Source organism: Balearica regulorum, chromosome 14 (genome assembly GCF_011004875.1).
Source record: "Balearica regulorum gibbericeps isolate bBalReg1 chromosome 14, bBalReg1.pri, whole genome shotgun sequence".
Lineage (NCBI taxonomy): Eukaryota > Metazoa > Chordata > Aves > Gruiformes > Gruidae > Balearica > Balearica regulorum.
This window is the reverse complement of record NC_046197.1, coordinates 1-207,583: the sequence shown is the minus strand read 5'-3', so window position 1 is coordinate 207,583 and position 207,583 is coordinate 1. Positions and strand designations below refer to the sequence as shown.

Here is a 207,583-nt window from a genome sequence, read left to right as displayed (position 1 = left end):
TAGGCAGCGCCCGGCTCCAATCGCCGCTCGGGACAGGCGGGCGAGTGACGGTCTCTCGCGCTGACGGAGACCTTCAGAGGTTCGAAGGGGGGGGGGCCAGGGTAGGGTAGGAGCCAATCGGGCGGCGCCAGACTTCGTGCGTTGTGAGCGATGTGCCTTGCGTCCAATCGAAATCCGTGACTCTCGGATTCGCTTTGACCGACAGCTCGTTCGCCCCATCGACGCCCGCAGCTCTGGCAAGGTACATGACTGATGTTCCAGACGACCAATCAGCTCCTAGGAAGTTCAGGAAGCGAGGCCGGAGGAACGGGGCGGGGCGGTGGGTTCTAACCGCCTCGGCGTGCGCTCTCAGGGCAGCATGCTGGGAGCGCGTGACGCGACGCGGAGTGGCGGGCGCGGTGCCCAATAGCGCGCCGTCGTTGGCCGAGCGCGCCCAATAGGCGCGGGAGGAGCGGAGGGTGGGCGGCGCGGCGCCCGCGGCCGGGTAGGGTGTGAGAAGTTAGTGGCGCTGCTGCGGTGCCGTGAGGGGACGGAGACGGCTGGGCTCTGCGAGCGGCGGCGGTTCCGGATCAGTGCGATGCTCACGGACGGCACCGCCGCCCCCGTCGGCGACGAGGAGATCGACTCCGTCGCTCCCCGCGCGCCGCCCGCCGCCGAGCCGCCCGCCGCGGCCGGGCCCTCCCCGCTGGGCTTGCGGGCCGTGCGCCTCTTCGGGGAGGCCGGGCCCGGCGGGCCGGGAGGCCCCGGCGCGCCCGCGGCCGGCGAGGCCGCCCTCGACTTCAAGCTGGCGGCCGCCGTGCTGCGGAGCGGGGGCGGCGGCGGCTCCGGCAGCGACGAGGACGAGGTGTCCGAGGTGAGCGATCTCGCCGGAGGGCCCGGCCCTCCCCTCCCCTCCGTCGCTTCCTGACAGGCCCGACCGGCGGCCGGGGCCGGCGCCCGCCCTCCCGCTCGCCGCGCCGGGCCCGCCGCCGCCAGCCGGGCCCTCGGCGCCGCCCCGACCGGGTGCGGGGGTCGCGGGCCGCATCTCCCCTCCCCCCCCTTCTCCCCTCCTCGGTCTGGGCCTCCCCGCCGCCATGGGCGTGAGCGGCCGCACCGGAGCCGCGGGGGCGGGGTCCCGTTGGCTCCGCACAGGCAGGGCGGCCCAAGGCCTTCTGCTGAGGTGGTGGAGGAGGGAGGGAGGGAGGGGGTCTCGGCAACCGCCGCGCCTCCCCGCGGGCCCCGGGGAAAGGGGGCCGGGCGCCCCGCCTGTTCTCTCCTGGGGCGGCCGGGCCCTCTGCTCGCTGCTGCCTCTGTCCGTGTTGAGGTGGGGGAAAGATGTCTCCCGTGCTGCTGCCTCCTGACCTCTAGGAGTGGTTTCCACTTCGAACCAGGTTTGGGGGAGGAGGTGAGATCCTCCACCCGGCGGAGAACAAAGTAAAACCTCCGACCCCCGGTATTGCTACCCTAGACTTGGGAGCAGGGATATGGGATTCCCAGACTCCACTAAATTCACGATATGTGTGTATATATACGTATGTGCAGTTTTATGCAATAGAAATATTTCTTACCCAACGAAATGGAAGAGGGTAATGGAGATGTCTTCCTTTGATCTTCCGAACCTGCAGAGAGTTTTAAGGGAAGGGTGTGGAGGAGGGTCTGGAGCCTTATCCCAACCCAACTGGAACATTGTTGGACCTTCACACTTGCATCTAATACTGCTTTATGTAGCCTAGGGAGAGGAGATAAATGAAGGCTTTTATTTGTCACTACTGCTCACTCATTGTACACCAAAAGGTGAATCTTATTTCCTTAGTTGCCTCTTAGAAAGAAGACTTAAGATCACAGCCACCATTGTAGCCCTTAGGTAGTCTTAGTGGAAAGCAGGAGAAAGTGGCTAGCACTTGCAAGCTAGTTGTGGTTCCAGTGTTCTGTACTTCTGGGTGCTTCTCCAGAAAGAAGAAGATAGTAGCCAAGGTGATACATACCATTTTTTCTTCAGGGGCCAGGAGTGGGTACTTCGGTATGTGTCCACATTTCTTCTGAAGAAATGGAAGGAAAGGGGCCTGCATTCATCCTCCCGTGTCTAAAATTTTTGTCTTCCATTGATGATCTTCTTTTGTCCAGCCTTCCTGACAGGTCTTATCTGAATAAAAGAGTGATTAAACTGATGCAGACCCACATTTGCACTTTGCTCGTGACCACCTAACCTAAGTTAAAAATTTTATTAACAGCTGGACGTGTAGCTAAACTAGAAATCTAATGATCAGGCAGATGAGCACTTGCGTGTGAATGTTCCTTGCATGATTGGTATCCTGAACATACGATGATACGGGATTACCTGTTCAAGTACATACCTGTTTTGGGGAACTGGAAGGCCTACTGTAGCTAGAATAGGACGCAAGTAGTTTATGAGTTTCTGCTCTCTAGGATGTCTTTTATGTCACATTTTAACGTATCTTTGAAGATACAAAGCAGTAGTTACAGAACCCCAAAAACGTTGGGAAATGGGCTGTATCAGAGTGTTTGTGGCTCTCTACAAGATGAGCAGAGTTCTGCTTTGAAAGCTTTTGAACCCGCCCCATTATTTAAAGGATGTGAAGATTGAACAGCTAAAGTTTTACTAGGCACTCTGTTGGTCTTTTGACTAATAGCAAGTATTAAGAAAGACAACCTGTTATAAATAATGTGTCTGGGAGGTTAGCACTGAGGTAAAAAAAAAAAGGTTTACAAACAGGTAAAATAAAAATCACTTATTCGAAAAACCTGGGAAAAGCTTTCTTATTTAAAATATATAACAAAAAAAGGTGGATTTAAAACACTTGGAGATTTCCAGAACACACGTAGAGGAGTTGGGCTAATCTCGAAGCTGAAATTGCCTGGGGAGTTCTTCTGTCTTGTGTTTCTGGTTGTGGAAAGTAACCTGGGGAAGAAGCGTGGATGGGAAGAATGTGCCTCACATCGTTGCTAGACTACGGGGTATGACTGGGAGGACCAAGAATGAATTTTTTTTCAATTTTTTTTTTTTCTTCTGTATGTATAAGAACTAAAGAAGCACCTGTTGTCAGTGCTATTTTTTGGGTGTTTTTTGGTTTTTTCTTCAACAAAGAAAAGGCAATTAAACTCCTGGGATGGAACATTGCAATTCTTGAACAGCACTGCTTTGAAAACCCAGTGACTGTTTAGACTGTGGTCTTGTGCCATGAGTCACTGATTTGGGTGTATGCCTTCAGCAGTGAGTGGAATTAGTGAGAACTAGAAGGGAGAATTAAAATAAATAAAGTAAGCGTTTGCCATGCTGCCTTGATCTGTGCTCTTTTTTTCTACTTTCGAAGTTACAAAAATGATGGTACAATATTCTGTAGGCTCTGCTGTGTGTCTGTAGTGGTATTCAGGTTTTGTATCCTTGTATTAGTCTGAGTTTAATACACTAAAATAATTGGATTAGTCAAAATGGCAAATTAGGTAGAAAAGAAAATCATCAGGGAAGTGCAGGGTGAAGAGTGTAATGAAGTATTTATCTGGAGAATGAAAAGAGCAATATATTTTAGCTTAACTTTTTTTTTTAACATGTATTGCATTTCTTACATCAGATTGTCAAGTACTTTACAGTAGGAGTACTGTCCCCATTTTATAGATGAAGACAGTGAAGAGAGTGTACCGCATTTATCCCGCTTTGCAGAACTGGGAGAAAAATCAAAGCTTTCTGATTTCCTAGCTCAGTGCCTGCTTATGGTAGTCACCAGTCTGCTGGTTGGGAAACCAGGAACTGAAGTGGATCCTGTATAAATGAGTTATATCGGGTCTGCATGGTGAAATTTAAATGCAGCTGTACAGAATATTTTCTAGAATTACCAGTTAAAATTATCACATGCAAATAGAAACAATTGCAAGCTGAAGCACGCCTTTGGGCATGGAAGGACAAGGCTGGGAGGCTTTGTGCTATTTCCGTGTAAAACAGAGGGGAAGCCATGGTTCTCCTGAGTGGTTGGAGAAACTTTCACCACTGGTTGCAGTCTGAGAGGTGAGGTGGTTTTGACATCGATGTTAAATAGCTGCTTGGTTGTCTTCTAAGCTTGATCAGGGTTTGAACATAGCCTGCAACATGTTTAGAGTGAGATTTTGGTGTAATTTTAAGTATATTACTACCGCTCCTTGTGAATTTTGCTGGCACTTAAAGTGATGCCAAAGGCATGAGTATTAAACAGCCTCCTCCATACTAGTTGTGAAGTCTGTAGGTCAAGGTGAAGGTGTGCTGGCAGGGCAGTGATTAATAGCACGTGTATGTGCGGTCCATAGGGTCCTTGCTGGTTGAGGGCTTCTGGCCACAGAGCACACAGGTTCTTAACAAAAACTGTTGTGGCAGAAAACCGGCCTGTGGAAGTAGAGAGTTGAAGCAATGTGGCGGTGTTAGTGCTCACAGGATTGTGTGGTTTGCTGATCTGTTGTAAATCAAGTAGGAGAAGCCAGCTGTGCTGACAAAAGTACCAGAGGATCTTGGAGCTCTGTTCAGTAAAGTGGCTTTTGGCTGTGAGCATATAATGTAGCAAGTCTCTTGTGTTCCATAATTCAAGGGTTTGGAGGCCTGCAATGGCAACTGGAGCTCACCCACCCCTTGGCTATGGAGTCAACACAGTTCTCAGCTTCCTGCTCCAGAGCAGGCTGCCTGCCTCCACCAGCTTGCCTTACTTAAGCCTGTACCTATTGCATAAGCCTCTGGGGATATTTACATAAAGCATAATTAAAAATCAGACATAACCTACCTCCTGCGATGAGTAGAATTCATAGTCGAATGGCATGCACTCAAGATCAGTTCAGTACTTGGTGATTTTGTCTGGGGCTTGATCTTTTTTCTTTGCCTTCCAAATCCAGTCTCTTAATTTTTAAACTGGGTGTTGAATTCAGAGTAAATACTTAGTTTGTTTTAAATTGGCAATGTAGTCTATTAAAGTCATTGCTATGTTAATGAATCATCTTAACGTGGCACTGCTTCTCAAATGGTATACACGATATATCTTTGACTTCTGAGGTTAATTTAATGCTTACAAATTTAACTTTTCTGTATTATATTTGAAATAATAGCAACATTTTTTTGACCATAAGGAATAGAAATGCAAAATATTGATGTAAATTCAGGTAGATAATACTAGATGTAAAAGCCTTGTCTCTTGAAAAATTTGTTTCAGTTTAGCACTTGATGTTTTTCTTATTTTTACTAACTCTTTCAAAGCTGAGGAAGTAAGAGGTGGAACAAAATGGAAAATTTTCTTCAAGAATTATCCAGTGATTAGAAAACATTGCGAGATAATGGGTTCAGTTTCCAAAAGTATTCAGATGACGCTTAAGGATGCAGAGAGCTGGTTAGTAGTGTGTTCATTCATTCCCAGCCTGATTAGGCTTCTAATTCTTGGAAAAATCATGGTGGGTATCTCAGTAACTTTGAAAGTCTGGCCTATAGTAGCCAGAAACAATCTGTCTAGTTATGGGTAATACTTACTATTCAATAACACTTTGAAATGAACTGATTTCTAAAGTTTCTTACAGAACTCTAGTTTCCCTTCAGTGCAGTTTGACCCAGTTGCCTGCATGACCTAAAATAAATGTCAGCAACCGTTTTCTAATGATAGGTGTAGAAAGCAAAGATGTGAAATACCACTGTATAATTATATAAATGTGCGGTGCAACCCCTTGGTAAGGAGAGATTTACCAAATTTAGCAGAACATCTATATTTAGTTACAAATTTGCACATAGATTTCACCAGTCAACTAGTTACAGTCTGGGGGGGAAGGGTTCATTTCAGCATTAATGCAAGGCAAAACTACAGCTGGTGAATCACGAGTTCTTGTGTTCTGATTTAAATTGGGGCTACCCAGCTGCTCCCCTGTGCGCTTGATATTGGGATGCTCTTATCTCTCCTTTCCTAGTCTCAGAGGATCCTGACATAAAGCTGTAAGGATGGCTGGATGGTGCTGCTGTAACATTGTCCTGTGCTTAGAGCTCGAACTGTCCCTGTGACACTTAAAAGAAGGGTAGGTGTGGAAGGAAGGGGAATATAAAGGCACTCTGTTTTCTGTGCATGCATGTGGCCTGGCCTTTAAAACTGGGAGCAGCAACATTACTGAATTGGCATGCTTGTTGAAGGAGTTTAAAACTGGGGTTTAGACCCTGCAGGTGAGGAGGCTGCATGGCTTTGATCTTAATAGTTAATTTTGAGTTCTTATATGTGAAAGTTCCTTAGAAGTCTTAAGCTGTTGTTGGGGAGTAAAAGGGACTCTTGGATTTAAAACAGAGGCAAGTCTGACTTATATGGAAAAAGGAATTTTTCTTAGATTTGTTTCCCACTTAAAACTTCATGAAGCAAGAAAAAATAACTTCTACATCTTTTTTGATGACTACTTGCAGAACTCAGTGTTTAAGTCAAGCTGTGAAGCCTCAGTCTTCAGTAGGGTGCTTTCATTTTCCTTCTGTGGATATTTTCTTTCCTAATAGCAGCCCATGTACCATGCAAATACTGTCTAAAGTTCTCATGTAAAGCTTATCTCCCTAATGGGAATGTTCATGTGAGGAATGGGATGCTGTAAGCAAAACTTCAGAAATCAGTGATTTGTTCAAGTACTTTTGTAAATTTAGGAAGTTTTTGAAAAGTACCTGGCCTCAGGGGTTATTTTAAATAGAAACTTTCTCATTGATACCTCATATGACCTTGGTCTTCTATGATAACCTGAAGGTTAGTTTAACTTTTAAATGATTTAAATACTGGGGTTTTTTATAGCAACCTTGTTACTGCAGTCTATGTAATAAAACCATGCTGCCTCTGAATAAGAGGAAAAAAAAATGGGTACAAGTGAATTAATATTTGGATTTAAGGGTTCATTTAGTTAGGATGATATGCTTGTCTGAGCTCTAACCTTTTGGTATACCTTTGGTATAATAGATAGTTTCTGTTTGTGTGGTTTTTGGTGTGGTTTTTCTTTTTTTCCCTGACAACTAGCTCTCCCTTTTTGTTGTGAAAGTGCAGCAGTTTCATTTTGCATACTTTTGGAGGAATGCTGAGGAAGTGAAATTTATGGAAATGCATCCTATCAGAAGATAATGTCTTCCTTTTACTCTTGCAACTCATCACTTAATGTTTTCTTAGGTAACATTGATTTTTTGGAAAGTTTTATAAAATACTAGACAATTTTCTCAAATTTGGGAGTATTGTGCATCTGCTGTTCAAATGCATATAGAAAACACTTACTACCATAAAATATAAATAAAAGAATTGGTTCTGTGCTGGATCCTGTTATTACTTAATTGCTTTTCTTGGGATGAGACCACTTACTAATTTTTGCCTTTTGCTTTTATGAGGGAGTCATGCAGATTTTTTTTCAAACTTCTTTTCATTATTAACTCTTCCAAAGCATCTCAGAATCTGAAGGGTAAGTGCCCTAGACTTGGAGGGGCTTACTCATAGTTGAGTTGTGTTTGTCAGAGTGCTGGTGCTAAGCGAGAAGGAACGTGTGTGGCTGGCCTATTTGACCAGGAGAGGTTTTGAAAGTTACCTAACTGTATACCCATCCTGCAGGAAAAATTATTCCCTATTTTTAAAGTGGGGAAAAAAAAAAAAAAGAAAAAGGATGTTTTACTGGTTGATGAACTGTGGGCCAACTGAAAAGCACCTCTCTGGTTGTTTTAGCATTTCATGGGCGTTAAGTTTCAGCTAGGTCTCTAAGTTATTCTCATTTGCCTTCAGTAAAACACAGAGATTATTAATTAACTAAGATTTTCTTCTAGGAAAATCCCTAACCCTGTTGAACTCTTCCCTTTCCAAAATCATGAATAAAACTAATGGTGTCACATGGTGGGCAGGTAGTAAATCAGTTGTATTTCAAACCAAGGGAAAAGAGGATATCAGCTTTGTAAACCTGAATGGTGTACTTCCAAACCATGTCCCTTGATCATGGTGGCTTCAGAGCATCGCCTGTTTGGAGCATGTGTTCACTCGCAGCATGACAAGGTAGCCAGGGGACAAGGGAGTCTATGACGTGGATGCTTAATATTTAGGATTTGTTAGGGTAAAATCAATACCTTACATAAATGTACATCTTTTCATTGTTTTTTCTAAAATAGTTACATTGTAAAGCCCTTTCACAACTACAACTTGAGTTTTTGGTGGATGATATTTTAGATAGCTATTTAAAAGAAACTCTCAGAATGAATAATAGAGGTCCCTAACTGATGGATCAGTAGTTACATTATGGTTTCTGCTGGTTTTGCAGTAGTAGAGCATGCACAAACCTGTTTATACAGCCTTGAAAAAATAGCTACCACTAGCCTCAGCTCTGAGAACAGCAGAAAGCCCAGTATGATTTTCCCTTTGGTACAAGCCTCTAGATAACTTAATTGTCACTTTAAATGTTAAGACTCCTCTCTGCCTGAAACATACAGGTTGGCCTGAGAACAGATTATTGAATTAGGAGATTGGGCTACATTTATTGGACCCACCTGTATGATTTTTTTTTTTTGAGCACTGTTGTCCCTTTGGATTGATAGGAGATCTTAAAAGGTTATTCCCCAGAAGGTGGCTTAGAAAACTTGCCATCTTGGATGGGTGTGAGCTTTTACATCAGCAAACAAATGCATCTGTTCATCTTCTGTTTTGAAGTTTCCTTCACTTTATTTTAATGCCTGGGATTTAATATCTGAGCAAGGATCCCACCCTCAAAGCCCTGGCTAAATTGATGCAACAATCTTGTTTTATATTCTAATAAACCAGAATATTGAGTTATACCTTTGAGGTGAGGAAAGGAGAGAGGCTATTTCTACAGGATTATTAGATAAAACGAGGGGGGGGGAAGAGGGAATCTTAAAGCACATGGAGAAGATAGAGTACTGAAAACATGATTTAGAGTGGACTGAAATAGAATATGTGAAAATGAGTGCTTAGTGTAAGTGGTGTTTGTTTTAGTAAGATTTACTGGTCTCCATTCAATGGTTTTCTTCAGTACGAAGACTGTAGATGTCAAGAACAGGCAGTTGATTTACTGGGATTCATGTGAATTTTGAATAAAATTCAGATGTCAGTTCCAGTTCTGTAAATGGCAGCTCCTTGCTGGAAAAGATTCTCTTGTACATCAGGAAAACTCAGTCATAATTATTTTAGTTTATCAGACGTTGAATATGTGATGGCTGCAGGCTGATTTTTAACAGTTGGTTTTTTTTTTTTTTCCAGTAGTGACTGAAGTGCGTTATGCTTTCTTTTCTGCTATACAGAGAGGCTTTTTAATATTGCCAGCCTCTTGTACCAGGAGGACTCAACCTGTGTGTTCTGTGGCTTAGTTTTTTTGAGGGTTAACTGTGAGTGCAGTTATATCTTGGGCTTATTGTTGTGGAACAGTGTTTTAATAAAAATGAATTGGAAATTTCTTGTTTGTGGAAGAACCATAAATCAGACAGGTCTCTCGAGGAATGTGATATTGTGTAGTTTCTAGTATTCAAAACTACTTAAATTGGCATAAGGATATGTAGTGTCAGTTGATGGCTTACGAGAGAAATTAGGTAAGTGGTTAAACTTATGTGAACCGTTTGACAGGCACTTGCTCGTGAATGCCTGCTTATGTGTTTAGTATTAGTGCAAGAAAATTGAGAACCTAGGGTCAACAATCTGTGGCATGAGAGAGTAGTCCCATAAAACATTAATTCTGATTTATTGTTTTATCTGCATGTTTCAAATACTAGCAAGAATTTTGGGAGTTGACTAATGACTTGGAGTGCCTGGCTTGAGATCCTTTGCTGGGGCTGGCCTGAGCAGAGGAGCTGGCATACAAATGTCAGGCCTTTCTTATTGCTGGTTGTCTTACCCATGGTTCTAGTGAGCTTAAGTTAATGCTGAGATCAGTTTGCGTGCTAACATGTCAAGAACATATGGCACAGTTTTATACACGAATGTCAGACTTGTGGACCACACTACATGGAGAGGCGCTTTTCTCCAGTGACAAAGCATAAAGTTGTATCCATCTTTCTTTACGTTGTATCTATACCAGCCTTTGCAAAATGAACCGGTTTTTTGAAATGAATTTAGCACAGCCTGGATCCTATAGCTGCTTGTTTTGTTATTTGATAATTACTTAATATATATTGGAATAAAGACTGTCCTTTAGATAATCCTGCCTCAAGTTAGTCAACTTCCTATTGCAATTGGAGCTAAATAGGTTTGCACCCCTCCTCTCCCCCGCCCTCCCAATCTAATTTACTGCCTACAGAACTGTTGTTGTAGACTGCTAAGCTAAGGCAGTGTGCCAGTACTAACAGCTCCGCTTAAATGTGGGGGGCAGTTGGGTTTGTAGCCTCGCAGGGAACTGAGCTGATCTAATGGCTTGCTGTTCCCAGAAGAATGATGTTCCAGCTTATCAGACCACTTTATAATTCCATGAAATTCAGTAAAGTGGCAGAAAATTATTCTCCCCCCCCTCCTCCCACCCCGAGTTTTCTCCCTTTTTGATCTGTTAAATGAACCCATGAAAGTGTCTCATAGCTGCCCAACTTGTCACAAGATGAGCAGTGACTGGAAATGATGCTTCAGATATTTTAGCCTTTCTCTATGGAGGCAACAAAGTACCCCGTTACTCCCCTGGGTTGTTAGGATACTTTGTAATCCCATGATCCATAGGGCCAGCACTGGAATATGATCTCTTGGCGATTCGCGGACCTTAGTGACTTCTGTCTTGGGCTGACACTTTTTTTTTGAATATTGAAGAAACTATCTTCAGAAGTTACAGTTCAAACCTAACAGAGTGGGTATGGTCTTATGTCATTAATTATGTCTGAATTGTTCTTTACATTGAATATATGTTGTTCCTAGGTACTGACTCTGAAATACTTATCTGAAATGTTTCTTTTCTTTCTCTAGTTTTGAAGTGCCAAGAAAGGGCAGTGTACTGAGGTCCCACTGAAAGGTTTTGTGAAAATACCCACGTGTGTGGTTTTTCCTCTTTCAGTTTCAAGAGATGGCGTAATAGTAATGCCAGGAAGATACCTGAAGTAGGTGCAAAAATGTTTGACTGGCATGGCTAGGTTGGGGGGTGGCAGTGTTGAAAACTACATCTTAAGGTAAACCAAAGCCAGGCCTTTTGCTGGTGTGAAGTGTCTACACCAGGGGTGTAGCGATGCACTTGTCACAGGAAGCTACTGAGTGCCATGTTGGTGACAAAGTCCCCCAGTTTACTTTCTCCTTGGAATAGTAGTAGTAGTTTGTAGTAGTTTTGAAGCTGCCATTCTTTAAATTCCACATATAAAGGGATTTGATGTCAAACGTGAAATACAAACTCCTTTTCGGTCTTAACTTAGTGCTGTGGTATTCGATGTCCTATCAGTATTCCCTAAAACTTTTAGAGCAGGGTTACAAGTAGTAATCAGATATTGGCATTCAGTATAATAAAGGATGTGACAACATAAACTGTCAGAGGTTGGGTTTATCAGACAAAACCACAATATCTTTCTAGTGTGATCCTAATACAGTGTTGCACATCTTGAGAATTATGGAATGAAAATAGTTTAAATATAGATGATCTATTTCAGCTTCATAGGCATGAACTTTCAGCCTGATTTACAGGCCTGTATTAGCCTTAAGGAAGCCAAGGTCCCTCTGCATATATTCAGATGTATTTAGACCTATGTCCAAATGGAATTATTATAGAAATAATTAGGAAGGGTTACCTAATACAAAAGAGAAAATCAGGTAGTCATTTATTTTCATAATAAATAGGAGTTTAGGAGTCCCAATCAAGGGCTCCAGTCTTCATTATTTGTATGTGCTCCACACACACAAAGAATATTGTTACACCAGAAAAGCTCAAGGTGTATCTGGAAAATGCAAGTTCAAGGAAATTATTTAATAGCAGCTTTCTCTTTCCTATTAAGGCTTTTTGTGAAGATAGTCTCCCAGAAGTACTAGTTTGGCTCAAATGGAAGGAGACGTTAGAACGTGCTGTCTCTGCTGCTGCTCTTACCTGCAGGAGGAGGAGGAGAGAATGGTGCTGGTATACAGCTACAACAGGAAGGTTTTCCATTGTCTGTAGCTTGTGTCAGTAACAGGCTATTTGTGAGCAGGTCCGGGCTATTCTGGGAGAAGTACTTTTTTTTTTTTTCTCCAGTAGTTTAATATAAGAAAGATCAGTTTAGACTTCATATTAGAAATGTGCTTCTAATCCTGTATGTCATTGCCCATCTTGCAAGAATTGCTAGTGTTTGTTATGATGGTAGTGCTTGCCACGTTGCCTTTACATACCCCGACCTGAAGTAAACTCAGTCATGGTATTAACATAAATACTGATGTAGTTGCGCCCAAATAGCTGTGAAAGTAGCTGCTGTGGAGGGAGGAACCAGTGGTGTAACTGGATCTGCAGAGCTGTGAGGCTGCTGCAGTCCTTGGCAGAACTTCAGGAAAGGTCCATCATTCCTGTCGATGAGCGTGCAACACGATGATGTAGTGAAGTATGCTGATGTTCAGCACCCTGTCCTCAGGTCCCATGCAGCTAGCAGCTTTTTTTAGTTTTTGATTGGGAATTATTAGTAGTTGCAGTTGTTTTGGGAGTTAGAATAATGTCTTGAATCCATGTGTTCCTAATGAGCCTTACCAAGTAAGATGCTTATTAACTGCCCAAAGCAGCTCATAAAATAATCCAAAAATAGCACAGTGACTGGTTACTCTATGGCTTTGCTGCAGATCTGATTAGGATAGAACAGAGTGCCTAAATTTTCCCACATGAGCAGTGTATTAAGTCTTCTGGGAATGGTAACATGAAATCTGTTTTGGTTGTTTGGTTTGTTTTTTTAATGAAGTTTATTTTTTGTTTAAAAAATAAGATTTAATTGATGTATTTGGGGTAGTTTGATTTTTAATTTATTAAAAATTATTAATAATGTGATCATCACAGGGCATTTCCATTCACAAGAGAAGTCTAGTTGATTAGGTAATTTCTTACTCAGTTATTAGTGATAGATATCCAACTGTTCATCCTCTCTTGCCTTCTGTGTGAGAAACTGCATTGATTTATAGAAATGTCAGATGTTCTGACTTGAAAAGCATTGAAACTTGTTCTGGGAGACTGGCAGTGGTACAGCTATTTTAACATTTTGCATATGGATTTTCAGTATTTTCACACTCAAGTTATATTTGTATTGTGGGTATGTTACTAAGCTCTTACTAAAAATCAAAACAAAAACTAGAAATTGATGCTCAACATGTATGGATATAATGAAAGCAGCTGCCTTTTCTTGCTGCGATATAAAACTAAGATGAAAATACTGTATGTGCAGCAAGATTTTTGTGTGAGACTTTAAATGTGAAAAGTCCCTGGAAGTACAGTTGCAAACCTACAGAAGAGCTGAAAGGCAGTAAGAGTTGAGTTGGTGAAAAGAGCAGATCGCACCAATACTACCCAGCTTGTACCCTAAGTAAAAGCTGTATCTGTAATTCACTTTAAGTAGTGTTTGCATAATCGATGTTAAAAAGACTTTTTTAGAGGTTACTGTAAGCAAAATGTAGTTCGTGTTGAGGGGAGAGAGAGAAGTTCCTTGCAAGTTGATAGAGTATTTGTAAATGGTGAATTAACACTGATTCAGGCTCAAGAGGTGTAGTATTATTGCAGGTAATGTCCTGTAAATATATACAATTGATCTTGGGGTGGCAGCAGTCGGGGAGAAAATGGTCCATGCCTTTACTGAAGTGTGAAAAAAAGAAATTTTAAAACTTTCAGTGGGACAGGGAGGTTTCTGGGAGGTTGATGCAAGGCTGATGTGCTTTGCCTGGGTGTTGTCAGGCTGTTCCTGAGGCAGAAAGTTAAGGCTTGCCAGAAGCTGCTTTGAACCTTTCTGCAGTATTTGTTGTTCATAAGTGCAGTTGCATTAGGTAGCATTTTTACCCCTTTTGGTATGTATTTGAAAGGGAGGACTGATAGATTTAGTGGTGTAATTGAAAAATGAAAAGTCCATTAGTGTGTAATAAAACTCCTTGTATGTAGTTCTCAGCTGTATATCATGAATAGTCCCTTATAGACAGTGGGATTTTCTGCTGGTCACCAGGTCATGCAAACATTGTTGCAATAGGAATAATATTTCTAGCATATTGATGAGGCAAAGTGCTTTGTGTAGTCTTGGGGGAGAAAATGAAAAACCCTGAAGCACTCCGTAGATAAGGGTGAATTTTTCCAGAAGTCAGTTTTGCATCAGAGGTTATGTCAGCAGAGAGTCCTCAAGCTGTCTAGATGGACATAAGCTGGAATTTGAGTTCTGCAGAGGGGAATCTTACTGTAGGGACAAATCTTGCTGTGAATTTTAAATAGTTGTCTTTGTTTGTAGTAAAAAGTGTATCACTGGCTTAGGGCACTAATTTTCTGCTTGTATAATGTTGAACTCTTTCTCACACTGACGGTTCTCTTTTTTTAGGACCATTGGCTGGACTAATCTAGAAATCTTGCTGCTTTGAGCCCTAAATCATAGTCTGCTGTCTTAGCTTTAATATTTGTGCCTTGGCACACAAGATATAATACCTGTAAGCTAGCCAATACCATGCATATCCACTAAGATGTGGAACTCATGTTCTGTGTTCCTAAAAGCCACTCTTTCTCCCTGATGCCGATTGTATTCATACGTTAGCACTGCATTTCGCCGGGGATCCACGGATTGGCTTGGACACCAGGGGATAATATTGCAGAAACTTCACATATCAAAAAGGGGAAGAAATTAACCCAAGTTGCTCTTGAATAGCAGTACTCTACATAGCTCTCCAGAGTCCTGTTAACATTTTTCACAGAATGGAGTACTTAATGAATTTGCAGATGGCCTGATTTGTTGGTTGTTTTTTTTTTTTTAAGTATAAACTATCCCTTTCTTAAGGTGTTGTGGGGTGTTGTGTGATAGAGCTGAATATGATGATTGTTTACTGCTGGCATGAGAAAAATGGGGGAAGTATTAGGGGAAAACAGAGGATGGAAGATGAGACTGGGGCATGAAGTGGGAAAGGGCAACAATGATTGTATAATGAGCATGTCTCATTTCTATGGTGTTATTTAAGTCACCGATAGTGTTGAACATCTAATTACGAAATAGTGTTTTTATCTTAAAATACTACTGAAAACAGAAGAAATTATGTTTGAACTTGGGACGGATTCTGAAATGTAGTTTTGCTGTCATTAGAGCATGAGTCAGATATCCTCCTTGTTTACTCTGGCAAGTTGTCATAAAACTACAGTGTGTTATGTTGAGCAATTCCATGAGCTTGTATTTGGAGATCATGTGGGCCACTGGTGGGACAGCATTATTGCTGCTCAGTTGGATTACCTGCTTGCTTAATTATTCTACGTATCTGTTCTTGTCTAGAAAATATTAATGACTGGGGTAATACTAAGTGCCAGCTTGGAAACAGATGTTTTGCATTTGAATTTTAGTCAACTATCATGTTTCTACTCAAAACAAACAAAATCCTTGTGCTACATTAGTTGAAATTACTTTTAAAATAGAACTGAAAGGCATCTTGGGAAACCATTCAATCCCTCCCTGGCTTTCGGATAGATTCAGCTATACCAGTCATTACTGACAGGTTTTTTTAATAACAAGGTAGACTTCTGGTGACAAAGATGCTGCAGCCTCTTGTGGCAGTCTGTTTTGGTGATTAACTGTCCAAACATGCATAACATTTTTTCAGTATTTAATCTGAGTTGCCCTTGCTATAGTTTAAGATTTTGTAAATTGTAACTTTTACAGCAAACTTTTTTATGTAGAGGTGTTTCTTTTGTGGTTTTAAGTACCTTTTTAGTGAGTTGACCAGATGATTTTTACAGTTGTATCCCATAGTCTGTACCGTTAAAACATGGCTATAATAGTACAATTTAATTACTTTGTGTTTTTTCTAATATGTTAGATTTAGTATAAAACTTCAAAAATGGTAAAATTCTTTTTGTAACTTGGCAAACAGGTTGAATCATTTATTTTGGACCAAGAAGATCTTGATAACCCAGTACTTAAAACCACATCGGAGTTATTCTTATCGAGTGCTGCAGAAGGTGCGGACTTGAGAACTGTGGATCCAGAAACACAAGCAAGACTAGAAGCGTTACTGGAGGCAGCAGGTACTTTCTTTGTATAGCTTTTTTCTAAACCTAACTTGCACACAGATCTGACAACCTGTACATTTTGACCCTAGTGAAATATTTACAAGTCTGGAAATTTACCATGATAATGGGGAGCAGGACATGGAAAACAAGCTTATAATTCCTACAGGTGTTGAGGATTGCTTGGTCCACTCTTTCTGTACATACAAAGTTAGAAAAGTTAATTGGAATTAAATGGTATTTCATTGACCGCATGAGATTACATGTGTTACCAGAGGGAGGATTAAAGGGGAGAGAATGGAAGGAAGTAGACCTGCTAAAATGACTTTTTTTTTTCTGTGGCTTTGGTCAATATATAATTACTAATTCATGACTCCAGAAGTTTATATGTTAAATACTTATTTCTCTGTTTTGACTTTCACAAAAATATTTTTCCATTCTGTAAGTCTGAGATATGACTGTTGGAAAATACATATTTAATGTTCATGCTTTGGAACCAGACTAGATGAACATAGTGCCACCACGTTTGTTACTTTTGTAGTGAAAGCTTGACTAATTTAATTCTTTCTAAGGTTTGTGACTTGGGTATTTGCAATGGATTTGAAAATTATTTGTCAGTTTCAAAATTCCAACGATAAAAAGATGTAAAACCCCTGCTTTAAAACAAATCCTGTTTGATCACTATGGGTGCATACTCAGTCTAGTAGTAGTGTGCTGAAATTGGAGTGTCAGATTTTAGCTTTGAACTCACTTAAGAGCTAGATAAAATAGCATTTATTTGCAGGTGTTTAGATGTAAAGCTATATACAGTCTTAAAGGAGAACTTAATTCTGAGGAAGCAAAGGGGGCAAGGCTTTGGGCCCTCTTTGCATTTTTAATTTGAAAAAATCCAACTTAGAACATAGCATAGCTTTTGTCAGCAGAAAGTTGCAGCAGCTTAATTAAAGGTGATCCTCTAAAATTATTCTAACCTGATGTAACTCTTGGGAACCAAACTTTGCAGGGAAGATAGACTGTTTCTGGGATACTCTGGACACTAAGAATTTGAATAATCTGATCCCTTTTTAAGCACTTATTAATGAAAATCAATTTCTCTCATGTACCTGATGACTGACGTACCCTAAAACCTATTGCTAGCTTTATAAATTGTCAGTGGCTAGTGTTATGAGGGCATTCAGTCTTTGAGGTATGTACTTAGATCTAGGGTTGCAGTGTTCAAAATTATTTCATGGTGTTTAACAGATTTAGAAGTACCATTGCTTCTTGTAATTCCTGTGAGAATGCTTTCTTTAGATTTCTGAGCAGTAGTTGGCCACTTGTCCCCAGGATTAGATGATGTGTTTTTAATCTGAGGTTGCCATGCTTCGATTTCCCCAAATGCTTGGAGTAAGAATGTAGAAAAGGAATCTGGAAAGAAGAGCAGATTAAAGAGTGCTTTTGTTTGGGGGCTCCATCTCCCTCTAAAAATACTGGACAAAATTAATGCCATTTGATGATGTGTGAGATCAAAAGACTGAAAACACTCTTGAGAAAGTCTTTTAGTTAAGCAGTACTTTGTCCTTCCCACTGTGAATTTGAACACTAAAAGTATCATTAGGCTAACCTAAAGGAGACACTGAGAATCTAGTAGTTTATTAATAAAAGCCATAATTTTCAAGTGCTTGAAAAGGAAGCTGGTGTTTTTGCAAGATGGTCTGGTATCTTCATTGGATTTGTCTGGCTGGTTTGGCTGAAAATACCCTTTCTAACCTTAAGTGAGCTTCTAGGTTTCCATCATGGCAACAAAGAAAGCGGCCTAGTGTTGGGACTTTGTATTGTTTTGCAGTTCAACAAAAGCAAGTGATTTCCCCTGTTATTTTAGTCCGCAACATTAAGGATGGCTTGCAAAAGTAGATGGCAGGACTATTGCTCGAACAAGTAGTTTAGCTACGGCCTTGTCCGATGTGGTTTCCAGGGTAGCTTGGCCTTCATTGTGATGATCCCCTTTCCTGTCGGAGGCTTGATCCTAGCTTACAACCTAGAGGAAAATCGGTCTTGCATTTAGTGTCTCAGATTTCTTAGGGTTTCTCACATGCAGGGTTCATGGCTGTGTCATTAGGATCTTAATGAGTATGACTTGCAAAACTAGTTTTGCTCATTCTTCATGAATCCTTTCATGCTAAGATCTCACATGGACATGCTGTTTATTAATTCTGGAAGTTCTAGTAGCTGCAGCCAGATGGGATGATGTTCTTCAAATTACTTATGCAGAAGTGGTTTTCAACCATTGCATTCTTGAAGGTTTGTGGGAGTTTTGTTTTTAAGTAGCTCTCTTGATGTAAGAGCTGGTTAGGCCTGCATATGCAAGTGTAGAGGACAGAGGTTAGTTGAGCTGCTTAAAAATGTTTCTATACATTGTATTTAAGCATCAGAAGTGTGCTGGATATTTTTTCGCAGTTCAGCTTATTTTTTGTGTTTCCAATAGGACTTAAAATATTTTGTGAGTTTGGATGCTAAGGGTGACAGCTTTACTTTCTAGCAAGAGGGTTGTGTCTCACCCCCTTAACATAGCATCAAGCATACACATACATACGTATACATGTGCACACAAACAGCAATTAGAGTCCTTATGTTTACGAGGTTCTCTGAAAACCTGGTTGATTAGCTTTAGTTTAGACAACCAAACTTCCTTCTGTAATCTGTTTAAGTAAAACACAGGCACTTTGTTAATGAACAACTATCTTTAAACAACTGTCAGTGATTGTATTATTGCACAAAACCCCCCTAGTTTTACATTCTGAAGGCCAAGACACTTCACTGTTCTATGAACATCGTAAATATGAGTTGTTTTCATCTTTAGAAATTGAAGATAACTTCCCAAAGAACAGGATTCAATTGTTTTAATTTATCCTAAACAAACCAAGTCTTTTGTATACCTTCCTGCAGTTTGACTTAGAATCCTAGAATGATGGAATCATAGAATGGTTTGGGTTGGAAGGGACCTCAAAGATCATCTAGTTCCAACCCCCTGCCATGGGCAGGGACACCCTCCACTAGACCACGTTGCCCAAAGCCCCATCCAACCTGGCCTTGAACACTGCCAGGGATGGGGCAGCCACAGGCTCTCTGGGCAACCTGTGCCAGGGCCTCACCACTCTAACAGTAAAGAATTTCTTTCTAACATCTAATCTAAATCGACCCTCCTTCAGCTTAAACCCATTCCCCCTTGTCCTGTCACTACACTCCCTGATGAACAGTCCCTCACCATCTTTCCTGCAGGCCCCTTCAGGTACTGGAAGGCCGCAATTAGGTGTCCCCGGAGCCGCCTTTTCTCCAGGCTGAACAATCCCAACTCTCTCAGCCTGTCCTCATAGGAGAGGTGCTCCAGCCCTCTGATCAGCTTTGTGGCCCTCCTCTGGACTTCTAGTAGCAAAGAAGAGACTTATAGGTAAAATAACCTATGGAAGGAGAATGATACTGTTTGGAGATGTTTCCATTTTTCAGATGTAATTAAACAGATTCTTAGTATTCTGACAGTGGATTCATGTTCTGCACTAGAAACATTCGGCTTCACTGTTGTTATAAGAAATCAACAGCACCCTAATTAACGTTCCAGCTCTGAAGAATCATGATTCTTTTGTGGATCTTCAATAAGGTTGCCTATTGAACTTCCTTTTTAGGGGCAGTATTTGACTGCTGGAGGATGAGAGCTCTTTGTTGCTGTGAATGAGTGGTTATAGCATTCAGAGCTCTTGCCCTTCTTGGCAGGTTCCTCTGTGAGTCCCTCAACACATGTTCTAAACAGGGCAAACTCACCTCCAAAGAGTTGGGGAAAGTTTGACAGGTTAAAGCTGTTTAATTTTCTGGTCCCGCCTTTTATAGGCATCAGGAAAGGAAAATGACTTGCTTGTGTAGTGCAGTCCTCTTTCTGGAGTACAGGTTGTTTCTTAAAGAGGATAGAGAAAGATGTTGGTTGAAGCATGTGGCCAAATAGAAATTCTGGATGCCTGTTTGGTGTATTCTGCACCCAAAACACAGAATTCCACAGAAAGTTGTAAATGTCAAAATGTTAATCCCTGCAGTTGAAATACCCTGTTCATATTGTTTCAGCATGGTTTTGCTGAGTTTTCTGGGAAGTGACGTAGAATGTTTCTGAACTGATTTTACCTTGAGGAAATAGTTTGGGTGCCTGTATCCTTACCAGCAGATCTTTTGAGTGTGTTCCTTCTCTATCTGAATGTTGAAGCACTTTGACAATGAAGCATCTAAATATAGATGCAGAAGAAACTGGTAAAGAAACTCTTTGTCTATTATTGGAGTGCTTGGTATTCCTCTTCAGCATGTACACAGGGAGTTTTGTTAGTAGTAAGTTCTTCAGAAGTCCTACTATTATAAATAAAGAGGCTTGTGAGGAAAATCTGGGTTTTTTGGAGAGAAACTGTGTTCAGTCCAGGGTTTGCTTGATGAAACAGATGTGAGCAGTCCATCCTTATGTCCAAACAGGGAGCAGAGTTACAGACATCCTTCTTTTGAAATACAGGATTAAAGGTGACTGGAGATCCTCACATAGATGGTTTGGTGTATTTGAGACTTTGAGGGTTAAATGCAGTGTAAATAGTGAAAGAGAAGTCTAGTTTTAATAACAAGTGTCTGTTAATGCCTGGCGAATTTCATTAGTTGATTCAGGCATGAGGGCCTGATGCTGCTCTCTGGAAAGCCAGTAGTAGGATGAAGCGTAGGGGAGGAACGGGTTGTGCATTCTGGAACTGGGGAAGGCAAAAAGTGGAAGTAATCACCTACTTAGTGATAATACAGAACACAGGTCAAAATATGAATGGGCCCAGATAAAATCTGCCTGCTTTAGGATAAACTGACAGGATAGAGTGAGATTCAGTAATTGTAAAATTGAATGCTTTCCAGTGTGTGTATGTGTCTCTCAATATTTACCCACTTGCCAAGCTGTTGACCAAATGTGCTGCTTTTTTTTGTGTGCGTGGTGTGACCAAACTCATTCATTAGTCGCTAATGACAAGGGGGTTTTTTTTGATTAAAATATATAAATTATATTTGTTTCCCCCAACATTAGATGGCTTGAATGTGACAAGATAGACCTGTGATCAAGCACTACTGGGAAGTGAGCTGTGGTCTAAAAGAACAGTTCAAAAGGTGCACAGCTTGCTTTCATACTGCATTGGAGAGACAGTGTCACAGACTGGGCTATCTTTAATCAATAAGATTCGTGTGTGGACCTGGTGTTTCTTTTCTGAGGGCTAATGAACAGAATTGTGATTTAAATGGAGGTGGGCATCTAAACCATTAGAAACTTAACCTCTGAAGGGTTATCCAAGCTCTGCTTCAAACCGTAGAAGTTGAAGGCTGCAGAAAACATACAATTCATGTTTATCAATTTAATGGCTGCACCTCTGTGCTTGTGGAATGTAACAAATACATTTCTAGATATGTTTTGGTGTTCTTGAATAAAAAAAACAATAGGGTCTTTATTGTGGGGGGAATCAGAGAGGATTGTTTGAATCTGAGCGAAGATGGAACTTCATTGTAAAAATGTAGGAGTATCAAATCTGAAGTGTGTTTAGCCACCTTCAACATGGCAAAAGTCTTACCTTAGTCCAGCTATTTTAACTGTTTGGGTTTTTTTAAACTAAGAAAGGCTTTTCACCCTAATTTGATCTAATCTGAAGTACTTGGTGTTATATGGATGAAGTACATGGCTCAAATAAGAGAAACATTAGTTTTCATTAAGAAAGTTCGAATAGGTGTTTAAAGAGATCGAAGCTGTATTACTACTAAAATCACCAATGTCTTATTAACTGGAAAACTTTTGCCTTTTGAGTTACTGGCACATTACAGTGACTTGCTCATTTTCTTTCTTCACCATCTAAAGATTCAGAGTGGGAAGGAATATATGGTATGTGAAATGTACAGATGTGTTATGCTTTTGAGTAAGTTGGATAAACTGTCTGAATTTTGTGCATGTAATTGAATTATTAATACTATATTCCTCTGAGGTTTTGCATGATTTAAATATTTTTTCTAATCTAGTAGGCTTTTAGATTAGCAAATGTCTAGTCTAATACTGCTTAGTCAAATTAACTTCCATACGTTGAAAGTGCATTAAATATACCAACTTCATATTTTTTGGCTCTTTCAGTTGGATTTTGCTGTGAAGAACAGTTTTCATTGTTGTAACACTTAAATGCTTTTAGGTTTCATACAGCTAAGTTCTGTTATCAGATCTGAACACTATACTTTTCGAATTCTTTGGCAAAGATGATTCCGAGATTTTAACTCTTCAGGAGGGATGGGGAGGGGGAAGAGACAGGGCAAAAAGTTAAGGTTTTAATTGGCCAGGGTACTCTTCAATCTTTTAAATTGTCTGCATATTTATATCTATCTATGTATATCTGCCATGTATGTCTCAGAGGTCATTGTTAATCAGCCAGTGCTTCATGACCATAGTGTAAACAACTTGTGCAATTCTCCTTTTAACGTGAATTTTTTTTTAAAAGTCCTGGATATATTATTTATTGACTCTACTTCTCCTTTCTGTTTTACTTCTGCCATCTTTTATTTTTCATGGAAGTTGGGTTGTTCTGCAAGATAAAAATCCCCTTTGCTCTCCTCTTCTAATCTGAGGATATTGCTAGTTAAATATTTTTTTCTATTCAGTATTGTTTTCAGGACTTCTTGTTATATTAGTGCTTGCAGTAGCCTCAGCCAAAGAAGGAAGGTAGGGAGTATTTTTGTCAGGAGAAAAGCAGCAGTGCTTTATTGACAGTCCTACCTAATGCCTCTACCAAGAGGAATTCCTATCTTTTTTTTTTTTTTTTTACATGTATGCTTCCTTCATCTATCAAATGAAAATAATTGCGTTCAGTCTTTGCAGTGGGGTGCAGAAGCTTACGCTGGTCTTTGTGCTACTGCTGGCCGTTGGCTTAGAGCTGGCTGAGTAGCACTGCGGTCTGTACCGGGGAGCTGGTCCCCCTTACAGGGTACCAGGTGTCTGTTGTGCGACAGCTAGTAAAGACTCTTGTTGACTGTACGTTTAAGCAAGCTTCTGTTTCGATTGTCTTGAGATTTGTGTTAGAGTTGGTAAATAAAGATCTTTTACAGCAATAGCAGGTAAGCTAGTTATGTGGGCCTATGATATTAATCAGGTACGGAAAAAAATAAAACACTAGCTCAAACTACAGATTGCTTAAAGCTAATATCTGCCAAATATTGCTGGTGACCCAAAGGTCTTGTCACAGAATGTATCTTATTTGACTGTGGTATAGTATTTTTCTGCTTTCTTCTGTTTCGTTCATGTGCATGCTTTCTCTCTCTAAACAGATGGCTACTTGTATGATTCCTTCTTTGTGATGCCTGTGTAAGAGGGAAGCATACATGTTAACCTTGTGAAATGAAGCAGTTACTATGGTTGCAAGTGTGAATTCATCAAAATGTAACTCTTCTCCCTAAGCACATCAGGAGAGTCAGGAGGTAGAAAAGCCTATGTCTCTTGCTTGTATCTCCTGTACTCTAGTAGTAGTTTATTTAAAAAACTTCAATTACACAGACTTAGGTTTTAAGTTTGCATTTTTTAGTTGTTTTCTGCGTTTGTCAGTCATGCAGTTTTCCTTAGCACATGATGATAAAACCAGAGTTTGGAAGTCTTCAGAACAGAGTTTGCGTATTAAATGAATGTTTTATAGTGTGCAGAAGATCAGATCTGAATCTCCCCACTCAGATTTCAATTTTTTTTGATGTGTAACTTAATGGTGACGTGTGGTGGCAGTAACTAGTGCCAGCCACTTAACTCCATACTAGACAGACTGGTAAGTCAGGTTGGTGGTTTGAATGTGTAGCCACCCCTTCTGGGGCTGATTGGAAGTATACTGTAAGATGTAACATGATTATATTGCAAGCAGGGCTGCTTGCTACCTGTTTATGTAAGAGTTGCTTAAACTGTCTCGTTTGTGTGCTGTGACGAGTGTCTCAGGACACATGAGCGGAATTAACTGAGCTGTTGTTGGCGGACCTACAATATGTTGTTCTTCTATCAGTTTTATAATGTTATTAAATACTTAGGGTTTTTTTTAAGTGTCAGAAGCAACAGATTATACTGAGTCAATACTTTACGGGATATGGTGTAACAGGTGAATCTACTGCTTTTTTCAATTGGTAACTCACCTTTGACAAAATATCACTATTGTATGTTTAGGAAGTAATTGCAATAAACAAGTTTCTAGGAAAACAAATTATAATGTAGTATATGCATGGCAGAAATGAGCAAATTCTGCTTATTTCTAGAAAGTCATGCTAATTTCCCCAGAGTAATGAAACATAAAATTATGTAAAATATACTGCCACTCATCTTTGATTGTACATGTGGAAGCAAGTGGCTTTTTTGCAATGGGGCATGAGCAGTTTCATTGTCTGTTATAAATTATTTTCTTGAAGATTCAACATGTACTAGGAAGCTTTAAAAAAAACAAAAACTATTGCACTGCACAAATTTATCCTCATTGTATCCATCGAGAAAATTCTTGCTGTGGGAACAAAAGGCACAGCGCAGTTCTGTAAGGACTTTTTCCCTGTGTAACAAAGCATTATCTCTAAACCAGCGATTACTAACTTGTCATTTAGCCATCACCTTTTCCTCAAATTCTGTACAGCTTCTTAAAACTTTTTGAAAAATAGGGCTGAAAGAAATCTCAGTAGATATAGTTTTATCTCCTCCTCTTCCTTCTCCCCAGGCAAATTCAGCTGTGCTTGTGCTGTTCCTGACAGGTGGCTTTAAGAACTGGTTAGACAAACTATCTCCAGTGGTGGAAGCTCCGTAGTGTGCCAAGCCAGCTGCAGTCCTTAGAACGGGAAGGTTTCTCCAAGTGTCAGTCCTCAGTGTTACATGCTGAAATACATAACTTGGGGCCGAAGAGGGCACTAAGCTGCTTTGGAAGAGCTTCATGAGGGAAGGAAGAAAGTTGTTGTAGTAAAGCAATTGATTTTTTTTTTTAGTGGAGTTGCTTTGCCTGCTTACTTTATGCATCGTACCAAAGTTCAGTGTTCCCCTTTTCAATGCAGCCATTCTTAGAACTGACTTGCAGACTGGGGTTGGGTTTTTTGTTTATTTGTGCTGAATAACATCAAATCTTTCTGTGCCCTTAACTTACGTTATTTAGACTTTCATCTACTCTTGTTCTGGAGTCTCTGTACGTGATGTCTGTTCTTCATAGCTTGTTGCCCCAAATTAGTCATATTACTCAAGTTGAGCTCTATTGATGCATGGAGAGTAGGAGTGTTATTTCATCTGTCCTGCAAGCTGTGCTTTTGTTTATACATCTCAGTTTGTTGTTTGCCTTTTGCAGGAGAAATGTTGGTTTACAAGTTGAATTTGACTTTAAATCTCCCAATACTTTTCTGAAGAACCTGAACAAATTATTCCTCTGTGTGTACAGTTGACTATTTCTGTGTACATGCATATATATATATCTATCTGCTGACACTTCTGTTTGGATATGTCCTTTAAAAAAAAAATCTTGAATCTGAATAATTATAAAAGGCTAAAATGCTATCTTTGCTTTCAAAGAATTACGTGGCTTTTGAGTAACAGATGAAGGCCACAGTGAGCAAGAATATTCTAACCAACATGGCTTGACTTCCAGTTGGCTTTACCTTGAATTGCCAAAAACAAGCAAGCGGCATGTTTTGGAAGTCTCTGCAGGGAAAGGAGCGTGTAGGAAGTTTTAATAATGAGGAGAAACTTGAAGTGTGGCTGTGTTTTTGGCTATTAGCCTTCTCTTACAATGAGCACACTCAGTGTCTGATCTTCCTAAACTGTAGAGAAGAGGTAGAGGTAGAATAACCTTATTTTAGTCTTTACGTAAGAGCAAGGACCTGGAGAGAAGTAATGGTAGAAGTTTGCTTTAGTAAAATCTTAATTAGCCAGACTTTTCCATAGTCGCTTTTTGAAGCAACTCCATCCAGAAGCTATCCATTGGACTAATGCTTGTTACAGTTTCTCTCTACATTGTGCTCCAAAGAAGCTCAGTTTTGCTCTGTGGTGCCACACATTGGATTCTGTGACTTCTGATGGATGAAAACTCCATCTGAAGAAGCAGAGCTGCTGAGACACAGACCTAGGTGAAAGTGCATCTGTTGATGCACCTGTGTCCTCTTCCCTTTTCGTTTTTAGACTGCAGGAGGATACCACAAAGAATAAAACGATGTGATGATATGAGTCCCCTGGACTGTTCTTGTGGAGGGGAGTTTTTTCTAATGCATTTACGGTAGATGAGTGTGTTCTTTCTTCAGGTTGGGTCATGGTAAAATAAAGTCCTTATTTTCTTTCTAAAGACTGTAGCATCCTGATTTTTGGTTGTTTTGTATTCTGTGGCATTCTCAGAGATCTTATTTTCAGGATGTTTTTTTATGCAGTGGTGTTGTGGTTTTACCCCAGCCGGCAGCTGAGCACCACGCGGCCACTCGTTCACTCCCCCCATCAGGATGGGGGAGAGAATTGGAAAAGTTAAAGTGAGAAAACTCATGGGTTGAGATAAAGACAGTTTAATAGGTAAAGCAAAAGCCATGCGCACAAGCAAAGCAAGGAATTCATTCACCACTTCCCATGGGCAGGCAGGTGTTCAGCCATCTCCAGGAAAGGGCTCCGTCACGCGTAATGGTTACTTGGGAAGACAAACACCATCACTCTGAATGCCCCCCCCCCCCCTTTCCCCTAAGCCCCTTGTAAACTGAGTATGATGTCATATCGTATGGAATACCCCTTTGGTCAGTTTGGGTCACCTGTCCTGTGTCTCCTCCCAACTTCTTGTGCACCCCCAGCCATCCTGCTGGCAGGGCAGTGCGAGAAGCAGAAAAGGCCTTGGCTCTGTGTAAGCACTGCTCAACCATAGGTCCCTAGAACAAAAACATCTCTATATTATCAATGCTCTTTCCAGCACAAATCTAAAACATATCCCCACACTAGCTACTATGAAGAAAATCAATCCTCTCAGCTGAAACCAGGACAAGTGTGTATGTAATGACAGCGTACTGAAAGGCTCCACAGCCTTTCAGGCAGAGGAGAGGTTTTATGAAGTTTCTCAAAAGTTTATGAATTTATACAGTAGTCTGTGCTATACACCATTAGGGTGGTGATCTTTTTTTTTAAAAGAAGTGGCACACTTGGACAGCCTCTGCAAATACTTGAGTATTTTGGCTTGCTTTGCCATACATAATTGGCATAAACTGGGGGCTGAAAGTCCATGGATTTCTGGGTTAAGTTGATGATGTTACTAGCCCTCAAAGCTTACTGTTAGTTGTTTGCTTGAAAATGTAGAAGTATTTTTAAATCTTTTCCTCCCAGATAGTCACAGAGTACTGTACTGAGCCAGAGCCATTTTCTTATTCAGGAAAGCAATTACAGCCCATTTGGACTCAGTTTCCAGTTGAATGCTAGAAATTTGGAGAAAAGAGTTCATAGTGGGGTGTTGGCCTATAAATAGCATTCAAAGGTTATTTGAGTTCTCCTCTTCCTGCATCTCTATTGTGCATGGCATTCGTATCCTGGTGTTAGTCTCTGTAGGGGTATGATACTTTTACTCCATAAGCCTTAGGTTACTCAAAAAGCAGAAAGTAATTCCACTCTTTTCTCCTTCTACCCCCAAATAGATGAGAGTGTCTGTAAAGTAACTTGTTCTCAAAGCCCTAAAGTAGATGAGACTTAAAATATTTGGCTTAGAACACTAGAAGTCAAGAATAGGAATTTTGTGCACCTTTTTCAGCATGAATAATTTTTTTTTTCTTCTCTTGATGTTTCTCAGGGATATGTGGAGGTTTTCTTTGCTCCTTACCCTCCCACAGTGAACAGTACCATTTCCACATTCCTCCATGTTTCAGTAGCAGCTCTTTAAGGTGTATCTTTCAGATTCTGGGAGGCAAGCCATTGTCAGACTTGAAATGAGGAAATACTAGATTTTCTCTTGGATAAGGCATGAAAGGAAGAACCAGGAATTAAAAAATAATTACCTACTGTTAGCCTCCATATTTTTCTGTAAAATAATGAAATAAATCTTGTAAATTTTTTCACATTTGATGGCACGAAGTAAAGAGTTTGTTTTGAAGCTTTCCTTACAGAGGTCATGATTTCTGCTTCTGGATCATTTACAAAGTTTCTACCTTTATAGTTGTATTGGGTACATATTGTAAGCTTAAATAAATTGTCAACATTCCCTAAGAGTGGCTTGGGGTTTTGATACTACTTTGTATAAGCAACCAGAAGCAATGTGATTCTTCTTTTCTCAGTCTCTAGCCTGGATGCTTCCTTGAAATACAGGAGTGTCAGAGCTGATGTCCAGAGCTCTGAATTTGGAGCCTAGCTCCTTTGATTCTTGCTGGGGCACTTGGTAGATGATACCAATTCTTGCATGTTTGTTCAGCACTGTATACCGTCATTACGATCCAGTTGAGTGTGCTGGTATGTATGTGTGCCCTCATGCTTCATTTGACAGGGTGTGAGCAGGTGACTGCCCGTCTCTAGGGGAGATGTGCTGAGTCTGCCATTTGAGTGTGTGTCCATTTAAAAGCTAAACAAAGCCAGGCAAACAATTCAGCTTGTGGCTGAAGTTTTCCCTTAGCTAATCACAGTGATACTGGCAAGCGTGATACAACTAGAACAGCATTTGTTTTAAGTGCATAAATGTACTTGAATACTTGCTGGTGCTGTGGCCCTGGAAAAGGTGTTGTAGGAGGTGGTAGCAAGGGAGGCAAGAGAAGGCTGGCAATGAAAAAGGCATCAGGCACCTAAGTAATTAGCTGTGATTTTGCTGACATGGCAAATCTTTCTGGGTGTGTATTGCTGGTTTTTACCTATGTTAAGGGTGAACACCCCCCCCCCCCACCCCCCCGACTTGGTTCAAAAATTTCAAGAATGAAGTGGTAAGATCCTATTTAACTGTAATATACAGTACCTCCCATTTAATCCTAGAGAAGCGCCAAAACAAATGTTTATAATCTAGTGCTTAATCCCATACTTGTCCTTTATTTTGGATTGAGTTAGCATTATGCTTTGAATATTCCTCTCAAATGCAAGACAGTACATTTTCATACAATCAAAAACAAGTTAGAAAGGAGGCCTTAGATGCTTTTTGTTGTGTAATAAAAAAAGCACTTTTAACCATGGCAAGTAACAAACCAGAACAAACCCAAATACTGCATTAACTAGAACTAGCACATATACTAAGGGAAGATAGGCAGGGTACGGTGATTTTTCTATAGGATGCAGAAATTTTTTTCTAAATATTCCAGTATAGATCCCTAGTTGACATTAGATCTTTACAGACTGAGAAAATGTAGAAAAAAAAGCAGTATGTGCTGCGAGGATCATCACTGGCTTGACATGTGCCCTATGACTGTTGTTACAACTGTCCCAGGGTTAGAGCAATTGCTTGATGAATAATTGTTTTGTCCGACTCTTTCCTATTGCAGTTCTTACCTAGCAGTCTCTCTGGATGTCAGTCAGGTTTTTGGCTTGGGGTTTTTTGGGTGGGGTTGGTTGTTTGGTTTTGGTTTTTTGTTTTTTTTTGTCCCTGGGCTGGTCTTCTACCATTGCTCTTAACTCATAATGAGGAAACAGAAGCTTTCTCCTCCGCCAAGGCCAAATTCAAATGTCTGTACTTGCATTTCATATGTCTTGCAAGCTAAAACACTGATAGTTTGAATGAACCTCTTTTGTAGGAATCTCTTATTGCCACACGTTGAAAAGATCTAGTTTAACTTCATCTCTTTTGCCCTGTGCTTTTTAAAAAAAAAAAAAGCCAAGTTCCTTGCAGACACTAAATTTCTTTTTTTCCAGTACAAAATCTTGGGGCTGAGGAAGATGTTCCTTTCTCCCCTCCTTTGTATCTTACACTCTCCATCTTGTTGCCTCTTGAATATGCTAGCTGAGCAGATGCTCTGGCCAGCAGGGATGCTGTGGAATCAAAAATGATATAAACTAGCAGTTGCATGTCGATTGGAGCCTGGCTGTTAGTGGCAGATAAAGAGTAAGAACTTCAGTCCAGGAGTTCACATGTGTAATAGCTTTCAGTGCATACCAAGTAGTTTTTTGCCGTGATTGGTTGTAGTATTTCGTAGGTGTGGGGAGTGTATTCACTAGGTTTTGGACCAAGGCTTAATTCTTCCAAAGGTGCTTGAAAAACAAGAACAAGAAGAACAAAAAAGGAGAGAATGAGTGAACACTCCAGACCAATCTAGACAAGTTCAGCATTAATGTCTGTTCAGTTCATAATTGTGTTAAATTTTGCTTCTCTTCTAGAGGAAATACACTTTCTTGAATATAATTCTTCAGGCTTTGTGTTGAACTACATGCCCTCTTGTATTCTCCCCTGAGTTTGTTTGCTTTGTTTAAAGCAATTCAGCCATTGGATTGCTGTTTAAATGATGACTGCGACAGAACTGGCAATTTTTTTACTGTTGTACTGCTTTTGTCCCAATTGTAGCAGCAGCTTTAAAGCATGAGGTAATCCAAGAGGCAGGTAGCTCTCCCAGATGCTTATCTGCAATGAGATGGGTAAAAAAGCTGTTTGCTGATGAAGTACAGCTGTAACTATGATGCAGGAGTAATTCATGATGCCCCCAAATTATCTACATGTTATATGGGATCAAAGTGCATTTGGTTGAGTGTTCAGCATGATTTTTATGCGCACATGTGATGAATGTGTCTGAATATCCTGGTTCCTGTAAGGAGTCGGCAGTGTTGAGGATTGTATCTGGGAACTTGTTGCCTTGTAGTAAGGAAATGTTTCTTTGCTAGAGATTTAATAGAAACAAAATCTTGAAAAATTGAAAGGTTGGGTTTCGTTATAAAGATACTTGGTTAGGAAACATAAAAATTTGGACATTCTGAGTAAGTGGCACAGAGGGAAGGTGTGTGAGCTGGCTGAGGTGATTTAGTGGTTATTTGCTGTCACCATCAGGCAGGAATCTTCTGTTTCTGGCTGCACGGTTTTCTCTTGTCTTGCCAGTTCTGGTGGTGGCTAGAAAGACCCTTTGCTGGTTAAATTCATCTTGCTGTGCTGGTAGAAAGCTCCCTCTTCTTTTCCCAAATGTGAGTGCAGTGGAGTTGTTGGGAGTGTCTGGGGAAACCCAGGGAGAGGAGGAGCACCAAGTGCTTTCTGGCAGTGGCCAAATGCTAGATAGGCACAGAAGAGCTCAGTTTTAGAAAAGGTAACCCAATTTTCATATGATGGGAGAAGATAGTTGCCTAGTGAAAGCTTATAAAAAAATCAAACTGATAGCAAATCTAGAGTTATGCCGTAGCAAAGTCTGTCATGGTCAAGAATTTAAATAAGATGAAGAGTATGAGGACATAGTTATATGGATATCTTTTCTGGTATTATTTTTTCCTTTTTGAACTCTCATATGGTAACAAAACTCTGTTGCAGGGTTTAAACCAATCTTTTATTTTAGTGTTTTAAGTTTAAAATATGTGTGGTATTCCCTATCTGTTAAATATCAGTATTCTTTATTGCATTCTGAAAACAAAGGAAATGGGTGGATTGGGTTGGTGGAGAGGAATTAGATGAAATTGCAGACTATGGAGATTGGGATTTTGCTAGAAACATCTGTAAGTCTGTTTAGAGCTGTTTTTTCATCACTGAATTTGCTTATGGGGCTTCTAAGCTTTACTAAAAGTAGAAGTTGCTGGCTAATGTTGTGAATTACCTGGCTAGGTAACCTGAAGTGACATGAGACTAAATTGAAATTTAATAGGGAAACTCTCAAAAGAAATGTAACTGTTAATGCATATTAACTAGTTAAACAAGAATTCATGTTTGTGCTGAAGTATAGAAAATTAGTTTTCAGATTTTGAGATATCTGGGCACACTGATGTTAAAAGCAGATGATCCCAAAAAGGAACCCTTGTCATCAAAATGTTACCAAAATAACAATAAGAACTAAATAGCTGGAGAAGTACTTACTATCTTTTGATTCTGAAAAAAGACAATCTCGCTGCTTCAGTTGCAGTACTGGAAAGCAGAGAGAAATGTTGTTGAGATTTCTGCCTCCCATTCTGACAACTACATTGAAATATATGTAAATGCAAATATAATATTGAGAGTTTGCAGTGTCAAGCAAGTGAAAAATTAGAAGCTGGAATTAAGGGTAACTTTCTCCAGTGGCGTGTGTATGTCGTGATGGCCTTTCAGACATACTTTTTCGCTTGTGGATATTGCTCAAGTGGATGAACTCCTATTATTTGTAGGAGTGGGGATTTGTGAAGAAAGGGATATTTTTAGATTAAGACCATGAAACACAACCCAGGAGAATACAACTGTATTTCTGCTTTTGCCAGAAAACTCTTAGCAGATGATCTGAACATGACTTTTCAGATAGCATTGAAAACATTTTTTGGGTGTAATGGTTTGCTGACAGGAATCTGAGTTGTAGAAATGGAAAACCTGGTTCCTCTGGAAGTCTGTGGGGAACTGTGATGGCGACATATGAGGTATTGTAAAATGCTAATTATTAAAAAAAACCCCACCACACCCTCAAGCTGTAGCTCTTAATTTCATGCTAAATGAGTTTTATTTAGCATGTCCAAATACTAATTGAGACAAAAATATAATTTGCAGCCAGTGAATTCTGTTTGTGCCATGTACTCAGTGAGACGGGGGAAAAATACAGTTTTATAGTGAAAGTTTGTATCAAATATATGTAAAAGGATAAATTCTTGTAACTATGCTGAACACAACAGGGATGTTAAGGATACCCTAAGTTTTTAGTGCACTGGAGCTAAGATCAGACTGTCATTTTGATATTCAGTGGTGAAGATTACAAAGGCGTGTACTTGACTTTGGAAACACTGAAAGCCTCAGTGTATTTTTTTTAGTGTTTTTGAAAACAAAGCTAAAATAAACCCTACCATATCAAATCTTTGCTATTCCCTGCCTGGGACTAATAGCGTTGGAATGACCAATTGAAAAATGGAGAATTCTTCTGGTTAATGCTTTTCTCAGAAAGAGACTATAGACTGTATCTACACTAAAATATCTTCTAAATGAGGACTTTCAAAGGACCAAACATGTTTTTCAAGGAGATCTAGCTAAGCAAAAAAAAAACCCCCCAAAACCCCCTTTATTTTCGGGGTGGGGAGGGAAGGTAAAACTTCTACGAAATTTAGTTAGTTGTGGTCTTAATAGTTCACCATTACATAATAAAAATGCTTATTCTCTGTCTGTGGTTGTGATTGAGATTTTTCTTGTCTTTCCCTGGCAGGTTTTCTCTCCTAAGAGATTTGGAATTTGCCACCTTCCTCCTCTCCTTCCACAGTTAAACCAAATTTATCTATTTTTACATGCCTTTTGCCATCTTGAGGACACGTTTCAGCTGTGCCAGGATTTTAAATAGTAGTGCTGCCATTAATTGTCTGATTGTTTCATCCTTTTGGGTCTGAAGTTAGGCACAACATCGTTTGCTTTGCACAGTAATGAGTGCTTTCTTTCTGCCACTTGTGTCAGCTCCTGGTGTCATGTTAAACCAGCAGAACCATTTGCAGGAAAATTCTTTTGTTGTGATTTAGAAGATGGCAAAGGCTTACTCAAGGAGTTAGGCTGAGCCTTTCTGCTGTCAGATGGGCACCAAGTGCCTAAGCTATGCTGAGGTTATCGTTCTCTGTTTGCTGGTACTGTCGGGGGGAAGGCTATTCTTTCTTCTCTGCATGGGAAAAGTTTGAAGCTTTTCTGTAGCTGTATGGGATTTCCAGGCATATGATAGGAGTTACTGGACTGAACAACTGTGCAGGCTGAGGAAGATCAGCTCTTCTAAAAAAAGCTAGACCTACTGCAGAGACCTCTTACAGTTATTCTGCACTATGTGGCCACAGCCCTTCTCTAAGGTATCTGATGGGCCAACTGGCCAGGCACAGTTGCTCAAATGCATCCCAGAAGTGCCCAATTTAGTTAATGCACATGGTCAGCTCTGACAAACCTGAGTCATAGACATGACTTCCCTGAAGCAGAAGTTGTGCTGTGTGAAGGTGCTTGAAGCTTTTGCCTGGGTGGAGGTATGGCAGTGCTAATTACAGGATTTGGCTGCTGTGGAACAGCCTTTTGATATGGATTAGTTCACTAAGAAATGCTGTTACTGCTCTGCAAACACATCAGTGTAAAAGACCGAAACATTAGGAAGGCTCATGGTTAGCTTTGGCTGCACACGAGATGGTTGGGTGACGCCTCTGCGTGATTTTTTGCCTGTATGCTTTGTTTGGAAATCCTTTCTGGAGTGAGATGATTTTTTTCAGTGTAACTGTGGTGGTCTGCTCACCCACCATGTCATGTCAGAAGGATGCTTCATTTACCTTATTGCATGATCTGTTTCCAGTGAAAGTGCTGAACTTTTTTTTTTTTTTAATTTCAGAAGGTGTTGGGAAAACTTTAAATCTCATTCTGTATGAAAGAATCCCTTCTAGGTGGTATGTTTTGCAGTGAGGAAATGAACATGACCTCTTGCTGAAGTCTCCTATAATTTGAGTTCCCCCCGAAATCTGGCCTTTGCAAGTGGGGAGGGAATAGCCAACAGGAAACTTGGCGCTTGTCTGAAGATTTTTATATGTTAACTAGAAGCTAACATCTTACTGATGCATGATTTTGAGTTGTCATGACTTCAGGGAGGGGAATTTATTTATTAATTGGATTTTTATCTTAGAGATTTTGGGGCGGAAGATAAGCTCTGGTTTTGATGTATCACGTTGGCTTTGTACTACCTTGCGCTTTCACACTTTCATAGGTTTACCACTAAAAAACCCAACAGAAAACAGCCAAGGAATCAAACCTCTGTGGCAGCAAAGAAACTGAGTAAACTTCAGGGTTACCATTTCAATCTGGGAATGTCATTGAGCCGAAATCTGGTAAATACAGCAGAATACATTAGAAGAGACATTCTCCTACCCCAGGTTTTATATTTGATTTTATAAGGTGATAAATCATCTGATAAGGAAGCTACCAAGCTGCAGCCTGTTCAGGCAAGCTGACTGTGCTGTACAGGAGTTACTTGCCTTGTGAAAATCACAGAGCAAACTGGGGCAGTAGGTGTGGTCTGAAGCACTGGGGTGGTTGCCTAGATCTCAAGTCCTGCTTCCCAGGGAATGGCACTGCCTTTAGAGAGGTTGGTTTTTAATTGGCATAGTAATAAAGAAGGAAGGAATTCTAGAAATGTTACTGGGTGATTCTAGTCGAGGTTCAAAACCTTTGGAAGGTGCTGTTGTAGAGCCTTTAGAAATCTGTATTTCTTGGAAAGGAATAGTCTTTCAGTTAGGATATGGCTAGTGGTAAGACAAATCACTCGGGTACCTTGTTTTGCCCTAGTAAAAAGGACTGTAAGGAGCACAAAAATTAGATCTCTAAGCTCAGTGTATACACCATTTAGTCAATTTGAATAATCCAAACCTGCCGTATTTGAGAGAGTTTTGTGAAGAAGTTTAGTAATGGTCAGCTGGGTTAAATTTAAGCATGTGGCAATGTATAGAAGGAGTTGGAGAGAGCAGGTATATAATTACATTTTTTTTTCCTGCTACTGGCTGCTGAAGGCTAGGGAACTAGTTTAGTCTGAATGAGGATTGATCAGGCCTTTGAAAACATGACCAGTATGTGTCACCATAATTTTGTCTCCTTTGATTTGCATTCACATCTGTCTTTGGGAATAACCCTTTCTGTTAAATAGGATTTAAGGTTTCTTATCTTAGAGTTTGAGTATTACACAGTGCAGAAGGATTGATTTAGGAAGAATCTGGAGCAGGAAGGGGGACCTAACCAATTTAGTTCATGATATTTTCCCATTCAAAATAATTATTGATGTTTAAAGAGATTCATATTATCTATGAAATTACATGCTTATTTAAGCACTAATGGGTAATCTCATACATAATGGCACAGTAATGTGTGATAATCTGTTATGTGGTGATTAGAGCATTGTCAAGTGTCTCAGATATCTTTTCGAGGATGTGCTAGGCCATAATCGAAGTGTTCTTGGATTGGGATGATAGGGTAAGATAAGCAAGTTTGTTGCAACTCAGAAGTACATGGCATCAGTGTACAACCACTCAGTGGGTAAGGAATTGGCTGGATGGCCGCTCTGAGTTGCGGTTGACAGCTCAATGTCCAAGTGGAGAACAGTGATGACTGGTGTTCCTCAGGGGTCAGTACTGGGACCGGGGCTGTTCAGCATCTTCGTTGGTGACATGGACACTGGGATCGAGTGCACCCTCAGCAAGTTTGCCGATGACACCAAGCTGTGTGGTGTGGTCAACACGCTGGATGCCATCCAGAGGGACCCTGACAGGCTGGAGAGGTGGGCTCGTGCGAACCGCATGAAGTTCAACAAGGCCAAGTGCACGTGGGTCGGCACAATCCCAAGCACAACTACAGGCTGGGTGGAGAATGGATTGAAAGCAGCCCTGAGGAGAAGGACTTGGGGGTATTGATTGATGAAAAGCTCAACATGAGCCGGCAGTGTGCGCTTGCAGCCCAAGAAAGCCAACCGTGTCCTGGGCTGCATCAAAAGAGGTGTGACCAGCAGGTCGGGGGAGGTGATCCTGCCCCTCTACTCCACTCTGGTGAGACCCCACCTGGAGTACTGCATCCAGCTCTGGGGGCCCTGGTACAGGAGAGACATGGAGCTGTTGGAGTGAGTCCAGAGGAGGGCCACAAAGCTGATCAGAGGGCTGGAGCACCTCTCCTATGAGGACAGGCTGAGAGAGTTGGGATTGTTCAGCCTGGAGAAAAGGCGGCTCCGGGGACACCTAATTGCGGCCTTCCAGTACCTGAAGGGGCCTGCAGGAAAGATGGTGAGGGACTGTTTATGAGGGAGTGTAGTGACAGGACGAGGGGGAATGGCTTTAAGCTAAAAGAGGATAGATTTGGATTACATGTTAGGAAGACATTCCTCCCTGTGAGGGTGGTGAGGCCCTGGCGCAGGTTGCCCAGAGAGCCTGTGGCTGCCCCGTCCCTGGCAGTGTTCAAGGCCAGGTTGGATGGGGCTTTGGGCAATGGGGTCTAGTGGAGGGTGTCCCTGCCCATGGCGGGGGATTGGAACTAGATGATCTTTGAGGTCCCTTCCAACCCAAACCATTCTATGATTCTGCGATTTTAAATGTCAGGAATGAGAATTCAAAAGCTTGGAAAGAGCATTTCTGATCAAAGTTCATCTTTCTTCTGAATGATACAAAAGATGAGGTTAAAACAAAAAATTATAGTAAAAAGGTATTTGCTACCAATGTATTAAGGGCAAGTATGTCAGGAGAGGACTTGCATGGTATGAAATTGATGTCACAATGTGGGGTTTTTTGAAAGGCAAAATAGAATCAGCTATTCCTGAACAAGGTTGTGTTATTATACAAATAATGTTAGCAATGAAATGTAGGCAGGTAAGGCAAAGTATATTGTCTCAAGTAACTAGTTGGGTTGTTTTTGTTTTGTGGGTTGTTTTTTTTTAATTGTCTTTCCATATCTCAGGGATATTCCAGATGGAAAATGTCTGCAGATTTCAGCACAAGTTGTCTTTGTGCATTCTTGGATTACAAGCTACTGAAGGTCTCCATTCACACATGGTCCTGGGTACTGCATTAGATGTGATTAGGGCCTGTAAATAATGTATGAATTCTTCAAAGGCTCACCAGAATCATACTGAAATTTAAGTATGGCATGCTTAACTTAATAAAGAGAGTTTTAAACTTTAACTGGTTTAATGAAGAAGTCTGCTTTAAAGGCCAAATGGTTTACCCAAAAATCCCGGTGGCATAGCTCAATTTATATTCTGACTTAAAACAGTTATTTTCCTTACACAGCAAGTAAACCTTCCCTTTTTAACAACACTATCTTGAAGTTTTTAAAAGCCTGTGAAGTTTAGAAAGATGACTACACTAGAATGAATTATTAGTATTTTTCTAATTCCTGTATACAAAGAGCATTATTCAACGTGTGGTTTCTTCCTTGAGAACTTTATTCTGAGCAATCAGCTTACAAGAAAAAATACATTCCAAAAACTGTAAATATATTAAATATTTTAATATGTTATGTCCCTCATTCTGATGTTGTAAATTAGATATCTTAATGCAGAAACAGTGAAACTTGAAAATGGGTATTACTTTTGATTTGCTTGGCTTTGGACTGTTTTTTACAAGAAAAAATAGAGCCAGCACAATCCACTCTCACTTTAGATGGGCTGAAATAGTTCTTCTCATACTTGCTGAAATCTCATTTGCAAGACTAAAGTCTGTCTGTCTTTCTGTTGCTATGTGGTCATGTAATCAGTGGGACCCAGCTTTGCCACCTTTTTTTTTTTTTTTTTTTTTTTTTGGTAGCTGGGGTCTGTTAGAAAACTGGTGATGCAAAACTGTGTTCAATGCTGCTGTGCCCATGTCTTTCTAACCAGCAGTGCCCATGCTGGGATCATCGGGCAGTTGTTGCAGCCTGACCTGGAGTGGCGTGGGCACGGGTCTGGCAATGAATGTGCTCTTGGCGCCTGTGCTGTGCTTGCCAATTCCAGTTGCTTCACCACCTGGCTGCTAACTTAGGTTACTTGTTCAAGGCAACTAGAATTTTGCAAACCTTGCTTAGGCATTAAACACAGGCAGCAGGTTAGAGCTGATTCGATGTTTTCCTGGGTTTGCCAGAAGATCAATGTGTGTCTTGGTGAGTGTGCTGACAATGCTATACTTGGTTTACTGGCTCTGAAAATGATGTAATATGAACCTAGTATTTGTGAAAATATTTTGACATCATCAGAGAGGTGCAAAGTGCACCCTTTTTGTTAGTTATATGGGGAATTAAAAAATCGCTTTCTGTTAACATACACAAAGGAGAAAGTTGTGACATCACAGAAAGCAGCAGCCTGCTGTTTGGTAGATGACTGATATCATCTCTGCTTGCTTCTGCCACTGATAGAATTTACAGAAAATAGTAAGTGATAATTTTCTGTGGATGCTGTGCTGCTCCTAAGTATTACCAGAAATAAACTTATAAGGTGGATTAAAAGGTCCTGAGAAATCTCTTTTCTTTAGGAATTCTCCGTTAGGTTCTACTCTTAACGTATGTGAACTGAATTCCTCTCATGTGCTCTTAGGGAGCCATACCTGTGGTGAGAATTTGAGTTAAGCCACCTGAGACCTTGCAGAACAGGGTATGTTCAGTCCTGCTTGTTGCTGCCTTGTCTTGTGGTAGCACCTGTGTGATGTGCTAGAATTAATACTTTGCTGGTAGAGTTACTGCTTGTTGGCACAAGGCTGTAGCAGTTGCTTTTGACAGTCTAGAATTTCTCAATCCTATTGAATGGAGATTCCAATAGAGGAGCTAAAACAATGTCCCATCTCTCTTTCCTGAACCCTCTTCATCTTTTTTGAGATGCTACTTGTACACAATGCTGATTAAAGCAGGTTCTTGACATACCATTAAAAGAAAGACACGTTTCTGGGTCACAATTCTCACTTCATTCTTCTTTTGGGCTTTTCAAGCTGTCCACATTTCCATCAAAACCTGCCTTTGGGGTCAAGTGATGTAAGACCGTAAGGAAACAGAGGATCCCTTTAAGCTTCTGGGATCAGCAGATGATTCCACGTGAGCTAAAGTTGAGTTAAACTTTGTGATGAACGTTAGATCATAAATTGGACATATTAGCAGGTGAATGGCCTCAAGTGTGTGTTAGAACATACTGTGTGCTGGAACTGACTGGGAAAGAATATAATCACCACTGAGTCTGCAGTTTTTGTGAGGATTATTGGACATAATCTGTTATGCTTAGATATGTTGATCTCTTTGGAACGGTCTCCTTTGAGCATATGATCGTACTCATGTATGAGGGACTTAACTGTGGGCTCCATACCAGAGTAATTTCTTTTTAAGGTATTTTAAATGGTGATAATTATGAGCTACTAGTTAGAAACTACAATTAAGTATTGTCTCTATCCCGATATTAGCTTTATGCATTTAGGGAGGGTACAGCAACTGATGCTCCTGTGAGAATGTTCCTTTTCTTTAAATAAAAGGGAAGGGAATGGTTGCTCGAGTGTGGGTATCTGACTTATTCCTTTACTGCAGTGCACTTGAAACAACTTTGGCCTAGGTTATTCCTGTTGGCTCTTCAAGATTTATTCATGACTTTCAACTTCAGTGTTCAAATTGTGAAAATACACAGACATGGCTTTCAGAGAATGTAATCTCTTATTCCTCATGGCAAAATTGCACCAGTGGTAGAAGGTCCTGCCCTTTTGGGATTTCCAAAGACACAAATCTGGTTGTATTCCAGTGTTTCTGAGGTTATATCTGCATCTTTGACTCATTAAACTGAGGAAGATCACACTGAGAGGTTACCAGCTCATTTCATGTTACCCTAAAACTCTAACTTTGGTAGTTACGTAGTAATAATATCCTGGTAAGTGTGAAAGTCAAAAAGGAAACCATCCACTTCAGGTTGGAGTGTTGGCTATAGATGCATAGGTATGTATCTGATGAGCAAGCTTTTCCCTTAAAAGATGAGCTTCTTGTTCTAATACACCTCTATAATCAACTTCAGGCTAATTTAAGTAGTTCAATAGTTCAGTAGTATGACACTAATGTGTGGAATATCTGGCATTATCTGCCACTAAGTTCAGTCATGCTGTTTGCCATAGTAGCTTTAGGAGAAAAAGCAATCTGCTCCTGACTCCAACCTAGTTATGCAGTAGTCACTTGTACTGGACACTTCATCTCTGTTAAACTGTTCAACTGTTTGCTTGTTTAACCTGGCGGAAATACCCTTTTTAGATGCAGCCTGAATCTGTATACCATAGAGTTGGTGCTTTGTGGTCCAGCTGAAGGACTAATCTGCTTGCAGATCTTGGAATTCATGCTTTTCTCTCTAAATTAGAGATCTACAGTCTGCGCGTTGATGTGTCAGATGTAGAAGAGCTAGGTCATCTACTTCCATTCAGGGGAGACTATAGAATCATAGAATGGTTTTTGGGTTGGAAGTGACCTTTAAAAAATCATCCAGTCTTACCCCCTTCCTACTAGGTCAGGTTGCTCAAAGCCCTGTCCAACCTGTCCTTGAACACTCCCAAGGATGGGGCATCCACAACTTCTCTGGGCAACCTGTTCCCAAGGATGTTTGAGCTCTCTTTTCAGTTGTTGGATAATGCTGCTGGCCTTGTCCCTGCCAGGGTTTGTGAACACACTGGCATGTGGCTTCAGCAGAAGATGCTCAGCTAAAGAACTGTCCCACAACGGTAGACTGAAGACTTGTCTAGCTCCCTGTGCCCTGCAGTGGGCTAGCTGCGGACACTTGAGGGAATAGCAGTAAAATCACAGTACAGGTGATAGTCTCTCCTCTATCCTTCCACTAGTCTCTTCTTTAGGGGTGTCCTTAAATAGTGACTTCCAGGGCCACTGTTCTTAGAAGGTGCAGGCTTTACAGTAATACTATGAGCCTATCTAATCTATTTTTAAATTCACCTTTTTGGCCTTGGCATGGTAGCTCATGTTGTATGGAAGTACTTCCTCTTGATTTGCTTATGAATGTGCTCTTAATTTTAGTGATAAGCTGTAATTTTGCATTGGGAACATCACTGTCTCCATATGGTTAATGACTGTAGACTGTTCTCAATAAAAAACAGTCCACAGTGGCTCCCATATTCTCTTTTCAGACTTACCCTGCCACAGTGATCAGTTCATGAAAAGATAATGTGGTGGCTTGTGTTCCTGAAAATGTGCCATTGCCCTGCAGGAAGCACAGAATGTCAAACATTGGGTTTCAGTTCAGGCAGTGTCAGATCAGTAATCAGTAACGTGCTAGTGAGACTGTAATAATGTGAGAATTTGATCACTTGTGTGCAAGAAGGATAAATTTTGAGCAAATGTGGAGAACGTTCTTGAGAATGCTCTCAGTATTGGTTGGATGGGAGGAGACAAGAAGAGTATTAGTCCTGCATGTAGTGAGCTGGAAGTGTGTTCTTACTAGCTGGAAGGAAGGGCCAGTGACCTGTGGTTGATAAGTCCTCCAGGAGACCACCAGCAGTAATCCATGAAAACAGATTATTTGGAGCAAGAGCTCTGCAGCGGTTGAAGTTCGTTTGTCTTTACAGGACACAGGACTTAGATCTGTGGTGTGACTTCTCTTGCCTTCAGAAATCCTGTGTACGAATGCTTCAATGAGCAAGCTTTGGAGAGAGTGGTCAAGTGTGGGTTCTGCTCGTCTAGGTAACCTGTCTGATCTAGTGCCTTAGTGAGTTGAAATGATTGAGATAGCCAGGTCACTTTTTTTTGGGAGGGTGGAGTGTTTAGGGTTGTTTTTTTGGCAGGACTTATTATTTCCCACTTCTTTTGCCAGCAGTAGAGCTGTTTACCAGCTCCTTTGTGAGACCCTTCTAAGTGGAGGGAAACTGCTGTTGTGCTGTTCCTTGTAAGCTTAAATCTACACTTTTTTATCCTTTGCTCAGGGGTCATTTTTCTAAATCCTGTGGATTTATCTCGAGTACTTTTCCACTTTGCTTACCTCTGTGTTCATGTCTGGTTGTGGCAGTCCTGGATGAGGCCTCAGTGCTCAGTTGTGAAGACGTAATTCCCTTTCCTTAGGCAGTACTTTTTTATACACAGCAAGCTGCTGTATGCCAGCAGTGCCACCAGAAATAGCTAGTGTAAACATCTGTGTAGCTACCATGAGCTGTCCTAGGCAAGCAGATCTATGTAAAAACTATCACTTTCTCTGTGAGTTTGGTAGTAAATCGATGCCGCAGCGCAGTTTCATAGTGACTGTCTCCCGCTGTCCCACCTGCTGCAACTGTGGAGCTGATGAGACTTACATCCCCTTTTAAACCAACAACAAATTCGGTTTATCTTAATATGTGAATTGTGAGCTGTGGTATTTGAGGCTTGTTGCTTACGGCCTCGCTATATTTAACAGCAGTGGCTGGAAGGGTTATGGCCTCAATAGTTTGTAGCTGGAACGGGGCATGGGGCCCGTAGTCTCTTCAGGTACGTGGAGTCAAGAGTCTGTGACCCTATGTTTCTTTGCTATGATTGCTCTGCAGTGCGCTGGACAGTCTTTGAAAACGAGATGGATGTGATGTGAACAGATCTAGTTGTAATGTCTCAATTTATCACAGAGTGAGTAATTAATTATAAATTGTTTTTCATAACCTCTTGACAATGCTGAAGCGATGCAGAGGTAGGATGTTAGAGCCAGGGAGGTAGTATGCTTGGTAGTATGAGCTGTCTTAGGCAGCTCATCTTATACACTGTACTCAGTTTCAGTCAGCCAAGTAAACTTCGGCACTCCATCACAGGTGTTTGCCTTGGTGATAGGATAGGGACTCTTCATTTCCAGCAACACTGAGTTGGAATACTGTAAGCTAACACTTAGCACTGCAGCAGAGATGTGGTGCAATGTAACAGAGTGTGCCTGGTGTATGCTGGCCTAAATTGTTTTCAGGGTGTAGAAATTTAGTAAGTATTGATTCTGACATTAATGAGAAACAAATTGGATGTTCTCAAGCTGGGAAAGCACGTTGTCTGAAGACAATGTTCGAAACTTTCAAAGTATGATTTCAGTATTTACTCTGTAGTAATTACAAGCTAGGTTGTGGGAGACATGGTGCATCAGTCTTGTAGAGGTATGCATGTACTAAATAGCAAATTTTCTGAGGTGTAAGATGTGTTATTTTCAGAGGCTTATATCTAATTTGACCCTGTTTAACAGCTAAGGAATTGAAAAGTGACTGATTCATCACTGGTGAAGGTAGCGAATCTATAAACCAGTAACGATTTGCTTTTTGTAGCATGTGAAATTGGTGGGTTGTGTTGTGGGTGTGGTTTTTTGGGGTTTCTTTTGTTTGTTTTGGGGGGGGGGCATACTATTCATCAGTGCATTTCTTTTTTACACTATTTGCACAGGCAAATAGAAGCCCTGCCTACACTGCAGAGGCAATCACGCAGTGACATTTGCATATGTAAAATACCTTGTGCTGAGCTATATTGCGTAAAGCCTGTGTGGAGTAAAACTACACAGCTGTACCATAGTTTTATATCAGCCATGTAAATGAGAGGGATAAATACCTTCTTATGATGCTGTCTGTATTGGCCTTCAGCAAAGAAACTGTTTTTAAAAAAGAAACTGTTACAGAAGTTCCTTGAGTCTAAGCGTTTCTACTGTGCAGTGTTAATGTAGAGGGGGCATTGATTTCATGTATACTTAAAATATTTGAAATTTTGTTTCATAATTTTTGTGCCGGTAGCTAGAGCTGTGCAGTTTAGAATGTAAATTATTGGGAATTGAAGCTAATAACTTTTAATTTTTTCTCCTACCCTTAAAAAAGAAAAGGTGTATTAGAGCTAAGTCCACTTCATCTTGGATGGACTTGGGTGAGAAAGGGGCAATAGCTTTACATTTTAAATTGGAAAATTCTCCACATTCAGAAAATATTAAACCAAGCTGGGCTTGACACCTGGACTTATTTCCCCAAGATTTTTATTTTATATATATTTTTTTTTTTTTTTAAAATCTTCAAATGTATGAGTTGGGAATTTGGGACTGGTGCTGCCAGTTGAAAAATAGTTTTCTTACTCCCGTGTTATAGTTAATTAAATGTTCAGGTCTTAGGCAAATGTTAACAGTTACTTTTAAGTAGCTGATTTTCTGGCATGTTTGCGTATGATTTTTAACTAATAGTGCATGTGGCTGAAATCTAAAATAGTGTCTTTGCATTTCTTTTGTGTGACTTTCATACTAACCTGAATGATGAACGAACATACACTGAAGGAATTGGTAAATTGTCCACTGCCGATGGTAAAGCCTTCGCAGATCCTGAGGTTCTCCGAAGACTGACGTCCTCTGTCAGCTGCGCACTGGATGAAGCTGCTGCTGCATTGACACGGATGAGAGCAGAGAACAATCACAATGCAGGACAAGTGGACAAGTATGTATTGATTGCTCCCCACCTCCAGTTTCCCAACTATAGAATGTAAATTTGTATTTTTAATTTCAAAATCAGTTAACTTTATAGTTAGTACTTGGTAATGTGTCTGCTCTACTACTAGCAGAAGCAAAGTTATTGAATCTGAAGGTGTAACTACTATCCCATCAGGTTATTGGCTTCAAAGTATAAGAGAAAAGTACAAAAAAAATGTTACTTTCTAACCTTCTGCTCTTCCTGTGTACTAGAGAGTTAATATCTTTTTCAAAAATGGGTTAAATTCTTAGCTGTGGTGATAGTTCTCTAAATTCTTAGGTTGGTGATAGTTCTCTAAATACTACCTCAGTGTACTTTGTTGGAAACTAATGAATTTAGTTCATTGTATTACAAGTTGGAAGAGAATAAGAATACTTACAGGGCAGAGATTTGCCCCAGGATCTTGCTCAGGAACTTAGGGGAAAATGAAACTATATTATCTGATAAGTTTTTGTAACTGATAATTAACGAGGACAGCATTTAACTCCCATGATGACAGAACTGAGAATTTGTCCTATGTTGTCAAAAGTGTTCTTCTACATTGATAATTTTAAAGCATCTTTAGGGGTCCTGAAAGATTTTTGTACTCTCAAAGTGATGCAAATAGTTCCTAAACTGTTGGGACAGTGTGACTGCATTTACTGTTGAACTTCAGATCTACAATCAAAAATTGAAAGTCTTAAGTTTCCTTGCATATGGATGTCCTCTTGAAATTCAGACTTGGGATTTGCAAAACAAAGTGTTTCCAGTAAGGACAGTAGTCTTGAGTTGTTGCTCAAAATGTAAATTCAAATATAGAACAAATATAGTTTCATTTCCTAACTGAAGCTAGAAAAATTACTTCTGGATCAAAACATGGGGAGATGAAAATATGCTGGGGAAGTATGCCTGAATGTAAGAAGGAAGCATACAAGAGGTGGAAGCAGACCAGGTGGCCGATGGGGAATATAGAGGCATACGGGAGTCGTGATTAGGAAAGCCAGAGCCTCCCTGGAGTTGAATCTGGCAAAGGGCATGAAAGGCAACAAGATATGATAGTGTGAGCAGATCAGTTGCAAAAGGAAGATGAGAGAAGATGTGGGCCAGCATCAGAATATGGCAGGGGACCTAGTGACGGGGATGCAGAAGAGGTAGTGAATGCTGCCTTTGCCTTGGACTTCACTGGTGAGATTTGCTTTCAGGAATCCCAAGCCCCTGAGATGAGCAGGAAGGTCTGGACCAAGGAGGGATTGCCCTTGGTTGGTATCAGGTCAGGAACCATTTAAGCAGGTTGCACATAGCCCAGCGAACAAGTTCATGGGACCTGATAGGATGGACCCATGAGTACTGAAGGAGCTGGCTGATGTCACTGTGAGGCCAGTCTCAATTTATATGAAAGATCATGGGGAATGAGAGAGGTTCCTGAGGACTGGAAGAAAGCAAATGTCACCCCTGTCCTCAACAAAGGCAAGAAAGAGGATCACATACAGTCCACTACTGTTTATAACAGAAGGGTCTTCCTCACTTCCCCCTCCCACCAGGGTATTAACTGTGGTTTGGTTCCCAGTGGCTGAGGCACCGTGATTCCTTGCATATATTTTTATAAATAAAATTATATAATCAATTGGAGAAGTGTAACTCGGTACTGGGCGTGACTTGCTCTTGTTTAAGCTTGCATTTAGCAGTGCTTTAACAGTGGTCTTTGCTGTTACACTTTTAAATCTTTTTCTGTACAAAAAAAAAAAGACAGGTGACTTGGTTTGAAATAAATAGAAGGTCAGCTCACCTTTTTCAAGATTTGTTTAGTGTACTTTCCTAGGTCTTGGGGGAAATAGCTATTCTCTCTACTTCAGAGGTTAATGATAGTTAAAGTAGTGATTATAGACTTCTGAGCTTTAGATGCCAAGAACTCAGGGTTTGTCTTGTCTTTTCCTTCTAACTCTTAGCTTGTAATTACCTCTTACGGCTTTTTTTAAGGATGAGTTAGTGGTGTTCCATGCAGAATTTGTGGTGTTACTGCTATTTAAAATACGTGCAGTTCAATTGGCTTATTTCATCCATCTGAAAACTTCTGTAATATGCTTTTAACAGTGCATGAAAGGAAACATAGTAAACTTCTGCAAGGCTCCTCTCCTTTCTTCCTTTAAGATGTCCTTTTATAAAGTGAGGATTTTTCTTTGCAAGGGCTACTTAAATTAAGAAACTGATGTTTTCAATTAAAAGAAAAAATAACCACTTTGTGCTAGTGCTAAGAAGGAAATAGTCCCACTACAGGAGAGGCAATGGTCAGAAGCTAATGTTGTTGCAGTATTCAGTATTAGTGGTCTCTGTGATACCAGACTGATCACTTTTTGGCTTTATCTCTACTAGAAATTTGCTTTGGTACCTATAGTTAGTAGTTTGTTGTGGTCATAGCCTCTGTGCATCTGGCATTCCACTGAAGTGTGAATAGCATCGGTATTTACTTCTGTATCTTGAAAATACAACAAATTACCTAGTGTTGAGCATTCTTCTCTGCATCTAGTCTATATAAAAGCTTACGTGAGTTAGCAACTGATGAAGACGAGCTAATTTAGATATAAGCAAGGTCTTTATCTCCATTTCACTCATGGAAATAATATGTGTGTGTGTATATATATATATATACACACACACACACTCTTAAAAAAACCCTGTAAGGTATATTTTCTAGTAAGGCTTAGTACTAATGTCATGAGTCTTGAAGTAAACAATTCTTCCTTGTGTAGGAAAGCTACCCATCTATTGCAGAGTTATTTTGAGCTTATTCTGTGGTAACTGATTTTCCAGTCGCAGTTTGGCAGAAGCATGCTCAGATGGGGATGTAAATGCTGTCCGGAAGCTGCTGGATGAAGGAAGAAGCGTAAATGAACATACCGAAGAAGGAGAAAGTCTCCTTTGCTTGGCTTGTTCAGCAGGATATTATGAATTGGCACAAGTGAGTAACAGATATAATCACAACTAAACCTTTGTGAAGCATTGTCTTTGCGTTTCTTTGATAAGTAAACATTTTAGCTATTCTGATTGTAATATTTTTTTATAATCTGAACAGAATATCAGTTAATACATCTTATTGTGGGCTTCCAGTTATCATTTGTTTCTTTAACGGAAAATGCTGTCATATATGCCTTTAGGTTAAGGGACTTGTGTGAGGAATGTATCTTGTGTTTTATGATGTATCCGCTTTTCTGGCATTGTTCTAGATGCAGTCAAGCTATTCTGTCAAGCAGATACTGCAAGAGGATCTAAAATAGAAGTAAAATCAAATACTAAAGTGGTTACATTCTGAAAACTCATTTCTCAGTCACTCAATCCTTTTTTTAATCACATCTGTATCAACAGTGTATTAATTTGTGTTAACTTTTGGCTTTTCTACTTGTGTATCTAAGGGCAGAATTTATGCTTCTTTGAAGTTGTATAGATGATAGTTCTCAAAGTGGCCAGCTTCATGTTTTGGTGCCAGGCAAGAGTACAAGGAGAAAACTGTTTACCTGTAAGCTTGACCTGATGTGTGCTGTGGTCATTAATGCAAGTTTAGTTTCTCTGCTCTTGTTCTGGCTGGTGAATTGCCTCTGTGACTTTTGAAAATGTCAATATTGCACTGTAACTTCATGTTGATTTTAGCAGATATGAACAAATGTAGAAAAACAGCATTTCCTGAAGCAGAGTACAGTGCAGGTAGTAATTATAAATGGTCCCGGGAAGTGCCATTGTGCTTCACCGTTGGGGTATTACTACGAGGGGATGTCACGGCTGATTGCAGAATCATTCTCACAGGCCCCACTGAACTAAAAGCAAAATGTTGGTGTTGCAATTTATTCATTAAAGTGAACTTTTTTCTCTAGGTGCTACTAGCAATGCATGCAAATGTTGAAGATCGAGGGAATAAAGGAGATATAACTCCCCTAATGGCAGCTGCCAGCGGAGGCTATGTAGATATTGTTAAACTTCTCCTTGTGCATTGTGCAGATGTCAACGCACAGTCTTCAACAGGTAACTGGGAAGCAGGAACACAAAGAATTAATAAGACCGGCACATAAGCTGTTCTGAACATCTGTGGTTTTGTCTGATAGTTCCTGTAATGTTTTCTTGTGAATGAAACTATGAACAATAGGCCAGATAAATAGTGGATGCATTTAGTCTTACCTGGCCATTATAAAAGATTGTTTTTAGTATAAACTGTAGTGGAAAGCACTGTTCATGTGAAAACCACTGTGATGTTAGATGACCAGAAAAATACATGAAGTTTAGTTTTTCTCATTTCTATAATCCAAAATTGCCCAGTAGGAAGACCATGGAACATATCTGGTCAAGACCAGTTGTTTTGGTCTGTTGCTTTTTACCAAAGAGGAGGTACATTCTTTAAGCTTTGAATGTTGTCTACATTGCTGATGCTTGACCACAGCTTAACTAACCTGCTGAGTATTAACCTGCAGTTGGATTCTCCTAATATTAAGATAGAATTAAATTTTGTTCAAATTTTAGTCAAGTGTCTGACCTATGAAATGTTCTTTTTAGCTTGATGTTTAACCATATTAAGCAGAACTTACCTTAAAAATGACTGTAGCATTTAAAACATGAGCCGTACGTGATTGTCTGTCACTTACAGTACCAGCGTTTTAAATTATAAATTTGTCATCCAGCAAGTAAAAGTTTTTCAAGGGATAACAGGATACAGTCTTTAGGCAAAAAAAAATCAACCCCCCCCCACCCTCTTCCTGCCCAGACTCTACAGTGAGCATGAAAATTAGTCATTGATCTCTGTGTGTGTATTTGATCCTCTTTGTGTGCTGATGTAGGAAATACAAGAAGCAAAGGGGGGAAAAAAAGCCTGATTTGTAATATTGGCTTAGCATTAAAACTCTTTCACACTGTATCGGGATTTTATATCCAGCCTGAAATTATTTGCTGGAATAACAATGCTATGAGGTAAAAGGCTGCTGCTAGTGATATACTTAGTTTTAACAGCTCTGAACAGAACCAATTTCCTTCCTGTATTAGGAATGGGTGATGGAAGGGGCTTTCATGTAAACTACTTCTTCTCTGCAGGGAACACAGCTCTCACTTACGCTTGTGCTGGGGGCTTTGTTGACATAGTGAAGGTGCTATTGAAAGCCGGTGCTAATATAGAAGACCACAATGAGAACGGGCATACCCCTTTAATGGAAGCAGCCAGTGCAGGTCATGTTGAGGTTGCAAGAGTATTGCTGGAATACGGTGCAGGAATCAACACTCACTCCAACGAGTTCAAAGAAAGTGCACTTACGCTCGCATGCTATAAAGGTATTGTCTTTTGCCTTGTTTTGTACTTTTGTTTAAATTTATTTGCTAGGATTTATCTAACTAAAGCTTCCAGCCATACTTTAAATATTTTCTTAAGAGTTTTGGAATACTGGATTTTGGGTTTAAACTCAGTGTCAGGAAATGCTCATCCATGGTGTAGAGGTATTAAGCTTGTCTACTAGTGTCCAAATGTGGTGGACATGTATTTGACATGCTGCACGTGAAAACTTGTGACTGGCTGCATCCAAACTTGTGCTTTGACGCACCACCACTCTCCTCTTCGCCCACTACCGCATTCCCTATTTTGTTCAGATTCCCTTCACCAACTATCTGCAAGTTCTGAAAACATCTCTTATTAGTTGTTAGGAAAATGTGAAGTTAGAACAAATGTTTCTGACATACAGGATGGGGTGAAAATGCTAGTATTATTACTAGATACTTTTCTTTAAGTGTAATTTTGGAGGATGTGAATTGTTATGTATTATGAACTTTTATGGACTTTTGACTTAACTTCTTTTGTTGTCTAAAGTTTCTATAGAAAGTAACTTTGTGCAATGGTAATCCAATGTGCTTCCATGTTTGGTTTTTTTTTTTCCTTCCAAAAACCTCCATAAAATGTCCAGTAATTGTTTTTCTCTGAGTAGAAGCTTTAAGGATGCAGATTTTCATAGTAACTTCAGGTTTTGTGTCTGTGGTTAGAATTGGAGGATATATACTATGTATAACCCATCTGAAACCTTGTATCTGGATTTGTCATGGATTTCCTGCAGCGTGTAGTAATTCCTTACAGAGAAATTTCAGTGATAGTACTCCTGGATATGTTGGAGGGGCATTCTTGTTTCTTGTGACCTAAAACTTAGTGATGTAATCCAAGATCTTCATTGACTACAGATGTCCTTTATTATATTTGGCAAGATGGTTGAGCTACCTTGTTTTCCTATCAGTTTATCTAAGTCTTGTCTTGGAGGAGGATAAAATGTATATGTAAGGGACAAAACAAGTATTGGTAAAGCTCAGTAGAAGTTTTTAAAAATAGTGTCAAATAACATACGACATAATGTGTGTATCTTAGTTCTCAGAAATATGTCTATGAACGCTATGATTAAATAGCTTAAAGTTAGGTTCAGATCTAAATGGACTTATCTCTAAAAGGTAATCCCCCCAGTTGTATACTGCCTTGGAACACTTTAATGGTATGTCACTATACAGTTGAATAAGGAATAAGCACAGTCTTTTATAGCCTGAAGTCACAAGGAAAGGTTCCTGTTGTGTAAACTAGAATTGAGACGTGTGTCTTCATCTCATAGTTGGGCAGTATCTTTCGGAAAGACTGTCTAAAGTCTGGCTGTCCATTTTGCATTGATATTTTTTAGATTACTTTAAAAAGAGCTGGTTTGTGAATTATAAATTGTAAAAATTGTAATAAATAATGAAAATCTAAATTTATTTCATTAAGTGTATTGTCTGTACTACTAGAAGTTTACAATATTAAATGCTTATTTATTTTGATCTGTTTCATTTGAAGGCCATTTAGATATGGTTCGTTTTTTGCTTGAAGCTGGAGCTGATCAAGAACACAAAACAGATGAGATGCACACGGCGCTAATGGAGGCCTGCATGGTAAATAGCCTTTATTTGCCCTGCTCCCTTTTCAATAAGAGAGGAATAAAAGAGATGATAAAACAAAGTGAACCTTTCTTAACAAGCTCTTTTGGCTCTTCAATTGAGTGTGTGTTAGTTTTTATAAGAAACCCTTTACTGTAGTTACCACAGGTGGCCAGCTTCCAAGTCTAATTGGGAAAAGGTATTCTAAATTTTTTGGGGGTGATGTGTTTTAAATACTCCCTATGTGAAGGGGTAACTAGCCTGCAGTGCAGTAAAGTAGTAGGTTGAGCCCAAGTCACTGTTTCTTCTGCAGTCTAAGAGTTAGTTTTCCATGTTTGTCTTCATAAATAAGGTCTCTCAGATCATTATGGTATGAGTCTTTCAGAAGTGCATTGAGCTGGATGACTAATGCATTACACTTGTCCTTTCATCACTACAGGAAGTGTTTTGCATGTGGACATGGCTTGCTCTCTTCTAGGTTTCTGTAAATGCTGCTGTGAAGTTTTTATTTTGAAAATAAAATGGTCAGAAGTAAGTTTATTTCCTAGTTCTTGTGCAACTCCTATAATTTCAAAGCAGCCATTGAGGAAAAACTTTCTTTTCCCAGAGCTTCATCTTCCTAAAGAGTGCGTTATTGTGTCAAAGCATATATGCAACCATTTTTGTCCAGGCCTTAGGTGACCTTTTATCTATTCTTCAAGCTGGGGAACTTCTTTGAAGAAAGAACAAGGACCTTGTTTTCATAGGAAGCATAAAGGAAAACTTAATTTGCTCCCAGTAGCCTATAGTCCTTAGAAGATAGGCTGCAATGTTCCTCCAGTCTTCTGAGAGCTGGAGGATCAAGTGTTCTTTTAGTGCAGTTGTGAGGTGATGATGCAAGTGACCAAGGTCAGATTATGATGTCTCAAGATGTGTTGAAGTATTCAGATAGTGAGATGGTAATAGTATCCTTGAATAGTCCTCCTTGTATGAAAGCCTAGTGTCAAAAAGGAATTCAGAAGAACGCAGTTGCAGTGGGTGCATGCTGTCACCTAAAGGACATTGCAGCATGACTGTAAACTGGATGTTGTCATCAGCCCACTGTTCTGTTTAGGTTTAGTATTTTTCTTTTTTTTCCTTCTTCTTTTGTGGTGATACACTCTGAGCACTGAGTTGACTTGGAGGCTCTGAAGTGTCTTGCTTGGGAAAGATAAAGTTGTGTTGGTTGCCTGCGTGTTTTTTAGCTCTTGGATGTTTCAGACTAGTTTGCATTACAGAGTATGTATTGACCTTTAAAAGCAATAGAGAGGAAATTATCCTTTGAAGTCCCAACTCCAAGTCAAATGATGGAGTTTGTTCCTTGTTATCCTTTGGCTGCACCCTTGCAGAAGGGAACCATTCCACCAAGTTATTTTGAATTCTCCCAGTCTTCACTGTTTTCCAACTAATGAATGCTGCAGATACTGGAAGCTAAGATGTCAGGTCTCTGATCACCAATTATATTGTAAGTGTCTCTGAGTTTTAGTATGTTTTGGTCAAGACAAAGTGCCATACCTAGGATAATACCTTTAGTTGTGGTGGTTGGCTTTTAGCCAGATTCTCTGAGAACAACAGCCTGTCTTTAATTTACAGACTTGATTGCTGTCAATCCCAGGTTACTTACTACCTGCTTCACAGTCAAGTGTTGAGAGGATACCCCTCTTGCCCCCTTTTCTATCGCTCTGTGTTAGCTCTTTGAGTTACTGGCTGACATTTCAGGTGAGATCAGAATGGGGAACTGGTAGTTCGCTTGAGGTTGCTGTTCTTAATACATATGAAATTATCAAATTTAGGGAATTAGTGGAATTCTTAGCTTTATAACTTTATAAATCACCCTTAGGTGTCAGTGCCCTAGCCTGGACAGCTCTGGCTTGAACCTTGGGCAGAGAGTTCTTCTAACGTCTTTTTTTGCTCTTTAGTATTTCCCAAATTTATTTAGATTTTCTTCCAAAGACATAAAAACATGTGCTATTTGCTGCTGAAATTGGTGCTTTTTATGTCCTCAGGAAGAAGTATTATTTAGTTCTCTAGCAAAATCTTTCAGCATGCATTGGGGCTAGTTTAAAGAATTAGTTGAACTGAACTGTCAAATCCCAGGAGAACCACTGTGTCAGGATACAGGGCTCTAAATCATCAAAACTGGCTGATAATTTACTCCTAGAAGAACCCTGTATTTCTTTGGATGGCAAAAGGAGTGACTGAGGTGATGCACGTAATACATATGCAACCACAGTATGCAAGGTAGCAAGTGGTTTTCTCTCTGCTGAGACACAATGAGCATGCTTTGATTCAAGTCTTTTACTTGGAGCTCCCTTTCCATCCTTAAGTTATCCTATTAATTGTGTATGCTCAAGAAAGGTCTGGTATGAAATGTCCTCTGATTAGATCTTCAGACTGTCTGTATCTCACTAAGCACTCTTTGCCTGACTTGAACCTTCCCCCTTCATTAGGTGTAGTTTGTTTCAGTTTTCCAAGATTCTTCTCAAAATTGTTCCACATGTTTATGCCCCAGTTTCTTAACTTACGTGGGAGGGAGTGTTTCTTCTTTCCTAATGCCAAAACTTCTTTAAGTTTTCCCCTTTTCAGAGGTATTGTGGCTCACTACAAACTACACATTAGATGAAACATGGATTTTTGGGACTTAGTCTATTTCAAGTAACTTTGAGGAGTTTAGTAATAGTTTCTGCAGCTGACAGCTGCATTTATATGCTTTGATTGGTAAGGGCTCAGACAGACTGTTCTGGCAATCCTAATTCTCTTCCCTCTATGGCAAAGACTGCTTCACCCCAAGGCACTTTTCAGTCTCCTTTTAAGATTGGAGTATTCCCTCTTCCTGTTACCTACCTCATTGTAACCCGCTTCAGTTTCTCTGCAGTTATATTTCCAAGGATCTAGAAACTGCCAGTTGGAGCTTTTTTTTTCTGTAGAAGCCATAAATCCACTACAAAGAAAAAGAAAACGTTTTTTCCAATGCTTGTTTTGGGGTTTAGTCATGGAGTGGGTTTATTACTTACAGTACTTGTTTGCTATCTCTACTACTTTTGTGTGCCAGGTATTTTGCTGGATATTTAAGAAAGTCTTATCCCATAACTCTTTCCCTACTCCCTCCTGCAAGAAAGAAAGAAAAAAACCAACCGCAAACAAACACGACATATGTAGCTCTTTTTTCCTCGTGCATTTAAACCTAATTTAGATGTAAGTAGAAACCTAAGTGTCAGTTGAATTCAAGTATTACAGTAACTATATCGTAAATTGAGCCTGTCTTTTTAGGATCATTTTCAGACCTAGTATAATAGCGGTTGTGAGTACAGCATCGGGTGACTTGAGCTGTTTCTGATTTTGTGTTCACCTTTGTTTTGTAGGATGGACATGTGGAAGTGGCACGCTTGCTTTTAGACAGTGGTGCTCAAGTGAATATGCCTGCAGATTCATTTGAATCTCCGCTCACTCTGGCTGCTTGTGGTGGACACGTGGAGTTAGCAGCTCTTCTGATTGAAAGGGGAGCTAACCTGGAGGAAGTTAATGATGAAGGTTATACTCCTCTCATGGAAGCTGCCCGGGAAGGCCATGAAGAGATGGTAGCCTTGCTACTGGCACAAGGTGAGATCACTGTCATTTCTTGAGCATTATGAAGAATACAGTGAACATTTGCCATTAGGTATTCTGTGCAAATTCCTCTGATGTAGAGTGTGGCTGTCACCGCTCATTGCTGTAACTAGAGAGCAAAGCTAAAACACCCAGACTGTGGAGGCGATGAGTATTCACCTTTCTACCCTGTGTCTGATCAGTTACGATAACTGCTATTTTGTTTCCTAGGGGCGAATATAAATGCACAGACAGAAGAAACACAGGAAACAGCTCTTACTCTGGCATGTTGTGGAGGGTTTTCTGAGGTAGCTGACTTCCTTATTAAGGCAGGAGCTGATATAGAGCTTGGTTGCTCAACACCTTTGATGGAAGCTGCTCAAGAGGGTCATCTTGAATTGGTGAAATACTTGCTGGCAGCAGGTATGTGTACAGTGAAAATGATCTAGCCCACAGGTGATATGAACTCTCTGTTCTTCATAGTTTAGAACATACCCGGGCTTGACAGTGGCAGTGTTGTAACAAGAAACTGTATTCTCAGATACTTTAATAAGAAGAAAAAAGCATGTGTTACACCTTAATGTTGTTGATACTGTTAACAGAGGGAAGTGCCTCATGGAGCACTGGATTCTGTGGCGTATCTAAAAAACATCAATGTGCATGAGGAATGTTGTTCCCAGCTAACTGCATTTAGGACAAAAATGTTAATACAGATAATGCTTGGGTTTATGTGCTACTCCTGCTTTGACTGAGCCTGATTATCTACAGTCAGTCTCCCTGAATAACAAGTACTTTGGGAATTTTGCCCTGGGAAATAGTATGCAGGACAGATTCTGGAATGTGATGAATTTCTGTGATGAATGAGTTTTACTACTACCTTACACAGTAATAAAAATTGAATCTTGCTGGAATTGGGGGGAAATGACACTTGTACGTTCATCTGTCAGTTTAAGGTTGGTAGAAACTAGAGTGTAGTAATACCGCTTAAATTAAGAAATAAATAAAAAGGAGCTGCATTTTGGAAATCTTCCTTGTTATGGGAGATGATTTATTTATTTGCTCTTTTCTAAGAATAAGCATAAAATGGTCCGGATTTGTAATTCTAGAAAGTAATGCTCCCTGCTCATCGAGGGACAGGAACAACTGTGTCTCTTTGTGCAGTGATACCAGCATGTGACACCTATCACCAGCTCACTTGGAATGCTGCTTGCACTTCACTTCTGATAATGTAGAGAGTTAATTGAGGAGCCTTGCTTTGGCATCAGGGAGTCTCTAAATTTATCTCACACCTTGAAAATAAGAAAGTGGCTAATCACATTGGCCTCTTTTTTTGAAGAATAATGCATTACATAGCAAGAATTGTGTATATTTTCATGTAGCTGGCTTATATGAAACTAGTCAAATTATTTCAACAAAATGGTTTTAAAGCAAATTATTTTTAAAGACCAGGAAAGAAAAGGAACTTGTAGAAGTGTGTGGTCTCGTAGTATTAATATAAATTCAATAACAAGCATTTTGTCTGATTTTCCTTGGCGTGCAGCTCCCTGTCAAATGGATGGTCTAGACAACTGTCTGGATTCACTTTTATTTGTTGTAACAACTGAAATCTTCACTGCTGTAGAGGGAACGTAGGAATAAGTGAGCATATATGTTTAAGTGCTTAGATTGCTGGTCATGCTTTTTCTAAGCCTTGGCTTATCCCCTCTCCTCAGAGTATTTTTATGAAAACAATTTTTACCATGAGAGGAATGCCTTTGGGCTGTGGAAGCTGTTGGTCAGTAGGATATAGCTGTTGTCACAGAAGTGCCTTGGTTTTTGTGTTTATCTGATATGAAATACTTGATGAGATGTTCAGTAAGAAAAAATAATGTTGTGTTTCTAGGAGCTAATGTTCATGCCACCACAGCGACAGGAGATACAGCTTTAACCTATGCCTGTGAAAATGGACATACTGATGTTGCAGATGTGTTGCTTCAAGCTGGTGCTGATTTGGTAAGACTTCTGCAGCATCTTGTGGGGAAAGTACTTTGGTTTCAAACTGTATGCCAAAGCTTCTATGCTTATAGAGCAGGAAGATGATTTCAGTAGTTGAGATTCATATATTGGTGTGATTTGTGGTTTAATTGTTTAGCGGGATATATTTCAGTGTCGCCTTTATTCATTATGCTGCTTTATTATTCCCAAACGCTTGTGGATTAGTTTACCTGCTCCACTGCCCTGAATTTAAAATGTTTTAGTATTAGGAGCTACTACTTCTCTATTTTAGTGTTAGTTTCTGAATACTGTGTGTGTCTCAACTTTTAAAAACTACAACAAAAAAACCCCAAACTAAGCAATGCCTTTTAAATAGCCAGCATATGATCTCTTTTTTTTTCTTTTCTCCAGAACTCTTCTCTTTCTTGTAACTCTTGGTTTTAGCATATTGCTTTCACAGTGTTTATTTTCTATAATGCATTTAATCATAACTAAGTTGTTTAATTGCCTTGACTTTTTTCATATTACATAGTGGGAGACCTAAAATTGCCTCTTCATCAGCTACAGGGATGTAATGTTTGTTTGGCTTTGAAGCAGTAAAAAGCAATTGATACGTTAGTCTTTTAAAGGTGTTTGGAAGCCTTGTGTCTACTAAGGCATAAGCAGGGAAGATGGTTCTTTTGGTTGCCTTTTTGATTTTTCTTCCACTATTCTCCTTTTTTTCCCCCGCACTCTCTACTTGTGTGTGGGGGGGTTTTGGTGTGGTTTTTTTTTTTCTTTTCGATTTGGGGAGGGTGTTGGATATTTTAGGGGGTTTTGTTCCTTTTAAATTGTAAGAATGATAGAAAAGTTTATCATTGAACCTGATATATCAACAACTTAATGAAGTACTATATTAAGTCTATTTTTACAAATATAAATTAATGTTATCATTCTGAATTAATAATACTCCCACTCTTCTTTGTGAATACACTTTTTTCAGGCCTTATGAATTCTTCTGCAGTAAAGTTCTGCTCCCTCCTACCAGGGAGGAAGGTCATGTTAATGGGGGAGGGGGTGTGTGTGTGTGTGTTTGTGGGGTTTTTGGCACACTTGCTGCACTTTGCTCAATTTAGTGTTGGGTACTGAGCATCAGCCACTTTAGTAGAGTCAGGATAGGGTTTTTTGGGTTTATCGGGTATTTTAAAAAGAATATTTAAGAACTTGGTTATAAAAAAGTATAATCCATGAAGTATCTCATAGTGAGGAGCAAAGCCTGAAACAAAAAATTATAAATTGCTATGTGTAAACTTTTAAAATCATGCAAAGGTTGCTGCTTAAATGTTGCTTCAAATTAGAGTTGTGTCATTTTAATTTTTTTCCTCTCATTACTAAGGTGAGCAGTGCTTGTGGCCTTTAGCATCTAGTTCTGATCAGTATTGCTGAGAGAAACCTCGTGCCTTTCTAAACTTGAGTTTTATTTTACTGCATTTTCTTGTACTGCCAATCAAAATGGGGAGCTGTCAAGAAAAAAATATGGTAAGGAAGGAAAGGAAAATTGCATGTGAGAGAGAGACCTGCCATATAAGTCTACCAGTTTAAAATTCTGATTGTAAGCGGGGAAATGCCTGCAAAACTGCAGCGCTGCTTATGGCAGATGCCTTGGGTTTGGAGCAGTTTCCTTTCAAACCTCTGTGTTGCGTTGCTTTGCTTTATTAGAAGTTGTAAACTGTTCTGAATAAATTTATCTTTGTAATTGTTCTGAGGAACGTTTCTGAAGTGTGTTGCCTTACTGCTGGAGTATGAAAAAGCTTCTTTGGTAGTACCGTTGGAGATTATTCTAGTTTTCAGTTTTCATTAGTAATTTAAATGAGGTTAGATGATGTCACCAAGTTGTCCCAGGAAGTCTGTGGTGGAGTCGGGAATTGAATGCAGATATGGACTTAGACCTCTGGTCGGTTTGTCTTCATTTGTCTAGTTAATTTTGTTCTCCTTCTGGTGTTCAGACACAGCAAATGAAAGTATATCTCCAATTGCTTCTTCAAACTTTCCTGGGATTGATTTCACTGATGTTTCGTTGTTTTCCAGAAACCTTCTTTATATCTGAGGTTTATATCACAGTCGCTGAGGAGCTGGACGTATAGCATCTTACCCTGTTGTGGAGCAGTCCTTTTTGAGGAAAATAAAACAGGGCTGAGGGCCGTTACCTGATTGCATGGACAAATGACAACCACTGATGCAGCACAGAGCCTGGCAGGTCATTGATCTTGGGGCTGTGCCCCCGCATCTGTGAGAATGTCAGTGGCTATGTTGCAGCCTGCCAGAGTGGTGTTTTCATAACACAATAGTGGGAGCATACATTGGACATGCCTGGATCCCACAGGATGAGGTCTTGAAAGGGTTCTTGAGGTTGCAGGGCTGTGCTAGGGAGGCTGCAAAGAAATAAGTAGTGTGAATGACCAGTCATCCCGTGCCTAAGCTTGTCCTCTGGCCCTGTTTTATTTATCTGTAGAGATGTAGCTGCTGCAGGATTTTGCTGCTGTTTTCTGAGCCACCTGCATAATCTATTTTCTTCTAGACGAAGAAAGCAAGGAGCATAGTTTTTGAGGATTTTTTTCTTCTCCCTGATTCTAGATTGTGGAAAGAAAGTTACTCTTTCTTCCCCAAATGCCCTTGAGTTAAAGGAACAATAAACACTGGCTGTCAAGATTTGTTGTGATCAGTTCTCCCATTTCTTTCCAGTTCAGAGCCTTTATTCCATGATATGGAAAGCATATAATCTACTTTAAGACCTCCAATTGTTCTTGGCTTCTCAGATCTCTCTTCACTTGCCAGGAGGTTAGGACTGAGTGGGATTTGAGGTGAAGATATTGAGACTGCATCTGTGAAGAGGAGCCTCTTTCATGCTGGGTTAGCCAAATCAGCGGAGGGCAGGAGACATTTTCAGGAGGTTTCCTGTATTGTGCTCATTGAAAACCAAAGTCTTCCAACTTTGTCAAAGTTACCCAGTTCACTCTACTGAACTGATTCCTATGTGTTGCTCATGTCCAGTTGAAGTTTTCTCAATCTCAGAATAGAACCTTGAGCTAAAGTTTGAGCATGTTTTGTGATGAGGGTGGTGAGAGACTGCAACAGGTTGCTAAGAAAAGCTGTGGATGCCCCATCCTTGGAAGAGTTCAAGGCCAGGTTGGATGGGGCTTTGAGCAACCTGGTCTGGTGGAGGGTGTCCTTGCCCATGGCAGGGGGGTGGACTAGATGGGTCTTTGAAGATCCTGTCTAACCCAAACTGTGTTATGATCATTATGTAAGTGTTTCTAGTCCCTGGTAGAGTTTTGTCTGAACTGGGAGTGATTATTACCACCCTGTCTCAGCACAAAAAGGCTGTTGCTTTTGCAAGTAGAAAATGGGAACTCTCGCTTTTCAGGGACTGGTCCTCTGGCCTAGATATCAAATACATAATTCAGTTCAAGAATCAGTGAAGATCTGGAGAGCTCTGTTAGATTCATTAAAGAATGTGGCTTTATAAGAACAGGGAGAACTAAAAGAAAACAATGGCTAAGATGAACTTTCTTTAGTTTGTGGTTAATTTTTCATTAAAACTCTGCAGTGGCAAGTTATACTAGAAATGAACAGTGTCAGAGTACACACTCATCTGTTTGTCTGCTGGAGAGCTGCTCAATTTTGTATGGTATTGATGAATTTGTGTCTCCTTGTGACTAATTGTTTATGAAGTCTGGCTTATTACCAATTCTTCTGATGCTTTTCTGATGCCTTTCTTTAAGGGATCTGTCTTTTCCATGTCCTTACAGGGACAAAGTTGGCCTGTCAAAATCTGTAGCAAAACTAGCTTGGCAGGCCTTTCCTTTTTAATGTATGCATTTTGAAATCGGCTTGCTTTTGCCAAGTATATCACTTAATGAGGCACATCTGAAGACTTCAGCCTGTGATCCCATCTGTGCCTTAGTTGCATTCTAGTTCCTTTATTGCCTGCAAGAATAAAGACTTTCAGGGTCTTAGTGTGAGCTTCTGCCATTGGACCAAATTTCCAAATTTGTTTTTGGGGACAAAATAGCTACTTTAGATTTTGTTGTTAATAGCAGTAAAATTTTGGAGATTAGAATTAGATAGGATTTGATTAAAGCATTTATTTTTTTTAAGTGGTGGTATGGTTTAATAGCTTCAGGGAGAAATAACCAGCACTTCAGTAATACAGTTATTGACCTCTGTAGCAAGGATTTGTCTAATCTCAAAGGTGTGAGAGGAGACTTGTTTTTACTGTAAGAGTTCTCTTCTTTCTTTTTCTTCTTCTTGTGTCTTTACTAGCAGTTACCTTCATCTCAAAACTTGTATAAGGTAAGACATGCTGGTGCCTGTATGTTCCCACAGGAACTAGATTAAGGACTGTGAAGCTCACAAAGAGTATTGGTGATGTTTAATGAGAGGTAATACCCTACTTTTAAGCTGTATATCTTTCTATAAATGTGCCTCTTGGGATGCCTGTTCCCTTTTAGTGTAGAATCAGACCTGGATGAAATGCTGCACACCGGAGATGTCAGTCTCCTTTTTGAAAGTGAGACTGCTCTTGACAAGGTTTGCATCTTTGCCTGTTTTAGTGTAGCTGAAAACAAAAGAGATTGTTGTTGTTTGGACAGTGAGAAGACCCAGCTTTTCTCAGCTGGGAAGTAAAGAGTTTTAAATTGGTATTTTCTAATCTGGGCTGTCTTGCAGCTGTATGTGAGGCTCTGCTGCACAGGAGCGTTGATCTACTGATGGAGTTTACCTTTCTACTACATGCTGAAATTTTATGCTGAAATTGAGAGATGGAAGAGAACCCCTGAGGGCAGCTGCATCCTTGTAGTCTTCTCATTTTACACTGTCAAGCTCTTCCCCGAGCTCTTTATGCTTGTTAAAATTCCACATGTGGCTTTCCTTAAAAGACTAAAACCGGCTACCTGGCATCCACATAACTCCAGTTGCAAAAACAAAACAAAAACCCCACAAAAAAAAAACCCCAAACCCCACCAACCCAAAAAACCCAACAAAACAAAAACCAACCAACCAAACCCAGGCATGCCAAACTACCTCTTGATTCTTTCCCTATGACAACATATTTTTTACAGACAGATCTTTTTGTCATTGCAAGGATCATTGATTTGCCTTCAGCTGATAACATTCCTCACACAAACGTGGCTCCTTAATTAGAAACTCACTTTCCTTTATGTGTAGGACACTGCACATTTGATGCTGTGTGCATAAGGCAGCATTTAAACATATACAAAAATATCCAAGACTTTATGGATTTGAATGAAACCATGCTGGAGATAGCTATGTTGTCGTTACAGTGAGGGATTTGAGAATGTCATGTTTTTCTATATTGTTTCTTGAACTGTCGGGGAAAGGTCAGGGATTTCAGGTCTTTTTAGACTTGGCCCTCAGTCTTTTACAGATACGGCAAGAGGTTGTAGGACATGTGAAGCTAATTTTTGTAGTTAACACCTTTTGGATGTTGTGTTGCAGTCTCTGGATGGTGCAAAGTATAATGAAATCCTCTCTTTTGCCAGTAGTGAACAAAAAGTCATCTCGTATTTAACAAGATGCTGTGTACGACCTTTGTGCTCTCTTCATGAATTTGAATGGCTTGTGGTAGGAGTCTTAACTGGTGAGAGCTGCACTGCTTGGTCTTACCTTTGTGCTTGCTTGCCTGATTCCAGCAAAATGGAGTTTTCAGCTGGTGGATCTGATCCACTTAAGTTTGCATTCCAGGTCTTCATGACCAAGAACAACATTTATTTGTAGAACAAGAGCCGTGAGTTCTTCTTTTTCCTTCCGCAGGACAAGCAGGAGGACTTAAAGAAGACTATTTTGGAGGGCATAGAGCCGAGCAAGCATCAGGTGAGGTTGGCCTTTGATGCTTGTAAGCTGCAGCCTCAGGATACATGCTAATGATAAGCATGGCTTTAAGGCATCTAAATTTCTTCAAAAATACAAAGACGCACTGTGTAGACTAGGCATGTCATCTTTGTCCTGCATTTTCTCTTCTGTTGGGTTTTCTAAAACCCTATTTTTAAAAAACAGTATCTCAACCTTCACAAATGCAGCATGTTATCTCATTGAGTCTATTAGCACAAGCAGATACGTTAAACCTGTTAGTACATATCTAGCTTCCTGTAAGGTCTTCCCTTTTCAGATATTTACTTCAAACTAGAGGCCTAGCTGAGTTTTTAGGTGCCTCTGAAATACTGGTTTGCTATATATCTCAGGAAGGTTATCTGGGACAGTTAGGTTGGTGACTGCTAGAATACCGTATCTCTTGATAGGAGTTCAATATTGAAAATTAGCAAAGTGGCATAGTGTTAAGAACTGTATTGTTTGGCTGTTGCATCAAAAACTTTGTCTAAATCATTTTGCTTAAAATAACATTTAACATTCATCTATGACAACAGTGAATATTTAGCAGAGAGAGGCTTGTTAAAGAATTGAAGAGAGCAGTTGGACTTTTGCTTTGGAAATGCAGGTTTTGTTCTAGAATTTTTAAATAACATATGACACTGGAAACAAACTCGAAAAAAATATCCTAGTGAATAATACTTGCCAACCATGAATACTTGTGAACCAAAGGGCGGGCGGGAGAGCCCTTATGTAGCTGATCTTGGAATTGGCTAAAACAGAGAACTTGAAATCAAGAATAAAAAATACCAATGATTGTTGTAAGATGCTTATAATAACACTGCTTTTGCTCTGCTCTCTGAAGTACTGATTTGTCTAGAAAGAAAATAATTATTACTGACTGGATTCTCGTCTCCTTTTTGAGTCTCAATGTAAAAGGTGCAGATAGTGTAAGCTCTTACCTGATTTGGGTGATACTCTCGATTTCCCCTTCCTTCCTATCTGGTACCCAAACCTACAGAAAATTCTTTTCGGGAGCTTATTTTATTCAAGCAGAATTAGCAGGAGAGCACATCACTCGAGTGTCTAGAGAATGGCTTTTCTAGTCAAAGCTGGCATAGGTGTTCTCCTTTATACCTCTTTCTGATCGTACTAACTGCAATATTTCTCAGTAGTGGAGAGAGACAGAATACTGTGGTGAGTCCTACAGTGCAGATAGCCGGGGAAATTGTCCTTAGAGATGAGTACTACTCGCTAGTTTTTCTTACAAAATAAGCATTTGCATGTACTTCATATTAATATGAGGAAGAAGCACATTGGAAAGCTGATGGAGGATGCTTTTGGACAGCTTTCAAGTTCTCTGTCCTGATTTTGATTATCTACTGCAGCTTAAAAAATAAAAAATTATGGGCATTCCAGTTAAAAGATAAAGGATGCGAGTTTACAAAAGGCACTGTACTGGCTCAGCTTCTTATTTTGGCTTGTTCTAGAAATTTTCCCTTAAAGCCTGAGTTGATGCTATCTGCTGGCCCTTGTTAGGGCTAAATGGAGTGCTGAAGTCATAGAATTAATTTCATTTTAAAATAAAATATGTATTTCTATTTTCTGATGTGAAAAATACTGTCAAAATGCAGTAACTTTTGCAGATTTAGAGCAGGATGGCACACAAATGGTTTAGTTTGGCTGGACTGATGATGTGTATGGTGCTGCACGTATTTGAAGTGTGTTATAGTTGAGGATCAAGTTCTGCCTGCTTCATGAAGTGACAGTTGGTTAAACTGGGCAGAATAACTGCATTGCATTTAAATGAGGAAGCCTCCTGACATACATGTTTAAGACTTCAACAGTTAAGTGTCTTAGGAATAGAGAATGTTGCAAGTAATGATATCTCACTGTTAGTTGTCTGAAATACTACATTTCAATGCAATATAGAATGGCTTTTCATTATCTTGAATATAGCTAAGATGATGTAGAATAAATTTTGCTTCTTGCCATCTTTGTTGTTGTATCAATGGGGATTTAGAAATGTGTGTTTGGGCAGTAGTGTTCTGGTCCTGCTCAGCAAGTGATGTGGTGGTCAATATTTCTTTGGATCCCTAGCTGCTTTGTGAGTGACTTGCCAGCAGTACCAGGGGTTTACTGTGCACAAGGCAAACAGCAGCATCTGGCTTTTTATTTCCTTCCTCCAGTGGCTGAGGAGGGAAAAATGATGCCCAATACCAGAGTGTGCATCAGAGCTCAAGGGCATGCTACTAATTCTTGCACATCATAGGGCCATATACTAACATAATTAGCTTTACATGTCCTGTAAATATTTCTTACATGCAGGCAATCCAAAAGCACACATATATTTATCAACAGCTAAGCAGTCACTTGCCCTGGGAATGGAATCTACTTATTTAAAAAAAAAAAGTGACTTAAGTAGTAAGTCTGTAAGGCATCCTATCTGCCTGCGTGCACTTATGCATTGTACTGCCAAGCAAGCAAAGAAATCAGAGCACTAATACGAAGTTTAAATATGTGTTGAAGTGGTGTACAATAATACAGAGTTCTTATGGAGGTGCAGGAGCAGAGTTTTTCTGCACTTTCCAAAGCTCATTGAGAGGGGTAGCGTAACCCCCATTACAGCAAAGGATTGGTTTGCATTTTCTGCACCGGGTCGCTCTCCAGTAGAAGATCCAGTTGAGATTTCTTCCTCAAGTGTACGAACAGAAATCTAACTTAAGGTGCAGCTTGCAACCAAAGCAAGCCATATGTCAAAGGACATATGCAGAGCTTTCAGGAATACTGAAACTATTGAGTTGATTTGTTCTGTCAAATCTATTTTTGTCCTTTTATATTTCTAAATAGCAGTATCATCCACTGTCAGTACTAAATGTTAACTTTCACTATCAGATATACATGCAATTCCAGAAGTAAATAGTGAATTTAGAGCTTGGGTTCCCAGATATTTAATTACACCACCACCACCCCAGTCCTAGTATATTATTGATCAGACTGAATATTCAGAGCACAAATACAAACACTCCCAGGAAGATGATGTTCTCTCCCCTTGTTGCTGCAGGAGGGTTGATACGTATTAGTCAGTATTCTTTGTGGTATTGATCACATCTACATAACAGGCAATTTTTTTAGTTCTGTAACTTCTCTAATACAGTTGTATTCAACCACATCTTTCCAGTGTTCAGAAACTTTTTAAATTCAAAAATTGTTCTTGTCGCTCATTCCTTTTTTTTGTGGGTTTGTATCATCCTTTTGTCGTCTTTCTGCTTTATTTTCCAGTCCTCTTTTTCAGATGCTTTTTGTGACCTGCAGTGATTTGTCTCATTTTTATTGTTGATCCTGTTCAGTGTAATTTTTAAAAAAAAGTTATCTGCTCTTCAGACATTATTGCAATTTTAAAGGTCTGGCATGCAGCATGTGACAGTTCTCAGAACAGTTGCACATCAGTTCATAGTTATTTGTTTACTTACTAATGCTGGATGATACTTGTGTTAAATAGTCTTCCCTTTCAGAGGAGGAAACAAGATGTTACTGTTCTTGAGTTTGTTATGCGTTTGAACACTAAAATAAAAAGAGACTATGTAAGTACAGGGAAACTTCCTTGTGTGATAACAGTATGGATGTGGTCTGAATGCTTTTTGACAGCGTGATTCAGTATTTAAGGTAACATCAAAATTGATTCCAGTCAGTTTATATTGATGGTAGTCAGCTTATAAGATAGGTCTTCTACTGAGACAGGTAATTCTGGTCCCATCAAAAGATGAATCAAGAGCTGACACAATGGTATAATTTTTGCCCATTTATACGTTTGTTATTTCTCCTTTACAATAGGAGCATGAATCTGAAGGTGGGAGAACCCCACTAATGAAGGCTGCGCGAGCTGGTCACTTATGCACTGTGCAATTCCTTATTAGCAAAGGTAAAATACTAGTTTAAATAACTAATTTAAAAATGTAAGATGCTACTTTACAATTCTGCGTGTTTATGAGGCTTCTTCAAAAATAATCTGGTTATGTGTATATGAGCATTTGTCAAATTGTTAAGGGGTTTTTGAATTTCATTTAGATCACAATACAACGAATCGCTAGTTACTTTTCCTACTCTGTTGTATAGATTAATGAGTAGATTTCAAGTACAGCAGATATTTTCAGTTTCTTAAAAAAACACTCCCTCCTTCAGAAAAACACATCCTCAAGTACTGTCTGAAACAGCAAAAATGGCACCATGTAGTGATACTGATAAGTGCTTAGAACAAAAATTTAAAAGTTGTGCTTTGTACACTGTAAGTGTTCCCTTTCTCTTACCACTTAGGAGGCCCATTGTTACTGTCATTATTGCCTTGTCTTTGCAAGATGAGGAGGATGATACGTAGAAGCCATCTGTTATTCAAAATCCCTTGCTTTTAACCTAGAAGTGTGTACGAATTAAGATTAAAAGAGAAAAGTTTATCTCTATTCCAGAAAATACTGTACTTGTTGATATTTTCTTTTAAAAAGAATTTCCTTGTGTTTAATTCTGAGATCTTCTCTTTATAGGTGCCAATGTTAACAGGGCTACAGCTAATAATGACCACACGGTGGTGTCACTGGCATGTGCAGGAGGCCACCTGGCAGTTGTCGAGCTCCTTCTGGCTCACGGTGCGGATCCTACACATCGGCTCAAGGTAAGTCGCTTAAACCTATGCATTTATCGTAGGTACTGACAGAACCACGTAGCTGATTTAATGTGTAATCTTAAATGGTCTAATTCATATCTTATGTGCTACACCAGGTAGCAAAATTCATCTTCCGGCTTTTTGTTTCCAAAAATCTCAATTTAGGATGGCTCAACAATGCTCATTGAAGCTGCCAAAGGAGGACATACAAATGTTGTTTCTTACTTGCTGGATTACCCAAACAATGTTTTGTCAGTTCCTGCAGCAGACTTGTCTCAGCTCACACCTCCATCTCAGGATCAGTCTCAGGTAAGGCATAAGGAATTTTTTTAAATATCACCATGAATGTTGCAAAGAAGCACTTCCTTCATACTTAACTTCTGAAGTTAATTTAGATGTGAACGTATACAGTGGAAAGAATTAAAAAAAAGTCTACGCATTTGAAAATAGGAGTGAGAAAGTTGATTGGTATTGTCTGCAGTGTCCTGAAGAACGCCTGAACTTTGTTCCCTTTTCTAGTCCTTAGACAGGATAGTCCCAAACCTAGTATCTCAAAAAAATATTATTTTCTTGGTTGTATTTGCTCAGCATTTCGTTTCAAAGTTCTAAACCCTTGTGACAGCACCCCTCAAACATTGTTGCTAATTTTCGTTGTTATATGAAAGAAAATATATTGTGTAAATTTAGAGTTCTGCAGGCTGGAGATGTAGCTTTCCAGTGAAGTTAGTTGATGTAAAAGCCCTAATGATGTTAACAGTTTTCCAGCCTACACAGCCCAGATTTTTGTAAAGTTAACATAGTTAACTTTGACATATTATCCACAATAAAATAGCATAGGAGAGGTCATGTCAAGAGGTAGCATAGGAAGTTTATGCAGTTTAGGAAGAGTGGAACAGAGGTCTGCTGTAGAAATGTGTCTTTGTATTAACACTTCAAGATCCTAGTCCATTCAAAAGAGGTTTTTTTTATCTGAGTGTGTGTCTGTGGCTTTGTTTTAAGGTTCCACGTGTACCAGTGCATACACTTGCCATGGTTGTACCTCCCCAGGAACCTGACAGAACCCCTCAAGAGAACTCGCCACCTCTCTTGGGAGTGGTGAAAGGTTAGTATGTAGCCGCTCCGTGACTATATGCAGTTTGGAAACTGGTGGGCTGGGGACAATTTTCTTAGAGCTATACGCATAGTATAGTCCACTCCATCAATTCTTGACCACCTCTAATGAAGTATAACTTTAAAGTATTTTAAGTAGTGCATAGTTTTTGATATTTTCTTGTATTCTATAGTATAGTAACACTGTTTTTTCTGGCTTTATTATGCTTATTCTAATTTTTTTTTGAAGAATATGAGTGTGGTAACTGCCATAGTGCAGACTGATTAAAAAACAATAAACTCTAGGTGTGGTGTTAACTTTTGGATATGGTACATTGGTCATCTAGAATAGTTGCAACTACTGTACGTGAACTTGATATATCAGTTTTTTTGCTGTTCCTGCAGTAGCAGTGCAAACGTCTTGGCACTGCTAAATGCCAGTGCAGATCTACTTACAGGAGAATTTTTCTTTTATTAGTAATAGTACTCTTGTAAGTAATCATAACATCAGTGTTTTTGCTTTGAACATGGTTTGCTCACTGGTTAAAACTATTTGCAGTCATTAAATAGCAAATTTAGCAGTTCATTTCCAGCTATGGATTCTGTAACCAATTCTTCATGTCTGCTAAGTCAGCTCAGAAAGAGAAGCAGATTCTCAAATAGAAAGTTACAAGTTGCAGCTCCTAATGATTTACAGTTTTTGGATGGGGATATTAAATAGTATATTATCCAAAGCTCTATTAGCTAGCTTTATTTCTTTATTCTAGATGTGGTCAGTACTTCCTAAAACAAAAAAACCCCCCAGTGGCACAAATGAAGAGAAGGAAAAAAAAAAGTGTACCTAAAGGTGTTTAAGTGTGCAGCTGTGACTCTCTTCATGCATATATGCCATATGTGTGACTTCTCAAATACAACTATTATATCATTTTCCTAGGATGTGCAACACGATATTTTGGATTTCATAAAAATGAGTACCAAACAAATGAAAAGAATATGCAACTTCTGGTTCAAATAAAACAGCAAAAAGCTATATACTAGCATGTGTGCCCTTAAAATTAAATAACTATTACTATTATAAAGTGGGTTAGTGTTCTGGAAGTACATTTTGTGATGCATGGGAATTGATGAGAGATTAGTTGAATCAGAGTCAGAAGACTAAAATTAGAAGCTTAATCAAATTACAAAAAGCAAATCATTGATTGTAGTTTACGAAGTAGCTCTCATTAAAAAACAACACCTTATTGCAAGTGTCAGCACATACTTTAGTCAAGTTTTTAACAGGACCGTGTTGTTGGAACTTGGACAGAGAGATCTAATTGTTGTCAGTGTTTCAGGACATGCTTCATGCATGTCAGTGAAACTAATCTGTGATGCGTTGCAAGAGATGAAAACATTGTGTGCAAAGCTCTTGTGTATCTCAGATCTTTAGGGGGGGAAAGGGTATTTTTGTGATAAACACTGTGTGATCATTGTAGTGATATCACTCTGCTACTTTAACTGCAACAGAGTTAGTGTTCTTTGAACTTCCATTCTTAACTTGCTATACACACGTGGTTTTAATATAGCAGGCTTTCGTTGTTAAACTCCTCAGGAGAGGAGGGACAACAGAGGGTGTGAGTAACGGAGTGGTCATTATTTCCATTGGGGAGGAGGTCTTAAGTTCTTATGTAACAACACTGTTTATCCTGGGGAAGACAAATTCCCTGCCTTCGCAGTTAGAAGTAGCCCCCTGAGTTTATACAAAAACTCAGCTACTTGGAGGAAGGAGAGGAGCACCTAGCCTTCTTAACCTCAGCACAGTCTGGTTTTTAAGGACCTCTGTTAGTTTTGCAAGAAATGCAATACTAACAACTTGTTTCCTGAAGAGTTCTTGGCAAGTCGAGTTGTAAAATTAGAATACCCTTGTATGTTATGATTCAAATACGGTGTGAGGTTTTTCAAGAGGAATTTATGGTCTAATTTTGAATTACATTATTATTATTCTTCAGTAAAGTAAGAAGGTGTATGGGATAGTTGCCATTTGAATACTTATTTTGGCAAAGGATTTAATATCAATGTTTAGCAACTGAAGAGACAAACATTTCAGAGCTGATAATGGATCTAGAGGGACTCGGGTAAAGGGGATACACAAAGATGGTAACCTCCTAAAAAGCTGAAGAAAAACCAGGTGAAAGAATTCGGTTCTTGGGACTGAACAGACCCCAACTGTTACATACTTAGGAAGGATTGGGTTTAGTCCACTACTTTTAGCATGTGTCTGTTGTGTCCATGTAAAAATGAAATCCCAGTGAAGTTCAACTCTGTGCTTTTGTGGGGAGAGGCAGGAGATCCATCCCTTGGCATTTTGTACCGGTTGCTGCTCAGCAGCCGGCAGCAATTCTGATGCAGCAGCTCGACACAGAGACTCTTTTGGTTAGAGAAAACAAATGTCCTATTTCCGCAGGACCAGCGAGTGTCTCCTGCTTTATGTTGTGAGGGGTGTAAAGCGCAGTGGCTATGATGCAGCTCCAAGTGCCCCGACATCTGGTTCCCTGGGGCAAGGGGCTCTTGCTGCCCAGCATGTGAAATTGTCAAAAGGAATGCTGTCAGATTTCTTCAGGAAATCAGCTGGTGGAACAGTGTTGCCTTTGATAATCTTGCCTAGTTTGTGAAAGCAAGCTAATAATTAGTAAGAGTGGGATCTGCAACTCCCAGCAGTGTTTCTGATTCTGCCTTAGTCTTTCACAGAACGTGCCTGGTGAGCGCAGTGGCCTGAACCCATGGCATGTGTTTAGAACATTATTGAAAAACAACACGCTAGTGCAACAAGGGGATGCTCAGGAAGTCTGTGGAAAGCAGCAGGATTGTTTTCTTAGTCAAAATATTTGAACTATGTAAGGTGTTTTTAAATGTGTCAAAACTTAAAGTAGACTTTCTGGAAGCTGAGGTATCAGTTATTGTGTAAGTTTTTCTCCAGATTCGTTTTATTTTATAACTCCTCTGAAATTGTGCTTATAAATGAACTAATTGGCCTTAAGTGAATGCTTAAAACCTATCAACATGCTGTCATTAGACTTCTACACTGTTGTATTTAAGTGGGCAGTAACTTGCAGCATTTCTGATTTGGGGTGCATGTTTTTTTAGAATTCCACAAGACCTAATAGACAAGTTATTCACATGAAAGCTGCCCACATCTGTCTTTGATCTATAGGAAGGAGACCGGTTTCCTTGAAGCTGAGTAGGATTTTTTGAATCTCTAAGATTTTTAAGTTAGACCTTCACTATACAGTAGCCACTGTATCCTCATGCTAATTCTAACAGTCTAATGGCTTGGAGAAAGGAAAGAAAAACAAACTCCATGTAGCTTCAATAGCTACAAATTCAATAGATATTGGTCTAAAAAATATTTTACTTTTATGCCTAATACTGAGTTATATACTGACAGAAATCTCATACATTGTGTGATTTAATTGATATAGGGGCCAAACATGAATTACAGGTAAACACGGAATTTTCATGAAAATTCAATATTGAGTTCATCTTACTCCTGTTGATGAGGCTGGTGAACTTTAATCGCAGGCTGCAAATCTAACTTGTGACTTCAGAGTGAAATCAGATTTTTAAAAATGCAAGAACAGTGGACAAGCAATTCTGTTAACAAAACACAAAGATCTTAGTATGGATTTACATTTCCTGACATCTGCCTCTTGTTGTGTGAGGAGCAGACTGCATCTGGTTTTTTACTTGTTTGTTTTGTGGTTGTTTTTTTTTTTATTTGGTTGGGGTTTTTCTGTTTTGTAATTAAAAAGTTCTAGGTAATATTACCTATCAGAATGACGTGATGATTCATACAGATTTCTATACTAGGTAGAGAAGATATATGTGAATGTACAAATGTGTAACACACAGTTGACTACTTTTTTCCTTGCTGTCATTTTTTTTGTGCTGGAAAAATCTTTTGGAATTTAGCTGTTTGGATTTGGGTGCACTCCTTTTTTTTTCCTTCTTTTTTTCCAATTAACAACACTAGAAATTAAGGAGCTATCCACAAGTCCCAAAATTTAATATAATAAAAAGTAAAGTATAACTGTTTCAGGTGGTGGCCAAGAGGAAAACCACGAAGCTGAAATGCAAATTGTGTTGATAGAAACTTCCTAGAGAGTATAATGGATTGTAAAAACAAACCTTTCATCTTTTTAATTTTCTGAAAAGACATTAAAAATAAAGTAGTGATTTTCCTTAAACTTTTGTTGCTTGCTCTAAAATACAACAAATGTCTGTCCTTGCTAATTTGTCGGTTAGTGCTTTTAGTGTAAGACCTGTACTAGGCTTCAAGTACCTGCCTGTGCTACTGCTGTAAGGTACAAGGCTACAAGCAAATGTAGATGGTATATCTAATAACAATGTCATTGGGGTCACCGAGCTAATTTTAGGTAGATTTATTTTGGACTGGTAGCATCTCACCTGTGCTGCTCTATTCTTTGTGAAAGGGCACATAAATTACTTTTCTTGGGACAAGAAGACATCCTATGGATTAGAAGTCAGGGCTAGAAGAGCAAGTTCCTCGAGAATCATAAGCACTTAAGATATGGTATGAGACTTATTGGTAGGCAGCAACTCTATAAAGAGTTAATGTGTTTTAAGCAAGTTTAAATTAGAAGAGTTTAATTGCTTAGCAGAGCCACCTCAGGACTATAAATATGAAGGTTATTTTTCTAAACTGTTGCTCACAGTATCTAGGACATTGTAATGCTACTTGCAGCCAGAAGGCATTAAAAACTGGTAGTGGTGTCCTCCCTGCGTGTTACTGGCTGCTTAAGAGACTGGTAATGGTGCTTGGGGGAGGCCCATCTGGGTGAACGGACTATTGCAACTCAGATACTTAGGAGATTATCTACAATGTACAGGAGAAGTACAGGAGATTTCCATAGGAAACATTTACCTCTTACTAGAGAGAAGTAGTAGTCAGAGAAATGGATGGGAAGCTCCATTTGTGTGGAGTAGGTCTTACCCTGAGTTGTGTGTGTTGGTCAAAAAACTGTCTGAAGGCATGTGCGTGCTCTGCAGGAATGGTGGTGAAGGCTGAGTTGTTCAAGTTAGGGGGAGTCTGTGGGAGTACAGAAATAGAAATAAAAGAGCAATTGGTGCTACTGTTCACAAAAATAAATTGGGAAACAGTCATTTCCTTACTCTGTGGTTCTCCTCATGTGCCCATAACCACTCTGGGTTTTCTGTCAACCAAACAATTCTTTGTCCTGTAGTCATGATTACCTGATGCAGGTGGCGTTTGTGTAGCAACATCTGGATGTCATTGATCCTCAGTCTTCATTTCATACTAAACAAGTTTTTTAAAAGTGGCCAAAATAGTTTCTTTAGAGGCTAGATGGACTACTTAATGTTGCTAGTGAAAGTATAAAGTAGTGTCTTGTTTATAGTTTACTAAAATGGGCACAGTATTTTTCAGGGTATTGTAATATAGAAGAGATTTGGATAAAACAGAAAATAGCTACTTTTAAATACTTCCAATATTATAATATTATATTACAATGCTTACATATTTGAAGCTACCAACAGCATCTTCACCTCAGGTTTGAACTGGCTGTTCAAGTGCGCATGTCAGGTTTAGCAGATCTTTCTTCCTATCCTTCGTCCTCTTCCAGTATCCTCGAGGTTACAGGTTGCAACTATTTTCTGGCATGGAAAGGGTGATCTGGAACCTGAAAAGTGGCCCTGCTAACTAATTAGAAGCTGATTGAAGTAAATCTCTGCACCTCTTCTGGAACTTGAGCCCAGCTCTTCACTTGCTGGTTTCTTAACGACTGTCTTCAGAAACTGCCCCAACTTCTCATGGTCATTCCCGATCTGAGCTGCTGTCTGGGGGGGCACTGCCTGCAGTGAGACCAGCCTTGGCTCCTCTACCCAGTCCAGGTCTCAATACGAGCCTGTGCTTCTGCTCTTGACTTTCTCTTGTGCTCATAGAGAAGTTTTCCTGTGACAGGCTTGTTTTGTCCCCAGGTGGGACTTAATTGAGAGGGACAATATTGGTACTTTATTATTTGGACTGCAACTGCAGTTGCAGCTGCAACTTTTCTTTCCTACAGAGCAATGGAAGCTCTCCAGAGCTGCCAGGTCATGGAAATGCTTGCTGTTAGGGTGGAAATGATAGATACGGTAACCTTAGGAACGACATTAAACAAAGCAGTGCAAAGGGTTCCCATCTTAGTTGGGTCTTAAAGGCTAGGTTAATTTGCAGTTAGTTTACTATAATATTTCTGCTACTTCAGCAGTAGAGCAGCTTAGTTTCAAAAGAGACCAACTGACTTTTATTAGTTTCTAACAAAGATATACACAAGCATTTCAGAGATTTTTGGTGAGTGCAAATATATTTTTCCTGAGTTGTCTGCAAAATTTGCATTAGGTTATAAGTCATGCTTTTAAAAATGAAAGCTACACTACAAGCCAAATAGCCAGCAGCTTATAGCAGGCTTGAGCTAAATATCCACCAGTCAGCACAAAGCAAGTTATTGCTAAACTTCAGTAAATTCCTTATTGTCTTCTGAGAAATTGTCTTGGTACTCACGGTTCGGAGACAAAATAATAGTAGTGGTTGGAATAGGTATTCAGCTGGAACTACTGACCTGTACATGGCAGGCGTGTAGAGTACTGAGCTGGAGAAAGAGCTTACTGAAGACTGTCTGCACTGTTTGTGGGATGCTGGGGTACTTCCCGGGGTTATTAAGATTTTTGTTGTATTCCTTAAATTTAGCTATGGTTTGCTTTTACTCCAGAGAGTCTGATGAAGATATTCTGCACAGGATTGGTTCAATTTTAGTATTTGTTGTTTCTCTTTATAAGAGAAAATTCTCTTTTAAGGGAAAAGTGTTTGCTTTCTCAATTAGTTCTTCAAAAAAAGATTCCTTTCAGAGTGAGCCATATGTGACTCCTGTCTTGACAGCAATGCAAAATGAAGTCACTTGTGAGTTGGAGTTTTAGGAAACTTAATTCTTCCAGACCTGGTGACTGATCTGGGATTTAGTTCTTGCATCCAGATTTTCACTTAACTCTGTGATGTTTAGGTAACTTTATTAAGTCATGGCTCAAACTGTATGTAATTTTAATTCCCCTTTTAATGATTAATTGTATGAGGCAGCTTTGTGAATATTCAAGTTGTTTGTTTTTTTGTTGGTTTGTTTTGTTTGTTTTAAACTACATATATCACTATTTGGGTATAGCAAATGAGTGTTAGTGCAGAAAATTGTTTGATCAGGCTAAAAGCTTCCAGATTTTTAATTAAAGTTTCTTACACTGAAGTCATAATTAAAATTTCAGTACTTTTAATAGATTCCTTTTATCAAGGTCTGACTGGAGGTTTCACAGACGTGCCTTTTGGGAAGGCACCCTTGAGTTGCTTGAAGGCAGTAAGCACTCAGAGAGGTGCTGCCCTGGCTTGGTGTTCCTTGCTAGATTTGTGTTGAAGATTATTTTTAAAATCTTAATAGCAAGCAGAATTGTTAATTTGTTACTGGAGAGAGGGAGGCAAGCAAACAGTTAATTTTGTCTCAGAACTTTTTAAAAGGTGCTAAAGCTTCAAAATATATTTGTATACATTAAGTCTGTACTGGCAGGATTCTGTATGTAATGTAAAGGTGGAATGCTATGGAGAAATACTAGTTCAAAATACTGATCTTATTGTAGAGTTAGTCTTCTCTCAAATATAGATTACTTTTGCTTGTAACCTTGCTGTTGGAAGTTAGCCTCTGGAAAACAGTCTTAGTTTAATTGCTCTGCACACCAGAACAACTTTGTGAACTCAGTAAATTATTTAAATTTCCTTGCTCTTCTTGCTGTTTTCACTTCTTTTCACAATGATGCATTGTCATTTATGTCAGAAACCATAAAGGTTCCTTTATTCCTTAAGGTTAAAATAGCTGTGTTCAAAGGGATATTAGGATCAATATTGAAAATTCCAGCTATGTGCTTTGTCCTTTCTTGTCTTTACATGGAGTGTAGGGTTTACCTTTCTGTGGTTTGACAGATGTGCAGTGTTAGTTGTAAAGATTTTTTTTTTTTTTTTTTGGGTGGGTGAGAGGGGAGGTTTGGGGTATCTTCAGCATGGCATTTTTTCAAACATTTTTCATGTGCTTAGGTGCATCCAAGCAGAAGTCAAGTTCCCTGCAGGTAGCAGATAAGGACCTACTGCCACCTTTTCACCCATACCAGCCTTTGGAATGCATAGTAGAAGAGACTGAAGGCAAGCTGAATGAACTTGGACAGAGAATTAGTGCTATTGAAAAAGCACAACTTAAATCATTGGAATTAATTCAAGGTGAACCTTTAAATAAAGATAAGATTGAAGAACTTAAAAAGAACAGAGAAGAACAAGTACAGAAGAAGAAGAAAATATTGAAGGAGCTACAGAAGGTGGAAAGGCAGTTGCAGATGAAAACCCAACAGCAGTTTACCAAAGAATATTTGGAGACCAAAGGTCAGACAGACACACCACTTCCCCTGCAGCAGCAGTGCCCGCTTACAGGGGTCTTCCCAGAAGTGGAAGTCGATAAGGGTCTGCCAGAGGATAACTTTTCAGGGTTACCTCAGGTTGACACAATCTTGTCTAAAGATGACGAGCAACAACAGTCTCCACCACCTGCTGAACACATAGAGTTTGTCCCTATCCAGCCTTTGCCAGCACCGCAATGTAATTTTTCTGGTAATTTAGGTTATAATGGGACAGAGTCTCTTGAACTTCAGAAAGCATTAGGGAATCAGCAGAATGTAGGACAGCAGCAGCAAATTGCTGGGCAGGGGCTCTTAGTTCAAGAACCAGACGGATTAATGGTTGCCACTCCAGCACAGACGCTTACCGACACTCTTGATGACCTAATAGCAGGTGGGTTAAGAAATATACCTATTTTTGCATTAATATGTGTGCTCAGTTTCCCCTCTCTCTCCTTCCCTCCAAAAACATCTTGGGGTTTTCCAGTTTGGGAATACTTGCTTAAGAATAAAGTTCCTGATTAGCGCTATTAATCCTAACAGTGACTTCCAATTCTAACATGAGACATTTCAATATCTTTTCACCAAAGTGCAAAACTTCCTGTACTGGAGACCTGTTTTTAGCCCCTTTGGCCTCATCTTTTTCTGTGCTTCTTTAAAAAGCCTTATCATGAGTGATTAGTAGTGCCCGCTAGGATACCTGAAAGTGTGACAGTTGTATATCTTCTGTAGAATTTTCTATCCACGCTTATACCTCAGTGACTTTCTTCAGTGCAGTAGCCATCTCTAGAAAAAGCCAAATTATTGTCACTTGTATGGACAAATGTGTCCCTCCTTGCTGCTCGAGGTGTTGCTACAGTGTAAACACAAACAGGAATCTGCACACAACTGCTCAGTTCTGTAATGGCTTGTGTTTTCAGAATACCTTCTAAGCCCTGGTTGTTGTACAAGAATATCTGCTTGTTAGATATAACATGGCAAAAATGTGTCCTATTCTCTGGATGAAAAGTAAAAAAAAAAAAGTCCTTCCATTTGTTGATAATGGTGTGAAGAGGAATGCAATTTCCCACACATTAGGTTGTGGAAAAAGAGGTATCGTTTTGGTTGACTTCATTTCATGGATTTGACTAGGATTGGTGTTTGCTGCTGGAGGTATGTAGGATATAGCCAGTGTTGTTTGGTCTGTATTTTTTTTTAATTCGGTGTTTTTCAACTTTTCTTTGCACCTTGTGTCTGTCCCTCAGCCCTTATTTGCCTGTCTTTTCCCCCTCCCTGCCCTTTGTAGTCACTGACCTGCCATCTTAAGTTCATTTCAAGGTTGTAGAAGTGTGTGGTAAGACCTTTTGCCAGCCATTTCTGTGAACTTTTAGAATGGTAGTTGCATCAAGCTCATGCAAGTCGAGACTACCTGCAACTTTGCATCCTCCCATGGAAACCATAGTTGGTGGAATAGCATGGTGTGTTGTACCAGCTCCCTTCAGCTATACAGTGTAATTCCATGAAATCCTTTTGCATTACAGAAAACAGGTCTTAGTTCCTCCTTTTTCTGGCATGGTATATCTCCCTTCCCCACTCTATGGTGCTCTTCAGAGTATTCAGCCAACATAATACAGTTGGATTATTCTTGATTTTTATTACTCAAGACTGGCGTGTAAGAGGAGGAAAATTTGAATGGTTAATGCAAAACAATCAACAAGAGCTTGATCTTTGGATTAGTTCCTGTTGTTGACAGTTTAACATACCTAGCACAAGACCATGCAGTATATACCCTTTCATGGTTGGCAGCTGCATCCAAAATATTCAGTGCACCCAAAATGAGAAACTGCTGAGTGTAAGAACTGTGCCATTTGAAAAAAGATTACAAACAACCAGAAAAACTTTATCTTAAAAATAATTTTAAAAAAACCTTGAATAGGTATTGATTAATTTTCTGAAATGGTTTACTGTTTTGCTAAGTAATTAAAGACATTTTTTGCTAAGAAATGAGATTTACTTATTTCAAAAATCGATACAAATAACACTCTTCTGCAACTATTAGATACTATATTTGCAGAAATGCAACTCAAGGAAACTTGTCCAATTCCAGAGGCTCCTGCAAAAACTTATTGATGTTGCTTTATTGATATGTATTTTCTTCTGAAATGCATGAGTTTGTTTTACTTCCCTCCCCCTAAAAAATTGTTGGAAGAGAATTAGATTTTTTTGTCACTTTTTAAATCCAGACTGTGTAAAAGAATGACCCACTGTGTAAATTACAGTCCTACTATATCTCAGGTTTATGTACATTTAAAAACAAACTGTAAATCTACCTACATGTACTCCAAACTCTGTGATCCGTATTTAAAATGCACTTGACCTTTTTCCACAAACTTATCCATGAGGCCTTAATTTTGTAAAGAAATTCGGAGCAATAGAAACTGTTATGAGAACTGATTTTTGCATGCATGCTACAGATGCAGATAGAATTGTTAAGGGGTTTGTGCTTGGTGCGTGGGAAGCCTGTCTCTTAGAGAAGTTGTGTGTCACACTCGGGTGTGCTGATGAAGTCTCTCCCTTGATCACAGTACCACTGGTGGAGCTGCAATACTGTGGTGAGTGGCTCTTTGGTTTATAAGAGGTATGAACATTTTTATTCCTGCTGAGTATTCCAGTTTGTATCGAATCTACTTCAGAACAGAAGCGTTAAATCAGCTTTTTGTACTCTGCACTGAAATGCCTTTTGCTGTTGCTCTTACCAGTGGCGATGTAAGAGGCAAATTTTTCAAAGCCTCAGTTAAGACTAGTTGTAAGGGAGAACTTGTATTTCTACAAAACCTCAAATCTTTATTTTGCTGGCTAACTTAATTGTGACAACATATATAAATGGAATATTTGTCTTGCCAGTCTGACGGCATAATTTGTCAGCTGCTAGGTGTTGAGATGGTTGATGTCAAGGTGCGCAGTGCTGGAAGTCTTCCTAGCAGTCACTAGTAGACGTGTACCTGAGACCCCTCTTTCATAAAGCTATGCAGAAGTAACTGAGGAACCTTTGGAAAGCCAAGTAGAACCTCAAAATGAAGCAGCTATTTGCACTCCAGAAAGTTTTGGTTGTAATGGAGTTTTAGATGTGCTGAAGCAAAAATCTTGCAACTAATCGTATCTTTGAAGGTGTGACTTACTACAGTCAAAATTTTAATTTGGTTTACAAAAGAGATATAGACATGGCACAGTTTAGAGTGGGAAAGCAAGAAATTATTTTGGATTGCATCTTCTAATAGAAGAGGATGTTTTGGATCTAATTTTCATTACTCGGTACACATTTGGTTTCTTGAAGCATCTTGTCTTGCATAGTTAAGAGTTTAATTTCAGTTCACGTTATGCATTTATTGCAGTAGACTTTTTAGTTGGCATTATCTGAATTGAGACTTTTTTGTGTTTTAGAGTATTCAAGATGAGGAACTATGTTGCTACGTTTTGTCTCCAGTTGGAATATTTTTATTCCTGTTTGTTCCACTCAGCTGGTATTTTTAGTCAGGAGGTAGCATCTCTGTGTGCTTCTGTCTGACTCTCCTCCTGCGAGCTCCCATTTGTATACTGAAATTTTGGGCATGTTTTGAGAAACGTTATTAACTGTTACTTGGTTCTGAAATTCTGGTTGTGTTTGGTTATATGGAATTGTGATATTTTAAGATAATGATTTGGAAGGTGACATCTGAGTTACGGTATTTAGGAATGCCCTTTGGAGTAAAACTGGTTACTAGGATTATCTGGAGTGAGAAATGGTAACTCATAAAACGAGACGTGGTTACCAATATGCAAAAGCCTCTGTGCAGTAGCATGTTACTGAGAAGCTGCGTGGACAGGCTGAAAGACTGCTCGGTCATGAAAAAGGATTGTGGTTTGGGTTTTTTTTTTTTTTTTTTTTACTACAAGTCTTTTGAATATTGAAATCTATAGTGACATAGATTTTTGGATGTTTCATAATAGGTATTTTATAATGATCCAAGGTACACCTTGTGAAAATTGATTTTTATTTAGTTTTTTTAACCAGTTGCCTGGCTATCAGTGTGTTTATCGGTACCCTTTCCGGTGAAAAGACAAAATGCCTTTTCAGGAAGAAGCAATGTGCACGTTGGAAAGTTTCCCACTGTCTTCTCAGAGGGCGAAGGCTGCACATTTTTATAGTCCGTTAAAATCCTGAGGCGCTGAAGCTGATCATCCCCATGGCTGATTTTATGCCCTCCAGCTAGCCTTTTCCCTTGGAGCTGCAGGCAGTACCAGTGCTGCTCTCCACTGCTGAGCTGCTGTAGTTGTTCCTTCGTTAACGCCAATTACTGACATGAAAGTCTGGGGTGGTTATGATAGTATTGCTCCTTGGGGAGACTGCACATTAGCTTCTGGTGCTATGAGTATGACCTGCTAAAGACTAGTGATCAGCCAAGACATCCTCAACTTCTCTGGGGCCAGTGTCAGACCAATGAAGCCATCCCCCAGGGCTCTGCCGGGCTCCCTTCTGGTAGCAGAAAGCAGAAGCAGAGAGGTGGCTCTCCTGTTGTGTCCAGTCTGTAGGACGACCTTGTCTCCTTGAATGGGATTTGCAGGAGCAATAGCTGTCCCACCTCCAGCGATCAAGATTGGTAATCCAGAAATGGACTTGGGGAAATACAAGTTAACTCCAGTTTCATACAAATATATATGAAGGGACGTTGGAACCATTGTTGCAAGGTCATCTTTGAGTTAAAAATCTGTATATTGGTGTGTAACTTAGGCTGAACTAAATCAGCCCCGTGAAAGTGAAGGTAGAACTTCTCAGATGTGTTTTGCTCCACAGAGCACGAATTATGTCGATGCTTCCTTGGGCCAGCTTGCCAGCCACACTAAGGAAATATAAAGTTACACTTGAAAAAATCTTGCTGTTTTGTAAACTCAGCAGTTAGAGGGGATGATTAATCAGGGGATGTTGTAGGACTGTTTGCTGTTAGATTTTATTTTAAACAAGAGTTTGTGGTGTCAGTACAGAGTTTATATGCATTTCTACTGACTTTGGTGTTCTCTCATGTTCGACATCGTTGTTACTGTGCATGTGAAGTGCTTAGTGCACACTCATATATTTCAAGCACATGATGAGAATCTAAAGTATGCAAGAAATACTTGGACATTTTCAGTCATCGTTGTGAAATGTAGAAAATTTGTGGAACCTGTAACAGCAACACTGAATGTATTACATTAAGGACCCTTAAACTGGCTCAAGTGGAGCCCCTCTGCGCACCCCTGCTTTGTACGCACAGCACATGCATGTGGGTTTAGATATAGCTGCAAGATCTGAAAGCAAAGAAACAATGTCCTTCATAAAGAAGGACCAGTTTGATTTAATATAAGTCCTTAACAGGGTGATTTGGTGTATTTTGGAAGGAATAATCTTTAGAAAACCAATTAGTATCTTGCACTTCAGTGCACCAAGCAAGAAAACAATTGTATTAATTAATACTCATCTGCTGCTGTAATTGGTAATCCATAGTAAGCAGGTGAAGTGTGGGAGCTTGTGTATTTGAAACTTCTAATACAAACCTGGTTTGCTCATGAAGGTTGTAATGTGAAGACAAAGTCAACTCTGAATTCAGATACAATACTTTGTTGCTTAAATGTGATAGCCAAATGTTAATGCTGTTTTTTGCCTATGCACCAAGGAGAATGCTTTACTTAAAAGATACAATTGAAGACTGTCACCTCCCAAAATTTCAGTGACACCCTCCCTCCCCGTCTCTTCCAGAACCCCACTGAAGTGATCCATCTAAACTTGCTCCAGTCTGTTTCCTTTGTTGTGCATATGCAGTCCTGTAGACTGAATTAATGGTCCTGTTGAGGATTTTTCTAAGACTTTTCTGTCTGCACCATTTTCCTATGAGTAATTCCTGGTGTGCAGTTTGTCAATGGACTCGGGAAGGTTGAGCTGGGAAAGGTTTGCAAAAATTTCTCCATAAGTTGTACACAGGTTTGAGTTCATCCTTCATCTTCCCTTATAGCTTGAAACGCTTGGACAAAAGCAAAGTGCTGCTGCTTGTTTCTGACCTGCAGTTAAAGTTTTCCATCAGTTGCTTCTTTCAGGAATACTACAGAATACTGTGTATTTTGGAATAATTAAAGCTAACCAGGTATTCCATCTAATGAGGCTGCACAGTATAGAAATTTGAGAATCTAGCAGTGACAATACTTGTCAAAGCCAGCTGCTATATTAGCATGGCTCACTGTAGTTAAAGTGCACTCATAGCTAGTGCATAGGTTTGTTAGACCTCCCTGCCAAGTAATCCCAGCTAGCCTTAGATTCCTTTGGGCTCCCCTCAGGCTCTTATTTGGTTACAAAGGCAGGCAGAGGTTTTGGCCCCGTGATGTAGATGGGCAAGGATGTTTCTCTGCTTGTTCTGGTAAAGCTTCATTTAAAACTAGCTGAATAAAATCTGATTCTCAATTATCATTTTTAACATTGTTATTATTTTTAAAAAAGCAGATGAAGTTGCATTCCTTGTGTCCCTGAGCTGCGCTAGATCTTCAGGATGAAATCTTTTACAAGCTGTGGATCAATCAGAATAAATTTTAGGGAGCACAGTTTTAAACTTTCTTTTTGTTGACTGCCCCTTCCTGTCTACTTCTCTTCCACCCTTTCTGGGTTGTTTTAACTCTGAGACATGTTTAATGGTGTAAGTTGCCGTCAGTCATCTTGCTTTGAGAACCTTCTCTGGAAACTAGGTGTGCACTAACCTTCATGTGAAAAACTTTGGAATTCCAGAATGAGACTGTATTTCGGAACATTAGGTTTGTGTTTTAGTGATAAATCATTTGCCTGCTTAGACTGAGCACATGATTGAACTCTAACAGTGAAGGTTACAATTTGAAAAGGATAACTAATAATCTTCATAATTCGTACTCGTAATGCATACAGACTAATTCATAAAACTATTTTCTAACTTAACACAGTTTGGAGATGATACTTACACTGTTTAACTGCCGGAAAGCTTCTTTGCACAAGACACCAACTCATTTGTTTTTAGGAACACTTAAATTATTTCCCCCATTACTGTTTTGATACTAGACCGTTGCAGTTTTACAGGACTAAATAGTTTTCATATAAAATGGGGCATTCCTAAGAGTGTGGATTAATAACACGATCTTACTTTTCAGCTGTGAATAGCAGAGTGCCCAGTGGGTCCACCAGCTCCTCGCATGCTACCGAATCCCCTACGCCTGAGCCTTGTTCACAGCCATCGAGCAATGCGCCCTCGCAGTCGGTGCTCCCTATGTATCCTTCAGTTGACATCGATGCACATGTGAGTAATAGCAATTGGTTTTGAGTGGACTTTGCTTTCTGATAAGTTCTGAAAGGAAAAAAAATTAATCTAGTGCTGTCTTAAAAATGTTAAAGTTCTGTTAAAGTATTTTTGATTTCTGAATATCTGCTTCTTTTTCTTCCCAACCGTGAAGACTGAAAGTAATCATGACACTGCTCTGACCCTTGCATGTGCGGGAGGTCATGAAGAACTTGTATCTGTTCTGATAGCACGTGGTGCCAATATTGAACACAGAGACAAGAAGGGTAAGCTAAAACAGTAAAACAATTTGACCATGAACTACAACTTGAAACCATGAATTTCAAATTGGGGATTAGGATTTTTTGCTTCAGAAAATTACCAAAGCTTGCAAAAAAAGGTAGAATTGCATTCTTGCACTTCATGTAGAAATATCAGCCATATAAAGCCAGTGATGTTGCATGCCTTTCTATCTGTATTTTTGGAAGGAAGTGCATCTGAGTGGTATCTTAAGCAGATTTGCAAAATGTGAAGCACTTTTGTCTTTATGATTCACCCTCTACAGAAGACTTTAGTATAGTAGATAGAGCGGCTAACGAGAGTAAATATCAAATTCTTGGCTGACAAAGCTAATGGGGACTAGTTGTCAGGTTATGTTGTTGTATTGTTCCCAATAACAGAGTTATCTAGAATCTTTAAGAGCTGAGAGAACAAAACCACCATGCCTCCTCCCTTCTTGGAACTCTCATTGACTGCTGGAAATAAGCAACATGCACAGTGTAGATGTGTTTACTTGTTGGAGCTTTACTAAATAGGAATTAAGTGGAAAGCCATGACTTCTCTAAAGACATGAATTGGTTGAAACTTAATCCAAACTGATCAGTGCAAATACTGTTTAGATTTCTTTTGAAGAGCCTTTAGTGATATTTGGCTGGAATCAGAGCCTAGAAGTGTCAGGGTCAGAAGAGAGTTAGGAGAGAGGGTCTGAGATTGTGGCCTGTACCAGGAAACCACCAGTCTGAGGAAGACATGCCTGATCAATAGAAGTCATTGTGAATTAACCCTCTTGTGCATTTCTGCATAATAATGCTGTTGAGATTCTCAAGGTTGCTTTTAACATAATCTCTTGTTACTAGGTTTCACACCTTTGATTCTGGCTGCAACTGCTGGACATGTTGGTGTAGTGGAAATTCTTCTAGACAAAGGTGGAGACATAGAAGCACAGTCTGAGCGCACAAAGGATACTCCGCTTTCGTTGGCGTGCTCCGGTGGACGCCAAGAGGTACAGACATATTTGTCCTCGATGGGTGTGAATTGTTTTTTGTAGATAGTGTTTTTTGTACAGTGTTTTTTTTCTTTGATGGTATTAAAAAATCATCCCTTTTCCGGAAGATTTTAAACCAGCATAAGGGTAGCTAATTTAAGTCTCTTTCTTCATCCAAGAGGAAAGAGAATTTATTCTTTTCTCTCCTAGCTATCCCAGTTTTGTTAGCTAATAGTTGTTATAACTTGTGGTCATTCGTCTGTCAATATATCCTTGCAAGGTAAGTCCTCTTTTGAGAGAGGTGAAGGTGTTTAACGAATAACTTTATTCACTGAACACTTCCCTCATGCATCCTCCCTGCTCTCAAAAAACTGGAATTTTGTGTTGGCATTACATGATTTTAGTGGCAATATGCAGGGCTGGTAAGTGTAGATACAAATGCAGTGCACATACTAGTCTTTTAAGGATGTTTCAGTTTTCTATCAGCTTGCTGCTGCTTTTTTTTCTTTTTCTCCCCCCCCCCCCCCCCCCAAAAAAAAAGATTTAAGAAATCATTTCTACTATAGTCATGGGCATACTATCTTAGAAGATGGCATGGAGATGGCAAAGGTGTCTGTGCCAGATACGGGAGTGGTAAGTTTTGGAACTTGTGAGGATTAAAACAGTTGGCCAAAATTGGAAAGTGTGTTCTTTGACTTTTGAATTGCAGATCTTTAAATAGTAAAAGTGCTGCTCACAAATAAAATGAGAGATCAGTGTGGCCTGTGATAGCATTACGTATTGATCTACTTAAGTCTTTTGTTCGTCCTGTTTTTTTTTTTTTTTTTCCCTTCCATTATGCCAGAATGTCTTATGTTTCTGGCTTAGTAACTTGAGGCAGCCTTTTTTTCTGGCTTATTTGAAAATCCTATGTTAGCCTATGTTATGAAAAGCCTATGTTAGTAGTAAAATGAGACCCACTAAAGTGCAGTACATCACCAGAAATGTTTTAATTTTTCCCCCCTTTATTTCTCTTAAGCAGCTTCTGATAGAGAAGTCCTTCCTCATGCTTGTTCCATTAACATCAGTTGGTCTGATTTTTACCATGTGTTTTGTTGCAAAGACCATATAATGCAGATGGTCAAACTGGGCTTGTGTCATTTGAATTAAAGCTGTGCGAGTTCTGAAAGAGACACTCAGTGTGAGACGTTACGGGAGTGGGATAGCTCCCTTGTTTGCAAACTTAAGATTCACAGGAAAAACTTCACTTTAAAGCCTTGCATTTTTAATTAGGTAAAACAATCTTTCTGGAAGACAAGTGCTGCACTGCTACAGCCCATGCAGATTAGCTGATTTATTCATCAGTTGCTAAGTCTGTACAGCGCATATGTAAAAGTAAAGCAAAAGAGGATAGTGCTTTTCCTGTAGAATCTTTTCTATTGACAATGGCAACTGGTAGCATACTGGAAGGTTTGAACAAGTGTTAACATCCTCTCACTTGCTGGATAATAGCGAAGGCCACAATATGTCTTTTAAAATGTATGGTCTCTTTTCAGGTTGTTGATTTGCTGTTGGCCCGGGGAGCAAATAAAGAACATAGGAACGTGTCTGATTATACGCCATTAAGCCTTGCTGCATCTGGTGGCTATGTTAATATCATCAAGATTCTTCTCAATGCTGGGGCAGAAATTAATTCAAGGTAATGTACTGTGTACACCAGATGAACCGCAATATAGCACAGACGCTCCATTGCTGGCTACGTACTGAGGCAGAGCTTGGCACCTCTAGTGCTTTCAGGCCTCCTTGCAGCCTTTCTACACTGATGTTATTCTTTATGTTCCTGTTATGTTAGTGCTTTTACATTGCCTTTAACTATTACAAACTTCATCTCCTTTATACCTAAATTTTATGGAATGATTATAGTTTGCACACCTATTCCTTCCCTTTCCCTTTTCCACCATTCTTGGATCTAGAAGTCAAACTATTTCCAATAGAACTAAGTAAAGGAACCAGGCAAAATATGCAGGGCAGCATGTGTTTATTTGAAGATGTCTTTTTCAAGTTAAGAGTCACAAGATAACACAGCTATGTTTCTTAAGCCTCCTCTTTATTCATTTTAAGGAAACTTACATATATGCTATCACTAGAGAAAGTTCAAAGTGCAGCTGTGCTAAGAAGCATGTTTTTTCTGCATGAATTGGATGCAGCCTTGATTTTTAGTATATGTAGTTTAAGGCTTATGTGTGCTTTAGCCATCTGAATGTCTAAAAGCTGTCTAAAAGTATTTTCCGTGTTTATAAATTACAATTGTATATTGAATGTAGTTACTCTGGTTTCTCCTAATCAATTAAAAATGCTAGTATTTCAGGTCAGTGTCTATATTTGTATATGTTACATGTTCCTTCCTGGCTTACAACAAAACATTTTGTTCCTCTTAGATATGCTTACACTTCCCAGAGCATTCCTCTGGTTCTGGGAACTGCAGTTTGTTTCTTTCCCTTTAGGACTGGGAGTAAGCTAGGTATTTCTCCTCTGATGCTGGCTGCTATGAATGGCCACGTACCTGCTGTGAAACTATTGCTCGATATGGGTTCTGATATTAATGCCCAAATTGAGACCAACCGAAATACAGCCCTCACCCTGGCCTGTTTCCAAGGCCGAGCAGAGGTGGTCAGTCTGCTTTTGGACAGGAAGGCCAATGTCGAGCACAGGGCAAAGGTAAGTGTGTGAATTGCCCTTCCTTGTGACTCATTTCTAACAGGTGATTTCTCTGAATCGTCAAGTTTCTTCAAATTTTCATGTTACTTTGAGCCTCTCTGGCTCTTAGAGGACTTATTAAATCAGAGGATTTAGTAAATGTTCTGAAATAAGTTTGGGGTTTTGTTGTTTTTAGAAAAAAGCATCAATGATGATGTGCATTAGGGAAAAGCTGACTGGTCTCTGAATTCATAATGAAGTTTAGATTGACTCTTGTTCTGTAGTACTGAGAAACTTCTCAGATTTAAGCTTGACATGATACTAGTTAACAGATAGACTTCATTCATGTAAAAATATGTATATCTAGGCAGGAAAAGAATAGTTTTGCTTATAGTGATTCTCATATAGAACAGATTTCTTGTCTACAAAAGAAGTAGTGCAATCAAACTTTGTAAAGCTTTTACGTTGCTGTAGAACCTGTGGCTTCAGTGCTGTGACTTTCTGTGCCTCTGAAATGCTCCACAGGTCCCATCCTTTGGTACTCTGGGACAGCTTTGTGTCTCCTGCCATAAAGCAAGCTTAAAGCTTGTGTAGACAGCCAGACTGATTTCCCCAGCACAAAGGAATTTTTGGTAACTCCTCAGGCTGCTGAAATAATTGCTATGTCTGTCTACCCTGCCTGCTTCTGGAATGACTGTGGCTGGAGAAAAGGGGATATGGATAAAAGCCAGCTCTCAAATGGTCAGTTGGGCATGTTAGCAGCTGGTATAAGTTTATTTAACAGTCTAGCCTGGCAACTAAGTTGGGCCCAGATCAGTCTCAGTGCCAAGGGAGGCTAGAGAAAAGCTATAAAGCCAGTTTCTGAGCATTTTCATAGAAACACTTATGTCTTCATTCTGTTCTAACCTCTGTTTTAGAGATCCTGTTGTAAACTTTTGTTTTTGCTGCTGAGACAGGTATCTGGTGGTATATAGTCAACAGTTTGCCTGGCTTTGTATAAATCAAAGCCCAAGAGTATTTGGTTTTTGGGGTTTTTGTTTGGTTGTTTTTTTGAGATAGAGGCTGCTTGAAGCTAGGCTCCTAAACTAAATATAAGCAGCTAAATAAAAAAATCTGATATCCCTGTGTAGAAATCATTTATGTCTTATCCAAAGCATATTGTACAAATTTCACACTGTGTAACTCATTCTCTTTGCACAGACTGGTCTCACACCTCTGATGGAAGCAGCTTCAGGAGGATATGCAGAGGTTGGAAGGGTTCTCCTTGATAAAGGAGCAGATGTTAACGCTCCACCTGTGCCTTCCTCAAGAGATACAGCTTTAACAATTGCAGCGGATAAGGGTCACTACAAGTTTTGTGAGCTCCTGATTAATCGGTAAATTACTACTTCTCATTAGCAGCGTATTTGTTCTGTAGCTGTATTCCTTTGTGGCAAGGGTGCCCTTGTTTACATTGCCTCATGCATCTGAGAGCAAAGGGAATGGGAAGCTTTTGGAAATAGGATGTTGTATCTGTTCCCTACTCTCCAGTGTTATCCTGGAGTATCCTGCTACTCCGGTGCTAATTAAGCAGGCAGCTGGGACCAGAGGTAAGCAAACAGTGTTTGGCTTGGCAGCTCTGTTGACTGTGTATTAATGCAGCAATTCCCACGTGAGCATTTCCTCGCTGTCACTTGGGGGGCAAAGCCTAGAAGTAGCTCTTGAGCTCTTCAGGCATAACCCTATGCGCTGCTAAAATCTCAAGGGGTTGCTTTGCCCTGTGGGTAGCCACCACATTAATGATAATTTAAAGGACCCGTCGTTGCTAGTTGCATAGCTGTGGTACAGTAGGGTACATTAGGTGAGTGCTCCTTTCTGTAACGGAAGTTTAAATAACCCCTGTGACACTATGTTGCAACTGTAACAGCAGATTTCAGGGACAGAATTTCTCTATCTAGCCACTAAATTTCAGTAATTAAAGTTATATATCCAATTGTACTCTGATCTTTCATGATCTTACTTCCTGACTTCCACCATTACTCATACCTTGTTTCATTTGGTTACACTTGTGCATTTTTTAGAGGAGCACATATTGATGTTCGTAACAAGAAAGGAAACACACCTCTGTGGTTGGCAGCTAATGGTGGTCACTATGATGTGGTTCAGTTACTTGTGCAAGCAGGAGCAGATGTGGATGCTGCAGATAATCGGAAAATTACACCTCTTATGTCAGCGTTTCGCAAGGTAGGAGACCAACTTAATTTTATGTTTCAGTGGTATATGTTTTCAAAATAGAGTTTCTAATTTGGTCTGAAATCTGAATGCTTGGTTTTGGAAGAATCAAATAGACCACAGCAAAATTACTATTTTGATAAAATGTCTGCTTCAAAGTAATCATAATCTGTGTACTTCACACAGATCTAATTTTTGAGAGATGAAAAACTTTGTTCCATAAACAATGTTAACTTTATTGTTTGCAGTTACACATTGTCCAAAAGTTTTTTCACTGTTTGAGATTTCACTGTTGCGATTACCGTAGTCCCCCCACTAAATTTCTGCAGATTATACTGCTTGTTTCAATCCTGCTTTTGAGATGAGCAAAATACCAGTCTGTAATAAACTGTCCTGATTCCTTTGTGCTTCTCCTGTTCCATTCCTAATTTGTTGTTGAGTGGGACACTTTGCATGGCCAGCTCTTACGTCACTGCTTTTTCTTCTTGGTAGGAAGAACATTGTTTTGTGATGGTTTCATCAGTTATGTTGTTGAATGCAAGGAACATAGCTATAGCAGAGGAATCGATTAACTGTAGCTGCTTTGCCTTTAATAAAATACCAAATAAGTGTACAGCTTTTTTGACAAACAGCAATACTGAGCATGCCACTACTGTCCCCCTATTGCTTTCAAATAACTTCAGAGGCAACAGTTGGATATGCCCTGCGTGGTTGCACAGTGTACCCCATCAGCGACTGTATCCAGCAGCAGAGGAATGTGTTTGCCAGGATAATATTCAGGTGGCTCAGTTCCCTGATCAGACTTACTTTGTAATTGAACAACCTAAGTTAGCTCCATGGCATGAGTGGGTTGGGGTGGCAAGCGGGGTCTAAAGAAGGTCTTCTTGGCTGTTACTAAAAACAGGAACAGCTGCCTCTGCCCTTGGGCCTGGTTTAGTCCTTGTATTTTAAAATAAAATTACTTGTGGGAGAGCTTGATCTTGCCATCTTTACGTAGAACAGCAGACATGCTGGTAGCACTGAGCAAACAGTAACTGCCTTTCTTCCCAGACAGCAGCATACCAGAAATGTTCTTACTTATTTTTAGTCTTTTGCATTGGATTGAGAGATATCAAACCTGTATTTTGATAACAAATGTTGACAGTTGTATACAAGAGATTAGAATTTTCTTTGCTGTTCTAGGGGCATGTGAAAGTAGTTCAGTTCCTGGTGAAAGAAGTTAACCAGTTTCCTTCGGACATTGAATGCATGCGATACATAGCGACAATAACTGACAAGGTGAGTTTAACTTCAGGAAAGACCCTGTCCCTTATTTGCAGCGACAATATAAGTGAGAAATCCTGAATATATGTTTGCTCATGTACATTTGATTTGGAGGTTTATGTATGTCTCCTTAATACGGAGCTGTAAAAAAAAATAAAAAAAAAATATCAGTGTTTAGAGTCCTATTCTGTTGAAATAGTTTGTATGAGAAGCTAATCTCATGTTTGTAGAGCAAGCCTCACTCCTCAATTTTAGTTTATTACCGAGGTAGTAAGACAAGTTTGCATTCCAGGACCTGTTGAAAAAGTGTCACCAGTGTGTGGAGACAATTGTGAAAGCTAAAGACCAGCAGGCTGCAGAAGCAAATAAGAATGCAAGTATATTGCTGAAGGAGCTAGACCTGGAAAAAGTGAGTAGAGAATTGCTGTCTTGTAGCATAACGGTTTGAACTATGTGTTAATCTATAGGCTGTATTTCCTGTTGGTGCTTCTTGGGGTGTGACTGTATGTGCTATCCTTGCTCTAATATACAAAAAGTGAAGCATGTACTGAGGGTGGCAAATTAGAACTGACTTATGCTTCAGCCACTTCAGTGTCCTTTGTAGGAAGGCTTGGACTTGGCAGTAGTTACCTTAGGTAGTAGCTCTCTTTCATTACTAGTGCAGATGATGTGTAAATAAGGGAGGTCTTCAGTCTCGATGGTGTGATACACAGTATGTTATATATTGTGTAACATGTAGTCCATGAGTATTTTTACGGACTACTTCTCAGTGTTACAAAGGACAGTCTACAAGCTGCCCAATGAGCTGTATGGAGTTGAGCAGATAGTGGCGAAAATCAACTTCTCCCTCGCTGAGAATTCTGTGAAGTGTCCCAGAGTAATGCAGGCACTTCTTAAGCACTCTTTAGTGGGTTCTCTTAATGGACGCTCTTACAATTTTTGATGAACAAATTTCATATTAGTTTATTAAATTTTCCAGGTTGCTGACTTGTTTAAACACCTATCAATTGCTGTGAAAGCTACAGTATAGCATAGTTGACTTGAGTGGTTCCATATATTAAAAGAAAGTTGTTAAAATAATAGCAGTTTTGTCTGTAAAATACTCTGGGAGATCTTTTTGAGTCAAAGATGTGAACATTGCTGCAAAAATATTAATGAGGTTATTAAATGTTTTTTTGAGAAAGGACTGAGAAGGTGAGAGATTTTTCTGTTTTTCCAGTAAAATTGTATTTTTATAATACCTCTGTTTTGGTTGTTATTTTGTTGTCATTCCTTAGAAGTTTTGGGACTAACTAGTCTTGTTATTCCATAACGTCTGCCCAGTTTCTGCATAATGATTCAGTATGTGACAAAGTCGTTCTAGTTCATCATGGTCTCTCCTTTCTGCCTCCCCCCAGATTTCTAGGGAAGATCTGAATTATAAGTATAATTTAGTCTGTGTGAAAATGTTTAAATATGGATCCTTTTCTTCTACATAGTCAAGAGAGGAGAGCAGAAAACAAGCTCTTGCAGCTAAAAGGGAGAAAAGAAAGGAAAAGAGAAAGAAGAAGAAAGAAGAACAAAAAAGAAAACAAGAAGAAGATGAAGAAAACAAGCCTAAAGAAACTCTGGAACTGCAGGAAGATGATGATGATGAAGAAAATGATGATGAAGGTAAAGAATGAGTGTTTCTATGAACGATGTAGTTGGGAGGGTGCCTTTCTTAACCATCTAGGTAAGGGAATCTGAAAGCTGGCTTTTCTGACACTGTGACATTGCATAGCTTCTGCCCTTGTTCTTCCCTCTGCAGTCAGAGCTCCTGGCAAAACTCCTTTGTTTGCCTTTTTTTTCTTTTTTTTTTTTCTTCTTCTCCCCTCCTTGATTCCCAAAAGTCTTTCACTCTTGGAGGATTTACAGCTGAATGCGATACATTGGTCTGATGGCTCAGCAAGGAGTGTAACTTCAGCTGTAGTGTCTTCAGTCAGGTCACTGATTTCTATATTTTGTGGAGTTTGATTGTATATCAACTGTTTTTCTTTCAGTGGAGCAAGAAGTTCCTATAGAGCCTCCTAGTGCAACTACTACAACTACAATTGGAATTTCTGCAACTTCAACTACTTTTACAAACGCCTTTGGGAAGAAGAGAGCTAATGTGGTGACCACCCCCAGCACAAATAGAAAAAATAAGAAAAATAAAACAAAAGAGACTCCTCAGAATATGCAGATAATTTTGCCAGATCAGCACATATCTCTAGCACAGCAAAAAGCAGATAAAAATAAAATAAATGGAGAGCCGAGAGGTGGTGGTGCAAGTGGGAATAGTGATTCAGATAACTTGGATAGCACAGATTGCAATAGCGAAAGTAGCAGTGGAGGTAAAAGCCAAGAGTTGAACTTCACAATGGATACAAATTCCTCTGAGCGGCGCTATGCCTCATTGCTTATCCCCTCTCAGGAAGAAAAAACAAGCACCTCAGCTTCTAAAACACCAACGAGGTGAGACTGCCATATTGCTTCCATATTGTTTCATAGGGTTTTACCTATGCCAGTGTAAATTTTCTATAGCTTAAGCTTTACACCAGCTGGTACATTCCTAACGTCTTGAGAGACTGAGTTTGCTTTATTTGCATAGCTATTAAATAACACTGTCAAGTTTGAACGCAACCTCTTTAAAATGGTAAAGATAGGATTTCTTTTTTTTACATTGCTGGTTAGTTTTTCATACTACTTTAGCAAAACAGCCAGTTCTCTCTCTGTGCTATTTAAGCATCCGTGTTGCATTGTCAGCTTTATTAGAACAGATTTTAAAGTGCATATGCTGGGAATTTAAAAAGGAAGTACCAGCTTTACTTATAATCTATTTACAGAAGTGTCTTCATTACCTTTTGATTGTTTTATGGTTTCATCATTAACTCATTTGAATTGTAATCTCTTTGTTTTAAGGAGGGAAGAAGTTGATGACTCCGAGCATTTCACCTGCCAGGTTGATGGCCAGTTTGATTTAACCTTGTCAAGCCAGAGGTGAGTGTCAAAAGAACTCAGTGAATGTACAGAGGCCATATTGAATGGTTTGGAAGATCATTCAGTTGCCAGGAGATGAACTAATAACTTTTATAACTCCGGTTTCTGAATAGGTCTTTGGTCTGAATCAAAAAGCTTAGATCCCATCTGAGTCTGTAGTCTTTGCTTATTTTTACATATAAGTAGTATGAGTCTGATCCCCCATAGTTTTCTTTTTTCTTTTCTTTTCCTGTATTAAGGGAGGAGAGAGGGCGCAGGGGTTGATCTACAGGACACCTGGCTGACTGAGAACCCAGCTTCAATAAGAATACAAACATGGGATCAAAAAGGCCAGCAAGCGAGAGGGCTGTTGCCAGACTGATTGAGGCACTTGTCTGGGAGTGGGAAGGGAGTTGGGATTTTCTTTTGTTTTATCTCCCCTCCCCGCCCCCAGATTAAAGTTAGTTGCAGAACTAGTTAGCCCTTGTGGTTGGAGCTGTGTGTTTTGGATTACCCTTAGGAATGTTAGAAATTGGATTTTGTCTATGTTCTCTTTTATGAACATAAATTGTTTCTGCCTTGGACCTTTCATCCAAGGTCTACAAAAGCCTTGGAATCCATTGCAGTTCACTACAGCAGGACTAATTAAATGCAGACTTCTAACTCCTTGTTAGAAGCAGTGCTTCTGTTAGATGAAGTACACCTAAGAAACAAGACAGTATATAAATATCAAAATGGGGCTAGTATATTTTATTAACTTCTGCAGGTGCTCTTTCACTCTTGCACTAGGCAGACTTTGTCTGAAAATCATTTCTAAATTTGCTCTTCCTGAACTCCTCTTTAGTCAACACGCTGATGACAAGGCTACTGTAACTGAAACTTTAAACTCAGACTTCGTAATGACGCTTTTCTGAAAACATACCTAGATATTTTCAGACAAAGCAGAAAAAAAAGGTTTTAAAGTCTACTCTGGAATTGATATTCCACAGTGGACTTCATTCTTTTTTTCATACGCATTTTCTTGTTCTATTTCCCTCAATCTTAGGGAGGGAATAACAGTTTCTGAGGACAAGTAAAGTTCTCCATAGAACTTTCAAATGCCTTGGGTAGGTGTATTATCAGAGAGCTAGAAAGTACTATGGTAAAGAGAAAATGCTGCCATTTTAAAAGGCATATTGTCTAAACGTTGCTTTTCATATAATCGGTACACTAGGGTTACTTAAATGTGGATAGATCTCTGAAGTTAGTATAAAGCGTAGTATAAACAGTTTGCCTACAAAAAGACTCAATAAATATAAAATGCTGTAAAGAATAGGGAATGAAAACTTGCATATAGTAAAGAGGAGAAGTGATGCTTAGCAGGATAGCTGAAGCATGAAGTCCTCTGTAAGTTTTCCAGCTATGCTATAGATTTGCTGGGTTGAATCTCGTCTATGACTAGTTTTTCAATGACTTGCGCCTGTGTTTCAGTGCTACAGATGAATATGTGAGCTCCCAGTGCTGCTCTTTTTTCACCTCCACTTAGATCAGTTAGCCTGATAAGAGATGGCCTGTACTCTCTCTCTTTCTGTTTTTTCTCTTTCATTCAAACTTTGCATTGTTCATATCACTAGACTGTTATTAGTACAGGTAATGATATTTGGGCATCTGCTTCCAAATTGATGTCACTGGGACTTAAATACATAAATATGCTCAAATATCTGTGTCTCAGTTACCCTTAAAATGAGGGGTAGAAGCATTTTCCAGGGAATCTGTAACAATAAGAGCTGAAACACAGACATTCTCAAGAACTTAGTAAGAAGGAGACATTATTAGCAAAGTACCTTTTCTTAAAAAGCTATTCAAAAAAGACAACACAGTATAGACATGTAATCAGGATGTGCCTAAGTGGCTGTGTACCACCTATTAGAAACTATTTTAATCTGATGTCCTTCGTGCTTCTGGTATTACCTCATTCAGTTTAGCACTCCACTCTTGGAGGAATGGTATTGGCTGTGGTCTAAAAGGTAAAAAAACCCTACCTATGAAGTCATTCAACAGTTGTTCCAGGTAGAAAGTGAGAATGAAAACCGTTCATGCTAGTAGTTTTAAGCTACAGAAATGTATAGTGTAATGCTGTCATTTTATTCTGTAATTTGTAATCAACGTATTTCTGTTCCCAGACTTGATGGTGAAAGTCATTCAAATTCTTTGTCAACTACTTATAAGCCTGTTTCCCTGCCTCTGACCTCTCCAAATGTAAAGCTGAATCTGACTAGTCCAAAAAGAGGCCAGAAGAGAGAAGAAGGCTGGAAAGAAGTGGTTAGAAGGTAAAGGATTTAATTCTGTTTAAAAACTGTCTGTGAGCTCTTTAGCTTGTAACATTCTCAAATAGAGAACATCCAGCAAGCTTATTTAATTATGTCAATGTATAATTAATTTATAAAAAAATCTACCACTCCTTAATTTTGCAGTGCTGTGAAAACAAATTGCAGTCCTAATTTGTAGTAACTCCTCACTTAACGTCAATACGATATGAACATTTTATTTGGCACAAGTTTTCTTTACCAGTGACTTCAGTGGAGAAAAGGATGTGGGGATAAAATAAAATGGGGAGGGAGCAGATGACAGTAAAAAGCCCCTACAGCAGATGAACCAAAGGCAGGATGGATGTTAGAGGAGAGGTGGATGATCTCTTCAAGGCTAAAATTCATTGTGCTTTGGGTGGTGACCTTGATCACTGACTCCATGGAAAATTTTGTCACTTTAAAGTGAGTGATAGAGGTGCAATTAGATGTAAAGATTTTCTGTAAAGCAAACTTCCCCTTTGAAAATATATTGGGTTTTATGATATGGCCATTAACACTCCAGTATGTTTTCTGTAACCTTTATGATGCCTACTACTTGTAACTAGAAACAATCACATGGCTTTCCTTTTTTTGTTACCTTTATCAAAAAGGAATATGGCGTGAACATACAAGTGTCATGCTCTGGGTGCACTTATGATGCCCTCCTGCTTTTGTCTTCTGCAACGGTAGTGACAAAATATGCTCATTTTAGAGAATTTAGGCTATGTGCAAAGAACATAATTGTATGGAGGATTTAAAGCATTCAGATTAGTGGAAGCCACAGACTGTTCTTAATAAAAGTTAAAAAGGCAGTTGAATCTGAAAATTTAAGTGTCTAAACCCTTAGAGTTGGTTCAGTGTCTGCCTTTTGTTGTGTTCATAAATGGGTTTCTTCACTGTGACATGGCCTTGCTAAATGTATGGTTGCAAGACTGCCTACCACTTGGTGAGTCATGCAGGCATGAAACCATTAAACAGACAGCTGACTTTTCCAGGGCTGCACAGACCCCGCCATTGACCCTGGAGCTGCTCCATCTCTCCTCCTGGGTCTCTTGAGTCTCATAGGCTCAACTGCTTGGTTGGGTATTGTCTGCTCTTCTGCTGGAGATGGTAGGGTTCTAGAGATGGCATCCAAAACCCAACCTTTCCTCATCCCTGAGGAATCAGGCCTTGTGTCATAAAGAACGCATCCGTAAAGTGTTCTGCACTGGTGTTTGCTATGCCCTGACTGATTGAAGCATGCGTCCTGCCAAAGAGCTTTTTCGCGACTTTAGATGCATACGCAAAATGCCTGGGAGCTGCATGCCTTCCTCTCCTAAAGTGTCTCCTGGTCTCAGCAAGAATTCTTCTCCTCCCCTCTCCCTGTGAGTAACCCCCTGGCTAGAAGTGATGTCTATCAAAGACATAACCAATGGAAACATCCCTTCTGCCCTTGACAGGCAAGTAGGCAGAGTTTTGAAAGACCCTCCCCCTAGCAACACTCTGCAGCCAACACCAATTGAGCAATTTCAGCTGCAGAGAGGAGGGCGCTGCTGTTCAGGAGCAAAAAGGTACTGTTTTGGGCACTTTTCAAGGTAAAAACCATTGATCTTGGCGGGTAGGGAGGGAAATGGCAGTGGGTGATGGGTGGGCAGGGGCCTTGGCACTGGGGTGAGTTCTGGAGGAGGAATGGCTCCAGGGGTGGTGGCGTGGAGTTACTAGTAGGCTGAAGTGGAAGCAGACCAAGGTATAGTTAGGAGGTCTGTGAATCATGTGGGCATATCTCGAAAGTTAGGTGCCAATGGAAGCTCTGTTTTGGGGAAGGAGTGACTGGAATGTCTAGCTTGAGAGAGGAGCCTTAGGGGTGGAGGGGAGAAGAAAACCCAAAGTATGAAATAGTCTTGGGAGGAGAGATGGGTGCGTGCTCTGAGGACCTGGTTTCTGGGGAGGGGTTGTAGCATGCTCTCCTGGCAGGAGAGGGGGAAAGAGGAAACAACTTGGCAAGATGAGGTGATGCTTTAGAACATTTCCATGTATTTAGATGTGTTTAAAATAAAATTAATTTCCTTTAAGTCCTATTAAGTGAGAGAAAATTTCCTGAGGATCAGGTTACTTAAGTTTCAAGACTGGAATAGCTAGGTGAAGCTGGCAGCCTTTTCAGGGGGTGGTGGTGATCTGTACAGTGTTCAGAGGTGCCTGCACTGTGATCACAGTGGTTTCTGAAACCCCTTTGAATCCCCTCAAATTGTTCAGTGTTGAACTATTGCACATCACTGGCAAGCTTGAAAGCAGCGTATGGGCTTGAGAGGCCCAGCCTTTAAAGTCTGAGGACGGTGGTGGCCCAGAGAGACCTTGGCTGGGGTCTGGATGCAAGCATAGCTCGTGTTCAAAGACAACCCAGGACTGTGTGCCTGCACTGACCCACCAATACCATATGAATTAGAAAAATCCTGAATTGGCTTATCTCGCTGAACACGTGGGTTACAGTGTCATGGCCTGACAATGAGCCTGCTTCTGAAAATTTATGATGCCTTCACAGTGGCTTCCAGCAGCTCCTTAAATCACAGAATTGTGCAGGTTAACTGTCTGTCATCCACCATTGTGTGGTGTCATCAACAAACTTTCAGATCTTGAGGTTTGAGAGCGGTGAATACTAAAAGGGTTGTGAATGCAAGTGATATTACAGAGTTGATCACTGGGAGAACATTGGACAGCCACCTTCTCCCTGCTGTAAACCCTAGTTATAAATGATCAAAGTAGCTAAGCCATGGACTTTTATATTTGAAGCAGCTCTATTTACGTAAATTTAGGTTGATAAGCTAAGGGTTTGTCTCGCTTTGAAGGTGCACAAGCTAAAATCCAAAAGTGTTTCTGAAGCAGTGTGAGGCACATACATCTATGTTACAACAGTGGTGGAATACATGCTTCTGGAGAACCCTCGTCAGGTACTGAGGATGATGAGTAATTTGAGTGGGGGAGTTTGAGAAGGCTCCAAGGGTGAAGAAAATATCAGCAGAAAAGCACTTGCTGCCCTGAAACTTAAGAATATTGCTTCAGCCACCTGTCAGACAGGGATATTTTATGCCTTTTAAAGTTTTAATACATTTCACAGATTTGTGATCTTTGTGATATAGGTCAAAGAAATTATCTGTCCCAGCTTCTGTCGTATCTAGAATAATGGGAAGAGGTGGGTGCAACATCACAGCAATTCAAGATGTCACTGGTGCCCATATTGACGTTGATAAGCAAAAAGATAAGAATGGAGAGAGAATGATCACTATAAGGTACAGTATCTAGAAATAAAAGTTTTAAGTTAGTCCACAATGTCATTTGTAAGAAGTTCATTTGATTTTTAAGACGGGACATATTTAGCTTCTTGGTACTAGAACAGAACATATATTACTGCTGCCAAGATATGCTGAAGGTCTGCTTCTTCAAAGATAATCCTTGAGATACGCAAAAGTCAAGAAATAACTTATTGGAGTAAACATGCAATAGACTTGCAGATCAGTATAAAATTGAGGCTGCAGAATGTTGCACAAAGTGGGGCTTCCTTTTGCAAAAGATAAATATTTTTGTATTTAATCTAGGGGTGGTACGGAGTCAACGCGATACGCTGTGCAACTCATCAATGCCCTTATTCAAGATCCTGCCAAGGAACTGGAAGATTTGATTCCTAAAACTCATATAAGAACACCTGCTTCGAGTACCAAATCAATCCATGCAAACTTTTCATCTGGAGTCAGCACTGCGACTGCGTCAAGCAAGAACTCCTTTCCCCTCGGAGCACCGCCCCTAGTCACATCGCAGTCATCAACACTATCTACTTTCCAGCCTACTAACAAATTAAACAAGAATGTCCCAGCGAATGTGCGCTCATCTTTTCCGGTGTCTCTTCCTCTAGCTTATTCTCACCCTCATTTTGCCTTGCTGGCTGCCCAAACTATGCAACAGATCCGACACCCTCGCTTACCTATGGCCCAATTTGGAGGAACTTTCTCACCTTCACCGAACACTTGGGGACCATTCCCAGTGAGACCAGTTAACCCTGGCAGCACAAACAGCTCTCCAAAGCATAATAGTTCAAGTCGCATAGGTAGTCAGAATGGAAATATTTTACAGACAGAGTCTCCTGGATTAGCTACTTCTAGTTGTCCCATTACTGTCTCTTCTGTAGCTGCTTCCACTCAACCGCTGTGTGTAACCAGTAATCGGACTCCCTCTTCTGTCAGAAAGCAGTTGTTTGCCTGCGTTCCCAAGACGAGCGCTGCAGCAACAGCAATCTCAACTGTGACAAGTACCTGTAGCACTCTGCCTTCAGCTTCCTCTGCCCCTCCAAACAACGGGCAAGTGCCCACAGCATTTCTGCCATCTAATGCTCCACAAACACAGCATTCTGCACTTAAAGCGGACTCTTTCTTGGCTGTCTCGGCACCCAAAGAGAAGGTGTCAACACCAGACCAGCCCACTGCAAATGTGTGCGCACCATCTTCCGTTGCAAGTAGTTGCAGTATGTCAGCTAGCAGCAACTCAGGAGTCACTGAAACTCATCCATCAAGCAGCCCTGCACCACTAAATAATGTCCAGGATGAAATACTGCCAACCAGCATGTCAGAGATCAATCCTTCCATGTCAATGCCTTTTTCATCCAGCTCAGAAACTGCTCCCTTAAGCTTAGCGTCACCCAGGTCAGTTGTTGCAGATAATCAGGACAACAGTAACTTACCTCAAGTAGCTGTACCAGCACCTCGAGTTACCCACAGGATGCAGTCCAGAGGTTCTTTCTATTCAGTGGTACCAAATGCAAACCTCCATCAAGATCCTCAGTCTATTTTTGTTACGAATCAAGTTCCTTTAACACCTTCTCAAGGTCCACCTGCTGCAGTGCAGCTTTCATCAGCCATGAATGTTATGAACGGTTCTCAGATGCACATTAACCCAGCAAACAAATCATTGCCTCCTACCTTTGGGCCAGCAACGCTCTTCAATCACTTCAGTAGTCTTTTTGATAGCAACCAGGTGCCAGCTAACCAAGGATGGGGAGACTGTCCACTCTCTACCCGAGCAGCAGCTGACCCATCTTTCACTGTTCAGTCTACCTTTTTGAATAACTCTGTGCTAGGACACGTGGAAAACGTGCATCCTGACAACTCCAAGGCTCCTGGTTTCAGGCCACCTTCCCAACGGGTTTCGACTAGTCCTGTAGGTAAGTCATTAAGCTCATGCACTGGACAGAATTCTTTCTTCAACCATTACACTTTGATCATCTCAAACTGATTGAGAAGTAGTTTACAGATGACAGAGAATACCAATGTAACGAGGATGGTCTGTATTTCCAAGTTGTCTTTAAAATGTCGATGATTTTTTTTTTTTCCTCTTTTCTTCAGCTCTTCCAGGATGTTAGGTGTTGGGAACATTACAGACATTGCATTGCTTGTTCTCTGTAATACACAGGAATGCTTCCACCTGTTTGTAGAGTTCAGAGTAGCATTGATTTTAGCTTTTGGGTTGGAATGTAACATAGGCTCAGGTGATACCAAACCTGAAACAGTGGGGCCAGAACTCTTGACAGATTCCAGCTGCAGGAGTTGACTGCATGCAGCTCAATTTTTTGTCTGAGACTCTAGCTTGACTCAGTGAGGGTAAACTCTCTGTACTTTTTGTCTCTTGATATGGCTCTGGGATTTTAATAAGCTCGTGTTGTGCTTTGGGAAATTGGTGTGTTTTATTAGGAAGTTACAGTCCTTCTGCTGTTAAGTATAGCAGTTCAAGTTTACCTGCATTTATTTGAAATGGGTTAGGAACACTCACAGTGAGCTCCCTGCCCTTACTGTGCTCTAACTAAAGGATTATTATCATCTCAGTGTTCAAACTGTTGCAGGCAACTGGCTGCACCCATTTGGCTGGAAGGGACCCTCGAGATCTAGCCTGTGCCGCTCTGTACACCCCTTCATTCTTGCCATAATGGCTGGAGAGCCTTGCTTTGAAGTTGTCTTTACCCTCACAGTGTATGTTAGATAGGCTAATGCTTCAGGACTTGAAAGCTGGACTGGGACAAGTCAAGCAGTTTTACTTTCAGACTAAAGGACAAGGGGGCATTTGAAAGATGTGGTGGTGAGGATAAAGGTTTTCAGTATGCATGTTCCTCTCCTCCTACAAACATTTTCTTCTGAAAACCAGAACACTTCTCTCTGACTGGCTTTAACCACAAAACTGGGACGTTTGCTATGACTGTAGTTTTCTTATTAGTTTAATTTGGGCTGAATAGCTCTGCAAAGCAAGAGAATACCTAGAGCTCTTCTGCCATGTCCAGTCCCAATGCAGTAAGCAGAACCAGATGTAACTAAGGCTGTGGAAGGTAAAGTAAGTGGACCTTGTTCGTCAGATAGGCTGCTAATAAAGGAATTGCCAGACCCTCCTCAGCAGACTCCAGAAACACTTTACATTGGCTTAGCTTTTTCTCTGCAATGCTCTAAACTGGGAGTTGTCTGTTGCTGGAGTGACCCCTGGGGAAGGAAGCTTAGGGCAGATGGGATTTGTTGGTTCTTCTGATGATTGCATCTTGCGTATATGGAGGCAGCTGACTGGGACTTCCCATAGCAGCAAAAAAATTTTGCTGTTCACTTATGCTAAGGTCATCTGTTTGTCATTGTGAAAAATTTCTTGGTCCTTTATATATCTTTAAATGACTTCAAGTAATTAAAAAGTAGTCTAAATCTGTTTCTTCTCTGAGTTAGGAAGGTTAGATATATACCAAAGGAGAGCTCCCATGGTTGACTTTGGGGAGGTAAGTGTGAAATTGTTCTCAGCGGAAGCACAAAAATATCTGGACAGAACACACTTTTTTCTGAGCTGGAATTTGATCAGGATATTGCAAAGTGAAGAAAAACTGCGAATAGGTAGATGTGCTGCTAAAATTTTGCCTGGCAGGAGGTGACTGGTTGATCAGGTCCTTAATTGATGAATTTAATGTAATTATACTTAATACTGCTTTTGATCACCTTCATTTCAGAATCTGAATAGTCTGTCACACAGGAGAGGAGGGGTTTGGGGAAACTGGGGAGAAGGGGGTGTTTTGAATGTGTGATAGTGAGGAAAGGAGTGGGAATTGTAGGCTGAGGACCCCTCTGACGCCTTCCTTGGAGCATAAGTGTGGTCCTGTGGTCTGTCCAGCCATCTAATGCTCGACCAGCAGGTCGAGGGAGGTGATCCTGCTTGTCTACTCCGCTCTGGTGAGACCCCACCTGGACTAGTGCATCCAGCTCTGGGGGCCCCAGTACAGGAGAGACATGGAGCTGTTGGAGTGAGTCCAGAGGAGGGCCACAAAGCTGATCAGAGGGCTGGAGCACCTCTCCTATGAGGACAGGCTGAGAGAGTTGGGATTGTTCAGCCTGGAGAAAAGGCGGCTCCGGGGACACCTAATTGCGGCCTTCCAGTACCTGAAGGGGCCTGCAGGAAAGATGGTGAGGGACTGTTTATGAGGGAGTGTAGTGACAGGACGAGGGGTAATGGCTTTAAGCTAAAAGAGGATAGATTTGGATTACATGTTAGGAAGACATTCCTCCCTGTGAGGGTGGTGAGGCCCTGGCACAGGTTGCCCAGAGAGCCTGTGGCTGCCCCATCCCTGGCAGTGTTCAAGGCCAGGTTGGATGGGGCTTTGGGCAACGTGGTCTAGTGGAGGGTGTCCCTGTCCATGGCAGGGGGTTGGAACTAGATGATCTTTGAGGTCCCTTCCAACCCAGACCATTCTATGATTCTGTGATCTCATTCACTGGCTCTTACCAGGGTGCATTCAGACCTTTCTGCTCAGCTCAGCCTCCAAGATGGGTTGAACCTTGGCTGTTTCCACAGGGTTTGGTGGCAGGTTTCATGAGATTTTTGAGAAGGGGCGGGGGGAAAGGCCAGTCGCTGCAGGCTTATGCTTTGGCCAACAGCAGTGCGATGGACAAGGAGTAGTCTGGGCCTTGTCTGGCAATTCAGTACACTTTTGTGTGATGAGAGCAGCTGGACGCCAATCCTCTAATCTCAGCTGTGAATCTACACCTGACGGAGCCGAGGTTTGTCTTTTGTGCCTGTCTTCCATAGTTGGGCTGTGGCAAATTTTTCCACAAATCAACATCTCTTGGTGATCACCTCTAAGCTGATTTGGTGGAGATTTAATGTAATTTGTGCACTAAACCAGCTTTTTCTTAACAGGTTGTCACCTCAGGGTGGAGTTTGGGTACTCTGCTTTTCCTATTCATAAGTAAGCTCAGTTGCAGCTTGAGTTTTCTCTGATTCATCGGTTCTTTTGAGGCACAGATACACATGCACATCTCACCGGCTGTGGATCTGTTCTGGAAATGGCCTTTTGTCTCACGTCTTTAGATCTCTTGTCCTAGCAGCTTGCAGATAGAGGGCAGATGTAGCCCAACCCTTTGGGGAGGCTGTGTAGAAGACCAAAGAAGTCTATTTGTTACTTCTTGCCTCTGGATTTTAAGGAGTTTGAGACCTTGCTCTTGTGGTATTAAAAGGTATCACAAACTTGAAATATGCCAGCTTAGGAAGCAGCATGTGAGTATGAAGTTGCATGAAATGGCTGGGCTCCCTGTTGTACATGGAGTGACCAAGTGTTGCGGCTGTTGCTCTAAATGTGGAGTTAGCCCTTGCAATTTCTGCAGAAGTGCCTGGGGGCTTTGATAAACTGAATTTTGAGCAGGGTTCATGTGAGATTGATACACCAGTCTCGAAAGCTCAGTTATACTTTCAGAGCATGATGAAGAGTTTGAATTCATGGCCCAAGTAACTGCAGAGTATGGTATTGCAAAAGGTTTTAGTATTACAAAACCTGATTTTGTTGGTAGGTACATAAATAGGAAGCTTGTTACTGAAATCAGGATTCTGTAAGTCATTGTTCATAAAAGCCAGTTTTTAATATTGAGCAAAGGGTTTTTTTCATCCACTTTCATAAAAGGCAAGAAAATGATAAAAAGTGTTCTTTACAGCCTGAAAACTGACTACTCTGAATTTGTATATCTCTGGCTGTCACACTTCCTTCAACCTGTAGGAAATACACAGCAGTGCTGAAATGGTCTTGGCTGTACAGTCACTGCACTTTGAAAGCTGTGTACCCATCCTACCAAGCCTTCAAAAGACACAGCTGAGTGTCTCTTTTCTGCAGAAGAGCTATTTTTGTCATAATTTCTGCCTTCTTCTCTGTTTAGGAAATCAGCAGTCGCCATGGGCAGCCGCAGCTCTGTTACCCCTTCTGTATGGGGCAGAGTCTTGGGATCTTCAGTGGTTTGTCAGCCAGCTGGAAACTTGGTTTTGATGTGGGGTAGAATCAGTCACCATAGGGGCCTTTTGACTACCTCTGAGTTGACTTTTGTGGATGGAGGGTCAGCAAGAGTGTCCTGTCGGTAGCTCCATTGCAGATGGATAGGGAGGGCCCTCAGCTGGAGGTGCCGCAATCTGCTAACAGCTAGGCTCCATGCTGGAGGCCAGTCTGCAGCTCTAGACAAACTCAGATCAATCAAACTGCATTTACAGGTAGCCTGCACAGGCATTAGCATCTTCCTCATAGCCATGGAGTCTGCGCTTTGTGCTGTGACAAACCCTGAAAGATCGTCCTCCCATGCTCAGGTTCCCTTGCCTGAGCACCCTGTGTTGTGGTGGTGGTGATTTATTTCTCCTTGTCTGTAATGGCAACTTCTCTTTTTTTTTTTTTTTTAACCTTTGGGGTAGGGTTAGTGAGAAAAATGCCTCCTTCAAGTCCAGTGAGTCATTTCTGTCAATGTGAGCAGGTTGGATCTGGCACTTCTGGAAGCAGTAAATCAGGTTGACTTGGTTGATAATATTGGGGGTGGGGGAAAAGACCTGGCTTTCAGGAACGTATCCAGGCGATGAAAGGTGGACCTCTACTCTAGGACCTAAGGTATTGCCTGTCACCACTGCTGTTTGCAGACTGCTGTGGTGTAAGTAGGTACCAACCTTCAACCTTGCTCTGCAGCATGATAGGCTGGTCCTGGTTGTGGTCATTTTGAAATGTTTAAATGGCTTTGAAACTAGTCTTGTTTAATAGGCCCTTGAAACTAAACCCAAAACTCAGGTGAACAGGTGGCCATGCCCATTTCTGCTTTCAGGTAATAATGTGTGATAAGAGCTTTTACAACATTTTGGAAAAGTACTTAAAAGCTTTGGCTTATTAAAAACCTGCAATTTCCCCTTGCTAATAATTTTTGTGGGACTTCGAACTTTCTCTCCATCTCTCCCTTCCTCTCCAGCATCCCTGTAGAAAGCAGCCCCCTCACCTGTTGCGCTGTGCATTGTCAGCCCTGTTTCTCTGGACACAGCATGCTCTGACCAGTCTATATGTGAATGTACCTATAGGATGGCAAAAACTATACTGCAGTGAACTATTTCCCTGGTGTCGGATTCCCCTGGGACTTTCACAGAGCCCTGTATCCCAGTTTGACTTTTGTGGCTTTTTTGTAAGCAAAGATCCTTGCCACTCCCAGCTTTACTCCTTTGCCCTCCCTGCTAAGATCATTTCCTTTCAGTGACCAAAGGGATGGCTGGTTTTGTTAAAAACTTCAGGCCAAAACAAACAGCGTACAGAAATGCCTTCTGTCTGTTTCTACGGGAGAATCATGCACCTGTAAAATGAATTTACCATGTGCGGATACTCCCGAAGGTGGTGAGATGCTTTAATTATATTTGGAGCACTAGCTCTCTCTGGTGCTTTGAAGCAGGTTCCCAAAGAGAGATATTTAATCAAATTTATGTTTATTTCAGGCTTACCCTCTCTAGATCCATCCAACAGCTCTACAACTTCTTCTTCAGGTCCTTTGACAGGCTTTTCAGCAAACATACAAGGAGCACGGGTTTACCTTCAAGGGCCAGCGCCTGTTGGGACTCCCAGCTTTAACAGACAGCATTTTTCACCACATCCTTGGACAAGCGCAACAAATTCATGTAGGAACTTCATGGGTCTGTCTTAGTTAACTATAAATTCATAGCTATTGTCTTTAGTAGATTTGTAACTTGAGGGGAAATTACCCAGTGATGCACAAAATGCTTTCCAGTTGCTTTTAGCAGCTGTGAGGATGGCGTGCAAATCCCAAGCTGTACTGTTTTGTGTGTTTTCCCATGTAAAATGCCAGTAGTTCTTGTAGCATTAAAGGCATATTTGGGGGGAAAAAAAAAAAAAATCAGTCATCATAGGCTCTGAGAGGAGAGGGCATGAAGCTGTGGGGGAGTGGAGATGATTTTACCGAGCTAAAGATTCTCCTCTAAAGAGTATGAGTGTACTATTAGGTGAAAATGTCATGTTTGCCATGGTTTGAAGTTATACTTGCCTTTTTTCTTTTTTCCCCTTCTTTTTTTTTTTCCTTTTTTTTTAAAAAAAAAAAAAGGGATTCTGGAATTGTTTGATGTTACTTAAAATGTTCCAAAATCTTTAAGCATCATCTGAGCTAACAGTGGGTCTTTCTCCTAATGGAAAGAACATGGAAGTAGCTTTGCAGAAAATATGGGTCTTTGATTCAGAATCTTAAGTGAAGAGGCTTTTCATGTCACTGCATGCAACTTCATTGCCACTCTGACCTTAAGAACCAAAATGTTTAAATGAGTGCTCAAAGGAAGTTGGATTTTCCAAGAAGAGTCAGTGACGCTTCTGAAGTTGGTGGGACTTACGCTCTTAGGTTACCATGTGGCTTTGGGAAGCTGCCTAATTTCTGCTGGAAGTGGTCGATACCAAAACCAGGCTGTTTAGATATTTATGGTATTTTGACTGACGTTTTCACCTCTTGCTGAAACTCTTCCATGTTTCTTATTCTTTCTTGTAATTAATTTAGATGTACTGCTATGTCATGAGAGTATCACATGATGCTGAAAGCATTTGTGTTACAATGTTGATTTTAGAGTTAAAATAAACTCTAAACAGAATTTTTGTAAAAGACTTGAAGAATGCTTGCCAAAAAAGCCTTTAAAACCTTTTTATCATTTGATTTGAGATAATATTGAGGGGATAGAGCAGGTAGCATTTATGCTTCCTAGTTTGTGTGCTTTGTGTGTAATTAAGCAAGAGAAATATTCTTTTCAGCAGGTGAATCTCCTATTCCATCAGTTTCCTCAGGATCATCTTCGCCCCTCTCAGCTGCTTCTGCACCTTCTAACTTGGGCCAGCCAAAAACGGGTAACGCCAATCAAGATCGAAAGGTACCTCCTCCGATTGGGACAGAAAGGCTTGCTAGAATTCGACAGGGGGGATCTGTCACTCCTACACCCTTAGGAACCAACTTCACAGCTCCTGTCGGTCATAGCGGTATTTGGTCCTTTGGAGTTAACAGCATGTCTGGTAAGTCTGTTGTACAGCCTGGGGTAGCCTAAAGAAACTTGTAGGGCCTTTTGGAAGTACTACATTTGAAAAGGAAGTTGGGGAGGAGCAATAAAGCTCCACAGTCTGTAATCAACTTTCATGTAGTACGTCCTGAAGGGAAAACCGGTGTCAGTAGCAGAAGAGTGCGTATCAATGAAAGCGCTGTGGTTTTCTCTCCTAATGTAGGTGGTTCTCACTCAACCTAGATTATCTGTCAGCGTACACTTGTAAACCCTGAGAACAGCTCAGAAATTTCATATTAAGTCTATTGAATGATACAGAATTTAAAAAGTAAACAACTTTTTACCTGTTAAGGGAGTCCATTTCCAAGTCTGACCCTTGGCCTAAAAGGACAACTGCCTCTGTCCAAGTTTCTAGCCTGCTTTCCGTAAACATCTTAAAATGTTAATTGTGGTGTAGCTAATGCATCCAGAAACACATAACTGTGGATGCTGATTTTTTGCATTGATCTCCTGACTCTTGAATAGTATGGAGTAACTTCTGTTCCAGGCAGGCCCAGTTTTAAAAGAATGACTCTGAAACAGCTGAAGTTTTATGTTCACTTCCTGATAGTTTGAGGTCCTTGTGGAAAGGAGGAGCTGCAGCATTTGAGGTGTAAAACGTTTCCACTGGTAACTTTAAATACAAATGTTTAATAGTCCCGTATTTGTTACATTTTTCAGTGAAGCCCTCCATAGTTTGGTTAACTTAGTGTCTCAACATTGCTATATCTTTTTCAAGAAAAGTTTGTATGTGCTTGTGAACAACATTTGGAGGTTTATTGGATCTCAGCTGTTCTGCTGTGGACACCTGAAACTTGCAATTACGAGTAGTCCCCATTATCTCCACACTTGTCTGTAGGATCAAGCTGAATGTACATGCAGACAGCATGTGCCTGGCCAAACTTCCCTGGCCTCACCAGTCTCTCTTCTTCCCCTATTTTTGCCCCTGTCACAAGTGTAGCTTTTTTCTGTGTTCCAGTGGCACATGAGAGGATGTGGGAGCTGGAGGGAAAGAAAGTGTGTGTGCATGTAGCCAGCCTTATATAGTGTTGCCTGCTGGCTTCCTTCTGAGAGACCTTGATGCTACAGATAAGACTTGTGTGTTTGCATTGTCTGTAATGGATTATTAGCCTAAAAACTGGAGGTATCTTCCCGCTTTGTGTAGGCTGTGGAAGGTCTGCCTTTGCTCAGAGCAGAGCCCTAAGATACCTCTGTGACTTTGTGTTTTTGGGGAGCCTTTGGATGCATGTGGGTGTGTACAGCTTCTGAATTCTACTCCAGAGTATCTTCAATGAATTGTAATCAGCCATTTTCAATCTCCTCCTTTCTAGAAGGTTTGTCAGGTTGGTCTCAGCCTGTCATGGGAAATCATCCAATACATCAGCAGCTGTCAGACCCAGGCACGTTTTCTCAGCATCAGCCAATGGAGAGAGATGATTCTGGAATAGTGGCTCCCTCAAATATTTTCCACCAACCGATGCCAAATAGTTTTGTGGATTTTTCTAAAGTAAGTTACAGAGGGTTGGATTTAGTCTATAAAATGACCAAAGACTTGCTTTGTATCTCCTGTACATGTGTGCCTCTTCTATCATTCCTTGCTGCACCCAGTCCTGAACCTCCTTTCATCTCAGTACTGACTAGAAAAGGTGCCCAAGCCTTGTAGATTGCAGATGTTCTCTCGTCAAGTAGCTGAATGCCTCCATTGTTCTCCAGTGTTTCCTTTCTCAGAAGCTCAGCTGCTCGGAAACGTTTCATAAGGCTTGCTCAGCTCTTGAGGCTAAGTTTGCTTCATGCTTTCAGTACAAGGAAAGGAAGCAGCAGGATAACAGGACCGGTTGTAAGTCTGTGCCTTGTATGTTAATGCTGGAAAGTAGCTTGAGGCAGACAGGTGTAGCCAAGCCATAGACAGCTCAGCCACCACTGGAGGAATGTCCAGGACAATGTGCTCAACAGCAGACCTGCTCACAGCACATTTCAGAAGTAGCTGTAGCATGTGCTCTTCTCAACCGTAGAGCAGCAGTCATCCAAAAGAAATCTCATAATTGCAAAAAGCTGCTCTGTAACTTGCTCTTCCTCAACTGGACAAATATTTTAGATGGCCATTAGTAATTTATAGAAAACTTTCAACTCCAGATCTTGTAGGCTTAAGCTGTATAGTGGCTTTGCTGAAGTGCAGCGCCTGGCTGCAGCCCTGCATGCACCAAGGTTATCACGTGCTGCAGAGGTGAGAGGAGGGAGCGCTGAGATCACTTTGTACAGCTGCTCGGTCTGGCTTTATGGGGTCATAAAGCGCTGTGCAGAGGCTGCTGCATACTGGCGAGATGTAATTTCAGAAAGATGGGTGAACTGACTTGAATCTGAAGGTCTGAAGACTCACAATGTTCCATACTCTGCCTATATGTGCAGTGATGTCCTGTTTCCTCACAGTGCTGAAATATTTGCCAGTAGGTGAATGTTACATGTAGATGTGGACTGCCTCTGCCATCTTGGCAAACATGGTACTACATTTATCCTTCACTGCCACTACCTTTTTCACCAACGGTGCTTTCTCTTGTTCCCTCAGGGTCTACCAATTTCCATGTACGGTGGCACTCTAATACCCTCGCACCCTCAGCTAGCGGACGGCCCAGGAGGCCCCCTCTTTAACGGGCTCCATACTCCAGATCCTGCCTGGAATCCCATGATAAAAGTTGTCCAGAACTCAACAGAATGTACTGATGCTCAGCAGGTAGCGTGACTGCCTTTTTCCCCCTTTGCTTACCTGGGGCTTTTTAAGGTGTTGTGCTTTGGTTTGGTTTTCTTCATTTTTGGATAGATGACATTTTTTTTCAGTTCTTTGATACTAGAATTGAGCTCTTTTGCATGACTTTTACCCTACAGTGTGGGTGTGTTTATGAAAAATACATGGCATTATCTGTACCAAACCTTTCAGGTTAAAATAAGCAGTATTTCAAGACTGCTTAGCCAGGTAATCGACTTTGTTATAAGTGAGAGACTTTATATCCATACTCTGCACCTTGCAGTTTGTCAGTCAAACCTTGGCCAGAGCTGAAGAGGGCTCCCAGCCTTTGGACAGTCTGGTTGTATTTTAGGGGGAAGCCTTAAGCTTGCCCTCTAGTGGTTAAACGCTCTGTTAAAGGAACCTGTATTTGTTTTCATAATAGACTTGTCTTTTTATTTCTTGCTGTAGATTTGGCCTGGCACCTGGGCACCTCACATTGGAAACATGCATCTCAAGTACGTCAACTGATTTAAGGGTGTCTATCCTTTTTTTAGCCTTGTTTAGGAATCTTTATGATCTTGAACCTTGGGGATTTTTTTAATGTGCCTAACTAAGCAATTTCCTGTGGGCTGCAACAATGGAAACTTGATTGCCTGTTGGATAAGAACAAACCGATTTTCCTATACAAACTGATTCTGTTCTCCAGTTAGGTTAGCCATTTGGAACTTAAAAATCAGACGAAACTAGTGCTTTTGGCTAAACACTAGTGAATGTTCCTTGTATGCAGCAGAGAACTAGTTGATTACATGATTTCAACCTTTTAGGGTGGTAAATAATTGTTTACATACTTAAAAGGAAAAGCTGAGTAAATTTCATGTCGTATAGTGGCTCTACTTTATGTAGCCTGTATTAATGTGAAATATTTACCTGAATATTCAATAAAAGGCGAACAGTATTTATAGGTCATGTGTGAGAATTTTGGAAGAGGCTGTATGTTGTCATCAGTAGCTGCTACTGTGCCCAGTGATGCATCTTTTCAGGGCCACATAATTAGCACATAGATGCAGTCAGGGTTTGGGGGAGGGTTTTGATCTGCAGTTGTCTGCGACACAAGGTCTGCCAAGTCCTTCCCCCTACTGGTTGTTAGCCTTTTGTGTGTGTGTGTGAGAAGATGGTTGTGTATTTTTTTTTTTTTTCCTTCTGGATTAGTTCTGCTGCTTCTAGCACTCTTTTTCCAGGTGGGTTGCCTTGAGAGATCAGGTTTTGTTCAGGGGCTGGAAATAAGGGCCAAGTTGACAACCTGGCAACTGATGGCATCTTAATTTGCAGAAGGTAAATAGGTAGTTCATAGGTAAAGGCAGGGTTTCTTCACCTGGCTTGGTGTGACCAGCTGCCTAGAAGCAGATCTTAGGAAAGCTGAGACCACTTCCCACTAGAGAAAAACGTAATATATTCAAATCTAAGCTTCTTGTAACCCTTTAAATCTGGTAAGAGCTCTTCACGTCCTTTCCATGAGGAAGAAAGGGATTTTTGCATACTGCTTAAGATGAGCATTCATTCTCTACCCAGGTGCAAAAGTTCTCCACTTTCTGCACTGGGACTATGCTTATTTCTGCTTTTGCTCAATGGCAATGCGGCAACTACACTGAATATTTGGTCCATTCCTCAAGCAGGTAACTACCTAGTTACCAGATGGAGACTTCACCTCCAGACAAATCCTTACATGCAGCAGCAGAGTTTCCCCAGGAAAAGCATGAGGAACCCAAATTGCACAAGCAATATCCAAGTACCGCAGGCAAATAAATGTCAGAAATGCTATTGGACGATATATTCAGATGTTTTTCCTAGTATTTGAGGAAGAAATGCAAATAACATTGAACTGCCGCTGCCACCCTGATAGTGCAAATGCCAAAGGAGAAACACTCGTGTTAACAGGAATTCTATTGAAAACAAATGGTATTGTACGTGTTTGCTCTTGGGGTGAGTTGCAGGGGAGGGGCCTTAGGCCCCACCCCACCCATGCAGGCTCCATGGCTGCAACGGGCACTGCTACCTCCTCCTGCCCCGTCCCAGGGAGACACCATCTCCCCATCCCAGAAGGCTACAGCTCCACACCAGGTGGCACCGTCTACTCCACCACACCAGGGGGTAAGACCCAGCATGGGGATGGGGTTGTCCCTTGAACGGAACGGTGGCCTTAGCCGCCCCATCCCTGCTTAATTTAGGCAGCTCCTTCCTAAGTGGATTACTTCCTGGGCTCTCCACTTTGAAGCTTGGTCTTGGGGTCATGGGCCCCTGCTTTGGGCATCAGATGCAGGCAGGCCCATGGGCCAGCACCACCAGGGTGGTGGCTTCCCTGGCAGCCCAGAGCTAGAGTGGAAAAAGCAACCCCAAAGCTTTGTGAAAAGATACTTCTAGAAGTTAGGGCCATCCTTGTCCTGTGGAACCAGGGGGAGCAGGCAGAGGCAGTGCCTGGTGCTTGCACTGCTGGGGAGCGGCTGCTGACAGTGGATGTCAGGTGTGGTGGATGCAGTGCTGGTCCCTTGGGGGTAGGTCATGCCCAAGCACAGCTGGCCAGCGCTGGGGATGGCACAGGGAGCTGGTGCAAGAAGTCTGCTCCCAGCCCTGGAGGAAGATAGTGGGTGGCACGGCTTCCTCCAGGGGTACCCTAGGCCTGCCCTCTTGCCCCCTTTCCACACCCCCCACCCCCCTGCCAAAGCCCCTGATTCAGCTGTCGAATGGGTCCTTTTCTTTGTCTGTCCGCAGGGTAGTATGTGCCCTGTCACTGAGCTGGGCAAGTTTCAGTTGAGCACTGGTTCCTTTCTGTGCCTCTGATAAGCTTATCTGGGGCTGGGGAGCCAGGCCTGTGCTGGCAGGCGCTGGGTGTGTAACGTTTGTGGTGCTGGGCGCTCTGTGCTCGCCGCTGCCCTGGGCTGCACTCGCTGCCAGAGCCTGGCAGGGAAGCAGTGCTTGGCTGCAGGCACAGCTGGGCAGGGGAAGGTAGGGCTGAAGCTGGTGCAGGGCAGCAGGCATGGCACGCAGGCTGGCGCAGCCTCGGGGATTGCTGCAGACACTTGGGCACAGGCAGCGCATGCCCCGGGTGGGCACTGCCCTGGGGCTGCACCCCCAGCAGGCTGGTGCACTGGAGCAGGTGTCACATCAAACCCAGTGCATTGTCCTTGTGCAGGGCACAGCAGGATGGCTCACTGGCTGAGCTGATGGTAACGGGTTCGCAGCTACAGCTCCCCGTGGTGTCAGTGGGGGGCCTTAGCTGTTTGATAGCTGCAGGGAGCCACCCCTGGGCAGGGTATGCTGGGGACCTGCCTGCTACCTGGCCATCAGGCTTGGGCTGTGTGCTGAGTATCCTAAGGCTGGCCCTGCCTTCCAGGCAGTACAGGGGTGGCTGTGGTGTCAGCTGCTATGAGGCAGCTGTGTCGAGGCTGGACCCCCCTGTGCTGTGCCCTGACAGAGCTCCAGGAGCCTTAAGGGGACAAACAAGGTGGGGAATAGCTGCTGGGCAGGACAGGTGTCACAGTCTGCCACGTGGGAAGCCCAACAGTGGCTCCAGAGCCAGTCGTGTCCCCAAGCCGTCACCAGGTGCTGGGTCCCACCCCCTGCTGCAGGCTCAGGCTGTGGTGCTTGGAGACCGTGGTGGCCAGAGGCCAGCAGTGCCTGACAGCCCCCTGCTTTTGGCAGGTACCCGCATCATCTACGACCGCAAGTTCCTGCTGGAGTGCAAGAATTCACCCGTGGCCAGGACCCCTCCCTGCTGCCTGCCCCAGATCCCCGGTGTCACATCCCTGGCCCAGTCCAGCCTCGTCAAGCTGGAGGAGCTCAAGGAGCAGAATGAGAGCAAAGAAGCCATGCCAGGTGAGCAGCCCAGGCACACAGCCTATGCACTGCCTGGGGCAAGGGGCTCCTGCCTGGCCTCCAAGTGGAGATCCTGGCTCAACCCCAGTTCCAGTTCCTGCCCTCTTTGCCTGCATGTTCTCCCACGGCAGCCCCATCCTAACGCTGGCCCTGTATCCCTCTGTACCTTTGCAGATCAAGACCAGTTTGAGATGGACATCTGAGTTTCCAGCTCCCTGTCTCCAGGCCATGGCTGGGCCTGTTCTTGGGCCTTGTGGAGGTGCTGGCACTGTGACCAGCTGGCTTCAGCCCTCTCTGATGCTGGGGATGGATGTGTGACACCTCAGGCTCTAGCACAACTGGCTGGTGCAATTGCCTAGGAGCTCATGCTTGATCAATAAACACCATGAAACCCCTGTGCTGACCTGGTCCATCTCTGTTGGGACTCAGCTGGGTCCTCAGAGCCCTTGGGGAGGGGAGCTAAAAGGAGCTGAGCAGCACCAGGAGCCCTTTGAGGGTGTAGAGGCTCTCCCTCCTGCACTGAGACCCTGCAGGCCGGGGATGATGAGTGCAGGGTCTCAGTGCCTGCTCCCAGGCTTGGGGTGCCACATGCAGCCTGTCCAGCTGGGGTGGGGGCAGCTGGTGAGGCCTTCCTGTGAGCGTGGGAGGGAGCAGCCCAGTGCAGTCTGCTTGCTGTCTAGGGTGAATGTTAACAGCCTGGGCTTACCTGACCTGGTGGACATCACTAGCACTGTGATGTTTCTCCCTGGATCTCCTTGTCTCTGAGGCCACCCAGGTCTCCCAGGTCCCAAACTTGAGTCTGGGCTGTGCCAGGATGGGCAGAAGCCCAGATGGGAGGCCAGGCTGCTCTGGGCTGGCAGCAGAGTGACCTTCCCAGCCAGCCTAGAAGTCCTCGGGGGCTGTTTCCTCCTGCAGAAGAGCTGGGCTGTGCCTGCTTCTGCAGGTCGTCTGTCCTGCTCCCACTGCCAGAGGGGGCCAGGCTTTGCCAGCCTGCACAGTAGGGAACTGAATTGCTGCCCACTCAACCTTGGGTGATGCTGGGGGTGCTGCTAGGGGTATTCCTCTTCCCTTCATGTCTTGTGGGCTGAGAACACCCTGCCAGGGCCAGAGCCCCTTGGCCAAGCCTGAAGCTGCCATGGCCTTGCTCAGGAGTCCTGTAATCCTGCTGCTCCTGGCAGAGAACCAGGACCCATCTAGTGCCAGAACCTCAGGGCAGGCTGCAGCCAGGGGCAGGTTAGTGCTGTTTATTAAACATCATGTAGTGAATCGCCACTAAAATGTTGCAATGATTAAAATCTCCTTTTCCTGGGTGAGGAGTGGGAGGCAGAGGAGGTGTCCAGACCCCCTTGGGCTGCAGGGAGTCTTCTGCTGGTGGGCCTGGGCTGCCCTGCTCACAGTCCACAGCCCTGTCCCTGCCATCAGGGATCTTCCTGGCCAGGCCCGGCCTCAGCACTGCCATCCGTTGCTGCAGCCACCTCCACGGCAGGCAGGCTCCTCATCTCAGCGATCAGGCGCTTGACGCCCACCAGCCACTGGCTCACCTCATTCACATGGTCCACCATGAGCGAGCGGTGGATCTCATCAGCTGCATTCCAGTGCCGTTGCTGGAGCTCTGCCAGGAAAGGGGAACCTGTCAGGGGTGTGGGTTCATCCCTCCTGTGGGTGCGCTGCCCCAGGGCCTGGCGCTGCCCCGGATGTGACCTGCCTTGACCCTCACCTTGCACCAGGAGGTTCATCCTCTTTCTCACTGGGGCTGACAGCTTCCCCTGAGCCCACACATCCCCCAGCACCGTCAGCCGCCGCCCGATGTCGTCGCACACTTGTTTCTGGAAGCAGAGATGAGCTGGAGGGGGAACCTGCCCCCCACCAGCTCTGGGGAGCCCCCAGGACAGGAGTGGCTCTCTGCCTGGCTTCCCCCGGCTGCTACCTCTTCTGTGCCCCTGTAGTGTGTGGGGCAGAGGTGGAGGAAGGGGTCGGGGCCTCACCTGCACCGTGGAGCGGCAGGCGTCGAGGGCCTCCCTCAGTGGCACAAGGACCGCGTCGACAGGCACACCGCACTCCTCTAGGCTGTGCTCCTCCAGGCATGCCGCAGTGCTCGGCCTCCCCCTCTCTGCCCGTGGGGAAGGGCTGATGGGCCCGAGGGGGGGTGGCCCCAGCGCTCGGGGGGGCGGCGCTGTGGGGGCAGCAGGGGCACCGGCTGGGCCCGGAGGAGCACCTGCAGGGAAGAGGAACCGGTGCGGAGCCCCGTCAGCCCGGCCCCAGCTGCAGGGCCGCCAGCCGGGCGCCGGGAACTGCAGGCTCGTCACCCCCGTTAGTTAAACAGGCCCAGCAGGACAGGGGGGGTCTCGGGCCCCGGGCGCCCTGCCTGCGCTGCCCCTCTGCCGTGCCGGCATTGCCCGGCCTCTGCCACCCCTACGGTCGGCAGCAAGGGCAGGTGCCGCTGGCTCCGCCCCCGCACCAGCCGCTGCGGTGAAGCGAGGGGAGCCAGACCCAACACCGAGGCTGGGCTGCCGTTCCCACCGGATCCGAGCGGAAGGGAGGGGGAGGGAGCCCGGACCCACAGAGGAGAGGCCCCCTCGGGGCCACCAGCCTGGGGGCTGCGCTGGGCCCCGGATTCCCGGAGCACTCCCCCGGCCGGGCAGGGGTGAGGCAGGGTGGGCCGGGGGCTTTGCGGGTGCTGACCTGGTGGGGCCCCCGCGGGCGGAGGGGGGGGCCGGCGGGTGAGCGGGGTTCGCCTGGGACCCCCGGCCTGCGCCTGCAGCCCATAGGAGAACTGGGGGGGGTCGTTCCAGCCGCGCTCCCGGTTCCCTGTGGCAGCAAAGAGCACGGTGAGACCCTACGGGGCACCGAGGCGACCCTGCCCCGGACACGGGATCCCGGGCCCCCGCGCCAGGATGGGGCTCCCGCGCCCCAGACGTAGCCTTCCCGCGTTCCCCACACCGGACACGGCCCCCCGGCTCCCCTCACCCGGACGCGGCACTGCAGCGAGACACGGCCCCTCCCCTGCCCCCCCCCCCCCCGGCACACAGACCCGCAGGGCTCCCCCCCCCCCCCCCCCAGGACACGGCTTCCGGGGCTACCCGCCCCCCCGACGCGGCCCCCCGCTCCCCGCCGGCCCGGAAGTTCACCACCGCCCGCGCCCCCTCACCCGGCTTCACGTAGAGCTCCGCCATTCCGCCACGTCACGCCCGACCCCGCCCCTTCCGTCCGATGGGGCGGGGCGAGGCGGGGCTGGAGGGGGCGGGGCTTCCGGCGGCCCCGCCCCGCCGGGGAGACGGGGGCCGGGCCGGGGGCCGGGGCCGGGGGCCGGAGTCGGGGTCTCCAGCCCCGGGCCCCGGCCCCCGGCCCGGCCCCCTACGGGGTGTGGAGGAAGGCTCGCCGGACGCGGAAGGCCTCCAGGAAGGAGAAGAGGCCCCGCTTGCGGGCACCGGCCCCTGCCGCCCCTCCGCTGCCCCTGCTCGCCTTGGCCGCCCCGCTGGCAGCGTCCCCTGAGGCCGCCGGCCCGACCCGGCCCCGGCCCGCGGCAGCCTTCGCCTTAGCCCCCGGTGCGGTGGCCACCAGGCACTTCTGGTACTGCACCTGCGGGGACACAAGGGGCAGAGCGCGGCCGTGGGGTGGGGGAACAGCGTGGCATCGCCGTGGGGGCCAGGCGCGACGTGGCACGGCCGTGGGGTGGGATGAAATGTGGCATCGCTGTGGGGTCGGACGCAACGAGGTGTGGCCGTGGGATGCAACGCGAGGAGACATCGCCATGGGGTCAGACACAACGTGGTGTGGCCGCGGGGTGGGGCACAACGGGGCATCGCCGTGGGGTTGGACACAACCCACCACAGCGTGGCTGTGGGTTGGACACGGCACCGTGGGGCCAACTCCCTCCTGACCCTGCTGCCCTCCCCGGGGTTGGGCATCTCACACAGGCCCCCAGCTTTGCCCTCCCCTGTGCCCAGCCCTTGCCTCCTCCTCTGGGTGTCCCCGGAGGGCTGCGCAGCTGGGGGGGATGTCCCACTCCCGCTCACCATGCAGGCTGCTTGCACCGCCTCTGAGATGGTGCCGGCGTTGGGCTCACACCAGAAGGCCGCGCACTGGAAGCGTCGCCCCGTGTCCACGATGAGTGCGAAGGTGTGGGCATCCCGGCCCACCCCCAGGAAGGTCACGTACCGCACCTGGCACTCCCAGATGTGTGCTGCCTCCTCATCCTCCTGGGGGGACCCCATGGGCCCATCCAGCCTGGCCATACCCCAGGCAGCCCTGCCACCACCACCAGGTCCCCTCTGCCAGGAGGCTGGGCCCCCCCATGGGGGTCGCCTGTCTGGCCTGTGTCAGCCAGAGCCCCCTGTCCCACTCCCCACCTGCGCGGGGTGCACCCTCATGGCTGTGTCAGACACACGGATGAGGGAGGGTGTCCAGCACTCCCGCCCGGGGCCCCTCGTCAGCTTCTCGATGGCCTCGTTCAGCACATCCATCCCTGGGGAGCAGGATACGCCATCCCATCAGCCCCTGCCCCAGCTGTGGGCACAGTGCAGGCAGGGCGCTGCCAGCCGGCCCCACAGGCAGGGTCTGCCGGATGCTGGGGCACAGCTGCTCAGCTGCCCCACGGTGGGGGGGTTCTCTGGCGTCCCTCAGCTGCAGCAGGGCTGGCAGGCTTACCCATGGCCCTGGGCACAGGCAGGCTGCCGATGTACAGCGCCTCATAGGTCTGCATCGACTGCCTCACCGCTTCCAGGATATCCGCTGCCAGGACAGGAGAGGTGAGGGGACTCCCCCATGTGCGCCCCCATCCCCAAGAACCCCTAGGACACAGCCAGGCAGGCCGAGGGGCTCTGGCCGCTGGGCATCCCTCTGCCCGAGGGCAGACTGTGGGCAGGGGGAGCAGCCGGCAGTGCCAGGGGGATGGTACCTTGCAGTGGGAGGTCCTCGGTGGAGATGGGCTCCAGCGTGGCAGCTCGTGGCAGCCCGCTGCTCGCTACGGCTCGCTCAGCCATGATCTGCGAGACAGGGGTCCCAGTGCCTCCCTTCACCCCCAAGGCCCCCAGGGCCATGACCACACCCAATGGGGCCCCTGCATCCCACCTTGGAGCACATCTCATGCAGGGCCTTGGCAATGCTCTTGGCAGGCACATTGCAATGGAAGACGTGACACTTGAGGACACAGGTGTCCTTGTCACTGGCCACAAAGGCGAAGTCTCTGCAGGGCCATAAACAATCCAGTGAGACCTCAGCATAGGCAGACCCCCCCCCCCCCTTCCTGCACTGCCCCCCAGCCCCATGCCCCCTTACCTGTCTCTGCAGCCATGGTGACAGTCAGGGAGGGAGAAGAGGGGACAGGTTACTGCTGGGGTGCCTTCCTCCCCCAGCAGGCGGAGCTGCCCCCCAGCCCTCAGCTCTGCCCCAGCCCCCAGCACCTGCCATTGTTGCAGCCAACACCCCAGACACGGATGTTGAGGATGGGCTGGCGGTGGATGAGGCTGCGGTCGAGGGGGTCCACCAGGCTCATGGTGTCCTTCTTCAGGATCATCACCAGGTCCTGGCCCTGCAGAAGGTCAGGAACTCCCTCAACCTGCAGACTGAGGTCTCCCCAGCACCCAGCCGATGTGTAGGGACACACCCGTCCCCCCAGCCTGCTCACCCCCAGTACAGCCCTAGGTGTGGGCACAGCCCTGCGTCGTCGTCTTGTCTTGTGACCCCACCCCCCCTCCCCTCCATCCCCAGCTCTCCCCAGCTACGATTCCTGTGTGTGGGGATAGCCCACTCAAGCACCCCTAGCACTGTCCCCAAGGGACAGCCCTGTCAGACCCACCTGCCCCACACTTGGGACCACTGCGTGGATGCCCTGTGTGGAGAGAGTTGACTCTGCCACTGGTGCTGGTCCCTGCCCCCCCCAAGGCATGTTCCCCATCAGTGGCAACAGCCAGCCTCAGCAGCAGTGGCCTCAGGGTAGGATCCTGCCTGGCAGCACCATCCTAGGCTCTCACCTCACCCCGGTTCTCCACAGAACCCTGGCCCTTGCTGTTGGAGAGCTGCTGGATGCAGTTGTTGACAGCGATGCTGCTCTTGCCGGGTGCCAGGTCCTCCTCGGGGATCTCGACCCAGCCCAGCGAGCGCACAGCAAAGCACTGAGCAGAGACACATGGGGCTTCAGTGTCCAGCCAGCACAGCCACCCCCTGTCCCACACCTCTTGCTGTGTCTTCGTGGTCACCCCTGTGCTTGCTCCCATTCCTGTCCCTGACAGCTGCTGCCTGCCCTCTCCTCTGCCAGCCCCAGCCCACGATGCTGCAGTACAGCCCCCAGGTGCCGTACCTTGGAGCCAGGCTCTGCACTGGGCTGGAAGCCATCTCCATGCCAGAGCAGCGAAGTCCTGCAGAGGGATGGGGTGGTGAAGGGATGGCTCCTGCTAGGCAGCACAGACCTCAGGCAACAGCAGACCCCCGTGCCACCAGCTGGGGAGCATCCCATGGAGGTGCCCAGCATGGTTCTGCTCGATCCAGTGTGTGGGACTGCTCTGGTGGGGGGGCACCAGGGCCCAGCACCCAGCGGTGGTCAAGGGTCAAAGGTGCCCCACGAGTCAGAAGAGCGCATGGGCAGTCCTACCTGCGAGACAGCGAAGCCATGGGGCTGGGAATGGGCCTGTCCTTTGCCGAGTACTTTGCTGCGGGGGCCTGGCCATCCTGGGAGAGAAGAGGAAAAGGGCAAAGGCAGCAAGAGGGGCTATCAGGAAGCGCCAGGTAGGAGCCCTCCAGGGCTCCAGGTTCCAGGATAGCAGTGCCTCAGCTTGTGGGCATCCCATGCAGCCAGTGTGAGGTCAACATGGGACCTGCTGGAGCCTTCCAAGAGGCTTAACCCTGGCCAAGAATGGGCTGACCAGAATTTTGGAGTGACAGAGACATGCCTGCTCCAAGGGAAGGGTGGACTAGCGATGCCCAGAGACCCCTTCAGAAGGCTCCTGCCAGGGTGTGGGATCCAATACCAGCCCTCACCCCTCTGCCCACATCCCCTACCATTCCCTGGAATGTCTCCTCTCCATCAGCCTCTGGGTGCCCTCCTGGGCTGGTGGTGCATGCAGGGTGCTGCCACTGCGTTGTGCCGGTCGGCACATGCCAGTAGTAGGTGCCCAGAGAGTCACGAATTTTCCTCCAGCCTGGGGGGAGGTTGGGATCCGTCTCCAGGCTCTGGTCGCTCCACAGGTTGTCTGTGCAGAGGGAGAGTGTGAGGCAAGATGTGGGGGAGGTTCCCAAGCTGCAGAGCACCCTGAGAAACGAGCAGCTCTGGGTGCATGGCATGGCCCAGGGCCTGGGGCTGCCAGCCCAGAGCTCCCCCTGCCAGCACGGGGTCCCCAGGCCTCTGTCAACACCTCAGAATGCCCAAGGCCAGCTTCTTCCCAGCTTGGCCGCGGAAAGGGGTTGGTGACAGACCCTTGGGGTCTGGGAGGATGAAAGCACCCCTGGAAGGAGGCATCTAGGAGGGGTAGATCAACCCCCTCCTCCCTGCACCCCAAGCCCTGGAGAAGTCACAGGAATAAGCCCGTGGTGCAGCACAGCAGTGAGCTCTGCTCCTGGGAATGCAACCCCAAATCCGCAGCGCTCGGTGCACCCATCGTGGGTGCTCATCCCGCGGGGCTGTGCCGCCGGGGGGCTGGGCGCTGTGCGGCCGTTCACCACTCCGTCTCCCGCGCCCCGTGGGACCCCCGACACGCGGGAGGGTGCGGACGGGGGGGGTGGGGGTGACGGTGGGGTGTGTGTGTGTCCCCCGCGACCTTGGGAGGGGCGGGGATGCGGCGCGGACCGGGCCGCTCTCCCCGAGCACAGGCCGCCGCGAGCCCCGTTCAGCACCGCGGACAGAGCCGGGGCGCGGCCGCCGCCTCACCCCGCCGGCCCCGGCCCCGATCCGCACCGGCCCCGCACCCCGCATCCCGGCCCCGATCCGCACCGGCCCAGCACCCCGCACCCCGCATCCCGGCCCCGATCCGCACCGGCCCCGCACCCCGCACCCCGGCCCGGGCCCGCATCTGCCTCGGCCCCGGAGCGCGGCCCCACCCGCCGGCGCAGCTGACCGTCGCAGTTGACGAGGACGATGGCCAGCATGTAGTCCTTGCCCAACATGGCCCCGGCGCCCGTCCCGGCGCGGCCACCCCGGCCCGCCGCCTCCCCCCAGGCCCGGACCCAGCGGCGGCTGCGGCGGGAGGGGCGGGGCGGGGGGCGGGGCCGGGGCGGGCGGGGCGGGGGACCGTATGAGCCGGAGCCCCGAGGCGGGGGGGCGGGCACGTCTCGGCGGTGTTCGGGAAGGGGGGGGGGGGGCGTTCGGGTGCCCGGCGGGGTTACTGGAGCCCGGAGGGGCAGTGAGGTCTTTCGGCTGTTCCAGTGCAGGAAATGGGACACTGGAGTGGGGAAGGGGCGTTGGGGGACCGGACGGGAGGTTCCCGAGTGCAGTAGCAGGTCCCGGTCCGTTCCCTTCCCCTCCACGCACCCTTAGTCTTCATTCTTCTCCCTTTCCCCACAGATCACTCTTATTCCTCTCCATCCACGCTTATGCCACATTCATTCTCTTCCATGCATATTCAGGTCCTCCCATTTCTGTCAGCCTGCAGTCCAACCTCCTTCAGTCAGTACCGAAGACACCTAAATGTGCGCGCTGGTCATCCTCCCCTTCTCACAAAAGGCTGAGAGTTTTGCATCTCCACTTTGAGACTTCTGTTTTCCGTGCTACTCTGAGTTCACAATCCTGGTTGATGGTCAGTACCCAGGGACAGAAGCTCCGGAGGCATTTGTTGTACACCTCAATTCCACCATGGAGCTCCACCGTGTGCTGCTAGGGATGAAGTCCTTTCAAGCTACGGGTTCCTGATGACATATTCCAAGACAGTTTGCTATCCATGGCATGTCCAGACAGTCCATCATGGCCTCTCACCCTTTCCTTCTTCAGAGCCAGAAGCTAGTAGTTCTGGATGCGGCCTGTGTCCTTGAGAGCCTCCCATGCCACCTCAGCTGCCCCGCTTCTTTCCACACAGTTGTCCACTGAGCTTGCAGTTTTTGGAAGTATGAAATGAATTTTCCATGCCCATTCCCTCACTTTCAGTGAGGCATTGCCTCTTTGCTTGGTCTCATTCATGTGCTCTGTGGGCTAACATGCTGCTAATTTTGTGAGACACCCTTCCCTCCTGCCCACATTTTAACTTTGCTCTTGTCTGCTGGCCTAAGAAAGGCACCAGCTGTATAATCCAACTTTGTAGTCGTCCACAATCATTTCTCTATCTTCTGTTGGCGTCCACCTTTTTGGGTACAAGCTATTTCTTATTCATCTGTCCAGAGCTAGTGGGATTTCTGAGACTCCATTCAAGCACTGTGTTTGAGACATGTTTTGCCTAACCCTAACCCAGCAGGAGTAAGGGATACTCGTGGCTCCCTGTGTTCAGACATGTCTGGGGTGATGGGAGTCAGAGGGGGTTGCAGGCCTGACCTTGACCCCTGCTTTGCCCAGACCAAGTGATGCTTCCTCTTTTTACAATGCCCAGGAGTGAGCTCTCCCCTACCAGGAACAAGCTTATGGTGACTTGTAGCACTTGTGTCTGCTGCAATTGTGTCCTTGTCCTTAGTTCAACATGCATTTCACTTCCAAAAACCAAGCTTGGCTGATCACATGGGAGTCAGCAACCCTGACACAAACTATTCCTACTCCTCTTCCTGCACAGCAAAGTCCATCAAGGTGACTTAATGATGGCAACTGCCTCTCCTGGCAATGTCATGAAGCTTAAGGGCAATGATAGCCTATATAAGACTTATGGTGGGAGGCAGAGGGAGGAGAATTTAGGGATGACACAGAACAGAACCTAGAGATTGTATGAAACTTCATATGGGATGTTTAGGGGAACAGAGGTAGGAAGGGGAAAGGGAGGGATCAGGAAATGAACAAGCATAGGAAAACAGAAAGAAAAGGGAGAAAAGGGTTCAGTGGCATGCAAGCAGTGGTAGGTATGCTCGTCTGCCTGAGCATCTTGTTTCATCACTGCAGTCTGTCCTATACTCTTATTAGATTACATTTCTTCTGTGTGACTTGAGCTCCCCGTTCTGAGTCTGTGTTTTTGACCAGCTGGTGAACCTCAGACTAGACCAGCTGCTCAGTAGGACAGATCTTGATGCCCAGCATGGCAAAGACATGTAGGGTCCAAGGGACTTGAGGGTCTGAGTGCTGGCCACTAGACACCCATGCTCAGAATCTGTAAGTGCGCACACACACATGCATGGGTAGTTGGCCATCTCCCAGGTAGACCAGCCAGTGCACAGGACAGGCAAGACGACCCTGGTCGAGGTGTCCCCAGGTGTCTCTTTGCAGAACCAGGGTGTGCCCTGGTTCCTACAGTTCACCAGACTCAGCTACCTCAAAGGTAAAACCCCTTCAACCATGGCTTACATTGATGGTCTGCTGCCCGAGTCATTTGCCACATGATGTGTCCTAATTTTTTTAGTGCCTGTGAGTAAGCCTACAATTCAGGTCTCCATTTTAGAGGCCTGTGGTGTGTTACTTTAATATCTGGGCTTGGGTGGGCTGGAGAGTGTGAGGGCAAGGGTATGACTGTCTAATAAGAAACCCATTTCCAACCCCAAAGAAGAGGTAAGACCTTAGCATTGGAAAAGTATATTTTTGAATGTCAGTGCAGTGGAAAAGAGGGCTGCTGTCTCTGAGTCCCAGCGAGTCTGTGGAGTGGGGCATTGCACAGCTTGGGAATATGGCAAATGAGGCCAAATGAGCAGGATAGCCTTTCCATCAGCTTGGATGTAAACAATACCCTAAGAAGCTTTATCTTTCATCACTAATGATTTTAATGTCTTGCTGAATTTTTTTTCAGCTCTTTGGGTGCTTCCTTTTATATTCAGTCACAGGGCTGAGATTTCCCTAGGAGTTGTTTCCACGTGCATATGTACAGAGCAGGGACTTGGCGGTGAGGGAGGGGTGTGCCCGTGGTTCCATGCCCACATTGCACAGTGCACCCCAGTGTCAGCCTTGCAACCAGCTTCTTGCAGCCCCCGCTTCTCACAGACCACCAAGCCAAATTAGCCTGGCTTGGTGATGGGACTCAGCGTGCTGGCTGCAGCCCTGCATCAACCCCAGCAGTGATACTGTGCCAGGACCTGAGCTGGGGGTGGCGTGGAGAGGGGATCGATCTGCCCCTGTTTTTTCTGAACATCATCCAATAATGCCTCTGGGTCTTGCAAGTGAGAATCTGAAGCAGGACTCGCTCTACTGGAGTTTTGCCTGATCTCAGCTCTGCAAAGCCCAAACTCTTCACAGATCCCTTTATTTCTGTTTTCTCTCTGAAGCGTTGGTTTACCTCTTCAAGCAGGCATTGATTACCTACACTAACATTGTTTTGTCTGTTTTCAGGCAGCAGGCAATGCTGTGTGGCTCTGGGGCTGACAAATGTTGACTGCCAGCTGCCTCAGAGAACTTGGAAAAGCTTTTCCTTGGTTCATAGGAGGGAGTATAAGGAAAGTCCTTATACTCCTCAGGGAAAGGTATGAGATATGTAGTAATTCTACAGCTCTCATAATTTTCTGAAGATAGAGAGATCTGGGTTTGATTTGTGCTTGAAGAAGAAATAGGGTGGCAGGTATCATTTTTGGTGCTGGGTTAGAGACTAGTACTCTTTTTTTCTGGCCTGAATAATGAAATCCTGGAGAAGGGGCATAAGATTTCTCCTTGACTTGAATAAAAATTTTATCTTCTTAAGGCAATTATCAGCTAGATTGCTTCACAATATAAGGGGGAATCTCTCAGCACTTCTCTAAATGAGAGATAGGAACAAGTGTGGTCTTCCCTTGAGTGTTTCTAGCTGTTTAGATGGGGAGGAAAAAAAGCCATTCAATGCATATAACACTTATTCCTTAAATGCATATAGCAGGCCCTAGCTAAGGCTGGCAGGAGCCCTCTCTGTCTTGTGCATCTGTGCTAGGGTGGCTGCACGGCAGCTCTGCAGTGCACACTCCTCTTCAAGAGGCAAGTTTTTCCTTTTTAACTGCAGCACCTTTTGATCCAGAGCCTTAGGTTATTACTGTCCCTTCATAGCACCGTCCACAGGGCAGATTGCCTGTTTTTCCCAAGGGTACAGGCAGCGTGACAGCCCTCCGAGGCTGGCTAGTGGGGGGGTTCTGTGTAAGCCCAGTGAAGCCAGTCTTCTGCAGGAGTGAGTGTGTTCCCTGCTAGACCCTTGGCTAGGAGCAAGCAATAGCAAAAACAGCCCACGCGAACAGGCTGATAATCAGAGGAAAAAAGAAAAATCAAGCACTTGACATTTTTCTTGTGGGTGGTTTGTCCTTGACATGAGTTTTGCAGTATGTTTTCACTAGTAAAGTGACACAGTGAGACTTATTTAGGCTACTGCTCTCTGCAAGGGACAGGTGCTTTCTCTTTTCCTGCTTGGGCTGTGGTCATCACTCCTCAGTGAAGTGCTGGACCCTTTCTGCTCTTCCTGACATGTGTCACCAACCTGTGACACCTTTGACTGGTCTCTCGTAGATGTTGGGGTGTGCTGGGTCTCAGCATCTCTGAGGGATGAGGTTCTCAGCAGAAGCCTGATGCTCTTGGTGGGAATAAATTGAACATCTTGCCTGTTGTTAAGGCGGTAATGACCCTTGAGTTACGACGATGCAATTGTGTCAGACCTCAGAAATTACATTGCCACAGCTGGTTTTGGAGTAGATGCTGTGTGAAAGTCCCTGGCAACTGACTTCTTCCCTTAATAAATGAAATACAACTTTTAAGGCAGCTGGGTTGAGTCAACCCTGCTGGCAGCTGCCTAAGGCCTGATGAGTGTTAAAGAAAAATTCTACCAGACGTGAGTTACCCTAGGTATGCTTTATTGCAGCGCTGGATGCACGGGGGAAATAGCTCCACCAAACGTGCATGCCAGGTGATCACCAACATACAGGTTATATAGAATCAAAATATACATATTCATTATTTTTCCAAGAAAAAGGCAGTCCTATGATAATCATTTCTTGGAATCCATTTCCATATTCTCCTCCCCATCAGGCATGCTCAGTGATTTGAGTTGGTGGTCCACAGGGGTCTCTGGTGGTCGCCAGTGGTCTCGCACCCATGTTCGCTGGATGACCCTCTTCTTGCAGGCATGCGCAGTATCCTCGCTGTGGATACACCTGTCCCTTACAACTTACTTCATAAGATTAATATTCCTGGGCCTATTGTCCGGTTGGGTAGGGACTGTACAAGGAACGTAGCAGCATTGTACATTGCCATGGTCAGTTAGCTATTACCTTGATTACAAACCCCTTTCCCACGATTATAGGCTTTAAAACAGTTCTAGGCCTTAAGCAGCTTTCTAGTTAATATAAGTTTTCTTATAGCTAAGCTTCTATATTTTTACAATGAGCAAGGTTGTGTATGGGTGGCCTTCATGTTCCTGGTAGAAGGAAACAAAAGCATTTTCAATTTGTTATCAGATCCCATTGAAGATGAGTAGGAAAACATTTTTCTGCTTTTCCCCTTCCCGGTCCTGTTCAGGGCACAAGGAACAAGGTGATGTGCTCCCAGCAGCATATGACTGAAGGAAACGTGTCCTTCTTGTGGTGGGGGGAAGAGTTACTGGAGCAGAGCAGATCTGTTCTCAGTACAGCCAAAATAAACAATAGGCCAGTTGTTGTAATTGACTGTACAACTCGTTAATATTTGCCACCAGGAGAATCAATACAGCTTGTTGTATGGGGTCACTTGGACCAGATGACCTCTGGAAGTCCCTGCCAACCCCAACTGCTCTGTGAGTGTGTAATTCTGGAACAACACCCAACAACAACAGAACTGCCTGAAAGGGGCCTGAGCAAATAGGAGCTGTGAAGCATGCTGCCATATGGGCTTTGCAAGCACAGGGTCTGTCTCTTAGGCTGGGGGAGCTCCTCGGTGTGCCCCCAAAAGCCCTGTCACTCCATGACGTCACTTACGGTGGGCAACTATAAATGCCAGCATCAAGTCCTGCTGGCGACACCTGAGGCGTCAAGTCCTGGCAGTAGCACCGGAGGCGTTGAGTCCTTGCAGCGGCACTGGAAACATCCAGCCGTGAGCCAGCTGCCCTGGGCACTTCCACAGGTGGCCTCCAGTGAGGGGACCTGCCCCATCTGCCAGACTCCCTTTGAAGACCCCACCTGCGTGGCTCTGTGCTGGCACATCTTCGGCATTGAATGCATCCAGCACTGGGCCACCACTATCGCCAACGCCACCTGCCCGCTCCGCTGGCAACCCGTCACCCTCATCCTCTACTGGGAGAAGGATGATGACAAAGGGGATGAGGCCTCTGCCCGCTGTCCCCAGGGACCGGTTTCACCCCTATGCAGGGTCAGGGCTGGGGCAGTGGGGCCCTGGAGGTCCCTGGCCCCAGAGCTCCTCCACTAGACATGCAGAGCGCAGCTCCCACAGGCCCCTCCAGCAGGTCCAGAGCCTGTCCTGGCACTGGGACTGCGATGGGCGCAGCTGGCTCCAGTCCTGGCTGGTGATCCTTGAGGATGCCTCATGGTTGCAGAGGGTCCAGGAAGAGGACCTGGGCTTGGGTGCTGAGGTGCACCGCTGTGCCAGGCCCTGCTCCTGAGTAGGGTGGCCAGGCACTCCAGGGTCCGATGGAGAGAAGTACCCCTGGGATGCTGAAATGAACCACACCTGGTTTCTTCCACACCAGTTTGCTCACCCCTGCAGAACTGGGGAATTGGGAGGGATACAGCTCTGGGAACTGGGGAAGAGAGTGGGATTGATGTGGTTTAGGCCCAGCTGGCAGCTGAGCGCCACACGCCGCTCGCTCACCCCTCCCCTGGTGGGATGGGGAGGAGAACGGAAAAACAACGGCAAAGCCTCGAGGGTTGGGATAAGGGCAGTTTACTGGGACAGCAAGGGAGAGGGAAACAATCTGCTGATTACAGATATTCACAATGGGTGATAAGAGAGAACAATTTACCAATCCAATGACCCACCAGACGCTCAGCCCCGCTCCCGGAACCCGTGGAAATCCCGCCGCCCCCTCCACTGCCTGACTAGCCCCCCTTTTATGGTGAGCATGATGTCACATGGTATGGAATAGCCCCCGGCCAGCCTGGCTCACCTGTCCTGGCTCCTTGTAAAATTAACTCTATTCTTGCCAGAACCAGGACAGGGATGTTGCTCAAAAACTGGGGGGAAGGAAGAGATATGGCTGTGAGAAATGATGGAGATACACACTTATGGTCCTGGAAAGTGGGGTGGGGGTGGGGGGGAGAGACACGCTGCCCTGGGAACCCTCCCCAGCCCTGGTGCCGGCACTGCCTCTGGCTCTGGCTCTGCAACCAGGGAAGGGTGGCCTTGCAGGCCAGGGCAGGGTTTCAGGGCTGTTTCAGCCCCAGCAAGACAGCAGCCTCTCCTCAAAACAGTCCCTTGTCTCAGCTTTCCCCGCCCCACAGAGCCATATCCACACTCCTGCAGGCCCCAAGGACATCACAGACCAGGAGCACACCAACGAGTCAGTACATCACCCCCTTCGTGCCTCCAGCACGCACAGCAGCAGCAAGCATTGCTCAGAGCCTTTCTCTCCCATGACAGAGCCCCTTGAAAGGAAGCACTAGTTGTTCCCGTCTCTGCTTCTAGCTTCCACTCCTGAGAGAAGATCCTCTGAGGCGCCATTTGCCTGAGCTCTCCCATGCTCTCCTGCCCACTGAGGAGATGGGCCCCAGCCTTGCTCAGCGCCACTGCCGAGGGGACGCCGTGGTAGGTACCACAAAACCTGTCTGGGAGAGGACCGGGCAGAGCAGCCCTGGAAAGACTTGCTTGACAAACAGGCCCTTCTCTCCTGCTTTGACTTGTGCCTACAAAGCCAAAGGCCGCCTTCCCTGCACACAGCACTTCAGGAATGTGCCAAGCCTTCCAGGGGAAGGCACCCAAGGTCCCTGGCAAGGACAGAGCCTGATTCTGGGTCAGCTTTCTCTACTGCACTGCAGCAATTGCCTCCAGGGGCACAGGACAGCCCCGCAGAGCCTCTCCTCGGGAGCCAGAGGAGATGGCAGCACAGTGCAGCCCTAGCTGCGCTCAGCCTGACAAGCAAGAGCTGCAGCTGGTGCACTTCTGCTACCTGCCACCACCAAGTTCTTGGCAAAGACCAGAAACAGCTCAGTGCTTCCTTTGCCCCGCTCAGGATGGAGGCCAGGGAGATGTAGGCTGAGACATGCAAGCATCTGGGAAACCATTCTACTTACTACCTGGACACCTGGTCTACCTGTTCTTCATCTGTGGGCCTGACTATCCAAAACATGTTTCCTCACACTCTGCCCCATGCTCCCTGGCCACCTCACCTGTCAAGAGAAAGGAAACAGGGTCGGCTCCTGCACACCCCTCTGACCTGCTCCAGTCCTTCCCTTTGCTCATGCAGGGAGGCACAACATCGCATTTCGGGGGCATTTCTCCTGTGCCGAGCAGCTGTGAGCCTAGTTTGGGGCTAGCTACCAGACAACCCAGCAGCAACATGTGCTGAGCATTTCAGACCTACCTCCATGGGTATAAGATGAACACCAGGCTGTGAGGTCAGGGATGAGTGTTCCTGCCTACAGAGACACTCCTGAGATTTTGAGGACCTCAGTAAACTGTTCAAATAAAACTTCAGTGCCTACAAATGGTCACCTCCTGTAGGAGCTTGAGGTGGCCTGGCCCAGCCATAGCTTTGGGATACAGTAACAGACACCAGAGCAAAAGCTCAAGAGGTGAACTGATCCCAGAATAACTATATGACAAGTTCAAATCAGCAGCACAATTATCCAGGCTGAAATGACAGTAAATCCAGTCCTTCACTAATATTGGTCTAAGATTAATATCAGGGTGTGAAAAAACTTAGATAATTATGGTTATCAGGCTGGCAAGAAGCAGGACATGGCTTTATCTGGTTGAATATGAGCTGTGTGCTCAGTTGGCTTCTATCTATCTGGCTTGTTTCAGAAACAGTGTGGCCAGTAGGACCAGGCAGTGATTGTCCCCCTGTAGTCGGCACTAGTGAGGCCACACCTCTAGTGCTGTGTTCAGTTTTGAGCCCCGCACCACCAGAAGGACACTGAGGTGTTGGAGCATGTTCAGAGAAGGGCATCGAAGTGGTGAAGTGTCTGAAGCACAGGTCTGATGGGAGCAGCTGAGGGAACTGGGGGTGTTTAGCCTGGAGAAAAGGAGGCTGAGGAGGAGACCTGATCGCTCTCTGCAACTACCCGAAAGGAGGGTGTAGCCAGGTGGGGGTTGGTCTCTTCTCCCAAGTAACTAGTGATAGAACAAGAGGAAATGGCCTCAACTTGTGCCAGATATTAGGAAACATTTCTTCACCAAAAGAGTTGTCAATTATTGGAACAGGCTGCCCAAGGAAGCAGTGCAGTCCCCATCCCTGGAGGTATTTAAAAGTGTAGATATGGTGCTTAGGGACATGGTTTAGTGGTGGACTTGGCAGTGTTAGGTTTATGGCTGGACTCGATGAGGTCTTAGAGGTCTTTTCCAACCTAAACCATTCTATGATTCTTCAGATGAGTGACTCGGACCAGCCAAGGGGCTCCGTAATGTCCACATTCCCTGACTTGACTGTCATGTTTTATTGCTGAGTCCCAGAAGGGCTATCGGTGCTCATGAACCAACCGTCACACCCCAGCTCTGCTCCACCTGTCCTAATTAACCTATCATCACACCCCACCTATATCCCAGCTCTGATCTGTCCGGACTCGCCAACCAATGGCTGTGGGAATGGGGGGTAGAGGATGGCATATGGTTCTGGGAACTGAGGACACGACCCAGGACTTGGGAGAGAGGGAGGGATATGGCCGACAGTGCTGGAGAGAGGGAGGAATTTGACTGTGGGAACTGGTGGGCAGGGAGCCGAGCTGGACTTGAGGAGAGGGGGCTACAGTTGTGGGAAATGAAGGGAGGGAGATGGATATTGCACGTGGAAATTCAGAATTGCTTGATTTAATGGATTGTCCAAACCTCTTTTCACTTCACAGCCAGTGGCATCTCTTTACCTCGTAGAGATGTTAACCTCTCAACAGGCTCCAGTAGAGGTTGAAACTACTTGGCTATGTGGTAGTATAAGGCAGAACTCCACAAGAAGGCATTAATGCTGGAGAGGAAAGCACTCAGGCAGGGAATGGCAAAGAGCAGGGCTGTTCATGCAAGCTTCTCGTCTCCTGCACAGGAGCACAACCCAGCCTGCACTGTAAGAACCGGCATGTACAGTGGACACATTTTTCCCAGTAAACTTGGCAAGCTCTTCTGCCCATCTTCAATTGTATAGTTCAGCTCAAAGGTACAAGTAGTTTTGCTTCTATCCACTTATTGACTGATCGATCTGTTAAAAGCTTCATTGCCAGGTGTTGAACATCACTGCAGCTGGGGGCAGGGAGGTTGTCACAGCTAACGGGAGGTGTCCGTCACCCTGCTGCCCACCCACGTGTTCAGCTGAAAAAGACTTCGCTCTGTGTGCATGCTCCAGGCTAGAGCAGTGCTTGCACTTCCTACTTGACACACTGGTCCAGCAAAGCCTACTTTAACCGCAGGCTCAGTATTTCCGCTTCTCCCTCCCCCCCCTCCCCGCCACCCCCCGCAATGATTTCACAGTTTGGCTTCTTTACATTACATTGAGATACACAAACACAGCTGTTCAAATGTCTACACGAGCAGAGTATCCCACAGTGCTTAGAGGGCAAAACATGCTTTGCACAGAAGAACAATCTGAGCCTTTACACAGATGAACACAAGCCACTTGTCTGACAAGCAAATGACAAAGTTGGGGGTTTCAAAGCTTCTGACACCAACGGCTCAGTTTTCAGGCTCCAGGAAGAAACCCTTCTGCCCTCAAGTGGCAAGCAATCAGTATTTAAAGGAGCACAAAGGTGGTAACTTAGGACATGAGAAAAAAACGGTGCCCAACACCTCATTCACCATCATCAAGGGACATAGTGGAAATGCAAGATCAAATAAAGTAACACCTGAGTAGCAAGCAAGCTAAGGGAGAAAGGCAGAGGCCAACTGCAAAGGACTGATTTGTAGTCAAGCTCAGAAAGAACAAGACCTTGCATGCTGAGGTGCTCATAGGGAACAGTCCCGGCAAGCAAGCAGATCTAGCTACAACATCACCACACAGACCTGCAGGAAGAAGGGAGCAGACTATAATATAAAATCCCATGTGTTGCATCTATGCAGTTTGATTGTTGCAGAGAATCCTGAAGTGCTTCAGACAGAAACAGTCCAAGGTTAAAGCCAAACACTGTTTTAAGCTCCCTGAACACAGGGAGTGAAACCAGAGTGCACACATGGGGAAGGCGGCAGTGGTACCTCTGCACGCAGAGGTGCTTTGGTCTTCTGAGCCTCCTTCCATGATTTTCGGTACAGATTGTTGGTGACGTCCTGTGCCTGTTTCACCAGCTCCACAGGGTCCATCAAGCTAATTGGAACAACGTCAAATGCATAGAAATACTTGAATGAAGCTGGACAGCTCAAATGCAAGAAGCTTTTGCCATGACTGCAGGCCTGAGGAGGTCAGCTCTGAACCAAGACATCCTGAGATGGTAACAAAACACTCAGCACTGCAAGAAGTCAGTAAGTCAATGATTAAGCTAAAGTGGGACATGAAAAACACTCTCCCTATGCCAGCCTCCCACCCAGTGCAATCAACAGTTTATGGAGTCCTTCCAAGTGGCTGATCTCACTTTAAGGAAAGACCTTTTGAGAGAGCAGCAGCATGTCCTACATGAAAAAGAAACAACCTTGATCCTTGCCTGTTTCCAGGCCTTCTTCTGGACATTTTTGGTTACCACGCCTGGGTCCTGTGCCTTCCCAATCACCAACATGCCCTTCTATGCCAATATTTAGTACCTTTCTTAAGGGGAGAAAAGAAATATGTTAACCCCCCACATACACACACTTCCAAACCACACAAAACAACCCCTACCACCCCAGAAATTAGTTCTTTTCAGTGATGGGCTCCTTTGGAACTTTGCTTCCTTCCTAAAGCAGGCCATGGGAAGGGCAAAAATGAAACTTCATTTCTTTTTTGAAACCAAAATTCCTGAAGGTAAGAGAAAGATTCTTCCCTCCCAATACTATCTTGACACGCGGAAGACAGACTCCACAACTTGTAAAGTTGTAAAGTAGGTATGTTTATTCAGCGCTGGGCAGCATGGGGGGGTCGCCCCACCACAATCGTGCGTGCCTTACAGCAGCTTTTAGCTTCCTTATATGCTACAGAGTATTACATATTCATAATAGTTTCACAAGATGCCTATACATATTCATAACCTTTCCCATCTCGTATTAAAATTAGCTTTTCCCTGACTCCTCCTCCTGGCGCATGCGTAGTGTCCTCTAGTCAGGGTGGGCAGGGGTCTCAGACAATGAAGTAAATATCATCCCCTTCATAATCTTTCGACCTTCTTCCCTTACGCAGGCGCAGTACTCTCCCTGATCCTTTTCCAGACCGCAAGGTTAGTTTGTCTTGTAAGATGTTTCCTACTGCGTTAGGGATGCTGTCCTTGGTTCTTCCTCTCATCATTGTGATATGTGTAAACTATTCTTAATCACCCTGTTTATTTTAAGTTTACTTGTGTGGGAACAAAGTTCATGCCTCCTTTATCTCATTCCCCCCTTTTCAAGAAGGTTAGTAAATTCCTTTACTAAACTTTTGCTAATTTGAACTTCTAATACAGTGACTCTTTATCTAGTTTTTTCAAAGTATCTATTAGATTCAAGCTTTCGTTGTAATTGGTTCTTCTTCCATTTGGTGTACGAGTCCGTTGATGTCATACAACACCATACCATACATCGAAACGTGATACATAACATTAAAATTAACATGATTAACACTATTGTCATAACAAACAATTGTTTTAACCATGACAAGTTTGGTAACCATGAAATTAGCTTATTTTTGAGATGAAATGTGGTCCTCTATCAGAAGATATGGTTGCTGGGACCCCAAAGCGTGGTATTATTTCTTGTATTAATGTTCTGGTTACCTCCTGAGCCTTGGCTGTCCTGGTAGGAAATGCTTCTGGCCAACCTGAAAAGGTATCAGTTAATACCAATAAGTATCGATACCCCCCTTTTCTTGGGAGTTCTGAAAAATCAATCTGCTATTGTTGCCCAGGCCCGTTGCCTTTCCCAATTTGGCCCATTTCTGGTTTGGGGGTATTCTTGGGATTAGTCTGGAGGCAAAGATCACACTGCTGAGTCACTTGTCTCACAGTGGCGTATAGATTCCTAGCTACGATTTCTCTAATTGAGTGTTTATATAGGGCCTCTGCCCTCCAATGCCTCTTCCTACGTTCTTCCCTTATCAGAGACCATGTTAGATAGGAGGGAATGATTAGTTTCCCTTGTGGGGTGAGAGCCCACCCCTCTTTATTATATGACCCTTCTAGATCTGTGATAAGTTTCTGATCCTCCTTGGTATATTCTGGCTTACCTTCTAGGGAGATTTGCCCATCAGGGACCAAAGCCCCTTCTGTTTTTACCTTTGTTTTGGCTACCTGTTTTGCCTCTCTGTCCGCCAGCTCATTTCCTCTTTCCAACTCCGAGTTCACTTTCTGGTGCGCCTTAATGTGCATGATTGCCACTTTCTCAGGGAGTTGGACTGCCTCCAACAGCTTCAGGATCTCCTCCGCATACTTGATGTTTTTGCCTTGTGAGTTCAATAATCCCCTCTCCTTCCAGATTGCTCCATGCGCATGTACGACTCTAAAGGCATATTTTGAGTCTGTATAGATATTTACAGCTTTGCCTCAGGCCAATTCCAAGGCGTGGGTCAGAGCAATTATTTCTGCCTTCTGTGCAGAGGTATTCATTGGCAAAGGTCCTGACTCTATTACTTCCTGGCTGGTGGTAATGGCATATCCGGCATGTCTTTTACCGCTTAGGACATAGCTGCTTCCATCCGTGAACCAGTTTTCCGTGTTTTCCATAGGACTGTCTCTCAGGTCCGAGTGGCTCGAATATGTTGCCTCGACGGTCTCCAGACAGTCATGATGCACTGGTTCTCCTGTGTTTCCACTGAGGAAAGAGGCTGGATTGACAATGTTAGTGACTACAATCTCCACATCATCTTGTTCTACCATTATAGCCTGATATTTCAAGAATCTTTGTGGGGAAAGCCAGTGTCCACCTTTCGCTTCCAGTACTGCAGATACTGTATGGGACACTAACACAGTCATTTTCTGGCCCAGGGTGAATTTTCAGGCTTCCTGGATGTTTAGTACTACAGCCGCAACCGCTCGCAAGCATCCAGGCCAACCCTTTGCAGTTGCATTTAATTGTTTGGAAAAGTCGGCAACTGCTCGTCGATATGGGCCCAGATCCTAGGGCAATCCCCTGCTTCTCGTGGGAAAAAAGGAAAAATGGCTTACTCACATCTGGGAGTCCTAAGGCTGGGGCCGACATCAGGGCCTTCTTTAGCAGCTCAAAGGCCTGTATGGTCTCTTTGTTCCATTTAAGGGGTTTCTGCTCAGTGGTTGTTAGTGCGTACAGGGGTTTAACAAGCAGTCCATAATTATAGATCCATAGTTGGCACCACCCAGTCATCCCCAGGAAAGTTCGTAACTCTTTCACTGTTTGTGGTCTCAGGGTTTGGCATATTGTCTCTTTTTGGGCCTGTCTCAAAGTCCTTTGTCCAGCACCAATTTCATAGCCCAGATAAGTCACTTTGCGCTGCACTACTTGGGCCTTTTTCTTGGATACCCGGTATCCCTGGAGCCCCAAAAAATTTAGCAGACTCACCGTCCAGGTCATGCAAGCGTCCTTTGCCTTGGTGGCAATCAGGATGTCATCCACATATTGCAACAGTTTCCCTTCCTCAGGCAGGGCTTCCCAAGACTCAAGATCTTTTGCGAGTTGATTACCAAATATAGTAGGGCTGTTTTTGAACCCTTGTGGTAACACCGTCCAAGTAAGCTGAGTTTTACGACCGCTTTTAGGATTTTCCCATTCGAATGCAAATATTTTCTGGCTGGCTTTATGGAGAGGGAGGCAAAAGAAGGCATCTTTCAAGTCTAAAACAGTAAACCAGGTTAGCTCAGGGGTCAGCACAGTTAGCAAGGTGTATGGATTCGCCACTACCGGGTAGAGGTCTTCAGTTATCTTATTTACAGCCCGTAGGTCCTGGACTACCCGCTATGATCCGTCGGGCTTACGGACAGGTAATATGGGAGTGTTGAAGTCGGACTCACATTCCTTTAGTAATCCTAGTTGTAGAAAATTTTCTATCACTGGCCGGATTCCTTCCTTGTCCTCCTTCCTCAGGGGATTTTGTTTAATTCTTACCGGCTGCCTTCCCTCTTTGAGCCTCACCTCAACAGGTGGGGCATTCTTTGCTCTTCGAGGTACATCAGTGGCCCATACCCCGGGGTATACCTGGTTCGTGATCTCCTCCCCGATTTTTCCTTCTGTGGGAACACTAGCTAGTGATAAACTCATTTGGATATACTGTTGATCATTTACCTCCAGAGTAATCTCTCCCTTTTTGAATTTAATTATTGCACCCAATTGCTCCAATAAATCTCTTCCCAAAAGCACCTTCGGGGAGTTGGGCATATACAGAAATCTGTGAATGCCCCATTGTTTTCCCAGTTTATATCTCAGAGGCTCACAAAAATATGCCTTTTCACTTTGGCCAGTTGCCCCTTTTATCATGATACAGTCGTTTCCCAGGGGCATCAAAGCTTGGTTTAAAACCGAATGCGTTGCCCCTGTGTCGATCAGAAATTCTATCTTCTTTTGTTCTTTCCCTAGCTTCATTATAACCAGTGGATTCTCTAGGGTGGATTCCCCTGGTCCCCGTCAGTCTCCCTTCACATGGGCCACTATTCTTCCTTTCTGATTGTTTCGTCCCTTCTCCTTACTTTTCCACTTTTCCGGACATTCATCTTTCCAGTGACCAAACCTTTTGCATAACGCACATTGATCCCTGCCTAATCGAGGCGGTCCTCATCTGGATTTTCTTTCATCTTCCTTCCTGACGACCGCTACCACCCTTCTCTGTCCCCGTTTGTAATCTTCCTCTTGCAAATCCTCACGGTTCTCTCCCAATCCTTTTCCCAGACATCCCAAATTTCTGGGATTAGGTTTTTCTTTCCACACACAAACTTTACTATTTCGGATTCTTAATAAGCCTTTTCCCAGTCCTGAAACCGTGGGACTTTGGGAAAGCACTTAGGACATTCAGCTTTCTGCCTTCTAGATAAACAATACCACTTTTTCTTACAAGATGCACATTTCAACCAGACCCAAGCTGAATGCCAATTTTCATGTAATTTGTTAGTAAGCCCACACACAAAACAAGGAATCACCCTTACGTGTCCATCAATATGGGGGTTTAAAAAAGGTATCTGGGACAGGTTGTTCCCAATCTAGGGCTACTATCTGTCCAGTTGGTGTTAAATACGCTTCTCTTAATAAAATTCACTCCTCTCCCCTCCTTATCCAGTTCCCTCCTTCGTTTAAATACTCCCAAGGTTCGAGCCCAAACCACCGAAGGAGTGACTCTCTCCGTCCTGCCACTTTGATGATCAGCCAGGCCTCCAATACTTAGCAGATTGACTAAACACTGCAGCAGTCCAACTTACATATATCAAAACCACTTACAGTTCTTATAAACGTTTCAGACGCTTTGTCCGTCTCTGGCCGTGTTCCTCGCGGAATCACGGAACCGCAAATCAGGACTCCCACTCGCTTCACAGCAGCGCTGCGTCTCAAACACACACACACACACACACACACACACACTCGTGCTTTTAACATAAAATACCCGGGCGTTTCATAGATAAATCATACAGTTCACGCTCTAGTTGTTATCCCTTCAGCAGCTGCACACTTTGAGGCTTGCTGACGTGTGGAAAATCGGACTCCACAACTGGGAAAGTTGTAAAGTAGGTATGTTTATTCAGTGCCGGGCAGCACGGGGGGTCATCCCAAAAAAATCGTGTGCACCTTGCGGCAATTCCCTTTGAATTTTATACAACAAAATGTTACATATTCAAAAAGTGCCTATACATATTCATGATCTTTCCGTGGAAAGGCGGTCTTATTACAATGAGTTCATTTCTATTGTCTCCGCCTTTAACTCCTCTCAGCTGCGCACGTGCAGTGCCTCTTGGTGGTCGTGGGCCGGGGTCTTAGGGATGAAGGCCGTATGTCTTCCTCACTGTGTACTTTTCACCTTCACCACAAAACTTACTCAGACCAGTTCCTAATTAGCAGAGAATCCTCCGTGTTCATTCCATTCTGATTTACTACCTCCTTATCTTGTGATTGGTTACAAAAATACAAGCAGAGCAAAGGGTCATCTTGACCCTTCCTTACGCTAGTTCTTGTTAAAACATCTTACGTAAGGGTTAAGATTACTAGATATATGGCTTAAGCTAGTTAATGGTCCTGCCATTTCCCTTAAGTGTTAGTTCTCTCTATCATCGCTTACCCTTCTCCTGCTTCTTATACAGTCATTAGCAGGTCCGTCCTGGCTCCCAATGCCGGGATACAGCGATAACCTCGAATTCACTTGATCTACTCCCAAGATCGCTAGCAGCCGCTCTGTCAGTCAGCGAATCCCCCCTTTCCTTAGGGTAGCCTCCTCCCATACGGGGACTATGCTGTACGCCAGACGTCTCTGCACGATTTACCAGTGGCCCCGGCCAAGCGTGGGTGTCCCCTACGACTTACCGGCCCCCTCGTTAAACATACCGTTTATCCACAGCTTCAGGAGGTTGTTGTCTACTCCCGCCATGAGTGGCTGGGAGTGGAGGCTCCTCCGAGGAAAGTACTCGGGGCGCGCCTAGGGGCGTCTGCTCCGCAGTCGATCCCGCAGCCGAGCAGAGTGTCTCCTGGCTGGCTCGCCAAAATGACGTGCGGAAAGCAGACTCCACAACTGGGAAAATGGTAAAGTAGGTATGTTTATTCAGCGCTGGGCAGCACGGGGGGTTATCCCACCAAAATCGTGCGCGCCTAGCCCAGTGATTTGCTCTGAATTTATACGCTTATATGAGTGCATAATTACAAGATTTCATAATATACTTATACATATTCATGATACATTCCTGTCTCATATTAAAATTAGCTTTTCCCTGACTCCTCCTCCTGGCGCATGCATAGTGTCCTCTAGTCAGGGTGGGCAGGGGTCTCAGACAATGAAGTAAATATCATCCCCTTCATAATCTTTCGACCTTCTTCCCTTACGCAGGCGCAGTACTCTCCCTGATCCTTTTCCAGACTGCAAGGTTAGTTTGTCTTGTAAGATGTTTCCTGCTGCGTCAGGGATTCTGTCCTTGGTTCTTCCTCTCATCATTGTGATATGTGTAAACTATTCTTAATCACCCTGTTTAAGTTTACTTGTGTGGGAACAAAGTTCGTGCCTCCCTTATCTCAGGGGGGCTCCCAAGGAACCCGTGGATGGCCGTGCTTGGGGGGAGGCTCGCAAGGAGCCCCTGGCCGGCCGCACTTGGTAGGGGGCTCGCAAAAAGCCCCGGGCTGGCCGCGCTTAATGGGGGGCACGCAACGAGCCCCTGGACGGCCGGGCTTGGGGGGGGTTGGCAAAAAGCCCCGGGCCGGCATCGCTCGGCGGGCTCGCAAAATCCCCGGGCCGGCCGCGCTTGATGGGGGGGGCTCCCAAGGAGCCCGTGGACGGCCGCGCTTCGGGGGGGGGGCTCGCTAAAAGCCCCGGGGCGGCCTCGCTTGGGGGGAGGCTCGAAATGAGCCCCGGGCCGGCCGCGCTTGGTGGGGGGGGCTCGCAAGGAGTCCCGGGCCGGCAGCACTTCATGGGGGGGCTGGCAAGGAGCCCCGGGCTGGCAGCACCTCGGGGGCCTCGCAAGGAGCTCCGGGCCGGCAGCGCTCGGGGGGGCGGGTTGCAAGGAGCCCGTGGACGGCCGCGCTTTATGGGGGGGCTCACAAGGAGTCCCGGGCCGGCCGCGCTTGATGGGTGGGGCTTGCAAGGAGCCCGTGGACGGCTGCGTTTGCGGGGGGGTTCGCAACCAGCCCCGGGCCGGCCCCACCTGGCAGGGGAGATTGAGGACTGAAAAAAATAAAAATCCCTGCGTGTTAAGCTAAAAAAAAAAAATTAAAAAAAATAAAAAATTAGGGACTCCTCAAAAAAAAATGGGTCCCAGAAACCGGAACAGTGATGTACTCCTCCAGGACCATTCGTTGAAGCATTCCCCCATCGCAGTGCTCCATCTTTCTGGATGGCGAGGTGATGTGCTCCTCCAGGACACTGTTGTAAATAATTCAAAAAATGCTGGGTGTTGTCCTGTTCCATAAAACACTAAAACAATACAGGATACCCAAAAACCAAAATGGTGAAACTCTCCCAAGTAACAGAGCAGCACTCCCAAACAGTCCCCAGGTATAGTGTTCCCCAAAACCCCTGCATTGGCAAGCTCCAAAACACTCAAGTGATGGAGGCCTCTGAAAAAGCCCCAGCATCGAGCACTCTCAAAAAGCACCAAGGTGAAGCGCTCCAAAATATCTCGGTCGTGAAGAGCTCTGAAAAAGGCTCCTGGTGCAGAGCGCTCCAAACAATGCTGGGTGGTGATGCATTCCAGTACGAATGGGGCATTTTAGCCATCCAAAAAAAAGCCAGGGAAAACCCTCTAGAAAAGCCAAGTGATGAAGTGCTCTAAAACAGCTGGGCAGGGAAGTGGTCCTCCAGGGCCAGACAGTGATGCACTTCAAAACTAGTGTGGGCGATCCTAGAAAACAGCAGTGGAATAGCTATTTTTATTCCCCTTCGGAGATTAGTAGCCAACAACTGTACAACATCTCTGTCCGTCTCCTACAGACAGGAATTCCTAGCAAGTCCTGTAAAAGTCCTTGAATGCATCCCAATTCATCGTCTCCTAGGGGTTCCTGGGCAATTCCTCATCTCTCCCTCATTTTCCTGTGCCCAAGAACCACACTGCATGCTCCACAACGGAAACGCTGCCTGCGCTTAGCCGCACTACACCTGATGGGTACAGAAACACCACACCTCTTCCCAGAGCCCTGCTATTGCACGGGGATTAGTCAACTCTGCACCAACCGCTCTTCGTGCTTCCCAGAGAGCTTTCATCCTTCACAGGTGGCCCCTGCGCAGGGGCACAACCCACTCCTCTGCCTTTGAGGAAACCTGCCACTCACAGAAGGCCCTTTCTGGCCAAGATACAAGGTGGCCCCCAAAACATTCCCCTTAGCCCCTTCAAATGGCCACCTGCAGAGCTCCCGTTTCACCCGGGAGCCACTTCTCTGCCCCTCCAGTCAGTCTCACCTCGCCCTTGCTGGTCGCCTGCTACCCAAGAGACACACAAGCGGCACAAAGCCCACATCTGTGTCAAGGCACAAGACTCAGCTGAGCTCCCCAGGCTCAAGCTACAGGACACTCAGGCACCAGAGACTAGGTGGATGGACAAGAGGATTTGCACCGTGTCCCTGCTTTCCATCTACAGGCTGAAGAGAACTTGACGGTATGTTTACTGCCTACACTTGGAAGAGTCTGGCTGAGCTTGTAGCATCTGTGAACAGGGCATGAACAAGACAGTATGCATTTTACATGGAAACAAAAAAGCCTCACTTTGCCTAGCTGAGCCTTTCTTCATTTCAATTTACACTGTCTGTAGGTTGTTATATTATCTGTTCTACATACAGAACAAGGCCTGAATTGCTTGAGCGAGGCAATTTCTGTTCGGATATAAAACACACGCAGCTAGCACACCATCTAGATATATCTTTATATGCACAGAATATATACAGAAAACATGCAACAAGCATAAACAGAATGTCTACGGATAGACAGAGATACATGTCAATATGAGTCTTTCGAGTACATAGATACACACACACCCCCCCCGCACGGTCTATACAGAACATCCACAGACACTATATACTCCATCGCCAGGAAGAGAAGCCTCAGCCAGTCTCATCTCCCTGAGGCTTTATTCCTCTCCCTATTCAGAAGATACAGTATCTACACATAGAAAAGTATACAGGAAGCACAACCACGGTCTTATCTCCATAGGTGCACTCTCTACACAGAGCACAGACATAGAACATACCAAATAGACACACAATCTGTCAATTCCTACCCAAAACAGGCAGCCAGGGGAGAAGCGACGCTTTATCTTGACTATGGATGTTAAGGTCTTTATGTTGACTAGATGCTGTCTCTACGTGGAAGACAGACACTTTCAAGGCCATGGGAGGAAGGGCATTTCTCTCTGTGCGTGGAGTGTATGCTGCCCTGACTTGGAACACGTGCACACGAATACACATACTTTACATGCAGACATACACAGAGAGAGAGGGAGGCAAGGCGTGGGTTTTTTTTTTTCCTGTCCGTAAAGACCTCATATACTGCCAGTACACAGAATATGTACCACCTGCATGTAGAGCAGATACAAAGAGATGAAGCAGGTCGCCTCTGCTTACAGAAGATAGCCTCCTTCCACAGAAGACTATCGAAGGCCCTTACAGGCATGCTGTTCTGTCTGTACACACAAGAGATCCTGAAGAGAGGGTTTGGTTTCTCTCTGTAGAATACATTTGATAGGAGAGGAAGGCTTCTCAGTCTTTTCTTTAGAATACAGCCTATGCAGAATATACGCAGGGACGGTGATGAGAGGCTTTTCTGTCTGCGTAGAGACTGTACAGGCTAAATGTAAGACCCGTACATTGAAAAGCAGTGCCTCACCTACCTCAACATCGAGTATCTACCACCTGTGTACACACGACACGCCAGCAACAAGGGGAGGCTTTTCTGTCCCTCTGCAGACTACATACTGTCTTCCTCAAGACTACACACGGACAGGCCAAGCCAGGCTTGCTTTCTCAGTATGCAGCATATATCAGGATATACTCTGCCTATCAAAAAAGGGACAGCGAGGCTTTTCTCTCTGGATACAGACTATATCTCGTCTGTAGATAGACTGTATGCAGGCAAAGCATGTCCCTTCCCTCTAGTCATAGGCTAGATACCCCCAAGGCAGGGCTTTTTGGTCTGCTTATACAGCGTACACTGGCTGTACAGAGAATAGAAAACACCACCACGCAGACTAGAAAATGGCTGTACAGAGAATACACGTGGAGAGCACTGCACACTACTTTCCTGTCAGGACGCAGAACGTATTCTGGTTACACAGCAGAGACGGGCCGCGTGAGGCACCCACCCACACGTGAAATCTGGGGACGCTAGGGAATGAAGGGGAGGGTCTGTCTGTACATCAGGCACACTCTGCCTGTAGAAGCACACAAACAGGGGAGGTGAGGCTTTACAGGTAGTAAGTACGGGGCTCTTCTGCCTGTATGTGGAATATAGGCTGTCTATAGAGCAGAGAGACGTTGCTGTACTTAGAACATCTACTGCTCACCTGTACAACAGGCCCAGAGAGGCTAACCCACTGAGGAAGGCCTGCAACCACATACGCCAGCACAGGCCTCTCAGACTCTGCAGGCAGGGGGGGTGTGTGGGGGGCAGCAGACTTTGAGCAACATCCTCTCACACCCCACGTGTGAAAGCAGAATGACTGGGCACCCGTCTCTACCCTCCGCTGGACTCCTTGTCCACAGACAAGGAAAAAAATGATCAAGGATGCAAAGGTCAAGGGCATGCTCGGCTGCAGCCACCATTCGGTTGTAGAATTTAAAAACCTGAGAGAAGCGAGCAAACCAGCAGAATCACAACGCTGGACTTGAGCAGAGCAGGCTGCCGCTTCCTGAAGAGTTGCTAGGCAGGAGCCAACAGGAGACTGGCCTGGAGGGCAAAGGGGCCCAGGGCGACTGGTTGAACTTCAAGAACAACAGCCCCCACCTCCCCAGACACCAGAAGGGTCCATGCCAACACACAGAGTTGGTCACAAGTAGCAGAAGGCAGCACTGATGCACAGGAAACTCCTGACCCAGTTCAAACACAATAAAGTAAGAACACACAAGGTGCAGGCAGAGATGGCATACCCAGGGGGAACTGAGAAACATTGCGCCAGCGGGCGGGGTGGATTTTGGAAAGCCACAGCATAGCTGGAGGCAAACTAGGAAGAGATGAAGGACAACAGGAAGGGCTTCTGGAAGCAGAAGGAAGGCTAAGGGAAATGCAAGCCGCTGCTCAACAGGAAGGGAGGGAACCTCCTAGCAAAGGACAGAGCAAAAGCCAGAGAAGATGCTACTCTGGGCAGGAGCATGGGGGTGGGGGTGCATGTGCGTGTTTTGGGGGGGTGTTTGCCTCACTTCTCACTCCTACTTCTCTCCCTCACGGGAGGGACACAGCCAGATACTTCGTGAGGGGCGCACTGGACGGACAAGGAGCAACAGACAATTTGCAGATTCTGACTCCAGACAAAGAAAGTCGCTCACCATGAGAGTGCCCAAGCACTGGAATGAGTTGTCCAGGGATGATACGGAATCTCCATCCTTGGAGACAGCCTAAATGTGACTGGACACAGCCCAGAGCAACATGATCTGACTGGACCTGCTCTGAGCAGGAAATCAGACTAGATGGCATCGGGAGGACCCGCCCGACCTACCCCACTCTACGAATCCCCACAGACTTCTCATGTCACTCCAGTACTCTCCTAATTCATCACTGGCCACTGCTCATGTTGAGAGCTCTACAAAAGTGTTTGCGGAGCACAACACTTGCTCCTAGGACATCAGACGAGTTGCTTGAGGCAGCAGCCCTTACCTTCCATCACTTGTACAGAGCTGAAGCATGGCAAGCCTAGGGCACACTAAAGCCATTTCAGACAGGTAACAGAAATGAAGGCAGAGTTTAAAGGTTATGTCTTCCCATCGGAAGCCATCTCAGACCAGATGGGGGCAAGTAAAACAGCCCCTGAAAGCACATGAGAAGACACACGACAGCTCCTCTGGGGGAAAGTGGGCCATGTGCAGCTCAAGGTCCTCCCCCTGCCTTTCTCTCCCCCAGGGGGAAGAAGGAACCGCAACCAGCTAAACTTGCTGTCACCCTCATTGCGGGCACTCAATGAACTGCTCAGACTGTTGGGTAGTACCTGGTACAGACACCCCCCCCCCTTCTGGGCTAAAAAGAAAAGTCTTTTTTATGTATATATATATCGTTGAAATCTATATACTGACATCAATATTTACAGACTTCTAAAATACCAGTACTTTTATGGAAATACCATTCATAAAAATATTCCCATTTAAATATAAATGTGGGTAGGACTACGACTCAAGCGGACCGTGCCACATACAGCAAAGGCAAAGCACGTTTAGCCAGGGCAGCTATCTCAGGGCGACTCGGGTGCAATTTTGCTCGGCAAGGGTCCACAACAACTGCAAACCTTGCTCCTGGCCTCCCCACCGGGAACAAATGTTCGCTTTTCCCAAATGCAAGATGTTACCACGAGCACCAGATATGATACTATCTTTACCAAGCAGAAAGGGGAATCCCTCTACCCTACCAAGTGAATTCACCTTGGGAAGGCAGAGAGGAAGGAACCTAGGAGATTGCCTTTCAGGAAGGCAATAAGCCTCGGGCAGAACAGGCTGATCTAAGAGCAGAGATGCGTCTTTATGAAATGAGCCAAGTGGAAAGTATTTTGGCCTTGGCCACTTCCCACTTTCTGGCAAGAAGTAATGCATTTCAAAGCAAAGGCTATTCCAGAATCCTCTGAGCTGCTGCTGCTGCCGCTAAATGGCCCCATTTCCTGGGGCTGGGTGCAAACAGACCTGTCAGACAGACAGACAGACAGGAGGTGTCAGGTACCGGTACTTGGAGGGTATGCAGACGGGAATAGCTCGGAGAAGGGAGAACAGGCTACACTTGGCTTTCAGTCGGTTCAAAGCATCCCGCACCATCACTGAGCGTGAGCACGAGCTACCGCTACACTAGCCTGTGAAATCTGGACTCAGTGTCAGCTAAGAGGGGCATTCGTTTCTACCAAGTTTTGCTTCCATTCAACTGCTCACCTTCAGAATACTTTCTCTTTGCAATTTAGTTTCTTACCAGACAGCTTGAAAGTCATCTAAGAGCAGGTCCCCGCTGCGTATCGCAGAGAAGCCAACTTGGTGACCAGTCTGCTCTAGTCTCCTCATCTTAGTTTCAAGCTCATCAGAAGATGCTGCAAGAGACAAGCAGCATTACTACACTGCAATATAGATGAAAAGTAATGCAGAGAGACTCATTTCTGGGCTGCCAAACAGCAGAATGCAGCGCATTCTGCAAACGGCTACGTGGCAGGGAAAGCAATGTGCAAGCCAGCGCACTCTAGACTAGACCCCACAAGACTTTCACAAGCATGAGGGCAGGGGGGCCTCTCCGAAAGCCAGTCCCCTCCTCCCCCTGGGAGGAAGAGCAGCAGGGATGGAGGAGCAACAGGTACCCTCACCAGGAGGTGGGAGGTGGGGGCAGGAGGGCTGTAATAGTCTTTGGTGAGGTGGAAACCGGCAGCACCTGAGGTCCCCAGCCTCCACCTCCAGTGCTCAGCCTCCGAACCGCTGGCACCTCAGCCTTCGTGCCTGTCGCAGCGCCGGGTCCTCACGGCAGGGCCGGGCACAGGCTCCGGACCTCTAGGCAGGCTGCCCGCCACCTGCTCCCCGGAGGAAAGCGGCCTGCGCCCCTCGCCAATACCTCGGGACCAGGTGCCCGCTCCCCCGGCCATCCTCCCCGAAAACGCCCCCCTCCTCCTCCTCCTCCTCCTCCTCCTCCTCCTCCGGGCAGCGCTGCTCCGGCCCGCAGGCAGCTCCACGCGCAGCGCCCTGCTGCCTTCAACGCCCCCCTCCCCCCGCCACGCCTCACGCCTCACACCTCACGCCGGCCGTTCCCGCCTGAGCCTTCCCGAAGCCGCGCGAGCACCCGCTGCCGGGGGGAGGCAGTGCCCGCCTGCGGCTCTGGTGGCAGCAGGCAGAGTGGGGAGAAAGCAGCAGGCAGAGGGGGGAGAAAGCGGCGCCCAAACCAGAGCCGGCCCTGCAGAGTCCATAGCCACAGCACGTCATTCATCTGGGTAGCAACAACGTAGTGAGGTCATTCAGGAACGACAATTTACTGACAGCATAGCTCGGACTTTTTTTTTTTTTTTTTTTGGTGCTTCCTCCCTTACAACCATTTCCCTGGTAATTAGCCTTAGATGATTTCTCAGAACACAGAGCACATTCTCTACAGGCAACTTGCAACCCTTCTGGTAGCAGTTAGACTAAAGACGTTAAACACTAAACATGTCAAGTGTCATGGAGATGGTACCCTTCCTTTCTTGGCTGGTGGAGTTTAAATACACTTGCATGGAAATTAATCCTGCTGTGCTTAAGAGTGCAGTCGTGCCAAAGAGCACGAAATAAAGGTTAACGGAGCCCTGTCTGGCTGTGCAACCTCGCACGGCTCGCTATGACTGCCTCAGATGTGAACTTGCAGAGCCCAACCCTTTACAAGCTTTGCCCTCAAGAGAACTAAGCGAGCCAGGCAAGAAGAGAGGGGGAAAAAACCCCTAGGAAATATGAACAGCACTTTAATTAACAATTGCCCTTCTTTCCCCTGTGCACGGAACATCCATTCTTCCCTGATCCTTACTAAGTAAGAGGAGTTGAATTTGACACACTGAATTTCACTTCCACGTGGAAGTTTTACACGTTTACAAGAGAAGCACTTTGCCATCCATAGTCACGCTTGGCTGACGACCTGCCTGGAGCTGTACACACAGGATCCACCGTTCGGGTAAGGAAGGCATTCTTGTGAAAGGCACAGCTACAATAGAAAGCCTTCAAGAGTCAGACTGCAAATGAGAAGGGCTTTAGAGATGCACATGGCCCAGCTTGCTTCATTATCAAATCTTGATAATTTTAATTCTAATCATTTAGTTATAATGTTTTTAATTTTAATAACTAAGACCTCAGATGCAGTTTTAACTGTGTTCCCGCCCAGCTTCAAGAGAACACATGTGCAAAATATTTGTTCTCTCAGCAAGAAAATCACTGGTCCAAAGAAAGATTTATTAAAAAAAAAAAAAAGACAGCCATGCTCGCAATATTTGCTTTAGAGCATCCTAAGACTGTAAAATTCTATGTTACCTCAGGATTTCCTATCAAAAGAAAAATAAGAATAAAAAGTTAAGTATGAAATCTTGAAATCTAAATCTATACCATTAAAACATGAATCATTTCTGTGCACACATTTTGCTATGGGGACAGGAGAAAAGTTATAGAAATAATTTACTGCAGTAGCCATTTGAGATGCTGAGAAACACTTCAGTAACACCTACGATATTCCCTGTTTTCATTGCAATACTCCAGCTCTGAATGGGGGAAGTAGAATACAGCAATCCAGTAATACCACGCTAGACCATGTATAATTCTCAATAAAACTCACTAAACTCAGGAAAACATGCACTTGCCGTGCAGCATTTTTGTCACTATGTAAGAGCATAAAACCACATCAACCGTGTCTCACTTCAGCTGAAAATCATTTGACAAAGTGGGTGCAAGTTTGCAGTGGCCCAGCAACCTTATCACAGACAAGGGCAAGACCTCCAGCTTAAGAAAAGCAAGAGCGCAGTGTAATGCATAGCAAGCTGCAAATCCAGTGGTTTTCACTTACGGTAGCTGAAAGCATTTTAGTCCCTTCTTTTTATCCATCGATGGGTTGCGGTTGGCTTCCCCCCCCATTTTGAGCTATATTCAACAACTTGAGACAGAAGCAGGGACAACTAACAGACCAAAACCAAGGAGAAGGGGACCCTGTATCCTTCCCTTGCCAGGCAGAAGGCAGTAGCCTCAAAGGGAGGAGTGAATGGAAGCAAGTCCCCACTCGGCGTGGCAGGCGAACCTTCTCCTCCTCGCCCACCTCGCCTTGCCACGTACCCCTGCACAACAGGTACGAGGCTCTGGCTGTGGAAGGCCACTCAAGGCAGGATATGGATGATAGTCAAGCTACACCAGAGGTAGCACCTAGGCCAGAAAGGCCCACACCTCATGTCGTGACCACCCCTATGAAGAAGAAAAGGCGGGTTATAGCTGTAGGGGACTCCCTTCTGAGGGGTACAGGGGGCCCAATATGCAGGGCAGACCCTCCCCTCAGAGAAGGCTGCTGCCTCCCGGGGGCCCGTGTTAAGGACATTACGAGGAAACTCCCCAGCCTGCTACGGCCCTCTGACTGTTACTCACTGCTGCTCCTCCACGTGGGTGGGGATGAAGCAGAGACACGCAATGCAAAAGCGATCAAAAGGGACTTCAGGCTCTTGGGATGGTCATGGAAGGATTTGGGAGCGCAGGTAATATTCTCCTCCCTCCTTCCAGTTGAGGGCAGCAACGCTGGGAGGAACAGGCGGACACAGTCCATAAACGCATGGCTCTGTGGCTGGTGTCAACGCCACAACTTTGAGTTCTTTGACAATGGGACAGCCTATACAGCACCAGGCTTGATGAACTCTGCTAGGATTCACCTCTCTCAAAGAGGGAAGAGGATCACTGCCCAGGAACTAGCGGGGCTCATCCACAGAGCTTTAAACTAGGCTCGAAGGGGGAGGGGGATAACATCCGGCTTGCCTGCGACATGCTGTGGGACGATGTGCCCAACATGTTGGAGGGATGGGGTGCTGGTGAGGGCCCTCAGCCTATTGCTCAGAGACGTGCTGGACCCACTGCAGCACGCTCGAAGCCTAGAGATGAGCCAGGGGCACCAGACACAACGGGAACCAACAGGGAGACACTGGGAGAATACATCAAAAGAATTCCAGCCACCCCAGCCAGTAAGTCAGCCTCATTGGGCACACAACTGAAACGCCTCTACGCAAACACACGTAGCATGGGGAATAAACAAGAGGAGCTGGAGACGTGTGCGCGCCTGCAAGGCTATGACCTTATTGGCATTACAGAGACGTGGTGGGATAGCTCCTGTGACTGGAGTGTTGGGATGGAAGGATACAGGCTCTTTAGGAAGGACAGGCAGAGCAGATGAGGAGGGGGTGTCGCCCTCTACGTCAATGACCAGCCCAAGTGCATGGACCTCCACCTGGGGATGGACGAGGAGCTGACCCGAGAGCTTATGGGTCAGGATTAAAGGGAGGGCTGGGGCAGGGGACATCATAGCAGGGGTCTGCTACAGGCCACCTGACCAGGGAGACTGAGCAGATGAGGCCATCTACAGGCAGACAGGAGCAGCCTCACGTTCACAAGCCCTGGTCCTTAAGGTGGACTTCACCATAAAAAAATAGCAGCAAAGCAATGAAAGACAATGTAAAGTCAACGTCCTCTTGGACTTGCAATACAAGTTCCCCTCGTTCAGGCTGCGATCCAGAACCCGAACACACTGACTGATCCTCCTCCCACAGTTACCCAGTGCTGCTCTAAGGTTTTAACTTCGTCCAACTTTGCCACAGCCAACCGGGCAATGCAGCAGGGATATAGGGAACCAAAGAGCAGGGCTGTGGGCACTGGCAGGGGAGTTATGTTCAACTAGTATCCTACCAACAACCTCCTCTCATAAGGAAATGCAACGGGCAAAGGCAGGCGCGTCCACCTGTATTGCTCGGTGGGTGTCCATCAGCTGCTGGTAAGCTTTATGCTGAAATGGTGATTCCGGAAAGAGAGACTCGCCTTGTTGAATGTGCAGCTCTCTGAGGAAAACTCTGTGGTGTGGCCAAAGAGGATTTTAGGTACTCTTGCGAAATTGTTCCATCCCCAGGCCCTCACACGAGCACACAGCTGCTCTGCGTTGATGCCCAGCTGGGTGAAGGCTCCTTGGAAACGCAGGAGTTCTGCCGAGAGCGCCGCGCAGCCCGACTGCCCTGGCAGCTGCTCTCCTGCTTGCTAAGGCAAGCGTGTTGCCTGGTGAGAGGCAGCTGTCAGTTTTCCACTCCTGCTTCTGGAGTGTTTCCTCTTGGGCCCACCCAAAGACCGGACTACACAGGACTCGTGGCATCAGTGTTCCTGATGTCACTCTGCCTCTGTCCCCTGTAAGGAAGTGGGAAGGGGGGATGAGAACCGAGTCGTTTGGAGAAGAAAAGCTCCTGCGCACCCTGCAGCAGAGCTGGTCGCCTGTGGGGGGGAGCAGCTGGCTCCCAGCTGCCCTCCCGGCGCTTCCCCCTGGGCCGTGGGTGCTGAATCACTGCCGGGGGGGCCTACAGGTTTTCCTCCCAGATGCTGCGGATGCAGACACCGCTTCTGCGCCACAGCCATCCTCCTCTCCCCACCAGCCCCGTCAGGAGCGGCGGCGCGGTCTTCTGCCGAAAGAGGAGGAGCGAGAGCTGCGCGGCAGTGCTTCACCTCACCGCCCGCACTGACGGTCCCTCAGGGCGTCCCCTCCCGTCACGGTGATAACCGCGCTTAGTGGGGAAGCGGTCCCGTGTGGGCAGGCGAAGATTCTCCCCGCGAGTGTACACACACGGTCCGGACCAGGTGCTTGCACAGAAGGTGCTCCAGTGCCGAGGCAGGCGGCAGCGAGGGCCATCGCTCTGCCCCGCCGACCCGCTCCCAGGGCGGGCTGAGCGCGGGAGAGCCGCCCCCGCGGAGAGGCCCCGCCGAGGAGGGCCGGTCCCGCCAGGCCCCCCGGCCCGCGCTGAGGGCGGCGGGGCGAGCCGGGATGGCGCCGGGGGGGCGGGCTGGAGCCCTTCCTGGCGCGGGAGGTGCGGGCGCGGCTCGGCGCCACGGAGGTGAGGGGGGAGCGGGCGCCGGTGTCCACCCGGGGCGGGGCGGTCCGGGGCGGCGGGGCCGGCGGCCTCGTTCGCTTCGCGACCCGGAGCCGGGCGGCCGCGGCGTGGGCTGTGCCGCCGCCGGCGTGGGGCCCCACGGGTATGGTCTTGGTGTGGGCCGGAAGGGACCTCGAAAGGCTGCCTGGTCCAGCCCCTGCTGTCTCTAAATAGAGGATAATAAACTCTCCAACACTCCGTTTTAGTATTAGAAAGCAGTCATTGATTTCTTCGGTGCCGGGTGCACGGGGGATAGCCCCGCCTGTCGTGCATACCCTAACCCAAACGTTCATCCTTTATATACCTTAAGACCTGAATCTTCAGACATTTTCCGAGAAGTCTCCACCTCTCCGCCTATCTACTGCATTTACATAATGCTGGCGTTGCAAAACTACACTCCGCGTGCGCGGGGGTCTCGGGTGGTGGCCGGTGGTCGTTTGGGGAGTTAGCCCCCCCACTCCTTTGTCCCTGTTATGGTCACAAGCCTTTGAGGACAGTTTCTTCTCCTTGGACGTTGCCCAACTCTGTTGTCCGGCCAAGCTGTTCTTCCTGATCAACGCTGTTTGGGCAATCCTGCCAGGATGTTTCTGTTCTCAAGGGTAGGATATCTTCTCCGTACACATTAATTACTCATAGGCCTTGTTAAATTCAAAGCTAATCATTGGTCAAAGAATTTCTCAACACTGCCGTGGGCAGGGACCTCTGAGATTTCAGGCCGCGTCCCCTCACCACCCCCGCCTGGTGAGCTGAGGTCTGCGCTGCCTCCTCTGTGCCAAGGGGCGACAGGTGTGAGGGGCTGCCGGGCTGCTGGCAGTGCTCACCCAAAACGCCTTCCCGGTTTGGGTTCTGTGTTTTCCCCTGGGGTGGACTTCGTCTGAGGAATGGTCTTCTGCAGCACAGAGGCAGAGCTGGGCGAGCTGAGGAGACTCAGGGCTGGAGCCAGGGGAAGGGTCCATCCAGGAGATGCATCAGGACCTGGCACGCTTACAAACTGCTGGACTTGGACTCTCTTGAAAATGGAGATGGCCTGAGCAGCTAGTTCAGCCTCTGCAGGGGAAGAGAGCGAGCAGCAAGGTGATGTTCTCAAGGAACTCGACTTGAGAACGGCATTTATGGAAGAGCCTCCTCCTAGACCCTGTCCCTGACAAGCTGCTTGCTTAAGGCACCCTCCCATGGTGCCAGCTGCGTGGAGGCCTTGGAAAGGACTTGTTGCTCTTGACAAGCTCTTTCTCCATCCCTGCGCTTGGCATAGGGAAGCTACTCTCAGCGCTGACGCTGTGAGAGCTGAGGCCTTCTGTAAAAGCTTTGTGTTCTTCTACTGGCTCTGGTTTTCCCAGGCTGTGCATTAAGTCCGGCTTTGTTGAGCCTCAAGTGGGGCTCTTGTTCTTGTCCATTTTTTTTCTCTGAAACCATTCAAGTGCCGAGGACTGGGATTTGCCCACAGCACCATGTTTTGCTTTGGGCTGTCTGGGGACCTCAGTCTTCTTTTGGGATGCTCTCTGTGGGACAGGAGGACAATTGCTTTGAGCTGCCTATACTTCTGGAAGGATTACCCACCTTTGCCTTCCACCCGAAAGACACCTTAGCGGCACTTGGGTTTGGGGGTTGTTTTTTTTCAAAAACGGAGATGTGTGTGAATGGCTGAGAGGTAGTATACAGGGACTAATCTTCTCCTGCTTAGAGTAAATGGTTTTATAGCTAAAAATATCCATTCCATGTTAGAAAACTTGGTTCCCTTAAAGATTCAAGCTCTGTGGCTGTTGGGGGTTTGTCATTTGCATAGCCCAGCCCGCCCCCCTGCATACTTCAGAATGTCTGGGTCCCTGCGGCAGTTTTTGAACGGTTCCTCCCAGCTGGGTCAACAGACCCAGTGCAGCCAGTAGATGCCATTGGAGCTCCTGTCTGGCATCAGTCCCTCGGTATTTGGAGTCAGAAGAGGTGAAATTTGAACCTACAGGTCTTCTTCGATGACCTTCAGGAGCTGTGGGCTGTGGATGGCGACTGGCTCTCTTTTTCTGACCCCGTGACCGGTCCCATTGCTCACGGGAAGTGGAACGGCTTGAACAGGTGAATCTGCCATTTCCCTTCTTCTGGGGGTTACGGGAGCTGTTTTGGAGGTGAGGGAGACACAAAGTCACGGTCTCGAGTCAAATTGGATAGAGCAGAGGTGGACAGTAATTTACCTGACCTCAGTTGTGTATCTGTAACGTGGTTGTAATCGTCTGCGCCTGCCCAAGTGGACTAAGGCCCTGTTTTGTTTTAAAGGAGATATAACGAAGAAAATCAGTGAATCCAGTGCGCGGTCTTTCTGACCAACTCTATAAGCATTTACTGTAGGATGAGATGAGCAGGACCTTGAACTCACTGGTTACACTGACTAACTCTCCATTGCCTACAGATGGGACCAAGGTTGGCTTGGACAAGGGTGTCTGCATTAGAGACATCCATGTTTAGTCAGACAAATGGCACTCCAGTCTCTTGTGTTCCTCATCAGGTCTCTGACAACTCTGCTGTTAGCCCTTCTTGAGGCCAAGTGCAGTCTCTGTCTCCTGTATTTATCTCTTGTCTTGGTTTTTTTGTTTGGTTTAGTTTTGTTTAACAGAAAGAAAAGTCAGTCTTAAACATTCAGTTGCAGAAGAAAGTTTGTGTTTGAAGATCACACTTGGATCTTCAGGTGGGTCTAATTAGATGCCTTTTCCTCTTCTGTTCACCCCCGATAAGCTTAGGCACTCTCCATTTGTCCTGTTTCTGAGGACCGCTGCCCAAGGCACCTAGCATTGCAGAGGGAGATTCTGTATCTCATTTTGCACCATGAATTCTGTGAGTCAGGAGAGCGGAGTATTATTAGGACATCAGCTGATTACGTTGCACTGAAGTGAAAAAGGTGCTCTGTAACTTTTGAGAGATAATATTGGGTATGATCAGAATTTAGGTGTTTTGAGCAAAAGATGCTTAAAAAGTTAGGGAAAAATGATTAGCATAGCGCTATTTTTTAATTTTTTTTTAGTTTGCATTTTTGTATATTTTAGATTTAAAGTTTGAATTTAAACAAATGTAGTGGTATTGATGTGGGAAACATGTTTAAATAGCCAAGTATTTCTTTCAAAGGAGAATAAGCAAAGTAGCAGCTACAAAGAGTGTTTTGGCTTTCAAGTGTTTTGTGTTTTTGAACCCAAATTTATAAGCACCTGTTAAATGAAAGGGGCCTACAAAAGCAATCTTTTAATTCGGTGTCACAAATTTTATGATCCACGCCCTTCTAAAAAATGATTGTCGGTATTGCTTAGTGGAGACGTAGGCAATTAGTGGTTGGCCTCTGAGGAGATGTATCTCCTTTTGTTCAGAAGACTCTCGGGCTGCAGCAAGCAGCCAGGCATCAGAGCGCAAATGGAGGATCCCAAAAAGAAGCCAGCAAGTTACAAAGGAGGAATGGGCAAGTAAAAGGCAAAAGCCTGAATCCCATTTGTCCTAAATAAGCACCTGCTCAGCTCTGGGCTGGTGGCACAGCCCACCTGCAGTTCGGTCGTTCTCGCCTTCCTCACAAAGGAAAAAAAAATAGAAAAAGAAATAACAGGAGCTACACATTACTTAGTTCAGTAAATGGAAAAGAAACTGAGATTTAGCTCTGTTTGCCTCTTCTGGAGGATGGCCTTGAGCACAAAGGAGAAGAGTGCCCTAGTAGCAGGCTGCTGGGCAGGCAGCAGGGAGGCAGGGAGTCTGCTCCCAGGGAAGCTGTTCCGCTTGGTCTGATTCGGGAACTGGTTTCTTGGGGGTTTGAAGGCGAGTTCCCAGCACACACCCCATAACTGCTTTCTCTCTCTCTCTGGCCCATTCATTGTCCTGATACTGCTCCAGGCTTACAGAAAATGGGGAGCCCACCGTTAAAGGGAGATTCTCACCTTGGGATGCCTGCAACCTTGAGCTTAGCCTTGTGCTTGGTCCATGAGAGAGCCACGGCTCTAACTGCAAACCTGAGTGAGCGAGGGATGCAGAGATGGGACTTTTGCAGGGAGCGCCTGGGCTGCTGGACAGGATGAGAGCCGTGCCAGCCAAGTCACCTTTTAGCTCCAAGTGATTTTTCATGAAATAACATGCATGGCAGCTAGAATCCCGTGGTGTTACTGCTACGTGGTTTTCTTTACAGGTTTCCAGCTGTGTTCCTCCTCCTCGTGATAAACAGTGCTGCCAGTATTTCCTTCTATCTTAGAATACACAAAATGCATTCCCTTCATAAACAGTGCCCTGTAATGCTGTTATCATTATTGTTGACCTTATTTGCAGCAAGGTTATATGTATCGATTCACAATAGTACATTTAAATCTAACTTTATATTGGAGCATAGTGAGCAAGTTAATTGGACAGAAGTCCTCTGTAATAATGCTCCTTCGCATGCATTGCTGTGTTACGGACAGCCTGTGCAAATTCTGCCTCACACAAGAGTTGATGCTGCACTGTACCAAGTGGAACGAGATGTCTCCTTTGCAATATGTTCTCTTTTCACTCTTTGACTTAACTCGCTATGAAACATTGCCATGTTGTCACAAGCCACAGTCCTGCGCTTCATTGTAAAATAGTTCTGAAATCACCCAAACCGCAGCGGTGTGGTGAAGGTTTGCAGCAGCCACCCAACCATCTCTTCCTTATGAACTGTTCCATTTTCAGAGACGGGAGGGAAGCAAGTCAGACAAATTTTGAGAAGAGATTTTGCTTCATAATTCTGCGGTATTTAAATGTTGATGTTCAAGGCTTCTCTTTTGCTGGCTGGATTTGCCTTTTTCTGTATGTTTTTTAACCCAGCCCTTTCATTATAGTTTAGAAGAACAACTTCCATGAGAGAATGAAGGTAGCAGCGCAGTAGTGCAGGAAGGCAAACCAAGTGAGCGAGCAAGGAATGCGCCTCGAGAAGCTGTCCTCAGAGCGCCCCAGCCCTTTGGCAGCTGTCGGGCAGTGCAGATGCCAATTGCTCTCAAGCACACAGGTGACAGATCATTTAATAAAGAGTGGGAAAGGAAAGGCAGACAGGGATGAGGGAAACTGGAAGGAAGGAAGACGAGGTTGTGCTTTTGTCTATTTTAATACCATTCCTGACTGTTTGCCGCGGGGTTCCAACTGTATCTAAGCAAATGAATAGCTGACAATGGCAGCTGAAGCACCCAGTATGCCAAAGGCAGAAAAGAACAGTGGCTCAAAGAAAACCTACGTTCACTGCACGCTGTGATCCCTCAGGCTGCTTGCTGAGGAGCACGAAGGCAGTCTTACAGCAAACCTCCACGCATGGGCATCTTTCTTAATAAAGAGCGGGAAAGGAAAAAAAATACGCTTTTATCTGTTTTGGTTCCCCTCCAGCCATGGCCCTTATGGTGGCAATAATGGATCCTGCTCCAACAAGTCCAGAGCCAGCCCACCTGCTTCCTGTGAAAAGGAGCCTTTGTCACCGCTGTGCAAAAACCAGCTGCGTCCTGCTGCCACCTGTCAGAATTATGGGGCTGCTTCAGCCAGCAGCAGCAGCAACTCGGGCTCATGCAAAGGAAGCGACAGCAGCCCGGTGATGAGGCCAGTCTTTACTCCAGCATCCCGGTGTTCAGCGCACTGGCTTACCTTCTCTGCGCTGTAATGTGGCGTCAGCTGCCTGGGTTGCCGAGCAGGTCATCTTGCTCCTCAGCATAGGTGTGACTCCGCCTGTTGGGGGCTCGACAGTCAGCGGGGTGCTCCATCCCGTGTAAAAACACTGTTGTTTCAGCACTGTAAAATTCAAGGTTACTTTTAGTCAAAGCCCTCTCTAGTTGGTTTTCACTCCAAGGCAGGCTCCATCATGTGCTTTCATGCCATCAGTTCTCACGTGGATTTCCCGGTTCTTTCCTAGAAGGGAAAATATTAGACACTTGGGTGACAATTCACCCTGCCGAGCCTTAGGCACTTCCCTGTGCAGTTTCCTGTACGAGAAAGAGAAGGGATACCTGCCAGAGCATGCGACACATATTGCAGAGAAGAAATTGCCACCGCGCTGCTGGTCTTTCCCTCTCTCTCTCTTTCTCTCTCAGGCAACTCAACAGCTCTGCATGTCAGACAGACACCTAAAGCTAGGTAGGATGAATCTAGGTTTCAGGGTGCGCAGCTTCATAACTCACCTGTGGAGCTGAACTCGGTCTGTACATGACCTCACCTGGCCGTGTCTGCAGCTCATCTGCCTACTCTTGGGCACACCTCCTGTTTTGGGTGAGGGGATGGCGAGGTATTTTAAAGTTAAGAGTCTCATTTGATGTAATGGCACTGAAACCAAGTACAATTAATAGTAAATTTTGCACTATAGCCGCAAATTGGCCGTTTTCTCAAGTCCTTTGATTTGCCAGAGGGAGTCACTTGTGCAGACACTGAGGGGCCCCAAATGGGTCAAGCTTTGTATCAGTCTATGGAATGCTTTTGCCAGGACCGAAGAACTGTAGGAGTGCTGTTATGTGATGGTTTGGTTTTTTTCCTTTTCAGACGATCAAGGAGAAACATTTCTTGTGGTGCCAATCACAGCAGAAAGTCCACAGCAGTATTTGACGACTCCGTAGCAGAAAGAAGTTAGAGTACAGCATTTGAAAACAAAGCTGAAGGAATCTGAGAGGAAACGTAAAGAAAGGTATATTTGCCTTCAGGAATCCGAGTTAGAAAGATGCATTCAGGAGCATTTAGGGGTGGGAATCCTGAATGGTTTTACTCATTTCTTGACCACCTCAAGTTTTCTTTAAGAAATTTAAATGTGATCAGTCTGATTTGGTTGCTTTCAGGTATTTCAGTTTCATAGCGTGCTCGGTGAATACGTGCCGTGCAGTTTAGTTATGAATATGGCTGTCTCTTTTCCCTTTTTTGAACTTTCCCAATAGAATATTTTTCAAGGATAATTTTTTACCAGTCTGATTTAGCAGTGAGACCTTTTATACATGAAAGAGTTTCTACATGCAAACATGTGTTTCCTTAGTCTCCTGTTGTACCTCACTCGGTGAAATATGACTAGAAATGTCCCCCTTTTCCCCTAATGAAAGCAAAGCTCTTACACGAACCAGTGTAAGAGCCTGCTTGTGTTTTGATGGCTTAGATAGTGAGTGTTTCACAATAGCCCTTTGCATGGACGCTAAGCCAAGAAGGGGCGATGCGCATTACGCAGCAGCAGACAGATGTCATCTCTTCTCCAGGCTGAACAATCCCAAATCTCTCAGCCTGAGAGTCTGTCCCCAGGGAAGGAAGAGCCCAGCGTGCTCGTGTCTGGGGTAGGGGCTGCTGAGTGTCGCCTGGGGAGAGGGGACCCTGGCCAGCAACGCGGTTGGGCTGGAGAAGGGTAGAAGAGGGGCTGCAGCAGGGTGGGGATGGATCGCTGTTCCCAGGCTAGGAGATGTTCTCCCCAGGGCTTTACCTCCCTGAGAGCATCCCTGTGTCTCCGCAGGTTACCACACCCAGGGCGCATCTCCAGGCTGCCCCACAGCTGCAGGTGAGGCACACGCCTGCCTTTGGGGGCTGATGGCCACACCACAAAGCCACTGATCCTGAAGGGCCTCGATCTTTTCTCTCCATCCCCATAGGCAGAGTCCCCAGCCCTGGGCTTGCTGCATGAGAGGAGGCTGGGGGCTCCCACAGCCCAGCTCTACGAGGATGCAACGGGCTGTCGGGCAGCGCTGCTTGGTGCCCAGGCCCGTGTAGCAGAGCTGGAGAGCCAGGTGAGCCCCATCGCCTGCTGGATGGGGGACCATGGGTGACCCAGGGGGAGGAGAAGGGGCCATGTCTGCTCCAATAGTATCAGGGTGACAAGGAGGGAGGAGAAACCTCCCTGTCCAGAGATGCCTACAGCCACGAAGTGTTGCTGTGGGAGCTCTATCCTTGGGGCGGCACAAGGACCTTCTCCGGGGGTGCCCAGCAGGTCCGGACGCTGGAGCTGGAGCGGACGCAGCACAAACTGTTGCTGGAGAGTCTCCAGCAGCGGCACCAGGAGGACCTGGATCTCCTCGAGAGTGCCCACAGGTAGCAGGCTCTCGCCTGCGCTCCCCTCCTGTGTCACATCCTTGCCTACAGCCCTGTCCATCACCCCTGGGGTGGGATAACTGAGGCACTTCCCAAATCGATCCCTGGGGCGGGCAGGCACAGAGCCCTGTGGATGTGGACCTGGTAGGGTAGAGAGGAGCCCCAGGGGTGAGCCAGGGTGGGGGTCTGGTGTCACCAACACTGTCCCATGGGTGACAAGGAGGAGGGAGCAGTCCCATTGCCAGCACCTCCCCAGTCAGGGCACCGCACTGGGCAGTAGTGTTCAGGGCTCAGACTGTGGAGAGCAAAGCACCTTGTGCCTCAGTTTCCCCCCACACACAGCGACACCGATCAGCTCCTAAATCCCCGTGTGCGCTTTGTGTGGAGAGTGCCGGGTATTGCCATGAAAGCAACATTTCTTCCTTGCCCTGACCTCTCCGGGCAGGAGCCGAGTGAAGGTGGTGGAGGAGACCTATGGGCAGCGGGAGGAGAGGCTGCGGCGGGAGAAGGAGCAGCTGGCAGCTCAGCTGCTGTCGCAGAGCTGGGATGCCGAGCAGGCGCAGACAGAGCTGATGGAGCAACACCAGCAGCGACTGGCCATGCTGGAGCAGCAGAGCGCGCTGGAGCTGGAGCGGCTGTGAGAGCTGCAAAGGTGAGAGTGGCACGAGCAGCACACACGTGGGGCTAGTTCCTCTTCTTTGGCAAAAGAACCAGGGAACGGGCACGCAGTGAAAGGAGAAGTCGGATTCCAGAAGCACCAGGTTGTGGGCAGCTTGGTGGCATTTGGAATGGGGATTTGCTTTGTAGGTGGGCACAGGAATTTCTGGCTAGAGACATCATTTCCGAGTGAATGCATTGTATTTTGAACGATGATGAATTCAGTGTTTTCTCTCCCCCAAATCCCTTTTATTCAGGTCAGTGAGTCACTGATGTCCACATAGTTTGGGTCAATGAGAAATTGGGTTTTGGTAGAGAAGCTGGTAACCCCCAGATGTGGTCCATCCCAAACGTGGATGCCTGTCAGTGGGCTGCCCTGTGACAGACCACCACACCAGCTCAGCTCCTGGGACCTGGATCTCAGCCCCATGACTGAGCCTCTTCCGCGGTGCCCGTTAGGGGAGCAGCAGTTTGCAACGGCCTGTGTCGGACTCCCTTCCTCTGCATCCCGCAGGGTGTCTGTCCAGGAGATGCGCAAAGACCATGAAGAGCAGCTCCAGCGGCTGAAGCGGCTCAAAGACCAGGAGATCGATGCGGTGACCAGCGCCGCTTCGCACACCAGGTACCAATGGCTGGCGGCATATTCCCGCTTTGGTCTCTGGCCGTGGTGTTCCCTGTCCAACAGGGAACCAGCCTTGGACCATGGCAACAGCGGCCATTCCCTCTGCCACCAGGGATGCTGAGCTGTTTAATATCTGTCAGTACTCCCCTAAGCATCTTCCTACTGCTCTGCTATGAGCCAGAGAGGTTTGGGGCAGGGCTGCACAGCCTTTCGCCCCCCGCCCCCCACCATCCTCCTCTCCATTGCGGTGAGATGAAGTGTGTCCCGCAGGGGTGACCCTCCACTCGTTCCTCTCCGCAGATCTCTGAATGGTGTCATTGAGCAGATGGAGAAGTTCTCCAGCAACCTGCACGACCTCTCACACAAGGTGGAGGCCATGCACCACACCACCTCTCAGGAGTTGGCCATGGGGGCATGGCAGCGGGACAAGCAGCTCAAGGGTACATCTGCTATTCCCCTGTGTCGAAATGTCTGCAGGGTCCCCACCAGGGCTGGGGAGACCCAGAAAACAGGGAGAAGGTTGGGCTTTGAGTCAGCCAGAGGCTGGGAGCCTAGGCTGGCAGAGCCCTGCCTGCCTTGGTCACTGGACATCTCAGGGTCTCCCTCTGACAAGTTGAAGTCCTGGGGGTGTGTAGAAAGTGATGAGCACAAATGCACGCAGCTTTTCCATGAATATGGTGTGGACAGAGGGGGTTTCCCACCTCATGCTGCTCATGGCCCTGCTGCCATCTCTCCCCAGTGCTCCAGGACAGGCTGTCACAGCAGCAGAGGGACATGGAGGAGGAGCGGAGCAGACTCCAGGAGGTGATTGCCAAAATGGAGGCCAGGCTGGGTGAGCAGGCTCGGCTGCTGGAGCAGGTGAGCCCATGCTGTGTCCTCTGCCCAGGTCAGCCCTCCCATCTGGGTATGGGGCATACGTCCTGCCCACTGGAGGTCCCTGGCCTGGAGCCTGTGAATGATGTCTGTCTCTCTAGGAGCGATGGAGGGCGACAGCAGAACAATCCAAAGTGGAATTGCTGCAGCACTCGTTGGAGGAGCAGTGGCGAATCATGGCCCAGCAGCTCTCCATGGAGCGAGCAGAGCTGGAGAGGGCAAAGGTGAGGTGGGGCAGACGTCTCCAGGTGTCTTTCACAAGTCCTGTGAGTCTGACCGGGGCTGCACTGCAGCATGTGGTGGAGGGAAGAGCTGGGTGTTGGGCTGCAGCATCCTTCCTCTGCCTCCTCAATCCTGCACCCGGTCGCACAGGGAATCACAATCAGACCAGCCCTCTGGCACACGGATGCAAGAGGCTGCTGTGTGCCTGCATGATGCATGCTGGTTCCCAAGGAGTGTGGGGCCAGAGTTCTCCATGCAGGGTTCACTCCAGGCGCCATGGGCTTGAACCAACCTCTAGATGTTGTGTGGGGTTTAGTGGCAGAGATGGGTTAAATGAGAAAAATCCTATGTCGAATGGCACTTAGTGCTTTCTCCCTCCCTCTCTTGCAATGCTCTCCAGAGTGCTTTGCTGGAGGAGCAGAAGTCAGTGATGCAGAAGTGCTCGGAGGAGCGACGGAAGCTGGCGGCCGAGTGGGCTGAATTTCACGCCCGGCAGCAGTTGAGCAAGGAGCGGATGGAGCGTGACATGGACCGAGCTTTGCAGATGGACTCCCAGAGAGAGGGCACCATCATGAGCCTGGGGCGGGGGGCTACAGGGGTGGCTTCTGTGAGAAGCTGCTAGAAGCTTCCCCTGTGTCTGACAGAGCCAATGCCAGCCGGCTCCAAGACAGACCCACCACTGGCCAAGGCCAAGCCATACAGCGCCTCTGTCATAACATACGTAAGAAAGAGAAAAACAGTTAGAGAGAGCTTTTGCAGCTGGAGAGGGGAGTGAGAAGATGTAAGAAACTCTGCAGACACCCAGGTCAGTGCAGAAGGAGGGGCAGGAGGTGCTTCAGGCGCTGGAGCAGAGATCCCCCTGCAGCCCGTGGTGAAGACCATGGTGAAGCAGGCTGTCCCCCTGCAGCCCATGGCGGAAGGATGAGGGGGTGTAGAGATTCCACCTGCAGCCCATGGAGGACCCCACGCCGGAGCAGGTGGAGGCACCTGAAGGAGGCTGTGGCCCCGTGGGAAGCCCGCGCTGGAGCAAGCTCCTGGCAGGACCTGTGGACCTGTGGAGAGAGGGGCCCACGCCAGAGCAGGTTTGCTGGCAGGACTTGTGCCCCTGTGGGGGACCCACGCTGGAGCAGGTTGCTCCTGAAGGTCTGCACCCCGTGGGAGAGACCCATGCTGGAGCAGTTCATGAAGGGCTGGAGCAGTTCATGAAGGACTGTAGCCCGTGGAAGAGACTCACGTTGGAGAAGTTTGTGAAGGACTCTCTCCTGTGAGAGGGGCTCCATGCTGGAGCAGGGGAACGATGAGAGGAGTCCTTCCCCTGAGGATGAAGAAACGGCAGAAACACCGTGTGATGAACTGACCGTAACCCCCATTCCCCGTCCCCCTGTGCCACTGAGGGGGGTGGAGGTTGAAGCCGAAAGTGAAGTTGAGCCTGGGAAGATGGGAGGGGTGGGGGGAGGTATTTTAAGATTTGATTTTATTTCTCATTCCTCTACTGTTTTGCCTAGTAATAAATTAGATGAATTTCCTCTCTCAGTTCAGTCTGTTTTGCTCGTGATGATAATTAGTGAATGATCGCTCCCTGTCCTTATCTTGACCCATAAGCTTTTCGTTGTACTTTTTCTCCCCTGTCTAATGAAGGAGGGGAGTGATAGAGCGGCTCTGGTGAGCACCTGGCCCCCAGGCAGGGTCAACCCACCACACATATTTAAAAAAGGGTAAAAACCCTACACAGCAGCTGTAGAGAAGGAAGTGAGAAAAAGAGGGAAAAACAACTCTGCAGACACCAAGGTCAGTGAAGAAGAAGGGAGAGGAGGTGTTCCAGGTGCTGGAGCAGAGATTCCCCTGCAGCCTGTGGGGAAGATGCAGATAGTTCCCTTGTGTCCAAGTGTCCTCCACCTGGAGAACCATGGTGGAGCAGACATCCACACTGCAGCCTGTGGAGGCCCCCATGCTGCAGCAGGATGTGCCCTGAAGGAAGCTGCAGCCCATGGAGAGCCCACACTGGAGCAGGCTCCTAGCAAGAACTGTGGCCTGTGGAGAGTAGTCCATGCAGGAGCAGGTTTTCTGGCAGGTTTTCTTTCGCCCATAGGCGACCCATGCTGGAGCAGTCCATTCCTGAAAGACTGTACCCCATGGAATGGACCCATGCTGGAGCAGTTCTTGAAGAACTGCAGCCCATGGGAAGGACCCAAGTTGGAGAAGTTTGTGAAGGACTGTATCCCATGGGAGGGACCTCACGCTGGAGCAGGGGAATAATGTGAGAAGGAAGGAGCAGCAGAGGCAAAGTGTTATGAACTGAGCGCAGTCCCCATTCCGTATTCCCCTGCACCGCTTGGGGGGAGGAGGACTCGGTAGAAGATTTAGGAGTGAAGTTGAGCCTGGGAATAAAGGAGGGACAACAGAGGGAAGGTGGTTTTAGTTTTGTTTTACTTCTCACTATCCTACTATGTTACAATTAATTGTCAATAAATTAAATTCATTTCCCCAGGTCAAGTCTGTTTTGCCTATGATGGTAAGTAACCTCCCTGTCCCTACCTCAACCCACAAACTTTTTCATTATACTTTCTCCCGCTGTCCTGAGAAGGACAATTAAACTGCAAGGAATGGGCCTCAGTGGGGTGGTGTGGGGCAGAACCTCTTCCTTTTGGCCAGCAGCCCCCAGGGAGGGCAGAGTGGGAGACCCTTTCCCAGATCTCCCTGAGCTGTGGTGGGGCAGCCCAGTCCTGAGCTCCTTCACATCACAGCCCAGGCACAGGGCAGCTCGGTATGAGCAGCGCCTGACATATTGAATGTGGCAGCTCCCCTTGAGGCCAACCAAGTGTGAAATAGAGCCAGTACAAGCTGGGAGAAGAGGCATTGCTCAGGGGAGAGTGAAAAGTGTGCTCAGCTTAGGGGATCTCTGCAGCAGTCAGCACATGTGGTGCAGACAATGAGGAACCCTGTGCCAATGTCTGTACATGTAACTGACCCACAACATGCGTGCAGCCAAATGAGGCGAGCACCTCCAAGCCAGGGCAATCCCAAGGAATGGGAAGCCATCCCTCCTTCTGCCCTTAGGGAAGTCCCAGTGCAGTCCTGTGGAATGGACCCATGTTTGTACCCATGCAGAGATGAGAAGCTTATGTACACTACTTTGAACAACTATGGGCATGCCAGTCCTGGCTGAGCCTCAGCCTCCAAGGAGGTACATCAGTACGACTCCATGTGTGTAAGAATATAAGGCAGGTCAGTCTGACAGCGTCTAGTCCAGGAGGTTAAACCAGCACACAGACAGGCTCTGGCTCAGTGAAGTGTGAGTCCCAAAATGGGGGGGGGTATCTGCAATGGGACAGGTTGATGGTGGTGCACACACTCCTGGGGGATATGGGCACACCAGCCCCAGGAAGCAGGCAGTGGGCTCAACAGAGCTGGGGGGGGGGGTCCCCACCTGGAGCTGGCACGGGGCAGGGACTGCAGACAAGTGCTGTGCCTTGGAGTACGGGGCCTGGGTGTGCGGAACAGAGCTCGTTGCCTGCGTTGCTTTCTCCAAAGGTCAGCGAACAAGTGCAATGCAAATGCTGGCGAGCGGGAAGCAGCAGGAAGCCGTGTCTCCCAGACAGGAGCGTAGAGCCAGGCGGAGGCTGGGCCCATCTGGTCTCTCCAGTCTGGCAGCCAGGAGGATAGTAGAGACCGCACAGGGGCCCCAAGGGAGGCAGGGGAAGGGATCAGATGCAGAGGGCAGCCGGAGCTGCCCAGCTCTGGCAGAGTTTGCTCCCAGGCATGCCAGGGCAACCCACAGTGCAGGGCTGGGAAACCAGGTCCAGCAAAGGAGCCGAGGAGACTCCACAGGCACTCATCCTCTGGGTGGGGAGATACACCCTATGAGGAAGGAGCTTGGATGATGACCATGAAAAGGCCAGAGGACCAGAGAGCCAGGTGGACCTCGGGGGCTGCACAGGGATCCAGGTGGCTCAGCTTTCTGCCCACCCATTGAGCAGACATGGCTGCTGTGACTTCAGGTGGGAATGCTATGCAATGCTCAAGGTACAAGTCTCACTGCAGGGAAGCAGAGGCAGGTAGTATCTCTGAATCTCACACTGGGTGCATGAGCTGTGCTGCATATGGAGCAGGGAACTGCCTTCCCCACATCCAGACTTCTGTAAGTACACTTTGCTGAGATCCTGCAGCCCCTCACAGGGGCAAGTAATGGGGCAGCAGGGCTCAGCATCAGAGGCACAGCTCAGCTCCCCCTCCTCCTTTGAGCCTCCCTACTTCACACTTGCTCTTCCCATCACTGATAGGCCCAAAGCACAGCATGGGATGGTGGGGAGGTGGGAGGTTGGCTGAAGCCCCCTCTGTTGCTACCCTTTGGAGGGAAGGACATGGCAGTAGAGACTGCTCCCATGCTCTGGTGCACCGCACAGTGAAAGAGATCCGCACACGAAAGCAGAGGGGCCAGGCTGGTGCCAGCTGGGGTCAGAGCCAGGCTGGCAGTCTCCACAGGGCCGGCAGCATGCCAAGCACTCCTGGCAGCACAGAATGGATTATGCCTGGCCATAGCAGTTCCTTCAGCCTCCATCCAAGTCCCGGTCTCCAGGAAGGCCAGGACATGGGCAGGGACCTTCTTGGACCGCTCTGGCATAAGCTTTCACTCTGGTATTGGTTGGAGTGAAACAGAGCTGTGGATGCCCCATCCCTGAAAGTGTTCAAGGCCAGGTTGTATGGGCCTCTGAGTGGAGGGTGTCCCTGCCCATGGCAGGGGGGGTTGGAAGTAGATGATCTTTAAATTTCCCTTCCAACCCAAACCACTCTATGATGCTGTGTGCCAGCAAAATGCCTCTTTCACCATATAGTGACACCAAACCACTTCTCCCAAGGCACTCCAAGTGCTTAGGGCTCCAAGGAATGGAGCAATTGGCTCCAGCTGAGCACAGGCAAGGACAGGACTAATGCCTTGGGTGTAGTGTGCCAACATGCCTGTGCACTGGGCAGCACTCCAGCTGCAGGTTCACCACTGCTCTCTGCAGCCCTTGGTGAGGGGGATTCAATGCTCAGAGCTTCATTAGAGTCACATTGCTGAAAGCTCTGGCTGGAAATGATGCATCACCCACCACCTGTGAGGATACAAAAACATTGCAGAGTGGCTCCTCAGCAGCACTGGCTACCTCAAGCAAAGCCTCAGGTCTCTGCTGCGCTCCAAGTCCCACAGACTAGCAAGCCAAGTTCAAGGTGTGGGCCCTTATCTACAGGGTGCACCACGGCCCCGTCCAGCACAAGGAGCCTGAAGCTGTGGGCTAAGGCCATGACTGACGTGTTGCTCCTCGGGCACAGCAACACTGTCCCCAGGCAGGGTGAGACATGCCAGTTTAGGGACAGATTGCTGAGAGCTTGCCAGGCCCCTCGCCTAGCTTCACTGCCTCCTGCTCTGAGCCCCGCCACTCCTCGCTGGGCCACCTCTGCAATCATGGGTACAGAGCAGCCCAGACACTGAGAGATGGCATACAGCCTTTATTGCCCACATTGCCCTTCCCAAGGCAAGTGCCCAGCAGCTGCACTTGCCCACCAACACTGCTGGTGCACATGCAATAGTTGCATTTGGGGTCCACTTGGACCCAGCATCTCTGGGCTACGTTCTGCCTCTGCACTGAGTCCTACCTGGCTGCTCATAGAATAAACTGTATATCTTCTGGGACTCCTTCTCTGTGCCATGTCCCATATGATGGATCCCATGCTGTCCCCTTCACAGCCATTCCTGGATGTTCAGTACAAAGCTGGTGGTCCAAGAACAGGTCTAAAAGGTGGAAAAATGCAGGATGAGGTCTTGCGTTTTCCAACTCCTGATGACAGCAGAAGGTGCAGCTGTCTCTTTTTCCTGAGCTCATGGTGCAGAAGCAACTGCTGTGGGACTCTGAAATGTCAGATCTTCCTAGCTGACACAGATGAGCCTTGGGCTCTGCCAGTAGCAGCCTCTGAGCTTGCAGCTAAGGGCATCCCATGCTCAGCCCTCTGCTTCCTGCAGCAGAGGCTTTGATGAGTGCATGTATGCACTGTGCATCTGCCTGCTTCGGGCTGTAATCTACCTGGGTGCAGAGGCATATGGTGAGGAAGAGCGAGGTGGCAGTCCTAGGCCACTGGCTGCAGCCCATGCTTTCTCAAAGACTATTTCATGCAGCATGACTGCGTTGTAGTCGCATATAAGGCATCTCGTATCTTACCACATTTCCTGCCCTCACCACTTGTGTTGTGCTGGGAGGCAGGTCCAGAATATCACTACCTACAGCCTATACACAGCTTTTGGCACCAATATCCTGCCCTGGAAACCTCCTGTGCTGAGGTTTGGACGCAGTCCCTGTAGTCCTGCTGCTAAGGAGTCGCTGGCTAACACTTGTTAGTGAAAATGTCTCTTCTATACCAATGTCCTGTGCTACCAGCTGCTTCTCTAGCCCATCCTGCTGCATGGCAAACACCTCGTCTCTTGGGCACCTGACTGTGTTGCAGTGGGCTGCTCTCAGCACCCACCTGTTGAATGTGAAGTCTTGGCATGTGCCTCAAAAAAACCTTCAACACAAGACAAATGCTATTGCAAGAGTTAAGAATACTTTCAGTCGGATGCAGCCTTTAACAATGCTGTGCCTAGGATCAGGCAGGGAGGTGACATAAAAAGCTTTATTTACAGCTCCCTGTGCTATGAGGCAGAGTTATTCCTTTCCCTCTAACCAGATCACACCCACCAGGATGCAGATACAATCTTTGGCCATAGTCATAGAATAATAGAATCATAGAATCATTTAGGTTGGAAAAGACCTTTACGATCATCAAGTCCAACCGTTAACCTAACTCTGCCAAGTCCCACTAAACCATCTCCCTAAGCGCCACATCTACACGTCTTTTAAACACCTCCAGGGATGGTGACTCCACCACTTCCCTGGGCAGCCTCTTCCAGTGCTCGACAACCCTTTGGATGAAGAAATTTTTCCTAATATCCAATCTAAACCTCCCCTGGCACAACTTGAGGCCATTTCCTCTCATCCTATCACTCATTACTTGGGAGAAGAGACTGACCCTACCTGGCTACAACCTCCTTTCAGGTAGTTGTAGAGTCTCCACTCAGCCTCCTTTTCTCCAGGCTAAACAACCCCAGTTCCCTCAGCCGCTCCTCATCAGGCTTGCACTCCAGACCCTTCACCCTTTGTTGCTCTTCTTTGGACACACTCCAGCACCTCAATGTCTTTCTGGTAGTGAGGGGCCCACTTCAGTTTGAACACAGTACTCAAGGTGTGGCCTCACCAGTGCCGAGTACGGGGGGACGATCACTGCCCCAGTCCTGCTGGCCATACTATTTCTTTGGTCATTACTCCGAGCCTCTACTCTAGCTTTTTCTTTCCTGCAGAGGAATTTGCTTTGGCGCTACAGACACCTTGGCATACTGAATTCTCCCTTGGTGTCTTTTCAGGGTCACACTTTGACTCTTTCTCTGAATGCCAATCTTTGTGCTTCTCCCAAGAATTGCAGACCACCTTACCTAGGGTGCAGAAATGCTGCAGGCCCCTGAGCATGGCAACACAGAGCGGTCTTGTGCCCAGACTCTATGTGGAGCCTCTCAGTTTCCCTGGTGATTCATGAAGTACATTTAACCTCACATGGTAGAAGACTTTATTCCACCCCACTGAGAACAGCTCAACCCTTTACATGCACAGCCTTGTGAGCCTATTTTTCATATAAACCTATTTTCAAAGTATTCTCTCTACCAGCTTGCAAAGAACCCCAAATGAAAGCCCTGACCAGCTTTACACCAAGAAACAACTGTATCTCCCCTGGGGTGGCTTCACCAGCACCAAGGCATACCATTGGTGTACTCCCAGGATTCACAAACAAGCCAAACTCTTGCAGCACCACTGGGAAAACAGATGCTGGTCTCCCAGATCATACCAGCCATCTTCTCTGCTTACAGACTGAGGCCACATGAAACTGAGCCCTGGTTCCAAACTGCCTGCAGCTGGTGGTGGACCCCTACGGCAGCACCCACCCTGCCTGGTGCAGACCAGCAAGGCTGGGCTGAGGCAGGGCTCAGCCTGAACAAAGCATGGACACCTGGTACCTGCCTGCGGTCCTTCTGCAGGTGGCTCCAAGCCCTCTTGGTCACTCCTGATCCCAAGGCTGGGTGTGCCACTGTGCTCTGTATGGGCAGCAAGGCACGCTGAGCTTTTCTGCAGCCAGACCACCAGCCTAAGCACCATCTGCACTTGATTCTGTGTCATACTCCAAAAGTCATGGGAGTCAGGCAAAGTCCTCAGTGACTGGAAAACAGGAAACATAGTGCCTGTTTTTAAAAGGGGTAAAAAGGAGGACCCTAGGAGTCCTGACCAATCAGTCAGCCTCACCTCTGTGCCTGGTAAAATCATGGAGCAGATCCTCCTGGAAGACATGTTGAAACAAATTGAAGACTGGGAGGTGATTAGAGACAGCCAACATGGGTTCACCAATGGCAAATCATGCCTGAGTAATCTAGTGGCCTTCTACAGTGGAGTAACTGCATCAATGGACAAGGGATAAGCTATGGATTTAATCTACCTAGACTTCTGTAAGGCCTTTGATATGGTCCCTCACAACATTCTTGCTGCTAAATTGGAGAGGTATGGGTATGATCGATGGACTGTTAGATGGATCAGGAATTGTCTGGATGGCCACATCCAAAGAGTTACAGTCAATGGCCAGCAGGACGAGGGAGGGGATTCTCCCCCTCTATTCCGCTCTCGTGAGATCTCACCTGGAGTACTGTGTCCAGCTCTGGGGTCCCCGGGACAAGGATGACATGGAGCTGTTGGAGCAAGTCCAGAGGAGGCCAAGGAGATGATCCAAGGGCTGGAGCACCTCTGCTATGGAAACAGGCTGAGAGAGTTGGAATTGTTCAGCCTGGAGAAGAGAAGGCTCCGGGGAGACCTTAGAGCCCCTTCCAGTCCCTGCAGGGGCTCCAGGAAAGCTGGAGAGGGACTGGTGACAAGGGCAGGGAGTGACAGGACAAGGGGTAATGGCCTTAAGCTGAAGGAGAGTAAATTTAGATTAGCTATTGGGAAGAAATTCTTCCCTGTGATGGTGGTGAGGCCCTGGCACAGGTTGCCCAGAGACGCTGTGGCTGCCCCTGGCTCCCTGGAAGTGTTCCAGGCCAGGTTGGATGGGGCTTTGGGCAACCTGGTGTCCCTGCTCATGGCAGGGGGGTTGGACTAGATGGTCTTTAAAGGTCTCTTCCAACCCAAACCATTCTGTGATTTTATGATTCTACGATTTTATGACCAACCTCCTCCAGCCCAGCCCTGCCCCAGACAGGACAGCACGCTCTGCACCCAGCCCGGCTGCCCTGAGGTGCCCAGGAACTGTGTCCAGATGGGAGACATGCTGCAGTCCCTCAGTCTAGAAACTGGACATGACTCTAGGAAGAGGTGTCATGCTAGCTCAGTGTGATCTTGCTTTGGTGAGCATGCACCTTGGTTTTTCTGCACCTCCGTGGTCTCCATTTTTATCCCTACATGGCTTGTCCCAGGGCCTTGCCCTCTGTCATGGTCACCCAAGGAGGTCTGCTGCTTCCTGTAAGCCCTCTCCCCTTGCTGAGGGGTACAGCAGCACCAGACCAGCACGGCCCAGGCACTTTAACCTTCATCCCCTCCTTGCATGGCCCACTGCACAGGCTGGAGTGGCCACAGTCCCCGTGGGGCATATCCAATCCTGCACCTGACCAGGCCACCCTCTGCTGAAGGGTGATGCTCAGGGGCCTGCATTTCATTGCATCCCCACTTGTGTCCGCAGGCAGGTCCTCCAGCCTTGCTGGAGGTGGTGGTCCTGGCTCTGGCAGCTCTGGGCTGGAGGCTGCTGTGTCCTGCTAGATCCCCAGATGAGTCTATGTGAGCCTTGGGGAAAGGAAAAGGGATAGGGGAAGGGGAGGGGGAAGGGGAAGGGAAATGGAAAGGGGAGGGGAATGGGCAGGGAGCCTCGCAGCACCTGACCACACATGCCGCAGTAGTCTGGCCTCCCCAGAGAATTAATTTCTGCAGGGAGCATGTGGCACAGGCCTGTCTGGACAGTTAGTTAACCAAGTCTCACAGGGGCCAGCATCTGTCCTGGCTATTGTCTGAGATGCCATTGTGCATGCTTTGCCCTGTTTGAGCACCATGAATTCCCTGGCTGTGAGAGGAGCCCCAGCAGCAGGCTGGGTGAGCCATCCTCCACGTGCCATGCCATAGCTCCTGTGGGGATCTACCCTGTCCCCCTGGTGCCATGCCATGGGCCTCCTGCAGCCAACATCACTGAGCCAGCAATTCCTCCTGGGGACAGGCTTGCAAATGGAAACCATCTGCTCTTGGAAGGGGGAGCTTGTAGGGAGACAATTAAGCAAGGTGGAGCAAGATGTTCAGGGCAGGACTGGCTTGGGATGGAGTGGGGAGACAAGGAGGCTGGCAGAGGACAGTGTCAGACCTGGATGTGTTGGACACAGTCCCTGCCCTGCAACAGGAATGAGTGCTGGCTGACTGCCTCCCAGGGGTTCTGCTGGCAGCACCTGCCCCTTCCTGCGGCTTAAGCACCATTCTCTATGATAATGAGGCGACAGCTCCTTGAGGGAAACATGCCTGCTAATTAAGCCCTTAATTTGGTGGCACTGCACACTTCCAGAGGCTGCCTCTCTGCGTGCGTGCCTGCCTGCAAGGATATCCTGTCCCAGCCTGGCCATGGCACAGCCCTCTGCCCTCCTGCCCTGGCCCTGCTACAGCCACAGGCCCCCACTGCCCCAGGCTCTTGCCACAAAGGGTGGTGAAAAACAGCCACTTACACACACCCCCCGAGCCATCATGATGCTGGAGAGGACAATGAACTGTCTGCAGAGCAAGGACATGTAGGGCCACATGCGTGCAGGCACAGGGAGGGCTCTTCTGAGCTGCGTACCCGCACAGGCAACGCTCGCTGCAGGCACTGTGGGCAGCATTCACCAGGGGCCATGCACACACATGGGCAGCGCTCACCACAGGCAGTACAGGCACACAGATGGTGCTTGCGGCCAGCTATGCGCACACACAGGCAGTGCTCACCACAGGCTACATGCAGTTGTGGACACTGCTCGTTTGTACAGTATGTCTTTTCACTGTTCACTCTGGTATGTGTGTCACTGGTTCATGTTAAGTCCTGCTCTGCTTGGCAAGGACTGGCTGATGTCTCTGGTATATTGTTACATCAGCCTCAGGGCTGTGGTGGCCGGGGCAAGGTAAGAGAAGAGCTGGCCGGCCAGCAGAGAGTGGATCAATGCCATGACATACCATGAGGGCTGCCTGCAGGTGGTGAGAAGAGGCAGCAGCTTTGGACCTGCTGCAGCTAGGCCAGCACTTTACAGCAGTTCTGTGGGAACGAACTATAGGAGTGCTGAGGTCTACAGGCTGAGCTGGTGGGGGGGTCTCTGCCCCCTCTGATGGCAGGTTAACAGATGCAGGCAGTGGTGGTTCATTGCAGCCTACGAGTGCTTTGCACAGGCAGCGCTCTCAGCATGTCCCTCTCGGCTCTCAGGAAGGAGTACTTTGGCTGGCACAAGCACAGATCATGGCAGAGGTTTCCACTCCCAGGTCCTTGCTCTGTCATACTTGGCCATGGCAGAAGGGCCTCCTGCTCCCTTTGGGCCCATGAAACTGAATGTGGTGAGGCTGGGGAGGCATCATCTCTGCCACCTGGCACCGATGGTACCAGGGGACATTTCTGCAGGGACTGGCTTTGGCCAGGATAACCATGGTTTGTCACCTCTGTGCTGCACTAAAGCACTGCCTCGCTGGTGCAGGCTGGAAGAGATCATCAGGTAGACAAGGGGGTGCATATGACCCAGCAGCTTTGCCAAACAAGGGACCAGGAGCATCTTCCTTGGGTGCCCACCTGCATGTTGGCACAGCATGACATGGCCTGGTGTGTCCACACTGCACCAGCATCCCACAACCATCACGGGGGACACTGGAGTCAGGGAATGGTGCCCTGGCACCACATCCTCTGTGAGCACACAGTGCCAAGCGGGCCACCGCTGCTGCCCAGAGCACAAGCAGCCAGGGACCTCGCAGCAGGACAGGAGTCACTGTGTGATGTGAGACAATTTCCCAGCCACAGCTGGGCTGTGGGGTACAAGAGTCCCCGCTGGGGTGGCGGGTCAGGGACTACACGTATGCTGTCTGGCAGCATGTGTAGGGCCTCTGGAGCAGGGGCAGTTGGTCACTCCACTCATGTCCTGACAGGGCAAGGCTTGTTGCCCCTCCCAACAGCAGAGCCCGGCCCAGAGAGGGATGGTACCTGCTGCAGCTGGTAAAGCTGACAGCAGCCTCTCCCCTCCCGGCAGCATGCTAATTAGTGAGGTGCTAAGTCCTGAATATTATTCATTGCTGTGATTACACATTCAGATAAGCACAAGTCGTGCGGTTATTGCCATGTGACTACAGCTTACTCTGGGATTAATCAAGTATCTCTCTCCCTCAAAAACCCTGGAAGTCAGTCACAGCGATATGCAGGAGTAGCCAGTGGATGGGGAGGGAGCTGTCGGGATGGAGACAGAGATGGACAGGGGTGGGGGTAGGTGTGGGGACCGTGCTGGTGACAGGGATGGGAACAGTGATCAGGATGGGGACAGGGATGGTGCTGGGGTGGGGATAGCAATGGGACTGGGAATGGGTTTTGGGCTGGGAACAGGGATAGAGATGGTAATTTTGGAAAGGGCAGGCGAGTGGGGCAGGGAGGGAGATAAATCAGGGGAGGCCAAGCACAGTTTGGCTGCAGGGGTTGATTTCACAGGGAAATATTAACACAACAGGCTGCTATGAGACCACAGCAGGGTTTGCTCAGCATGCTAGTGCTCAGTTCGAGGCGCAGTTCTGGGGCTCCCAGAGCAGGGCAGGCACCTTTCCTGGATGCGGAGGAGCCCTTCTGAGCCAGCAGAGAGTGACCCTCGGCAGACCGCACCAGACAGCAGTTTTCCCACAGCCAAGGGAGAAGCACGCCATGGGTGCTTGGGACATGCTTGGAGGCAGCTGTCCGCAGCGGGGCGGGTGTTGCATCTCACCCATGTGTGCACCTGGGAAGTGACATACCTGGGCACACCAGTGCTGTGGACACAAGAGACAGGATGCTCGGCATCCCTCCCTGGGGGCCAGAGGACCCTGCCTGCTGGGGTGCACTGCCAAGGGGCAGCAGGGCACAAGGCAGGCAGCTGGGGAGCAGACATGGCTCACGCCAGAAGATGAGCAGTTGCCCCAGACTCCACTGGCGCAAAGGCACTAGCTTACAGCTGTAGGCCTGTCCAGGGAGGATGTAGCTGCTGCAGTCATAAGCACAGGACATGAAGTACCCCAGGAACTAAAGCTCTCCTGGGCTGTGGGGCAAAGGTCACAGCTGTCCACCTCTGGGTAACAGTCATGGAGAGAATGTGTGCAAGGGAGATGCTCAGTTTCGCCAAGAAACAGGGACTGCAGAAAAGAGGCAATATGCCATAGCATTGCTGAACATGATGTAACTGCCCAAGATCTGCTTGGACTGAGCTCCAGGGACTGCGTGCGCACCAGAGTCTCCTGTACATACATCACATTGCACGTGGGCATAGTATTCCTCTCCTCACCATCTCTGGATAGGCACATGCTGGCATGCTCACATGAATACTGCGTACAAAGGAGATGCAGATGGGGCATGCTGCCAAGTCTGCCTGGCTTCCTAATCCAACAATCGTGCCTCCCTCAGTCTCTGCCATGACTAAAGCTCCATATAGCACCTGCTTCCAGTAAGACATAGGCAAACTCATGGCACCACCAGGCAGAGCAGCCAGTGAGCACAATCCTGTGCCACAGGACCATCCTGGGCACAGGCTGTAGCATACAAATCCACGAAACAATCGGGAGCACAATCCTAATGCGCAGCATTCACAGATGGAGCAGGACTCTGAGCCCAAGGCACTAGAACTGCACACTGTGCACTCACACCAGTCCAACTCTGGCATCATGACACAGTGATAATGTTATGATACCCAAAAAACATGCACTGCCACAGCCAGCTCACACCAGTCTTCCTTGTCCCCATCCCCATGAACTGGTTCCTCAGGAACTACTCTGGTAAGAGTCTCATCCTTGACTCACATACAATCTGTTACATGGGCTAAAACCCTGGCTGTGATGACTTTTGTCAACATACCTCACCTTTGGCACCAAGGGCATCTGTTCAGCAATAAAGCTTATAGGCAAGGCTCCCCCAGGGCAGTTGTGCCCACTCCTCTGGGAGCTGAGGTCACTCCACACTACATCTCTGTCTGCTCCAGGCACAAGCACATCTATAAACTGCTTTTGCAGTAATGGCCACAGAAGAGCAAGAAAACGAGGAGAAAACAGGACCCTGGAAAAGTCACACACTGCTGCACTGCACAGAGCGCCACCCCCACGGCAGACCCATGGGCATGAGCCACACACAGTGGTCCTGTCAACCCAGCTCCTGGCCAGTGGGTCTCAGTCACCACAGAGGGTGGCATGGCACAGTGCTGAGCAAAGGGAGCGGCTTGAACATGGAAAGTATTCTGTTGAGCACCCTATGGATTGTGCCCCAGGGAGCCTCACAGGAGCAACTCATACAGGATGGTGCTTTGAAGCACATTCCAGCTGCACAGTTGCTCTTGCTGTTTTCTTACCTGCTTGTTCCTAAACAATACGTAAACAGGCACTTTCTTCTTCTGGCTACCTGTCTTTCACTGAGTGACAGGGTAAATCAAGCTGCAGCCACTGGCTGCGGAGATCTGCCTCCACAGGACAATGACCAGGGTGAAGGGATACGTGACAGGACAGCAGCCAGTGCCCATGCAGGAAGCCCCACAGCCACTGATCTGTGTTGCAGCCAGTACCCACAAGCTGAGCCTGGTGTCCCTCAGACCCCATGCCACAGCACACACCAGTCCCAGCACAGAGGCAGACTACCCCACCACACCCTCACCTCGCAGTATCTGTCATTGGCATGGCTCAGCATGGGAGGTGCTGCAGCACTTCTGCTGTGGTTGCAGCTGTTCCTCACCTGTCCAGGATGGCTGCGCAAGATTAAATCCCCAACCCTCTGCTTCTCACTGAGGGGCTCTGAGACTGCAGCACTGAGTATGCTGGGTCACTTCTGCGAGCCTGGGAAACAACGGGGAAGCAAAGAGGATCTCAAGACTTGGCAGCAGCAGATGCCCATGGAGGAAGAGAGACTTTGCAACTCAGAAGGAAAGACTTGCGTCCACGGGGCTGGTTCCCATTGCAGTTCAGAGTGCAGATGACGAATGTGAGTCTTTCACACCTCAGACCCTTCTTGTATGGGACTGTGTTCTCAGGAACTGAATAGGGGTTGGAAAGGACCTCTGGAGATCATCTCGTCCAACCCCCTGCCAAAGCAGGAGCACCCAGAGCAGGTCGCACAGGATGGTGTCCAGGCGGGTTTGGAATCTCTCCAGAGAAGGAGACTCCACAACCTCTCTGGGCAGCCTGTCCCAGTGCTCGGTCACCCTCAGAGGGAAGAAGTTTTTCCTCATGTTGAGGTGGAACTTCCCGCGTTCCAGTTTGTGCCCGTTGCCCCTTGTCCTGTCGCTGGGCACCACTGAGAAGAGTCTGGCCCCATCCTGCTGACACCCACCCTTTAGATAGTGATAAGCGTTGATGAGATCCCCTCTCAGCCTTCTCTTCTCCAGACTAACCAGCCCCAGGTCTCTCAGCCTTTCCTCATACCACAGATGCTCCAGTCCCCTCCTCATCCTCGCAGCCCTCGGCTGGACTGTCCCCAGTAGTTCCCTGTCTGTCTTGAACTGGGGAGCCCAGCACTGGACACAGAACTCCAGAATCATCTGGATAGAACTTTTAATGGTTGGACTTGATGATCTTAAAGGTCTTTTCCAACTAAAACAATTCTATGATTCTATGAACTACTGAAACTGCTCCCTCAAAAAAGCCTTGGGGTTCAACTTTTCTGCAAAAGAGGGCAGAGGCCCCAGGAACCAGAACAAGCCCCATGAAGACTGAAAGCCTTTGTGGCACCACTAGCTAGTACGTGCAAACTCACTGAAGTGCACACACAAATACAGTGCAGGGGGACACATATGCACCTAACCTGGGAGAGGAGTGGCTGGAGAGCAGCACTGCAGAAAGCGATCTGGGGATACTGGTCAGCAGCAGGCTCAATAGGAGCCAGCAGTGTGCCCTGGCAGCCAACAGGGCAAACCGCATCCTGGGGGGCATCAAACACAGTATCACCAACTGGTCAAGAGAGGTGATTATCCTGCTGTATGTAGCACTGGTGCAGCCTCACCTGGAGTACCGACTGTAGTTCTGGCCCCAAACATTTAAAAATGATGCTAAGGTCCTTAAATGCGTCCAGAGGAGGGCAACAAAGCTAGTGACAGGGCTGGAAGGCATGTCCTGTGAGGCGCAAGGGAGAACTCTGGCTTTGTCTGGTTTGGAGAGAAGGAGGCTGAGGGGTGACTCATTGCTCTCTGCAGCTTCCTGAGGAGGGGACATGAGAGGGAGGTGCTGAGCTCTTCTTCCTGGCATCCACGGACAGGAGACCTGGGAATGGTTCAAAGCTGCATCAGGGGAAGTTCAGACTTGACATCAGGAAGCATTTCTTTACGAGAGGGCGGTCAAACCCTGGAAGAGGCTTCCTGGAGAGGTGCTTGATGCCCCAAACCTGTCAGTGTTTAGGAGGCATTTGGACAGTGCCCTTAACGTGCTTTAACTTTTGGTCAGCCCTGAAGTGGTCAGGCAGCTGGACTAGATGATTGCTGTAGGTCTCTTCCAACTGAAATCTCTCTCCTCTCCTCTCCTCTCCTCTCCTCTCCTCTCCTCTCCTCTCCTCTCCTCTCCTCTCCTCTCCTCTCCTCTCCTCTCCTCTCCTCTCCTCTCCTCTCCTCTCCTCTCCTCTCCTCTCCTCTCCTTTCTTCTGCACATGGCTCAGGGGGGCAGAGGGCTTCAGAAGAGGGCAGGAGGTGACAGACAAAAGCTGTCCTGCTCTGTCTGCCCTTGCTAGGTCTGTGGTCTTCACCAGTCCCCTGTGGCCTGTCCCTACCGCCCCACAGTTCATCTACCAGCCCTCTCAGGGATACACAACTCATGGTGGTGTGCTCCTGGCTACTGTGCCAGTCTGTGCTGGCTGCAGCCCTTGGTGAGGCAGCAGCAGGGACAGCAGGGACAGTCACGTCCAAGCGTCCAGAGGTCTTGATGCAGCCACTGTGGTGTGACAGCCATTGTGGGGCTGCCTGGTCAGGAGAGCCAACCGGCAGGTTGCAAACCAGCTCAGCAGCTGTGGGCAGACGCTCAGTGTGGGACGGCATCGTGGGCCAAGGACAGGGTGTCACTGTGCAGCGAGTGTGCTCCCAGCTCCCCACCCTGCCAGTGCAAGCCCATCAGCAGGATGCCAGGCTCTCATTCCCAGCCACCACAGACAAGCTCCAGCACGTACTGCACCACTGAGAAGAGTCAGACATGAAAGAGCGGTAGAAAGAGCTCATGGTGCAGAGATAACCTGCCATCCATGCAAAAGGCATCATGGAGTAGATTGCCCTGTCCTCCCTTTCCCTGTGCTAAATCTTCTCCCACAGCATGCCTCTCCCCATGCCCAGGGTGATGGACCAGCATTCACTGTGATACATGGGATTATTACACTGAACACCGAGGCATTAAATATTGAGCAACAGTTAAATGCTCATTAGATAGAGTTAAACATTGAGACCCAAAGAGCCATTAAATATGCAGTGTAGAGAGTGGGGGGTCTGATGATTGACTGCACACCATCTCCTTTCTGCAGAGCTGCTGCAAGCTTGCCAGCCCATTTGAAGTCTCTCTGCTGTAGATGTGTCTGCTCCATCTCCTGAATGTTATCTCACAGCAGCCTCTCACAGCTGCAAGAGGTGGGGGAGAGACAAGCTCTGGGAAACAGCAGGGTGTGGAAGAACAGCTCAGCACGATGAAGAAAAGAGCATAGCTCTGGCACAGGGTGGCCCCAAGCAGAGAGCAATCTCCTGGCATATCGCTGGCCTCACTGCAGCCAGCTGTGGTGGCCTCAGCAGCAGTGCTGGAGCTCTGCAAGGCAGTTGTGGGGCTGTGCAGGGCCACAGCCTTCCCCTTCACCCAGGAAGTTCTGGCGGCACAGCATGGCATAGGGCAGGTGGACTTCTGGGCTCCAGGACACCTTGCAAGTTTTCCCTCTCCCGCCATCCCGCCTTGCTCTGCCCTTAGGAGCACCCTGCCCTCCCCACTCCCAGTGCCCCCCATATACAATGCTCAGCACCCCAAATGCACTCCAACAGCCATACAAGCTCTGGCCCCACTCCATGGTCACTCTCTCAGCACCAAGGTTCAAGCATCAACTGCCCCAGCCCTGACCCCCCCAAGGACACAGGGGCTCCCACAGCCTGTTCCCGGGGAGCCTGCTGCAGGGAGCAATGCAGAGGGTTTTCTGAATGCCCCTGACTGCAGCCCTGGAGTTGTTTGAGGCCTCGTGTGCCCCCAAACCCACTGCACGATGCACTGTCTGGGGGCACATTTCACCCTCCTGCTCCAGGCAGAGCAACAAGCAGCATCCCCAGTCCTGCCCCCAAGCCTGGAGAGTGGCTAGGAGAGGGCCTTGCATGGCCTGGCCAGCTCCGGAGCTGGCTTCAGATGGCGGTGCGTCACTGCGTTTTGGAGAGGGTGGTTAGCAAAGGAGAAAAGCTGGGCTCCCAGAAGCAATTTCTTCCCCTGTAACACCTTTCCCTGGACGCATTGTCCTTCAGCCTGCTATCTCCAAGGCATTCTCAGTCTGCCGCCCTTCCCAAGCCGCTCCCCTCACGCTGTTTTCTCCCCTCCTTGGTGCTTGGATCACCCACTGGGCATAACCTTAGCCCTCAGCCCAGAGGGCCCCAATTGCCTCCTGCAGCACAATGATGCACTTGGCTCCCATTTGGGAGAAATACCAATTTCCCACTTTGGCTGGCACTGAGAATAGCCTGCTCTGTTCCTGGCAGGCCTTGGCACAGCATTGGTACTGTGAGCAGCCAGCAGCATCCTGCGGTCTGCTTCCTCCCGCTGCTCCTACTCACTCGACCGCACTCCCAATCTGCTTTGCAGGAAAAGTATCTTCCTGCATGACATGCAATCTGCTTTATTGAAAGACCAGTCGCAAATTCTTTCTGCTGGAGCCCTAGTCCCAGCCCGTGCCTGCCTTTGTGGTCAAAGGCCTGCCTGCAGCACGTCTTCCCCATCACCTGGCAAAGGGGCCACTTAGTCCCAAAAGCAACTGGCAGCACAGCGCTGCACGGGTGCAGGCGGGGCAGCAGGACAGGGTAAGGAGGGATTGTGGGACAGCAGATGAGCTTGGTTTGCACAAGAATGCAAATTATGGAGGGAGGAATCATAAAATCATAGAAGCATAGAATGCTTTGGGTTGGAAGGGACCTTAGAGATCATCCAGTTCCAACGCCCCCTGCCCTGGGCAGAAGCACCCTCCACTAGCCCAGGTTGCCCAAAGCCCCATCCAAGCTGGCCTGGAACACTTCCAGGGAGCCAGGGGCAGCCACAGCTTCTCTGGGCAAGCTGTGCCAGGGCCTCACCACGCTCACAGGGAAGAATTTCTTCCCAATAGCTGATCTCAATTTACTCTCCTTCAGCTTAAGGCCATTACCCCCTGTCCTGTCACTCCCAGCCCTTGTCACCAGTCCCTCTCCAGCTTTCCTGGAGCCCCTGCAGGGACTGGAAGGGGCTCTAAGGTCTCCCCGGAGCCTTCTCTTCTCCAGGCTGAACAACTCCAACTCTCTCAGCCTCTTTCCATAGCAGAGGTGCTCCAGCCCTTGGATCATCTCCTTGGCCTGCTCTGGACTTGCTCCAACAGCTCCATGGCGTCCTTGTCCGGGGGACCCAAGAGCTGGACGCAGTACTCCAAGTGGAGGGGGGGGTGTCTCATGACAGCAGAGTAAATGGGCAGAATCCCCTCCCTCATCCTGCTGGTCACGGTGCTGGTGATGCAGCCCGGGTCACGGTTACCTTTCTGGGCTGCAAGCACACACTGCCAGCTCGTGTCGAGCTTCTCATCCACCAACCCCCCCCAAGTCCTTCTCCTCAGGGCTGCTCTCCAGCCATTCTCCACCCAGCCTATAGTCGTGCTTGGGATTGCCCCGACCCATGTGCAGGACCTTGCACTTGGCCTTCTCCAGCCTGTCCAGGTCTCTCTGGATGGCATCCCTTCCCTCCAGCGTGTCGACCACACCACACAGCTTGGTGGTGTCGTCAAACTTGCTGAGGGTGCACTCAGTCTTACTGCCCGTGTTGTTGACATTAAAGATATTAAACAGCGCTGGTCCTAATACTGACCCCTGAGGAAAACCACTTGTGACTGGTCTCCACTTGGACATTGAGCCATTGACCGCAAGTCTTTGAGTGGAATGATCCAACCAATTCCTTAGCCATCGAGTGGTCCATCCATCAAATCCACGGCTGTCCAATTTAGAGACAAGGCTGGCATGTGGGACAGCGTCAAATGCTTTGCACAACTTCAGGTAGATGATGTCAGTTGCTCTTCCCTGAACCACCAATGCTGCAACCCCGTCACAGAAGGCGACAAAATTTGCCAGGCACAGTTTGTGCTTAGTGAAGCCGTGTTGGCTGTTACCAATCACCTCCTTCTTTTCCATGTGCCTTACTATAGTTTCCAGGAGGATCTGCTTCATGATCTTGCTGGGCACAGAGGTGAGACTGACCAGCCTGTAGTTCCCTGGGTCTTCCTTTTTTCCCTTTTTAAAAACGGGCGTTATGTCCAGTCAGTGGGAACTGCACTGGACTGCCACAGCTTCTCAACTATGATGGATAGTGGCTTAGCAACTTCATCCACCAGTTCCCTCAGGACCCGTGGATGCATCTTGTCAGGTTCCATGGACTTGTGCACCTTCAGGCTCCCTAGATGGTCTTGAACCTGACCTTCTCCGACAGTCGGCAGAACAAAGGCGGGGAGGGGGGGGAAGGGCGCATGTGTGTGTGGGGGGCCTCTTGAGATTGCGTTGTAGTGCCTTCAGTGCTGTGAGTTTCCAGGGGAAAGGGGGGCAGGCCTCAGGGAATGGGAGGTGCCTATGGAAGGTGACCAGCTAATCCTGTCCTATCCTGTGGTCCAGGGAAGGGAAGGGCACCTGGGTGCTCTCTGCTGTGGCGCAGCTCTCTAGGAGTATAGCTGAAGCCCATGGCTGAGCTTCCTTGGCCCCTTCTGCCACTCCCTTCCCTGCTAGCAAGGCCCGTGCAGGGACAAGTGCCTGTCACCTTCCTTAAGGCAGCTCAGAGGGTGGTGGGGCAGGGCTGATGCTGCAGCACCTGGGGCAGAAGAAACATCACCTGCTTCCCTGTGAGCTGGCAGGCAGGCCAGCCACGGCCCTGCTCGGTGACAAGTCACGGTCCACGCACAGGACAGATGAACAGATGCTCCAAGAGGCTCTTGGGGGCCCTGGTCCGCAAGCCAAGCAGGGCTGCAAGAGCCATGACAGCCTGGGTGGCCTGCTGTGAGCCAGTCCCTGTCATGCTCTGTCTTGTGCCATCCCCTCAGACTACATGGCCTGCTACCAAAAACCTTCCCATGCAAACACAAACCACTTGCATGTGTAGGTCAGCATCCGCACAACCTAGGAAGTCTCTGAACGTGCAGGGAGAAACTTGCACCCAAAGCCGGGACAGCCTAATGCCTAGTTCTGGGCACCACCCTGACAGTCCCGCAGTGCCAGGCGGCGTGCTCTCTCTCGTCTACACCAGCGGCACAGCTACAGTGTGTGCAGTGAGATGGGATGAGGCAGCCAAGTGAGGCCCTATGCTGTCCACGTGCTCTCTGGGCTGGGGAGGTGAGTGCAAGCGTGAAGATGGGGAAGTGGGAGCAGCTAGCCAGCTCTGCATGGGAAGGTAAGACAGGAAGGCTTGCCACAGGGCACAAGACCCCCAAGGCACCAGGACACTGTGTGGGCAGCGTCCATACGCAGCTTGAGGCTGAGACACACGGATTGGCTCCGGCCAGGAGAGGCGCTTTCTCTCATGCTCAGACAGAACCACAGTAAGCTCATTTCACTTTAACCTTTCATTTTTCAGGCTGCTGTGTGGGTGAGATGATGACCCAGGCACTGGTTTTGTGGCGCAAAGTGGGCGTTCAGCTTCTCCGGGGAGACCTACCGAGACACCAGGGGTACCAAAGGCTGCATCCATCAGTGTGTGCTTATGGAGGAGGGCAGGGGTGCTCTGTGAAAGCTTTGAGGAAAGACCCTTTCTTGGAGGAAAGAACCCCCACCCCTGCAGGGAGTAAATGCACCCACCACAGCCCTGGCTCTAGGCAGGAAAGACACCAGATCCTTCTGCAAGTTCCAGCAGCAAGAGGCATCACCCCATTCCCATGTTGCAGCCAGCCCCAGGCCCCTCCACAGTTCCAGCGCCCTGCTCTTCCTCTCTGCCCAGGCTTGCCCTTTGGACACCACCCAGCAGCGCTGAAGACAGCCCAGCGTAGCAGGGTCTGGGCAGGGTCTGGGCAGGCTGCTACACAGCCATGCAGGGCTCAGGCTGCCTCCACACAGCATGGTCTGCACCAGGCCACGCACACATGGCAGCAGAGCCCTTCACCCGACCATAGCCATCCCCACATCGCTCCGCAGCCCAAGATAACCACAGCCAGCTGCACGCTGCTTGTCAGCTGTGGCAGGCACCGGCTCCCCTGACGCAGTTTGTGCACAAACTCAGGCCTGAAATGGGTGCAGATGGCAGGGGTGGGTGCCAGGTGGCGGGGCAGGATGAGACAGCGTGCGTTTAGAAAGGGGAAATTGTGCTTAACCAGCCTGACAGCCTAGCAGGATAAGATGACTGGCTTGGAGGATGAGGGGGAGGGAGCAGTGGATAAGCTGGGGAGCAGCAGAGAAGCCTGGGGGAGGCACGCTAATGTTTGACAGTGTGCTAGTGAGGTGCTTCAGTCCGCCATCTCAGGGGAGGTAGGGGCTGGAGATCCATGCAGCAGCAAAGACGCAAGGGTTGTTGATGTGTTAGAAACCACAAAAGTGCCTGAGAAGGGTCACATCTGAATCAGGGCTGCTCCCCCCCGCAAAAGGTGGCGGGATCAATAGCCCAACTGAAGTGCATCTACACCAATGGATGCAAGCGTGGGCGACTAACAGGAGGAGCTGGAAGCCATTGTGCAGCAGGAAAACCATGCTCTAGTTGCCATCATGGAAACATGGTGGGATGACTCTCACGACTGGAGTGCTGCAGTGAATGGCTACAAACTCTTCAGGACAGCTAGTCAAGGAAGGAGAGGCAGCGATGTAGCCCTGTATGTTAAGGAAGTGTTTTGATTGTCTCGAGCTTAGTGATGGTGATGATAGCGTAGAGTGTTTATGGGTAAGAATCAGGAGGAAGGCCAACAAGGCAGCTATCATGGTGGGAGTCTGTTATAGACCATCCAACCAGGATGAAGAGGCAGATGAAATAGTCTAGAAGCATCTGGGAGAAGTCTCACCACTGCTAGCCCTTGTTCTTGTGGGGGACTTCAACTTACCAGACTTCTGCTGGGAATACACTACAGCAGAGAGCAAACAGTCTAGGAGGTTCCTGGAGCATGTGGAAGAGACCTTCTTGACACAGGTGGCGAGTGAGCCAACTAGGGAAGGCACCCCAATGGACCTGTTGTTTGTGAACAGAGAAGGACTTGTGGGTGATGTGATGGGTGGAGGCCATCTTGGGCACAGCGATCATGACATGACGAGAGTTTTTTTTATTCTTGGAGAAGGAAGGAGGGGGAGCAGCAGAACTGCTGCCTTGGACTTCCAGAGGGCAGACTTTGGCCTGTTTAGGAGAAGCTGGCTGCTCATGGCTTGGATGGGTGTATGCTTCACTGGGTTAAAAAAACTGTCTGGATGGCCGGGCCCAAAGAGTTGTGGGGAATGGCGTTAAATCCAGTTGGCAGCCAGTCAGAAGGGGTGTTCCCCAGGGCTCAGTACTGGGGCCAGTTCTCTTTACTCTCTTTATCCATGATCTGGACGAGGGGATCAAGTGCACCCACCCTCAGTAAGTTTGCAGACAAGACCAAGTTGGGCGGGAGTGTTGATCTGCTTGAGGGTAGGAAGGCTCTACAGAGGGACCTGGACAGGCTGGATCGATGGGCCGAGGTCAACTACTGGATGAGGTTCAACAAGGCTCAGTGCTGGGTCCTGCGCTTGGGTCACAACAACCCCAAGCAGTGCTACAGGCTTGGGGAAGAGTGGCTGGAAAGCTGCCCAGCAGAAAAGGACCTTGGGGGGGGGTTGGTCGACAGCCAGCTGACTATGAGCCAGCAGCATGCCCAGGTGGCCAAGGCGGCCAACAGTATCTTGGCTTGTATCAGAAATACTGTGGCTAGCAGGACTAGGGCAGTGATCGTCCCCCTGTACTCAGCACTGCTGAGGCTGCACCTCGAGTGCTGCGTTCGGTTTTGGGCCCCTCACTACCAGAAAGACATTGAGGTGCTGGAGCATGTCCAGAGAAGGGCAACAAAGCTGGTGAAGGGTCTAGAGAACAAGTCTGATGAGGAGTGGCTGAGGGAACTGTGGTTGTTTAGCCCGGAGAAAAGGAGGCTGAGGGGAGACCTTATCGCTCTCTACAACTACCTGAAAGGAGGTTGTCAAGCATTGGAACAGGCTGCCCAAGGAGGTAGTTGAATCACCATCCCTGGCGGTATCTAAAGACATGTAGATGTGGTGCTTAGGGACTTGGTTTAGCAGTGGACTTGGCAGTGCTAGGTTAACAGTTGGACTTGATGATCTTAAAGGTCTTCTCCAACCTAAACGATTCTATGATGTTGTTTACCTCAACTTTAGTAATGCTTTTCCTAATGTCTCCTGTAACATCCTCACAGGCGAGTGAGGATAAGCATTGTGTAAGCAACCAGTGAGGTGGACTGAAAATTTGCTGAATGGCCAGGTCCAGAGGGTTGTGACTAGCGGTACAAAGTCCAGATGGAGGAGGCCAGTCACTAGTGGAGTAGCCCAGAGGTCAATACCGGGGCCAATATTGTTCAACAGCTTCATTACTAACATCTTCATTACTAACTTGCATGATGGGGCAGAGCATATCATCAGCAAGTTGGTGGATGACTTCAAACTGGGAGGAGTGGCTGATACACCAGATGGCTGTGCTGCCATACAGAGAGGAGAACTCTGGAATCTCATGAAGTTCAACCCAGGGAATGCAAAGTCCTGCAGCTGGGGAAGAGTAACCTGATAGCACCAGTATATGCTGTGTGTTCTCTGGCCAGAAGGCAGCTCCACCAAGAAGGACCCGGGGGGTTCTGGTTGACACCAAGTTCACCGTACGCAAGCAATGTGCCCTTGTGGCAAAGCAAGCCAACAGGATCCTGGCCTGTGTTGGGTGTTGGCACGAGGGAGGTGATGTCTCAGCTCCTGCTTGGTGGGGGAGAGCACATCCTGATTCCAGCTACGGGGTTTGGATTTGCATGGCAAGGGTTTGGTACCCCGGGGCGGGGGGGAACGGGACACGACGACGGGTGGCTTCTGTGAGAAGCTGCTAGAAGCTTCCCCTGTGTTGGATGGAGCCAATGCTAGCTGGCTCCAAGAGGGACCCAGTGCTGGCCAAGGCCGCGGACACCAGTGACGGTGGTAGCACCGCGGGGCTAACAGAGTTAAGAAGGGAAAAAAGGGAGCGGGAGCTTTTGCAGCCAGAGAGAGGAGGGAGAAGATGTGAGAAACTCTGCAGACAGCCAGGTCAGTGCAGAAGGAGGGCAGGAGGTGCTCCAGGTGCTGGAACAGGGCTTCCCCTGCGGCCCATGGAAAATGATGGTGGAGCAGGGATTCTTCCTGCAGCCTGTGGAAAATGCCCCACTGGCGGTGACTTCGGCCCTGGGGGGGCTCGGTGCCCTTTGAGACTCGCCGGCCCTGATCGGGCGCTCAGTGGGGCTTTGGCACCTCTTGGGTGCCGTTTCCCGGTGCCCCCCCGCGCTCCCTCCCCCTCCCACACAGGCAGGGAGCGGTTCTGGAGAAACAGCTTTTAATGGGAAAACACAAGACAAAAGGTCCCACAGAAGTTACTCTAACCCCCCTCCCCCCAAATCCACCACCCCTCCCCCCGCCATGTCCCACCACCCCTCCAGCCCCCCTCCATCCCATCCCATCCCATCCCATCCCATCCCATCCCATCCCATCCCATCCCATCCCATCCCATCCCATCCCATCCCTGCTGTGGGTCTATTCCCCCCCGACCCCCCCGGGGTGCTGCCTGCCAGAGCCCTGCGCTTGCTGGCCGGCTTTGGCCAGGCGCTCTGCCCCCGCTTCTTCCCCCGCCTCTCTGGCACGGCAGGCCGGGACGGTGGCAGGGCCATCCCCGTGTCCCCCCACGGCTCCGGGGGCTCCATCCTGACGTCGTGGAGTTTGAGGCTCAGGATGGCATCGGTGATCTCGCGGATGCCGTAGTCGGGGGCGAGCATCTCCTCGGACAGCGAGAGCGAGGAGAAGTGGCAGTGGGGGACGGCTGCGCCGGTGCCAGCGGGGTCCCCAGGCACGGGGCTGCTGCCAGGAGCGTCCTGGCTGACCCCCAGCGCGTCCGGGGAGCAAGCCAAGAGCCTCAGGGCCTCTGCGAGAAGCTCCTCGTCAGAGACGGTGAGGTCTCCTGCTGGGTCCGCCAGGGCTTGGCTGGGGGAGTCTTGGCTGCCCGGGGGGACGTTGGTGTGGCCAGGCTGCCCCTCGCTGTTCTGGTAGCCGGGGATGGACGTCGGCGGTGCCGTGGGGGCTGGGGCCTCCGCTGTGCCCTGATGGGTGTAGGGTGCGAGGTGTGGGGGCTGTGCCTGGGGGGTCAGAGGGGCTGCCCAGGCCGGGAGGCTCCCGCAGCCCCTGGGGCCCCAGAGGGCAGCAGCCGGCAGAGCAGCGGTGCCATGGCTGAGCGTGGAGCTGTGCGGGGGAGGCGGGTTGGGGAATGTCCACTGGATGCGGAAGACGCGGGGGTCGAAGAAGCAGCCGCACGGAGCCCTCTGCAGACCTGTGTGGGTGAGAGGGAGCCGTGCTGGGCCGGGGGGTTGGGGCCCTCCATGGTTGAAGGCCTGTGCCACAAGTGCCGTGGGGACAGGGGTGGTGGGGACGGCGGGAGGAGCCGGGGGCCGGGGTGCCAGAGCAGGCAGGGGTGCCGTACCTGGTGGTGGTAGTGCCTGGGGGCCCTGGGGTGGCAGCCGCCCTGAGGGTGCCCAGGCTGCGGGGAAGGGCTGCTGCTGGCGGGGCAGTGGGCAGAGGGTGGCTGAGCCTGGAGGAGAGACAGGAGCGATGGTCGGCGGTCAGCTCCGCTCTTGCCCCCCCACGAGCGTCCGCGGGCTGCAGGGGTGGGGGTGGGAGCCTACCTTGGCTGGTTTGGGGGAGGAGAAAAACCTGCAGGAGCGGGGGTGCCGGAGGGTCCCGGGGGCCGCGCGGTGGGAGCTGCAGTGGTGGCGGCGCCATGTTGCGTTCTGGCTGTTGGCTGCTAAGGACTCTCTGGCGTCTCCCAGGAGGGAATGTGGGGTGTCTGCGTGTTCCGCCCCGCCCCAAGAGCCTGCCCAGCCCCTCCTGCCTGGGGAGGGAAAGGGTTCGGGGGGGGGCTGGGGTGCCCCGGCCCCTTCCGGCGGCTCTCGGGGGCTGTGAGTGCAAGTGCCTCTGGCTGGAAGCCTTGCTGCGTCCCCAGAGCTGGCACGTCCTTGGGCTTCGTGGGACTTGGTGGGACGAGTGCCACGCCGGGAGTGCTGGCATGGAGGCTGCAGGCTGTTCAGGAGGGGTAGGGGAGGTGGAGGTGTCGTACTGTGTGTGTCGGGGAGAGGTTGGAGGGTACGGCCCTTCCGGTGAGCAAGGATGTGGTGGAGAGCCTCTGGGTGAGGACGAGGGGCATGGAAAACAAAGCGGCTCTTGCAGTGGGTGTCTGCTGCCGATGGCCCGGCCGGGATGCCCGCGCTGCGGACTTATTCCCTAGGCCATGAGGAGAAAGCTCGGGACCAGTAGCCCTTGTCCTTGTGGGAGATTTCGACTTCGCAGGCATCAGCTGGGAACAGCATACTGCTGTGCCGAGCAGGTCTGGGGAATGGCTGAAGCTTGTGGGAGAGAACACCCTTTGTGACAAGCAGTCAGGGAGCCGAGGAGGAAAGATCTTGTGCCCTGCTAGGGAAAGGTGCAGGGAGAAGGCCCGAGAGGCCAAAGCTGAATTGGAGTTGAAAGTGGCCAGTGTTGCGTCAGTCAAGAGGAAGGGCTTTTGAATGCACCTTAGCAGCAAGCGGAGTGCCTCAGTCTTTAATAATGCTGATAGTCCTTGGGCTGCTTGGTCCCCTGAGTTGAGGAGCATGAGTGTGGGAAGAGTGACTTTCCTGAGGGCACGAGGGAGGGCCCTACTACAGACCTGCGCGTCTCAGCTCAGCACCTGGGAAAGTGACCGAGAAGGTCATCCTGGGTGCTGCTGAAAGGCTTTGAAAGGCTAATGAACGCAAGCGTCAGGCCCCGTCAGCGTGGGTTGACAAAGGGAACGTCCTGTTGGACTAATTTGCTACCCTTCTGCGATCAGATCAGCCGCCTGGCGGGTGAAGGGAAGGCGGTGGCTGTCTTTTTCTGGATTTGAGGAAGGCTTTGGATACTGTCCCTCACAGCATCCTTCTGGACCGGTTGTCCAGCTGTGAGATGAGCAGGTTCATGCGGCGCTGGGTGAAGAACTGGCTGCAGCAAGGTTTCGTGCAGTCTGCGCTGAGCTCCATTTCTACCTTATCATTTCACTGGCTCACCCGAGTCACCCTCCCCTCCCCTGCCGTCGCCTCCCTCGGCAGCTGTTTTGCAAAGCACAGCAGGTTGGCAGCAGGGTGGAAAGATGGCGTTGCCTTGGAGGAGAGGCAGTTGTCCCCTGGAGGCTGGGCTGTGAGTGGTAGAGCAGCCCCCTTGCAGCTCCTGCCTGGGCAGCGAGCGGGCTGCGTGGCCGTGGCGTGCTGCGTTGGCCAAGGGGCAGGTCCAGCCCTGGAGATGCATCTTCCCAGGCTCCATGCCCTCCCAGCCCAGTGTCGCCAGGCCCCTCGGTATGTCTCAGCTCCTGCTTGGTGGGGGAGAGCACATCCTGCTTCCAGCTACGGGGTTTGGATTTGCATGGCAAGGGTTTGGTACCCCGGGGCGGGGGGGGAACGGGGACGGGACACGCCGACCACGGGTGGCTTCTGCGAGAAGCTGCTAGAAGCTTCCCCTGTGTCGGATGGAGCCAATGCTAGCTGGCTCCAAGAGGGACCCAGTGGTGGCCAAGGCCGCGGACACCAGTGACGGTGGTAGCACCTCTGGGACAACAGAGTTCAGAAGGGAAAAAAGGGAGCGGGAGCTTTTGCAGCCAGAGAGAGGAGGGAGAAGATGTGAGAAACTCTGCAGACAGCCAGGTCAGTGCAGAAGGAGGGCAGGAGGTGCTCCAGGTGCTGGAGCAGGGATTCCCCTGCGGCCCGTGGAAAATGATGGTGGAGCAGAGATTCCCCCTGCAGCCTGTGGAGGATGATATGGAGCAGGGATTCCCCCTGCATCTCATGGAGGATGATGGGGAGCAGAGATTCCCCCTGCAGCCCATGGGGAACCCCACTCTGGAGCAGGTGGATGCCCCCAAAGGAGGCTGTGACCTCGTGGGAAGCCTGTGTTGGAGCCGTCTGCTGCTGAAGGTCTGCACCCCGTGGAAGGGACCCACGCTGGAGAAGTTCATGAAGAACAGGAGCCCGTGGGAAGGACTCACGTTGGAGAAGTTAGTGGAGGACTGTCTGCCGTGGGAGGGCCCCCAGGCTGGAGCAGGGGCAGAGTGTGAGGAGTCCTTCCCCCCGAGGAGGAAGGAGCGGCAGAGACACCACGTGAGGAAGTGACCACAACCCCCATTCCCCGTCCCCCTGTGCCGCTGGGGGAGGAGGGAGAGAAATGGGGGGTGAAGTTGGGCCCGGGGAGAAGGGAGGGGTGGGGAGAGGGGTTTTGAGATTTGGGTTTCTTTCTCCTTGCTCTACTCTGTTTTCTTGGTAAGAAATGAGATTAATTTTCTCTAAGTTGAGTCCGTTTTGCCCGTGACGGTACTTAGTGAACGCTCTCTCCCCGTCCTTATCTGGACTCACGAGCCTCTCGTTATATTTTCTCTCCCCTGCCCAGCTGAGGAGGGGGGTGAGAGAGCGGCTGGGCTTTGGGGGGCACCTGGCCTCCAGGCAGGGCCAGCCCACCCCACTATGATTTTGCAGCTGCCGGCTGTGCTGAAGGCGCTGGGCACCATTTAATTGGTGCCAGCAGAGACAGGGTGGTGGCTGAGCAGATGGTGCCAGAGCAACCTCCTCAGGTGCTCTGCGAGCGTCTCGGTGAGGCGCACGTGTTTGGAGCCCACCCTGGCAGGAGGGGCAGGTGAGGAGCAGCCGGGCCTGTGGAGGCGGAGAGGTTAAGGACGGGGGGCAGGGGCGGGAGAAATGGGGGGGTAGGTGTAGGGAGAGCTGTGGGCTCACAGCTTGTGCAGAGAAGCACCGAGGGGAGCAGGAGTTTCTGCAGGGGGCGTGAAAGGAAGGAGCTCTGACGGACTGAGAAACACCGGTCGGGCTTTGCTGCAAGCCACTGAGGTAGATGAAGGTGAGCCTGGAGGCCAGAAGCTGCCCGGGAGGGAGCACAGCAGAGCTGGCTCGAACTCCTAACAGCCCTGTCCCCCCCCGCTGGAGGGGATGCCGGTGCTGTGCCATTGCTGTGCTGGTGCTGTGCCGGCCGTATGGCGGTCATGTGCCGGCCGTGTGCCGTTGGTGCACTGGCCATGCGCTGGCCGTGCAGCCCTTGTTGTCCTGTGTCTCCGTCGCGCCCCGGCCAAGGTCTGACCTGCAGTGACCCGTCCCGTCCCGGCTGCTTCCCCTGGGGAAGGGGACGGAGGAGAGTCCCCCCCCGCCATTGCCTGCCCCACTGGCGGCGCATCGGCCCTGGGGGGGCTCGGTGCGCTTTGAGACTCGCCGGCCCTGATCGGGCGCTCAGTGGGGCTTTGGCACCTCTTGGGTGCTGTTTCCCGGTGCCCCCCCGCGCTCCCTCCCCCTCCCACACAGGCAGGGAGCGGTTCTGGAGAAACAGCTTTTAATGGGAAAACACAAGACAAAAGGTCCCACAGAAGCTACTCTAACCCCCCTCCCCCCAAATCCACCACCCCTCCCCCCGCCATGTCCCCCCCACCCCTCCAGCCCCCCCTCCATCCCATCCCATCCCATCCCATCCCATCCCATCCCATCCCATCCCATCCCATCCCATCCCATGCTATCCCATCCCTGCTGTGGGTCTATTCCCCCCCGACCCCCCTGGGGTGCTGCCTGCCAGAGCCCTGCGCTTGCTGGCCGGCTTTGGCCAGGCGCTCTGCCCCCGCTTCTTCCCCCGCCTCTCTGGCACGGCAGGCCGGGACGGTGGCAGGGCCATCCCCGTGTCCCCCCACGGCTCCGGGGGCTCCATCCTGACGTCGTGGAGTTTGAGGCTCAGGATGGCATCGGTGATCTCGCGGATGCCGTAGTCGGGGGCGAGCATCTCCTCGGACAGCGAGAGCGAGGAGAAGTGGCAGTGGGGGACGGCTGCGCCGGTGCCAGCGGGGTCCCCAGGCACGGGGCTGCTGCCAGGAGCGTCCTGGCTGACCCCCAGCGCGTCCGGGGAGCAAGCCAAGAGCCTCAGGGCCTCTGCGAGAAGCTCCTCGTCAGAGACGGTGAGGTCTCCTGCTGGGTCCGCCAGGGCTTGGCTGGGGGAGTCTTGGCTGCCCGGGGGGACGTTGGTGTGGCCAGGCTGCCCCTCGCTGTTCTGGTAGCCGGGGATGGACGTCGGCGGTGCCGTGGGGGCTGGGGCCTCCGCTGTGCCCTGATGGGTGTAGGGTGCGAGGTGTGGGGGCTGTGCCTGGGGGGTCAGAGGGGCTGCCCAGGCCGGGAGGCTCCCGCAGCCCCTGGGGCCCCAGAGGGCAGCAGCCGGCAGAGCAGCGGTGCCATGGCTGAGCGTGGAGCTGTGCGGGGGAGGCGGGTTGGGGAATGTCCACTGGATGCGGAAGACGCGGGGGTCGAAGAAGCAGCCGCACGGAGCCCTCTGCAGACCTGTGTGGGTGAGAGGGAGCCGTGCTGGGCCGGGGGGTTGGGGCCCTCCATGGTTGAAGGCCTGTGCCACAAGTGCCGTGGGGACAGGGGTGGTGGGGACGGCGGGAGGAGCCGGGGGCCGGGGTGCCAGAGCAGGCAGGGGTGCCGTACCTGGTGGTGGTAGTGCCTGGGGGCCCTGGGGTGGCAGCCGCCCTGAGGGTGCCCAGGCTGCGGGGAAGGGCTGCTGCTGGCGGGGCAGTGGGCAGAGGGTGGCTGAGCCTGGAGGAGAGACAGGAGCGATGGTCGGCGGTCAGCTCCGCTCTTGCCCCCCCACGAGCGTCCGCGGGCTGCAGGGGTGGGGGTGGGAGCCTACCTTGGCTGGTTTGGGGGAGGAGAAAAACCTGCAGGAGCGGGGGTGCCGGAGGGTCCCGGGGGCCGCGCGGTGGGAGCTGCAGTGGTGGCGGCGCCATGTTGCGTTCTGGCTGTTGGCTGCTAAGGACTCTCTGGCGTCTCCCAGGAGGGAATGTGGGGTGTCTGCGTGTTCCGCCCCGCCCCAAGAGCCTGCCCAGCCCCTCCTGCCTGGGGAGGGAAAGGGTTCGGGGGGGGCTGGGGTGCCCCGGCCCCTTCCGGCGGCTCTCGGGGGCTGTGAGTGCAAGTGCCTCTGGCTGGAAGCCTTGCTGCGTCCCCAGAGCTGGCACGTCCTTGGGCTTCGTGGGACTTGGTGGGACGAGTGCCACGCCGGGAGTGCTGGCATGGAGGCTGCAGGCTGTTCAGGAGGGGTAGGGGAGGTGGAGGTGTCGTACTGTGTGTGTCGGGGAGAGGTTGGAGGGTACGGCCCTTCCGGTGAGCAAGGATGTGGTGGAGAGCCTCTGGGTGAGGACGAGGGGCATGGAAAACAAAGCGGCTCTTGCAGTGGGTGTCTGCTGCCGATGGCCCGGCCGGGATGCCCGCGCTGCGGACTTATTCCCTAGGCCATGAGGAGAAAGCTCGGGACCAGTAGCCCTTGTCCTTGTGGGAGATTTCGACTTCGCAGGCATCAGCTGGGAACAGCATACTGCTGTGCCGAGCAGGTCTGGGGAATGGCTGAAGCTTGTGGGAGAGAACACCCTTTGTGACAAGCAGTCAGGGAGCCGAGGAGGAAAGATCTTGTGCCCTGCTAGGGAAAGGTGCAGGGAGAAGGCCCGAGAGGCCAAAGCTGAATTGGAGTTGAAAGTGGCCAGTGTTGCGTCAGTCAAGAGGAAGGGCTTTTGAATGCACCTTAGCAGCAAGCGGAGTGCCTCAGTCTTTAATAATGCTGATAGTCCTTGGGCTGCTTGGTCCCCTGAGTTGAGGAGCATGAGTGTGGGAAGAGTGACTTTCCTGAGGGCACGAGGGAGGGCCCTACTACAGACCTGCGCGTCTCAGCTCAGCACCTGGGAAAGTGACCGAGAAGGTCATCCTGGGTGCTGCTGAAAGGCTTTGAAAGGCTAATGAACGCAAGCGTCAGGCCCCGTCAGCGTGGGTTGACAAAGGGAACGTCCTGTTGGACTAATTTGCTACCCTTCTGCGATCAGATCAGCCGCCTGGCGGGTGAAGGGAAGGCGGTGGCTGTCTTTTTCTGGATTTGAGGAAGGCTTTGGATACTGTCCCTCACAGCATCCTTCTGGACCGGTTGTCCAGCTGTGAGATGAGCAGGTTCATGCGGCGCTGGGTGAAGAACTGGCTGCAGCAAGGTTTCGTGCAGTCTGCGCTGAGCTCCATTTCTACCTTATCATTTCACTGCTGCTCACCCGAGTCACCCTCCCCTCCCCTGCCGTCGCCTCCCTCGGCAGCTGTTTTGCAAAGCACAGCAGGTTGGCAGCAGGGTGGAAAGATGGCGTTGCCTTGGAGGAGAGGCAGTTGTCCCCTGGAGGCTGGGCTGTGAGTGGTAGAGCAGCCCCCTTGCAGCTCCTGCCTGGGCAGCGAGCGGGCTGCGTGGCCGTGGCGTGCTGCGTTGGCCAAGGGGCAGGTCCAGCCCTGGAGATGCATCTTCCCAGGCTCCATGCCCTCCCAGCCCAGTGTCGCCAGGCCCCTCGGTATGTCTCAGCTCCTGCTTGGTGGGGGAGAGCACATCCTGCTTCCAGCTACGGGGTTTGGATTTGCATGGCAAGGGTTTGGTACCCCGGGGCGGGGGGGGAACGGGGACGGGACACGCCGACCACGGGTGGCTTCTGCGAGAAGCTGCTAGAAGCTTCCCCTGTGTCGGATGGAGCCAATGCTAGCTGGCTCCAAGAGGGACCCAGTGGTGGCCAAGGCCGCGGACACCAGTGACGGTGGTAGCACCTCTGGGACAACAGAGTTCAGAAGGGAAAAAAGGGAGCGGGAGCTTTTGCAGCCAGAGAGAGGAGGGAGAAGATGTGAGAAACTCTGCAGACAGCCAGGTCAGTGCAGAAGGAGGGCAGGAGGTGCTCCAGGTGCTGGAGCAGGGATTCCCCTGCGGCCCGTGGAAAATGATGGTGGAGCAGAGATTCCCCCTGCAGCCTGTGGAGGATGATATGGAGCAGGGATTCCCCCTGCATCTCATGGAGGATGATGGGGAGCAGAGATTCCCCCTGCAGCCCATGGGGAACCCCACTCTGGAGCAGGTGGATGCCCCCAAAGGAGGCTGTGACCTCGTGGGAAGCCTGTGTTGGAGCCGTCTGCTGCTGAAGGTCTGCACCCCGTGGAAGGGACCCACGCTGGAGAAGTTCATGAAGAACAGGAGCCCGTGGGAAGGACTCACGTTGGAGAAGTTAGTGGAGGACTGTCTGCCGTGGGAGGGCCCCCAGGCTGGAGCAGGGGCAGAGTGTGAGGAGTCCTTCCCCCCGAGGAGGAAGGAGCGGCAGAGACACCACGTGAGGAAGTGACCACAACCCCCATTCCCCGTCCCCCTGTGCCGCTGGGGGAGGAGGGAGAGAAATGGGGGGTGAAGTTGGGCCCGGGGAGAAGGGAGGGGTGGGGAGAGGGGTTTTGAGATTTGGGTTTCTTTCTCCTTGCTCTACTCTGTTTTCTTGGTAAGAAATGAGATTAATTTTCTCTAAGTTGAGTCCGTTTTGCCCGTGACGGTACTTAGTGAACGCTCTCTCCCCGTCCTTATCTGGACTCACGAGCCTCTCGTTATATTTTCTCTCCCCTGCCCAGCTGAGGAGGGGGGTGAGAGAGCGGCTGGGCTTTGGGGGGCACCTGGCCTCCAGGCAGGGCCAGCCCACCCCACTATGATTTTGCAGCTGCCGGCTGTGCTGAAGGCGCTGGGCACCATTTAATTGGTGCCAGCAGAGACAGGGTGGTGGCTGAGCAGATGGTGCCAGAGCAACCTCCTCAGGTGCTCTGCGAGCGTCTCGGTGAGGCGCACGTGTTTGGAGCCCACCCTGGCAGGAGGGGCAGGTGAGGAGCAGCCGGGCCTGTGGAGGCGGAGAGGTTAAGGACGGGGGGCAGGGGCGGGAGAAATGGGGGGGTAGGTGTAGGGAGAGCTGTGGGCTCACAGCTTGTGCAGAGAAGCACCGAGGGGAGCAGGAGTTTCTGCAGGGGGCGTGAAAGGAAGGAGCTCTGACGGACTGAGAAACACCGGTCGGGCTTTGCTGCAAGCCACTGAGGTAGATGAAGGTGAGCCTGGAGGCCAGAAGCTGCCCGGGAGGGAGCACAGCAGAGCTGGCTCGAACTCCTAACAGCCCTGTCCCCCCCCGCTGGAGGGGATGCCGGTGCTGTGCCATTGCTGTGCTGGTGCTGTGCCGGCCGTATGGCGGTCATGTGCCGGCCGTGTGCCGTTGGTGCACTGGCCATGCGCTGGCCGTGCAGCCCTTGTTGTCCTGTGTCTCCGTCGCGCCCCGGCCAAGGTCTGACCTGCAGTGACCCGTCCCGTCCCGGCTGCTTCCCCTGGGGAAGGGGACGGAGGAGAGTCCCCCCCCGCCATTGCCTGCCCCACTGGCGGCGCATCGGCCCTGGGGGGGCTCGGTGCGCTTTGAGACTCGCCGGCCCTGATCGGGCGCTCAGTGGGGCTTTGGCACCTCTTGGGTGCTGTTTCCCGGTGCCCCCCCGCGCTCCCTCCCCCTCCCACACAGGCAGGGAGCGGTTCTGGAGAAACAGCTTTTAATGGGAAAACACAAGACAAAAGGTCCCACAGAAGCTACTCTAACCCCCCTCCCCCCAAATCCACCACCCCTCCCCCCGCCATGTCCCCCCCACCCCTCCAGCCCCCCCTCCATCCCATCCCATCCCATCCCATCCCATCCCATCCCATCCCATCCCATCCCATCCCATGCTATCCCATCCCTGCTGTGGGTCTATTCCCCCCCGACCCCCCTGGGGTGCTGCCTGCCAGAGCCCTGCGCTTGCTGGCCGGCTTTGGCCAGGCGCTCTGCCCCCGCTTCTTCCCCCGCCTCTCTGGCACGGCAGGCCGGGACGGTGGCAGGGCCATCCCCGTGTCCCCCCACGGCTCCGGGGGCTCCATCCTGACGTCGTGGAGTTTGAGGCTCAGGATGGCATCGGTGATCTCGCGGATGCCGTAGTCGGGGGCGAGCATCTCCTCGGACAGCGAGAGCGAGGAGAAGTGGCAGTGGGGGACGGCTGCGCCGGTGCCAGCGGGGTCCCCAGGCACGGGGCTGCTGCCAGGAGCGTCCTGGCTGACCCCCAGCGCGTCCGGGGAGCAAGCCAAGAGCCTCAGGGCCTCTGCGAGAAGCTCCTCGTCAGAGACGGTGAGGTCTCCTGCTGGGTCCGCCAGGGCTTGGCTGGGGGAGTCTTGGCTGCCCGGGGGGACGTTGGTGTGGCCAGGCTGCCCCTCGCTGTTCTGGTAGCCGGGGATGGACGTCGGCGGTGCCGTGGGGGCTGGGGCCTCCGCTGTGCCCTGATGGGTGTAGGGTGCGAGGTGTGGGGGCTGTGCCTGGGGGGTCAGAGGGGCTGCCCAGGCCGGGAGGCTCCCGCAGCCCCTGGGGCCCCAGAGGGCAGCAGCCGGCAGAGCAGCGGTGCCATGGCTGAGCGTGGAGCTGTGCGGGGGAGGCGGGTTGGGGAATGTCCACTGGATGCGGAAGACGCGGGGGTCGAAGAAGCAGCCGCACGGAGCCCTCTGCAGACCTGTGTGGGTGAGAGGGAGCCGTGCTGGGCCGGGGGGTTGGGGCCCTCCATGGTTGAAGGCCTGTGCCACAAGTGCCGTGGGGACAGGGGTGGTGGGGACGGCGGGAGGAGCCGGGGGCCGGGGTGCCAGAGCAGGCAGGGGTGCCGTACCTGGTGGTGGTAGTGCCTGGGGGCCCTGGGGTGGCAGCCGCCCTGAGGGTGCCCAGGCTGCGGGGAAGGGCTGCTGCTGGCGGGGCAGTGGGCAGAGGGTGGCTGAGCCTGGAGGAGAGACAGGAGCGATGGTCGGCGGTCAGCTCCGCTCTTGCCCCCCCACGAGCGTCCGCGGGCTGCAGGGGTGGGGGTGGGAGCCTACCTTGGCTGGTTTGGGGGAGGAGAAAAACCTGCAGGAGCGGGGGTGCCGGAGGGTCCCGGGGGCCGCGCGGTGGGAGCTGCAGTGGTGGCGGCGCCATGTTGCGTTCTGGCTGTTGGCTGCTAAGGACTCTCTGGCGTCTCCCAGGAGGGAATGTGGGGTGTCTGCGTGTTCCGCCCCGCCCCAAGAGCCTGCCCAGCCCCTCCTGCCTGGGGAGGGAAAGGGTTCGGGGGGGGCTGGGGTGCCCCGGCCCCTTCCGGCGGCTCTCGGGGGCTGTGAGTGCAAGTGCCTCTGGCTGGAAGCCTTGCTGCGTCCCCAGAGCTGGCACGTCCTTGGGCTTCGTGGGACTTGGTGGGACGAGTGCCACGCCGGGAGTGCTGGCATGGAGGCTGCAGGCTGTTCAGGAGGGGTAGGGGAGGTGGAGGTGTCGTACTGTGTGTGTCGGGGAGAGGTTGGAGGGTACGGCCCTTCCGGTGAGCAAGGATGTGGTGGAGAGCCTCTGGGTGAGGACGAGGGGCATGGAAAACAAAGCGGCTCTTGCAGTGGGTGTCTGCTGCCGATGGCCCGGCCGGGATGCCCGCGCTGCGGACTTATTCCCTAGGCCATGAGGAGAAAGCTCGGGACCAGTAGCCCTTGTCCTTGTGGGAGATTTCGACTTCGCAGGCATCAGCTGGGAACAGCATACTGCTGTGCCGAGCAGGTCTGGGGAATGGCTGAAGCTTGTGGGAGAGAACACCCTTTGTGACAAGCAGTCAGGGAGCCGAGGAGGAAAGATCTTGTGCCCTGCTAGGGAAAGGTGCAGGGAGAAGGCCCGAGAGGCCAAAGCTGAATTGGAGTTGAAAGTGGCCAGTGTTGCGTCAGTCAAGAGGAAGGGCTTTTGAATGCACCTTAGCAGCAAGCGGAGTGCCTCAGTCTTTAATAATGCTGATAGTCCTTGGGCTGCTTGGTCCCCTGAGTTGAGGAGCATGAGTGTGGGAAGAGTGACTTTCCTGAGGGCACGAGGGAGGGCCCTACTACAGACCTGCGCGTCTCAGCTCAGCACCTGGGAAAGTGACCGAGAAGGTCATCCTGGGTGCTGCTGAAAGGCTTTGAAAGGCTAATGAACGCAAGCGTCAGGCCCCGTCAGCGTGGGTTGACAAAGGGAACGTCCTGTTGGACTAATTTGCTACCCTTCTGCGATCAGATCAGCCGCCTGGCGGGTGAAGGGAAGGCGGTGGCTGTCTTTTTCTGGATTTGAGGAAGGCTTTGGATACTGTCCCTCACAGCATCCTTCTGGACCGGTTGTCCAGCTGTGAGATGAGCAGGTTCATGCGGCGCTGGGTGAAGAACTGGCTGCAGCAAGGTTTCGTGCAGTCTGCGCTGAGCTCCATTTCTACCTTATCATTTCACTGCTGCTCACCCGAGTCACCCTCCCCTCCCCTGCCGTCGCCTCCCTCGGCAGCTGTTTTGCAAAGCACAGCAGGTTGGCAGCAGGGTGGAAAGATGGCGTTGCCTTGGAGGAGAGGCAGTTGTCCCCTGGAGGCTGGGCTGTGAGTGGTAGAGCAGCCCCCTTGCAGCTCCTGCCTGGGCAGCGAGCGGGCTGCGTGGCCGTGGCGTGCTGCGTTGGCCAAGGGGCAGGTCCAGCCCTGGAGATGCATCTTCCCAGGCTCCATGCCCTCCCAGCCCAGTGTCGCCAGGCCCCTCGGTATGTCTCAGCTCCTGCTTGGTGGGGGAGAGCACATCCTGCTTCCAGCTACGGGGTTTGGATTTGCATGGCAAGGGTTTGGTACCCCGGGGCGGGGGGGGAACGGGGACGGGACACGCCGACCACGGGTGGCTTCTGCGAGAAGCTGCTAGAAGCTTCCCCTGTGTCGGATGGAGCCAATGCTAGCTGGCTCCAAGAGGGACCCAGTGGTGGCCAAGGCCGCGGACACCAGTGACGGTGGTAGCACCTCTGGGACAACAGAGTTCAGAAGGGAAAAAAGGGAGCGGGAGCTTTTGCAGCCAGAGAGAGGAGGGAGAAGATGTGAGAAACTCTGCAGACAGCCAGGTCAGTGCAGAAGGAGGGCAGGAGGTGCTCCAGGTGCTGGAGCAGGGATTCCCCTGCGGCCCGTGGAAAATGATGGTGGAGCAGAGATTCCCCCTGCAGCCTGTGGAGGATGATATGGAGCAGGGATTCCCCCTGCATCTCATGGAGGATGATGGGGAGCAGAGATTCCCCCTGCAGCCCATGGGGAACCCCACTCTGGAGCAGGTGGATGCCCCCAAAGGAGGCTGTGACCTCGTGGGAAGCCTGTGTTGGAGCCGTCTGCTGCTGAAGGTCTGCACCCCGTGGAAGGGACCCACGCTGGAGAAGTTCATGAAGAACAGGAGCCCGTGGGAAGGACTCACGTTGGAGAAGTTAGTGGAGGACTGTCTGCCGTGGGAGGGCCCCCAGGCTGGAGCAGGGGCAGAGTGTGAGGAGTCCTTCCCCCCGAGGAGGAAGGAGCGGCAGAGACACCACGTGAGGAAGTGACCACAACCCCCATTCCCCGTCCCCCTGTGCCGCTGGGGGAGGAGGGAGAGAAATGGGGGGTGAAGTTGGGCCCGGGGAGAAGGGAGGGGTGGGGAGAGGGGTTTTGAGATTTGGGTTTCTTTCTCCTTGCTCTACTCTGTTTTCTTGGTAAGAAATGAGATTAATTTTCTCTAAGTTGAGTCCGTTTTGCCCGTGACGGTACTTAGTGAACGCTCTCTCCCCGTCCTTATCTGGACTCACGAGCCTCTCGTTATATTTTCTCTCCCCTGCCCAGCTGAGGAGGGGGGTGAGAGAGCGGCTCGGCTTTGGGGGGCACCTGGCCTCCAGGCAGGGCCAGCCCACCCCACTATGATTTTGCAGCTGCCGGCTGTGCTGAAGGCGCTGGGCACCATTTAATTGGTGCCAGCAGAGACAGGGTGGTGGCTGAGCAGATGGTGCCAGAGCAACCTCCTCAGGTGCTCTGCGAGCGTCTCGGTGAGGCGCACGTGTTTGGAGCCCACCCTGGCAGGAGGGGCAGGTGAGGAGCAGCCGGGCCTGTGGAGGCGGAGAGGTTAAGGACGGGGGGCAGGGGCGGGAGAAATGGGGGGGTAGGTGTAGGGAGAGCTGTGGGCTCACAGCTTGTGCAGAGAAGCACCGAGGGGAGCAGGAGTTTCTGCAGGGGGCGTGAAAGGAAGGAGCTCTGACGGACTGAGAAACACCGGTCGGGCTTTGCTGCAAGCCACTGAGGTAGATGAAGGTGAGCCTGGAGGCCAGAAGCTGCCCGGGAGGGAGCACAGCAGAGCTGGCTCGAACTCCTAACAGCCCTGTCCCCCCCCGCTGGAGGGGATGCCGGTGCTGTGCCATTGCTGTGCTGGTGCTGTGCCGGCCGTATGGCGGTCATGTGCCGGCCGTGTGCCGTTGGTGCACTGGCCATGCGCTGGCCGTGCAGCCCTTGTTGTCCTGTGTCTCCGTCGCGCCCCGGCCAAGGTCTGACCTGCAGTGACCCGTCCCGTCCCGGCTGCTTCCCCTGGGGAAGGGGACGGAGGAGAGTCCCCCCCCGCCATTGCCTGCCCCACTGGCGGCGCATCGGCCCTGGGGGGGCTCGGTGCGCTTTGAGACTCGCCGGCCCTGATCGGGCGCTCAGTGGGGCTTTGGCACCTCTTGGGTGCTGTTTCCCGGTGCCCCCCCGCGCTCCCTCCCCCTCCCACACAGGCAGGGAGCGGTTCTGGAGAAACAGCTTTTAATGGGAAAACACAAGACAAAAGGTCCCACAGAAGCTACTCTAACCCCCCTCCCCCCAAATCCACCACCCCTCCCCCCGCCATGTCCCCCCCACCCCTCCAGCCCCCCCTCCAGCCCATCCCATCCCATCCCATCCCATCCCATCCCATCCCATCCCATCCCATCCCATGCTATCCCATCCCTGCTGTGGGTCTATTCCCCCCCGACCCCCCTGGGGTGCTGCCTGCCAGAGCCCTGCGCTTGCTGGCCGGCTTTGGCCAGGCGCTCTGCCCCCGCTTCTTCCCCCGCCTCTCTGGCACGGCAGGCCGGGACGGTGGCAGGGCCATCCCCGTGTCCCCCCACGGCTCCGGGGGCTCCATCCTGACGTCGTGGAGTTTGAGGCTCAGGATGGCATCGGTGATCTCGCGGATGCCGTAGTCGGGGGCGAGCATCTCCTCGGACAGCGAGAGCGAGGAGAAGTGGCAGTGGGGGACGGCTGCGCCGGTGCCAGCGGGGTCCCCAGGCACGGGGCTGCTGCCAGGAGCGTCCTGGCTGACCCCCAGCGCGTCCGGGGAGCAAGCCAAGAGCCTCAGGGCCTCTGCGAGAAGCTCCTCGTCAGAGACGGTGAGGTCTCCTGCTGGGTCCGCCAGGGCTTGGCTGGGGGAGTCTTGGCTGCCCGGGGGGACGTTGGTGTGGCCAGGCTGCCCCTCGCTGTTCTGGTAGCCGGGGATGGACGTCGGCGGTGCCGTGGGGGCTGGGGCCTCCGCTGTGCCCTGATGGGTGTAGGGTGCGAGGTGTGGGGGCTGTGCCTGGGGGGTCAGAGGGGCTGCCCAGGCCGGGAGGCTCCCGCAGCCCCTGGGGCCCCAGAGGGCAGCAGCCGGCAGAGCAGCGGTGCCATGGCTGAGCGTGGAGCTGTGCGGGGGAGGCGGGTTGGGGAATGTCCACTGGATGCGGAAGACGCGGGGGTCGAAGAAGCA

The 207,583-nt window shown here is 47.4% G+C and overlaps 4 protein-coding genes and 1 long non-coding RNA gene across 19 annotated transcripts; 2 read left to right on the top strand and 3 right to left on the bottom strand.

Annotated features, from left to right (window-relative positions):
- The first annotated feature begins 465 nt into the window (after window positions 1-465).
- Window positions 466-116,893, top strand: ANKHD1 (ankyrin repeat and KH domain containing 1). Of its 13 annotated transcripts, none has more exons than XM_075766614.1 (39): window positions 466-853; window positions 15,933-16,086; window positions 44,830-44,986; window positions 47,807-47,954; window positions 48,862-49,009; window positions 50,066-50,299; window positions 51,825-51,919; window positions 55,285-55,522; window positions 55,739-55,930; window positions 57,390-57,499; window positions 63,293-63,352; window positions 67,181-67,268; window positions 67,885-68,012; window positions 68,169-68,312; window positions 69,003-69,105; window positions 77,218-77,961; window positions 84,723-84,868; window positions 85,023-85,134; window positions 85,984-86,129; window positions 87,647-87,789; window positions 88,595-88,808; window positions 89,988-90,163; window positions 90,848-91,010; window positions 92,181-92,276; window positions 92,554-92,670; window positions 93,740-93,914; window positions 94,283-94,736; window positions 95,184-95,261; window positions 97,403-97,549; window positions 99,007-99,117; window positions 100,681-100,830; window positions 101,137-102,752; window positions 108,320-108,514; window positions 109,629-109,883; window positions 111,238-111,413; window positions 112,470-112,634; window positions 113,097-113,143; window positions 116,325-116,498; window positions 116,673-116,893. In XM_075766614.1, the coding sequence occupies exons 1-38, from the start codon at window positions 578-580 to the stop codon at window positions 116,476-116,478; spliced, it is 8,055 nt and encodes a 2,684-aa protein (XP_075622729.1). In that variant the 5' UTR covers window positions 466-577; the 3' UTR covers window positions 116,479-116,498; window positions 116,673-116,893. The 13 variants fall into 13 exon arrangements, with proteins under 13 accessions (XP_075622729.1, XP_075622725.1, XP_075622724.1 ...); XM_075766610.1 differs by having other exon boundaries at window positions 473-853; window positions 108,368-108,514; XM_075766609.1 differs by having other exon boundaries at window positions 473-853; window positions 108,320-108,499; window positions 109,632-109,883.
- An 834-nt stretch (window positions 116,894-117,727) lies between these two features.
- On the bottom strand, window positions 117,728-119,781 carry SRA1 (steroid receptor RNA activator 1). 3 transcript variants are annotated; one of them, XM_075766473.1, is made up of 5 exons: window positions 119,647-119,781; window positions 119,181-119,306; window positions 118,484-118,713; window positions 118,216-118,324; window positions 117,728-118,110 (listed from the first exon to the last, which is right to left on the bottom strand). In XM_075766473.1, the coding sequence occupies exons 1-5, from the start codon at window positions 119,669-119,671 to the stop codon at window positions 117,917-117,919; spliced, it is 684 nt and encodes a 227-aa protein (XP_075622588.1). In that variant the 5' UTR covers window positions 119,672-119,781; the 3' UTR covers window positions 117,728-117,916. The 3 variants fall into 3 exon arrangements, with proteins under 3 accessions (XP_075622588.1, XP_075622589.1, XP_075622590.1); XM_075766474.1 differs by having other exon boundaries at window positions 118,490-118,713; XM_075766475.1 differs by lacking the exon at window positions 119,181-119,306 and having other exon boundaries at window positions 119,647-119,712.
- A 71-nt stretch (window positions 119,782-119,852) lies between these two features.
- APBB3 (amyloid beta precursor protein binding family B member 3) lies at window positions 119,853-124,685 on the bottom strand. The gene is given in 12 exon segments (XM_075766476.1): window positions 119,853-120,077; window positions 120,515-120,963; window positions 121,146-121,229; window positions 121,396-121,483; window positions 121,569-121,683; window positions 121,776-121,781; window positions 121,901-122,028; window positions 122,471-122,611; window positions 122,797-122,854; window positions 123,088-123,164; window positions 123,495-123,685; window positions 124,547-124,685. Coding segments are annotated over 12 exon segments (1,611 nt in total). The 5' UTR covers window positions 124,596-124,685.
- Window positions 124,686-156,924: 32,239 nt separating this feature from the next.
- LOC142603850 (uncharacterized) lies at window positions 156,925-161,529 on the bottom strand. Its single transcript, XR_012837746.1, has 3 exons — window positions 161,243-161,529; window positions 160,713-160,973; window positions 156,925-157,220 (listed from the first exon to the last, which is right to left on the bottom strand). It is a non-coding gene; the product is annotated as an uncharacterized LOC142603850 (long non-coding RNA).
- A 777-nt stretch (window positions 161,530-162,306) lies between these two features.
- LOC142603906 (fas-binding factor 1 homolog) lies at window positions 162,307-166,230 on the top strand. Its single transcript, XM_075766881.1, is given in 10 exon segments — window positions 162,307-162,585; window positions 162,677-162,811; window positions 163,012-163,112; window positions 163,558-163,764; window positions 164,284-164,391; window positions 164,692-164,831; window positions 165,131-165,249; window positions 165,366-165,488; window positions 165,887-166,084; window positions 166,213-166,230. Coding segments are annotated over 10 exon segments (1,245 nt in total). The 5' UTR covers window positions 162,307-162,489.
- The last annotated feature ends 41,353 nt before the right edge of the window (window positions 166,231-207,583 follow it).

Excerpts from the sequence above, each read along its gene's own strand:
- ANKHD1 (XM_075766618.1), top strand. The coding sequence starts at position 578 with ATGCTCACGGACGGCACCGCCGCCCCCGTCGGCGACGAGGAGATCGAC. Across the intron at positions 44,987-47,806 it reads AATGCAGGACAAGTGGACAA|TCGCAGTTTGGCAGAAGCAT; the intron begins GTATGTATTGAT and ends CTGATTTTCCAG. Across the intron at positions 69,106-77,217 it reads TCTCTTGGGAGTGGTGAAAG|GTGCATCCAAGCAGAAGTCA; the intron begins GTTAGTATGTAG and ends TCATGTGCTTAG.
- SRA1 (XM_075766473.1), bottom strand. The coding sequence starts at position 119,671 with ATGGCGGAGCTCTACGTGAAGCCGG. Across the intron at positions 118,714-119,180 it reads GCCCGCGGGGGCCCCACCAG|GTGCTCCTCCGGGCCCAGCC; the intron begins GTCAGCACCCGC and ends TCTTCCCTGCAG. Across the intron at positions 118,325-118,483 it reads CCTGCCGCTCCACGGTGCAG|AAACAAGTGTGCGACGACAT; the intron begins GTGAGGCCCCGA and ends CTCTGCTTCCAG.